The sequence below is a fragment of the Pituophis catenifer genome, unplaced genomic scaffold, assembly GCF_029215685.1.
Source record: "Pituophis catenifer annectens isolate HBS135680 unplaced genomic scaffold, rPitCat1.0.hap2 SCAF_5, whole genome shotgun sequence".
In the NCBI taxonomy this organism is placed as follows: Eukaryota; Metazoa; Chordata; class Lepidosauria; order Squamata; family Colubridae; genus Pituophis; species Pituophis catenifer.
The window spans coordinates 29,097,824-29,352,476 of record NW_027256885.1 but is presented as its reverse complement, the minus strand read 5'-3'; the positions used below and the strand labels follow the sequence as shown (position 1 = coordinate 29,352,476).

General features: G+C 44.7%; 1 protein-coding gene across 4 annotated transcripts; it reads left to right on the top strand.

Annotated features, from left to right (window-relative positions):
- Nucleotides 1-21,037: 21,037 nt before the first annotated feature.
- Nucleotides 21,038-191,845, top strand: CDK12 (cyclin dependent kinase 12). 4 transcript variants are annotated; one of them, XM_070944430.1, is made up of 14 exons: nucleotides 21,038-22,270; nucleotides 35,375-36,250; nucleotides 92,406-92,585; nucleotides 100,088-100,227; nucleotides 122,645-122,815; nucleotides 124,461-124,650; nucleotides 148,120-148,176; nucleotides 149,215-149,316; nucleotides 157,835-157,912; nucleotides 160,339-160,455; nucleotides 164,746-164,877; nucleotides 166,346-166,560; nucleotides 189,217-189,669; nucleotides 191,178-191,845. In XM_070944430.1, the coding sequence occupies exons 1-14, from the start codon at nucleotides 21,210-21,212 to the stop codon at nucleotides 191,843-191,845; spliced, it is 4,440 nt and encodes a 1,479-aa protein (XP_070800531.1). In that variant the 5' UTR covers nucleotides 21,038-21,209. The 4 variants fall into 4 exon arrangements, with proteins under 4 accessions (XP_070800531.1, XP_070800530.1, XP_070800529.1 ...); XM_070944429.1 differs by having other exon boundaries at nucleotides 191,154-191,845; XM_070944428.1 differs by having other exon boundaries at nucleotides 189,214-189,669; nucleotides 191,154-191,845.
- The last annotated feature ends 62,808 nt before the right edge of the window (nucleotides 191,846-254,653 follow it).

The window sequence follows — 254,653 nt, the reverse complement described above, 5'->3', positions numbered from 1 at the left end:
TTATATTGACATTGGAAGTGTTAAACAGAAATATTAGAGAAGAAAAGGAGATAAAAGGTATGAAAATTCGGAAAGAGGAATATAAGTTACAAGCTTTTGCAGACGATTTGGTTTTTATTATGGAAGAACCTTTAACATCAATAAATAAATTGCTAGAAAAAATTGGAGAGTTTGGAGAAGTGGCTGGTCTAAAAATTAATAAAGAAAAGACAAAGATAATGACTAAAATATGCTGAAAAAGCAAAAAGAAGAATTGATGGAGATTTCAAATATACAGGTTACGAATAAGGTAAAATATCTGGGAATACAATTGACAGCAAGGTGTAGCTCTCTCAAAGAAAATAATTATATTAAGGTTAAGCGACAGATAGGACAAGATTTGGAAAAATGGGCAAATCTGCAACTATCTCTAATTGGGAGAATTGCAACCATTAAGATGAATATTTTGCCTAGAATTTTATATTTATTCCAAATGATTCCAATAAAGCTGGACAAGGAATTTTTTATAGATTTGAATAAAATGATACTGAAATACATTTGGCAGGGGAAAAAGGCAAGAATAAAAATGAAGTTGTTACAAGATGCTAAAATGAGGGGTGGTTTTGGCTTACCTAATTTTGAACTTTATTATCAAGCAGCTAGTTTAATGTGGATTAAAGAATGGATATCATTAGGAAATACTAGATTGTTAAATTTGGAGGGACATGATTTGTTGTTGGGATGGCATGCCTTTTTGTGGTATAAACTAAAATACAGGGGTATTTTAAAAGACATAAAATATGTGAAGCCTTATGGCTGAACTGGGAGAAAATAAAAAAAAGGACACTATTTGAAGATACCAGTCTGGGTATCTACAATTGAAGCATTTTCGTATCCAGTGACGTTTAAAGGGAAACAAATTATAAGATATAAGGAATTATTGGACGAAAAGGGTGAACTTAAATTAAAGCAAGATATAGAAGATCAAGGGTATAAGATGGATTGGTTTACATATATGCAAATACTTTCTAGATATCGAGAAGATCTCAAACAAGGTTTTTATAATGTATTGACTAATTTAGATAAGATTTTGACGGGTTCTGATGATCATGTAATTAAAAAGCTATATGGTTATTTGCTAGAGGTTAAATTGGAGGAAGAACAAGTTAAAGAATCAACGATAGCATGGGGGAAGCATTTTGGCTATGGTATTGATTTAGAGAAATGGCAAAAATTGTGGTCGCATAATTATAAAATGACAATGTTTACAGCATATAAAGAGAATTTGTATAAGATGTTTTACAGGTGGCATTTATCCCCATCAAGAATAGCCAGAATGTTCCAGAATAAATCAGAGAAATGTTGGAAATGTCATCAGACCCCAGGATCCTACTACCACATGTGGTGGACATGCACAGAAGCAAGAAGATATTGGACTAAGATACACACGTGGTTGGAAAAAATGATAGAGAGACACATTGATTTTAAACCAGAGATATTTTTATTAGGGATCGTACCAGAGATATACAATAAAGAACTGCAATACTTAATCGTGAATTTCTTGACAGCAGCCAGAATTGTATTTGCTAAAAACTGGAAAGGAGAAAAATTACCTAATGATGAAGAAATTATTAAGAAAATGATGGAATGTGCTGAAATGAGCAAATTGACATTTGAAATAAGAGAACAGGAAGATAGACAATATTATTTGATATGGGATTTATTTTATCAATGGATAGAGAATAAGAATTGGAAATAATTATGATATAATTGGATGTTGAATTTTTTTGAAAATAAGTTAGCATGTTTAGTGATAAATTGAAGAGAGGAGAAGCACAAAAAATGACACCGACTGTTACACTGTCTTTGATTGTATGGAATGATAATGGTTTTTATATTGTGTTTTGCTTTTGTTTTTTGAAAATAAAAAACTTTAAAAAAAAATCTAGCACGGGGATTCATAGAGCCTGCAAAATCCAAAGTGGTGGCCCCTGTGCTGTTTAAAGAGAAGGACGGGGGTATGAGGCTCTGCGTAGATTTTCGTGATATTTACGCTGTGTGCGTGGAGAAGACCTACCCCCTACCCCTCATGAAGGACATGCTCAATCACCTGTCAAAGGACAAAGTGTTTACCAAGCTGGACTTGAGGGAAACCTACTACTGTATACGGATTAGGGAGGGGGATGAATGGAAAACCGCATTCAACTGCCCGCTTGGCAGCTTCCAATTCAAAGTGATGCCGTTTGGACTTCAGGGGGCCCCTGCAGTCTTCATGCAGTTTATTAATGAGATTCTGCATGAGCACCTATATAAGGAGGTTCTGGTCTACTTGGATGATATTCTCATTCAGCAAAACGCTGGAAGAGCACGTAAAACTTGTCCGTCAGGTGCTGAAAAAACTGCTCGCTGCCAAGCTCTACGCAAAGCTGTCAAAGTGCGAGTTTCATAAGACTTCACTAGACTACTTAGGATACCGGATTTCTAGCGACGGGATAGAGATGGACACAAGCAAAGTTAAAGCCGTTTTGGATTGGCAACCCCCAAGCACCCAAAAACAGCTCCAAAGGTTCCTGGGGTTCGCCAACTTCTATAGGCAATTCATTCCGGCTTTTGCGGAGGTGGTGCTGCCCCTAACCGAACTGTTAAAGACGGGGTCCCCACCAACAAAACCGAAGCCATCGCAGCCACTCGCGTGGACAATGGAATGCCAGAAGGCTTTTGAAAAACTGAAAAGACTGTTCGCCCAATAACTGATCCTGCAACATCCAGACCCAGAGCGGTAATTCATTGTCCAAGCTGATGCCAGCGATGTGGCAATGGCTGCAGTGCTACTGCAAAGGGACCTCAAGGGGCAGTTGCTACCATGTGCCTACGTATCCAAGAAACTTAACGATACGGAGAGGCGATGGGCCATTTGGGAGAAAGAGGCTTGTGCCATTCAATGGGCGTTACTCGCTTGGAGACACTTCCTGGAAGGCAGCAAGAAGCCTTTCGGGGTCTGGATGGACCACAAGAACCTAGAGGCCCTAAAGACACCCAGGAAATTGTCCCCCAAGCAAGTCCGCTGGGTTCAATACTTCAAACATTTCAAGTTCGAGCTGAGATACATACCGGCAGGGAAAAACATATTGGCAGATGCACTCTCGAGAAAGCCTCAATTTGACAGCCGCCAAGAGGAAGTGGTCCACGCCCTAATCCCTCCCCATTGACTATTTGTCAAGCACATCTACCGACTGCACGGAACACCACGCCGCATAATCTTGGACAGAGGGGTCCAATTATTCAGAGGAGCCTGGATAACTCTGCAGACTAAGCACTGTAATTTAACACCAGCTGTCTGCAATTAAAGTAAGTTCGAATCTCGCCAGGCTCAAGGTTGACTCAGCCTTCCATCCTTTCTAAGGTAGGTAAATTGAGGACCCAGTTTGTGGGGGCAATAAGCTGACTTTGTATAAAATATACAAAAGTATGAAGGCTATTGCTTAACGCACTGTAAGCCGCCCTGAGTCTCCGGAGAAGGGCGGCATATAAATCAAATTTAAAAAAAAAAATTCACCGCCAAGTTCTGGAGAGAGTTCCTGAGGTCCATCGGGTCCACACGGGCTCAGTTCGGCTTTTCATCTGAGCATGAACGGGGCCACTGAACGTGCGAACACCATGGTGGAACAGTACATCAGGTGCTATGTGGATTACCAGCAAGAAAATTGGGCAGACTTGTTGCCATTCACAGAAGTGACGTACAACAATGCCGTGCATTCTAGCACTGGACTAACTCCTTTCCAAGTTACCAGCGGCATGGGATTTGTCCCCATCCCAGAACTGCCGAGAGAACCCCCCTCAGGGGTGAAATGTAAAATTTGTTACTACCGGTTCTGTGGGCATGGCTTGGGGGGGGGGTATGTGACTGGGTGGGCGTGGCAAACTTTTTTTTTTTTTTAAACTTTTCAAAGCATTTTTTCTAATGCTTTGAAAAGCCTCTGCCGATCAGGCAACTCAGCTGGGATCGTCAGAGAGGCTTTTCAAAGCATTTTTTTTACCACCTCTTCGGCCAAGAGGTTGCAGAAAAAAAATGCTTTGAAAAGCCTCTGACGATCCCAGCTGAGCCGCACGATCATTAGAGGCTTTTTTTTTACTTTTAAAAGCATTTTTTCGTTGGAAGAGGTTGTAGAAAAAATGCTTTTAAAAGAAAAAAAAAGCCTCTGATGATCATGCGGCTCAGCTGGGCATGGGGGTGGGGGGTGCAGGGATTTTTGCTACCGGTTCTCCAAACTACACGCCGCCATCACTACCGGATCAGGCGATCTGGTCCGAACCGAACCGGGAGCATTTCACCCCTGACCCCCCTCCTCCATGTCATTGACAGAATGGATGGATTCATTGAGAAAGGGGTGGGAGAATACAAAAAAGGTGCTCTCCAAAGCAGCGGCTGAATATAAAAAACAAGGAGATAAGCACCGCTCGCTTCAAACCCCCTTTCGGGTGGGGGACAAAGTTTTTTTTTGAGACTACCTAGCAGGAAATTGGGACCAAAGTTCTTAGGCCCTTTTCCTATAGTAAAAATAATTAACCCTGTGACAGTGCAATTAAGCCTCCCTTGCATATTAGGGAAAATACACCCCGTATTTCATTGTAGTTTGCTGAAACGATCCGTTGGATCTAAGACAAGACCCCAGACCCAACTGCCTCCTCTCCCCATTGTGGTGGAAGGAAACCCATTATGAGATAAAGAGGATATTAGACTCCAGAATGTATAGAGGTCAGTTGCAATACCTAATACAATGGAAAGGGTACCCTTTGTCTGACGCCACCTGGGTAAAAAGCTGGAACATCAAAGCAGATAGACTGATTAAACAATTCCATGATAAATACCCGGACAAGCCAAAGGGTGCCCCGGGGGGGTTAAATGTGGATAACTTCCCTGAATGTTATTTTCTTTACAGGACACGTGTCTCTTCTGGGGGGGGGCACCTGTCATGCCTGGAAGCCATATTACCTGTGTGCCTTGAGGATCCAGGCCTGCCACAATCATACAGTGGGAAGTTGGGGGGGATTGCATGAGTGAAGTAGAGATAGCCATAACAAACTTCTCTAAGAGAAGTTCAAGGCCATGGTGTCCGGCAGCTGTGCAAAGAAGAAATTGGAGGATGTCTTCTGTTCAGGAAAGAACTGATTGGAGCTGTGTGGACATGTGGGAGATGTGGGCAAGGTCTTGAACTTTCTTGTGGGTGAGGAAAACCCGGAAGCTTTCATATTTGGGTTTTCCCAGATGTGCCAATATGACATCCCTAATAAAAGTTAGCTTTGAGGAACTTCAAGCCTCGGAGTTTGAATTCGTTGGGGGGGTTACTTGGAACCCTGACACCCTTCCTGTCTTCCTAGGTGCCTGGCTGAAGTTTCACTTGTGCCTCAGCAAGGAGTCCTGATGATGGGATGGGGTCCTTCAGGCACTTAGCTTGGCCAGCCCTTCCCTCCATCTTCCCGGCGCCTCAGCAAAGCTTTGGCTGGGCCGATCTAGCACCCGAGCCACACACGCTTTGAGATTCCTAGCTGCAGTGGGCAGCAACAAAGCTAGATTCTTCTTCCCCCTGCAGCAATCCAGCAAGAGAAACAGGAAAAGGGGTCGGAGAGAAACAAACTGGACTGTCCCTGGGAGTCTAGCATACACTCAGAGCAAGCCACCGCAGTCTGTCCCTTTTAAGGTACTTCGACATGGCGGGGAGGGGGGACCATAAAGGGATAGGCGGCCGCAGGAGCTGCCTTCTGAGCAGCTCTGCTGAGAAAAGTTTGGCTTCTCTCTGCCGCAGGATTTAACCTGGCTGCTTCTCTCCTCCTTCTTGGCCTCATACAAACAGAGCAAACATGAGAAGGAGGAGAGAAGCAGCCAAGTTAAATCCTGTGGCAGAGAGAAGCAGCCAGCAACTGCTAGAAGACTTGGCCGAACATTCCTGCCAGGCAGGAAGAGCACCGAACAGGAGAGCCGGGTCGGACAAACACCGGGAGAGCAACTAACGGGGGGCAAAGAAAGCCGGGGGAATCTGGGAGTTCAAATCTGCAACTGCACTAAAAACTCCACGTTCTTGTAACCTTAACTGGAAGCAGGTTAAAAAAAGGGGGGGAGGGATCTTATCATTGTCCCACCCCCACCCCTCGTAGAGAAGAGTCGATCACCCTTCCCCCAAGTTGCAATTTGGCACCACCACTGCTCCTTGCCTCCCCGAAGTGCTGGCAGTCAAGTGGCGAGTCGGGCGCAGCTTCTCCCCAGCCCGCGGGGCACAAAGTCAGCGAAGGGAATTGCAAGGCGAGAGTGATCCCTGAGGTTTCCCAGAGCCCGGCACTGGACCTGGAGAACAACTTCTCTGCCACCCCCATCCTTGCATGCCCAGCTGGCCGCTTTTTCCAGGGATGCATCATGTGAACCTGCCACTTAGGAGCCCCGCTTCAGCTCCAGCCCTGCCCCAGACCTCCAGCCCGGGGCGATTCTCCCACTCTCTGATCCGTGCCGCACTGTGCCACTCTCCACCCCAGTTGGTTCCCTGTGCAGCTTTCCTCGGCAGGGGCACCCACAGAATCTGGAGCCGGGAGGGAAGAGATGCAAAGCTGCCCGCTTATCCCTCCATCCCCGCAGCCGGGCTGGGACGAAGGCGATCCAGGCACAGGCCGGCTCTGCTGCTTTCTTGCCTGCTGCGCTTCCACCTGGCTTCCTGGAGGGGGGAGGGGAGAGGAGAGCCCAGTCCCACCAACCATTTTAACCAGCTTCCAAAGGTCCACCGAGCAAGGCGGGGGGGGGGGAAATTGGGGCTTTTGCAAGGTATGGGGTTCCCTCTTGAGCGCAACCCAAGCCAAAATGGCCCAGAAAAGCGCTGACGTCACCGTTAACCTGCCTGTCAGCTGAGCAGCTCTGCCTGGTCTTCTCCCGAGGGGATCGAGCCCTTCTTGCGGGTGCTGTGGAAACGCCCCTCCCTCATGGCTTGGTGGGCAGGTCATGTGACTGAGTGGGCGTGGCCAACTCAATGTCACTCACAGCAAGGTGCTGCCCAACCTTGCCATGAGTGACATCGAGCTGGCCATGCTCACTCAGTCACATGACCCCCCCCCACCAAGCCACGCCCACAGAACCAGTAGGGAAAAATTTTGAATTTCACCACTGTAGAAGACCCATTTAGAAGCTGGACCAAAGTTTATGTCAGCCTCCACTTTTTCATTGCTTCCTTGCTCGGCTGCCATGAAACGGGGGGAGGGGGGGAGCTATTCGAATGCCTGGGAGGGGGGAAGTGAGCTGGTGGAGAAGAGAACATTTTCTTCAGCGTTTTCTTTGAAGCTGATAACAACTCAAGGTCGACCGTCGTGGCATAGCAGAAGGATGGCACCATTGGACGCTGCACCCCGCATGACCCCTGGGGGGAATGTGGATTGGATAATTCTGGCTGGATGGTTGGGGGAAGGGTTTTGGGGATGTTTTCTATATGTAATTTTCACACCTTTTGCTTCAGACCTTACTTTTCTTTGGTTGCATTCAGTTCATATGCAGTGAAAGTACCTTTCTCTATGAAAATGGAGTCAGGGTTTTTCTTTCTTGAGTATTGAAAGGAGGCACACCTGACATTAAGCAAGGTCTGAAGCAACAGCCATCCTGGAAAACTACCGTGGGGGCTGAGCAAACAAGCCTGGACCCAAGGTGACCTCTACCGGAGGAAAGAGAGCCGATACAGCACCTGCGAGAGCCCACAGAACCGCCCTAAAAGGAGTGGAAGTCGTTGAGTTCACTCCCCTGGAACAGGGTGAGTTGGGAACTCTGACCACTGCTGATGACAGCGAAACCGAAACCGATTCTGACGAAGACCTCCTGGTAAGTCCGAATGGGGGCCCCATGACCATCCCAGTAGAACTAAAAGTAACATCCACCAGGGCCCACGGGCAGATGCTAGCCCTTCTAGATTCAGGATGCACCAGGTGTGTCATCAGCCCGGACACTGTAGAACAGATGGGTCTAAAACTAAAAACGATGAAAAGGCCCATCGCCTTCTGTCAGCTAGACGGATCAGTGGCTGGGGGGCCCCAGCCCATTTTGTGACCGAACCAATCGAGATGAGGATGGGGGAATCACCTAGAGACTCTGAGTTTTATTGTGGCCCCGGGCATGGAACGGCCCCTCCTACTTGGGTTGCCCTGGCTCCGAAAATGGAACCTGCGCATAAACTGGAAAACGGGCGTGTTGCGCATCCACTCCAAGCAACAGGGGAAGAGAGGGGAGGACCCCCATTGCGTGGGCGAAGTGGCGAGTGAGGGGGCAGCGGCGGCGGCGACAGACCACATTGTGGGAGAAGAAAAGATCCCAAAAGAGTACCGGGACCTACAGGAGGTGTTCAGTGAAAAGGCATCAGACGTGTTGCCCCCCCACCGGCCAACGGACTGTACCATTGAGATCCTCCCTGGGGTAAAACTCCCTAAACCAAAAATCTACCCCATGACCCCCCAGGAGTTGGGGGAACTACAAGACTTTATCAACAAAAACCTAAAACGCGGCTTTATCCAACCGGCTAGGCCACGGGTGGCTGCGCCGGTACTATTCCGGGAGAAGGATGGGTCTTTTCATCTGGTGGTCGATTATAGAAATTTAAATGCAATCTGCGTAGAAAACATCTACCCCCTGCCCCTCATGAAGGACATGTTAGCTCACCTGGGCAAAGGAAAGATTTTTAAAAAGCTGGACTTGCGGGAGGCGTATTATAGAGTTTGGATTAAAGAAGGTGATGAATGGAAAACAGCTTTCAACTGCCCGCTGGGATGTTTCCAGTTTTGGGTGCTCCCTTTCGGACTGCAAGGAGCCCCTGCCGTGTTCATGCAACTGATTAACGAAGTGCTGCATGAACACCTGTACAAGGGGATGTTGGTCTAACTTGATGACATTCTTATTTACACCGAGACCATGGACGACCATGTAAAACTGGTGAGGGCCGTCCTGAAGAAACTTAGAGCTGCTGAACTGTATGCTAATGTTGTGACTCTGACCCCCGAGCCCGTCTTATCGGAGGGAGAAGACTCCAAAACTGAAGGAGAGGAGTTGGCAAGGCCTCCCTCTCCAGGACCCTCCTCTCTGGCAATGCCTCAGGTGTCTCCCGAAGGAGAAGAGATAGGCCAGGAGCCAGGCATCTCCGAGCAGCCGCAGTTAGACAGCGACGGAGATAAGTCTTGGCTGGATCCCTGCCAGCATCGGAAAGACAAGCGCACGCAGCAGAGAAGGAGGCGTGCCAGAGATTAAGCTGAGTCACTGGACCACACCCCACAGGGGATAAAAGGGGGTGTGGTGGCCATTCAGGCTTTGTGACGGACAAAACTGAACAGCTAGCAAGTCATACTGTGTCTCTGGAACTTCGTTATCTGCCTTCCTTGGATTTATTATGGACTGGACTTGACAATTCTTTGGCTTTGTGAATTTATTTTGGTTTATCTGACGGAGGAGGAACACCTCCCTCTGTGAGTAAATTTTTGGCAAGCAGCTACTGGGTTGCTGCCAATTCTGTTATCGAAGGAAATTATTGTCTGCAAGTTTATTTTAACTCCTGGCTGACTGTTTGTGTGCGTGTGAGACGGGGACAGAACAGCTAAACTATCAAAATGTGAATTCCACCAAACTAAAATTGACTATCTGGGGTACCGCATCTCACATGAGGGGATAGAAATGGATCCAGAAAAGGTCCGGGCCGTGTTGGAATGGGGTCCTCCACACACCCGCAAGCAACTGCAAAGCTTCCTGGGTTTTGCTAATTTCTATCGACAGTTCATCCCCTCGTTCGCAAAAATTGCATTACCAATTACTAATCTTCTGAAAACGAAAGGAGAAGAGAGGCCAAAGCCCTCCCAGCTTCTCGAGTGGACTATGGACTGTCAGGCGGCTTTTGAGAAACTGAAACGATTGTTTGCTGCCGAACTGGTCCTTAAACATCCTGACATGGAAGCCCCTTTTGTTGTTCAGGCTGACGCCAGCGACGTGGCCATTGGAGCAGTGTTACTCCAAACAAATGCAGAGGGGAAATTGCAACCCTGTGCCTATACCTCTCAGAAATTATCGGAGACCGAGAGGAGATGGGCCATATGGGAGAAAGAGGCTTTTGCTGTTCGTTGGGCACTGTTAACGTGGAGACATTTCCTTGAAGGGGCAAAGCACCCGTTTGAGGTGTGGACTGACCACAAAAACTTAGAAGCTTTGAAAATGCCACAAAAGCTGTCCCCCAAACAAGTCCGCTGGGCTCAGCACTTTAAACGATTTAATTTTTCCCTGTGCTACCTTCCTGGAGGAAAGAACTTTATGGCAGATGTCCTTTTGAGACTGCCTCAATACAATAGCATTAGAGAGAAAGTGATTTGTCCGATTATCCCCTCAAAACAGCTGGCGGCACCAGTGATTACTAGGCCCCAGGCAAAAGCAGATCCAACTTTGTCTGGCTACTTGAGCAAGCAGCTAAGAGAAGCTCTAAAAACCGACGAGTGGTTTTTGGCCCACTCAAATGAGTGTACGCTTCGAGAGGGGCTCGCCTGGGTGGGAGTTAAGCTGTATGTTCCCGCCAGCCTGAGAGTGACAGTATTACAATCCGCCCATGATGCCAAAGTCGCTGGGCATTTTGGCTTCGTGAAGACATTACACTTAGTTAAATGACAATTCTGGTGGCCAGCACTGAAGGACATAGAAGCATACATGGCGAGTTGTCCCGTATGTGCTTCAGCAAAGAGATCTCCTGGGAAGCCACCCGGACTGCTTCAGAGTGTGGCCAGACCAGGAGCCCCATGGAAGGAAATCTCCATGCATTTTATTGTTGAATTGCCCGAAAGTGGTGGGAATACAGTTATTTGGGTGGTTACTGATTTGTTTTCTAAACAAGTGCATTTTATCCCATGTCCCAAGATCCCTTCTGCTAAAACTCTTGCAAAGTTTTTTGTCCAACATGTGTACAGATTACATGGGGCTCCAGAGTGAATAATTTCGGACAGAGGGGTCCAGTTCACCTCCCACTTTTGGAAAGAGTTCCTAGGGTTGTTAGGCTCCGCCCAGGGGTTAAGCTCCACCCACCACCCTCAGACCAATGTGGCTTGTGAGAGAACTAACTCGGTGTTAGAACAATACCTGAGATGTTACATAAACTATCAACAAGATAACTGGGCAGATTTGCTGCCGTTTGCAGAGTTTGCCTATAATAACTCTATACATAGCAGTACTGGGTTTACTCCCTTTAAAGTAGCTTCCGGCCAAGATTTTGTACCCATTCCGGAGTTGCCTCAGGAAAACCCACAGATACCCTCTTTGGCTGAGTGGATTGAACAGTTACGTGGTACTTGGTCAGTAACACGCAAGGCCCTGGACGGGGCCCACCAAGCTCATAAAGCCCAAGTTGATAAGAAAAGATTTCAGGGTTGGGATTATAAGGTAGGATATAGGGTTTTCCTTTCCACCAAGTACTTGCAAACTACCCAAAAATCGAAAAAACTTGGGCCCAAGTACATGGGTCCTTTTCCTATAGTCCGTATCATTAACCCAGTTACGGTGCAACTTGCAGAGAATTCATCTGGTATTTCATGTCAGTCTGCGGAAACCTGAGCGTTCGTCCCCTTTGCGTCCGGACCAAGAACCTCCTCCTGTCCCCATACTAATTGAAGGGGAACAGCATTTTGAAGTCAAAGAAATATGGGTAAATAAGCAAGATGTTCGGGCTCCAAAACAACTGCAATTGTTTCATTCCAAATATCCTGATAAACCTTAATCTTTTTTTTTTTTTGCTTTAATTTATATGCCGCCCTTCTCCAGAGACTCAGGGCGGCTTACAATGCATTAAGCAATAGCCTTCATACTTTTGTATATTTATACAAAGTCAGCTTATTGCCCCCACAATCTGGGTCCTCATTTTACCTACCTTTGAAAGAATGGAAGGCTGAGTCAACCTTGAGCCTGGTGAGATTTGAACTTGCAGTAATTGCAAGCAGCAGATGTTAATAACAGTGCTTTAGTCCACTGTACTACAGGCTCATCTTGATGTTATTGTCATGGTTCTGGTTCTGTAATTATCTATTTTTTTATTTTGGTTTTCTTGTAGGAATGTCTCTTCTGCAGGAGGGCCGAATGTCAGCCTCCGCTTTTTCATTCCTTGCTTGCTCGGCTGCCATGAAAAGGGGGGAGCTATTGGAATGCCTGGGAGGGGGGAAGTGAGCTGGTGGAGAAGAGAAGGTTTTCTTCAGCGTTTTCTTTGAAGCTGATAACTCAAGGTCGACCGTCGTGGCATAGCAGAAGGATGGCACTATTGGACGTTGCACCCCATATGACCCCTGGGGGGAATGTGGATTGGATAAATGTCGCTGGACGGTTGGGGGAAGGATTTTGGGGATGCTTTCTATATGTAATTTTTGCGCCTTTTGCTTTAGACCTTGCTTTTCTTTGGTTGCATTCAGTTCATACTCAGTAAAAGTACCTTTCTCTATGAAAATGGAGTCGGGGGTTTTCTTTCTTGAGTATTGAAAGGAGGCACACCTGAGAGTTTAATTAGAAAGACAGAAGAATATGGGGAAGTTGCAGGATTGAAAATAAATAAAGAAGAAAGATTTTAGTCAAAAATCTCACAGAAACACAAAAAGAGTGTTGATGGAAAGAATTGATATACAGATAGTTAAAAAAGTGAAGTACCTAGGAATACAATTAACAGAAAAATGTGCAACAATTAAAGAGGACAATTATATGAAACTGATGCAACAAATTAAACTAGATTTGGAGAAATGGAAAGATCGGCAACTGTCATTAACAGGAAGAATAGCTACTACAAAAATGAATATTTTACCAAGACTATTATATTTATTCTAAACAATTCCAATAAAATTGGGGGAAAATATTTTGATGAACTAAATAAAATATTAAGATATATTTGGCTAGGGAAAACAGCAAGAATAGGTTTGAAAATCTTTATCTTTCTTTATCTTTTATTAGATTTATATACCACCCTTCTCCTTTCGGACTCAGGGCGGTGAACAGCCAAAATAAAAACATTTGTACACAAAAGTTAAAATAATTTTAAAAATAATTAAATGAATTTGGCCCATAATTTAAAACATTTCAATTAAAAATCAGTATCAAACTTTAAAACCAACATAGAATCAGGCCAGCCCGGCTAACTGAAAAAAGTAAGTTTTAAGGGCCCGACGAAAAGTCCGGAGGTCTGGGATCACTCGTATCTCTGGGGGTAGATCGTTACAGAGGGTAGGTGCCACCACAGAGAAGGCTCTCCCCCTGGGGGTCGCCAGCCGACATTGTCTGGGTGATGGCACCCTGAGGAGGCCGTCTCTGTGGGAGCGAACCGGCCGGTGGGAGGCAATTGGTGGCAGAAGGCGGTCCCGTAAGTACCCCGGCCCTAAGCCATGGAGCGCTTTAAAGGTGGTCACCAACACCTTGAAGCGCACCCGGAAGTCCACCGGAAGCCAATGCAGCTCGCGCAGGAGAGGTGTCAGGTGGGAGCGCCCCGTCGCTCCCATAATCCCCCGCACGGCTGCATTTTGCACCAGTTGGAGCCTCCGGGTTCACCCCAAGGGGAACCCCATGTAGAGAGCGTTACAATAGTCCATACGAGAAGTGATGAGTGCTTGAGTGACCGTGCGTAAGGAGTCCCGATCTAGAAAGGGGCGCACCAAGTTGCGGGCCCTTTCCGTGGGGGCCAGTGATTCGCCCCCAATAACCAGCGATGGCACCAGCTGGCTATACCGGGACGCCGGCAGCCACAGCCACTCGGTCTTGGAAGGGTTGAGTCGAAGCCTGTTTCTCCCCATCCAGACCCGCATGGCCTCCAGGCACTGGGACATCACTTCCAAGGCATCGTTGGGATGGTCTGGGGTGGAGATGTACAGCTGAGTGTCATCAGCGTACTGATGGAACTCCACCCCAAAACCACGGATGATCTCACCCAGCGGCTTCACATAAATGTTGAACAGGAGGGGCGAGAGGACCGACCCTTGTGGCACCCCACAAACAAGGCGCCTCGGGGTCGACCGCTGCCCCCGTCAACACAGATTGCGACTGGTCGGAGAGATAGGAGAACCACCGCAAAACGGTGCCCCCCACCATTTTGCAAGACTCCAAAAAAAGAGGGGGCTTTGGGCTGCCAGATTGGGAATTGTACTACCAGGCCTTGGTACTTACATGGGTGAAAGAATGGTTCAATTTGAGGCATAAAAGACTATTAACTTTAGAAGGACACGACCTTCAACTAGGTGGGCATGCTTTTTTATGGTATGGGAAGAGTAAGATACACAGTTACTTTCAAAGACATTATGTTAGAAATGAACTGTTATCAGTATGGCTTAAAATTAAAGTACACTACTACTTGAAAATACCAGTCTGGCTATACACAATAGAAGCATTAATGTATCCTAATGTTATTAATATGGAAAAATTTTAAGATATCAAGATATTTTGAATGAAAAAGGGGAATTAAAAACCAAGCAGGAACTTAGTAGTCAAGGGATGGACATCGCATGGTGGCCACAAGTGCAGATACAATCTTGATATGAGAAAGATGCTAAAATGTATGGTTTCAGTAAAGAGTTAACAGAATTGGACCAGATATTAACCGGAACAGATGAAAAACTGATAAAGAAAATATATTGTTACTACTTAGGTATCACACTTGAAAGTGAGCAGGTAAAGGAGACAATGATTGTTTGGGTTAAAAATTTTGGATATGCAGTAGAACTGGACAAATGGCAGAAATTGTGGGATAGAAATGTTAAATTGACTATGTCAACTGCACATAAAGAAAATTTGTATAAAATGTTCTATAGATGGCATTTTGCACCAACAAGACTGGCAAAAATGTATAAGGATAGGTCTGCTAAATATTGGAAATGCAATCAAATACCTGGTTCATATTACCATATGTGGTGGACATGTCCAAAAGCCAAAAAATACTGGATGAAAATACATACTTGGTTGGAAAAAATGATAAAACAGCATATAGACATGAAACCAGAAATATTTTTATTGGGCATTCTGCTGGAAAGATATGACAAAGGGACTATATACTTGATTTTACATGTATTAACTGCAGCTAGAATTGTATATGTTCAACAATGGAAGTGTGATGAGATCCCGACAGATGAGAGTGTAATTAAGAAAATATTAGAATGTGCAGAAATGGATAGACTAATGCTTACTATTAAGGACAAAGAAATTATACCTTGCTGGGTATAATTACAGATTGTACGGTTATAGAGACTAGTATAGAGACTAGTTAGTATATGATTGTTAAATTCTATACCCTGTATTTTGCTCTGGGAAGTCGGGGGGGGAGGGTTGGGGAGGGAGGTGGGAGGTGGGATGGGAAAACATTTGTAAAATTTTTTAAAAACTTTTTAATAAAATAAAAAAAGAAAATATTAGAATGTGCAGAAATGGATAGACTAACGCTTACTATTAAGGACGAAGAAGAAAGTGAATAATTTTTGACATGGGACTTATTTTAGCAAAGGTTAGACAATAAAAACAGAAGTTAGAAATGTAGGGACATAAAAAGGATAAATGTTAAAATGGAAATTTGATAAGTCAAATAATCTACATATATAAAAGTGAAATACCACTAACGCATCATCACAAAACCTCCAGAACCTTAAAGCTTACAAACTTGAAATTTGCTACATATGTTCATCTTGGCTTCTAGGTGCTCACTAAGAAAGGATTTTTCAAAATGACCATCAGAGCATTAGTATTTCCTATATTATTATTAACACGCTCTGATGCTAAGGAGTTCTACTCCCCCTCCCCACCTGAAAAGAAATCTGTTCCAAATGCAAAACACAAGCAGAGGAGTTTCAGTTTTACTTTCACAGCAGCAAGCAGGGGATAGGATAGGGGAGGCTTCTGTGGGGCAAGCCTGAGGGAGAGAAGGGGATAGGAGAGGCCTCTGTGCGGCAAGCCTGAGGGAGAGAAGGGGAGAGGAGAGGCCAATCGTAACTACTCATTAGTTTTCAAGCTGTAAATGTCGATTTATCAAGCCCGATCACATAGTTTTGTAGCGGAGCACAGGTATTCAGCTAGTTATTGTTATTATAGTATCAATGTTATTGTGATGAATGTTATTGTAAACACTTTGATTACAATTGCCTAAAAACAACTGTACCCAGATGTAGGAAGAAATATCCTTCTGGGTTCAACTCCAAGTGGGGAAAAAGACACTGGAAACATGGAGACTGCTTGGAAAGATGGTTTAATGGTGGACAGGATCACATGGTTTGAGTTCCTGAACAGAAAAGGGTCGAGATGCAGTGAGTCCCCAGGTTTTATGCCCTCTCTGGCTTTGAACTTCCTGGGGCCCAGAAAGAGTATCCTGATTGGTTGTCAGACTCCCAGGGGGTGGGGGTCTTAGCTAGCCTTGCTGGCTGATGTAATCTTCCCAGGTGCCATGTGGTGAGTTTCTGTTGCTAGATGGGTCCTATTGTGTTAGTTTCTGTTGCTAGATGGGTCCTATTGTGTTGCAGATGGTCCATTGACAAAGATTGAGTTTCTACCTCTGGCCCATTGACAAAGGGTGGTGGCAGGAAGATGGGAGCTGCTTCGTCTTTAAAACATGCTTCTCCATTTCTCATCCAGGGAAACATAATATTCTGCCTTTTTAATATTTCCCAAAATATTTCATTCCTCTAGGAAAGGGGTGGGTGCGAACTTCTTACACAGACAACACAGTTTGATTGAAATTGAATTTTTATATGTTATTCAAATAAAGTAAATAAAACATAAATTTAATAAATAAACCATCAAATTACAAAGCAAAAAACCCCAAACAAACATATATCGGAAATATACCACAGTAGTAATGGGAGACTTTAACTACCCTGATATCAACTGGGAAACCAACTGCTTCAAGTGGGAGATGGAACAGGTTCCTGACCAACCTAGCTGACAACTTTGTCATCCAAAAGGTACAAGAGGGAACTAGAGGGACTGCTATACTGAACCTAATTCTTACTAACAGAGAAGAAGTGATAAAGGGGGTTGAAGTTGCCAGAACTTTGGGGGACAGTGAGCACCTCATATTGGAATTCAATATAATGCAAAGACAAGCAATAGAACATAATCAAATCAGTGTCTTAGACTTTAAAAGAGCTGATTTTAACAAAGTTAGCACTTGGGAAGAATTCCATGGATGAAAATCTTAAAGGGGAAAACAACTCAAGAAGCTTGGGAAGCTCTGAAAAATATTATAAAAGCCCAGACCAGCTCAATACCACTGAAAAAGAAAAACAAGAAATCCAAGAAGAAACCAGCATGGTTACACAAAAAACTCTCTGAAAAAAATCAAAGAAAAAATTGTGCATAACAAATTCACACAATACTTGGATCAACCAGAAGTAAGATTTATTAAGCTGTTTGCAAAGAGCAGGTGAGACTTCTCTGATAAAGTAGGACGTAAAGTGAAATTTGAATATAAGAGTGAAATAATATGGGGTCAGCCTGAATGAACTCTGAAAGGCCCCTTTGACTTGAGACAGTTACAGAGTTCAAGAAGGCAAACCACAGGCAAAGAGACAGTTGCTGGGTTCAAAAAGTTAAACCACAGTTAGCTAATTTCTCTTGCCATGTCAAAATGCAGAACTAAACCACATAGATCAGCATGAATCAGCTTTCCTGCCTAATCGATAAGGGAAGGGGGTGAGCCTACCATGTAAGAGGTTTATTTCACAAATTTCCTGTTTTGCTATTATTGAAGGATATAAGAATGCATGTCTTGGACAGGGGTCTTGGTTCAGAAGCAACAGATCAATTGATCTGTCTGAACCTATTTTTGGCCAAAAATAAACTTTTTCTTGATTTCAAAGTCCATCGCCTTTATTTTTCTGCTACACTGACACAATAGAAGTCCACATCTAGTTACAGATAGCATATTTTATACATCCCTTTCACCGGTCGCAGGTCCTTCCTAAGCAGGCCGAGTTGATAGGTCTGGTTCAGTCACATGCTTACAGTCCGCCTATAATCTTCTATTCTACCTTTAAAATTAGTTAGGCCTGTGTTGCTAAGCACCCAGCCCCTTCAGTTCTCATCATCTTGGTATTCTCTTATGTTGTTTTTCTGTACAACCCAATACCTGGTATGTATCTCAAGCCAGAAGCTGTGTATGTCATTCTTCAACAGCGGCCACATATTGGGCAAATATGGCTGTGCTCTAGCTACGTAACATTGTGGCTATACTTTAAAATACTAACTCTAGGCAAGTAAACAAAGAATATAATATACAAGCTATGTGCTAGTCTACATTATGGAAAATTACAATTTACTATATTGTATTACTTTATTGGGTCAAACTTAGTTAACTCTTTATACTGCTATTCTGATAACTTGAAACCATCCCCTACAAAATGGAGAAGTACAAAAAAATTGAAAGAGGGACATACAACTAAGGTAAGAGGAGCTTGTTGAGAATGTTTTCACTTCAAAACACGGATTCATTTATAAATATTAACTCTGAAAGCATGATCCCAATTTCCCAAATGCACGATTATCCCGACTATCATTGCTGCATGGGCAATCCCTTACTGAGCAGTTGTTAAAGAGATCTTCCCATCCAATCAGAGGGCCTTCATGACTTCAACATTCCTAAACATTCAGCCATGGTGGAGGCGAGCAAGCGCTTTCCCCCAGCCGGAAGTCCCAACGCCCACACTCGGCGTTGCCCTGAGTTGCCTTCATCCCTCCGAGAACGGTGGGGGGAAAGAGGACAGGCACCGCCCCCACCCCCCGGAGCGGCGTCAGCGAGCCCCCTCTCCCGTGGTGAGAAAGGGGCGGGTTGGCAAAAGCAGCCTCCCTCAGCCCCAGCGGCTACTGCGCAGCAACGGCCAACCCACCTCCCCGCTCCTCCTCTCCAAGTTCGAAACGTAACAAGCGCAAAAAGTTGTGCGAGAATCCCGGGTGACAGCCAATACAATGGCAGGAAGACCAATAGCTCTCGCGAGATTTGAAATCGTCTTTTTTCTTCACCCCCCCCTCTAATTATATAAAGGGACGTCCGCTTTAACCTCCGCAGGAATACAGTAGCTGGCAGGTGTCTGGAATTTCTCTGTTATTCAGATTATATTTGTCCCAAAGGACAAACTTGACCGGCATTCTTTTTTTGAAGAAAAAAGAAGCTTCTTCAGCTCTGAAGGATGGAAGGATTTATAAATCCTTCCATTCCCCACCATCCAGTCAGAGCTGAAGAAGCTTTTTGGATGAGAAGCGAAACGTCTTCAAAGAAAAACCAGAAAGTCCAGTTGCCTCTTCAAAAAGCACCTCTGGGAGTGGCAGGGTTTTTTCCGCTGTTTTCAAGTACAGAATGGTTTCTCATAAAGCCCCAAAGGTGCTTTTTCAGGAGGCAACTGAACTTTCCTGTTTTTTCTTTGAAGACGTTTCCTTTTCATCCAAGAAGCTGCCTCAGCTCTGACTGGATGGTGAGGAATGAAAGTATTTATAAATCCTTCTGTCTGCAAGGAGTATAAATCCTTCCATTCCCCACCATCCAAAGCTTCTTGGATGAGAAGTGAAACGTCTTCAAAGAGAAAACAAGAAAATCCAGCACCTTTGGGACAACCATGACCTGTATGACTGAGAATCTCCATAGACTTTCTCATAAAGCGTTATCCGGAGTGGCACATTTTTCTCACGTCTGATGCTGACAGGATGTCGTTTCCCAAGTTGCTTAATAAGCATGTATTGCGAGAAAAAGGGGAAGGGGAGTGGCCGTTTCTAAATCACTTTGTGATTTTGTAATGAGCCAGAGGCTATTAGGTTTTTGTGGAAAGACCAAAAAACCCCCCATCTGCAGCTGTCTTATGATAAGGTTTAATAACTTTAATACATTTCGTAGAAGGAAATCAGAATGAATTAGGATCGCACAAAAGCGTTATAATGTATCTAAACTATGTTTTTTCTCAGTTGTTAACGATTGAGAGGAAAAGTGACTGCCTGGAACCAAACTCCTTTTTTTCGGTGTTGGTTTTTCAGTAACAAAATTTTTAATCAAGAATAGTGTGTTTTAGTTCTAACTTCTTAGGGCCATCCATGTTTTGAGGAAAAAGAAGCCCAGATCCCGCGAGAACATGGCACCAAACCTCGTGTAAAAAAAGGCTGTGGGGGAGCGCGTGCGCCTATATGAGAGCCGGATGTACGCGCACGCACGTGCATGTTCTCGCGATATTTGGAGAACTAGGACCAGGTAGAGAGGAGTTGGGGGAGAGGAGTCCCCGAGCTGTACTAAACGAGCCACGGTGTTGGCGGCTGGAAGGAGGACAACGACGGCGATTTTTTTTCGTATTCTCGCAAGAATTAGTGGCTAACCTTTCCTTCTCACTTTCCTTCCTCTCCCCTCCCCCTAATCTGGAAACAGCGCCGTTTCGGTCTGGGAAGTAGGTAGAAAAAGATGGGGATCCTGGCTTGGGGAACTTAACTAGGAATTCAGGCTGAAGAAGGGGGTCTTCCCTTAGGAGAGGCTCATTGAACTTGGTGACTGGCCTCCAGGATTTGTCCAATGAGCCTGGGCGGGCTGGAGGGTGTTTATAGTAACTCCTCTCAGGAAGTTAAGGAGATAGCAAATAATTTCAGACCCCGCTATCATTTTGTAAGGACGTGAGCCCTTTAGTTAATGGCAAGGCAGCCTTGACCCAAGGGAGTCCACTTCTTTTAAGTACTTTAGGAGACTACTATTAGGGGACCCCTGTTTCAAAAATCTGCAAGTGAACCAGTCTCTTTCCAAGACTTTTTGTTTTTGAAAAGTTCAGCTCCTTGCCTATTTACAAACACGGGTTTATTTGTATTTTTACCTCTTTAATCAACCCTTTTGGGCAATTTATATCCTAAAACTAGGAGTTAATTGAGACCTGGAATTAAGGAAGAGTAGGTGTTTACTTGGTTAAAAAACCTTATCTTCCCGTCCTACTTGTGTGTGATCAGAGGATATTTTGACAAAAAAGTTATTTTTCTCCAGTTTGAAAGGTGGGCTCAACTCAGTTTTAGCTCTATTTCTGAGACAGCTTTATCTTACTATATTTTTTGCATGTTATTTTAGAATCCAGCATTCATAGAGCAACCCCCATCTATCCTCATGTAAAGAGACAAGTGGGTTGAATGTAGGACGTAGGTAACAAAAGAGAAAATAGCCCTTCCATCGTGGTGTGGGTGTCTTGAAGATTTGGGCTTTTTGGAGAATTCCTCCCTCTTCAAGCACAGTGGAGAAGGAATGCCAAACCCAGAGAGACATGGGGACAAGAAGAATGCGGGAGGAGGGGAGTCTTTGCATCAAGGTGCAGTGTCCAGCAGTGGGAGCTCAAACAGAGAGAGGCACCGGCTTTCTAAGCATAAAAGACACAGATCCAAGCATTCCAAAGATTCACTATTGGGGTCCCAAGAAGGAGGTGCAACACTTGGCAGCATGATCAAGCCATTGGTAGAATATGACGATATCAGCTCTGATTCTGACACCTTCTCAGATGAAGCAGTCCTCAAGTTGGAATGTAGAGAAAATGATGAAAGGAAAGGTACATCGGACAGGAGTGATCGATTACATAGACAGCAGCAGCAGCACCACAAGCATGTCCGTGACTTGATGAAAAGTAAGTTGGGGGACAAGGAGAAGCGACTGGACAGGAATCAAGAGTCCTCAGGCAAGTTGAGTTCTAGTAAAGATAGAATATCTGGGACTTCCAAAAGGCTACATGAGGAGAATGATGACCATTCATCTAAGTCATTCAAGAGTACCAGTAGTAGCAAAGAGTCTCGGTCAGGCAAACTGCATAAAGAGAAGTCTAGGAAAGAGCAGGAGGCGAAATCTGGTTACAAGGATCACAGTAAAAGTCATCAGAAAAGAGATGCCCCCAAAAGCTACAAGTCACTGGACAGTCCAAAGTGGAAATCCAGAAGTCCACACCATAAATGGTCAGATAGTCCCAAACAAGATGACATTCCCTCAGGAGCATCTGATACACAGGACTATGACAACAGCCCTCCACACTCACACACATCCAGTAACTATGATTCCTATAAGAAGAGTCCTAGTGTATCCTCACGACGACCATCAGTCAGTCCTCCATATAAGGGACCTGCTTACCAATCCAATATATGTTCTCCCAGACCTTATGGCAGGAGACAGCGGTCAGTCAGCCCATACAGCAGGAGGCGTTCATCCAGCTTTGAAAGGGGAAGTGGTTCATACAGCAGAAGATGCCCCAGCCCATTCAATCGAAGGAGCTCCAGCAGTCCTTTTGTTTCCAAGCGGTCTCTGAGCCGTAGTCCTGTTTCCAGGTATTTGGTCTTTGTACTTAAATCAGAACTGTTGGGCCTCTTAAATACAAACGTAACTGAAGGGGCTAATGTCCCAGAATCTTTGTTATTGTCCCTCAAAACAGAAAATACTTTATATTTATTATGATTCATTAGGGTAGCCTTTCCCACCATGATTTTTCCCTATGTGTTGTATTATAACACCTGCTATTACAAAGTAGTATCCTCATGCTAGTGAGACTGGAGTTGGAGTCTAACACATGGGGGGGGGGCACAATATTAAAGCAGCCTGATTTAAGGTACAAATTTGTTTGTCTTGCAATATTGTATCCTAGGTAACAATTTCTGTCTTACTGATTTGGAGAATGTGAAGTTGAAAAGAAGCCAGTTCAGCCAATATGACACTGATATGATTGGATATATCATTCTAAAACAGAATTGAATATGAAAAGTTAATTGCAATGAGCATTGAGTCTTGCATGTTAGCTGCCCAGAATTGCTGTATCAATAAGATGGGCGGCATAGAAATTTAATGTTTTTCAACATCTTTATTTTAGTTTGGTTTGTCTACAATTTGTCATATCATTAAAACCTGGCAAACTAGAATCATTGATCAAATCATGATTAGTAAACTGCAGTTCATTAAAGTTGGATGACATACTACATTATAGTTAATGCAGATGGGTAGCTTCTGTGTCAGGTGTATAAACGAACACACAGCTTCTAAGGTTTACTGATAATTGTTTTCATCATTCTAAATTCAGATATAGTGTAAATGTAGAAAGCAATTTTTGAAAACCAGACTAAACTGCATCTTATACTCCTGGGCCATTGTTAAAATTGGAAGAGGTTCCAGAATGGGCTTACTAAATATGTAAAATTCAGTGTTGCAAAGTACTTTCTTTTTTAGCAAAGAAAATGAGGTACATTTAATATACCACTTAAGTATATAGTATTGAAGTTTCAGATTTTATCAGCCTTCATGGTGTTCTATTCTCTCAGCTTTATGCTAGTAACAAAATGGGCAAGTCCCAGTGGTTTTAGTTATAGTTCCATATAGTTTTGCTTTGATAGTTTTATCATAATTGTTTTACTAGACCTTTTTAATGGAGATAGACATACTTTTGATAAACCTTTAGATAAACAACAGTAGTTAGGTGCTCAAAAATAACTTGATTTATGAATACCATAAGGGAAGTCAGTATAGCTAAAATATACTGCTCAAAAAAATAAAGGGAACACAAGCAGAAGACATCCGAGATCTGAATGAATGAAATAGCCTTATTAAATACTTTGTTCTTTACATACAGTAGTTTATACACTGCTCAAACAACTAAAGGGAACACAAAACTGTATGTAATGAACAAAGTATTTAATAAGGCTATTTCATTCATTCAGATCTCGGATGTCTTCTGCTTGTGTTCCCTTTATTTTTTTTGAGCAGTGTATTTTTACATTACTCCTTGTGAACTGTAATTTTAACTACCATGTTTCCCCAAAAATAAGACACACTGTTATATTTTTTTTGAACCCTGAAATAAGCACTTGGCCTTATTGCTATGCGCTCAAAAGCCCGATTGGGTTTATTATCAGGGGATGTCTTATTTTAGGGGAAATGGTAATTACAGTATTGAAACCTAAAAGATGAAAGGAACTTTGAAAATAGAGCTCCTTGTCAATATTTGTCACTGATTCTAAACTTTATACTGTTCACCTTTAAATAAGATTTCATTCTGCTTTGAAGATGTTATTCTCTCTTTATAATGTGAATGAATGAAACTGCTAATACTGGTTATCACTGGACATTAGAGAATTAACATGTCCATGGATATGTTTCTATAATTTCTGTTAACACTTCAATACAGCAGTCCCCAACCTGTGGCGGCTCAGCAGGGTGGGGGAGAGGGAACCATGCTGTGCAAGTGGAGGGCCGGCACACATGCATGCACAGCTCAACTTGCACAACTTGAGCTGTGCACGTGTGTGCACATGCACCGGCCCGCCACTTGCACAACTTGATCTGCGTGCACACATGTGCATGCCTGCCTGCCGTTCACATGGCCCCAGTTGCAAATAAGCCATGTGCCGGTAGTGGGCTACGGTCCAGGAGTTGGGGACCCCTGCTTTAATGTAGAATTTCAGCATTTGAGCTAAGCTCTCTGTTCAGTGAAGCAGTTAACACTCTGGCAGTGCTGAACAACAGTCTTGTCCCATTGTTTTGAATATTTAGAGCAGTTGTCCCCAACCTTTCCAGCTTGGCAGCCTGGTGCGGGGGGGGGGGGGGTTGGGTGTGTGAGTGGTAGGTGCACATGTGTGAAGCTCCGCTCGCACAAGTGTTGCATTCATCCTGGCGGGCTTCTCATGGGAGGTCCAGTTTAGGAAAAACACAGGACAAGTGTTTTCTCGGGATGAGAGAGCCTCGAGCTGACTCCAGACCTCTCTTTTATTAATTATCAAAATACAGCGTCATCAGAAGGCGTTATTATGGCTACACATCTCATATTACATGCATGAAATAGAAAAGCATCCATATATTCTCCATATAAGTTTCATTACAGTAAATCACGTGAATTCTAGGAAAGCGATACTAAAGGTAAAAACAAAACTTAACTCTGGCTGTGTTATCATATTTGCTGCCAGTTGCTGCCAGCCGAGGGGGCCCATCTCCCCGTTTATCAGATTACTTCAACCCTCAGGAATGTTCTACAAGGAGATGTCTCCGCTTATGCAGGCACAGCCTATGTTATTAACAAAGAGAACGAATAGGGCCCTTCAGAGAGTATCCAGCTGAACCCGCATTCCCACACACGAGCAGCACATGCACCCTACACACACAAATTGAGCTTTCCATGTGTGCAGAGGGTGCTTGAGCAGAGGGCGCTTGCGCTTGCACACAAAACTCCACTTGTGTGAGCAGAGAGTGCTCACGCACGAAGCTCCATTCATGTGAATGGAACTTCGAGCGCAAGTGCGCTCCGCTCGTGCAAGTGGAGCGCAGATGTGTGCGCTTGCCCATTTCTCTCGCAGCCTAGTTTCGAACAGGCTGCAGCCTGGTAGTGGGCCGGGGGTAGGGGACCCCTGATTTAGAGGGCTCATATCTTCCTAGTTGTGAATTCTGCATGGTGTTCATGCAGTGTGTCTCTCACAGCTCCATTCTCTCTGCAATGGGATAGTTAATGACCTCAAGAGAAAGTATATAATAGTTAACATACAGCACTTTGTATGGATGCAGTGTTGTGAAACAAGTATTGATTACTAGGCAAACTGCCCACCAAGTGTGATAAGAAAAAAAGTACCATTAGGTAGGTTCTTTGTATTGTATAATTTTCCTTTGGACCATGGAGAGAGAGAGAGAGAGAGAGAGAGAGAGAGAGAGAGAGAGAGAGAGAGAGAGAGAGAGCATGTACACACACACACACACACACACACACACACACACACACTGCACTTGGTGTGTTACATTTTGAATCCAATATTTTTGTTTCCATGGTTTTTTTGTTTTTTTTTATTATTTTTTATTTTTTAGACAAACACACATACAAACATACAATGTATTTTCTTTGAACAGAGCATTTGGCCGGTTCACAAATTTAAACAATGTTTAGTCATTTCAATTGAGTTTCATCTATTTTTTTAAAAGACCATTTCAATTAAGTTTACAGTTTCTATATTACCTTTTTGCCGTATTCATTTCTCATCTATTTTTTAAGAACCAATATTACCCTTCATTCTCACCTCTAATCTTAATCTTAATCAAATTCAATTTTTCCCTTCTATATTTTGTCCCTTCCCATTGTCATCTATTTGTATATCCTCACCTTGATTCATTATGTAATGTTACAGTAGTTTAATTCTTATAATAATAATAAGTCCGCTTATTTTATATCATGAAAATACAAATCCAACATTTTATTATATCACAATTAATCATTTCTACTTTCTTCACATTATCAAATTTCCATGGTTAAGGTGGTTGGTTCTTCCAACTCTGGGCAATTACTTTTAAATAATGTAGGACAAATGGCGCTGCTGTTTCCTGCTCACCACAGACCAAATGTCAGGAAAGCATCTCGATGTCTATTGAGAAAGAATTTGTATGAGTAAACATCTGATCTTAACTATTTTTAGAAAATGTATTTATTAAATTTGTTTGCCACCCATCTCGCCACAAGGCTGATGCAATCTTTATGATGTGCTCAGTAAAGTGGGTTTGAATAGAACAAACAAGAACAAGTATTGTATATTTAAATATGTGAAACTGCAAGGGGGTATCTCATTCCTGTTCATTTTTTATATTCTCTTAAATTTCACTTCATAGTCTTTACAAAGTTCTGTCTGGTGTACTAGCCGCTCACCTGCTACATATGTTGGGTTCTGCAACTCGTTGACCATTTCTAACTTGTATTCTCCACTGGACTCTTGTATAAAAAATGTGCCCTTCCTCTAAACCAGCAGTGTCAAAGTCAAGGCCCATGGGCCAAATCCGGCCCATGAGGTGCTTAAATCTGGCCCGCGGGGTCAGCCTGGAAATATCAAAGGACTGGGCGGTGGTGCCTCTGCCAACCAAAACGGGCTGCGTGGAGCCTCTGTGTGGCCCATTTTCGGCCGGCAGAGTGCTGCAAGAGGCCAGGGAGGGCAAAAATGGGCCTCATGGGGGCCACGCAGGGTCTCCACGTGGCCCGTTTTGGCCAGCAGAGTGCTACAGGAGGACTAGATTGGACTAGATTACAATTGTGTGCCATCAAGTAAGTGCCTGATCTGGATAGAAAACAAGCAACATCCTATGTTAATACTACAGTTTAATGCCAGATTTTACATACTGTAGGTCCATTTAATCTACAATCAACAATCTATAATTGACAGCCATTTGAGGAACAAATGAAGAATATTGTATTCTGTTTATATATTACCTTACCTGGAAGTGTGCCCTGAAGCATACAAAACATTTGACTGTGGTTGGGTTCACATGTCACTTAACCTTGTGGAGGTTTGTTTGGTTATGACTTAGTATGTTGGGTGAATCGAGCTATTGTGGTCTGCACACTGTGGTAAAATTAGGCCACCATAGCTTTTAAAACAAACCACACTGTAGTGTGATGTGTGAGTGCATTCCATGGGAATAACAGTCTTTCAGCCAAAACAAAATAGTTTTTATTAAAGTATTACAACACTTATATTCCTATTGATAATTGGGGATTCCTAGTAATGATACTCATCATTGCAAAGAAAGATCCCAGATCTGGGCCCCAGTTAAGTTACATTCAAGAAAGAATATTCCTCTTTGTTCTTGATAAGAGGTCTGTCCTTATGTTTCCAAAATAACATCAGTAAATATGACTTTGGTATCCCCAAGAATACATGTAGCTTTTTTCATATCGGAAGCCATGAAAACAGTTTAAACTGCCTAAAATAGAAAATAATATGTTTATAGTTACTTGTTGATAGCTTATTCAAAACGTGGAATAAAATTAGAATAATTGGCCTAAGGCTGAGTTCAGCCAGGTTTACTGATTTAATGAGGTTCTTTTTTCAATCACATGTATTTAGTGTCCGCTACTGTCTTTGTGGACTGTTTACTGCTGTTTCTGACATGTTTTGTAGCCTAATTTATCTTTGATCTTAATTTAAGTCAACAGTGCTTGTCATAAACAACTGTATGTACAATTTTGCCTATGTAATGATCCAGGCAACTGGATTTGTGGACACCACTGTCTGAAAGTCTCAGTAGCCATACTGTGTTAATAATGAATGTAGTAAAGGTTTAAAAAAAGCTAAAACATTTAAATATGAACAGTATATAAACAAGGAGCAAACTCCACAGTCCCAAGCACTGATAATGTTACCTAGTTGGGTAATGAAATGTCTGCAAGCAAACAGCCAAGCTCAGAGCACCAAGGACTCCACAGTTTAACCCTAAGCTACATGTTTCTCCCTTGCACTGCTTAGAGAGTCCATTGAATGGGTTATTCCTCATCTGATAGGCCAGAGACTGAGTAAGAATTTGACTAAACACACCTCTTCCGGTTTAGCCCCAGTTCCTTACTCAGTCCGGCCTTTCGAGACTTGTGTTCCTTAGCTCCATTCACTGGACACTCTAATATTGGATAAATTTCCACAACTTCTGTCTTTTTTCGGCTTTTGAAGTGTCCCGTTAGCTGCAAACTATTTAGGAGGCTGTTTGGAGAGTGTTACCGCCGGCGGTTGGAGTTCCTGGTTTTTCGCTCGCTGTCTTCTGACTACATTTGCCTATTGATCTTCTACTCGTAAGTTATCGGAGGAGCGTGTGGGGAACTGTGTTGTCGGTTTTCGCTCCGTGGGGATCGAGGAAACCTCCGTGTTGCCGGAGCTCAGCTCTCTTTCGCTTAGCCCATGCCGCCATTAATCAAGGGGTTGTGTTGTCGGCCCTGACTCCCAGCGGGCTCATTTTAAGCGCGAATAGGGCAGTTTTGTCTGTCCTGCGCTTCTGGCTATCTTGAACCCCTGGCGCTTCAGGAGCTCTGTTGCTGGCTCCACGCCACCCTACAAGGTCTTTTCTAACAATTTGGAGCTGTGTTGCCGGCTCCCAGTCTCTTGGCCGCCATTTTGAAACTTCCAGAGGACCGTGTTGCCGGTCCAGCGCCATTTTGATTCACATCGTGGGAGGCGGCCATAGCGGGGCTCTCTATTTTGGCCTGTTGCCAACATATTACCCCTATTGACCCTGTTACAGAGTGATTCTGCAGAGGCTCCTTTATTTATATTCCTATCTAATTGGCATTACCACTTTCTGACCAAATCAGGAGTTAATTTGATCATTGCCTGCATTCCTGCCCACTATAATATTTTTCTGCCATTTTTCCCTCAAGGATGGCCACTCGCAGTCATTCCACAAGGAGTTCCAGATCACCCTCACAACAAAAGGGCAGATCCAAAAGGAAGCATTCCTCCAGGGCTTCATCATCTCACCCTGCACCCTCTACTACTTCTGCTGCTGCAGAAAAGGATGCTAAGAGGAGACATCTAGTGCTGAACAAACAATTTGATAAGGCAAAGAAGCAGGCGGAGGCCATCATTCACTCTCCACCTTCCACTATGCCAGTTCAAACCTCTCCAACCCCGGAGCAGGACACCTCCATCCAGCCTCACCAGGACACCTCTTCCTGGTCTCCAAATGTCTCTACTGCAGCTCAAGAGGACCAGACCATCGTCAGAGAGGTCTTCGCGCAAGGATCTGATGCCACCCCACCTATAGATAGGCAATCTCATGCCTTCCAACCACCTGCCACCTTCACTCCTACAGCGGCAGGGCTCCACCTAGAAGAGGGCCATACCACTTCCATCCCTCAGGAAATGTGTGATCTCATTGCACAGACTGTGGCTAGAAGCATTGATACGGCTCTTACCCAAAGAGGAATTCTGGCCCCGTCATCTGCTCCTGTTCCAGCGCAGCGGCCATCCAGGGCATCATATCATCTGGACAGCGATGCTTCTTCTGCCACCCGTTCTCCCTCACACTCTCATCGCAGTGACCAATCCGTACTAGATGAAGAGGAGGCCTTTGATTACGACCTTTCAGGCAACGAGGAAGACTCATCTTCAGAGAGACCCCGGTCCACGGGTCTCTTTAGACATGAACTCTTCAAGACCTTATTACATGAGGCCAAAGTCACCACCAATATGGGAGTTTCGTCTGCACGTACGACGGAGACTTCGGATCACTGTGATTCCAACACACTCCTTTTTACAGAAGCAGTGACTGAGCAGGAGGTTGTACCCTCCCCGAAGCTCTTCATGGATACTGTCCAATGCCAATGGGCCCAACCTGGTTCCATTTCCACTCCCAATGGCCTAGACAGGAAACACTACACGGTGGAGCAGGAGCTCGAGGATCTTCTCAAACTCCCCACAATTGATGTTCCCATGGCCAGCCTGATCTCCCCCAGCATACTTTCATCCGATGCAGCCGAGGGCCTCCACACAGAAGATAGACGGGCCGAGATCTCTACCCGTAAAACCCATCAGGCTGCAACATGGGCTATCAAATCAGCCACAGCAGCCTCCTTCTTTGCCAGGACTTCCCTCATTTGGCTCCGGCAGATGCAGGCTACAGCGTCTCCTGAGGATGCTCGTCTCCATCAGGATATCAACAAGTTGATCGCTGCCACGGAGTATACGGCAGATGCAACTCTCAATTCTGCCAAATATGCTTCGCGAGCCCTGGCTTCCAACATTACATCTTGTCGACTGCTCTGGTTATGTCATTGGCAGGCGGACATGAGGACATGAGGACCAAGTGGCATCTCGCGGCGGCCCCTTTTAAAGGGGGAGCCCTTTTTGGAGAAGCTCTGGAACCTGTCCTAGTGGAAGGTAGGGACAAAAGAAAGGTCCTCCCTTTCACATCCAGACGTTCTGCCTTTCCCTATCGCAGACAGTCCTTTCGGTCCGCAGACCCCAGGTTCCAAGCCCCAGCCCCTTCTCGACCATTCAGCCATGCAGCCGACAGGTCCCATGACAGACAGCCATTCAGGGAGCGCACTCGTCAGTCCCAGTCCAGATGGCCCTTTCAAGGCTCAGGCTTTCAACCCTATCGCAGAAAGTAACGAGACCTCCCTTTCGGGACCCATTGGAGGTCGTCTCGCCTATTTTTCCAACAAGTGGCATACCACGACCACCGATGCTTGGGCCATCCAGACGGTCTCCCTAGGAGTCACCTTGGAGTTCATTTCTGATCCCCCACGACGCTTCATCAATTGCTCTGTTTCCACTGATCCTGCCAAGAGAGCTCTAATGGAAGCTGAAATCCAGCACCTATTATCCATTCGGGCCATTGAACCGGTCCCTCCAGAACATCAGGGTGCCGGCTTTTATTCAATTCTTTTCTTGGTACAGAAGAAGTCGGGGGTAGCAGGGCCATTTTGGACTTGAAGCTCCTAAACGTTCATATACGGTACAGGCGTTTCAAGATGAACACCCTGCATTCAATTCTAGGCATTAGACTCGGAGATTACTTGTCATCTATTGATCTCCTTGAGGCCTATCTCCATGTTCCTATCAGACCATCCCATAGGAGATTCCTCAGGTTTTGCTACTGGGGGACTCATTTCCAATACAGAGCCATGCCCTTTGGACTTTCTTCCGCCCCCCGTATTTTCACTAAGCTCCTTGATGTAGTGGCGGCTCATTTACAGGCGTCACTGGTCAGACTACAATGCTACCTGGATGACATTTTAATTCAATCTTCATTCCAACAGGCACAGAAAGATCTCCAGGTGACCATCTCAGCTCTCCAACAACACAGGTTCATCATGAATTGGGAGAAGAGTCAACTGACCCTTTCCACCGAATTGGTGCATCTGGGAGCCCGCATAGATACAGTGGCAGGTCTAGTCTCCCTCTCGCAGGAACGACAACACAACATCCGGGCCACGGTGCACCAGGTCAGGTTGCTCCACAAGGCACCTCTCCTTCTCTCTCAATTGCTGGGTCAAATGATCTCGTGTTTGGCAATTGTCCCCTGGGCGAGACTGCATTCACGACCCCTCCAGTGGCTTTTATTACCAAGCCAAAAGGCGGGCATCAGCAACTCCAATGCCCGGGTCAGGGTCCCCCCGAAGGTACTCCAATCCTTCGACTGGTGGATGTCCACAGCTCTGGAGAGAGGGTCCCTCTTCTTTGAGCCCCAGCGTCTAATACTCACCACGGACGCCAGCCTTTTTGGCTGGGGCACACATCTCAACGACCAGATCACTCAGGGGCGTTGGACGCCCAAGGATCTGCTCAACGATATCAACTGGCTGGAGCTGAGAGCCACCCATCTGGCTCTCCGCCACTTCCAACATCAACTGTCCGGGCATCACGTGCTCCTCAGGACAGACAATGTCACGACAAAGGCCCACGTGAATCGACAGGGTGGGACGCGCTCCAGGATTCTCATGAGCGAGGCCGCTCAACTGGGGATTTGGGCATAGAAGCACCTACTTCCTCTGCAAGCAAAATACAGCAGGTACCGCCAATCTCCAAGCAGACTGGCTGAGCGGGATGGCCATAGATCCAGCAGAATGGCAACTACATCCTGCTTTGGTCAGCCTCTAATAGATTTGTTCGACAGCCCGGCCAATGTTCAGCTACCTTGTTTCCTCTCCAGGTACTGGACTCTGGAGGCCGAGGGGACCAACGCTCTTCGATGCAGGTGGCCTCCGGGTCTACTCTACGCCTTTTCCCCGATACTCCTGATTCTGAGGGTAGTGCGAAAAATATTGGAGGAAAAGGCAGAGGTCATTCTGATCGCCCCATACTGGCCCCGGCGCCATTGGTTTGCGGACCTCAAGGAGCTATCAATCGACTGCCCATGGAGAATCCCGCTGGAGCAGATCTCCCTTCAACAGGGGGCGGTTTACCATCCGGATCCCCAATGGTTCCAGTTAGCCGCCTGGCTCTTGAGCTGGAGATTTTAAAGAAAGACCACTATTCGGCCGAGGTAATTTCCACCCTCGTCGCCTCCCGCAGAAAGTCCACCACTCGCATTTACGATGCGACTTGGTCTTCCTTCCGTCGTTGGTGTGTTTCTTCGGGAATTGACCCCACAGGTGCGTCCATTCCGCAAGTACTGGACTTCCTTCAAGCGGGCCTCAACGCGGGGCTAACAGTCAACACTCTGAAGAGACAGGTCACGGCCCTGGCGACTGTTCTCTCCTGTAAGGATCACGGTTCGCTATCACGACATCCCCGTGTTTGATGTTTTTTACGGGGAGCTTCCAACCTTCGGCCTCCCCCCATCCACAGATACCCTTCCTGGGACCTTCATCTCGTCCTTCAGGTCTTAACGGACTCACCTTTTGAACCAATGTCCTCCGCCAGCCTCAAGTTTCTGACCTTCAAAGTGGCCTTCCTGGTCGCGGTCACCTCAGCTCGCCGGGTGTCCGAACTAGCGGCTCTCTCCATACACAAGGACTTGTGTATTTCATTCGGATCGAGTCATTCTGCGGATGGATCCTACCGTTCTCCCCAAAATCAATACCTTGTTTCACAGGGCACAGGAAGTTGTGTTACCTGACTTCTGTCCCAATCCCGCTCATCCCAGCGAATGACGTTGGCACTACCTGGATGTTCGCCGGGCCCTCAAGTATATTGTTAGGACCGCTTCCTTCTGCAAATCTGAATCTTTGTTTGTGTCCTTTCAACCCATGTCGCTTGGCTCAAGGGTTTCTTCTTCTACCATTGCTCGCTGGTTCAAGGCCTGCATTTCCCTGGCCTACGAACGAAGGAACAAGACCGCCTCCTGCCCGCATCACGGCCCACTCGACGCGTAGCGCTGCTACCACCGAAGCCTGGGCCACACAGGCCCCTCTTATTGAGATCTGCAGGGCGGCCACCTGGACATCACCATCATCCTTCATTCGTCATTATAAGTTGGACAAGTTTGCATTGGCAGAGGCAGCCTTTGGTCGCAGAGTTCTCCAGCAAGTCCTTCCTCTGGAGGGTCTGCCTACCTCCTCTTTTTCTGCCCCCCCTTAGGATATTTAGCTTGGGTATATCCCATTCAATGGACTCTCTAAGCAGCGCAAGGGAGAAGGAACATTGGACTTACCTGAAGGTTCTTTCTCCTTACGCTGCGTGAGAGTCCATACCTTCCCTTGATGGGGGTTCCGGTCTACCATTGCTTTCCTTTCTCGCTCAGGTTTTGTCTCTTCAGATCTGGACTTCGTTTCAGAACTGGGGCTAAACCAGAAGAGGAGGTGTGTTTAGTCAAATTCTTACTCGGTCTCTGGCCTATCAGGCGAGGAATAACCCATTCAATGGACTCTCACGCAACGCAAGGAGAAAGAACCTTCCAATGTTCCTTCTCTTCTATTGGTAACTTTTAAATAACCTGAAAATAAAGAAGCAACAAAGTAATGTACTTCACTAATAAAAAAATACAAATTAAAAAGTAAGGAGGCAGCTAACATATTTCAAACAGCTACTATATCTTCTAAAATTTAGATTAGTAATCTACACTGCAAAGACCTGAGGTGCTCCCATTAGACATTCTCAGCTGCCTGTAGTTAACTGCAGAAATTGTTTTCAAATCTTTGTGTTTTGTAGGTTAACTTGGTTGGAATGTTAGTGTTTGGGATTCGGAATAATTTAGATAAGATTACTGATCTGCTGAGATCTGATTCTTAGAACCTTTTTGTCCAGTAATGTTAGAACTGAGAAGACTTGCTGTCAGGGAAGGACTAGGGAAGACTAACAACAACGTGTGGATTTCTGATGCATGATATTGAGTTTTGATGTTGCCAGTACTTTTAATTTAGTTTCTACTTTTCAGGAGCTGTAGGCAAGGCATATAGTACTCCCCTTATTATTTTTTGTCATAACCCCATGACATAGAATGTAGTAAAAAAAAACAGTGATTGGCCCACAGTCGCATAGCAATTTTCTGTGGCTGAGGATGCACTAGAACCTGGGTTTTTCTAGTCTAGTCTAACACCTTAACTGCTACACTATACTGGAAAGTACATAGCCTATGCTGAACAGCAGAGCTGAAAATGTATTCCCTTTCTGAGCTGGCCAGTGAACTCTGTCTTCTTGGTGCTAAAGACAAAGTAACCTCAAATGAGTTCTTTTTCTGATTACATGGAACCTCTAAGGGCATCTTGGGAAAGTAACAACCATTGTGGGAGAGTGAAACTGGAAAGCAATGCTGACCCAAGCAAAGGCAGCTCAGCTTCCCTCCCTCCCATCTCTCTTTCAGTCAAAACGTGTTAAAGAAAAACTTTGTAGTAAAGATATGCACATAACATGAACCTATAGAAGAAAACGGAAAAGCCTGTAGGAAGTTGGAATGTGCACTTGGAGCTTTAGGGTCATGGTCAGTGTCTGTACATAGAGTGGGTTATGAAGTGGCTAAAACATGACCAATTTTAACCATGGTTTGATGAATAAACCAGCTGGGTTCATGCAGCACTTAACCATGGTTTACAAACTGAAGTGGCTGGATTCATATATCTTGTAACCCCAAACCAAACATATATGGTGTAGTAGAAAAACAGTTGAAGAAATATGCATACTGTACTTCTTCAGAGCTAGAGGTTGATTTTAAACATAAAAGTATGGCAGTTGAGATTTTATGGGATTCTGATTTATCCTATTTTGTTTTCATAGGAAGCCCATGAAATCCCGAAGCAGAAGTCCTGCTTATTCAAGGCATTCAACATCTCATAACAAAAAGCAGAGAACTGGGTCTTGCAGTCGTCATTCCAGTATCTCACCTGTTCAGCTACCACTGACCTCCAGTTTGGGAGCCGAGCTGAGTAGGAAGAAAAAGGAGAGGGCTGAAGCTGCTGCTGCAGCTTCAGCAAAAGTTGATAGAAAGGAGAGCAAGGACTCACCTAGCCTGTCCTCTAGGAAAGAAAATAGCATAACTGAAGTAAAAGAGTCTATAATGGATGTCAGGAAGGCAAAAATTGCTAAGCCTGAAAAATATCCTCCTGATCTGGAGATGGTAAATATTCTACAATACAGTGCAGCGACAAAAACAACTCTTGAGCCTGCCAAAACAAAGACAGAAAATTCTGAGAAGAAATTACCTGCTTCAGTTAGAGACTCAAAAACAGTGGGAACAAAGTATATGAAACTTACTATAGCAAAGGAAGAAATTGTGACTCCAAAAGAAATACAGTCAGCTGAGCAAAAGGTCCCACCTCCTTTGCCTTCTGTAAAGTCACTCCCTCCTTTACCAACATCATCCCCACCTCAGGTTCCTCCTCCATTGCCCCCCTTGCCTCCATTGCCAGTTATTCCCCCTCTGCCACCTGCCCAGTCATCTACCATTCACAGCCCTGCTTTAGTTTCTTTGTGTCTGTCATCTTCTGTCTACTGTAAGACATCCTTAACTTCGCAGGCTAACTCTCAGTTCACCATGCAATCTTCCTCAAAGGGACATGTTTCTGTGACCATTGCTGTCCCCCATCTGAAAACGTCAACATTGCCTCCACTCCCTTTGCCACCAATCTTGCCTGGGGAAGATGAGTTGGAAAGGTAAGGTTTGTAGATGCTACTATTCTACAAAGTCTTGCTAGTGTAATGGCTTGCTCACTTCACTGTTCTGATGTAAACCTTGGTATCTAAAAATAGTTGAACTGGTGTAAATTGTATAGTCAATAGAGGAGGAGGAGTCTGGTTGCTGCCTCTGAAACCTTGAATTACTAGTACAGGTAGTCCTCAACCTATGACCACAATTGAGCCCAAAATTTGTTGCTAAGTGAAACATTTGTTAAGTGAGTGTTGTGGCCCGTCAGCAGCCTGTGCAGCTAGTAGCTGATTCCGACAGCGAGGAGGCTGGTGTACTGCACCAGCAGCCTGTGCAGCTGGCACTCGAGTCAGACAATGAGGAGGCTGGAGAAGATGTGGTGTCAGAGGCGGGGATTCAGCCAGGGCCTTCAGAACCTCCAGAAGCTCCTATAAGTGAAGAGGAAGAAGAGGAGGAGCCTCTTCTCGATGCACGGGCACGCAGAGCTGCCAAAAGGCAGAAGTGGCTCCTCAGGAGGAGGTCTCCTTGAGAGTAAGGCTTGGGGCTAATTGGCCACTCCCTTATCTTATTTAAGGAAGGACAACAACTGAGGCAATTTGCAGGGAACAACTTCGTTTACTCTCCTTCGCGTCTGGATCTTAGTTCTCTTTATCAGTTTCCTGCAAATTGCTTCTGGGCTTTCTGCCAACCATAGTAAGATTACGATTATTTATTCTTTGGATTCTTGTAGGCTGTTAAGAAAGTTAATTAACAGCCTTTCTTTGAAAAAGACTGATTTAATTTAGTAAACTAAGGTTTGTACAGACTTCGTGTGCGCTGCGTTCTTTGGGGTCCGTAGCTGGGGCAGAACAGTGAGTTTTGTCCCACTTTACGACCTTTCTTGCACAGTTGTTAAGTGAATCACCACAGATGTTAAGTTAGTGTCATGGTTGTTAAGCTTTGCCATTAACCTTGTTTGTCAGAAGGTTGCAAAAGCTAATCACATGACCCTGGGACACTGCAACCATCATAAATATGAGTCAGTTGCCAAGCATCTGAATTTTGATCATGTGACCATGGGGATGCTGCAAAGGTGGTGTGAAAAATGGTCATAAGTCAGTTTTATCACTGCTGTTGTGATAACTGTAGTGAATGGTCACTAAACAAACTGTTGTAAATTGAGGACTATCTGTAATGTGGACAGGATTTGGAATTCATTGCAGGATATGAAGGATGTACCTCTTCAATAGAGAAGAATTTGGGTAGCATTGCTGGGAAAGGGCTTCGCCTGAAATTCTTGATAGGTATTGCTAGCCAGGATACTTTGACTTAAATGATGTGGCTGATAATCCTACTGTTGTTTTCAGTGTTTACTCTTGCTTGCAGTGCTCTTTATGAAGATAGCTCTGAAATGTTCATGACTGGAGAATTTTTAAGTACGATAGCACTGTGGTTTTAGATTCAATGTTCGTTCTTGTTTAAGTATATTTTGTTTTATCATAAAAAGTAAAATACAAAACAGAAACAAACAAAAACAAAAACATAGGTCTAACAAAAGAAAATGGTGTACAAAAAAGGAAAAGGTGATCCAAATACCAAATAAATTTAACATTTAACATACAGAATCCACCCTGGCTGGAAACTGACAAAAAGAACAGTAAATTCTCCCCTTCTCCATTGTGGGTGGAGACAGCAGCCAGGATGGGGTGTGGTCATCTGTTAGGCCGATAGACTGAGCCCATCAAATTTGCTAAGTCCCGCCCTTGTTACCGGGCAAACCCGGCTTTTGGCTCAGTCTGTCAGCCTAGACAGGCGTGTGGGACTGATCCTCTTGAACCCTTTCTCCTTTCCTGGCTACTACTTCTCTGCTTTTCACTAATTACTGCTCTGGTTTGACTCGGACTGTTTATTGGACTTCTTTTGGACTTCGATTTCAACTTTCAGTAAGCTTATTCCCCAGTAACTGACTTTACTGGTTACGGGGGGGGGGGAATTCCTCTGCGCCCCTTCCCTTGCGTTGGGGGGAACCCCTGGGAGCATTGTGGAGTGATCGCGCTCCCCTTTTACCATCACAGCTGACCGTTTTGGCTCTTGGGGGCAAGCCTGGTGTCCGTGGAGCTTCGCGCCCCCTTTTCAAACCTCCCGGCAGCCATTTTGAATTTTAAAAAGGCTCCGTTTTTTTCTGCTCGCCGTTTGCTCTATTGACAGCTGCTTCGTGGAGTTTTAACGCTCCCAACGGCGCTGAGGGTAGCCCACGGCCCTTCCCTTTGACCACTGTCGCCCTTAGTGGCCGATCCTGCCTTGCAGTCTTCTCTAACGGCGCAGATCAGCTGGTGGAGCCCATCGGCTTAGGCGCCTCTCCCCGCAGCGCTGCTTGAGCGGCTGGGAAGGTTTTTGGCACGAACGTGTGTTAAGAGCCTGAACGGAGCTGCGCGCCATTCCCTGCTGCCATAGGGATTTTTACTGTTATTTGTTGACTTGCCCGGCCTTAATTTCTTAATCATTGCTGGTGGAGCTTTACGCCCCCCCCTCCCTACCTTTACGTTTGGTTGGTGGACTGTTCGTGCCTGGGCTAAGGAAACATTTTTGAGTGGGGTCTCACGCCCCCCCCCTTCCTTCTTTCAACCTCTGTTTCGCCCAGGTTATTTCCAACCATTACATGAGGAGTGTCTGCGCTCCCTGGTGTGATATTTGGGGCTGAGCCACATTCATTACTGCCCCTTCCTTTGGCCTGTGCCCTCTCGTGCCTAATTTGCAACAACTATCTGACAGTTCGCCTTACTGTCATCATGCCTAAGGCTTCCCATAAATCTAAGCACTGCCACAAGGCCAGGAGTTCTGATACTCACCATCATCAGGGAGTTTCTTCTGCTACTAAAGAGGTCCCCTCTGGATCTTCTTCCAGACTAGACCCTTCTGGCTCCTCTCAGCCGCTCAGCAAGGCACCCTCTCGTGCGGAGGCTCGCAGGGACAGAGTCCTGAAGAAGATTTGCGCCAAGGCCAGCGGCGCTCAGTCAGTAGGCATGGAGACTGCTTCAGTCTCGACCCATCCCCCTACGGGTGCTGATTCTGCATCTCAAGGGGATCGTCTTTCCCTTCAGGACTGTCCGGCGGTCATTGCAACGACTGATCTGTGGGGTTCGTCTGCACCTACGACCTCTGTTCCTCCTCCGGAATCATCCCCAGCTCTACCTGCTGGAGAAGCCATTCCAACCGGGATACAACATCACTCTTTCCCTTCCACGGAACAAATACAGCAGATGATTGCCGCAGCTGTCCAACAGTCGTTGGCCTCGCATTTTCAGTCCACTAGCAGAACGGTTTCGGTGCGTTCAGTGGTTTCCCCTTCTCGAGGGGATGGGACTCTGGATGATGTTTTGTCCATCGATGCTCCTGACTCACCCGTGTCTTCTATGGCCAGCAGATCCCCTTCTCATGCGGCTGATGACCCTCATGACCTGGAACTCTCGGAGGATGATGATCTGCCTCCTGAACAGCCCGCCTTTACGGGTATTTTTCCCCAGGCCTTGTTCAAATCCCTACTACATAAGGCCATTGCTACGGCCCAGCTTAGCTCTTCTTCACCGCTACCGGTTTCTGCTTCTGCATCTAAGGGACCCTTAAGCCCTCTCTTCGCCGAGCCAGCTAGGACTGTAGATACCATTTCTACTTCCCCTTTGTTTCTCGATGTTATCAAGAAACAGTGGTCTTCACCGGGTTCTGCTCCGGCTCCTACGGCAGCGGATCGACGAAATTTCAGTATTGCTCCGGACCTAGATTCTCTCCTCCAGGTCCCGTCTGTGGACGCTCCCGTGGCGGCCCTCTTACCTCACTCAGCGGTTCCCGGTGATCCTGAGGAAGGCCTTTGTCCGGAGGAGCGCCGGGCTGAACACGTGCTCCAACGAGCTCACCAAGGTGCTTCATGGGCCATCCGAGCAGCTTCTACTGCCTCCTTTTTTAATCGAACAACTCTTTTATGGCTTCAACATTTGCAGGAGTCGTTGCCTACGGAGGACGTTCGAGTACGACAGGATTTAAGCAAGATTATTGCTGCCACACAGTTTTCGGCGGACGCTACTCTGAACGCCGCTCGCTTTGCGGCCAAGTCTCTAGCGTCTTCGGTTACTGCGTGTCGATTAGTTTGGTTACGCCACTGGCAGGCCGACGCTAGGCATAAATGGCGCCTGGCGTCTGTTCCTTTCGCGGGCTCCAAACTATTCGGGGACTCTCTGGATCCTTTCCTCTCCGAGACAAAGGATAAGAAGAAATTCCTCCCAGTTGTCTTTCGCAGGGGGGATTCCAGGTTCCGCCCGTACACTCCTCGCCCCCAATCTCGCCCGTATGAAGGATCTTCCTTCTCCCCTTCTCTCCCTAGGTCACAAGGGAATTTCCAATCTAGACAACGGGACGGTCAGGACAGACCTTCCAGAGGTAGGACTTTTGCTCCCAAACGGCCCTTTTGGGGGGGAGGGGGTCGTTTCTCCGGGCGCCGTCGCTAAGTGCATCCCAGACCCTCCCATAGGGGGCAGATTGGCTCTTTTCGCCCCTGTCTGGGAGGGCTCCACTTCGGATAAATGGGTCCTGGCCACCTTAAGATCTGGGTTGGCCATTGAATTTCTTTCCCCTCCTCCGAGGTCCTTTGTGTGCTGTCCGCTTTCTAATGATATCCAGAAACGGTTCCTTATGGATTCGGCGGTTCGGCACCTACTATCAATCATGGCTATTCAACCTGTGCCCTTGCGTGAACGGGGCACGGGATTTTACTCCCGTGTCTTCCTCGTTCCCAAGTCCTCGGGGGGGTGGAGACCCATTCTGGACCTTAAGCGACTCAACCGGTATGTCCTATACCGGAAGTTTAAGATGCACTCACTAAAATCTATCCTGGACGGTGTCAGGAGGGGTGATCTCCTCTCTTCTATAGACCTCACTGAGGCCTATCTCCACATCCCCATCCTCCCCTCCCATAGGAAGTTCCTTAGGTTCTGTTACGGGGGGCGCCATTTTCAGTATCGGGCCATGCCCTTTGGCCTTTCCTCGGCTCCTCGTACCTTCACCAAGGTACTGGCTGCCCTGGCAGCTGCCCTTAGGGCTAAGTCTATTCGTCTACAATGTTATCTGGACGATATCCTGATTTTGTCTTCTACTCCTCAACAAGCTGCCTCCGATCTGCAATCCACTCTCCATGCCCTTGCTACTCACGGGTTCTCAGTTAACTTGGAGAAGAGCCAGTTAGTCCCTTCTACTAATGTGGTTCACTTGGGGGCCCTGATAGATTCCGTTACGGGGAGAGTTTTCCTTTTGAACGAGAGACAGGAGAGTTTGAGATCCCTTGTCTCCAAGGTTGAACGAGCTCCATCTTCCTCTCCCCTGCTATTGTCCCAACTCCTGGGCAAGATGATTTCCGCCATTTCAATAGTCCCTTGGGCCCAGTTACACTCGAGGGAACTTCAGTGGTTCCTGTTGCCTCTACAGAAAGCGGGTAGAGCTACCTCTCCTGTGAAGGTTCCTGTCCCTAGGAAGGTAATTAGGTCCTTAAGGTGGTGGCGGTCTCCAGCACTTTCCCGAGGTTGTTTTTTCTTTGATCCACAGAGAGTGGTGGTGACAACGGACGCCAGCCTCCAGGGCTGGGGTGCTCATTGTCGGGGTCACCTGGCTCAAGGTGTCTGGACCTCCGTCAAATCCTGTCGCTCCATCAACTGGTTGGAACTGCGAGTGATCTACCTGGCACTTCGGACCTTTCACCATCTTGTGTCCAACGCCCACGTTCTGGTCCTCACGGACAATATCACCGCGAAGGCCCATGTCAACCGTCAAGGGGGCACACGGTCTCTCTCTCTAATGTCGGAAGCTTTACAGTTGGGCCTCTGGTCGGAGATCCATCTGGCTTCGTTGCGGGCAGAACACATCTCCGGTGTCACCAATCTGCAAGCCGACTGGCTCAGTCATCAGCGGCTGGACCATGCGGAGTGGTGTCTCAACCCTCGTCTCTTCCACCAGATCACGACGCGTTTCGGGATGCCGGTGATCGATCTTTTTGCCACATCGGACAATGCTCAGCTGCCGCGATTCATCTCACGGTTCCCGTCGGCTCAGGCAGAGGCCGTCGATGCTCTCCGCTGCCCGTGGCCCCCAGGGCTCCTATATGCCTTTCCTCCGGTTTCTCTGCTCCCCCGGGTAGTTCGCAAGTTGCTGATGGAACAGGCGGAGATCATCCTGGTGGCCCCGCATTGGCCACGCAGACCTTGGTTTGCGGACCTCGTATCTTTGTCGATAGACCAACTTTGGCAACTTCCTCAACCGCAGGACGCTTTAATCCAAGGGACATTGACGCATCCAGACTTACAGTGGCTCCGTCTGACCGCTTGGCGATTGAGCGGCATGCACTTCGGGAGGTCAACGTTCCTGCAGACAAGATTTCTATTATTCAGGCGTCGAGAAGGCCGTCTACGGACCGGATTTATTCGGCCACTTGGAAGTTGTTCTGTGCCTGGTGTGATCGAGCGGGGGTTCATCCACTCCAGGCCTCCATCGTTAATGTTCTCGTTTTCTTAAGGGAAGGTCTTCGTAACGGACTGTCCCCCAACACATTGCGGAGACAGGTGGCGGCGATTTCATCGGTCCTTACCGTTGGGTCCTTATCCTCTTTGTCACAACACCCTTTAATCCGCCGATTTCTGCGAGGGGCTACAAACCTTTCCTCTCCTGTGTTACACAGGTATCCAACTTGGGACCTTTCGGTTGTTCTAAATTCCCTTACGTCAGCTCCATACGAGCCTTTGCGCACGACTAGCCTTCGCCTCTTGACGTGCAAAGTCGCCTTTTTGGTTGCAATCACCTCGGCCCGACGCATTTCTGAATTGGCTGCTCTTTCAATCCGGGAGGACCTCTGTGTGTTCCATGCCGACCGTGTGGTTCTCCGCTTGGACCCAACCTTTGTACCTAAAGTTAATACCACTTTCCATCGCATGCAGGAACTTATCCTGCCCAACTTTTGTCCTCATCCGAACCACAGACTTGAACGACGGTGGCACTCTTTAGATGTCCGACGGGCCCTGCGGATCTATATTAAGCGGACGGCGGATTTCCGTAAATCGGAAGCCCTCTTTGTCTCTTTCCTACCGGTATCCTTGGGCTCCAAGGTGTCTTCATCGACTATTGGCCGTTGGATCCGGCAAACGATATCCAAGGCATACGAGTTACGATCTCTCCCGAGACCATCTCGACTGACGGCGCATTCTACCCACAGCGCTGCGACATCGGCAGCCTGGGCTACTCAGGCCTCATTGCTCGAAATATGCAGGGCGGCTACGTGGACATCGCCTTCTCCATTCATTCAACACTATAAACTTGACAAATTTGCTTCAGCAGATGCCGCCTTTGGTCGTAGAGTGTTACAGCGAGTTGTCTCTGAGGGGGGTACTTCGGACCAGACTGGTCCCACCCGACTGTAGGGACGTGGATCTTTGGCATGTCCCATCCTGGCTGCTGTCTCCACCCACAATGGAGAAGGGGCATTGGTCTTACCTGAGACGCACCTTCTCGTTGGGTGGAGACAGCCTCCACCCTCCCTCTCTTTCGCCAGTCTGGCCCCTTTTGGTTTCTTACCTGTCTTTTTTCTTTAACCTGTTCTTGGTGTCCCACACGCCGAGCCTGTCTTCTTGTCCTCGCCAAAAGCTGGGTTTGCCCGGTAACAAGGGCGGGACTTAGCAAATTTGATGGGCTCAGTCTATCGGCCTAACAGATGACCACACCCCATCCTGGCTGCTGTCTCTACCCAACGAGAAGGTGCATCTCAGGTAAGAACAACGCCCCTTTTACACACCCACACACACACACACACACACACACACACACACACACACACACATATGAAAAAGAAGAAAGAGCAGTCAACAGGTTAAGCTAAACATTATACTAATCTTCAAATCCCTCTGTTAACCATCTGTTCTTATTTTTAGTGCGTAGAAAGTCCACAAATGGTTTCAAGTCCTCTCATAAAGCTGTCTAGTCCATTATCTCTAATCAAAGCAGTTAATTTCACCATCTCTGCTAATTCAGTCAATTTCAAAATCTATTCTTCGTCGGCATTCCTTTTTCTTTCCAGTGTTTGGCAAATACAATCCTCACAGCCGTCACCATGTGAAGGAATAGCACCTCAAATTGTTTTTCAATTGGCTTGTCCATCATACCTAAAAGAAAAGCTTCAGGTTTCATTAATATTTGTATTTTAAATATGTTCTGCATTGTCATTGTTATGTTTGTCCAGTATGTTTTCACATATTTGCAAGACCACCACATATGATAAAATGAACCTGGATTTTGACTACATTTCCAGCACTTATTAGAAGTCCCTTTATACATTTTCATTTGTCTATCGGGGGTCAAATACCAACAATACATTTTATTAAAATTTTCAAGCTATAATTTAATGTAAATTTTAATCCATTTAATGTAAATTTTAGCTCTTGGTGGTGGCTGCCATGGCTCCCACAGGTGAAAGTTATCACCATGGATTTTTCGTCCCACTCTTCCTGCTTCCTGACCCTGAGGGACCATCAGGGCCTCGATGGGTCACCGCAGCTTTCCACCTCTCCCAGCCATTCAGAGAGATGTAGCCCTCGGGGGGAGGGGGAGGTGAAGATCAGTGGTGGGTTCCTCCCAGCCAGTAGCGGTGACGATATGATGTCACCGAACCAGTTCTCTTTATTTGGGAGTTGGGCCCTCCTGCCCCCCCCCCCCCGCGTTATTCTTATCTTTTATTTGGCCCCACTCCCAATCTATTGCTGCCTCCTGAGTCCCAGCTGATCGGCTAGAAGGAAAAAAACTGTTTAAACTCTTGCCGCCCTACAGCTGATCAGTGTTTAAAGGCAGTGTGGTGGTAGACCAGTGCCTCCAAAAACAAATGAGTAGACCGGTGCCTGCAAAAATAAATGGGTAGACCAGTGCCTCCAAAAATAAATGAGTAGACCAGTGCCTCCAAAAACAAATGGGTAGACCACTGCCTCCAAAAACAAATGAGTAGACTGGTACAGCTCTGCAAGCAGTTAAAAGCCTGGTAGACCAGTACCTCTGCTAAATCCTGAAGAATTGTCACATGACCATCAAGCTATGCCCACAAAATAAGCCACGCCCACAGAACCGGTAGCAAAAAAAATTAGAACCCACCCCTGGTGAAGTTGCTTCCCCCCCGGCTTTGATCTCCTGATTGCTCCCTTAAACCAACATTGTTTGCATAGTCCCCATGGTAGAGGTAACTTCCTCTCTGGGTTGATCACAATTGCAGTTGTAGCCTAATGTCAGACTTGCCCCAGTCCGATCCCTTAGGAAAGAAAGACCATCAACTCCATTTGGTTGAAGTGATAGGTTCTTTTACTGAAAGATGCTGGCTGCAGTAAGGTCAGGCTAGAACTAAATTTCCTGTGCTAAAAAGATTCAGAAGGTTTCCCCTCATCCCAGCCCTCCCCCCATGACCAGTTTATTTTCAGGCAATGATTTATTTTCAGGCTTAGGTGTTTTGAGAACGCTGAGATGTTTGGGACAATTCACATTCCTTCTCAGGGTGCATAGCCTTGAATGCTCAGAATGAACGTTGGACTTACCTTGAACGTTCTTTCTATGTGCGCTGCAGGAGAGTCCAAGCATGGGTTAATTCAGTCTGATCTGACATCACTGAGTTGGAAATTCTTTGGCCACACCTTCCTCTTCCGGCCGAGCCTCAGTTTTTTCAACGAAACCGGAACCAGAGAAGACGCAGTCCATTCGAAAAACCGACCACTCCTGGACCCCGGACCAGTACAAGCCAGGGTGGGATTGGACTCTCCTGCAGCGCACATAGAAAGAACATTCAAGGTAAGTCCAACGTTCATTCTCCTGTGCGCTGCTTGGAGAGTCCAAGCATGGGATATACCCAAGCTAAATCGTTGTTGGGCGGGAAGCAGATTGGTCCAGGGTCGCCTCGGCCGGCAGGACTCTTTGTAAGACATGCCTCCCAAACGCTGCTTCAGCAGACGCGTACTGATCCAACTTGTAGTTCCTCACGAACGGTGAAGGAGAAGCCCAAGTGGCGGCCCTGCAGATTTCCAAAATCGATGCTTGTGTAGCCCAGGCTGCCGTGGTGGCAGCACTACGAGTTGAGTGTGCCGTGATGCGACGTGGCACGGGATGAGCTTGTTGTTCATAAGCTAAAGCAATACATGCCTTGAGCCAACGTCCAATGGTAGATGGTGACACCTTCTTCCCCATCGAAGTGGGCTGGAATGACACGAATAAGGCCTCCGTCCTCCTAAAGGAGGCTGTACGTTTAACGTATCTTTTCAAAGCTCTGCGTACATCTAAGGTATGCCAGCGCTTTTCCCTTGGATGTCTTGGATTGGGGCAAAAGTCTGGCAAAATAACCTGTGCCCGGTGGAACCAGGAATTTATTTTTGGCACAAAGGTAGGGTCCAATCGAAGAATGACTGTCCGGGTGAAATATGCATAAATCATGGCACATTGAAAGTGCAGCTAGCTCTGATAGCCGGCGTGCAGATGTAATCACAACTAAGAATACAACTTTAAATGTAAACAGTCTAAGTGTGGTAGTCCGCAAGGGCTCGAAAGGAGGTAAAGTGAGTGCTTGTAAAACCAAGGATAGATCCCAGGTTGGGTATCTATGCACTGTTGGCGGTAATAAGTTGGCAGCTCCCTTTAAAAAACTACGGACCTTTGGATGTTGAGATAGCGGAATAGGTCCTTCGCCTGGCAAGATGGTAGCCAATGCTGCAACTTGTCGCCGAAGCTTATTAGTTGACAACTTCTTCTCCAGGCCTCATTGCAAGAAGTCCAGGACTTGCGGAAGAATTTTTAAATTTATTATTTTTGTTTACATGTAATTCAAATTCAAGTCCATATAGTGTCTCTTTCTTCTTTTTTCTTTCCAAATAGTATCCAATTCAAATAGTCTTTGTTCTTTCCACTTCTTTTGAAATCGTGCTGCAGCTGTTTAAACAAACACTCTTCCAAAATCTTCTCATGATGGTCTAAATAAACTTAGTGCGATACTTTCTTTTCACCAGTAGATGGCTCTCTCCAATTCACAAATCCCCCGACAACAAAGTATCAATTGTAAATCCACAAAAATAATTACTTCCTCTTCTCTGAATTAAGTCCTTTTGTTGTTTAAAGAATACTTCTCTGTTTTCTTTTTCTTATCTTATTTTTAATTTCTTCCAAGTCCAATTTTAAATCCAGGTGGAAGGTTCCTTTAGGGCTTTAGTTTTAAAGTTCCTTTTTTTCCCCCCCACTTGAGTTCCCGAGTGCCAATTAGCTGCTAATTACTCGTTAGGACGTCTTTCAAGCTTTACACATTTTTTTTCTTCTTACCTGTGAATTGGCCAATCACTCACCTGGTAACAATACTCTGTTCAATCTCCACTCCTGCACTTCCTCTTCTTGTTTGTGGCCGCTCCGGCTTTTGACAGCTCCATGGCTGCCTTCCTTCGCCGCTGGGTTGGAGACTAATGTCGGCACTTCAGGGAACTTGCTCTTTCCCTATCTGTGCCAGCCTGTGCCTCCTTTCTTCGCTGTCCCTACAGGACAGCTATGATCCCTAGGGATCCCCAAAATCGGCTGGGATATCGGTGTTCTTCCGGAGATCCGGAATCCACACCGTACCGCCCGGTGCTGGCCACGCCCCTCTCCAATTATTTTAATATATTTATTGTTTTATCATAAAAAGTAAAATACAAAACAGAAAAACAAACAAAACAAAAGCATACATTCAACACTAACAACAAAAAAGAAAACAAATAGTGTACAAAAAGAGAAAAAAGTGATCAAACATATTTAACATTTTAAACATGTAGGATCCTTCCATATTTTACCGTGATTATTTTTGTAAAGCTTAGAATTTTCCTCAGTAAGAGTCACCCCCAAATACTGTAACTTTTTCACAACTTTAAAACCAATTTTAAATTCCAATTTCTTCTGATCTTCCACATTTATGTTCTTAGTATTGTGGTCTTTGATTGATTTATTTTTAAATCAGCCCTTTCTCCAAACATTTTGATCTTCCTTATAACATATTCAGTGTTCTCTATCGGGTCTTGCACAATCAATACCAAATCATTGTCAAATGCACGTAATTTGTAATTATGCACTTTAATTTGTAGTCCTTTTGCTCTGTTATCTTGTCTAATATCTCTAACAGTTCCAACACTAGAATAAATAATAAAGAGGATAAAGGACACCCCTTTCTTGTTCCGTCCTTGATTTCACATGGTTTTGTAAAATTCTCATTCACCATGATCCGAGCTTTCTGGAGTATATAGATGGACTTCAGACCCTGTATAAAGCCCAATCCAAAGTCCCATCTTTTCCACTGCTTTAAACATAAAGGCCCAGTTCAAGTTGACAACATCCAATTGAAGTTTCTGAGCAGTTTTTGGAAATTTGTCCAGTAAGAATCATCATTTATTAAACTTGTGTGTCGCCTGATTGTCAATGAACCTGGGCAGCTCACAATAATCAAAGAAATGATAATAAAATCAATAAAAGAGAAAAGATGGCAAGCATGATGAAGCAAGTGGTCTTACTCTCCCTCGCCAAAGGCCTGGGTGAAGAACCAGCAAATCCTTTATTTACCAGACTTCAGTTTAGCAGTCTCTTGATGGAAATCTCTTCACCATTTTACATGTGCATAAAATCCCATTCATATTTATGCATGCATAAACTGTATATAATAAAATATATACATATAATGCATTATGTACTAACTTCAATAAATAGAATGTTGTTTGTCAGACAGGGTTTATTTGTGCCTGTTAAGGAGCTGGATCTCTTCTGTAATACATTTTTATTAGACATTTTAGATAACCCTAACCCAGAATATATTTAATTGATGCTGAATAATGGAATGCATTATACTATCTTAAAAGCTTGAACATCACTTGTAAGCTCTAGTTGTAAGGAGCCACGGTGGCACAGTGGTTAGAATGCAGTACTGCAGGCTACATCTTCTGCCTGTTGGCTGCCTGAAATTTGGCAGTTCAAATCTCACTAGGCTCAAGGTTGATTCAGCCTTCCATCCTTCCGAGGTGGGTAAAATGAGGACCCAAATTGTTGGGAGCAATATGCTGACTCTGTAAACCGCTTAGAGAGGGCTGTAAAGCACTGTAAAGCGGTATATAAGTCTAAGTGCTATTGCTATTGCTAAGCAAAGCATAAATATCAAGAACCATAGTTAATACAGTATCAATCATAAAATGAAATTTGTGAACAACAGTAAACTCAGTCCATACTACTAAAAGTCTATTCTGCTTTAGAAGTGCTATAACGCTGTAATATAGACTTTATGCAGTCCTGCTGGTCATTGATTGTATTTTATTAGTAAAAAATTATGCAGAAAGGAATCCAAATTTTTGTTGTGGTACAAATCCATTTATTGATTTATAATTTAGACTGATCTCTCCAAATTGGTAAATGTTAGTTTTTCTGAACTTAAGTTTTTATGTCTAGAGGATACCAGATTGAGAGACATTTCTATAGATTCACCTCAGAAAGTAGACATACAATCCATCCTGGTATGTCAGGTGAGAAGCTGGACTTACATAGTAGCTCTCCCTCCAGTATTTTGAATGGATATTCTGGTTGACATTTTTGCTGTGCCCCTGTGTATGTACCTGTTCTGACCTAGGCTCCCTTAGAAAGCTTAAATCACACGCTTAAGTCCCAAAAAACCCTCTTTTATTTAAACGGCTGTGAATTATGGTCATTCACATCCTGTAATAATTCACAAACAGTCTGTGAAGAGTCCGACAGATGTCTGCCACAGTCTTTCAAGGTAATGCTGGTAAGCACCCACCTTTATCTCCCTTGAAACGCTGCCTGAGACCTAATTGCCAATTAGTTTTTCAAAACCAAACGGAGCACAGGGTCAAACGGAGCTTCTCAGAGTTTGAACTGACCAGAATGAACAAATTACTTTCTGCAAAGGCTCACGTCTGTTTGCTCCTCTCTCATGTCTTACGGGAGGGGCCAATTATCTCCAAGCCTTACTCCCGAGTTGCCCCTTTTGTCTTAACTGTTCTTGCCTCCTGGCAGCTCTGCGCATGCGCGCATTGTGAACCGGCTCCCCCTGTTCTTCTGCCTCGCTGATGTCAGATTCTGGAGGCAGCACATAACTACCAGATGGCCCTGGCCCCCTCCCTGCCTCCGACTCAGAGCCCTCATCCGAGCCTTCCCCAGACTTCAGGACTGGCCCACGTTCCTCCCCAACCTCCTCACTGTCCAAATCTGCTGCCAGCTCTGCTGACCGCTGGCAGACCACAACAGAACCCTATGTCCTTAGATTGTTAATTCATTTACTGGTTTTATGATGAAGATTCTCAGTCATCCAGGTAGAGTTGTCTGGAAGTTTAGTCATGGCAACTGGTTTTTTTTTGTTTTGTTTGAAACATTTTTTTTGTTTGAAACTCGTTTTTGTTTTTGTTTGAAACTTGTTTTTGTTTTTGTTTGAAACATTTTGCTGCTTAGTAGCTTTGAAAGATAAGCAGCAAAACATTTCAAATCAAAAAAGAACTCCAGTTGCCATGATTCAACTTCCATATTATTGGTCTTACATTGAATAATTGTTAAAATTATTTCTTGAAAGAGAGGAGGAGAGAAATAGTTCTCCTTTCTGGATTTCACATGATTTTGTCAAATCTTCATTCACCATAATCCGAGCTTACTGGAGTGTACATATGGATTTCAGACCCTGTATAAAGCCTGATCCAGAATCCACCTTTTCCACTACTTTAAACATAAAGGCCCAGTTCAAGTTGTCAAATGCTTTTTCCACATCTAGAAAAATTAATGCAACCTGTTTGTCACTATGTTGTTGTAAATACTCAATTATATTCAAAATTACTCTCACATTATCTTTTAGTTGAGTTTTAGGTAAGAAACCACACTGGTCTTCATATATATAATCTTGTAAAACTTTTTAAAGTCTTTCAGCTAAGATAGATGTAAAGAATTTGTAGTCATTAAGGAGAGAAATTGGCCTTTAATTCTTCACAGAAGTTGAATCAATCCATCTTCGGGTATTAAAGAAATGTAGGCATTCTTCTAAGAGTACGGCATAGGGTTCCCCTGTAGGATATAATTCATTAAGCCCTTCATCGGACAAAGTAATTGATTTTCAAAAATGTTGTAAAATCCACTGGTCCTGGAGCTTTGCCTGTTTTAGCTCTCTTAATTGCTTCTATTATTTCAATTACTGTTATTGGACTGTTCAAAATTTGCTCGTAGTTTTCTGATAGTGTAGGAACATTTTTGGTTGATATAATGCATACTGTCCAAAGAGATTTCTTGTTCTTTATATAAATCGTTATAGTAATTTCAAAAAAGTCTCAGAATGTTTTTGTTATCCATGTAAGTCTTGTTCCCCTCTTGAAGCTTAGTTATCATCTTCTTTTCTGTCAGTTTTCTTAGTTTGTATGCCAACCATCTCCCTGATATATTTCCATGTTCACAAAAGTGTTCTTTTGTATATCTAAGTTTCTTTTCAATATCTGAAACGGTCAACATAGAAATTTGTTGTTGCAATAATTTTAGTTGATTAAGTATGTTAGAATCTTCTGGTGAATTCTGGAGTTCTCCTTCAATTTAATTTCTTGTAACACATTTTGAATTTTTTCATCCATCTTCCTCTTGATTACAGTACTGTATTGCATTGGATAAAATGTCCTCATATCACAGCCTTACAGGCATCCCAAACTGTTGTCAAATTGGTTCCTTTACCTAAATTATTATTGAAATAATCTTGGAGTACCTGTTTACATTTAACGATATGTGGCCTCTGCAAAACAGACTCTTTTAATCTCCATTTAAAATACTGAAAACCAAATTTAAGGTGTAAAGACACTGGATTATGGCCAGAAAAAGTTTTTGGAAGAATATTAACTAGTTGTTTTGTGAAGTAAATTTTTTGTAATCCAAATCTTATCAATTCTAGAAAAGGATTTGTGTCTCTGAAAAAAAGGTAAAGTCTTTTGTTAGTCCATTTTTATACCTCGAAACATCAATCAAACCTAAAGTATTAGTCAGTTCGAAAAAAGTTTGGGGCAGCTTCCCTTGTGTTTCTTTAATTCCTTTATCAGATGATCTGTCCATTTGTGGGGCTACTACCCCATTGTAGTCTCAAATTATACACCAATACTGAAAAGAATAGGGAGAGTAAGTGTTCGGACAAATGTCTAAAAAACTTGGCCTTTTCTTGGTGTGGAGTGTATAATCCCATTACAATAGATTCTTCATCTTGGTGGAGACAACAGCCAGGCATGGGTAGTTCTCGTCTGTTCAGATTGGTGGACTGAGTCTGATTGAAGTTGTTAAGTCCCGCCTTCCTTGCTAGGGTCTCCCAGCTTTTGTCTCAGACCTTCAGACTGGACAGACGTGTGTGTTCTGCCCCAGCTACGGACCCCAAAGAACGCAGCACACACAAAAGTCCGTACAAAGCTTAGTTTACTAATTAAGGACTACTAATGAGTTTTCTTAGTAGTTGTTCGAACACAAGTACAGTTTAAATCAGTCTTTTCTGAACAAGGGCTGTTAATTTAACTTCATTAACAGCCGACAAGAATCCAAAGAATAACTCAATTCTGAAGCACAGTATTTCAGATAACCGTAATCTTACTGTGGTTGGCAGAATGCCCAGAAGCAATTTGCAGGAAAACTGACAAAAAAGGAGCAAGAGCCGATCAAGACGCAAAGGAATATGAACGAAATTGTTTCCTGCAAATTTCCTCAGTCATCGTCCTTCTTTAAATAGGCTAGGGGAGTGGCCAATTAGCCCCAAGCCTTACTCTCGAGGAGACCTCCTCCTGAGGAGCCACTCCTGCCTTTTGGCAGCTCTGCGCGCTCATGCATCAAGAAGAGGCTCCTCCTCTTCTTCCTCTTCACTTATGGGACCTTCTGGAGGTTCTTTTTTTTATATATATATATAATTTTTATTAATATATTCTATACACTAATACACAAATAAAATATACAATCCTGCCACCATGGTATAATATGATTACATTGTCCATAAGTATAAAATCATTCCTTTATACATACATATTTGCCACCATATATATATACATCATCATATATCTATTCTATCCCACCTTTTCTGGACCCAATCGTACCATACTTTCCAACTGTTATAAAATTCTGAATCTTTTTTACCATTGATCAATCTAGTTAATCTATCTGATTCCACAAACTCATTAATTTTATATATTATTTTCAAATCTATCGGTAAGTATTGATTTTTCCACTCCTGCGCATACGCTAATCTTGCTGCAGTGATAATGTGAATCAACAAGAACCATATATCTGATTTAACATTCAAAGGTTTTGCCCCCAATAGGAAAATCTCAGGTCTTAATTCCAAATTAATCTGTGTAATTTCCAAAATCCATTGCCGTATTTTTTTCCAATATTTAACCGCCTGCGGGCAGGTCCACCATTGGTGAAAATAGGTTCCATTGCTGTAACCGCACTTCCAACAGCAGGCAGATGTCCCGGGAAACATTTTAGCTAATCTCGCCGGGGGGAGATGCCACCGGTAGACCATTTTATATATGTTTTCTTTATATGAGGAGGCCATGGTTAATTTCATATTTTTCAACCAAATCTGTTCCCATTGCTGGAAGTCAAGGGGATATCCAAAATTTCGCCCCCATGCTATCATACAATCCTTCACTACATCCTGTCCTATCTGCAGAGACAATAAATATGCATAACATTTAGATAATATCCCTTTCCCTCCTTCTAATAAGATCTTATCCAATTCTTGTCTTTTACGGTAGATTCCTTCACTATGTAAATCTTTTTTATACCTGGAGTGCACTTGAGAATAAGACCACCAGTCTATCTTATATCCTTGAAGAGTTAATAATTCTCGTGACTTCGGATTACCCTGAACATCCAAGAAACCTTCATACGTCAAGGTTTTCTCCCCTTTATACAATGTCGGGTAAACCTGAGCTTCCTGCGCCGAAATCCAACATGGAACTTTTGAATATACTTTTCTTCTAACCTTTTCCCAAGTGTACCCAAGTGTCCTACGTAAATAGTGATCATCAAAGTGTCTAGGACGGCCGGATGCTCCCGGCCATAGAAAATAGTGCCAGCCATGTTGAAGACCGGCTCCCTCAAATGTCAAAAGTCGTCTCTTTTGTAGGACCATCCATTCTTTCACCCAAATCAAGTTCGCTGCTTGGTGATAGAGCTCCCAATTTGGGAGTCCAAATCCTCCTCTATTTTTGGGTTCTTGTAACATTTTAAGTCTAATCCGCGGCCTCTTTCCCTGCCAGATAAATTTAGATATACTCCTATCCAAATTTGTAAAAAACTCTTTATTCAACCTTACCGGGGCTGTTTGGAATAGAAATAACCATTTGGGTAACACACACATCTTAATGGTTGCCACCCTTCCCAAAATTGATAGCTGGAGATTTTTCCATCTTTCTAAGTCTCTGAGCATCTGGCTGTAAAGAGGAAGATAGTTATCCTCCTTTATGGAGGAACATCTGGCGGTCAACCATATACCCAGATACTTAATTTTATTTGTTATTCTTAAACCCATTAACTGCTCCAGCTGTTGCCTTTGCATCTGAGTCATATTTTTCACTAGGATTTTAGTTTTTTCTTCATTCATCTTTAACCCCGCTACCTTCCCATACTCTCTAATCAAACATAATAATTTCAGGCCCGAGTCCAGTGGTTGATCCACGATAAATACAAGATCGTCTGCATAAGCCTGAACTTTAACTTCCTCCTGCCTAATCTTCATTCCTCTTACTTCCGTGTTTCCTCTCTGACAAAAAAGGAGCAAGAGCCGATCAAGACGCAAAGGAATATGAACGAAATTGTTTCCTGCAAATTTCCTCAGTCATCGTCCTTCTTTAAATAGGCTAGGGGAGTGGCCAATTAGCCCCAAGCCTTACTCTCGAGGAGACCTCCTCCTGAGGAGCCACTCCTGCCTTTTGGCAGCTCTGCGCGCTCGTGCATCAAGAAGAGGCTCCTCCTCTTCTTCCTCTTCACTTATGGGAGCTTCTGGAGGTTCTGAAGGCCCTGGCTGAATCCCCGCCTCTGGCACCACATCTTCTCCAGCCTCCTCATTGTCTGACTTGAGTGCCAGCTGCACAGGCTGCTGGCACATCACCACACCAGCCTCCTCGCTGTCGGAATCAGCTACTAGCTGCACAGGCTGCTGACGGGCCACAACAGTGTGGGAGTATTTCTCTGCAGAATTTGTATGTTTCCTAGATTTCTTTGTCCTTTCTTTGGATTCGTGAGTGTATATTTGTTTGCCTGCTGGCAAGCAGCTTGTATTTGTATGGCATTTGTTTTTTGTTATTAATTCGTCCCAGCCCCTTTCTTAACATTTTTGAGTTGCATGTTCTGTCGTTGCACATGCTTTGGAATCACGGAAGAAGCTCTTATTTTATTTTGATTTTGGGGGTCTGGGACTGGCGGTTGGGGTGTTATGCCCCGTTTTTGTGTGCTGGATTTCATTCTTAAGCGCTTAAAAGAGCTGCGCTCTGAACGGGGCTGATCGGGCGGCCATTTTGTTTACCTATTGAGCCGCTCGGCATGTTATCTCAGGAGTTTCGCGCTCCACGTGGCCACACTGTGAGGAATTTCACAGCCCAGCGCTTGCCCGAATCTGTGACAGCGATCAGGCTATTTAAAAACGGAAAAAGTTTGGTAAAATGACTCAGGAGTTTTTGCACTCCATTTAACCGCCTATATTATTCAGCTGCAGCAATATCAGGAGCCTAGAGCTCCATGTGGGGTGGTCGCCATTTTGGATACAAAAATAAAAGCCTCTATTTTTTTCTGCCTCGCTTTTAAACCTTTGAGGCATGGTTTTTACTGCTGCCTAGCTGGTTTTTTTATTGTAGTCTTCTCACATTAAATTGGTGATAATTGGAAACTTGGATTAGCAGTTTTATGTGGCCTATCTGTATGTATTGGCAGTGGCATTATTCCAGGAGATTCAAGCTCATTATTATGCATTGATGGCTGAAGTGGACAAAGTCCTCAAGCCTTGTATAGTGCTAATGTCTACCTGTGGCATTTGATAAGACTGATTCAGTTTTCTGTCTATGAATTGTTATAGATTATAATAATGTTATGTATGGTATTCATGAGAATCAGATTAAATTCATACTCCTAACAATAAATTTATATATCTATATTTAATTATATACATGAAATAAATTAATACAAGCACAGGTTCAGGCATTTAAATACATATATTTACGGCTATATGTTTCTATTTACAGTAAAGGGAGTGTGTTTTTGTTCCCTAATATATACTGTTTAATCTCTTATTAGGGATTACGCTGATTGTGAGCAGCATTCTGCCTAAAGCACAGAGTAAGTCAAAATATGGCCGCAAGGCAACGGCAGCAGCAACAGCAGCAGCTAAACAGGCTGGTAAGGGCCCTGTATCCGTTGGGTCAGGTTCCCCTCAAACTTCTGTTCCTCATCATGAGGTCATGACCAGTAAGGGACCTGGCTCCCAGCATAAATCACACAGTCTAAGTGCAGCTTCTAGCCGCAATGAACACAGAAGACACCAGACATTGCAGAAGATCTGCGATAAGGCCAGTAAGACTGTGCCTTCTGGTTTATCTACTAAGGAGACATCTTGCATTCTGGCCAGACCTCCTGCTGAGGAGATGTCTCCTGGTGTGACTCCAGATCAGATTTCATTGCGTGACTGTCCTTTGTCTATTTCCACAGCTGCCCTGTGGGGAACATCTGATTCTCCTTCTATTCAAACTGAACAAGTTGATCCTTCTGCTCAGGTCCAAGGGACAATTCCATCTACTTCTCATCCTCCTGAAGCCACTGGTTCTACTATGGCTCAACAGCAGGAATTTGTGCTGCCTGAGAATATTCAACCGCTTATTTCTGCAGCAGTTCAACAATCATTAGCTGCGGGTTATCAACATTTCTGCAGGGAATCTTCAGTGATGTCCGTAGCCTCGGAGTCAACTGGCCACAATTTCCAGGATGATGTATTGTCTCTTTGAGATCCCGAGTCTCCGACTACTTCACACGGGAGTCGTCCATCTCCTTTGGAAGGGGTTGAATGTCAGGATCCTGATCTTTCAGATGATGAAGGACTTTTGCCAGAACAACCTGCTTTCACTGGTCTTTTTCCACCAGCCCTTTTCAAGTCATTGCTTTTCAAAGCAGTAAATGCGGCTCAGCTGGGTCCTCCTTCGGTGGGGGATACTTCTTCTCGTGAAGGGGATAATCCTCTGTTTTCGGAACCGTCAAGACCGGTGGAGGCTATTCCATATTCACCCCATTAATTTCTGGATGTGCTTCAGCGCCAATGGACTTCTCCAGGTTCAGCCCTGGCTCCGTTGTTGGACAGGCGATTTTTCAATGTAGCTCCAGAGATGGTTTCCTTGCTTCAAGTACCGTCAGTAGATTTGCCATTAGTCGCCTTGTTACCGAACTCAGCTATTCCTGGGAATCCAGAGGAAAGTTTGAGACCAGAAGAACGTCACTCCAATCTTGTCCTTCAACGGGTGCATCAAGGAGCAGCCTGGGCAATAAAGTCAGCTACCGCTGCATCCTTTTTCAACCGGACTACGTTGTTATGGCTTCGCCAACTTCAGGAAAAGCTTTCTCCCGATGATACCAGACTTCAGCAAGATATTAACAAGATTATAGCAGCAGTTCAATTTTCGGCTGACGCCACCTTGCATTCTGTTCGCTTCGCTTCCAAATATCTGGCTTCGGCTGTGGCAGCGCATCGCATGGTCTGGCTTCGTCATTGGCAGGCGGATGCTCATCACAAATGGTGTTTGGCATCAGCTCCTTTTGCGGGAACAGAATTATTTGGCTCTTCCTTGGAGCCCTTGTTAGTGGAAACTAAGGACAAACGGAAGATTTTGCCTTCGTCTCAATGCAAAGTTGACTTCCATTTTTATCCCTTTCCTCGCAGGCCACCCTTTCGGGGATCTGAATGGGGTGCTGGTGCTTCCCGTTCCCAAGGGTCCTTCGGGACTAGGCAGAGGGGGGTACCAGGACAGGTCATCCCGAGGTAGGGCCTTCTCAGGGAAACGGCCCTTTTGAGGGGAAGGAAGTCGTTCCTTCCGCCGCCAACGTTAATATCCAGTCCGATCTTTCCATCGGGGGCAGGTTGGCCTTTTTCGCTGACCGATGGGACTCTATCACATCGGACTCTTGGGTCAGGGATACGGTTAGATCTGGGCTATCCCTTGAAATTGTTTCCACTCCTCTGAGGTTCTTTATTCGGTGCCCTGTATCAAAAGATGTTCACAAGAAGATTCTCATGGATTTGGCAGTGCAACATCTGTTGGATTTTATTTATTTATTTATTTATTTGTTCAACTTGTATGCCGCCTTTCTCCGAAGACTCAAGGCGGCTTACAATGCATTTAAAAACCATATATAAAACATTAAAAGTTAAACCATTAAAAACAATTAAAACCCATTCACACCATTCATGGCCGGATCTCGCCAAATCGCAACAGCGAGATCAATGGCCCCAGGCCTGCCAGAAGAGCCAGGTCGTCACCGCTTTTTGGAAGGCCAATAGGGTGGGGATGGTCCGCACCTCAGGAGGTAACTGGTTCCAGAGAGCTGGGGCAGCCACAGAGAAGGCCCTCCCTTGCGGGCCCGCCAGCCGGCATTGTTTAGCTGACGGGACCCTGAGGAGACAAACTGGGGGATCTTACCGGTCGCTGGGAGCTATGCGGTAGAAGGCGGTCTCGAAGATACCCTGGCCCTGAGCCATGTAGGGCTTTAAAGGTAATAACCAACACCTTGAATTGTGACCGGAGACCAATAGGGAGCCAGTGCAGCTCGCAGAGAATTGGTGTAATGTGGGTGTACCTAGGTGCACTCACGACAGCTCTCGCGGCTGCGTTCTGGACCAACTGTAGTCTCCGAACACTTTTCAAGGGTAGCCCCATGTAGAGCGTGTTGCAATAATCTAACCATGAGGTGACAAGTGCATGAGTGACTGAGGAGAGCCTCCTGATCCAAGTAGGGTCGCAATTGGTGCACCAGGCGAACCTGTGCAAAGGTCCCCCTAGCCACAGCTGTCAGATGTTGCTCTAATCTTAGCTGTGAGTCTAGGAGGAAACCCAAATTGTGAGCCCGTTCTGAGGGGGACAATTTCTTTCCCCCCCCAGAACCAAGGATGGACAATCAGCATGGTCTTTAGGAGGCAATACCCACAGCCACTCGGTCTTGTCTGGGTTAAGTCTGAGCCTCTTGACTCCCATCCAGACCCATATCAGAGCTATCCAGAAAGTACCGGAAGCTCAGACAGGAGCAGGGTTCTATTCCCTGCTATTTCTCGTTCCAAAGTCCTTGGGCGGGTGGAGACCAATTCTGGACCTTAAGAGGTTGAACCGATATGTAGTGTATAAACGGTTCAAAATGCAGTCTTTGCAATCTATTTTGGCTGGCATCAGAAGGGGCGACATCCTCACTTCTATTGATCTTACAGAGGCATATTTGCATTTTCCCATTTTTCTTCCTCATCGTAGATTCCTCAGGTTTTGTTATGGAGGAAATCACTACCAGTACCGGACGTTGCCCTTTGGTCTTTCCTCCGCACCCCGCGCCTTTACTAAGGTGCTAGCCACCTTGGCGGCTCATCTCAGGACTATTCCGGTCTGGGTGCAGTGTTACTTGGATGATATTTTAATCCACTCTTCTTCCAGAATGTTTTCCATCAGGGATCTTCAGGTTACGGTTGATTGTTTTAAGGAGCATGGTTTTTCCATTAATATGGAAAAGAGCCAGTTCACTCCTTCAACCCGTTTGTTCCATCTTGGGGCTGTCATAGATTTGGTAGAGGGTAGAGTTTTTCTGTCTCAGGAGCGTCAGGACAGCCTTCGAGAAGTCGTTAATAAGGTTCTAGCGGCTCGCAAGGTTTCCTTGGCTCTGTTATCTACCCTCCTAGGCAAGATGGTTTCGGCCATTCATGTCACTCCTTGGGCCAGATTGCATGCCAGGGATCTTCAATCGTTTCTTTTGCCCTTTCAGAAGGCGGGCAGGGGCAGTTCCACAGCCAAGGTCCCGTTAACTCCAGGCATGAGAAGATCCCTAGCCTGGTGGAGATCTCCTGTGATTTCCAAAGGGTGACTGTTCATCGAGCCTCACTGTCTAGTGTTGACGCCAGACGCCAGTCTCCTAGGTTGGGCAGCTCATATTCAGTCCCAGATGACTCAAGGCAGATGGTCCGGTCGTGATTGGCGACGGAACATCAATTGGCTGGAGCTGCAGGCAGTCTGTTTGGCTCTTCGGCATTTTTGACAGTTACTGCTGGATAACCATGTGTTGGTTCTCACAGATAATGTGGCCACAAAAGCTCACATCAACTGCCAGGGAGGCACCAGATCGGCAGGTCTGATGTTGAAGGCCAGGAGGCTGGGACTGTGGGCGGAGTGTCACCTGCATTCATTGACAGCGGAGCACATTTCTGGGGCTTCAAATGTACAAGCGGATTGGCTGAGCAGGACGGTTGTCAATCACGCGGAGTGGCGTCTGCTTCCTTCACTCTTCAAGGACCTGGTGGACCGGTTTGGCCTTCTGGAAGTGGATTTGTTTGCAACTTCTCAGAATACTCAGCTTCCTCGGTTTTACACCCGGTTTCCAGACCCTCGAGCGGAGGGGGTGGATGCCCTTCGCAGTCCATGGTCGCCTGGTCTTCTGTATGCCTTTCCTCCTTTTCCTCTCATTTCAAGAGTGGTGCGCAAGCTGCTGGAAGAGAGAGCCGAGGTGGTTCTTCTAGCGCCTCATTGGCCTCATCATGCCTGGTTTGCCGACCTCAAGGCCTTGTCTGTGGCTCCTCTGTGGCAAATTCCCCAGGTCAAAACTTCGCTCAGCCAGGGGGCATTGATACATCCTGATCCCCAGTGGCTCCAATTGACCACCTGACGTTTGAGCGGTGCGCTATGAGGGGTAATTACTTTTCTTCCAGGGTCATAAAGACCATTCAGGCTGCTCGCCGTCCTTCGACAGAACGCATTTATTGGGCCATGTGGGCGGGCCTTTTGTTCTTGGTGTACCCATAAGGGTCTTTTTCCACTCCACGTCACCATAGGTCAGGTGCTGGAGTTCCTTCAGGACGGGCTTGACAAGGGACTCTTGTCCAATACCATTAGGAGGCACGTGGCAGCTCTTTCGATGGTTTTATCATGTGGACACTTTACTTCCTTATCTCAGCATCCTACCTTTAGGAGGTTTTTGAAGGGTGCTTCAAATTTGTGCCCTCCAGTGTTGCACAGGTATCCTACCTGGGATTTGTCCATTGTTCTAAATTCTCTCACGGGAGCCCCGTATGAGCCATTGAAGACCACCAGCCTTCGCCTTTTGACGTGTAACGTCACCTTTCTTGTGGCGATTACCTCGGCCAGGCATATTTCAGAACTTGCTGCCCTTTCCGTGCGGAGTGATCTCTGCGTTTTTCATACTGATTGAGTGGTTCTTAGACTCGATCCCTTGTTCATTCCTAAGGTTAATACCCCGTTTCATTGGATGCAGGAATTGATCCTGCCGGATTTCTGTCCTAATCCTTCCCATTCGTTGGAGTGGCGCTGGCATACCCTGGACGTTCGGAGGGCTCTCCGTATTTACCTTAAGAGGACGGCTGCCGTACGTCGTACGGAGTCCTTGTTCATTTTCTTTCTCCCAGTTTCCTTGGGTTCCCAAGTGACATCTTCTACCATAGGCAGATGGATTCGTCAAATGATTGCTAAAGCTTATGAACTACGCTCCTTGCCTCAACCTTCCAGATTGATGGCACACTCGACTCGCAGTGCGGCCACTTCAGGAGTGTGGGCCACTCAGTCATCCTTGTTTGAAATCTGTAGGGCAGCAACATGGACTTCACCTTCACCGTTTATTAAACACTATAAAATAGACAAGTTTGCCTCAGCTGAGGCGGCCTTTGGCAGGCGGGTGTTGCAAAGAGTTCATGATAGTGGGGAGTCCTCAAGCCAGACTGGGCCCACCCATAGTTAGGGACAATAAGCTTTGGTATGTCCCATGCCTGGCTGCTGTCTCCACCAAGACGGAGAAGGGGCATTGGCTTACCTGAAACGCACCTTCTCGTTCAGTAGAGACAGCAGCCAGCCCCACCCTTAGTCAGTCTGGTTGTATGTTCCTTGTTCAACCTTTGTTTTTTCTCCCATCACGTCGAGTTTGTATCTTCGTCTTCACCAAAAGCTGGAAGCCCCTAGCAAGGAAGGCGGGATTTAACAACTTCAATCAGACTCAGTCCTCCAATCTGAACAGACGAGAACTACCCATGCCTGGCTGCTGTCTCCACTGAACGAGAAGGTGCGTCTCAGGTAAGCCAACACCCCTTTTTTCCTTGTAATTCAATTTGCACAATTACATATCTGCCTTGATCATCAGCAAACAATAAATGTGGATGTAATTGGGGTTTTATATACAAAACTACCCTATTAATTTTTTTCTTAGAATTAGCAGAAATAAATTCCAGACCCAAAGTGTTATTTATTAAGTATTTTTTGTCAGTCTCTTTGATACGAGTTTCTTGCAAACTCATCATGATTCAGTTTTTTCAAATAATGAAATAACTTTTTTCTCTTTTGTGGGGAATTTGCCCCATTGACATTCCATGTCAAAATCTTGCAATCCATCTGTTAATGAAGAGGAAGTTCCAGGGATTCCAGCTGTGGCTCCCATCTCCACAGCCTGTCCTTGATCAGCATCAGACCTCTTTTTATCTTTTTCTTTCAGACCCAATTCTTGTGGTAATTGAGCTTTATCTTTTGAAAAATTGTGTAGTTCCAATCCGTATCTTTCCCAAAAAACCCTTGTGCTTTATGGACTGAATTTAGTCTATACCATTGATTTCAAAAGGTAAAGGTAACCCCTTCCAGTTTATCTCAGCAAAAGGAAATATTTTGTTTCAGGAGATCTGTCAGGAAGAAATATTATTTCCATTTCCTTAATATTGTAATTGGAATTTCTCTGAATATTTGTACCTCTTTTCCAGAAAAGTTAAAACTCTGATGGTAATGTTTCTGAATTACTTGTTCGTTAATAGATTTTCTTATAAATTGAATCATAACATCTCTTGGCAATTTTCTTCTGGCTACATATGCTGAGTTTATTCTGTAAGTTTTGTCTATTTCTTTAGAGAAGTCTACTTTCTCATCATTAAACCATTTGGTCATTTGTTACAATTATATCACTTAAATTATGAATTTGTTCAGAAATTCCTCTAAGTCGCAGAAAAACTTCTTTCTGTTTCAAATCCAATAACAATAAATTTGAGTCAAGATGATCTAAATTTGTGTCTGTCTTATCCAATCTAATCTGTATATTTTTAACATTTCTTTAGTTTGCTTTAACTCTTACTAATAAATTCAAACTTTTTATCAGATTTTTCATTCATCTCTTGTAATGTGTCATGTAACATAGAAAACTTTTTCTTGAATGCTTCCATAAGGAGTTTGGCGCTGGGCTCCTCCAAGTCACATTTTGATTCCTTCAACTCCTTAGGCATTTTTGTAAATATATACAATTTCTCTCTTACAACCAGTTGCTGGCAGCAGAAATGCAGGCAAGAACACACAGTTCCCTTTCAAGGCCAGATAGAGTTCCAAAAGCAAAACTCAGCAGCTAGCAGGGAAAGTATTGTTGATATTTTCCCTCCTCGTGGACTCTAATTGATTTAATATAATAGCACTGGAGGAGTGCGTTGAAATAATTATTCAGTATGGAAGAGGCAAACACCAACACGTTTCCTTAGACTACTGAGAAAATGAGTTACAGATTTAATTATATTGAGCTTTTACCAGAAAGAGTGTACATATTATCAACCTGAAAACATTTTATACCCTTCTTTTATTTCTACTGCACTCTGCATATGGTTTTCAGCTTTCTGTGTTTAAAGCTTAGAAACCTTTTTTTCTGTCTACTCTGCAAGTTTGTATATCAACTCAATGTTCGTTCTAAGTAGTCAATGTGTAGCCATTTGTTTTGTTACCAGTATTTGACTGCTGTATTTGGAGCCAGGCATGATCTTGAATATTGATATTTTTTGGGGGGTGGGGGGTTGGTGGTAAAGTATAATTTGGTCTTTTCATTAAGACACCTTGGTTGCTGTCTTACTTTTAAATTTTTCCTCTCATTGGACATGTTACCCTGTTTACACTTGTCTCCTTTTATACATAAAGAGAATGATAGGAGGACTGTACAAGACCAAGATTTGCTATGGCTGTGACCTGATTTTTTTCAGATAGATTATAGTCTGCACTATTTCCATTTTTAAAATTTTAGTCTGAGTCTTTTTCTAGTCTCAAAATATTCATCATGCTATAGAGAGCTTTTAACTAGTAAAAGTTAGAACCATGCCTCCTCTTCTGAACCAGGCTTTGATGGGGCCATGACAATTTCTAACATTTTTCTTGACTTCAGTGTGCTTGCTGTTGTCAGCTTGAAGGATGCCCAGGTATGTGTAGTGATCATGTTCATCCAGATTCTTGATGTTATTTCCATAGGGCATCTTGATTCCTTCAGTTGTCACTTATTTTCCCCATTTGATAGTAAGCACGGTACATTTGTTCAGTCCACAACTTCATTGCAATGTCTTGGCTGTATATATGAACAGTGTTGACCAGCGATTCTATTTCAGATGGTGTTTTTCCACACAGCTTCAGATCTTCCATATAAAGGAGGTGGAATAGTCTGGCAGATGTTTTTGTTTTTGTTTTTGTTTTAAAATAATTTTTATTCAGCATTTACATCTTTAACATCTTTGTTACATTTTTACAGCTTTCCGATACCGGCGTCTTTGGTAATATCTATTTTGGCTTTTGACCAACTATATACAGTACACATACATTTTATATATTACTTACTAATTCATATATTCACTACAATATATACATATCTATTACATATTAAGTATTTTGTTCCTCTATAATATCTTCTCTTACGTTTATACATTGATTTTAGATTCTTTCTCCAGCCAACTATACCATCTATTCCACATTTCGTAATAAATCGTTTCCTCTTGGTCTTTAAATTCCATTGTTAATTTATCTGCTTCTGCACATTCTAGCATCTTCTTTATAATCATCGTATTTGATGGAGCAAATCGTTGTTTCCAGCTTTGTGCAAATGAAATTCTGGTGGCCATGATTATGTGGAGTATGAGGTAATAAATTTATTTTCTAATCTTTTCTTTTATAATTCCCAACAAAAATAGTTTGGGGTTCATCGCAATTTTTTCCCCTGTCATTTCCTCTAGCCATTTTTTAATTTTTAACCAGTATGCCTTTGCTTTGGGACATGTCCACCACATGTGGAAATATGTCCCGTGTTGATGGTTACATTTCCAACAATGTGGTGAGTTATTTGGGGATATCTTGGCCAATCTCACCGGGGGTAAATGCCACCTATAAAACATTTTATAAATATTTTCTTTGTAGGCGGCTGACAATGTCATCTTATAATTTGTTCCCCATAATTTTTCCCAGTACTCTTAATTCTATATTATACCCAAAATCTTTTGCCCAAATTATCATCGTTTCCTTACCGTTTCTTCCTCCATTTTGAATTGGAGGAGACATATGTTTTGGTGATTATTTTCTCATCAGTCCTGGTTAATGTGTTATCCATTTCTTGTTGGTCATTTTGGAATCCGTATACTTCTAAATCTTTTTTGTATTTTGTTTGAATTTGTAAATAGGGCCACCAATCAATTTTAATTCCTTCTTCCAATAATTTTTGTCTAGATTTCAAATTCCCTAGTCCATCTAACAATTCCTTATATGTTACTATTTTATTAAAGTCAATTAAATTGGGGAAGACCAAGGCTTCCATTGTTGACACCCATCTCGGGATTTTTGAATAAAAGTTCCTTTTAATTTTCATCCAAGTTTCTAGCAGTACTTCCCTCACTTGATGCCTCTGGAAGTACTTATGGGCTTTGTCTTTTCCATCCCAGATGAAGGCGTGCCAACCTTTCTGTAAGTCATGTCCCTCAGTTGTTAAAATTCTTCCATTTTTTAGATTTATCCATTCTCTGAGCCATGACATTACTGCCGCCTGGTGGTAAAGTTCCCAATCTGGAAGGCCAAAGCCACCCTTACTTCTGGCATCTTGTAACATTTTTAGTTTAATTCTGGGCTTTTTCCCTAGCCATATAAATTTACTAATAATTTTATTCAATTTGTCAAAAAAGTTTTTCCCCAATTTTATAGGTACTGTTTGAAATAAATATAAAATTTTGGGTAGGATATTTATCTTTATTGTGGCAATTCTTCCAATCAAAGAAATTTGTAATTTGGCCCATTTTCTAAATCTTTTTGAATTTGTTGCAATAATTTTAAGTAATTATCTTCCTTTATTGAGGATGTTCTTGCCGTTAGCCAAATGCCCAGGTACATTGCCTTTTTGACAATTTGAATTCCTAGTTTCTCCTCTTAATTTCTTATTTTGGCCTTGCGTGAGGTTCTTAGTAATTATCTTTGTTTTGTTTTTATTTATTTTCAGGCCTGCTACTGTTCCAAATTTCTCTATTGTAGAAGCAATTTTCCTGTTTCCAAGAGGTCCTCTATTATAAATGCCATGTCATCCGCAAAAGCCTGTGTTTTGTATTCTTCTCTTTTAATTTTTAACCCTTTTATTTCCCTATTTCCCCTTACCTGCGCCAATAACATTTCTAATGAAAGGATGAATAAAAGGGAGATAATGGACAGCCTTGTCTGACCCCTTTCTTTATGTTGACTTTTTCTGTAAAATCTCCATTGACCATAATTTTTGCTGCCTGATTTGAATAAATTGCCTTAATCATTTCTATAAATTTTTCACCAAATTTCATCCCGATTAATTGAGTAATTAAAAACTGCCAATTCATGTTGTTGAACGCCTTTTGTGCATCTACCATTATTACTGCCAATTGTTTTTCTGGGTGGGCCTCATAGTATTCTAAAATGTCCATTATAATCCTTGTATTGCTTTTAATTTGTTGTTTGGGTAAAAACCCGTTTTGATCCGAATGGATAATTTTGTATAATATCTTTTTTAATCTCTCTGCTATTATTGTTGCCAAGCTTTTTTTTTTTAATTTGATTTTTATTATAACATATAGTGATACATTCAATACATTTTCAATTCATTGGTGCAAATATATACATATATACATCTACATGCATTATTACTTGTCTTTTATTTGATATTGTTTCTTAAAGCTAAATTTAATTTCAAAACACTTAAAGATAATAGTGCCCAAATCTCTAAGACTAAATGTAATACTGTTCATTTCTCCATGGATTTTGTTGATTAATTAATACTTAATCTCTATACTCTATTTCCTTCTTTATTTCTTTTCCCCATCCATTCGTACCACATGTCCCACACGCTATAAAATTCCGAATCTTCTCTGTCATTAATTTCTGAAGTCTGTTCATTTTGGCGCACTCCAGTATTTTCCCAATAACATGTTCTTGAGGTGGTATTTGTTTTTCTTTCCAATACTGGGCAAAGGAAATTCTAGCGGCTGTCAGAATATGTATAATTAAGTACTTTTTCTTTTTTGCATATTCAATTTGTTGCCAAGCTTTTATAGTCTGCATTTAACAGTGAGATTGGCCTGTAATTTTGAATAAATTGATTATCAGTACTTTCCTTTGGGATTAATGTTATATATGCCTCCAGCCACGAATTTGGCATTTTAGCTTTCTCTAATACCTCATTGTATATATCCAACATAATTTCTTCCAAAGATTCCTGAATTTTTTTATATACTTCCGCCGGAATTCCATCTGGCCCTGGTGTTTTGTTATTTTTCTGTTTTTTAGTTGCCTCTCTTAACTCTGTTAAAGTAATTTTACCATTCAACATTTCCCTATCTTCGTCTGTTATACTTGGCAAATTCCTCTCCTGAAGGTAATTTATGGTATTTTCTTCTTTAATATTTTATTGACTGTATAGTATTTGAAAATAATTTTGAACAATGTTTTTTTCCCATCAATTTTATGGTGCAAGTTTCCTTGCAGATGTTTTTGATGTTTGAGTGCCATGGCCTGAGTTATTCAGTATTGTTGACAGAGGAATCAGTGCAATGACAAACAGTTGTGGTGAAAGTGAGTCTCCTTGAAAGATTCCTCTTTTGATATTAACCTCTCTGAGTCTATCACCATTCATCAGTCTCCCATTGTGCCATTGATCTTTGCACAAAGCTTCTGATGTTTCAACAATTCGAAAGTTGTTGGTAAGCAGGTAATTGGTCTATAGTTGTCTGGTGCTGCCCATTTTGCTGGATCTTTCATCAGGTAGGTTTTGCCAGATGATAGCCACTCTTCAGTTTCACCTCCTTGCTGTATGTTGTAAAACTGCTTGGCAACAAGTGGGGTATAGACCAGTTAGATGTTTCAACCAAAATCCATGCAATTCATCTTCACCTGGTGCTGACCAATTCTTGATCTTCCTTGCCCTTTTCTCCACCATTTCTGTAGTTATTACAAGTTCTTTCATTTTATCTTCTTTTTTATTCTTAACCACCTCCTTTAACCAAGCTGCGTTCTTGTTGTATTTCTTTGGGTTATCCCATATCTGCGCCCAGAACTGTACTGTTTCTTCCTTGTCAGGTGTTTACTGGTTCACTGCATTCTCTCCATTGATGGATTGTTAGAAACCAGGGTGGATAAAAATCAATGATTTTTTTTTAAATTTAAAAATAGTTTTTTTTATTTAAATCAGATTTTTTTTATTTTTATCATTTATTTTAATAAAATGCTTTTGGAGTAAAAAATATTTAAAGATAGTTTTCTATTTAAGATACATTAATTTAGTTTATTCAGCATGAAATAGAGCTTAGTTATGTAGCATGAGGCTGTATATTCTGCAATATTTACATTTTTTATAAACATGAATCCAAGCTCTGCAAGCTAAATAGGAAACCTTCATTTTTTTTTGCAAATAATAATATTAAAGATTCTAACTACCAGCAAGAATGAGTCCTTACATTTAAAGAGCACCTGTCATTTCAGATCCATCATGGCAGCACCTTTTAGCAGGCATCCACTCACTTGCTGCCTGCCACGTCCCTCATCTTGTTGTGTCACTGCCGCATTACCAGCTATCCCATTAAAGTGCATGGGACTGTCGGTGAGATAACAGCGGGTCAGAGGAAGAGCTGCTGTGGGACAGAGATGACAGTTGCTCTTCTAAACTTAAATTAAAAATTAATTAAAGTTAAGATTTAAATCGAGTTGATTTAAATCAAGCCTTTCTACTAGTGATTTAAATCTTGATTTAAATCAAATCCACCCTGCTAGAAACGTTTCTGATTTGATTGAAATTGGAGATTCTGCCTATAATTTGCAATTCAAGCTTCGTATATGCTGAACTTGGCTGTAGCTGTTATTTGCTGCTTTATTATTCCCAGTGCTTTCTTGATCTTCCTTGTTTCTAAGTGGGATTTCTTGATTAGGTATTCTTTAGTCTTGTTCTTCAGCTTCTTTTCTTTCATCTGTTCTAGCTTATTTTCATCTGATCTCAGTTTGCTAATCTTATTTTCCAGCCTGATCTTCCCTTTTGGTGGTGCATTGTTTGGTGCACATTGTACACCATGTGCACGATTATTAGGCAAGTGAGTATTTTGACCATATCATATGGTCAAAATAATAATTATTGGAATAATAATGAAGTGAGGCTAATAAATTAAAAAAAATAAAGATGGCCACCGTGACGTGCTAAGCCTCCGCTTAGGGGCTGGCGGCGTTTTGTGAGATAAGGGAATACCCGGGGTCTATTCTATGCTAACCCCGGCGTGGTTTGGAGGGAGATTACCGGTGGTCCAGATGGTCTTTGTGTGCTCTTCATGAGCCCACATGCGGAGCCCAGGTGGGTGGAGAGACTGGTGGCTGCTGTGAAGGAGGCGTTCGGCGTTCGGCTGCGGAGTTGTGAGCTGCGAGCTGTGGGCTGCGGAGCTGCGGCCGGTGTTGCTCGAGCGGAGTGTGAGCTGCGAGTTGCGAGCTGTGAGGAGATCGGAGCGGCGGAGCGGCGGAACAGCGGGCCAAGGAGCCGAGGAGTAGCTGGAGGTGAAGGAACAGCTGGAGCCTGTCCGGTGACATCGGGGACACTGGTCCTCCCCTGGGGCTTGGGAGAGGGCCTCCTGGAGAGCCTGGAGAGCCTGGGGGGCCTTAGACCGGTCGGCATGATGGTCGGAGGGAGAGATGCTGTGCTGAGGAGTAGAGGAGGAGCCGGAGCAGCGAAGCCGGGGAGAAGGAGGGTGGCTGAGGATAACAGACTTGGCTGCCGACCAGTTTGCTCTTCTCCTCCCTGCTGGTGGTTGTTGACTCCCCTGGACCAGCTGTGGTAGACTGGCTGTTTTGCGCCCAATGCCACCAGACGGCACGTGAAGGTCTACCAGGCGTTTAAGACCTGAACTTGCTTCCCTGCCTCCTATGAATGCGGGGGCTCCGACCCCACGTTGAACATCCGGGATCAGCATGTGTGGATTTGAGACAATTTAGGACGACCAAGAGATCATGGTTTTTCCCTCCACCATGGTTTGGCCAAGCTCTGGGACGTGGACTCCCACCACCGTGAGAGGGTGGTGGAAGCAGCCATGCTGGGGTGAGAGCGGCAATTGGCCGAGAATCCCACCCAGGGGATCACCCAACGGATTACGGGACCTTGCCGCGGTGAGAGAGCAGCAATGCTGGTTCATCTGTATCCCCCGGGGTGTCGTGAGAGGGCACCCGGAAGGAGGCTCCCGATGGTTGGGGTAGCTTTGGCCTAGTCCATCTGTTCCCGCCTCACCATTGTTGCGCCGGTACCCATGGCAGATGATGGCTATTCAAGCATACATGAGAGCGGACTTATGCGCTTTGAGGAATGCCCCCAATTCGTGGAAGTGGCCTATCGGCCTAGCTAAAAAGTACCTTAGTGACGGATCCTGGGATCCCGAGAGGTGGCATGAGAGTGTTACTGTTTTTAAAAGCTCTTTGTATTCTTTTTTAATTAGGCTTTTAGGGGGATTGGGGAGGGGGTGGGGTTATGATACCCGATGGGTGGCAGGGGGGGCTTCCACGGGTTGTGGGCAGTCCAAGTCAGGGGAGGGTCATGATGTGGTTGGAGCGAGGGTGGGGCCCCCTGGGACTCCCGGGGGGGAAAGGGCTCTGATTCCCGTTGCGATGGGGAACCACCGCAGGGGGACAAACGGGAGGCGGTGTCGGTGGTCGGGGGCGCCCCCCGCTTTTTGTATGCGGTGGCCCGCTCCGGCCCCCTGGATACTGCCTGTTTCCCTGGGGGTCAGAGAGAGAGGGCCCCTGGGCTTAGGTTGGTTTATTTTAATGCCAGGTCCGTGGTTAACAAAGCTCCCCTCATCAATGAACTGATTGAGGAGGAAGACATGGACCTGGCTTGCATTACGGAAACCTGGCTGGGCTCGGAGGGAGGCGTCCCTCTGAATGAACTATGCCCGCCGGGTTCTCGGGTGCTACACCTGCCGAGGACCAAGGGGAGGGGTGGGGTGGTGGCGGTTGTTATTAGGGAGACCCATGGTCCGTGGGAGGTCACTGCTCCGCAGGTAGACGGATGTGAGTCCTTCCTCATGAGATGGGGACCGCAAGGTCAGTTGGCCCTGTTGATTACGTACCTATCTCCCAGCTGTGTATCAACGGCCCTGCCCGGACTGCTGGACGCCATATCGGGTTTGGTGGTTGAGTTTCCGAGGCTTATTGTGCTCGGGGACTTTAATCTACCTTCCCTGGGTGGGGCGTCGGGAGCAGCCCGGGAGTTCATGGCTTCCATGGCAGCCATGGACTTGACCCAGATAATACAGGTCCCGTTTCATCAGGGGGGACACGCCCGATCTGGTTTTTATCTCGGAGCAGTGGCGTAGTGAGTTCGGTGGGGGCGTGCCAACTACCCAACCCCTGTCATGGACCGATCACTATCTCCTTAGGCTGGGCTTTCATTGTGCCGCCCCCCGCCACTTGGAGGCGGAACCGGCCACATGGTTCTGCCCCAGGTGCCTGATGGACCCCGAGGGGTTCCAGAAGGAGCTTGGGACTATACCTATCTCTCTTTCCCACGCCCCGGTCGAGACTCTGGTGGATGCCTGGGAAAAGGTGGCTGCCAGAGCTCTCGACCTGGTTGTGCCTTTGCGACCTCTGACCCGACGCAGATCCCGGTTGGCTCCTTGGTTTACTGAGGAGCTCCGGGAGATGAAGCGTCGGAGGAGAGGTCTGGAGAGCTGTTGGAGGCTCAGTCGTTCCGAATCTGACTAATCACAGTTGAGATCTTTTACTCGATCTTATCTGGTGGCGATGGAGGCGGCGAAGCGGGCTCACTTCTCCGCCCTCATCGCGTCTGCAGAGAATCGCCCGGCCGCCCTGTTTAGGGTGTCCCGCTCCCTTTTGCATCAGGGAGCGGGGGATGACCATATGCGGGGTCGGGTCGAGGAATTTAGTGAACACCTGCGGGATAAGATCGCTCAGATTCGGGAGGGGCTGGACTCTGGGCAGAGTCGGTGGGGAAGGTGGCGACGGGTCTGGTGATTTGGGATGAGTTTGATCCTGTTACTCCCGAGGAAGTGGACAGGATCATGGGGAAGCTGAGTACCACCACGTGTGTGCTGGACCCGTGTCCCTCCTGGCTCATTTATTCGGCCCGGGAGGTCACACGTGGCTGGATCCAGGCAATAATAACTGCCTCCTTGGGTGAGGGGAATTTCCCGGCTGCCTTGAAGGAGGCGGTGGTCAGACCCCTCCTCAAGAAGCGTAGCCTGGATCCAGCTATTTTGAATAACTTCCGTCCTGTCTCCAACCTTCACTTTATTGTGAAGATTATTGAGAGCGTGGTGGCACGTCAGCTCCCGTTGGCCCCGGATGAAGCAATATATCTGGACCCGTACCAGTCGGGTTTCAGGCCCGGATACAGCACAGAGACGGCATTGGTTGCGCTGGTGGATGATCTCAGGAGGGCTCGGGACAAGGGTTATTCCTCTGTCCTGGTCCTATTAGATCTCTCGGTGGCTTTTGATACCATCGACCATGGTATCCTGCTGCGGTGCCTTGAGGGGTTGGGAGTGGGAGGCACTGTTTTACGGTGGTTCTTCTCCTATGTCTCTGGGCGTTTGCAAGTGGTGTTGGTGGGGGGGACAGAGGTCGGCCCCGAGGCCCCTCACGTGTGGGGTCCCTCAAGGGTCCTCTCTCCCCTTCTGTTCAACATCTATATGAAGCCACTGGGGGAGATCATCCGTGGTTTTGGGGTGGGGTGTCATCAGTATGCTGATGATACCCAACTTTTTATATCCACCCCGGGTCAGCCCAGTGATGCCCTCGACGTGATGTCCCGGTGCATGGAAGCGGTGCGGCTCTGGATGGGGAGGAACAGGCTTCAGCTCAACCCTGCAAAGATGGAGTGGCTGTGGATACCGGCATCGCGTTTCCAGGAGAATATTCCATCGTTGGCTGTAGGGGGTGAGGTGTTGCCCCCTGTAGAAAGGGCGTGCAATCTAGGCATCCTCCTGGACTCACGGTTGGCTCTGGACGATCATGTTGCGACCGTGACCAGGGGGGCATTTGCTCAGATTCGTCTGGTGCGCCAGTTGCGCTCCTACCTGGACCGTGATGACCTGCGCACAGTCACTCGTGCTCGTCACCTCCCGGATCGACTACTGCAATGCTCTCTACATGGGGCTGCCCTTGAAAACGACCCGGAGGCTTCAGCTGGTGCAGAATGCGGCCGCGCGGGTAGTGATGGGAGTGTCCCGACACTCTCATGTTACACCCCTCCTGCGGGACCTGCACTGGCTACTGGTTGCCCTCTGGGTGAGATTCAAGTTGCTGGTACTTACCTATAAAGCCCTACATGGCTTAGGCCCGGGGTACCTGGCGGAACATCTGCGGCCAGCGACAGCTCCCCATCGCCTGGTGCGCTCTCACAGGGAGAGGGCCTCCTTGGGGTCCCGTCGGCCAGACAGTGTCGGCTGGCGACTCCCAGGAAGCGGGCCTTCTCTGTGGGCGCGCCTACTCTGTGGAATCAGCTCCCCCTGGAGCTCCAGATGGCCCCTGACCTTGGCTCTTTCCGCCGTGACCTCAAAACATGGCTATTTGGCCTGGCCGGATTGGACTGAAGGGGTTTTTTAAAGGGGATTTTATTGGTTTTTATATTTGAATACTGAATTTTATGTGTTTTTTATCGTTGTGAGCCGCCCTGAGTCCTTTGGGAGAGAGGGCGGCATACAAGTTTAATAAAATAAATAAATAAATAAATAAATCATCATTTTATGCATATTTTCCACCTGCAAGCTGTATAAACTTGAATGCTTAGTGGATATATGCATATCATATTATGTGTATTTCTGTAATGAGGGAGGGTGTGGCCTAAGGACATCAACACCCTATATCAAGGTGTGTATAATTATTAGGTAGTTTCTTTTCCTCAGGCAAAATGGGCCAAAAAAGAATAATTGACTCTAAAAAGTTAAAAATTGTAAAAAGTCTTTCAGATGGATCACAGAACCATCAAACATTCTCCGTATTGGTGGAGACAGCAGCCAGGAATGGGTTGTGCTCTGTTCAGATGAAGGACTGAGCCTGTGCAAAGTTGTTAAGTCCCGCCCTTGTTGCCGGGGACGCTCAGCTTTCGGCTCAGTCCTCAGACTGGACGGTTGTGTTGGAACTTTCTCCCTATTTCTGGCTGTTGCCTCACCTTTCCTTGTTTGGAGTTTTTTCCCCTTTCTCCTTGCCTTCACTTGTGAGTAGCTTCCTGATTTCCTCCCTTCCTTAGATTCTGGGAGGAGGTTTGCTTTTCAGCGGCGAGGCTTTGCCTCTGCCGTTTCGGGCCGTTTTCTGCAGCCTCAGCCTTTCCATCTCCTCGTGGACTCAGAATTCTTCCGTGCGCCGTGGGGTGCATTTTGGGTCCTGCTTTCTACAGGAGTCTTGCGCGCCCCGTGGCTTATTTGAACGGCTGGGCCCCTCATTTTATACAGGAGCCTCACGTTCCCTGAGGGCTGTTCGGGCGGCGTTTTTATCATCTGAGCCGCCCAATTGGAATATAGGCAGTTTCCTTCTCCTCCCATGTTCATCAACGTAGTTCAGAAGCAGTGGGTGGTTCCAGGATCCGCTCCGCTTCCCTCATCATGTGGCTCTGGAATTGGCATCGATTCTACAGGTTCCTTCAGTAGATCCTCCGGTCGCTGCATTGTTACCTAATTTTGCCATTCCCAGCAAACCGGAAGAGGGATTACGTCCTGAGGAGCGGCGCTCTGATCAATCTTTGCAGTGGGTTCATCAAGGAGCAGCGTGGGCGATTTGATCGGCTTCTACGGCCTCCTTTTTCAACAGGGCATCCTTGGTTTGGCTTCAACAACTTTGCGACAAGTTGCTACCTGACGACATCCGGCTGCAGCAAGATTTGAACAAAATAATAGCAGCAGTCCAATTTTCTGCAGACGCGACATTGAACTTGGCATGCTTCGCCTCCAAATCCATGGTGGCGGCGGTGGCAACGCGTTGGATGCTTTGGCTCCGGAACTGGCCTGCGGATGCATGCCACAAGTGGCGCCTTGCCTCGGCTGCCTTTGTGGGAGGCAACTTATTTGGACCAGCCTTGGAACCATTACTTGTGGAGACTAAGGATAAGAGAAAGATTTTGCCAAGCGCTCAACGCAAGTTGATTCTACTCCCTATCTATTCTATTCTATTCTCCCTACCGCAGGCCGCAGTTTAGGACATCTGACTGGAGCGCAGTCCATTCCCGGGTGATACCCTCCTTTGGAGCTAGACAGCAAGGTCAGCCTGATAGACCGTCCCGAGGTAAACCTTTTTCAGGACGATGGCCTTTTCGAGGAGGAGGAGGTCGTTCGTTCTGGCGCCAGCGTTAATTGCAGATCCGATTTTCCCATCGGGGCAGATTAGCTCTCTTTGCCAACCGATGGGATTGTCTTACTTCCGACACTTGGGTCAGGGATATGGTAAGAACTGGTCTATCCCTAGAATTCGTTTACACACACACACACACACACACACACACACCGGAATTTTTTATCCGCTGTCCTGTTTCGAGGGACAGTAATCGGCGGATACTAATGGACTTGGCAGTCCAACATCTTTTGGACATCAGAGCGGTCCAATCCATTCCTGCGTTTCAAGTAGGACGTGGGTTTTATTCCCTTCTATTTCTCGTGCCAAAGTCCTCGGGCGGGTGGAGACCTATTCTGGACCTGAAAAGACTGAATCAATACATATTGTATCATCGTTTTAAGATGCAGTCCTTACAGTCTATCTTAGCTGGCGTCAGGAAGGACAACTTCCTCACTTCTATTGACCTCACGGAGGCTTATTTACACATTCTTATTTGTTTATCCCATCGTAGATTCCTCAGATTTTGTTATGCCAGTAAGCATTATCAATACTGGGCGTTACCCTTTGGTCTTTCTTCTGCTTCCTGTACCTTTACTAAGATACTAGCTGCATTGGCGGCCCATCTTCGGGCCATCCCTGTCCTTGTTCAATGTTACCTGGATGATATTTTGGTCCAGTCCTCATTGAGGCATCGCTCTATTGAGGATCTCCAGGTAACTATTTCCTGTCTCCAGGAGCATGGTTTTTTGCTAAATTTGGAAAAAAGTCATTTAGACCCCTCTACTCGCATTCACTATCTTGGGGTGATTATCAATACTCTAAGGGGATGGTTTATTTGTCCTTGGAGTGGCAGGCCAGTATTCGAGAGCTAGTCAGCTTAGTGCAGGGCAGTTCCAGGGTCTCTCTGTCACTGCAATCCACCCTCCTAGGCAAAATGGTCTCCACCATTCAGATCACCCCATGGGCACGGCTCTATTTACGGGACCTTCAGTAGTTTGTCTTGCCTTTTCAGAAGGCGGGGAAGGGCTCTTCCCCAACGAAAGTCCAGGTTCCACCCACAGTCAGACGATCCCTCACCTGGTGGCGGTCTCCGGCACTTTCCAAGGGTCGACTGTTTCACGAGCCTCCTCGGTTGGTACTGACTACAGACGCCAGTCTCATTGGTTGGGGGGCGCACCTCCACTCGCAGGTCGCTCAGGGCCGTTGGTCGGGCCGCGAACTACAACACAGCATCAATTGGCTGGAGCTGCAAGCCATTATTCTTGCCCTTCGTCAATTTCGACAGCTGGTCACGCACCACCACATGTTGGTATTTACTGACAATATGACAATGAAGGCGCACATAAATCGCAAAGGGGGCACCAGATTGTCGAGTCTCATGTTGGAGGCCAGGAGACTGTGTCTTTGGGTGGAACACCACCTGAGCTCGCTGAAGGCAGAACACATCTCTGGGGTCTCCAATGTACAGGCGGACTGGCTAAGCTGTCAAGCCATCGACTACACGGAGTGGCGTCTGCATCCATCATTCTTCCAACAGAGGTCGGACCGCTTTGGTCTTCCGGAAGTGGATTTATTTGCTACCCCAGAGAATGCTCAGCTCCCGCGTTTTTATGCCCGCTTTCCAGCTCTGTGTGCGGAGGGCGTGGACGCGCTCCGGAGTCCATGGCCTCGGGGCCTGCTTTATGCATTTCCCCCTCTGCTGCTCATCCCGAACGTACTGCAGAAGATTCTACAGGAGAGAGCGGAGGTCATTCTTGTCGCACCGCATTGGCCCAGATGGGCTTGGTTTGCAGTCCTCAAGGCCCTGTCGATATCACCACCCTGGAAGATTCCTCCAGCTGTCACTCTCCTCAGCCAGGGGTCGTTGGTTCACCTGGATCCTCAGTGGCTCCAACTGACTGCCTGGCGCTTGAGCAGCACGCTCTGAGTGAAGCCCACCTTTCTTCCAGGGTTGTCCGGATTATCCAGGCTTCTTGAAGGCCGTCCATGGACCGTATTTATTCGGCCACTTGGAGGGCCTTTTGTTTGTGGTGTGACCAGGCATCGATTTCTCCTCTATATGCATCAATCGCCCAAATCCTAGACTTCCTTCAGGATGGCCTTGACCGCAGCCTTTCGCCCAACACTATCCGACAGCAGGTGGCGGTGTTATCTTCTGTCCTGACTTGTGGATCGCTTTCCTCATCACAGCATCCCACGATCCGTCTCTCGGCTCGTCACCCAGCCAGCCCGGATTGCAACAAAAGAACCAGACAAAAGAGCGATTTGCAATGCTTTTTACTTTTGGTCGTTTCAGCAACACAGCCAGCAGAAAAGAACAAGCCGGATCATAAGTGTAAAGCCAGCGCTTCATGCAGCCACTGTGTGGCGCTATTTATACATATTTCCCCACTCTAACCACCATCCGGCAGTTAAAGGCAAAACCCCTCCCAACAGCAGTTCGGCAGCAAAAAAGCCGGCGCTTCCCTGATGCCATAGGAGAGCGCCGCGCCCTCGTTCCTCTGTGCTGTGTTGCTACGCTCCGAGACCGTGTGATAAGCCGCCTTTCATGTGGACCTTTCGAACAGCTGGTAACCTCCTCCCCTCCAGTCCCGTGAGTGGCGAGACCCGGCTGGGGCTCGACACCGGCAGTTTCTGAAAGGGGCTACTAACTTATGCCCCCCTGTCATGCACAGGTATCCCACCTGGGATCTCTCTATTGTCCTGAACTCTCTTACAGGAGCGCCATATGAACCTTTACGGACAACCAGTCTCCGTTTGTTGTCCTGAAAGGTCGCCTTCTTGGTGGCAATCACTTCTGCCAGGAGAATTTCAGAGATTGCCGCCCTCTCCGTCCGCAGTGACCTGTGTGTCTTCCACGCTGACCGTGTGGTTCTTCGCCTCGATCCATCTTTCATTCCCAAAATCAATACTCTGTTCCATCGTATGCAGGAACTGATTCTTCCCAATTTTTGCCCTAACCCAGCCCATCCTTTGGAAAGATGCTGGCATTCCCTGGATGTCCGCCGGACACTTCGTATTTACCTGAAGAGAACTAAGGACCTCCGCCGCACTGAATCCTTATTTGTTTCCTTCATACCAGTCTCCTTGGGGTCTCGAGTTACCCCATCCACCATTGGCCGGTGGATTCGTCAGACCATAGCCAAGGCTTACGAACTGCGTTCTCTGCCGCATCCTACTAGTTTAACGGTGCATTCTACCCACAGTGCAGCTACATCAGCAGCATGGGCAACTCAGGGGTCCTTGCTTGAAATATGCAGGGCAGCTACCCTTCACCCTTTATTAAGCACTACAAATTAGATCAGTTCGCATCCACTGAGGCGGCATTTGGACACGGTATTGCAAAGGCTCCATACCGGTGGGGAGTCCCTGGACCAGACTGGGGCCCGCCCATAGTTGGGACTGCAAGCTTTGGTATGTCCCATTCCTGGCTGTTGTCTCCACCAATACGGACAAGGGGCGTTGGTTCTTACCTGACACGCACCTTCTTGTTGAGTGGAGACAGCAGCCAGCCCCTCCCTTGGCTGTCTGGTCTTTCTTTTCTTCTGTTTTTCTACCTGTATTCCAACACATCGAGTCTGTCTTCTTCATCTTTGCCGTAAGCTGGGAGACCCCGGCAACAAGGGCGGGACTTAACAACTTGGTACAGGCTCAGTCCTTCGTCTGAACAGAGCACAACCCATTCCTGGCTGCTGTCTCCACTCAACGAGAAGGTGCGTGTCAGGTAAGAACCAACGCCCCTTTTGTTGCAAATAGTCAACAGGGTCACAAGAAACATGTTGAGAAAAAACAATGCACATTAACTGCCAAAGATTTGAGAAGAATCAAACGTGAAGCTACCAGGAACCCATTATCCTCCAGTGCTGTAATATTCCAGAATTTCAACCTACCTGGAGTGCCCAGAAGTACAAGGTGTTCAGTGCTCAGAGACATGACCTAGATAAGAAAGGCTGAAACCCGACCACCACTGAACAAAACACATAAGTTGAAACTTCAAGACTGGGCCACGAAATACCTGAAGACAGATTTTTCAAAGGTTTTATGGACTGATGAGATGAGAGTGACTCTTGACGGACCAGATGGATGGGCCTGTGGCTGGATCAGTAACGGGCACAAAGCTCCACTTCGACTCAGACGCCAGCAAGGTGGAAGTGGGATACTGGTATGGGCTGGTATTATTGAAGATGACCTAGTTGGACGTTTTCGGGTTGAAGGTGGACTCAAAATCAACTCCCAAACAAACTGCCAGGTTTTAGAAGAACTTTCTTCAAGCAGTGGTACAGGAAAAAGTCTGCATCTTTCAAGAAGACCATGATTTTTATGCAGGACAATACTCCATCACATGCATCTAAGTACTCAACTGTGTGGCTAGCCAGTAAAGGCCTTAAAGATGAACGAATAATGACATGGCCCGCTTCCTCACCTGACCTAAACCCTATTGAGACCTTGTGGGCCCTTCTTAAATGGGAGATTTATGGTGAAGGAAAACAGTACAGCTCTCTGGACAGTGTCTGGGAGACTGTGGTTGCTGTTGCACAAACAGTTGATCGTCAACGGATCAAGAAACTGACAGATTCCATGAATGGAAGGCTTATTTCTGTTATTGAAAAGAAGGGTGGCTATATTGGTCACTGATTTTTTGTTTTGAAATGTCAGAAATGTTTATTTGTACATTTTGAGTTGTATATTTATTCTCACTTTCACAGATGCAAATAAATGAGTGAGATGGGCAAATTTTCATTTTTCATTTAGTTGCATAATTATTGTGCACACTAATAGTTGCCCAATAATTGTGCACACATAGATATTCTCCTAAGAAAGCCAAAACCTCACTTTTACTTTCTTAAATACTCCAGTTTGAGGTTTATTAACAGCTTGGATTGACCAAAAGCACTGTAGTTGTTCAATAATAAAATTAATCCTCCAAAATACACCTTGCCTAATACTTTTGCACACAGTGTAAATCAGCATTGATCTGCTAGCCTCTGTTCTGTTATTTCTGATTCTGGATGATGTTCTTTCCAGAACTGGTGCATTTGTTTCAAATATCCTCCTCTTGTTGGACTTGATTTTGTAATAACAGATAATTATTTCTTTGTTTTCTATCTCTGTATATTTGCAATGATTAAACACCTTTCCTTCCAGTAGTTCCGCAGCTGCTGGTCTGGTTGCTCAGCTAACAGGCCTGAGTCCTGTAGCCCATTTTTCACCCAATCTCCAGGAACTCTCAACACCTAGTGGGGTTCTTGTTGACTTGTGTGACGACTGAGCTGATACGGGTTTCTATAATATATATATTACCATATTTTTTATGGGAGGGACACTCTTTGTCTGACTCCTCTGATGAGACGTATCCAGTATGGTTGAACCTCTGGCATACCTTTCATCTTCCTAACAGCACACAAGCCTCACAGCCATATCAAGGTAATGCCTCACTGGGGTTATTATTATTATTACTCTTGGTTTGTCACAGAGTCAGACAGATGTTCAGACTGGATTTGGCATTTTTGTCTACCTATTGCACCCTTCCCAAGGACCTGGGAAAGGTAGCTGTGGATGTTTGATTGTGTTACAGATATCATCACAGGATGTAAGCTGTTCCGAGTAAAGCCGCCTTTTGCAATTATCATTACTATAGTAGAAATATTGCTTAAAATAGTTTTATTTTTTGCTTCAAAAGTCCTCTGGAAGAAAGACACTTTAGAAAAATAGTTGTATAATAATCTTATCGGGAAAAGGGGGAGGCGAGGCAATAAGTCAATTTTCTAGTATTAAGTATCCCTACTGTTTTTGTAGTTGTGTTGATATTGGACACAGAACCCAGACAATTTACACCTCTGTCTAAAAGAAGGCAACTCCATCTACCAGCCCACAGAACACAATTGTCAGGGTTCCAACTGATACCCTAATTAAATCATGAGCCTCGAGCCAAGCTTCAAAAGAAATCCAGTTATTTATTAGGAGCATCATGTCGGCACGTACCAAGTGAAGCCAACTCTGACCTCACTTAATTCGCACCTTGGCTCTGACCCTGTTTCCCCCTCCCCCAAGGTGTGTCATTAGTCACATTCCCCAGTGAAGCAATTTCGCGGGTTGTAGAAGTCACTCCCTCAGGCCACTGTGGATCTCCATGGAGATGACCTTGACATTGCAGGCTGGAATGTGCTTTGTTTTGACTAAAATGCAAGTTCCTTGATGCAGCTCTGAGGCTCGATTCTCCATCCACCTGCTTATGGCAACTCGAGAGCAGGTCAGGAATGCTTCACGAGTTGACAATATTGAGAATTGTACAGTAGAAGTCTTCAGAGCAAGTAACTTTTTTTCCAATAAACAAGCCAGGTTTAATTCTTCAGGAACCATCAGTTGTTTTTAAGACTTCTACCCAGTTTGATTTCCAGGAAAAGGGATTTTCCTGATTCTAAATCTAGCAAATGTAGCTAATTCTCAAGTGTGTTTGCACCATCCCATGTTTGGCAGGGTCCAGTGAAAGTGTGTAAAGTGGAGTGATGAGAATTCTGTTACATCTTTAATGGTACAGTTGGACATTATCACTTGATCACTGAGGGGTTCTTTATTACATCAGGACTTTCGCCACTGGGAGAAGTACTTTTCAATCTATGACCCTTCGAGGGTCCCGTCGTGAGAGGGCGGACTGGACGCTGTTCCCATTGGCTGAAATTGTCAGAACCCTCCTACTGTCGTGGGAGGACAGTAGAGATACCAATGGTACATCAATGAACAATATGGCCCATGATACATCTTGAGACCCCTGATTAAGTTCCCTTCATCGCTGCACTTGGAGATGTACACGACTGCGGATCTTCTTGCGCTGCGAGATTCCCCCCTCTCGCAGATGTGGCCCTCATCGTTATCGAGGGTCCACCTCAATGACGGGCTTTGGGACCCAGAGAGGTGGCATGTGAAAACTAGGGGGTTGAGGGCTTTTTTATCAAATTTTTTAGTTAAATTTTTAAGGGGTCTCAGTGAGGGGGAGCGTCAAATTAGAACTCAGGTTGTGGGAGGGGTCGGGTCTGGCCGCAAAGCACGGTGGGGGGGTGGGCCCGGGATCGAGGGGGGGGTTAGAGCTCATCCGGATAGTGTTTTGAATATCAATACTGTGGGTGGGAGGGGTAGATATGGCGGGAGCAGGGGGCCATATTGTGTTAGGGGAGTGCGCACTCGCTGTTTACAAACGATGGCATGCTCCGGCCCCCAAAGCACCCGTCTCCCAGGTTGCATAGACCCTCAGGGCCCGGGCCTTCGGCTGATGCTGTGCAATGCCAGGTCCGTAGTAAATAAAGCCCCCCCTCATTTGTGATCTTATTCAGGAGGGGGGTGCGGACCTGGCAGGTGTTACGGAGACCTGGTTGGGCCAGGAGAGGGGGGTTCCCCTCATTGAAATGTGCCCTCCAGGTTTCCTTGCTTTCCATCAGCGGAGGTCACAGGGGAGGGGCGGGGGGGGGTAGCGGTTATCATTAAGGAAGGTCTGAAACCGAGGGAGGCCACTGTCCCTCAGACGACCGGCTGTGAATCCCTCCTTGTGAAATGGGGCCATGAGGTTCAGATGGGTTTGCTGATCACGTACCTGGCTCCCTGCCACGTGGCAGCAGCCCTGCCCGAGCTACTCAACGTCATCGCCGCGGTGGCGGTTGATACCCCCAGGCTTATGGTCATGGGGGATTTCAACCTACCGTCCGTGAGCGAGGCGTCTGAGGTGGCTCGGGAGTTCATGGCTTCCATGACAGCTATGGACCTGACCCAGTTAATTCATGGCCCTACCCACACGGGGGGAAACACGCTGGATCTGGTTTTTGTCTCTGGACAGTGGTTGAGTGATCTCGAGATAGGGGATATAGTCACCGAGCCCTTGTCATGGTCAGATCACTCTCTCCTTCGTCTCGACCTTCAAACCGCTACACCCCGCCGCAGGGAGGCGGAGCCGGTAAGATGGTTCCGCCCCAGGCGCCTGATGGAACCTGACAGGTTCCAGATGGAGCTTGGGCCATTCCCTGAGGCTCTGGCACACGCCTCGACTGGAGACCTAGTGGCCGCCTGGGATAGGGCGGCCGCTGGAGCTCTGGACCGGGTTGTGCCTTTGCGGCCTCTGACCCGGCGCCTATCTCATTTAGCTCCTTGGTTTACTGAGGAGCTGAGGGAGTTGAAGCGCCGGAAAAGACGCCTAGAGAGTAGTTGGAGGGCCAGTCGTTCTGAATCTGACCGGACACTGGTAAGATCTCATATTAGGAATTACCTAGTGGCGATAAAAGCAGCAAAATGTAGCTACTTTGCTCTTATTGCATCATCAGATAATCGCCCAGCCGCCCTGTTTAGGGTGACCCGCTCCCTTCTCCACCAGGAAGCACGGGAGGACCCCTTGGAGGGTAGAGCCGAGGATTTTGTTCAATATCTGACGACACCCAGCTGTACATCTCCACCCCGGATCACCCCAACGATGCCCTTGAAGTGATGTCCCGGTGCCTGGAGGCCGTACGGATCTGGATGGGGAGGAACAGGCTCAGGCTCAACCCATCCAAGACCGAGTGGCTGTGGTTTCCGACGTCCCGATATAGTCAGTTGACGCCATCATTGACTATTGGGGTTGAATCATTGGCCCCCACGGAGAGGGCTCGCAACTTGGGCGTCCTCCTGGATTCACGGCTGTCTTTAGAAGAGCACTTGACGGCCGTGACCGGGAGGATTTTTTATCAGGTTCGCCTGATTCGCCAGTTGTGTCCCTTTCTAGATCGGGACTCGTTATGCACGGTCACTCATGCCCTCGTCACCTCCCGCCTGGACTATTGTAATGCTCTCTACATGGGGCTCCCCTTGAGGAGCACCCGGAGGCTCCAGCTGGTGCAGAGTGCGGCCGCGCGGGTGGTAATGGGAGCGACATGGCGCTCCCATGTGACACCCCTTCTGCGCGAGCTGCACTGGCTCCCGGTGGTCTTCCGGGTGCGCTTCAAGGTTTTGGTGACCACCTTTAAAGCGCTCCATGGCTTAGGACCTGGTTATCTACGGGACTGCCTACTACCACCAATAGCCTCCCACCGGCCAGTACGCTCTCATAGAGAGGGACTCCTCTGGGTGCCGTCAGCCAAACTGTCGGCTGGCGGCCCCTAGGGGGAGACCATTCTCTGTGGGGGCACCTACCATCTGGAATGACCTCCCCCCAGAGATACGGAGGATCCCGGATCTGCGCACCTTCCGCCGTGCTGTGAAGACCTTTTTATTCCATCAAGCAGGCTTGGCCTAATCTCCTCCCTCTTTTAATATGTAAATTTTAATCTGTTTTTAAATTATTGGGGTGTTTTAATCTGTCCAGGCCAAAATGATTTAATTTGATTTTATCTGGTTTTTAAATTTTTTGTATTTATGTATTTTATTGTTTGGCTGTTCACCGCCCTGAGTCCTTCGGGAGTAGGGCGGTATACAAATCAAATAAACTAAACTTGATACTGCATTGCTAACGGTGGGTTGCTACCAGTTCGCCCCGGTTCGGGTGAACCGGTGGCGGCAGGAGGCTCCGCCCATCTGCCCGGACATCATCAAATATGCTCTGTGCATGTGCAGAAGCTTCTGCGCATGTGCAGATGTGGCGCGCGCAAGTGAACCGGTAACAAAGGTAAGTGAAACCCACCCCTGATTGCTAATCTTCCACATGTCAATCAGCCTACAGTCCTATTTCTTTTTCCAGCACGGTGCTCCGAGACTCCAGGCATGGGTATCACTCTTGTCCTATAGCTTTATAGACTGGGTCTAAACTGAAGACACGCCCTCTGCTGATGCTCCCCAGTTTCAACTCAGTCTATAGCTCTGTATAGACGTGGCAGAGTGAGCTCTGCTAAAAACAGCATTTGGTTCAGCACAGTGAATTGGAAGAAGAGTTCAGGGAAGAGAGAAAGAAGATTACAGCGTGAAGAGCCATTGGCTCAAGCCTGCTACCCTGCAATGAGAGAGGATTGGAATTGTGGCGTCGCTGGATGGAAAGGTTGGCTCCGATGCGTTTTGAGCTTCTCGTGGCTGCCAGTGGCATTTGGCATGTTCTGGAGGCTCTGGCGGCGTTTTTTCTTGCTTGGCGCGAAACAGCAAGAGGCCAGGCGCCATTTTGATTGTGGAGTATTGTGGCGGCCGTGATCTAGAACACACTACTCCAAAAGGCCATTAGTGTTACCGGCTGGTAGCACTCAGGAGAGGGCTCTCTCGGCTGCCTGCCCAGTAGGGAGGTAGACTGGGACCTACAGCATTGGCTATACACAGAACTTCTGAAGCTCTTTGGCTGCCTGCCTGATAGGGAAGTAGACTGGGACCTACAGCTGTTGCAATAGAGACAGACCTGAGGCTTTTTGGCTGCCTGCTCAGTTGGGAGGTAGACCAGGACCTCCAAAGTATAGCAGCCTCCTGGGACTTGCTGAGAGTGATGGTGATCTGGAGTGGTGAGATAACTGAGGCCTTTGGAGCCATTTTTCTTTTGGAGCTTTTCCTGGCAGGAAGCCTTTAGGGGGAAAAAAACAGGCTAGTAGACCAGGTATTACATCAGTGTCTGCAGTTTTTCACGTGCACACAGAGAAATGGCTGAAAGAACTCAGGCGAGCAGAGCTACCAGTTGCAGCTCCAAGCATGGAACCTCTAAATCTAAGAGTGGGGCCAGGGGAACAGCAGCCACAACAAGATCCAAGGCTGTTCCCAACAAGAAGCCTTCTAAGGCCCAGGAGAAGACAGAGCAAAGGCTTCAAAGGGCCTTGGAGAAGCAGGTGGAAAAAGGGGCAAAAGCAGCAGAGAAAAGGAAGCACCTAAGCCCCTTTATAGACAAGGATGTTATGGTTGGCCCTGCTTTTAGCCAGTCTGATAATCTCAGCACTGCAGGAGGTTTACGTAATTATACAAGACGAGTCGGGTTCAGTCTCTATACCAGATCCTGGGCCATGAACAGGTGGCATGTGGCCTCCACAGGGCCTCTCACCTTTACTACAGGAGAGGGGGGTGGTGAGTCAGAGAAGGCATCCACCCGACGTTACCTTCACTCCCACGGCAGTGGAGCTCTGCCCGCTGTGGGAGGGCAACTCAGAAATGCCTCCTGTAGTCCAACACTGGATTTCTGAGGCAGTTAAGAGAGATTTTGAAGCTTGCAGACAGCATTTTCACCAAACAGCAGTGGTGGAACCGGAATTGCAGGTGCAGGAGAGATCCCCGCAGCTCCCTAGGGAGTTACCGAGTTATCAGGTTTCCTGTTCTCCAGACTCTTCCTCGAGTAGTGAAGATTCTGTATCTGAGGAAGAGGGCCTGATTGATCAGGAGTTATCAGAAGATGAGGGGATGGCACCTGAACAACCTACCTTCGAAGGTTTGTTCCAGCCTCATTTGTTTAAGGCATTACTTTTTAAGGTTAAGAGTTCAACCCGTCTGGGGATGGACCCGTCAAAGCCTGAGGTGTCTCAGGAGACTTTGGATCCCACTGATCTCCTTTTTTCAGAGCCCATGACTGAAACAGAGGCCATTCCAGCACCAAGATTATTTATGGATGTAATTCAGAGGCAGTGGGTTTCTCCTGGGGTTTATCCCAATCCCACGTCCTTTGACAAAAAATTCTACAATGTCACCCTGGATCTCACTGAGCTACAGATCCTGGAGGTAGATGAGCCGGTGATGGCGTTGGCATCCCCTTCAGCTACTCTCACTGATGCTGAGGACGTTCTTAAGCCAGATGAGAAGAAGGTGGAGTTTATGCTTCGCAAGGCCCACCAAGCAGCTGCCTGGGCGGTCAAGACTGCCACAGCCGCTTCTTTTTTTCACCAGAGTGTCTTTGCTTTGGTTGAAGCAGATGCAGGAAAAAGTACCACCCAGTGATCTGCGGACTCACCAGGATTTCAACAAGGTTGTAGCTGCAGCAGAATTCACAGCGGACGCCACATTGAATTCTGCATAATTCCTAGCTAGGGCCATTGCTTCTTCTGTCACAGCAAGGCATCTCCTGTGACTAAAACACTGGCAGGCAGACACTAAGAGGAGATGGAAGTTGGCTTCAGCGCCCTTTAAAGGAGGCAAGCTATTTGGTGCGTCCCTGGATCCAGTTTTGGTGGAATCTAGGGACAAGAGAGTTTTGCCATCAATCTCCAGGAGGTGTGATCGCCGACCCTCCCCTCCCTTCCACATAAGCCTTATTTTCGCCCGTATGCAGGGTCAGGGTTTCAGCGACGAGAGGGGTTATGCCCCCAGACAGTATAACCAGTCAGGGCAGGGGTTTGTGGATAAGACCAAGACGCAGCCTTGGAACAGGTGACCCTTTCGAGGGGGGGGCAACCACCCTTTTCGTCGCTCTTGATAACTCCAGGGCCATGGCTCCCATTGGTGACCGGCTAGGGCTCTTTGCTCACCAATGGGAAGAAACGATGATGGACACTTGGGTCAGGGAGACCATAAGATCGGGTCTAGCCCTAGAATTTACCTCCACCCCCCCCCCAAGGTTTTTTATCGGTTGTCCTGTCTCCAGAGACATGACCAAGAAAAAGACCATGGAAGCCACCATCCAGCATCTACTGGATATACAGGCAGTGGAAGTGGTCCCAGTAGATCAGGAGGGACAAGGTTGTTATTCCATGCTGTTTGTGATTCAGAAAGCCTGGGGGGGGGGAGTTGAGACCAATTCTCAATCTCAAAGGACTCAACAAATACGGTACCGTAGGTTCAAGATGCATTCTCTACAATCGATTTTGGAGAATGTCAGAGAAGGAGAGTTTTTGACCTCCATTGACCTCACGGAGCTGTATCTTCACGTACCGATTTCACCTCTAGACAGAAAGTACCTGAGGTTCTGTTACAACGGCAGACACCTGCAGTACAGGGCTTTACCGTTTGGACTGGCATCAGCACCCAGAGTATTCACCAAACTCTTGGCAGCGCTAGGAGCCTTTCTCCGGACACTACCAGTCCAGATACAATGTTATCTTGATGACATATTAATACAATCAGTCTCTCACAGACGAGCAGAGGAGGACCTGCAGGTCACGGTTCAGCTCTTACAGAGTTATGGCTTCTCCATAAATGTGGAAAAGAGCCACCTCAGACCGGCTACTTGATTATTACATTTAGGGGCGATAATAGATACGTTAACAGGGCAGGTTTTTCTGTCGCCAGATCGCCTGGAGAGCATCAGGACATTGACAGTGCAGATCAGATTGGAAAAGAGAGCCCCCATTGCCTTACTATCCACGCTACTTGGCAAGATGATATCTTGTATAGGGATAGTTCCTTGGGCTCGGTTCCATGCCAGGCCACTGCAGTGGTTTCTGCTCTCTTTCCAGAGAAAAGGCAGGGGCACATCACCTGTGAAAGTTAGGGTTCCGAGGGGGGTTCTGAGGTCAATGCTCTGGTGGACTTCAGATTGTATGAACAGGGGTTGTGTGTACAGGGACCAGAAGCATCTGACTATCACCAGACGCTAGTCTAGGGGGCTGGGGAGCCCATTTCCAGAATCTGGTGGCCCAAGGAAGGTGGTCACAGAGGGATTTACACCAAAAGATCAATTGGCTAGAGCTGAAGGTAGCTCGCCTGGCCCTGAGAGAATTCAAGGAGCAGATTGCTGGACGGTATCTCCTCACCGACAATGTGGCGGCTTAAGGCGCACATCAACAGGCACGCACTCCAAGGCACTTATGAAGAAGACAGAGCGACTTTGTCGCTGGGCAGAGAAGAATGTGCTTTCCATAAAGGCCGAGCACATCTCGGGCGAAGAATGTGCAGGCAGACTGGCTGAGCAGGGCCACCATCGACTATTCAGAGTGCCGTCTGCACCCGGACTTATTCCGGGAAATATCTAATTGGTTGGGTCCTCCAGTATTAGATCATTTTGCTTACCCGTCAAACAGCCAGCTGCCCCGCTTCTCAAGGTTTCCTGTGCAGGGGGCGGAGGGAATCGATGCCCTTGGTTGTCTGTGGCCTCAAGGGCTTCTTTATGCCTTCCCACCCCGGCCTTGATTCTGCAGGTGCTCAGGAGGATGTTAGCCGAGAGGGCAGAGGTGATACTGATAGCACCACACTGGCCCAGACGTCCGTGGTTCACAGATGTGGTCAGCCTGTCTATTGCCAGTCCGTGGAGGATTCCTCCGGACAGAGTCTTCCTCAGCCAGGGTCCCATATGCCATCCAGACCCACAGTGGCTCCACTTGACCATGTGGCGCTTGAGCGGAGACTTCTGACGGAGCGAAATTTCTCCTCCGGCGTCATCCAGACTGCCAGACGACCATCCACCACTTGGATTTACAACACTACGTGGGGGATTTTTTGTAGGTGGTGTACCAGACGTAACTTGGAGCCCACCACAGTATCAGTTCCTCAATTGCTTGACTTCCTTCAGGAAGGCCTGGATAAGGGGTTAGCTCCGACTACTCTTTGGAGGCAGGTAGCGGCCTTGGCATCGATTTTATCTTGTGGGACTCTTTAAGAGTCCATAACACACCACCCGGAGGTGCGGAGATTCCCCAAGGGAGCCACCAATGTTAGACAACCAGTGGTTCATAGATATCCCACCTGGGATCTCACCAAGGTGCTGCAGGCCCTCATCAGGGCACCCTTTGAACCTCTAAGAACTACCCACCTCCAGTTTCTCACAAGGTGGTATTTTTAGTGGCCATAACATCGGCCAGGAGGATATCGGAGTTGGCTGCTCTTTCCATGAGGGAAGATTTATGCATCTTCCATGCTGATAGGGTAGTAGTGAGGCTGGACCCAGCCTTTATGCCCAAGATCAACTCTCTATTTCATAGAGTACAGGAGTTGATTTTGCCAGATTTCTGTCCCAATCCATCTCACTCCAGAGAAAGGGAGTGGCACACTCGATGTGAGGAGAGCCTTACGTATCTATATAAAATGGACACATTCAGGAAGACTGAGGCGCTTTTTATATCGTTCCATCCGTCTACGATGGAGTGGAAAGTTACAGCATCGACAGTAGGCAGGTGGCTTCGGGTGACCATTGCCAAGGCATATGACTTGCAGGCCCTTCCAAGACCCAGGGCGCTCACAGCACATTCTACCAGGAGTGCTGCCACAACGGTAGCCTGGGTGATTCAGGCTTCGATGGAGGAGACTTGTAGGGTGGCGACCTGGTCTTTGCCATTGCCTTTCATCAGGCACTACCAACTGGATTCTTTTGCCAAGGCCGCCTTTGGCAGGAGAGTTCTTCAGCGAATACTGGGAACAATCGGTCAGCCGGACCAGACAGATACCCTCCCATGAGGACAGCCAACTTTGCTATGTCCCATGCCTGGAGTCTCGGAGCACCGTGCTGGAAAAGGACCCTACCTGATACGCCCATTTTCCTACCTGATACGCCCATTTTCAGCCAGTGCGTAGAGACTCCAGACCCACCCTAAGGAGGGTCTGGTCTGGGTTATCTTTGGGCGCCGTTGCAGGTACTACGTCATGAGACATCGCTGTAACATCGTTGAAACTGGGGAGCGTCAGCAGAGGGCGTGTCTTCAGTTTAGACCCAGTCTATAGAGCTATAGGACAAGAGTGATACCCATGCCTGGAGTCTCTACGCACCAGCTGAAAATGGGCGTATCAGGTAGGACCAACACCCCTTATCTGTTAATTGGGAAGGCAGTAGATTGTAATATCCAGGAATTGTAAAAGAATGGATGGCAAATACTAATCTATGGAAAGAATGTAATTTTTAAAGTGTTTGTTTACAAAGCTGTAGTTAGTATAGTTGTTTACCTGTAGATACGTTTCTAGGTATTGGTAGTAATCTAAGGATGATCTGCCATAGCAAGTCATGGGAATATTTTCAATACTCACTTCAACATTAATAAAGTTAAGTAAATCATATTAGTAATAAGGGACAGACAGCTGGTTTAAGGGGAAAAGGGTAGTCAATCCTGGCGTGGAATTCACAGTCCCTTTCAAGCAATGACTGCACTTGATGTTTGAGTAGTGTGGGTATGGAGGAAGAATGTACTTGTAAACTTGTGGGGCCAAGAGAAAATTAATATGATTTAAGTTAAGTTAGTTCAATTAATGACTGTATTCTTTAAATTTATTTTTTTCCTTCCAACACTTTAAAAGTGATATATTTTCTGAAGCCCAAAATTTTGAGATTACAGCTGTATATTAGATACTGGACTTCATTGTTAACATGGGTACAACCTTTGGTTGGATTGATTTCCAGTAGTAAAATTGTAATTCTGGCAGCTGCTGTATTGCTCCTACAATACTAACAATTATTATCCATGTATGTAAAAACTTGGAGTTGTGGAACTGTGGTCGGCCTCTAAATATCTCATAACACTTTTCTCTGGTGCTTTAGTCCAAAGGAGATTGTTCCTCTGAAGTCTGTAAAGAAACAGAAAGAACAGAAGAGACCACGACACTTGCTTACAGACCTCCCACTTCCCCCAGAGCTTCCTGGTGGAGACCATTCACCGCCAGTGTCTCCAGAACCAAAGGCAGTCATACCGCTTCAGCAGTCATTGAGAAAGAGACCAAAGTAAGAACTAAATATACTTTATTGGATCTGTTTCTGAGTACTTTACTTGAGTGAAATGGGCAGTCTAGAAACATGAAATATAAATAAACAAAAAATAAATTACAATGACGATTGGGTTAGAAGAATATTTATTGTTTATTTATTTATTGGTTCGATTTATATGCCACCCTTCTCCGGAGACTCAGGGCGGCTTACAATGTGTTAAGCAATAGCCTTCATACTTTTGTATATACCTGCTTAGTAGGGCTTTCGCCCCCCCCACCCCAAGCGGTGTTCTTTTTTATACAAAGTCAGTTTATTGCCCCCACAATCCGGGTCCTCATTTTACCTACCTCGGAAGGATGGAAGGCTGAGTCAACCTTGAGCCTGGTGAGATTTGAACTCGCAGTAATTGCAGACAGCTGGCAGCTAAGTGCTACTTAACAGCACTTTAGTCTGCTGCACCACCAAGGCTCTTATAAAAATAAGAGTAAATTGGATGGTCAGCATAGCTAGCCAGATCACCTTTCATTTTATGCAGTGACATCTATTATAATAAGAGTGGCTATTGTATGTTTATTCTCATTACTCTAAATGTGATTAATACTGGTAAATAACACTTGTATTTCCATTTGAAGTACAACCCATTTTGAAATAGAAAGAAATGGAAAATGAGAGAAGCTCACAATGCAGATTTTGTTCCTAGTGCATGGAGGGTAAAATTTGATCCTCAGCTTGGTACCCATGGGTGCCAGTGTGTCCAACATCATCTCCCTTGGAATCTGTTGGACTCCATGCCTATCTAGTTTTAATTTAGTTTATATTCTATAATTTAAAATAAAATAAGAATCAAGCGTGTTGCAAAGAATCACCTTCAAGTACCATCTTTATTTCCATTAATGTGTTCAGACCTCACATCTCAGAAATAATTGAAAATAAAATGGCAGGTGGTTTTAACTATAGAGCTTGGTTTCTAAGTACACCTATCTCCTTAGAGAAAAAATGAAAATAGATAAGCTAAGTGTCCTGTTCGGATGAAAAACTGGCTGATTTTTTAGCATTTTGGAAGCATTTTGAACTTGAAACTCTGTTTTGAGCTCAAAACAGTACTAAAATACCCAGAACATTACTTTTGCTGAGGTAGAATAGAGTTGAGTACTTTGTATTTTAGTGTATTTCAGGAACCCTGTCATTATCATTAAGGAATAATATGGGCTGTATATTTTATGTGAACATTGCAGTTGGATTTTGTTTACCTGAGTTTAACATGAGGGAGGCCACTGTACCTCAGATAGCCGGTTGTGAGTCTCTCCTTGTGAAGTGGGGCCATGGGAGGCAGATGGGCCTGCTGGTTACGTACCTGGCTCCTTGCTGCGTGGCAGCGACCCTGCCCGAGCTCCTCAATGTTATAGCCGGAGTGGTGGTTGATACCCCCAGTCTTTTAGTCATGGGGGATTTCAACCTGCCGTCCATCGGTGAAGCATCTGGGGTGGCTCGGGAGTTCATGGCTTCCATGACGGCCATGGACCTGACCCAGTTAATTCAGGGCCCCACTCACATAGGAGGAAACACGCTGGACTTGGTTTTCGTCTCTGGTCAGTGGTTGAATGGCTTAGATACAGGGGATATAGTTATTGAACCCTTGTCATGGTCAGACCATTCTCTCCTTAGACTTGACTTCCTGACCGCTATGCCCCACCGCAGGGAGGCGGAACCGATCAGGTGGTTCCGCCCCAGGCGCCTGATGGATCCTGATAGGTTCCGAATGGAGCTTGGGCCATTTCCTGAGACTCTGGCGCGCGACTCGACGGAAGACCTGGTGGCCGCCTGGGATAGGGCGGCCGCTGGTGCTTTAGATCGGGTTGTGCCTTTGCGGCCTCTGACCCGGCGCCGAATCTGCCCAGCTCCTTGGTTCTCCGAGGAGCTGAGGGGGATGAAACGCCGGAAAAGACGCCTAGAGAGTAGTTGGAGGGCCAGTCGCTCCGAATCTGATCATACACTAGTGAGGTCTTATATCAAGACCTACTTAGTGGCGATAAAGGCGGCGAAGTGTAATTACTTTTCCGCTCTTATCGCGTCGGCAGAAAATCGCCCAGCTGCCTTGTTTAGGGTGACTCGCTCCCTTCTCCATCTGGGAGCGCGGGAAGACCCCTTGCAAGGTCGTGCTGAGGATTTTGCGCATTATCTGCACGATAAAGTCGCTCAGATTCGGGAAGGCTTGGACTCTGACTGGGTAGGTACAGGCGGGTTGTCCGAGGTCTGTCTTGAGACGGTTATCTGGGATGAGTTTGATCCTGTGACTCCCGAGGACGTGGACAGGATGCTGGGGAGGTTGAACGCAACCACATGTTTATTGGACCCGTGTCCCTCCTGGTTGGTGCTGGCTACCCGGGAGGTTACACGAGGCTGGCTCCAGAGGATTATAAATGCTTCCTTGAGTGAGGGGTTCTTGCCTCCCGCCTTGAAAGAGGCGGTGGTGAGGCCCCTCCTCAAGAAGCCCTCTCTGGACCCAGCTGTTTTAGCAAATTATCGTCCAGTTTCCAACCTTCGCTTCTTGGCGAAGGTTGTTGTGAGTGTGGTTGCGCGACAGCTCCCGCAGTACCTGGATGAAACCGTCTATCTAGATCCGTTCCAGTCCGGCTTCAGGCCCGGGTACAGCACGGAAACGGCATTGGTCGCGTTGGTTGATGATCTCTGGAGGGCTCGGGACAGAGGTTGTTCCTCTGTTCTGGTCCTATTAGACCTCTCAGCGGCTTTTGATACCATCGACCATGGTATCATGCTGCGCCGGTTGGAGGGGTTAGGAGTGGGAGGCACTGTTTTACGGTGGTTCTCCTCCTATCTCTCCGACCGGTCGCAGTCTGTGTTGGCTGGAGGGCAGAGGTCGACCTCAAGGCACTTGGTTTGTGGGGTGCCACAAGGGTCGGTCCTCTCGCCTCTCCTGTTCAACATTTATGTGAAGCCGCTGGGCGAGATCATCCGTGGTTTTGGGGTGCAGTGCCATCTGTACGCTGATGACACCCAGCTGTACATCTCCACCCCAGACCACCCCAACGATGCCCTTGAAGTGATGTCCCGGTGCCTGGAGGCGGTGCGGGTCTGGATGGGGAGGAACAGGCTCCGACTCAATCCCTCCAAGACTGAGTGGCTGTGGCTGCCGGCGTCCCGATATAGTCAGCTGGTGCCATCACTGACTATTGGGGGCGAGACATTGGCCCCCACAGAGAGGGCGCGTAACTTGGGTGTCCTCCTGGACGCACGGCTGTCTTTAGAAGAGCATTTGACAGCCGTGGCCAGGGGGGCTTTCTATCAGGTTCGCCTGATACGCCAGTTGCGCCCCTTTCTGGATCGGGACTCCCTATGCACGGTCACTCATGCCCTCGTTACTTCCCGCCTCGACTACTGTAATGCTCTCTACATGGGGCTCCCCTTGAGGAGCACTCGGAGGCTCCAACTGGTGCAGAATGCGGCCGCGCGGGTACTTATGGGGGCGACATGGCGCTCCCACGTGACACCTCTCCTGCGCGAGCTGCATTGGCTTCCAGTGGTCTTCCGAGTGCGCTTCAAGGTGTTGGTTCTCATCTTCAAAGCGCTCCATGGCTTAGGACCCAGTTATTTACGAGACCACCTTCTGCCTCCGATTACCTCCCACCGGCCAACACGCTCCCACAGAGAGGGTCTCCTCAGGGTGCCGTCTGTCAGGCAATGTCGGCTGGCGACCCCCCGGGGAAGAGCCTTCTCTGTGGGGGCACCCGCCCTCTGGAATGAGCTACCCCCAGGGATACGACTAATCCCGGACCTCCGGACCTTCCGCCGGGCCCTGAAGACTTTTTTATTTCAGCAAGCCGGGCTGGGTTAAAATTTTTAATTGGGTGAATTTTATGGGTAACGGGGTTTTAAATTGGAGAAGCCTAAGATAATTTAATTTTGTTTTAATATATTTTAATATTTGTATTGTGTGTTTTTAATTCTGGCTGTTCACCGCCCCGAGTCCTTCGGGAGAGGGGGCGGTATAAAAATTTAATAAATAAATAAATAAATAAATAAACATTTAGTGTATTGTGAGAATCCAGTCTAGGAAAAAATGCCAACATTCAAGGGAGGGGACCTCCTCTATGCACTGTTAACCACCCTATAGAAACCATTTTGTGATGAGGCATGTCACCCCTTCCCCCTAACTATTTGGTGGTAATGCCCACAAGTCAGATGTGGTCCAGGTGCCCAGAAAAGTAAGTATAAACAAATTTAGTGACTCTTTACCCACTGTAAGGTTACAAATACTTATGTTTTCATCCCATACGCCAGTGATGGCGAACCTTTTAGAGACTGAGTGCCCAAACTGCAACCCAAAACCCACTTATTTATCACAAAGTGCCAACATGGCAATTTAACCTGAATACTGAGGTTTTATTACCTAAAATAATGATAAACAAGGCAGAGTTCAGCTAATTGTTCTAAGAAAAACGTGATAAATGCACTTTTATGCCCCTTTGTTTTTTTTCTGCTTTTGAAATATTACAGTTAGCAACAATAAAAAAGAAAAAACTTTTGTAATATTTTCTTTCTCTTTCTCTCCCTCTCTCTCTTTCTCTTTCTCTCACTTTCTTTCCCTCCCCATCTGTTTCTCTCTCTCTTTCCCTCCCTCTCTTTCTCTCTCTCTTTCCCCCTCTCCTTTCCCTGTCTCTCTCTTTTGCCCCCCCCTCTCTCTCTGCCTCCCTCTGTTTCTCTCTCTCTTTCCCTTTCTCTCTCTCTCTTCCCCCGCCTCTGTTTTTCTCTCTCTCTCCCTCCCCCCTAGGGGGGGGAAAGGAACCCCTGAACTGGTGCTGGGTGGTGGGAATCTGACGTCCGTAGTCTGATGAGCCCAGGAGCAGTGCACCGAAGCTCAGCTGGCCGGCGGGGAGGCAGGGCATCTCAACACAGTGTCAGCCTTGGAAGCCATATTAGGCCGGAAGCTCCAATGCTGCCACCTTCTCGTGTGTGGGAAAGTAGGAGGGGGGATTAAGGAGAGGGGTTGTTAGGGGTTGTTAAGGAGCATGTGACTGACTGGGGGGAAAAGGGGATGGTTTGGGGAGCTTTGACTTACTGAAGGAAAACCCGGGCTTTTCAGATTCGGGTTTTCCTAGATGTGCCAGTTTGCCTATTCTAGTAAAGAGAACTTTGGAAAATGTTTGCTTCCGCGTCTTTACTTGGAGTTGGAGTTTTTCTGGAACGCTGACACACAGCTCTGCAGGAAAAGCAACTGACATCGGGGAGGCCAGAACGAGCCGAGATGACGCAGGGTTGCATTGTGGCTCTATGTGGTAATGGGCTTCAGGAGGAAGCGTGTGAGTGAAAAAGTTCACTCAATCAATTCCAACTTCACAATATCTTTTTCTTTCACAAGAAGTTGGAATTGATTGAGTGAATTTTTGTTTTTAGTCCCACAAACTTTTGTTTCCCTGCAAACAATGGCGAGAAACACGACGGAGAAATGTGATGGAGCTCGGCTGGCGCGCCGGCACACGTGCCCACAGAGAGGACTCTGTATGCCACCTCTGGCACATGTGCCATAGGTTCGTCACCATGGCCATATACCATCTCTTATCTATAAACAAATCCATATAACATCTTTTCAATCCTGGTGACAGCAGAAAGTCCATAAAGGGTTGCCAGAAGTAAGATATCTTGTTTTAACCTTGATCAAATAAACCACCATTATATTCTGTCCTTTTACTTCTAACAGTCTTAATATTTACAGTAGTTCATTAAAATATCATAGGATTTGATTTCATTTCTTTTCCTTTTTTTTTTGTCACATCGCACAGATTTTTTCAAGGCTCTAACAAGCCTGTTTTGTAAATTCAGTAAGGAAAAAATTATCCAGGTCACTCTCTTGGTTTGTCATTTGTATTTCCCTTTTAAACTTTAAAACCTCAGCCAGTTTCTTCGGTAGTTCCAGTGAAACATCTTTTTCTAGGCCATTCCCTTGACCTGTCACTTGTAAATCCACTTTTGATCCCATTTCTATTTTGTCAGATAAAATTTGTTCTACGTCTCTCATTTCTTCAATAACAACTTTTAGAGATAGTCTATCCAGAGAAGCAGACCTCATTACTGACATTGTTGATTGTTGATATTGTGACTACTATTTTCTGATTCCATTCTTCAAAAGTCTCTTCAGTATTTGTATTATTATGATGTTTTGCATCATTTTACAGGATTGTAAATCTTTACCTAAAAACTTTAGTCACCTTTTAAAAGTGTTTCAGTTATTAGAAATCTTCACCTGCTTCAATAAATGGACATTACCATTGCTTATACACCTCATCCAGGCCCAGATAGTCCTCATTATTGTCTGTGATTAGATTCAGAGATGCTAGCTGATGAAATAATGATTGTTATATTTCATTAATAAACATTTTGAAAACCAAAAATGTATCAGTGAAGAAATACATATATTGCAGTAATTAAACTAAACTAAAGAGAAAAAAAAATACAGGGAAAAAAAATAAGATCCATATAGTGATATAAAATTCAATCCATAAATTTATTATATATCTTCTCATTTTTAGAATGTAAGCACATTTCAAAAATTGATAAAGACCACATATTTGAATCTATTCTTCAACATCAAGAATATAAATTTCTATCTAAATCAGGGCTGTCAAACTCCCAGCCCGTGAGCCAGATGCTTCACGTGCTGGCCGCGCCCACACCCGGTTTAGCGAAGGGAGAAAAAAGATCCAATACGTCACGTGACGCTGCCGTGACGACGTGAGTTTGACACCCCTGATCTACATGAAATGTCTTTGTTGAGCCCAGCACTTAATTAAGCCAGAGTTCTTCATAAAGTGTCAAATTCCATACTTCAGGATTACAACTCATCACATTTACATGTTTAACATATATTTTCTTAAGTCTGTGTTACATATAATGTAACCTGAAACCAAAGGGAACCATGACTAGACATGAACAAATATGTGAGTCAAAGAGTCTTCAAATTTCTTACAAAACTAGGATAAGAAAATGAAAATTGGTGACAACTTAGAAATGGCATTCTGATATTATGCTAAACAGTGATGTTGTTTTTCATTTTGGTTTAGCACATGTGGATATAGTCATTTTGTGGTTTGTAAACTATGGTTAATATTTAATACCACAGAGTTACCCTGTGGTAAGATGGGTGGCCAATAAATTTTATATATAAAATAAATAAATCATGTATAAATCTGGCCAATTGTGGTTTATTTCATAAACCTGATAAACAAGCCATGTTTCTAGTCTGAACCTGGAATATACAGTTTCATACCATTTAGTATTGTAATCTGCTACCCTGAAAACTATGTATAAACTTCTTGGAGCTTTTAAGAAAAAGAGTGGAACATAATTATAATAAATATGTCAGGTAACACAGTAATTCTTATATGCAATTTATATACATGCACACATGCAGATCAGACTAGGAAGGTTTATGAAAGAGTTTTTAAGTAAGAATTTTGCATTTTAACAGTTCTTGTGTATTTCTCCCCCCTCATCTCTTCCAGAATCTGTTGCCCTCGTTATGGTGAGAGGAGACAGACAGAAAGTGATTGGGGAAAGCGCTGTGTGGACAAATTTGATATTATTGGTATTATTGGTGAGGGAACATATGGGCAAGTGTACAAAGCCAAGGACAAGGATACAGGTGAGTGCAAAACGTGTACTATTTTTAGCCTTTTCTGGTTTGTGTGTGTGTACGCACACATATATATTAGATGTATATATAAGATTGTTTTAATTACTTTTATTATAAAATAAAAAGTATAAATGATGTCTTCTGTATATAAAGGAAAAAATGACCTGCCTATAATAAGATAAACTGGTTGCCCTCTTGTTTCAGTGATAAGGGATGCAACGTATCTGTTAATGAATCAATTTCAAGTATGGAAATGAAGAATTCTGAAATATGAAAGCTTTTATACTTCTGATATACCCAGTGTTTACCTGATCAAAATTCTTCAATGTATGGGTAGTCCTCAAGTTACAACCACAACTGAGAAATAAGAGAGCCAGTTTGGTCTAGTGGTTAAGGCACCAGGCTAGAAATCAGGAGACCATGAGATCAAGTCCTGCCTTAGCCATGAAAGCCATCTGGATGACTTTGGGCTAGTCACTCTCTCTCAACCCAACACATCCCACAGGATTATTGTTGGGGGGAAAAATAGGAAGAGGAAGGTGTGTTGGATATGTTTGCCGCCTTGAGTTATTTGTAAAAATAATAAAAGTGGGATACAAAATAAATAATAAATTGGGACTGGAATTTTGGTCATAAGTCGTAATCATAAATTGAGGCACCACGTGACCAGACTCAATTTTACAACTTTTACAATGGTGGTAATGCGGGTCATCATGGTTAAGCACATCATGTGGTCATTAAGCAAATCCATTCTTTCAAATGGGCATTTTTTTTGCCAGAAAAACAGTTGTGTGATTGCAGGATGGTGTAACAGATCATAAATATGAGCTGGTTGCCAAGTGCCTGAAATATGATCACATGACCATGAGGTTTGTGTGCAACTTGTAACTTTGGTTGTTAAACAACCAGTCCTAAGTTGAGGACTACCTGTATTGACAGTGTCCCCTCAGGTAATTGACAGAGAGGGACATCCGTAAGAAGACCATATTTTTCATTTCTCCTGTGCGCTGCTTAGAGAGTCCAAGCAATGGGTGTTAACTTCATCTGATTGGCCAGAGTTGAATTTGTTTAAACATACCTCCTCTTCCCCAGTTTATTAACTCAGTCGGCCTACAGAGACTTATCCTCCTTAGCTCCATTGCTTGGACTTTCTAATCACCACAATTTCAGGAGAATTATTCTAAATTGCTGCCCAGGAAGATCTTACTGCGGTGACAGGGGCTTGTTGCTTCATGCAGAGCCAAGCACTGCTCAGTTGATCTGCTCGCGCTGCGGCAGCAAATTTCTCCACCCCAGCTGGCCAGCGCGCCACGTGGATCTGCCGGACTGCCGCGATCGGAGATATCAGCGAACAGTGAGTTGCGGCCAGCAGAGCACAGGAGAAGCCGTGGTGTCGGCTTCGCGCATAGCGGGGATTGAGGACTGATCCGTGGTGTCGGATGTGAGCTCTCCCCTGCCTACACTGCGGTAATTCTGGCGCTTAGAAGCTGTGTTTTTGGCTTCGTGCCATTTTGAATCACCCCCCCCCCCCACAGTTAAATTGCGCTTACAAGCCATGGTGTCAGCTTGGCGCTAGTGAATTTGCTGTTCCACCAATTCTTGGAGGATTCCATCAGAAAACGGCAGTGCAATAGGGAGAAATTTTAGCGCTTAGGCTTTTTATTTAACTACCAGGCCTCCATTTCAAGATGGCGACTCCTAGCCGTTCTCCTTCCCGCGCTTCTGCATCTCCCTCCATTGGACACCAGTCTTCAGTGGCTCTGGCCCCTCAGAGAGGCAGATTAAGGACTAAGGGCCTGTCCACCAGGTCCAAGTCCTCTGCCCCACCTTCCTCTGCAGCGGAAAAGGATGCCATGAGAAGGCAACGTGCCTTGGACAGGCAATTTGACAAGGCAAAGAAAAAAGCTGAGGCCTGCAGGGATCCTGCTCTTTCAGAGGGCAGCGGGGAGTCCAGTACAGCCTTGCAGGCTGCAACTTTCAACCAACCCCATCAGGATCAGTTGGGTTTGTCCCTCAATATTTCCAGTGCCATTATAAAGATTTAAAAAGAAAAAATTAAATTGAAATCATAGCTTTGATTCTTTCAAATAGAGAAGTGATTTTCATATAAGGACTAAATTAAAACTTAACTTGACAAGACTTATAGGGGTGGAAAAGTGAAAGTTATTGACTTAAGAATGACATCTAAGTCAATGAAAACTCTTGTCTCCAAAAATGCAGGGGCCTCTCCAGTACAGCAGTCAATATTACAGGGTATGATGCCACCCCCAGTATTTACTACACAGTTGCAATCACAACCACCACTGACACTAAGGGATTTACAGGAGGCTTTAAAATCTCAAACCAAAGAAATAGAAGTCAAAATGGAAGAAATGAATAGTAAGATGGAGCAAATGAATATTAAAATGGAACTAATAACGAAAGGGATTGAAGGAATGTCAGATGAAGTGGGTGAAATTAGAGAAACTATCAATACTAAGAATAAGGAAATTAGAGAAGATATTGTAATGGCATTTCAGGGGTTGGCTAAGTATATTGTGGAGTTGGACGAAGTGGTGGTAGAAATTAGTCAAAGTAATTTAAAATTGGAAGAGGAAATGTTTGATGCTCAAAATAAGATGGAGATGTTTGAAGAAGAGGCAGTAATGTCTCAATATAGAGATATGAAATTTGCGTTGAGAGTAAGAGGAATGAAAGAGAATCAGCACGAAAATCTGAGAGAGATATTTGCAAAGGCTTTTGCACCTATAATGGGACGGCAACCCGAGGAACTTATAATGGAAATTGATAAAATATTTCATGTTAATTCTGGGATTGCGAGGCAGAGGAAACTTCCAAGAGATATTGTGATTTACTTCACAAAAAGGATTATTTGAAATGAGATTATACAAGTTTTTTATGATAAGAGATTTAAAGTGGAAGACCAAGAGGTTGTAATAATGAAAGAAATCCCCCCAAAAATTATAAGACAAAGGAAGGAGTTTGCCTTTCTGGCAGATGAATTAAAAAAACGACAGCACTGGTTTAGATGGGATATACCAGTTGGAATAGTGGTGGACTATTTAGGAACAAGATATCGACTTAATACAATGTTGAAAGCAAACGATTTTTATAGCAATGTATTGAAAGCTGGACCCCCACCATTTTCGGAAACTAAAAAGACAAATGAAGAAGGGACAAGGCAGAAAAAAACAGAAGGGAAGCAGATACAAGCTGAAGGAATGAACTCGCTGACTGCAGAAGAGATACAGCAATTAGTGGATATTGAACAGCCGTTGGTACCAATAGAAGAAGTAAAGGAACAAAGAGTGACAAGAGCCGCATCTAGACGTAAACAACAAGAACAAAAGGAACAGCAATTTAAAATTAAAGCCCATGAAGTTACTAAGGAAGTAGTGGGAGGAGCAAAACCAAAGAGGCAGGTGTACCTGGATCTGCAGGATGTGCTTCAGAAACTTCAAGTTACAAAAAATGATGACTAAATTTCTAACTTGGAATGTTAATGGTTTAAATTCACCACAAAAGAGGAAGAAAATATTTCATTATTTGAACCAATATAAAAATGATGTTATCTGTTTGCAGGAGACTCATATTAGAACAAAAGATCAGAAATATTTAACAAACTCTAGATTGGGAACGCATTTTATTGCTTCGGCACCAGACAAGAAAAATGGAGTAGTTATATATTTAAAGAAGGATTTAACAGCTAAATTAATTGAAGCTGACACGCAAGGAAGATATATTATAATTGAACTTTTAATAGAAGGGAAGAAAACACTTGTAAGTGGAGTATATGCACCAAATCAACAGCAAGAAAATTTTTACAAACTTTTATATAACAAGATAACCCAATGGGATTATAGATCTTTTATTTTAATGGGAGATTGGAATGGAGTTTTGGATACACAAAAAGATAAAAAAGGACCCTTTTTTTTTTGAACAATTTTTTTTATTGTTTTTAAAATTCAAACAAATCAAACAAATCACTTATCTAATTAAACATTTGTGCAACCCCCCCTTCCCTCCCCCCTCCCCCAACTTCCCAGAAGAAAAACAGGGTATAGGTTTTACCAAACATACGCTAAAATATGCTAAATTAATGCAAGACATTAAAACTCCCTAGACCCCTTAACTCCCCTTCTACAGATTATTCATCAACCTCCCTTTAAACACAAAATAACATATAATCCTTTAGCCCTAAGAAATTTAAAAAAAAAAAAACAATAACAAACACTAGTAGATAATACATACTTAATCATTTGGCTATTCCTCCTGCTTTTGTTCTCAATATTCAAATATTTTTAACAATAACTAAACCTTAATTAATCATTAATTGAACTCTCAATTCATTTAGTTAATCATTATAGTTAATCATTAATACATCAATAATTAGACCAGAAAAAATTAATCTTCCCTTCTTCCTTTCTTTCTGTATTTTTTCCAATCTTTCTTCCTCCCTCCTTTTATTTTGAGGAGGTTTTGAATTTTAACTGGGGGTTGATGTATCTTTAAGACTTGTCCCTTTCTCAAAACCATTTCCTCTGGTTTAGAGCCCCCATATCGACTCTTCTTGCTTGTATAGACAGTCAGTTCATAGAACAAAGAATTAACTCGATCAGTTTGCAAAGAAAAATCCAGTTGCTGCATTTCAATTAATTGTGTGAAAGCCTCTGCCAAATCCTCCAAAACCTCGTAGAGCTGATCAGTTTCTTCTTCTTTCTGCTCCAAATTATATTTTTGAAAAGTTCTGTCAGTTAATTCCAAAAGGGCAGGAAGAAGGTTTGAAGATTCTTGAGGGTCAGCCAGTTCCAGCTTCTCTGTCTTGATCAAAATGTCTCCTGCATTGTCATTATGCTTTCCTTCAAAAACATCCTCAGTTGCTTTTTTATCCTCCACCAGTTCTGTAAATTTTTGTTCCATGATTGCTGTAAAGTTATTAATAATTTCAATTTGGTTATTCATGGCTTCCTTTATAAATTCTGCAAGGTCTCTAAAAAAAGCCTCCTGGCTCTGTGTTTCAGTTCTCTGTGTCATTTCTGACGCCATTAAGGAGCCTCCACTTTCAGAAACTCCTTCCTTGGAAGCCATATTATTTTAAAAGAATTTTTCTTTTCAGAGCCATTAAGTCTCTCAAACAGCTTTCTCAGATTTATTTGTAGTTATTCAAGCAAGATAGTCTTTTCTGGACCCAGCTCTCAAATCCAGCAATTTAAATCCAGTCTCTGAGCACAAGTCTATTAACAAGCACTTTCATTTCCTACTTTAACTTTCACACCCACAACAAAGACGCCATTTCCAGCTCCAGCTCAGCAAAATCAAATAGAAACAATGTATCCCGGGAGTTAAGCATATACTTGCAAAAGCTTGTTCTCCTGCTTCCGTTCTGTCTGCCTTTTGAAATCAGTTGATCTTCTTCTTGGCAGCAGTCGGTCGCCGGCGTCTGGCTCCGTTTAAACGGAGTCGCCACGGATCCGGAGCTTCAGTGGGCTGAACGGGGAGCTCTCACCCTCCAAGCCCCTGGAATTGCTCCAGGGGCTCCCGGGGAGCTCTACCCTCGCCCACCGGCTTTCCTCTCCTTCTTCTCCCGAAGGAGAGGTTTTTAAGCTGTCTGACAGCTGATTAGCGCTGTCAGAACGGCTCGAATGGTATTGCGGGGCTGGCGGTCCAAAAAGACTGTCCGCGACGCCAGGCGGTGCCAACCGGAAGCCAAAAAAGGACACTTTCAAGGTATTCAAAGTTGTGCTAAGCTGCCCAAATCTTTTTTTGAGATGATGGATGATTTGGAGTTGAGAGATATTTGGAGAGAGCGAAATGCTGAAGAGAAAGATTTTACCTTTTTCTCCGACAGACATCAATCCTTTTCTAGGATTGATTTTATACTAATCAGCAATGATTTTTTTTCTAGGCCAAAGAAGATTAAGATATGTCCAAGTATGTTATCAGATCATAGTCCAGTTTGGATGGAATTGGATCAGGGAAAAGGGGATAGAAGATCTTGGAGGTTAAATGAAAATATGTTTAGATATGAGGAAAATGTGAAAGAATGTAAAAAACAAATGAAGGAATTTTTTGTTATGAATATGCATAAGGGCACTCCAATGGAAATGGTTTGGGATGCAAGTAAGGCTTATATGAGAGGAGTTCTAATATATTTGAATAATAAATATAGACGTAGAAAGGAACAAAAGAGGAAAGAGTTAGAAGAGGAGATAAAGAAGAAAGAGAAAGTACTTATTTTGAACCCAACTGATAAGAAAGTGAAAGATACAATAAACCTGTTGAAAGGGCAGTTTAATATGTTGATGGCAGACCAGGTGACAACTAATTTACGATATGCCAAACTTAATATTTTTTATAATGCTAATAAACCAGGTAGATGGTTATCTTATATGTTAAGGAAAAAACAAAAATTATGTACTATAGAGAAAATAGAGTATAAAGGAAAAGAGGTGTATCAGCAAGATATTATTAAAAAGGTATTCGCAGAATTTTATTCAGAGTTATATGTTAGTGATACAATTCAAGGTTTAGATATAGATAGATACTTACAAGAAGCGAATATTCCTATAGTTACACAGGAGCAAAGGGATGGAATGAATTATCCAATAACTTCTGAGGAAATTATCTTAGCAATCAAACAATTAAAAGTGGGTAAAGCACCAGGTACAGATGGTTTGAAAGCTACTTATTATAAGAGCTTACAGGTTGAAATGTTGGAACCTTTAAAGGAGTTATTTTGAATAATTCAGATGGGAGGAGAAGTGCCTCCATCCTGGAGGACAGCTTTTATATCACTGATTCCAAAGGAAGACCTTGGTAGTACAGTGGTCTAAAGCACCCTGTTATTAACACAGCTGCCTGCAATTACTGCAGGTTCGAATCTTACCAGGCTCAAGGTTGACTCAGCCTTCCATCCTTTCTAAGGTAGGTTAAATTAGGACCCAGTTTGTGGGGACAATAAGCTGACTTTGTATAAATATACAAAAGTATGAAGGCTATTGCTTAACGCATTGTAAGCCGCCCTGAGTCTCCGGAGAAGGGCGGCATATAAATCAAATTAAAAAAAAAAAAAAAGACCAAGATCTTAGTCAACCAAAAAATTATCTCTTTTAAATATTGACTATAAGATATTTGCCAAAATATTAGCAAATAGATTAATGCAGGTTATGCAACAAATAATTCATAACGACCAATCAGGATTCATAAGTGGAAGACAAATGAAATATAACGTAAAACAGATTATAAATTTACTGGAGTATTTGGAAAGAAATAACCAAGTTCCTGCAGCGCTGATTTTTTTGGATGCTGAGAAAGCATTTGACCAACTGAATTGGCAATTTTTATTAAAAGTATTAGATAAGATGGAATTCGGGGATTTTTTTTATGATCTATTAGGGCAATATATCAGGAACAAACAGTCCAAGTAATAATTAATGGTAGTTTAACGGAAATTTGTAAAATTGAAAAGGGAACAAGACAGGGTTGTCCCCTGTTGCCATTATTGTTTGTTTTAATATTGGAAATATTACTGATTAAAATACGTGATTCAAGCAAAATTAAGGGGATTAAAATAAGAATGAAGATTATAGATTAAGAGCGTTTGCAGATGACTTGGTTATTACATTGAACCAACCAACTAAACCGGTTATAGAGTTAATGGATATAATAATACAGTACGGGCGAGTGTCTGGATGTAAGATAAATAAGCAAAAAACTAAAATAATAGTAAAAAATATGACTACAAGACAAAAAGAAGTGCTAGAAAGATTAACGGGATTTGAAATAGTTAAAAAGGTTAAATATTTGGGAGTATGTATCACAGCTTCAAATGTGAAATTATATAAAAATAATTATGAATTGTTGTGGCAAAAGGTACAAAAAGAGATTGAAAGATGGAATAAATTACAGTTGTCCCTGTTGGGAAGAATTGCAGCGGTGAAAATGAATATCCTGCTAAAATTTTTATTCTTTTTTTTTTTATTGAAAAAGTTTTACAAATACAGATTTTTCCCCCTTTCCCCCCCCACCTTTCCCTCCCTAACCCTCCCTATCCCTCCCCTACCCCCATGACTTCCCCAGGGTGAAATCCAAATCCAAATCACATTATATAATACTTTACCGCCCATCTACTCTACCCCCTGTGTACTATACATTTCTTCCTAACATACAACCATTCTACCCCATATATACTATACATTTCTACACAACGTTCAGCTAAAAGTTATCTAGTACATCCTGGTTTAATATTTATTCTGCATAATCCATCCATTTCTCCACTCCCGTATATAGATCTCTTGGGTCCGGTCTTTTAAATATGGTGAAATCTTCACCAAAAAACTGGCCACCTTCAGAGTCCATTCTTCGATAGTAAACATAACATCCCTTTCCCAATATTACACCCAGTGAAAAAATCCTTAACTATACCCAATAAAAACAATTGAGAAGAAAATTAAAGTTTTTTCCTCAAGACATTTTACTTAACCCACCAAATTTTTTATCCAAAAAGCTTTCACATTCTTGCAGGTATATATGATAATATGTAACATCCAAACAATCACCTCAGATTAATCCCTTCTTCCAACAGTATATTTAATGTCCTTCATTACCATCTGCCCCCATCATTGAAGAATACTTCTATATATAAACCCCCCCTGAGTGACATTATATTTATATTCCGTATGATATAACCAAAATCCAACCATAACGGTCGTCTTTATTTTTTCTTCTATAATGTCTTACATCTGAATTGTTAATTCCATGAATCGTGTTAGGATAACAACCAGATCGTCTGCAAATGCCCCTGTTCTGTATTCCTCTTGCCTTAAAGCTATTACCTTCAACACACTCATAGTCCATCTTTCTCAAAGTTTATAATAGAAAGTTTCAATTCACTCGAACACAGGCCTTCTCCTCATCCAAAAACACTAGCACTGCAGGGGTCTGTTTATTCCTCTCAAAATAGTCCAATAAATCTGTAATTTGCCTCAGATTATCTTTCATATATCTGCCTTCTATAAGTCCTGCTTAATCATAATGAATCACCTCTTAGATAACTGGCATTAATCTGTTGGCTAATACTTTTACAAAAAATTTATAATCCATATTCAAGAGAGATATTAGTCTAAAATTTTCTAATTTTGTAGAGCCTGCTTCCTCTTAAGGGGGTATTTTACCCCCTTGTTATATTCGACTTGGCTCCTCCCATGGCTTCAAGTTTTTGTGTTTTACCCTTGACTCCCTTCTTGTATGGTGGCTTAGACCTCTGCTGTTGTTGTTTTTCTAGAATTTGTTTGTAGGCTGTGGCTCCGTGTGCTTCCATTACCTCCATCTCCATCTGCTTCCGCTGCATTTCAATCTCTTGTTCAAATTGTTTTTCTTTATCACCCTTCTGTATTCCTAACACTGAAGATGTACGTGGGGATGTTGGGCCAATTTTTAAAACATTGAGGTAAAATTCTTCCGCTTTTTCAAAAGTATTTAGTCGATATCTCTCTCCTTGATACCTCAATATTATTCCAACTGGAGCATCCCATCTAAATGGAATTTGTTGTTTCTTTAATTCAGTCACCAAAAATCCAAAATCCTTTCTATCTCTTAGCATCTTAGGTGGCAACTCTTTGTAGATCCCAATCTCCCTTCCATCCACTTGAATAGTAGAAACAAAAGACTTTTGTAAAATATCATTTCTTATTCTTCTATCTGTAAAGTAAATCACCACATCTCTAGGCAATTGCCTTTGCCTTGCCACCCAAGAATTCACTCTATAGACCTTATCAATTTTGCACAAAATCTCCTCAGGGTCAACCTTTAGCATCACAGCCAGGGCATCAGCACAAACCCTTCTCAAATCCTCTCTGTTATTTTCCTTTATGCCTCTCAATCTTACAGCAAACTCCATAAATCTAAATTGCATTATTGTCACTTCATTTTCAATTATTTGCGTTTTATTGTCCACATTAGAAATTTTATAATCAACTTCCTTCATTTTGGATTCTACTTCTGAGCTAAGTTCTTCCACTTTTTTATCAATCTGGAGAACTACTTCTGAGAAGCCGGTCAAAACTGTCAATATATCTTGCTTCACCTTGTCATACTTTTCTTGAACCACCTCCTTAATTTCCTGTTGAGATTTTTTAAACTTCTGATCCATAATTTCATCTTGTTTCATCAGCACCGCAACAATAAATTCCTTCAAATCTTCAAAACCATTCTCCTTTATTTGGCTCTGTGTCTGCAAGCTGGAAGGCTGCTCTTGTGACTTATGAGTGGGGGAGCCCCCCCCTACAGCTTTAGTGTCTGGCTTTATTTGCTTTGAAGCCATTCTGCCACGTAGTCTAGCTTTTTCTGCAAAAGGAAGTCTTCCCTCCCTTTTCACCACCAGAAAGTCCTCTCAAAAATTTCCACAACTTTAATCAATTAAGGGAGAAGGAATAGATCAAAATCTCTTTAAAAAGGACTTTTCCGTTTTCTTCTAGCCAGCGCTGTTACTTTAGGTACTTTGTAGCGTATTAAAACAATCATGCAAATCCACTTTTGCTTTCAGCTTTTCCTACCGCTGAAGCCGGACGCCATTTTAACAAACTTTCACTCTTTCTCCATTCTTTAGATTCAATCAGAGGGCTAGTACACATACTTGCAGTTTTAAGTTTCAGGTCCAGATTCTACCCTGTTTATTTTGATAATTCTCTTTACTTTCGCTGATAAAGTTGGTCGCGTTGTCTAGCTCTGCTAGGTGCAGAGTTGTCCCTGGGGTCCGGAGCCTCGGCGAGCTGGATAGGGAGCCTCATCCTGCTTCCTCCCCAGAAGCAAAAAAAGCAATCTGGGGACTTCACAGGGGGCTCTACCTAATCTCGCCGGCTCTCCTCACGGTTCCTGTGGAACTCGGAGTTTTTCGAGCCGCCTCTCAGCTGTAGAGGCGGCTCTTTACGGATGGCGGGGCTGGCGGTCTTGAAGAGACCGTCTAGTGATGACGGCGGCGCCAACCGGAAGCCTAAAATTTTTATTCTTGTTTCAAATGATACCAATACTTAAGAAAGATGCGAACTTGAACGAATGGCAGAAAGGTATTAATAAATTTATTTGGGCAGGGAAAAGACCAAGAGTAAAGCTTAAGATAATGCAAGATGTACGTGAAAGAGGAGGTCTTAAAATGCCTAATTTGAGATTATATTATGATGCGGCTGTTTTATCAACAATTAGTGACTGGTTTAATCTAACGGAAGATAGAAAATTGAATATTGAGGGATATGATTTATTATATGGATGGCATGCGTATCTGTTGTATGATAAAAAGGCGGATAATGTTTTTAAGACTCACATATTAAGGAATGCTCTGTTGCGTGTCTGGAGAAAATATCAATATAAATTAAATCATAAGATACCTATATGGGCAGTACCCAGACATGTGATAGAAAATATAAGTGTGGAACAGAAACAAGATAGGACTACATATAAGGAACTTCTGTCATGGTAAATGTCTAACAGTACCACCTCCCTGGCCATCTGGCTCTGCAGGGGTTAACTGACCACATATCCCATAACCCCTATAGCCACTCCTTACCTTCTAGCCCCTCCTCCTGGGTATAATAGCTCCAACCACGAGGTACTCCAGTAGTTCCAGATACATACCTGAAAGAGAGAGGTACAAGGTCAGTGACCTCTGGTACCACTAGGCCTAGGATTCACCTAGGTCTGCAATAAAGGAATTAGATTGAAGCTTGGAATTTGTCTTTGAGTTATTGGGCTAGATCCAGCATTAAACAACTTCTTACAATGGAAGGGAATATATTGCAATTAAAGTCTTTAAATGTATTAAGAGAAGAAAAGATAGCCCAGACTTGGTTTCAGTTCGGACAGTTACATGCGAGATGGAAAGAGGATCAGAAAATTGGTATCATAAAAACTGATGAAAATTTGGTAAAACAAATTAGAGATCAAGGTCAATCACATATAAAAAGGTTATATAATGCATTGATAGAAATAGATTCAGAAACTGAATTAGTTAAAGATTGTATGATTAAATGGGCACAGAATATCCAGGAACCAATAATGATGGAAACTTGGGAAAAAATTTGGGTTAGAAATGTGAAATTTACACAAGCACAAAACTTGAGAGAAAATTTTTATAAAATGCTTTATAGATGGCATCTAGATCCTAAAAAACTAGCATGTATGTATCCGAACCAACAACCTAAGTGTTGGAGATGTGATTGTGATGATGCAACTTATTATCATATATGATGGATGTGTAAAAAAGTTAAAGCTTTCTGGATAAAAATATGGTGGATTATTCAGAAGATTTTTAAGAAAAAGATAAGTTTCACCCCACAGTTATTTTTGCTGGGTATTATCTCAGACTGTACTGTTATTGAAACTAACTTGATGTTAAATTTAATAACGGCAGCAAGACTGTTAGTGGCGCAATATTGGAAGAAAGAAGATTTACCTACTATAGAAGAATGGACATTAAAAGTATCGAACTTAGCAGAAATGGCGAAAATCTCAGCATATTTGAAAGACCAATCACAAGAAAGATATATTGTGGACTGGAGAAGATGGATTGATTATATTCAAAACAAATATGGGACTAAACAGTTTCAAATAGTATATGAATGAATATTTGGATTTAAGAAGATATGTTATTACTTAGCTACGTAAATAGGGAGCTAAAGTGAAAAAGGGATGAAAAGAGTTTATAGATAGCATATGTTAGATTAAGATTGCTAAATGAAATACCCTGTATTTCACTCTGGGAAGTCAGGGGCGGGGGGAAGGGGGAGGGGAGGGAGGTGGGGCTCAAAACTTGGTTAAAATGTTTGTAAAAACTTTTCAATAAATATATATATATATATATATATTTCCAGTGCCAGACAGGACAGCCAGGAGGTGGTCAGCGCTGTATTTTGTGAGGTTCCCAACATATACCCGGGGCCCTCCCATCATGCCCGGCCTTCTCAACCATCGGCCACCTTCACTCCTATCGCGGCGGTGCTCTGCCCGGAGGAAGATAACACCTCTGGCATGTCACAGGAAATATGCAATCTTATTATACAAACCGTTTCTAAGGGCATTGATGCCGCTCTTACTCAACGGGGCATTCTGGCTCCTTTGCCATTGACTGCGCCAGACCAACAGGCTCCCCATCCTGTGAGTCACCTGGACAGTGACTATTTGCTGGAAACTCACTCACCTTCGCCTTCGCACCATAGCGATGCACCGTTTACGGGTGAAGAGGATATGGCAGAATATAACCTTTCTGAGGATGAGGAGGTCACCCCGAACAGACCTGCCACCATGGGGTTATTCTGTCACGATCTCTTTCATACCTTATTGAATAAGGCAAAAAGTACGGCTGTTATGGGGCACTTGGAGGGATCTTCGGACACTCACGATCCCACCGAATTTCACTGAACCTGTCACAGAGCAGGAGGCCATTCCATCACCCAAGCTCTTTATAGATGTCATACAACAACAGTGGCCCCAGCCTGGATCTATTTCCACCCCCAGTGGTTTGGACAGGAAAATGTATACGGTGGAACGAGAGCTCGAAGAACTCCTTAAGGTTCCAACCATTGATGCTCCCGTGGTCAATTTGGCCTCTTCTAACATCCTCCCTTCCGATGTGGCTTAGGGCCTCCAAACTGAGGACAGGAGGGCGGAGCTATCTGCTCGTAAGACCCATCAGGCAGCCACATGGGCCATTAGATCTGTGTTCTGCCCCAGCTATGGATCCCAAAGAATGTAGCACACACAAACTCCAAACAAAACTCAGTTTACTTCAAAACACAGTCTTTTGCAAATGCAGGCTGTTAATGTCTTGTTTTCCCGGACAATTTTTGGACTATCATAATGGGGCCCTTGGCCATGCCTCACTACTACCTCAGGGCTTTTGATGTATTTAAGGTCTCAGCTTCTTGGTCTGCGAGACTCCCCCCTCTCGCAAGCCTGGCCCTCCACGTTATTGAGGGCCTACCTCAATGACAGGCTTTGGAACCCAGAGAGGTGGCATGTGGCGAAGAGGGGGTTGAGGGGTTTTCTATGTAAATTTTTGGATAAATTTTTAAGGGGTCCCGGGGGGGGAGGGTAGGATTCGAACTAGAGTAGTGGGTTTGGGGGATAACCCACTAAGGGGAGGGTCGAGCCTGGCCATGACGTGCGGCAGGGGGGGGTAGGGGATCCGGGGTGATGGGGGGGGTCGAGCTTGTCCAGATTGTGTTTTTACCATCGGTACTGTGAGTGGGGGGGTAGATATGGCGGGAGCAAGGGGCCATATCATGTGGAGGGAGCGCGCGCCCGCTGTCTTTGAGCGGTGGCGCCCTCCGGCCCCCAAGGCTCCACTCGTTCTCCAGGTTGCACAGACTCTCAGGGCCCGGGCCTGCGACTGATGTTGTGCAACGCCAGGTCTGTAGTAAATAAAGCCCCCCTCATTTGTGATCTTATTCAGGAGGGGGGAGCGGACCTGGCGGGTATTACGGAGACCTGGTTGGGCCCGGAGGGAGGGGTCCCTCTGGTAGAAATGTGCCCACCAGGCTTCCACGCATTCCATCAGCCGAGGTCACAGGGGAGGGGTGGGGGAGTAGCGGTTGTTATTAGAGAAGACCTTAGGCCGAGGGAGGCCACTGTCCCTCAGACGGCCGGCTGTGAGTCTCTCCTCGTGAAGTAGGGTCATGGGGTTCAGATGGGTTTGCTGATCACGTACCTGGCTCCCTGCCACGTGGCAGCAGCTCTGCCCGAGCTTCTCAACGTTATCGCCGCGGTGGCGGTTGATACCCCCAGACTTACGGTCATGGGGGATTTCAACCTGCCGTCCGTGGGTGAGGCATCTGAGGCGGCTCAGGAGTTCATGGCTTCCATGATGGCTATGGATCTGACCCAGTTAATTCATGGCCCTACCCACACGGGGGGAAACACGCTGGATCTGGTTTTTGTCTCTGGACAGTGGCTGAGTGATCTCGAGATAGGGGATATAGTCATCGAGCCCTTGTCATGGTCGGATCACTCTCTCCTTCGCCTTGACCTTCGAACCGCTGCACCCTGCCGCAGGGAGGCGGAACCGACAAGATGGTACCGCCCCAGGCGCCTGATGGAACCTGACAGGTTCCAGATGGAGCTTGGGCCAATCCCCGAGGTTCTGGCTCACGCCTCGACTGGAGACCTAGTGGCCGCCTGGGATAGGGCGGCCGCTGGAGCTCTGGATCGAGTCGTGCCTTTGCAGCCTCTGACCCGGTGCCGATCTCACCTGGCTCCTTGGTTCACTGGGGAGCTAAGGGAGATGAAGCGCTGGAAAAGACGCCTAGAGAGTAGTTGGAGGGCCAGTCGTGCTGAATCTGACCGGACACTGGTAAGATCTCATATTAGGAATTACCTAGTGGCGATAAAAGCAAAATGTACTCATTTTGCTGCTCTTATTGCATCATCAGATAATCGCCTGGCCGCCCTGTTTAGGGTGACCCGCTCCCTGCTCCACCTGGAAGCGCGGGAGGACCCCTTGGAGGGAAGAGCCGAGGATTTTGTTCAGTATCTGCATGACAAAATCACTCAGATTCGGGAAGATCTGGACTCCGACTGGGTAGCTCCAGCGGGGACGACGGAGGCAGGTCCTGAGAATGTTATCTGGGATGATTTTCATCCTGTGACCCCTGAGGACGTGGACAGGATTCTGGGTAGACTGAATGCGACCACATGTTTGTTGGACCCGTGTCCCTCCTGGTTAGTGCTCGCTTCCCGGCAGGTGACACGAGGCTGGCTCCAGGGGATTATAAATGCTTCATTGGGCGAGGGTGTCTTTCCCGCCGCCTTGAAAGAGGTGGTGGTGAGACCTCTCCTCAAGAAGCCTTCCCTGGACCCGGCAGTATTGGCTAACTATCGTCCAGTCTCCAACCTTCGCTTTGTGGCGAAGGTTGTTGAGAGTGTGGTTGCACGACAGCTCCCCCAGTACCTGGATGAAACGACATATCTAGATCCGTTCCAGTCGGGCTTCAGGCCTGGGTACAGCACGGAAACGGCATTGGTCGCTTTGGTGGATGATCTCTGGAGGGCTCGTGACAGGGGGTGCTCCTCTGTCCTGGTCCTGTTAGATCTCTCAGCGGCTTTTGATACCATTAACCATGGTATCATGCTGCACCGGTTGGAAGAGTTGGTGGGAGGCACCGTACTACGGTGGTTCTCCTCCTTTCTCTCCGACCGGTCGCAGTCTGTGTTAACGAGGGGGGCAGAGGTCGACCCCGAGGCCCCTTATATGTGGGGTGCCACAGGGATCGGTCCTCTCGCCCCTTTTGTTCAACATTTATGTAAAGCCACTGGGCGAGATCATCCGTGGTTTCGGGGTGGAGTACCATCAGTACGCTGACGACACCCAGCTGTACATCTCCACCCCAGACCACCCCAACGATGCCCTTGAAGTGATGTCCCGGTGCCTGGAGGCCATACGGATCTGGATGGGGAGAAACAGGCTCAGGCTCAACCCATCCAAGACCGAGTGGCTGTGGTTTCCGACGTCCCGATATAGTCAGCTGGTGCCATCGCTGACTATTGGGGGCGAATCATTGGCCCCCACGGAAAGGGCTCGCAACTTGGGTGTCCTCCTGGACTCACGGCTGTCTTTAGAAGAGCACTTGACAGCCGTGACCGGGAGGATTTTTCATCAGGTTCACCTGATTCGCCAGTTGCGTCCCTTTCTAGATCGGGACTCCTTACGCACGGTCACTCATGCCCTCGTCACCTCCCGTCTGGACTATTGTAACGCTCTCTACATGGGGCTCCCCTTGAGGAGCACTCTGAGGCTCCAAGTGGCGCAGAGTGCGGCCGCACGGGTGGTGATGGGAGCGACGTGGCGCTCCCATGTAACACCTCTCCTGCGCGAGCTGCACTGGCTCCTGGTGGTCTTCCGAGTGCGCTTCAAGGTTTTGGTTATCACCTTTAAAGCGCTCCATGGCTTAGGACCTGGTTACTTACGGGACCGCCTGCTACCACCAATAGCCTCCCACCGACCGGTACGCTCCCATAGAGAGGGGCTCCTCCGGGTGCCGTCGGCCAAACAATGTCAACTGGCGGCCCCCAGGGGGAGAGCCTTCTCTGTGGGAGCACCTACTATCTGGAACGAGCTCCCCCCGGAGATACGGAGGATCCCGGATCTGCGTACCTTCCGTCGCGCGCTCAAGACCTTTCTATTTCATCAAGCCGGCCTGACCTAAGTCTTTCTCCTTTTTAAATGGAAATTTTAAATCTGGTTTTAAATTATTGGGGTTTTAAATTTGTTCAGCCAAATTATTTAATTCGTTTTAATCTATTTTAAATTTTGTATTTATATGTTTTATTCCATGGCTGTTCACCACCCTGAGTCCTTCGGGAGTAGGGCGGTATACAAATTCAATAATTAATTAATAAATAAATAAATAAATAAATAAATAAATCCTTCTTAACAACCTACAAGAAATTCCACAGATAAGATAGTCTTACTAGAGTTGGCAGAAAGCCCAGAAACCAGGTTTGCAGTGAAACTTCAAACTCAATGATCAGCGAACAAACGAACACACATCGTTTCCTGCACCTTTTTACAAGCTGTGTGCAAACTTAAATAGGCTAAGGGAGTGGCCAATTAGCCGCAAGCCTTACTCTCGAGGAGACCTCCTCCTGAGTAACCACTCCTGCTTTTTGGCAGCTCTGCGTGCTCGTGCATTGAGAAGAGGCTCCTCCACTTCATCCTCTTCACTTAAAGGAGCCTCTGGAGGTTCTGAAGGCCCTAGCTGAATCCCTGCCTCTGGCACCACATCTTCTTCAGCCTCCTCACTGTCCGACTTGAGCGCCGGCTGCACAGGCTGCTGGCGCGACACCACACCAGGCTCCTCGTCGGGATCAGCAACAATCCGTGCAGGCCGCTGGTGGGCCACAACAATCTGCCACTGTGGCTTCTTTCTTCACCAGAACTTCCTTGATCTGGCTCAGACAAATGCAGGCCCGGGCACCCCAGGGTGACTCTCGATTGCATCAGGACATAAACAAGTTAATTGCTGCAGCCGAATTCTCCGCAGATGCAACACTCAATTAGGCAAAGTTTGCATCACGGGCCTTAGCGTCTAACGTCACCTCCAGGCGACTATTATGGCTGAGTGTTCTGTCCCCGTCGCACGCACACACACAAACAGACAGCCAGGAGTTAATGAATCAAACAGTCAGGAATTCCTTTAAGATAACAGTCTTGGCAGCAAACCATGAACTGCCTGCCAAGAGATTTTACTCACTAAGGGAGGTTTTTTCTCCTCAGTCCAATATACCAAATTAATTCCTCAAAGCAAAGAATTGTCAAAGTCCAGTCTGAAGAAATCCAAAAAGAGATTCTAACAGGGTTCTAGAAACACGATATGACTTCCGAGCTTTTCAATTTGTCCGTCACAAGGCCTGAATAGCCAACACACCCCCTTTTATCCCTTGTGGGGTGTGGTCCAGTGACTCAACTCAATCTCTGGCCCACCCACGCCTCTTTCTCTGCTGCGCGCGCTTATCCTTCCGACGCTGTCTGGGATCCAGCCAAAACTCATCCCCCTCACTCTCTATCTGCGGCTGCTCCGAAGTGCCTTGCTCCTGGCATATCTCTTGGCCTTCGGAGGAAACCTGAGGCATTGCCAGAGAGGAGGCTCTTGGAGAGGGAGGCCTTGCCAAATCCTCTCCTTCACCTTCTGAGTCCTCTCCCTCTGTTAGGACAGGCTCGGGGGTCAGAGTCACAACACTGAGACATTGGCAGGCAAACATGAAGACTAAATGGCGTTTGGCTGCGGCCCCATTTATGGGCGGTTCTCTTTTCGGGGAGGCCTTGGATCCGATTTTAGTAGAAGATAGAGACAAGAGAAAGGTTCTCTCTTACGTCTCCAGGAAATCGGACAGACCGTCTGCCTTTCCTTACCGCAGGCAGCCCTTTTGGTTTCAGAATCCCGGGTTTCAAGCCCCGGTTTACCAGAGATCCTTCCAGCAACCCTCAGACAGGGCACAGGACAGGCAGTCCTTTAGAGATCGAACCAGACAGCCTCAAACTAGACGACTTTTTCAAGGTTCCAGTTTCTGGCCCTATTGCAGGAACAAGTGACTGTTCCGCCTGGGATCCCATAGGAGGCCGCTTGGCCAAGTTTGCCAGCATTTGGCAGAGCACGACCACTGACGTCTGGGCCCTTCAAACTGTCACACTAGGACTCACCCTACAGTTCAGTTCTGAGACCCCAAGGAGGTTCATACAATGTTCAGTTTCCCAGGACCCCTGCAAGAGAGCTCTAATGGAAGCCGAAATTCAGCATCTACTGCCCATCCAGGCCATAGAACCAGTACCACCTCCACATCAGGGTTCCGGCTTCTATTCGATTCTCTTCTTGGTGCAGAAGAAATCGGGGGGCAGCAAAGCCATACTGGATCTAAAGCGACTAAATTTACTCATCAAGTACAGACGCTTCAAGATGCAATCCCTGCATACCGTCCTGGGTTGCATCAGACAAGGAGATCTCTTAATATCCATAGATCTCTGGGAGGCCTACCTCCACGTTCCCATCAGACCATCTCACAGGAGGTTTCTCAGGTTCTGCTACGCGGGGGCCCACTTCCAATACAGGGCCTTGCCCTTTGGACTTTCCTCTGCCCCCCGCACATTCACCAAGCTTCTGGATGTGGTGGCAGCTCACTTGTGGGCGACACCCATCAGAATACAATGTTACCTGGACAATATATTAATTCAGTCTTCTTCCCTTCAACAGGCGAGATGAGACATCCAGGTAACAATACAAACCCTCCAGGATCACGGGTTCTCTGTGAACCTGGAAAAGAGTCACCTTAACGCCATCCACCAATCTTGTCAATCTGGGCGCAAGGATCAACACGCAGACCTGTCAGGTCTTCCTTTCCTGGGATCGACTTTCCAGCATCTGGGCCACGGTGAAACAGGTAAAAGCCCTCAGACAGGTTCCCCTGGTGTTGCTCTCCCAATTATTGGGCAAGATGATTTCCTGCCTGGCTATTGTGCCTTGGGCGAGATTGCACTCACGGCCCCTACAGTGGCTGCTTCTGCCAAGTCAAAGAGCCACCAGCAACACCAATACCCGGATCAAGGTTCTCCCGCGGGTGATCAGATCACTGCAGTGGTGGACATCGCCTGCCCTGGAAAAGGGCTGCTCGTTCCAGGAACCCCATCACCTGGTCCTTACCACGGATGCCAGCCTCTTTGGCTGGGGCACTCATCTGCAAACTCAGGTGACGCAGGGTCGATGGTCGCCAAAGGATTTAATGAACGACGTCAATTGGCTAGAACTGAGAACCACTCACCTGGTGCTCCGACACTTCAAGGACCAACTATCGGGTCACCACGTGTTACTGCTGACGGACAGCATTACAACGAAGGCACATGTGAACCAACAGGGAGGCACTCGATCCAGGACCTTGATGCGCGAAGCTGCGGAGATGGTCCTGTGGGCAGAGAAACATCTGATCTCCCTACAAGCGGAGCACATCTCCGGAGTATCCAACACACAAGCAGACTGGCTGAGCAGGACTACCATCGATCAGTCAGAATGGCAGCTACACCCCGACCTGTTCCTTCAAATAACAACCAAATTTGGTCACCCTCAAGTAGACCTATTTGCCAGCCCAGTAAATGCGCAGCTTCCACGGTTCTACACCACATTCCAGACACCAGGAGCCGAAGGGATCAATGCCCTCTGCTGCCCGTGGCCTTAGGGCCTCATTTATGCCTTCCCTCCGACTCCCTTAATACTGAGGGTCATCCGGAAGGTCTTGGAAGAGATAGCGGAGGTTCTTCTCATTGCTCCTTACTGGCCCCGACAGACCTGGTTCGCGGACCTCGTGAGCCTATCTCTCACTCGTCCCTGGAGAATTCTGCCAGATCAGATCTCCCTACGTCAGGGGGCCATCTTCCATCCGGAACCCCAGTGGTTCCAATTGGCCACCTGGCACTTGAAAGGGAGATCCTGAGGAAGGACCAATTCTCTAGAAAGGTGATCTCTACCATCCTGGCTTCATGACGTCCGTCAACAACCCGCATATACAACACCACATGGTCTTCTTTCTGCCGCTGGTGTGCGCAGAAAGGAATAGTCCCCACTTCAGCATCCGTCCCAAAGATTTTGGACTTCCTCCAGGAGGGTTTGGATGCAGGGCTAGCCACAAATACACTCTGTTGGCAGGTCGCTGCACTAGCAACCATTCTACCTTGTGAGGGAGCCACAACCCTTTTTCAACATCCATGGGTTCGTAGCTTCCTGAAAGGGGCTTCCAACCTGCGCCCCCCTCCAGTCCACAGATATCCATCCTGGGATCTGAGTCTGGTGCTTCAGATGCTCACCTCATCGCCATTCAAACCGTTGGGCTTCACCAGTCTCAAACTCCTAACCTTCAAGGTCACCTTTCTAGTAGCGATAATTTCCGCTCAAAGGATTTCGGAGCTGGTAGTGCTTTCAGTGCGAAAAGACTTACTTATTTTTCATTCTGATCACGTCATTCTTCGTCTCGACCTGACGTTTCTCCCAAAAATCAACACCTGGTTTCACAGAGCCCAGGAGATTATTTTACCTGATTTTTGTCCTAACCCCAGGCATCCTAGAGAATGTCGCTGGCACTCCTTAGATGTCCACAGGGCCCTGCATAAATGCATCGACAGAACGGCTCCGTTTAGGAAGATGGAATCGTTATTTGTTTCTTTTCAGCCTAGATCCCTGGGCGCAAAAGTGATTCCTTCCACCGTCGGTAGATGGTTCAAGGCCTGTATTTCCATGGCCTACAATCAACAGAAACAACAACAACCCGGCCGCATTACCGCCCATTCTACGTGAAGCGCGGCCACCACGGCGGCATGAACCACCCAGGCCTCTATTCTAGAATCTGCAGAGCGGCCACTTGGGCCTCTCCTTCGCCCTTCATCCGGAATTATAAAATGGACAAGTTTGCCTTGGCCAAGGCAGCCTTTGGACGAAGAGTGCTCCAGTAGGTTCTTCCTGTTGAGGGGACACCGGATTCTTCTATTTCCTACCCTAGGGATATTTAGCTTGGGTATATCCCATTGCTTGGACTCTCTAAGCAGCGCACAGGAGAAAGAACGTTGGCTTACCTTGAACGTTCGTTCTATGTGCGCTGCGTGAGAGTCCAACCCCTCCCTATCTTTGGTTGGGTCCAGGAACCTAGCTGACTATGTTTTCCTTCCAGGTTTTGTCTTCTCCAGATCCAGACTCTCATGAATAAACTGGAGCTACATAGGAAGAGGAGGTGTGTTTAAACAAATTCAACTCAGTCTCTAGCCAATCAGATGAAGTTAACACCCATTGCTTGGACTCTCACGCAGCGCACATAGAACGAACGTTCAAGGTAAGCCAACGTTCTTTCTCTTGTTTATTTTGCCCATTATTACTTTCATTATTATATTTCCTGTGATATTTGGCAGGTGAATTGGTGGCTTTGAAAAAAGTAAGGCTGGACAATGAAAAGGAAGGCTTCCCTATTACAGCTATCCGTGAAATCAAGATCCTTCGACAGTTGATTCACCAGAGTGTTGTCAACATGAAGGAAATTGTTACAGACAAACAAGATGCACTGGATTTCAAGAAGGACAAAGGTAGTCATTGTCAAAGAAGATTGTTCAGAAATAAATTATGAGATTATAGCCTGTGCTTCAAATCACCTGGCTTTCTTAGCTGTAATGAACATGCTTTGTACATAAAACATACCCAATGTATTGTGAGGAGGTATATTTTAATTTTGACTAAACTGCCAGAATGTCAAAGGCTTACCTTATAAGAAACATCTGGGTTAGAAGTGTCCTATTCATCTTGAGGATCTTTTGTGAAATTTTGAGAGGAGTTCTATGCTATGTAGGATAATCAGGATAACTTTAATAAAAGTTAAGGGGAGGAAAGTTGCTATTCTTAGGAAGAGAAATTTAGATATACTGGAATATTGCATCCAATTTGTGTCGCCATGATATAAAAAAGATGTAGAATGCAGAGAAGATCAACAAAGATGATTAGGGGACTGGAGGCTAAAACATATGAAGAACGGTTGCAGGAATTGGGTATGTCTAGTCGGCAACCCACAGCTCTGGAGCTGCATGTGGCTCTTTTATCCCTCTGCTGTGGCTCCCTCCTTTCATCCTCTCTTTCATCCTCCCTCCTTTCATCCCTCTGCTGCAGAGAGAAGCGGCCAACGCCGCTGATGTTTCCGCCTCCATGGCCTGCTCGCTGCTCTTGCAGCGCCTTGCGCAGCAGAGTGAAATTTAGCGTGCTTCACAATGAGGGAGACAGGGTCCCCTCCTCCTCCTGGAGCCCATTACGACGCGGAGCAACAATGCGACCCTGCCCCACTTGCCCCTGGCAACAGCAGTGACGTCAGCCGCAGCGTGGGTCAGGCCAGTGTCTCGGGGTGGAGAGCAGGTTGCGCATCTCCCCAAGCAACCGAGGCACATCCAGCACCAACAAAGGCCGGAAGTAGTCACCCTCCATTTCCTGCTGTAGTCGGGCAGCAAGACCCAGCTAGAGATGAGGCTCCAGAGAATCAGAATTGGGGGGGGGGGACACACAAAGACAGAGATACAGAGAGAGAGACAGCGGCACAGAGACAGAGACAGAGAGAGAGATATGAACAAACAGAGAGAAAATGGTGAACAACACACCCGAGGCCGGGTGGGGTGAGGCGGGGCCGAGCGGGGCCAATAATTTAACTGGTTCTCTGCCCTAATGACCAACTGTGTAGGCGTGGCTGGGGAGGTCATGTGGCTTGGTGGGAGTGAGGAGTTGGCCACACCCACCCAGTCACACCGGTTGTTAAATTATTGGCTCCCGGTGGTTTCTTTTCTGTGGGAAACGGGTCCAAATGGCTTTTTGAGTGTTTAAGGTTGCAGACCCCTGGTCTATTCTAACAAAGGGAAGGACTAGGGGTGACATGATAGCAGCATTCCAATATTTTCAATACCACAAAGAAGAGAGGGTTAACCTATTCTCCAAAGCACCTGAAGGCAGGACAAGAAACAATGGATGGAAACTAATCAAGGAGATATTCAGACACAGCTGTCTTGATAATGAATACTAAGGGAGATAGAATCCCGAATCCTCCTTTTTACCCAGAGCAAAATTTATGGCACTTACATTTTCCTACTTATGGCATATTTTGCCTTAGAATATTCATAGGAAATTTGATGTGCTAAATGTTCATACTTTTATTCTTCATAAAAGTGTTGGTGTTTTCTCTCTTTCATTTTCTGTTAGGTGCATTTTATCTTGTATTCGAATATATGGACCATGACCTCATGGGATTGCTAGAATCTGGGCTGGTGCATTTCTCAGAGGACCATATCAAATCATTCATGAAGCAGTTGATGGAGGGACTGGACTATTGTCACGAAAAAAACTTTCTTCATCGCGATATCAAATGTTCCAACATCTTATTAAACAACAGGTAATGATGTGAATTTATTTTGTATTGGATAGTGAAACCACACTTGGAATACTGTGTCCAGTTCTGGTCACCATGAAAGAAAAAAGATGTCGAGACCCTGGAAAGTGTGCAGAGAAAAGCAACAAAGATGATAAAGGGTCTGGAGGCTAAATTGTATGATGAATGGTTGAAGGGTATGGTATGTCTAGCCTAAGAGCTGTGGTGGCGCAGTGGTTAGAATGCAGTACTGCAGGCTACTTCTGCTGATCACCGGCTGCCAACAGTTCAAATCTCACCAGGCTCAAGATTGACTCAGCCTTCCATCCTTCCGAGGTCGGTAAAATGAGGACCCAGATTGTTGGGGGCAATATGCTGACTCTGTAAACCGCTTAGAGAGGGCTGTAGAGCACTGTGAAGCAGTATATAAGTCTAAGTGCTATTGCTATAGAAGAGACAGATTTGGGGGGACAGGATAACTGTCTTCCAGTACTTGAGGGGTTGTCACAGAGAAAAGGGGGTTGACTTATTCTCCAAAGCCCCAAAGGGCAGGACGAGAAGTAATGGGTAGAAGCTTATTAAAGAGATCCAACCTAGAAGTAAGGACAAATTGAAGTTGTGGGTGCTCCATCCCTGGAGGTTTTCAAAAAAAGACTGGACAACCATTTGACTGGGTTGATATATAAGACTCCTGCCTTGAGCAGGGGGTTGGACTAGACGTTTTCCGAGGTCCTTTCCAGCCCTATGATTCTATGTTCTATGGATCAATTAGATGAGTTTGTGTGGGAATTGAAAGATGGATTTTTGTGTTCTGTCCAGTATATTTAGGAAATGTCTTCTTCCCATTCTTCCTATTCTTCCCCTTCCTGAGATCTGAGGAAGATCTTTGCTCTGTATTCTTTTGACAGTTCTAGTAAAAATTTGAAAGGAAAAAGTTATTTATTTTTTTTATTAACATACCAGTATCACGAAACATGTTTCTAATGAAGATCTACTTCATTGGCAGCATTTCAGCAAGCAAAATGTGCTTTATGTAATACCTCTATTCATTTGAGTTACATTTGTCTTTGCTGTATAATAGCATTTGAGTTGCTGGCTGCGATTTCCGTTAAACAATCATGCTACACAGAATCACTTTTGGTGAGATGGGTGGCTATATAAATTAGATTAATAAAACATTAGCTGCTAGTTTTTTATTAGTGTGTTTCAAGCATAAACTTTAATGAAGTGACAATTGTACAAGATCCAATCCAGCTCCATCTATGTGACCTCATATATACAGTTGCACAGCAAAAGGGGATTTGTCATGAATGTTTGTATTATTTAATATATTTTATTATTTATTAAACTTCTATGCCACCTATCTCATCGAGGCGAATCTAGCTGGTTTACAGTCATTCAATAAAAATACCATCTAAAACAATAAAGACCATTTAAAATTCAGTTAAAATTCAATTAACCAAGATGGAGAGGAAGGGAGCAAAGTGTGCATGGGGAGGAGGTGGGGGTCTATCTAATCCACGGGTGTCAAACTCAATCACGTCACGGGCCAGATTGTGATGTATCATGATGTTTTTTGCCTTTGCTGAGCCAGGGTGGGCATGGCCTGCACGTGACGTATCCGGCCCATGGGCCACCAGTTTGACAGGCCTGATCTAATCCATTGGGCTGGGACAGTTCCTCAGATAGCCTGGACCCATACCCTGAAGGGCTTTAAACGTGATAACATCTTGAATTGGACCCTGAAGCAAACTGGTAACCAGTACAGCTTACAGAACAGTGGTGTGACATGGGCCACCCTAGGAGCCCCAAGAACTGCTTGCGTGCCTGTGTTCTGTACCAGCTGAAGCTTCCAGATAATCTTCAAGGGTAGCCCCATGTAGACCATGTTGCAATAGTCCAACTGTGAGATGACCTGGGCTTGAATGACTGAGAGCAAGGACTCCCTGTCCAGTAAAGGGCACAACTAGTACACAAAACGAAGTTGCACAAAGGCTGTCCTAGCCATGACGGCCACCTGCTCAATGAGCAGGAGTTACAAGTCCAGGAGAACCTCCAAGTTGCACGCCATGTCTGTCTGGGGTAGTGCAACCCCATCCAGAACTAAAGAAGTTAAAGTCTCGGAACCTGGAACTCAATGTACCCAAAGCCGCTTGGTCTTACCAGAGTTCAGCCAAAGTCTGTTGTCCCCCATCTAGACCCCCAGAGCCTCCAGGCACTGCAAGAGGGCAGCAACAGTATCACTTGGGTCACCCGGGATGGAAGATGTAAAGTTGAGTATCATCATCATACTGGTGGTACCTCATCGCCTGGTGGCAGATGATCTCACCCAGCAGCTTCATTGTAGATGTTAAAAAGGAGTGAAGAAAGTATCGAGCCCTGTGGCACACCACAATGGACCTCTCAGTCCACAAATTTTAAAATTAAAGTTAAAATAAAAAAGAAGAAAATAACCACCAGACAATAATAATAATAATAATAATAATAATAACAACAACAACAACAACAACAACAACAACAACGGGGGGGCTATCCCGCTATTTAGAAATTCTAAATTTACCGGACTTGAACATTTTGACTCTACAAAAAAACACCTTACTCGGAACAGCTTACATCCTCCGACGATACCTTAACAGTTCCTAGGTCCTTGGTTAGGACTCGAGCTGCTGAGCTATTAACCAGCCTCAAAGGCTGTGAATCTCACCAAAGATTAAATAATAATAATAATAATAATAATAATAATAATAATAATAATAATAATAATAATATTGTCCCAATTGTAATTGGAGCCCTTGGAGCAATACCCAAAGGGCTACCTCGCTATTTAGAAATTCTAAATTTACCGGACTTGAACATTTTGATTCTACGAAAAACCACTTTACTCAGAACAGCTTACATCCTCCGATGATACCTTAACAGTTCCTAGGTCCTTGGTTAGGACTCGAGCTGCTGAGTTATTAACCAGCCTCAAAGGCTGTGAATCTCACTAAAGATTAACTAATAATAATAATAATAATAATAATAATAATAATAATGAGAAAAAAAAGATAAAGAAAAAGGAAAGGATCCTGGAAACTATAGGCCAATCACCTGTTTGCCAACAACATACACGCTTCTTACTGGTATCATTGCAAACCAAATCTATGGATACTTGGAAAGAAATAACTTGCTCCCTGTAGAACAGAAAGGATGCTGCAAAAACTCAAGAGGAACAAAGGATCAATTGCTGATTGACAAGCTAATCCTAAAGAACTCAAAGAAAAGACGAACCAACCTGTTCATGGCTTGGATAGACTATAAGAAAGTGTTTGATTCAGTTCCCTATAGCTGGATCAAGAAATGCCTGGAAATCTTTGGCATCAGCAGCAACATATAAAAATTCATGGAGTCTTCAATGAACCTCTGGAAAACGAAACTTATGGCTAATGAAGAAGAACTGGGTGAAATTGAAATTAAACGAGGCATTTTCCAGGGCGATTCCCTTTCACCCCTACTTTTTATACTCTCCATGCTACCACTGACAATCATTCTGAAGAAGATGAACTGTGGATACGAACTTGCAAAGAAAGGACTGAAAATCTCGCACTTGATGTACATGGATGATTTGAAACTGTTTGGTAAAACAAAAGCTGAACTGAATTTATTAATTGAAAACATAAAAGAATTCAGCCAAGACATTGGTATGCAGTTTGGAATTGACAAATGTGCAACAATAGCAACCAAAGCAGGCAAGATCACAGAAGAGGATGGAATAGAACTAGAGTTGAAGAAATGATAAAGGCAGTAAAATCAGAAGAAGGCTATAAGTACTTGGAGATTTTAGAGGCCTCTGACTTAATGCATAATAAAGTCAAGGAATTAACCTCAGCCAAGTACATTTGGCGAATTCATAAGATATTAATGTCCAAGCTGAGTGGAGGAAACATCATAAAAGCCATAAATACCTGGGCTATACCTGTGATTCGATACTCTGCAGGAATAATTGACTGGACCCAGATGGAGTTAGACAGCTTGGACAGAAAAACAAGGAAGCTTATGACAATGAAGCATGCCTTGCACCCCAAAAGTGATGTTGACCAATTATATTTACCAAGAGCAGAGGGTGGTCGAGGACTCCTACAAGTAAAGCAGACTGTGGAAGAAGAAAAATGCAGCTTGAATGATTACATCCAGAAAAGTGAAGAACCAATGATTAAGGAAGTAAATAAAGGAGGCCTTTTAAAGACAACTAAAACAAAAGCAGAATATAAGAAAGAAGTAATTGAGCAGCGAGCTGAAAATTGGAAAAGCAAAGCTCTGCATGGCCAATACCTGAAAAGTATTGAAGGCAAAGCTGACCAGAAACTAACTTGGAACTGGTTAAGATCAGGAGTACTGAAAAAAGAAACAGAAAGCTTTATTTTGGCAGCTCAAGAACAAGCCCTAGCCACAAACTGCATGAAGGCAAAAATTCAACATGTTACCACCAACAGCAAATGCCGCCTCTGTAATGAGAAAGATGAGACAGTCGACCACCTGAGCAGTGGGTGCAGCAAAATTTCACAAACTGACTACCTACAACGCCATGACCGCGTTGCTAAGATCATTCACTGGAAATTGTGCCAGAAGTTTGAGTATAGCAAAAACCACTGGGAACATCAGGTTGAGAAAGTTTTAGAGAATGAGAAACTCAAGATCTTGTGGGACTTCAGGATTCAGACTGACAGGCACTTGGTCCACAACACACCTGACATAACAATAGTTGAAAAGAAAAAAGTATGGTTCATTGACATTGCAATACCTGGTGATGCACGGATTGAAGATAAGCAGCAAGAAAAAATCACAAAGTACCGGGACTTGCAAATTGAAGTTGAGCGACTGTGGAAAAAGAAATTGTGTGTTGTCCCGATTGTAATTGGAGCCCTTGGGGCAATACCCAAAGGGCTACCCCGCTATTTAGAAATTCTAAATTTACCGGACTTGAACATTTTGACACTACAAAAAACCACCTTCCTAGGTCCTTGGTTAGGACTCGAGCTGCTGAGTTATTAACCAGCCTCAAAGGCTGTGAATCTCACTAAAAATTAAATAATAATAATAATAATAATAATAATAATAATAATAATAATATAAACATGTACAAGAAAAGTAACAAAATGACAAATATATCATTCACACTGATATTGAACATAAATGTTCACCCTGGTTGAATGCTGAAAAATATATTAAAAATAACTGATACATTCTCCCCTTACATAACAGGTCTACAAGTGATTATAAACTTTCCCAACTATATTTAATAAAAAATACTATCTATATATATGAAAACAAAATACCACTCACACATCATCACAAAATCTCCAGAACCATAAAGCCTACAAACTTGAAATTTGCCACGTATGTTCCTCTTGGCTTCTAGGTGCTCACTAAGAAAGGATTTTTCGAAATGACCATCAGAGCATTAGTGTTTCCTATATTATTATTAACATGCTCTGATGCTAAGGAGTTCTACTTCCCCTCCCCACCTGAAAAGAAATCTGTTTCAAATGCAAAACACAAGCAGAGGAGAGGAGTTTCACTTTCAGTTTTATTTTCACAGCAGCAAGCAGCTTTACTACAGAACAGTTGAGCTAAGCCATGGCCAGGCTCCTTCCTGTCTCCTCCTTGCTCACACAGCAAATACTGTTTCACTTTCCAAACAGCCCTCTGATGCTAAGGAGTTCTACTCCCCTTCCCCACCTGAAAAGAAATCTGTTCCAAATGCAAAACACAAGCAGAGGAGAGGAGTTTCAGTTTTACTTTCACAGCAGCAAGCAGGGGATGGGATGGGGAGGCTTCTGTGGGAAAAGGCTGGGGGAGAGAAGGGGATAGGATAGGAGAGGCTTTTGTGGGAAAAGGCTGGGGGAGAGAAGGGGATAGGATAGGAGAGGCTTTTGTGGGGCAAGCCTGAGGGAGAGAAGAGGAGAGGAGAGGCCGATGGTAACTACTCATTAATTTTCAAGCTGTAAGTGTCGAATTATCAAGCCCGATCACATAGTTTTGTAGCGGAGCACGGGTATTCAGCTAGTGTTCCACATCAGGGACATATTGATAAATATATATATAATGCAGTCAGCAGGTAACCCCAAAGGTATTTATTTATTTATTTTATTTATTTATGTAATTTATATGCCGCCCTTCTCCTGAAGGACTCAGGGCGGCTTACAAAGAGACATTCAACAAATTTGAAAATTACATAAAAATTAAAATCCAATTAAAAATTACTTAAAATTATTTCAATGTGAAAATCCCCCAACGGGTCAGCCCATTTGATGAAAGAGCCACATCTTCAGTTCACGGCGGAAGGAGAGGAGGTCAGGGGCTGTCCTAAACCCGGTGGGCAACCCGTTCCAGAGGATCGGCCCTCCCACAGAGAACGCTCTCCCCCTGAGGGCCACCAGCCAACATTGTCTGGCTGACAGCACCCTGAGGAGGCCCGCTCTGTGGGAGCACACAGGACGATGGGAGGATGGCAGGAGATGATCCTGCAAGTACCCCGGGCCTAAGCCATGTAGGGCTTTATAGGTGAGCACCAGCACCTTGAAACAAACCCGAAGGACCACCGGCAGCCAGTGCAACTCGTGCAGGAGAGGTGTCACACGGGAGTAACAAGAGGCCCCCATAACAACCCGCGCGGCCGCATTCTGGACTAGCTGTAGCCTCCAGGTGCATCCCAAGGGCAGCCCCATGTAGAGGGCGTTACAGTAGTCCAACCAAGAAGTAACAAGGGCGTGGGTGACCGTGGCAAGGGCATCCCGGTCTAGGAAATGGCGCAACTGGCTCACCAGGCGTACCTGTGCGAAGGCCCCCCTGGTCATGGCCGTCAGATGATCTTCTAAAGATAGCTGTGAATCCAGGAGGACACCCAGATTGTGAACCCTTTCTGAGGGAGTGAGTACCTCCCCTCCTATCACAAGTGACGGGACCACTAGATCACGGGATGCCGGTATCCATAGCCACTCAGTCTTGGATGGGTTGAGTCTGAGTCTTTCTTCCCATCCAGGCCCACACCACTTCCAGGCAGCGGGACATCACAGAAAGGGCATCCCCAGGGTGGTCCGGGGTGGAGTTATAAAGCTGAGTGTCATCAGCATATTGATGGTAATTCACCCCAAAACCACGAATGATCTCACCCAGCGGCTTCATATAGATGTTAAAGAGCAGGGGGGAGAGAACCGACCCCTGAGGCACCCCACATGTGAGGGGCCTCGGGAGGATCTCTGTTCCCCCGTCCATACAAACTGTGAGCGGCCCGAGAGGTAGGAGGAGAACCACCGTAAAACGGTGCCTCCTACCCTCAACCCCCCGAGTCGCTGCAGTAGGATACCATGGTCGATGGTATCAAAAGCCGCTGAGAGGTCAAGAAGGACCAGGATGGAGGAGCAACCCCCATCCCGGGCCCGCCAGAGATCATTCACTAGGGCGACCAGTGCCGTTTCCGTGCTGTAACCGCGCCTGAAACCTGATTGGTACGGGTCCAGGTAGTCAGTTTCCTCCAGGAACTGAGGGAGCTGCTGTGCCACCACGGACTCAACAACCTTCGCTATAAAGCGAAGGTTGGAGACTGGACAATAGTTGTTAAGGGAGTCTGGATCCAGGGTGGGCTTCTTAAGGAGGGGTCGAACCACCACCTTTTAGGTAAAACTAATCTTCAAAGCCCTCTGATAACCATTGGTTATTGTATTTAACACACAGAAAGTCCACAAACTGTTTCCAGTCTCTTATAAATTTATCCAATCCATTGTCTCTAATCAATGCGGTTAATTTCACCATCTCTGCCAGTTCAGTCAATTTTAAAGTCCGCTATTCAACAGTTGTTTCTGTGTAATGCTTCACATGGTGATAACCATAGTGGCACCTTATCAACCAATCTTCTTTTGTACTTTGACCATACACACCCAATCCATTGCCTAATGATGTGATTCTTGAAACCAGGGTTAACTTTTACCTTCCCATACCACAAATAGGCATGCTGCCCAAATCTCAGATCAGAACCTTCAAGGTTTAACAAAGTTTTCCAAAGTTATCCACTCTTCTAACCAAAAACAGGCATCATATTACAGTCTGGGCAAACCAAGACCACCTCTTTCTTTACCATCATGTAGGAGCTTATATTTAATTCTTGATTTTTTATTTTGCCAAATAAATTTGGATATATCTTTCTGCCACTGTTTAAAAGAAAAATCTTTGATCACTATCAGTATACACTGTGTGCACAATTATTAGGCAAGTTGTATTTTGGAGGATTAATTTTATTATTGAACAACTACAGTGCTCTCGGTCAATCCAAACTGTTAATAAACCTGAAACCTGAAAGTAAAAGAAAGTAAAAGTGAGGTTTTGGCTTTCTTAGGAGAATATCTATGTGTGCACAATTATTGGGCAACTATTAGTATGCAGAATTATTATGCAACTAAATGAAAAACGAAAATTTGCCCATCTCACTCACTCATTTGCATCTGTGAAAGTGAGAATAATAAACAACTCAAAATGTACAAATAAACATTTCTGACATTTCAAAACAAAAAATCAGTGACCAATATAGCCACCCTTCTTTTCAATAACAGTCATAAGCCTTCCATTCATGGAATCTGTCAGTTTCTTATTTATTTATTTATTTATTTTATTTATTTTATTGAATTTGTATACCGCCCTACTCCCGAAGGACTCAGGGCGGTGAACAGCCATAGAATAAAACATATAAATACAAAATTTAAAATAGAATAAAACAAATTAAATAATTTGGCTGAACAAATTTAAAACCCCAATAATTTAAAACCAAATTTAAAATTTCCATTTAAAAAGGGGAAAAAACTTAGGTCAGGCCAGCTTGATGAAATAAGAAAGTCTTGAGCGCGCGACAGAAGGTACGCAGATCCGGGATCCTCCGTATCTCCGGGGGGAGCTCGTTCCAGATAGTAGGTGCCCCCACAGAGAAGGCTCTCACCCTGGGGGCCGCCAGTCAACATTGTTTGGCCGACGGCACCCGGAGGACCCCCTCTCTATGGGAGCGTACTGGTCGGTGGGAGGCTATTGGTGGTAGCAGGCGGTCCCGTAAATAACCAGGTCCTAAGCCATGGAGCGCTCTAAAGGTGATAACCAAAACCTTGAAGCGCACTCGGAAGACCACCGGGAGCCAGTGCAGCTCGCGCAGGAGAGGCGTTACATGGGAGCGCCACGTCGCTCCCGTCACCACCCGTGCGGCCGCACTCTGCGCCAGTTGGAGCCTCCGAGTGCTCCTCAAGGGAGCCCCATGTAGAGAGCGTTACAATAGTCCAGACGGGAGGTGACGAGGGCATGAGTGACCGTGCGTAAGGAGTCCCGATCTAGAAAGGGACGCAACTGGCGGATCAGGCGAACCTGATGAAAAATCCTCCCGGTCACGGCTGTCAAGTGCTCTTCTAAAGACAGCCGTGAGTCCAGGAGGACACCCAAGTTGCGAGCCCTTTCCGTGGGGGCCAATGATTCGCCCCCAATAGTCAGCGATGGCACCATCTGACTATATCGGGACGTCGGAAACCACAGCCACTCAGTCTTGGATGGGTTGAGCCTGAGCCTGTTTCTCCCCATCCAGATCTGTACGGCCTCCAGGCACCGGGACATCACTTCAAGGGCATCGTTGGGGTGGTCTGGGGTGGAGATGTACAGCTGGGTGTCGTCAGCGTACTGGTGGTACTCCACCCCGAAACCACGGATGATCTCGCCCAGCGGCTTGATCTGTTGACGATCAACAGTTTGTGCAGCAGCAACCACAGCCTCCCAGACACTGTTCAGAGAGGTGTACTGTTTTCCTTCACCGTAAATCTCCCATTTAAGAAGGGCCCACAACTTCCGGTGGCACCGCCGACGTTGCTGGACGCCCTCTCTCTCGGAGCGCCAGCCCTGTGATCTTGTAAAGCCACCCTGAAATCGCAAATCAGCTGTCTGGCAGCTGGAAAACCTTTCCCCCGGGAGAAGAGGGAAAGGAGAGCAATCGGATGGGGGTAGAGCTCCCCGAAAGCCCCTGAAATAGTTTTGGGGGCTTGGAGGGTGAGAGCTCCCCAGGAAGTCCGGTGAAACTCCGAGATCCAGGGCGCTTCTGCTTTAAGCAGAAAAAAACGTCGCAACCACTTCTGCAATCTTTACTGAGATCTAAGTTGATCATCTATGCAGACGGAGTGAAGACAGGAGAGCAGACAATCGCAAGTAACAAACTCCTAATTCCACGCTTAAATTGCTACTTTTTGAAGCTGCTTAAAGGAGTGAAGAAAATGGCGCTTGTGCTTATTAGGGTGTGAAAGTGAAAGTTAACTCTCGATAAAGCTGTTAACACCCAGCATTGTTCAAGGTGGATGGACAAAAAAAAAAAAAGGGCTGGCTTTTTTGAAAGTGATGAAGGTTCACTATTACAAACATCAGTAAAAACACAAATAGGGTTTTTCAACAAGGATTTTATTCAAGTTCGAAACAAAGTTACAAGTGAAGATACTATAGCGGTATTTCAGTTGCCAAATAATAGTGAGTTGCTGAATGAAGAGGTGGAAGAAACAATCCAGTTTAATGTGCCTTTGGAAAATGGAATGGATGTTTTTCAAATTAAGAAGGAAAGGCTGAGAGGTTTGAAGGAATGTAACCAGGAAATATTGAGAGAGATTTCTCCAGAGGCTTTGATACAGTCAACTGGAAAATTGTTAGGAGGCGTTGGGATTTCTAATATAAGAAGGTGGATTCGAAGTGGAACTTTACAACTTTTTTACAAAAATGGACTCTCAATCGCAGTTAAAGAGGTGTGTTTACTGAAAGGAATTACTTTGCAAAAAGAACAAGATTGTAAGGTACAGCAACTTCAGTTGAAAATTCAAGAACTTATAAAAATAAAAAGGCGGAGGAATAAGACTGAAGAAGAAGGTTCGCAAAAAAGTTAGGAAAAAATGGAGATGGAAAAATTACAATCTTTTTGTCTGGGGAGGATAGTAGTAGTGAAAATGAATGACTATACCTGTATCTAGGGATATGATTTGTTTTGAAAAGTTATGTTATAGTGAAAATGAATGATTTACTTATATCTAGGGACATGATTTGTCTTGAAAAATTATATTAAGTAATGTTATGTTTGAATTGTTATGGGCTACTGACCAAATTTTCATTTTTGTTTTGAAGTATATTAACACTAAAATGCAGAGAATAAGATGAATAAGTTTATGCAAAGTTATTAAGTAAGGAATGTTTTCAGGAAGAATCAATATAAGTTTATGGGGTAAAAAGTAAAAGTAAGGTTTTTATAATATAATTTATTTGAGATTGGTTAAAATATTTTGTTAATGTGTTAATATATGTAAGGGTTGGAGATGTGATGGTTAATTGTAATTGGGCTCTGATTGTGCAATGCTGGAAGAAAGAAGACTTGCTTATTATTGAAGAACGGACAATAATGAAGTTGGATTGATTATTTTCAAGCAATAATTGGTTTAAATAGTTATATTCAGATATGAACAAGGGGAGTTAAAGTGCAAAAGGGAGATAAACCTATAGATAGTTAGCTTATGTTTTTTTTTTGTTTTTTTTTATATGTTTGTTAAATGCTATATCCTGTATTTGCTCTGGGAAGTCCGGGGGGGGGGGGGGTGGGTGGGTTGGGGCAGGAGTGGGGAGGAAGGAAGGGAAAATATGTGTAAAATTTTAAAAAACTTTTTAATAAAAAAAAAAAAGGGCCCACAAGGTCTCAATAGGGTTTAGGTCAGGTGAGGGAGGGGGCCATGTCTTTATTCTTTTATCTTTAAGGCCTTTACTGGCTAGCCACGCAGTGGAGTACTTCGATGAATGCGATGGAGCATTGTCCTGCATAAAAATCATGGTCTTCTTGAAAGATGCAGACTTTTTCCTGTACCACTGCTTGAAGAAAGTGTCTTCTAAAAACTGGCAGTAGGTTTGGGAGTTGATTTTGAGTCCATCTTCAACTTAAAAACGTCCAACTAGGTCATCTTTAATAATACCAGCACCTACCAGTATCCCACTTCCACCTTGCTGGCATCTGAGTTGAAGTGGAGCTCTGTGCTCATTACTGATCCAAACATAGGCCCATCCATCTGGTCCATCAAGAGTCACTCTCATCAGTCCATAAAGGAGATAGAGGACACCCCTGTCTTGTTCCTTTCTGGATTTCACATGGTTTTGTCAGATCTCCATTCAACATAATCTGAGCTTTCTGGAGTGTTTAGATGAACTTCAATCCCTGTAAGAAACCAAGTCCAAAGTCCATCCTTTTAACAACTTTAAATATAAAGTCCCAGTTCGAATTGTCAAAAGCTTTCTATGCATCTAAGAAAATTAACACAACCTGTTTGTTACCATGTTGTTGTAAATGTTCAGTTATATCCAAAATTACTGTCACATTATCCTTTAATTGTCTTCTGGGTAGAAAACCACATTGATCTTTATGTATGTAATCTTGTAAAACTTTTTAAAGTCTTTCAGCTAAAATGAATGTAAACAATTTATAATCGTTAAGAGAGATTGTTCTGTAGTGCTTCACAGAAGTTAAGTCTTGTCCCTCCTTGGGTATCAAAGAGATATAGGATTCTTTCCATGAATCAGGTTTAGAATTTCCTTGTAAAATAGAATTCATTGAGTCCTTCATTGGAAGAAGTAGTTGATCTTCAGACGTTTTATAAAATTCATTTGATAAGCCCTCAGGTCCTAGCACTTTACCTATCTTAGCTCTTTTAATTGCTTCTGTTAGTTCAAAAGTCGTTATTGGACTGTTCATAATTTTCTTCTGATTTTCCGATAGTTTAGGAAGATTTGGGGTCAATATATAAAAGAGAGTCAAACCAGCACAAAACCATGCCACCCAGCCCCAAATCCTGCAGCCAGCCCAAAAGGATACCCGTGGTTCATGGTATCAAAGGCTGCTGAGAGGTCAAGGAGAGCAAGGACGGATGTACTACCTCTATCCCACTCTCACCAGAGGTCATCATCAAGTGCGACCAATGTTGTTTCTGTCCCATAACCAGGCCTGAAACCTGACTGGAAGGGGTCCAGATAATCTGTTTCATCCAGGACCCTCTGAAGCTGCCAGGCAACCACCTTCTTTACCACCTCCCCTAAAAAGGGAAGGTGGTAGAGAAGGTGGTTGCCTGGCAGCTTCTCACCTAAAAAGGGAAGGTGGGAGACTGGACAGAAATTGTCCAGCCAGGTAGGATCAAGGGATGGGTTTTTGAGGAGGAACAAACCAGGGCTTCCTTGAAAGCTCCTGGAAACATCCACTCTTACAGTGAGGAATTTATCACTGCCTGAACCTACCTGACTGTCACAATTCTGGAGGTTTTCACCAGCTAGGAGGGACAGGAGTCTTAATTGTCAGGTGGTTGCACTGCACCGCATTGAGGACCCTGTCCACTTCATCAGGTCCAACAGGATCGAACTGTTCCCAGATAATCAGGTAAGACCTTTCCCCAGGCACCTCTAATGGACCTGCATCACACAAGGGTTCCAACTGGGAACGAATCTGAGTGACTTTGTCCAACAGGCGTTCAAGTTCCTCTGTGTGGCCCTGAAGATGATCATCCAAGCCCCCCTGTCCTAGGAGGGACCAGGTGATCTTGTACAGGGTTGCTGGGAGACAGTGTACGCACGCAATAAGGGGAGAAAAATAATGGTGTTTCACTACTCTTACCGCCACAAGGTAGGCCTTAATAGGAGCTCTAAGTCATGTCTAGTCAGATTCATCCCTCCAGCAGTGCTCTAGGTGTCTCTCTGCCCTTTTCAGAACCTGCAGCTCCTCCATGAACCACAGGGAGGGTTGGGAGCGATGGGTCAAGAGAGGCCTCACAGGCGCAATCCTGTCCAAAGTCTTGGCTGCCCTTTAGTTCTAGGATATAACCAGAGCTTCAGCAGGACCGTGCAGCAAGACCCCCAGGATATCCCCCAGTTCCCTCTGGAACCCATTTGGGTCCATCAGTTGCTGAGGCAGACCACTCAAATGGGTTCAGCCTCCCTGAGGAGGGGGGTGGGGGTGGCATAAGAGAATCTCAAAAGATTTCAGGGTATACTTTGACCATGACAGTGGGGATAACAACAGATCTCCCACCAGATCATGTTGCCATTGCTCCCACAAGAAAATTACTTTTAGAGAAAAGTAACGTTTTACACTTGGGCAAGAAAAAACAAATGTACAGGTACATATTAGGTGAAACCTGACTCAATAGCAGTAACTGTGAGAGGGATCTTGGAATCCTACTGGACAATCACTTAAATATGAGCTGGCAGTGTTCTGGTCATAGGTCTATACTATAGGCCACCCAACCAAACAGAGGAAGTAGATGACCTTTTTGCTAGTCAGCTAACTAAGGTATGTAGGAAGCACACCACAATAGTAATGGAGGATTTTAACTACCCTGACATCAACTGGGAGACAAACTCTGCACCAAGTGGAAGATCCAACAGGTTCCTAACAAACCTAGCAGACAACTTTGTTTCCCAAAAAGTAGAGAAGGGAACGAGGGGATCAGCCATATTGGACTTAATTCTCACTTACAGAGATGAAATGATAGAAGGTGTTGAAGCTACAGGAACCTTGGGGGCAAGTGATCACGCAATATTGGAATTCAACATTATGCAAACACAAGTAGTAGAAAAAAGTCAAACTAGTCTTGGACTTTAAGAGAGCTAATTTCAATAAACTTAGAGCTTGAGAAGGATTCCATGGATGAGAATCCTCAAGGGGAAAACAACTCAAGAAGCTTGGGAAATTTTGAAAAGTGAGATTATAAAAGTCCAGTCTAGCACAATACCAATGAAGAAGAAAAATAATAGATCTCAAAAGAAACCAGCATGGCTGCATAAAGAACTCTCTAACAAATTGAAAGACAAAAAGGACAAGTATAAAAAGTGGAAAAAGGGGCAAATAACTAAGGCAGAATATCAGCAAATAGCCCGAGCCTGTAAAGATGAAGTGAGGAAAGCTAAGGCTCATAATGAACAAAAGCTTGCGACTAAAGTAAAAAATAACAAAAAAAGCTTCTTCCAACATATTAAAAACAAGAAAAAAGTCAAGGAAACAATTGGCCCATTGCTGGGAGAAAGTGGCAAGAAGGTGACAAGCAACAGGGAGAAAGCAGAACTACTTAACTCGTTTTTTGCATCTGTCTTGAAACAAAAGGAAAAAACAGTCCAACCTATCAAAAACAGCACCACAAAAAACAGATTAGGAACACAAGTTAAAATAGGGAAGAAAATGGTAAGTGAACACCTGTCTACCCTAGACAAGTTCAAATCACCAGGACCAGATGGATTACACCCCAAGATTCTGAAGGAACTGGCAGACAAAATCTCAGAACCACTGAACGATATCTTTCAAAGTTCCTGGAGCACAGGGGAACTGCCAGAGGATTGGAAAAGAGCTGATGTAGTTCCCATCTTCAAAAAAGGAAAAAAAATAGATCCAGGAAACTCAAGACCTAACAGCCTGACCTCAATACCAGGGAAGATTCTGGAAAAGATAAACAACGAATCACCGAACACCTAGAAGCAAACCAAGTAATAACCAAAAGCCAACATGGGTTTGTCAAAAACAGATCATGCCAAACTAATCTTATTGCATTCTTTGACAAAGTGACAAAATTAGTGGACCAGAGGAATGTTGTCAATATACAGGTGAAACTCGAAAAATTAGAATATTGTGCAAAAGTTCATTTATTTCAGTAATGCAACTTAAAAGGTGAAACTAATATATGAGATAGACTCATTACATGCAAAGCAAGATAGTTCAAGCCTTGATTTGTCATACTTTTGATGATTATGGCTTACAGCTCATGAAAACCCCAAATTCACAATCTCAGAAAATTAGAATATTGTGAAAAGGTTCCATATTCTAGGCTCAAAGTGTCCCACTCTAATCAGCTAATTAAGCCATAACACCTGCAAAGGGTTCCTGAGCCTTTAAATGGTCTCTCAGTCTGGTTCAGTAGGAATCACAATCATGGGAAAGACTGCTGACCTGACAGTTGTGCAGAAAACCATCATTGACACCCTCCATAAGGAGGGAAAGCCTCAAATTGCAAAAGAAGTTGGATGTTCCCAAAGTGCTGTATCAAAGCACATTAATAGAAAGTTATGTGGAAGGGAAAAGTGTGGGAGAAAAAGGTGCACAAGCAGCAGGGATGGAGAGGATTGCCAGGAAAAGGCCATTCAAAAGTGTTGGGGACTTTCACAAGGAGTGGACTGAGGCTGGAGTCAGTGCATCAAGAGCCACCACACACAGACAGATCCTGGACATGGGCTTCAAATGTCGTATTCCTCTTGTCAAGCCGCTCCTGAACAACAAACAACGTCAGAAGCGTCTTATCTGGGCTAAAGAAAAAAAGTCATCTTTTCTGATGAGAGCAACTTTTGCATCTCATTTGGAAACCAAGGACCCAGAGTCTGGAGGAAGAATGGAGAGGCACACACTGCAAGATGCTTGAAGTCCAGTGTGAAGTTTCCACAGTCTGTGTTGATTTGGGGAGCCATGTCATCTGCTGGTGTTGGTCCACTGTGCTTCATTAAGTCCAGGGTCAACGCAGCCGTCTACCAGGAGATTTTGGAGCACTTCATGCTTCCTTCCGCAGACGAGCTTTATGGGGATGCTGACTTCATTTTCCAGCAGGACTTGGCACCTGCCCACACTGCCAAAAGTACCAAAACCTGGTTCAATGACCATGGGATTACTGTGCTTGATTGGCCAGCAAACTCGCCTGACCTGAACCCCATAGAGAATCTATGGGCCATTGCCAGGAGAAAGATGAGAGACATGAGACCGAACAATGCAGAAGAGCTGAAGGCCGCTATTGAAGCATCCTGGTCTTCCATAACACCTCAGCAGTGCCACAGGCTGATAGCATCCATGCCACGCCGCATTGAGGCAGTAATTGATGCAAAAGGGGCCCAAACCAAGTACTGAGTACATATGCATGCTTATACTTTTCAGAGGTCCGATATTGTTCTATGTACAATCCTTGTTTTATTGATTTCATGTAATATTCTAATTTTCTGAGATTGTGAATTTGGGGTTTTCATGAGCTGTAAGCCATAATCATCAAAATTATGACAAATCAAGGCTTGAACTATCTCGCTTTGCATGTAATGAGTCTATCTCATATATTAGTTTCACCTTTTAAGCTGCATTACTGAAATAAATAAACTTTTGCACGATATTCTAATTTTTCGAGTTTCACCTGTAATTTACTTGGACTTTAGTAAAGCATTTGATAAAGTAGACCATAACCTACTACTAGATAAAGTAGAAAAATGTGGGTTAGACAGCATCACCACCAGATGGATTCGTAACTGGCTGACCAACCGCACTCAACGTGTAGTCCTCAATGGAACTGCATCTACATGGAGGGAAGTATGCAGTGGAGTACCCCAGGGCTCTGTTTTAGGCCCAGTGCTCTTCAACGTCTTCATCAATGACTTGGACGAGGGGATAGATGGGGAACTCATCAAATTTGCAGATGACGCCAAGCTGGCAAGAATAGCCAACACTCCCGAAGATAGGCTCAAGATACAGAAGGATCTTGACAGACTGGAACATTGGGCGCTATCTAACAAAATGAAATTCAACAGTGAAAAAAGCAAGGTTCTACATTTAGGGAAGAAAAACAAAATGCACAGGTACCATATATGTGGTACCTTGCTCAAAAGTAGTAACTGTGAGAGGGATCTTGGAGTCCTAGTGGACAACCATTTAGATATGAGCCAGCAGTGTGCAGCAGCTGCCAAAAAAGCCAACATAGTTCTGGGCTGCATAAACAGAGGGATAGAATCAACATCACGTGAAGTGTTAAATACCACTTTATAATGCCTTGGTAAGGCCACACTTGGAATATTGCATTCAGTTTTGGTCACCACGATGTAAAAAAGATGTTGAGACTCTAGAAAGAGTGCAGAGAAGAGCAACAAAGATGATTAGGGGACTGGAGGCTAAAACATGAAGAACGGTTGCAGGAACTGGGTATGTCTAGTTTGATGAAGAGAAGGACTAGAGGAGACATGATAGCAGTGTTCCAATAACTCAGGGGCTGCCACAAAGAAGAGGGAGTCAAACTATTCTTCAAAGCACCTGAGGGTAGAACAAGAAGCAATGGGTGGAAACTAATCAAGGAGAGAAGCAATTTAGAACTAAGGAGAAATTTCCTGACAGTTAGAACAATTAATAAGTGGAACAACTTGTCTCCAGAAGTTGTGAATGCCCCAACACTGGAAATTTTTAAGAAGATGTTGGATAACCATTTGTTTGAAGTGGTGTAGTGTCTCCTGCCTGGGCAGGGGGTTGGACTAGAACACCTCCAAGGTCCCTTCCAACTCTGTTATTCTATTCTATTCTATTCTATTCTATTCTATTCTATTCTATTCTATTCTATTCTATTCTATTCTATTCTATTCTATTCTATTCTAGTGTGCAGCAGCAGCCAAAAATCCAATGCAATCCTAGGTTGCATTAACAGGGATAGAATCAAGATCACGTGAAGTATTAATAAGGTTTTATAATGCCTTAGTAAGACCACACTTAGAATACTGCATCCAGTTTTGGTCATCATATTATAAAACAAATGTTGAGACTCTGGAAAGAGTGCAGAGAAGAGCAACAAAGATGATTAGGGGGCTGGAGGCTAAAACACATGAACAGTTGTAGTAATTGGGTTTGTCTAGTCTAGTGAAAAGGACTAGGGATGACATGATAGCAGTGTTCCAATACAGGTAACCCTTGACTTACTACCACAATTGAGCCCAGAATTTACTTTGCTAAGTGAGAAATTTGTTAAGTGAGTTTTGCCCCAGTTTATGACTTTTCTTGCCACATTTGTTAAGTGAATCACTGCAGTTGTTAAATTAGTAACACGGTTATTAAGTGAATCTGGCTTCCCCATTGACTTTGTCAAAAGGTCACAAAAGATGATTGTATGACCTGGGACACTGTAACCATCAGAAATATAAACCAGTTGTCAGGAATCCGAATATAAATCAAGTGACCATGGAGATGTAACAGTCATAAGTGTGAAAAATGGTCATAAGTCACTTTTTTCAGTGCCGTTGTAACTTTGAATGGTCAGTAAATGAACTGTTGTAAGTCAAGGACTACCTGTATTTGAGGGGCTGCCACAAAGAAGGGGGGGTCAATCTATTTTCCAAAGCACCAAAAGGCAAGACAAGAAACAATGGATGGAAACTAATCAAGGAGAGAAGCAACCTAGAACTAAGAAATTTCCTAATGGTGAGAGCAATTAACCAATGGAATAGCTTGCTTTCAGAAGTTGTGGGTGCTCCATCACTGGAGGAGATGGGACAGCCATTTGTCTGGAATGCTATAGGGTCTCCTGCTTGAGCAGGGGGTTGGACTAGAAGACCTCCAAGGTCCCTTCCAACTCTGTTTATTCTGATCATCTCCAGTATGTCACCACTGTCCCGAGTCAGGCCTGAGATGATCTGGGATAGGTCCATGGATGCTATGATGGCCATGAACTCCTGGGCCACTTCTGAGGCCAAAACCAGGGAGGGCAGATCAAAGTCCTTCAGCCTGGGGAGCTTCACTGCAACCCTGAGATGGCCTCCAGCAGCTCAGACAGGGAGGTTGCCACACAGCAGGGAGCTGGTACAGTAGGAACAATCCCAACTGATCCCGCAAGCCCAGCTTCAAAAACAGGGTTTCACAACCAGACACTTGGGGAGCAAGGCCTCTGAAACGCAAAAGAGATTCTCAGATGACCACTGCTACCTCACCTCCCTTGCCTTGAGGTCTTAGCTGATGCCAAACCCTAAATCCGTCTGGGCACATCTCCGAGAGGGGAATTCCCCATTTCCAGAATCAGCCAGGTCTCAGTGATGCATGCTAGGTCAGCTTGCTCCTCATCAATAAGGTCTTAGATAAGGGGAGCCTTATTATTGACTGACCTGGTATTCACCAGCAGCAGCTGAACCCCACAGGGCCTCCAAGGGCATGCTGTCCAGGGGCTGGGAATGAACTCATGGGGCCTGATTTAAAGTTTAGGAAGTTTTAAATTTAGCTGCTTTTATCTAAAAATATAAATAAAATAATAAAATATTTGTGCAGCTTTTTGAGATTTGGTCTGTTTCTGTAGTGTTTCACTCTAACTACACAAACAAAATCTCACAAAGCTGTATGTGGCATTTTGTGTGGAAAAAGTGTGAAAGTTGGTTTTTGAGCTTTTCGTGGCTGTGTGAGGTTCCTGCTTGTTGCAGGAGCCATTTTGGATAAAGTGCAGCTGCTTTTACATTGTGTGTGAGTCAGTTGTGTTGTGTGTGTGTGTGTAAAGTATGAAAGTTGGTTTTTGGTACCTCTTATTATTTTGTGTACTTTATTATTTTTATTATTTATTATTGGCCACACCCACCCGGTCACCTGACCAAGCCATGCCTACCCGGTCACCTGACCACCAAGCCACGCCCACCAATTAAGCCACACCCACAGAACTGGTAGGGAAAATTTTTAGATTTCACCCCTGGTGTCTTCCCCTGTAACGGCCTGCCTTCTGTCTCCTGTAACAACCCATGTCTATCAGCACCTTGATGTGTTTTACCGCCCCAGGTCCCTCAAGGTGATCCTCCCACCCTGATCTCCCTCCTCTAGGAGCAAAGGGCTCTGCCATCTGCTTTCAGCCAGTCTCATTCACTGCATCAGACATTCTGGGGAGATGGTTGAGGAAGGGAGCCCTCATGGCAGTGCCAACTTGGCTCCCACTCCTCCACTCCCCCCCACTACCCAATGTTCTCTCTCCTAAATTGGTTCTTTGCATTGGCCAGCCAGAGGGAGGACAGACTCACCCAACTCATCTACCCAACTCTCACTCTGGGTGGTGGCCTCAAGCATCCCACCCTAACACACTAGCCACTCCTAGGCTCTCACCCTAGGAGTGGACTCAAGCACTTCAGGGCCCTTAGTCCGTCTCCAGCGTAGCCACCACTCTCTTGTCCAATGCACCTGGAGGGGGGGCAGCCAGCTCGCCACCACCAAGTCACCTCTGCCAACTCCCCACTGCCAAGTTGCCGCAACTCAGCACAGGGACAACTCACCACAGGCAGCCAACAAGTGGGTGGGCAGAGTGCAGAGTGGTGCCAGCTGGGGGCTTCCCATTTTCACACCCTCCGCCACTGCACCAAGCTGTGGGCCGAAGAGGCTGGAGACAGCAGTGGCCAGGGGTGTCCCATTTTCACACACCCCACCACCGTTGCCACCACTGCCGTCCTCTTCGGCCCAGAGCTTGACAGGGCGGTGGCGGCAGAGGGTTGTGTGAAAATGGGACACCCCTGGCCACCACTCTGCCCACCTGCTCACTCACCCGCCTTCCTGGCTCTCCCTTTGGCCGCCCACGGCAACTTGTCCCTGCAGCAAGTTGGCTGTGTGGAGTTGTCCTGCAGCAACTTGGCGATGAGCTGGTCTCACCAAGCTGGCCGTGGCAAATTGTTCCATTCTGCTTGGGGGGCCCACACTCCCCTCAAGTTTTTTCCTAGTCTTATGAGCAGTGGTGAAATCCAAATTTTTTTACTACCGGTTCTTTGGGCGTGGCTTGGTGTCCGTGGTGTGGTGTGGTGTGGCTTGGTGGGCATGGCAGGGGAAGGATATTGCAAAATCTCCATTCCCACCCCACTGTGGGGCCAGCCAGAGGTGGTATTTGCCGGTTGTCCGAACTACTCAAAATTTCCGCTACCGGTTCTCCAGAACCTGCTGGATTTCACCCCTGCTTATGAGAGCCCCTGCTTATGAGAGGCCATGGATTCAAGTCACCTGCTCCGCCTTTGGTTTTAGGTCTTCCAAAAATTTTCCTAGGGGCCACCAAGCTCCAGCCATGGTTTTGTAACACCTGCTCTGGGTCCCACTCTTGGACTGCCAGCCCTTGACCACCACCACTGCTTTTGCAGAGGCCCCAGTCACAAGTCACCAGCTCCTAACATTTTCAACTCACTGGCCCCTGTCTTCAGGCCCTGTTGCAGCATTGCTGTCGGCCTCAGTCCTCATAGCACCGCCCAGTCTCCACTGTTAGCCTCTCATCGCCACAACCCTCAGTCTCACCTGTGGGGCTCCTTCCACAACCCAGTATCAAACGCTGCTATCGCCCTCACCAATAGTTGGCCTCGGTCTCAACTGTGGGGCTTCACTCCATGCCTCTGGAGCAAGCCGCCACTCCAGCCTTGGCCAGCTTCAGTACTAGCTTCAGCTCCATCCCCACAGCCTGACACTTGTCACTGCTGCCAATGCCATCACTGTCCTTGGTCCTACCCTTGCGGTCAAGCCACAGCTCTGGTTTAGGCCCCAGCTCTGGTTCCAGGTGCCCTCTGTTATCTGTGCCTTCAGGTTCACAGCACTGTTGCTGCCAAACAGTTGATCACCCATGCTGCTGAACAGCTGAGCCGAACACCATATTTTAATCTGACCTCAGCCAGAGAATTTCTCAGAACATCTATTCCTATTCCCATTCCCATTCCATTCCATTCTATTCTAATGAAATTTATTTGCCACCCATCTCATGTCCAACGACTCTGGGTGGCTTACAATATAAAAACATTAAAATCATGAATTATAACACCATAGATAAAATCTTTAACACAAGATGGCAAAGGAGGGAGCTGGATACATGGGGGAGGGAGGTGGGATTAGATTTTAATTAGTCCACCACCTCCAGCATGAAGCTCCCCCATTGAGTTCCCAAACCATCTGGCAGAGCCAGGTCTTAAGGCTCTTACGAAAAGTCCGAAGGGTGGGAACCAGTCTCACCTTGGGGTAGGATGTTCCAGAGGGCAGGAGCCATGGCAGAGAAGATTCTTTTCCTGGATCCTGCAAGCTGAAATTCCTTGGCTGATGGGATTTTTTTATTTATTTATTTATTTATTTATTTATAATAAATAAATAAATAAATAAATAAATAAATACTATAGGCCGCCTGTCTTACCTAAAGGTAACTGTGGTCGACTTACAGTCATCCACAGTATGCCCCCACTGCTGGCATGGGTGGGGTGGGCCATTCCCATTGGGTGAGATGGTTACATTTTGGATTCCCAACCTCATGTTTACAAAGTAAAATACATTGTAGGAAATACTAAAATAGTAGTTCATATTATGGAAACAGTTCAGAGAGAGGGCAGACCAAGTACAGCTGGCCTCAGCAGAGCTATTGGATCTGGTCCTGATAATTTAAAAGTTCTGAGGCTATTGCTCAATTGCCTTCCTTCACCATTTGTAATTCTGTTCCTGCTGCATATTTTCCCCACTATCACACGGGAAAGAAAAAAGTCAAGGAACTGGTAGATGACTTGACGTAATATTTCCATGCATTCTTCCTTCCCCCAAGTCCTCTGTAAAAGATAGATTTTTAGTTGGAAAATAGAGTTATATCTATAAATTTGTAGAATAATTTTGTGTAGACCACTTCTGTAGGAGATCTCATGTATTGTTGCCCTTTTGTGTAAAACTTTTATTATTAAATGTCCATTATTTTTTTGCAGTGGGCAGATCAAGCTGGCAGACTTTGGTCTTGCCCGACTTTACAATTCAGAAGAAAGGTAAGATGTTTAAGAGGCGTGTAGACATGACTTTAGATATTTTAACCATAATACGCCAGGATGGACTTCTGTACAAACCTTATTGAATTCACTTGTACGGTCTAGGATAATTAACCATGGTTCACATAGCTGTGCCTACTTTGCTGCAGGCCCCCCACTGCAGCCAACCCATTGCGGGCATTTATCGTCAGCCGGCCATTTGCCAACGCTCCTCCAATGTACCCTCCTCCTGGGCAATTTGCCGAAGGATACTTGTCCCCGGCCAATCCACAGTGCAGGACAAGTAACCATGTGTCCCTGCTCTGCTTTCCCATTGGACACAGTCAACGATAAATGCCCCATGATGGGTTGGCTGCTGTGGGGTGTGAAGTGGGCATAGCCATGTGCCTGTGGTTAATTGTCCCATTCCACACTTGCATACAAGCATATAGGAATTCTCTTTTTTGTCTCTCTTTTTGAGTCGGTGGTGTTAATGAGGGAGCTGATTGCACTGTCTTTGCCTGTTTATTGCCTGGTAATCTTGTTTCTGTTTTGAATTTATAACTAAATTTATTGTTTACTTCTAACACACCTCAGTCTTGAACTTGATTGAAGCCATTAGGCAAATTATTCTGAGCCTTAGATCCCTGACCATAAAAGCAATGATTTTCCTAATTTTGTTTAAAACTAAAACCAAAGAGAAAGCATTGACCTATCTTTCTCTGCCAATGAAGGTATCCTCCTTGATCACCTGATATGTGATAGTTTTCTGTAGAGCGAGGAATCTTTGTGTGAGATCAGAGGCAGTTTTATTATTTCTTGTTGTCTCTGAAGTGTGATATATAGATACACAGAAACATTGTGTTCTGTGACTGTATCTTCATCACTTTTCATTCCGAATGCTCTGATAGGGCTTGAGGACAACTTTAGATAAAATTTCTCGTGGCTTAAAAGTGATACTTAAATAATAGTTACTCTGTTGATTGCACCATCTGTTTACTTTGATTCTTACAGAATTGAGCCTAAAGTGTTGTTTTATATAATTGTTTTTTTACTTAGCCGTCCATATACCAATAAAGTCATTACACTATGGTATCGACCACCTGAGTTGCTGCTAGGTGAGGAGCGTTACACACCAGCTATAGATGTCTGGAGCTGTGGGTAAGCCAGTGACACTTTCATGTTTTGATTTTTGATGTTAGCTTGTGGCTACTATCTGCAGTCACTCATACCTCAAACTTTAAGCATAGTGTGGTTGAAATGGCATATATTTTTGATCTACCTTAAGTAAGTATGATAAATATCAATTTCTCCCTTGCGCTGCTTAGAGAGTCCATTGAGTGGGAGGTTCCTCATCCGATTGGCCTCTTACTGAGTAAGAAATTAGACTAAACACACCTCCTCTTCCTGTTTAGCCCAGTTCCTTACTCAGTCCGAGCCTCAATCACTTGTTTTTTCCTGGAGCTCCACTCTTTGGACTCTCTAAGCCTAATATTGGTTTGATTTCTTGGAAATTGTTGTTTTTCTTCGGCGAGGAGCAAGCGAAGGGAGGAATTTTGCAAGCGCTGATCAGCTGTTGAGCGCTAGCTTCGGCGGCAGCTCAAAGTGCTTCTTCTGACCCAGCGTGTGATCATGAGTTACTGGAGGGCGCGTAAGGGGCTGTTTCGTCGGCCTCGCGCCGTTTACGATATCTTTGCTGTGGGTTGGATAGAATCAGAGGCTGGCTGTCCTTTTGTGCCATTTTTTTCTGGAGTTGCAGAGGAAGGAGCGCGCGTGGGAGGCTGTGTTGCTCAGCCTCGCGCTAAGGGAATGGAGAGTAGCCTCATGGTGCCTTGGCTCAGCTCTTCCCTGTATTGCCTCAAGCTAAGCTTAAAGGGGTCATTTGCATTGACATTTGGAGTGCTTCTGGGGCTATTCCGTCGGTCCTGGGGCATTCCTCCCCTTTTTAAATTGTGATAATTGCGCTTGTTTGCTCTGGGTCCTGGGATTACTCTGCAAGGCTTGGCTCCATTTTCAGAGTGGGACTGCCTCGTCAGTCCTTCACCTGGCCGCCATTTTGGTCCCGCCTTTAGCACTGAGTCATTGGGCGCCATTTTGTTTCCAACTGGGCCTTTTTTTGCAGTTTATTTCATATGCCTGTCTGCTTTTACTAACTGCCCTGATATTCCCTGTTTATTTCAGGTCCCTTTGGGGCAAGATACAGTGGCTCTTCTGTTTATACATTCTTGCTGATTTATAATTATGGCAGAACGCACCTGTTCTACTAGAAGTTCCAAAGTCCCATCTCAGCATAAAGGAGGATCCAGATCCAGCTCTCCCTCTCCCTCCTCTGTTTCTCTTTCTGCTACTGCAGAGAAGGATGCCCAGAGAAGGCACATGGCCCTCAACAAGCAATTTGATAAAGCAAAAAAGCAAGCTGAAGCCCTTGTGCATTCCCCTCCCTCTGTCTTGCCTGTTCCTCTTGATCTCATTCCAGAAGAGTCTCCGGAGCTGACTACCATTCACGACTCCTCCTCTTGGTCTCCAAACATCAATTCCTCTGCTCAGGGTGACCAGCCTATGGTGAGAGAGGTTTTTACGCAGGGAACTGAGGTCCACTCACCTGCAGTCACTCAACCCTCTGCCACATTCACTCCTACATCGGCGGGGCTCCGCCCTCCAGAAGGTCAGTCCTTTTCTATTCCACCAGAGATGTGTGACATGATAGCCCAGTCGGTGGCTAGAGGCATTGAATCCGTCTTCTCACAAAGAGGTATTTTGGCTCCTTCTTCTGTGCCAGCTCCGTCCAGGCTTTCCTCAGGATCTCCTCCGCTCTTGACCCAGGAGGCTCCTGCTCCTTCCCGGTCTCCTTCTCATTCGCATCGCACTGACCAGTCCTTTATGGATGATGATGAGAATCTTGACTTCTGTCTTTCTGATGATGAGGAAGATCCCTCTTCCAGCAGTTCTCCTTCCACAGGACTCTTCTGTCAAGAGATGTTCAAGACTCTGCTGCACAAGGCCAAGGTCACAGCAAATATGGGTCTGACTCAGCCTCCATCGATGCCTGCTTCGGAGTCTTCTGATTCCAACGCCTGTCTTTTCACCGAATGTGTCGCCCAACAAGATGCAGTTCCTTCTCCTAAATTTTTTGTTGATACTGTTCAGCGTCAATGGTCACAGCCGGGTTCCATTTCCAACCCCAGTGGTTTGGATAAGAAATTGTACTCTGTGGAGCAAGAATTTGAATAGCTTTTGAAGCTCCCTGTCATTGATCCTCCCATGGCCAGCCTGACTTCCCCCAGCATCCTTCCATCCGATGCTGCTGAAGGTCTCCGCACGGAGGACAAACGGGCCGAAATATCAACACGTAAGACTCATTTGGCCTCTGCATGGGCCATCAAGTCGGCTACGGCGGCCTCCTTTTTCGCCAGGACCTCTCATCTGGCTTAAACAGATGCAAGCCAGAGCTTCCACAGAGGATACCCGTTTACGACAGGATATTAGCAAGATAGTTGCCGCCACTGAATACATGGCGGATGCGACACTCAATTCGACCAAGTTCGCCTCCCGCGCCATGGCTTCCAACATCGCTTCACGTCGCCTCCTTTGGCTCCATCACTGGCAAGCGGACATGAAGACCAAGTGGCGTTTGGCGTCCGCCCCCTTCAAAGGGGGGGCTCTGTTTGGTGAGGCATTAGATCCCGTGTTGGTGGAGGGCAGGGACAAGAAGGTCTTTCCCCTTTCATCCAGGCGATACGACAGAAGGTCTACCTTTCCGTATCGCAGGCAGTCCTTTCGTCCCACTGAACAGGGGTTTCAAGCCCCACAACGTGCGGGTCAATTCGGCCAGTCTTCCAACAGAACCCAAGACCGTTAACCCTACAGGGATTGTGGCCGTCACTTCCAGGGCAAACGCCCCTTCAGAGGATCTGGGTCTCGACACTATCGCAGAAGATAACACCGTATCTCATTCACATCCCATCGGTGGTCGGCTAGTGCACTTCGCTGATGTCTGGTGCTCCACAACCACAGACGCATGGGCCATTCAGACGGTGTCCATTGGGGTCACCTTAGAGTTTGTTTCTTCCCCCCACGCTGATTTATTCAATGTTCTATTCCCGTGGACCCTTCTAAGAGGGCCTCGATGGAAGCTGAGATTCTGCATCTTCTCTCCATTCAGGCCATTGAACCGGTCCCCACAGAACACCAGGGCTCTGGGTTCTATTCCATTCTGTTTCTTGTTCCAAAAAAGTCGGGGGGTTATAGGGCCATTTTGGACTTGAAGCGCCTGAATGTTCATATTCATTATAGGCGCTTTAATATGCATTCACTCCATTCCATACTGAGTGGCATTAGGTTGGGGGACTTCTTATCATCTATTGATCTCCGGGAGGCCTATTTACATGTTCCCGTTAGGCTTTCCCACAGGAGGTTTCTTAGGTTTTGTTACGGGCACGCCCATTATCAATACAGGGCCATGCCCTTTGGCCTTTTCTCAGCCCCCTGTATTTTTACTAAACTTTTAGACGTAGTGGCGGTACATTTGCGTTCCTTCCCTGTCAGACTGCAGTGCTATTTGGACGATATTCTTATTCAATCTCCCTCGTTTCAGCAGGCCCAGGAGGATGTTCGACTCACCATCGAAGCTCTACAACAACACAGTTTCACCATGAACTGGGAGAAGAGCCAACTAAGTCCCTCTACGGACTTAGTTCACCTGGGAGCCCGCATCGATACCTCGTTGGGTCAGGTATTTCTGTCGCAGGAATGGCGTCACAACATCAGGTCCACGATCAGACAGGTCAGGGCACTTCGCAGGGTTCCACTTCTCCGGCTCTCCCAGTTGCTGGGCCAGATGATTTCGTGCCTGTCAATCGTTCCCTGGGCAAGACTGCACTCGAGACCTCTTCAATGGCTTCTTCTGCCGAGCCAGAAGGCAGGCAACAGCAACTCGTCCATTCGGGTCAGGGTCCCTTCCAAGGTGCTCAACTCGTTGCTCTGGTGGATTTCTCCCGCCCTGGAGAAAGGGTCCCCCTTGCTCGAACCTCACCGCCTAGTGGTCACCACGGATGCCAGTCTGGTGGGTTGGGGGGCCCACTTCAACTCCCAGGTCGCTCAGGGACATTGGACGGCCAACGATCTCCGCAACGATATCAATTGGCTGGAGTTGAGGGCTGCCCATCTAGCTCTGTCACTTTCAGAGCCACCTGTCCGGACACCACGTTCTTCTTCGGACGGACAATGTCACGGCAAAAGGCCACGTGAATCGCCAGGGCAGCACCCATTCCAGGCTCCTCATGGACGAGGCCGCCCAGTTGGGTCTTTGGGCAGAGAGACACCTGCTCTCCTTGCAAGCAGAGCACATAGCGGGAATCCACAACACTCGCACGGACTGGCTCAGCCGCACCGACATCGATCCGGCAGAATGGCAGCTGCATCCCTCTCTATTTCTTCAACGCTTCAGCCCGCCAACAGTGGATCTATTCGCCACCCCGGCCAATGCTCAAGTAACCCGATTCATCTCCAGGTACTGGACACCAGGAGCAGAGGGCACCAACGCCCTACGCTGTCGGTGGCCTCCGGGTCGGCTTTACGCCTTTCCTCCCATTCCATTAATTCCGAGGGTCATTCGGAAGATATTGGAGGAGAGAGCGGAAGTCATCCTAATTGCTCCCTTCTGGCCCCGGAGAGCCTGGTTTGCGGACCTCAAGGACCTCTCCATTGCTCCTCCCTGGAGGATTCCACTGGACCAAGTTTCTCTGCGGCAGGAGGCTGTGGCTCATCTAGACCCCCAGTGGCTTCAGCTAGCCATCTGGCTATTGAAAGGGACCTACTAAAGCGAGAGCTTTATTCCGACGAGGTGATAGACATTCTCCTGGCATCTCGCAGAAGTTCCACCACTCGCATCTATGAGGCCACCTGGTCTGCGTTCCGTTGATGGTGTAATTCGGCCCACATCGATCCCACTCGGGCCTCCATCCCGCAGGTCTTGCAATTTCTACAAGTGGGCTTCAAGGCTGGTCTGGCGGTCAATACCCTCAGACGACAGGTGGCAGCCCTGTCAACTGTTCTTTCCTGCAAGGGCCACAAGTCCCTGTCACTTCATCCTCGTGTCAGGTGTTTTCTCCTAGGAGTAACCAACTTACGCCCACCCGTCCACAGATATCCTTCCTGGGACCTTGGCCTGGTCCTGCAAGCCCTTATGGACCCACCTTTCGAGCCTTTATCCACAGTTAGTCTAAAGTTTCTGTCCTTCAAAGTTGCCTTCTTAATTGCTATCACTTCTGCTCTCAGAATTTCCGAACTTGCCGCACTTTTGGTTCACAGGGATCTGTGTTCCTTTCACTCCGATCGAGTCATCCTTCATTTGGACCCCACCTTTCTCCCAAAGATCAATTCCCACTTCCACAGATTGGAGGAAGTTGTTCTTCCAGATTTCTGTCCCCATCCCGTCCACCGTTCTGAACGTTGCTGGCATAAGTTGGATGTTCGTCGAGCACTCCGTACATACATCTCCCGGACAGCTCCCCATCACAAGTCGGAATCCTTATTTGTCTCCTTTCAACCTACCTCACTCAGCTCCAGGGTTTCTTCGTCCACTATCGCCAGGTGGCTCAAGGCATGCATCACACTGGCCTACGAGCATAGACACAGCCAACTTCCTGGTTGTGTTACAGCACACTCAACTCGTAGTGCCGCCACCACTGCGGACTGGGCCACTTAGGCCCCTCTCCTCGAGATATGCCGGGCGGCTACCTGGGTATCTCCAAACTCATTCATCCGCCACTACAAGTTGGACAGATTTGCTTCAGCCTAGGCGGCCTTTGGTCGTAGGGTTCTTCAGCGCGTCCTCCCTGTGGAGGACAATTCCACCTCCTCTGTTTCTTCCCACCCGGGGGATATTTAGCTTGGGTATATCCCACTCAATGGACTCTCTAAGCAGCGCAAGGGAGAATGAACATTGGACTTACCTGAAGGTTCTTTCTCCTTGCGCTGCATGAGAGTCCATACCCGCCCTCTCTGTGTTTCCTGTTTGGGGTGTTTTTCCCTTTTTTTCCCTTATGTTTATGTCTCGCTCAGGATGTCAGTTTCTTCGGATTCGGACTTCATGTGGAACTGGGCTAAACAGGAAGAGGAGGTGTGTTTAGTCTAATTTCTTACTCAGTAAGAGGCCAATCGGATGAGGAACCTCCCACTCAATGGACTCTCACGCAGTGCAAGGAGAAAGAACCTTCAGGTAAGTCCAATGTTCATTTTACTGTTTCTTTGGGATAGTAGCCACAAGCACATGCAAAAGCCCATTTCTTAAAAATGAACCTTTAGGTTTTTATATTTAAGATACTCTACTGTTCTTTTTTATAAATGTGAACTGAAATATTACTACTGTTCATGGCAATAGTTTTCTTCAGAAATGATGAAGACCTAACTATTCCACAAGGCAATGAGAAAATGCTGCTCTGTAAAAGTAGATAAGCTCATTTGCATGCACCTTTCATTGGTAATTTGCTGGTTATCTAATAAGATCCCTAGGCAGCCAAGAGAAGCTTGCCACACACACACCATCCTTCCACCCAGGGGTGAAATGCTCCCGGTTCGGACCGGATCACCTGATCCAGTAGCAATGGCGGTGGGTGGTTCGGAGAACCGGTAGCAAAAATCCCTGGCCACCCCATGCCCAGCTGAGCCGCGTGATGCCCAGCTGAGCTGCGTGATCATCAGAGGTTTTTTTTTTTTACTTTTAAAAACATTTTTTCTTTGGCCGAAAAAATGCTTTTAAAAGTTAAAAAAAGGCCTCTGATGATCGCATGGCTCAGCTGGGATCGTCAGAGCCTTTTAAAAGCATTTTTTCTACAACCTCTTTGGCCGAAGAGGTTGTAGAAAAAATGCTTTTAAAAGTTAAAAAAAAAAAAAAGTTGGCCACGCCCACCCAGACACATTACCCCCCACCACCACCACCAAGCCACGCCCACAGAACCGGTAGTAACAAATTTTACATTTCACCACTGGTCCCCCAGCCCTATCTTCTAGGGGGGAAAGGAGGGGACGGGGGGGGCAGGATGAATAAAAACAGGCAATTCGGACAAAAGGAGAATTTGTAATTCTCGTGGCTGGGATCCCGAGGTAACCTGGTTTTAAACAATTCAGCAACTACTTAAAGCTCAGACCACAAAGGGGAGGGGTGCTGCCATTCTCCACTCTTATTGTTCCTCTGCATTTTATATTGTTGGGGGTGTTTTGGGGGGGAGGAGAAATACTATTATTCTGGTTCTCCTTCTTTAGAGAAACCAGCAATGCTCTTTTTTTAACAGTCTTGTAGTCACAATGACCACATTTTCTTGTGAATTAAATAAAGGACAAACTGAAAAAGGGGGGCAGATTTGACATCAATTTGTAAGGATTAAAAAAAATGAATTACTTTTATTTACGACTTTGTTTCTCAAAGGAAAAATTCAAGCACAAAAAAAAACTGGAGCAAAACTTTATAAAAACGAATAAAGAGTTGTTTTCTGAAATAACGGGCCATCCTTTAGAATGAAGGTCACTGCATCTTTAGCTGATGTTTGCTAAATTGTGGGGGGAAAGGATTTATTAACCTCTGTTCCTACTTATAAACCTCTTTGAAACATGCCATTCCCTGCAAATACAACTTTGCAAAAGTGCAGTGAAATTTTTAGCCTCTTTATCAGAGTTGGGAAGCGATAAAATTCAGCTGATTCAGATCCAGAGCCCTGGTCAAGTCTCAACATCTGTTCAACCTGGACAGCGCAAACAGACAAACACTAACAGCACCTGTGCCACGGTGTTGTTTGTTTTGTGTGCAATCTTTACAGAACCGAGCTGTTGAACCGAGGGCAGTTCACAAAACACACCCAGTATTAAAGCAGTTTTGCTTAGTTTGGGGGATACGTGTCTCATGAACCTAAACAACAGCAGCTGATAGACTAAATCTTAGCTCAACAAACCATAGCTTAGCCCGTGGTGGGAATGTGGTTTTTAAGGTCAGGAGAAAGACCAATCCAGAGATTAGATTTCACCCTTTCTGGGGTTCACAAACTTGCCGTCTCCCTCACCCCTCGAAGGTCAATCATTGTCCTCCCAACCATTTTCAACAAATGATACCAATTAAAAAAATGACATCACGACCCCCTCCCTTCCCCAATACCCATGGTTCACAGTTTCGGGAGGAGGAGCATGGGTTCAATTGCTGCAAGGATGGAGGAAGGGCCAACAGACCAAGTCAAAAAAGTCAAGATGGGGGCTGCTGAAATTCTGAAATTCTGCTGCTTTTTTTAAAAAACAACAACAATCTGCATGACAATAGAGTGACTTCCTAGACGGAAGGCTTTCTCAAACATAATGCAAACAGGGTCCATCTGTTTTATCATGGCCTTTTACGCAGGGGTGAAATCCAGCAGGTTCTGACAGGTTCTGGAGAACCGGTAGCGGAAATTTTGAGTAGTTCAGAGAACCGGCAAATACCACCTCTGGCTGGCCCCAGAGTGGGTAGGGAATGGAGATTTTGCAATAGCCTTCCCCTGCCACGCCCACCAAGCCACACCATGCCCACCAAGCCACGCCCACAGAACCGGTAGTAAAAAAAATTGGATTTCACCACTGCTTCCACCCCACCACCCACCACCCCACAAATCCCCAATTTCTGCTATTGGTGTTTTAGCTTGTTCTGTTTTCTTCCTAGCTGCATCCTTGGGGAACTGTTCACAAAGAAACCTGTTTTTCAAGCTAATCTTGAGTTGTCTCAGCTTGAACTAATCAGGTAAAGCATTCTGTGAGTGGTGGAAAGGAGATTGGGCACTGAAAGTAGTTTGTGTATTTTGCCTTGGCAGTGCCAGCAGTTGTGATAGTTGCTGGAATTGCCAGCAATTATATTAGGTCCAGATCAGATCTATGAACAATATATACCAACTGGTTGCTCATGTTAGAAATGTATATAGATGTTTTCTTATGAGAAAAATGCCTTTCTTGTGTTTGTTGAACGTATATAACTGTTTCTTATCTTCTGAGTCCCTGTCTCCAGCCTGTCAATCCATTGTTCAGCAGACAGGAACCCAGAATTCTATATGTGCAGCTTATTGTTAGCTATAATTTTGAACTGTGGTTCTAATGGTACTGTTAGAGGACTAGAAGCTGGCATTTAGGCTCCTTTTAAATCCCATACAAAGTTGGGGGAAAGGCAGAATCAGAAAAGAATAGCTATGCGGCTTATTTAGCTTGTCACATAACATCTACCTATTCCTCAGAAAATAGTGTTTCCAGTTTCATCAGCTGCAAAATCTTCCCTGGAACATCATTCTCTCCTCAAGTAACTTAATTGTTGTTGGGGATCTTTCTAAAATCTGAAACCCATTGCCTTGACACATTTTTATTATTCATATCCAGTTGTCATCTTTAGCTAATCTTAATCAACTCTGTGCTTGTCAGGACTTTCAGTTTGTACAAGGAAAGTTCTATTCTGTTGTATATGAATGGGGAGACATTTCTGCGTGCTCTGAATACCACAGAAAAATAGGCTGTTCCTTTAAATACTTAAGGTCACAGTACATATCTTCTGCATTTAGAGATCATTAATGGAAATTTCACTCCTGCTGCCCAAATTATATTTCATTTTCTCCCTGATGCCCTTTCTACTTCAATTGTAAAGACCATGCCAATAGCTATTTATAAAACCTTTGTGATATTTAAAATAAAATTGGAGTTTAACTAGACAGAACTGAAAATCATCATTTATGTATACTCTTTGTGTATTTACTCTTTAATATTTAGCAGCTAGATTTTTCTCTTACCTTTAAAGTGAAAAAAATCCTGGTTAAAAGTTAAATCAATCATGATAGTTCTTCAAATAGGAAAGTCCTGAGTGATTGTATATAGTTAATCATGTGCCTAATCTTCATAAAGTTTATGAAAATTGCTTTTTTCTGTTCATGCTTTAGTCTATTATTATCATCATCATCATCATTATGTTATCCTGCCATTTATTTATTTATTTATTGATTGATTGATTGATTGATTGATTGATTGATTTGATTTGATTTGATTTGATTTGATTTGATTTGATTTGATTTGATTTGATTTCTATACCGCCCTACTCCCGAAGGACTCAGGGCGGTGCACAGCCAAACAATAAAAACATACATATAAAATTTAAAAGTAGAATAAAATCAAATTAAATAATTTTGGCCCCGACAAATTTAAAACCCCAATCTATTTAAAACCAATTTTAAAATTGAATATATAAAATACTAAAAAATATTTTAAAATTAAAAATCTTCTATAAAAGAGGGAGAAAATTAGGCCAGGCCCGCCTGGTGAAATAATAAGGTCTTTAAAGCGCGGCGGAAGGTGCGCAGATCCGGGATCCTCCGTATCTCTGGGGGGAGCTCGTTCCAGATAGTAGGTGCCCCCACAGAGAAGGCTCTCTCCCTGGGGGCCACCAGTCGGCATTGTTTGGCCGACGGCACCCGGAGGAGCCCCTCTCTATGGGAGCGTATCGGCCGGTGGGAGGCTATTGGTGGTAGTAGGCGGTCCCGCAAGTACCCAGGTCCTAAGCCATGGAGCGCTTTAAAGGTGGTAACCAAAACCTTGAAGCGCACCCGGAAGACCACCGGGAGCCAGTGCAGCTCGCACAGGAGAGGTGTTACATGGGAGCGCCATGTCGCTCCCATTACCACCCGCATGGCCGCACTCTGCACCAGTTGGAGCCTCCGGGTGCTCCTCAAGGGGAGCCCCATGTAGAGAGTGTTGCAATAGTCCAGGCGGGAGGTCTTTTAAAATATATTTTGGTCTACTCAAGGCAGCGAACATGCCTAACACTCCTGCCTTCTATTTTCCCCACAGTTACAACCTTGTGAGGTGGGTTGGGCTGAGAGAGAGTGACAGGCCCAAAGTCATCCAGCTGGCTTTCATGCCTAAGGGAGGCCTAGGACTTACAGTGTCCTAGTTTCTAGGGCAGCACCTTAATCACTACTCTAAACTTTCTTATAAAGTTATCCATCTTCTCTCCACATTGCAGGTTATCAAGCAGTGGTGGAAAATGATACATGCATATGTTGATATATGTGATTACTGCACTATTTGGTGTTAGAGTTGGGTGAATAATTTGAAAATAACCAAAGAACTGAGTGATTTTAATTCAAGTATTATGTTTATTGAGAGATTCAAAACAGTGCTTACATTTCCTTTCAGCCGTCTTTGTGGGAGCCCCTGTCCAGCTGTATGGCCAGATGTCATCAAACTCCCCTACTTCAACACCATGAAACCAAAGAAGCAATATCGTAGGCGCCTACGGGAGGAGTTTTCCTTGTAAGCTTGTGTAGTGCTCTTTGGGTGAGAGCATAGCATGGTGTGCAGCTTGGGATCCTCTCTTTCAGGAAATAGGTTAAGATAGACTTTTGGGGAACAACCTTTTTTTAATAATATAATGTTAATTTAATTTTTATAAATAACTCAAAGTGGCAAACATATCTAATACTCCTTCCTCACCCTGTTTGCCCCACAACAACTCTGTCAGGTAGGCTGGACTGAGAAAGAATGACAGGCCCAAATCACCCAGCTAGTTTTCATGCCTAAAGTGGGACTAGGACTCACAGTCTCCTGGTTTCTAGCCTGGTGTCTTAACCACTAGACCAACTTTTGAGGATGGGAAAGAGAAGGGTGAAATTGTTGGCAGCTATGTCTTATGTATGTTTATTGCAGTTTTAGATGACTTTATTGGCTCAATGTGTGCTGTTAATTGTACTGGACTATGAACTTCAATACCTGTGAACTTCTAGGGTTCGTAAAACATTAATGGGCATAAAGTCACAGAATTTAAGTGACTTCTACATCTACTGGAAGTGAATGGAGTTATTTGGTTAGTCAGCAAAGGAAGAGCATTAGACCTCTGAACATCATGGTGATCCATGTCCCAAGACAGTAGGCTTTCAGCAGGAAAGAAATGAGCAAATCCATAAATGTGGCTCATTTAGCAGTGATTTAATCCTAAAGTTAAGAGCTGTGGTGGCGCAGTGGTTAGAATGCAGTATTATAGGCTAATTCTGCCAGCTGCCAGCAGTTCGATTCTCACTGGCTCAAGGTTGACTCAGCCTTCCATCCTTCCAAGGTCAGTAAAATGAGGACCCAGATTTTGGGGGGCAATATGCTTTAAACCACTTAGAGAGGGCTGTAAAAGCACTATGAAGCAGTATATAAGTCTAAGTGTTATTGCTATTGTTGCTGATACCAGATTTTGAGATCATCGCATCCTTTCTTCTAGAGCTGGTGCACTTGATTGGTTTTTACATGAATATATGGAAATGACTAATATGAAATCATACTTATCCATATAATCCAGAAATATCTGCTTTGACTAGTAGCAGTTCTTCAGACAAACATTTACCCCAAGGGCCCAGGGGAGGGGTGGGGGAGTGGCGGTGATTATTAGGGAGAGTCTTTGTCCGAGGGAGACCACTGTTCCTCAGATAGCCGGATGTGAGTCCCTCTTTGTGAAGTGGGGCCGTGGGGTGCAGATGGGTTTGCTGACTGCGTACCTGGCTCCCTGCCACATGGCAGCAACCCTACCCGAGCTACTCGACGTCATCGCCGGGGTGGCGGTGGATACCCCCAGACTTATTGTCATGGGGGATTTCAACCTTCCATCCGCGGGTGAGACGTCAGAGGTGGCTCGGGAGTTCATGGCTTCCATGACGGCCATGGACCTGACCCAGTTAGTTCAAGGCCCCACTCACATAGGAGGACACACTCTGGACTTGATTTTTATCTCTGGTCAGTGGCTGAATGATCTTGGTAGAGGGGACTTAGACATTAAACCCTTGTCATGGACAGATCATTCGCTCCTTCACTTGGACTTTCCTACCGCTTGCCCCCGCCGCAGGGAGACGGAACCGACTAAATGGTTCCGTCCCAGGCGCCTGATGGATCCAGAAAGGTTCCTGACGGAGCTTGGGCCATTCCCTGAGACCCTGACACACGACTCGACTGAAGAGCTGGTGGCCGCCTGGGAGAGTGCAGCCGCCGGAGCTTTGGATCGTGTCGTGCCTTTGCGGCCTCTGACCCAATGCCGATCTCAATTGGCTCCTTGGTTCTCTGAGGAGCTGAGAGAGATGAAGCGTCGGAAAAGACGCCTAGAGAGCATTTGGAGGACTAGTCAATCCGATTCCGACCGGACACAGGTGAGGTCTTATATCAAGACCTACCTAGTGGCGATAAAAGCGGCGAAATCTAACCATTTTTCCACTCTTATCGCATCTGCAGAGAACCGCCCAGCCGCCCTGTTTAGGGTGACCCACTCCCTTCTTCGGGGGGGAGTGCGGGAGGATCCCTTGCAGGGTCGAGCTGAGGATTTTGTGCAATTCCTGCACGATAAAGTCGCTCGGATTCGGGAAGGCTTGGACTCCGACTGGGCGAGTCCGGGGGAGGAGACGAGGGTAGGTCTTGAGAATATTATCTGGGAGGAGTTTGATCCTGTGGCTCCCGAGGATGTGGACAGGGTTCTGGGTAGGATTAGTGCCGCCACATGTTTATTGGACCCGTGTCCCTCCTGGTTGGTACTGGCCTCCCGGGAGGTTACACGAGGCTGGCTCCAGGGGATTATAACTGCTTCTCTGAGTGAGGGTGCCTTTCCCGCCGCCTTGAAAGAGGCGGTGGTGAGGCCCCTCCTCAAGAAGCCTTCCCTGGACCCGGCTGAATTAGCCAACTACCGTCCGGTCTCCAACCTTCGTTTTGTGGCGAAGGTTGTTGAGAGTGTGGTGGCACGACAGCTGCCCAGGCACCTGGATGAAGCTATCTATCTAGACCCGTACCAGTCGGGCTTCAGGCAGGGGCACAGCACAGAAACGGCATTGGTCGCGTTGGTGGATGATCTCTGGAGGGCTCGGGACAGGGGTTGCTCCTCTGTCCTAGTCCTATTAGATCTCTCAGCGGCTTTTGATACCATCGACCATGGTATCATGCTGCAGCGGTTGAGAGGGTTAGGAGTAGGGGGCACCGTTTTGCGGTGGTTCTCTTCCTTCCTCTCCGGCCGCTCGCAGTTTGTGTTGGCAGGGGGGCAGAGGTCGACCTCGAGGCATCTCGCATGGGGAGTGCCACAAGGGTCGGTCCTCTCGCCTCTTCTGTTCAACATTTATGTGAAGCCGCTGGGTGAGATCATCCGTGGTTTTGGGGTGAAGTGTCACCTGTACGCTGATGATACTCAGCTGTACATCTCCACCCCAGACCACCCCAACGATGCCCTTGATGTGATGTCTCGCTGCCTGGAGGCCGTACGGGCCTGGATGGGGAGGAACAGGCTCAGACTCAACCCATCCAAGACCGAGTGGCTGTGGTTGCCGGCGTCCCGATATAGTCAGCAGGTGCCATCGCTGACTATTGGGGGTGAATCCCTGCCCCCCACAGAGAGGGCTCGCAATCTGGGTGTCCTCCTGGACGCACGGCTGTCTTTAGAAGAGCATATGACGGCCGTGGCCAGGGGGGCCTTTTATCAGGTTCGCCTGATCCGCCAGTTGCAGCCCTTTCTGGACCGGGATGCCTTGCGCACGGTCACTCATGCCCTTGTCACCTCCCGGCTGGACTATTGTAATGCTCTCTACATGGGGCTCCCCTTGAAGAGCACTCGGAGGCTCCAACTGGTCCAGAATGCGGCCGCGCGGGTGGTTATGGGTGCAACCCGCTGTGCCCGCGTGACACCCCTCCTGCGCGAGCTGCACTGGCTTCCGGTGGTCTTCCGGGTGCGATTCAAGGTGTTGGTTACCACCTTTAAAGCGCTCCATGGCACAGGACCCGGGTACCTTCAAGACCGTCTTCTGCCACCAATAGCCTCCCACCGACCAGTTCGTTCCCACAGAGAGGGTCTCCTCAGGGTGCCATCAGCCAAGTTATGTCGGCTGGCGACACCCAGGGGGAGGGCCTTCTCTGTGGGAGCCCCAGCCCTGTGGAATGAACTGCCCCCGGAAATACGCAAGATCTCTGACCTCCGGGTGTTCCGCTGCGCATTGAAGACCTTGTTGTTCCGCCAGGCAGGGCTGTCAATATAATAATTTTAAATTGGGGTATTTTAAATTTTAGAGTTTTTAAAGCAGCCAAATCTATTTAATTATTTTAATTTTTAATTATTGTTGTGTCTTGTGTTTTAAACTGGCTGTACACCGCCCTGAGTCCTTCGGGAGAAGGGCGGTATAGAAATAAAATTATTATTATTATTATTATTATTATGATTGATAATTATAAACACATGGGTTTGAAGCACAAATTGCCAGATGCTTGCAAGTATCAAATTGCAGTATGAAAGACGGACGTGTATCTATGTTCGGTGAATAGTTTCCATGTCCTTGCATAATGCAAATAAGGACTACATTTGTGTTCCCATGTTCTCTGAAGCACATTTTAGAGACTGATACTGAAGTATTACATGGCCCTATTGTTCATAGTTGGAAAGGGCTACGGAGGCACAAAATATATAGTTGTGTGCTACAAGTTGGCTATGCCTCATAAAAAGTATGCAGTTGCCTTAAATATTTGAAAATTATATTAAATAGCAGTGCTGATTATTGTGGGGACTGTGGGCTCCCCCCGCCCATATTTTTTCTCCTCTTCCAGTATTCCTTCTGCTGCCCTCGACCTGTTAGACAATATGCTAACACTTGACCCCAGCAAACGATGTACAGCAGAGCAAGCATTGCAGAGTGATTTCCTGAAGGATGTTGATATCAGCAAGATGGATCCTCCAGAGTAAGTATCCCACTCTCTAAGAAGGAAACATTGAGGAATGAAATACCTAGTCTTTTAGATGTGCTCTTCATATATCTACAGTACATGTGGTAGATTGGTTGGATTCATAGCAGGGCAGATATGTTAGCTTCACTCATAAAAATATATGCCTTTAGAATCACTGCTTGCACAATTAGGAAGGAGGCATGTTCATAAATATACTAGCATAAATAAATGCAGAAGGTTCAAGGAACTTAGTCAACCTGCATGTCACAGGGAAAAGGAACCCCACCCTTGGTTTACAAAGTACCATATTTTTCGGAGTATAAAACGCACTCCCCCCCCCCCCAGAAGAGGGTGGAAATGTTGGTGCGTCTTATACACCAAATACAGCCATTTTTGGCCTCCCAAAGCCCCACCCCGCTCGTCCCATTTTGGGGAAAAACGGGCCCATTTTTCGCAAAACCGGGGTGCACAGAGGGTTTGGGAGGCCTGCAGAGTGCTCCTGGGGGCTGGGGAGGGCAAAAACGGGCGTTTTTGCCCTCCCCCAGCCCCCAGGAGCACTCTGCAGGCCTCCCAAACCCTCTGTGTGCCCCGTTTTTGCGAAAAACGGCATTTTTGCCCTCCCCCAGTCCCCAGGAGCACTCTGCAGGCCTCCCAAACCCTCTGCGTGCCCCATTTTTTGTCAAAATGGGCTCATTTTTTGCCCGTTTTTCTCAAAAACGGGGGTGCTTTTGCCCTCCCCCAGCCCCCAGGAGCACTCTGCAGGCCTCCCAAACACAGAGGGTTTGGGAGGCCTGCAGAGTGCTCCTGAGGGCCGGGGAGGGCAAAAACCTTTTTTTTCTTACCTCTTCGAAATCTTGGTGCGTCTTATACACCGGTGCATTTTATAGTCTGAAAAATACGGTACTTTAAATTTGGAGGATGTGAGTGGCTTAGAATTATCTTCCTAGTACATGCAAAGATGATGCTGACCATCTCCTCTATTCCTGTAATACATATACACACAACCACCCCCACCCCCTTTTTTTTGGTCAAGGCCATATGGAATGTGTGGAAGCTACAGGTAGATGAGGCAAGGAGAGAATTGTTTGATCAAAGAAAACAATAGGCATGTCCAGATTACAGACCACATTTTCTTGCAATTCTAAATTTTATTTACTGAAATGGCCCAATGATATATATGTCTTAAGCTTCGCAAAAGGCAGTAGTGCAATTCTTGCATCCTCTATATGCCTTTAAACCCTTTTGTGATGTTTAAGACAAACTTTAGTCCTCCTCTGAGTCATTCACTCACCCCAAATGACATCCTTTTTGGACTTATATAAGAGTTGCTAAAACATGGGGAAGAAGAGAAGTTTTGCTTTGAACTATTAGGGTAAACATCATCTGTGGGGAGAGAAATACCAGTAATCTAATATTAGAATTTTACGTTTGATTGTCTACCCTTGTCACTATTGTCTCTAATGTTTGTGTGTTGTCTTTCTAGCCTTCCTCATTGGCAGGATTGTCATGAACTGTGGAGCAAGAAACGTCGGCGGCAACGGCAAAGTGGGATTGTGGTGGAGGAACTCCCCATGGCAAAGGTTTCCCAAAAGGACATAGCCTCTGTAATAAGCACTGATGCCATCCAGAATCATAGCAGCCCAGTACCCCCACAGCCTGCTCAGATCAAAACACAACCTGGTTCTGGACACTCATTTGGTTAGTGCATAGCCTAGGAAAATCCTTCAAGCTTTAATCAAGTAGCAGAACCTCTTGCTTCCCTAAATACTTGGGAAGTTAATTAAATGGAAGTAACTATTTTGAAAGGAGCTATGCACCACAGCAAGGAAAAAAGATAATCCTATTGCAAATGTTAAATTTATATACTTATATCACAGCTTAAATTAATTTGTTCCCAGATGGCTTTCAAGAAAATCAAATCATAAGAAACCCAGCATAAAAACTGGTATAATAATCTTTTATTATTATAACTTTAAGTTAAAACAGGAGGTTACAATTAAAATACTGAATTTGGAGGGGAGGGAATTGGAGTAGGACCTGGCAAATCATTCTGAGAGGGAAGTCTATAAATTGGCCAATCTGCAAACTACCTGACTTCAGATCCTGGGACACTACAACTTCATTTCAGATCTTGGAGGCACTAACTCCTCATTTGAAATTTAGTGGTATTGTCACCTTGTTTTAAATCCAGAGATGAATCTCCACAGATTATTTCAATGCATTCAGGTTAATATGGGAATTGCATTTGTTCAGGTACCTGGGTGCCAAGACATTGTAGGGCTTTTAAGCTACGCACCAACACTTTTAGATATACTTAGAATAGTAACAGGTGTGTTACTATTTTTTATTTTTTTATTATGTTTTCTCAACATGAATAAAATGCAAAACAAAACAGAAAAACATACATACATACAAAACAAAATTGTGTACAAAAAAGAGAAAAAAATGACCCAAACATCAAATAAGTCTAACATCATTAGACTACATCTGTCAGACCTGCCCATACTGACACAGGTTTATTGCCCATTTGTTCACACACACCCATGCCCCTTCCCCCCTAGCCTTTGATGGCAGGATGCCAGAGAAGTGCTAAGCCGAATATGACAGACCTGACATGCTGCCCCCTTTGACAGAGATGTTAGTCCTGCAGAGGAAGCAAAAGGGAGAGACACATAAAATACATAATTAGTTGGATGGTCATCTAGGTTTATCAGGATATTGTTGTGGAATTTTTTAAGCAGTTTGGACACCTTAATGTGTTTGGAGTCAACCCATTCAATTTCTGAAGAAGGGAAGTCCTTCCAAGCCACTAAATACTGGGTTTTTCCTCTGTATTTGCGAGAGTCTAATATCTTCTTAACCTCAAAATGTTGCTCTCCTTTGATCATGATAGGCTGAGGAGGCGGTTGTGGTTTCGGGCATAGGGAGGAAGTGATTTCTGGTTTCAGGAGACTGCAGTGGAAGATTGGATGAATGCGCCTTAAGGGTTTTTGGTAGTTCGAGCTCAACAGTCACTGGATTAATAAGCCTTTTGATAGGGAAAGGACCAACATACTTTGGACCCAGTTTTTTGGAAGGTTGTCTAGACTGCAAAAAGCTGGTAGATAAATAGACCCTGTCTCCAACTTTAAAGTTTTTCAGTTTCACACACTTTTTGTTGGCTTGCTTTTTATATGTCTCCCTCACTTCCTCTAGAGCTTTCCTTACTACTGGCCAGGTATTCTGTAGTTGTGTGATCCACTCCTTCAAGGAGGCGGTTGCTGGGGTGGCCTGGGGTAGTTCGGGGATAGATACAAAGTCCTGCCCCATGGCCACCTTAAAAGTGGTAAACCCAGTGCTGCTGTGTACTGAGTTGTAAGTGACCTCAGTGAATGGAAGGAGGTCCAGTTGTCTTGATAATTAATGTAACATCTGAGGTATTGTTCCAGGACCCTGTTCATACATTCACAGGCTCCATTCATTTCCAGATGGTATGAGGCACTAAGCCCCTGAGTTGTCCCCCAAAATTTTAAAAACTCTTGCCAAAACCACGAAGTGAATTGAACTCTGCAGTCCAAGATTATCCTTTCTATGGCTCCATGCAATCTATAAATATTAACAGTTTGGCCAGGGTGTTTTCAGAGGGGACTTTTTGTAGGGCACAAAGTGCACTTGTTTGGAGAACAAGTCTGTTATAACCCAAATTACGTTGTTCCTGGAACTCTCGGGCAACTCTATAATGAAGTCCATTGAGACATTTTTCCATGGGGCATCGGGCTCCGCTACTGGCTGCAGGAGTCCTGGTGTTTTCCCTTGTTGTCTTTTAGCAGATGCATAGATAGGACAGCTAGCTACATAGCTTTCTATGTCTTTTTTCAATGACTGCCACCAGAATTGTTGTCTAATTTAGGTGCAAGGTTTTTACAAAGCCAAAATGTCCTGCTGCTTTAGAATCATGGCTTTTCTGCAAGACCATCAGTCGTTGACTTTCAGGGACATATAGTTTTGCTCCCACCCAGGCTAAACCGTCCTGTATCGTACACTCACCCTTATGGGCTTGAAACCATTTGTCCTCTAGTGCTGCCTTCAGGGCAGCCCTAACATCCTCAACTACTTGGGATTTTAACATGGCTTGTGCTCTAGTGGTGACTGGAGCCGCTAATTGGTGGGACGGGAGGACTGGTCTGATCACTTCTGGCTTTGAGCTGCTATATTGTGGCATTCTAGCCAAGGCATCTGCTAAGAAATTTTTCCCCCCAGAAGATATTTCAGGGTGAAATTGAATCAGTTAAAATACTGAGCCCAGCGGACCTGTTTGGGTGACAACTTGCAGGGGGTGGGGGGGGTTGAGAGCCTCTATATTTTTATGGTCAGTCCACGCCTCAAAAGGTGTTTTACTCTCTTCTAAGAAATGTCTCCCAATTTAGGAGTGCTCAGTGTACCGCATATGCCTTCTTTTCCCAGACCACCCACCTGTGCTCAGCTTTGGTGAGTTTTTGTAAGTATACACACATGGCTGTAGAGCCCTTGCTCATTCTTTTGTAAGAGTACTGTCCCCACTGCCACATCTGCCTGGATGACAAAGGGGGCATTGGGGTCTGCGTGTTTCAGCACCGGCTCTGCCGTGAACAGGTGCTTAAGTTTTTCTAATGCCGCTTGGCATTCCATTGTCCATTTCAGCAGCTGGCTAGGCTTGGGTTTTCCCTCCCCTTTTCTCTTTAGCAGATTGGTGATAGGGATGTCATCTACATCTATCTATCTATCACTATCATCTATTGATCCATCATCTATCTATCTATCTATCTATCTATCTATCTATCTACCTACCTACCTACCTACCTACCTACCTACCTACCTACCTACCTATCTATCTATCTATCTATCTATCTATCTATCTATCTATCTATCTATCTATCGTCTCTCTACCTGTCATCCATCTATCTATAGCTATGTATCCCTGTTATCTACATCAATCTATCAATCAATCTATCTATCTATCTAGTCAATTTTACTCCGGTGGAATTTGCATTTTGACAGCTTGGCATACAGTTGGGCTGCACAGAGCTTTTTCAGCACAGCCCTGACCAGATTTACATGTTCTGCCATAGTCTCAGTATAGATTAGAATGCCATCCCCAGGTAAACTAGCACTCCCTTGTATAGATGCTCATGCAGCACTTTGTTTATCAGCTGCATGAACACACCAGGGGCCCCTTGTAGTCCGAAAGGGAGGACCCAGAACTGGAAACATCCTAAGTGGCAATTAAAAGCTGTCTTTCACTTGTCGCCCTGTTTGAACCTAACCCAGTAATACTGTATGTTTCTCACAAGTTGTTTGGTAAAGAATTTCCCCATTGCCAAATGGGCTAACATCCTTCATTAGGGGTAGCGGGTAGGCATTTTCAACGCAAAAAGCATTTAACCCGCAATAGTCAATGTATAGATGAAGGGACCCATCCTTCTTTTCCCTGAATAGTACCGGAGCAGCCACCCTCAGTCTGGCAGGCTGGATGAAGTTGCATGTCAGGTTTTAGTATATGAAGGTTCATAATTCCTCTAATTCCCTAGAGCAGTGGTTCTCAACCTTCCTAATGTCGCAACCCTTTAATACAGTTCCTCATGTTGTGGTGACCCCCAACCAGGGGTGGGTTCTAAAATTTTTTACTACCGGTTCTGTGGGCGTGGCTTATTTTGTGGGCGTGGCTTGGAAGTCATGTGACTGGGTGGGTGTGGCTAGCTGGTCATGTGACCGGGTGGCCATGGCTATGTGTATAGGGACTACTCAGAGGGCTGAAAAAAGTCATTTCTGACAGGACCTCGCACTTTTGACTGGTCCTCACACTTATGACCATCCTCACATTTATGCCCATGCAGCATTCTTAACAACCATGTCACTCATTTCACAACTGCTTCTCTTCACCATGGTGACAAGATAGGGCAAAAAACGTAAAATGTGAGGACAGTCGTAAATTCAAGGACTGGTCAAAAGTGCGAGGACCAGTCAAAAATAACTTTTTCAGCCCTCTGAGTAGTCCATGTGCACAAAAGGACTACCCAGAGGGCTGAAAAAAGTGATTTCTGACAGGTCCTCACACTTTTGACCGGTCTTCGCACTTATGACTGGTCATCATTTATGCCCATTGTAGTATTCTTAACAACCGTGTCACTCATTTCACGACTGCTTCTCTTCATCATGGTGACAAGATAGGGCAAAAACGTAAAATGTGAGGACAGTCATAAGTTCGAGGACTGGTCAAAAGTGCGAGGACCAGTCACAAAAAATTTTTTCAGCCCTCCGAGTAGTCCATATGCATAAAAGGATACAGCAATAGAGAGGGATGAAGGAAGGGAAGGGAAATTAGAGTAGGAGTGAGGGTAAGAGAGGGAGGAAGAGAGGAGGAGAAGGAGAAAGGAAGAGGAAGTAGGGAGGAGAAGAAGAGGGGGGGGAAGAGAAAGTAAGAATGAAAGAAAAGAGAGAGGTGGTAGGTTTGAGGAGAAAGATTGCTGTACAATAAAAAAGATGAAAGGGAAGAAAGCCAACCCCAAACAAATATAAAGATATTAAGATAAAGAATGAATTGTTAAACTTTAAAGAATAAAAGAGAACAAATATGAATAAATAGCAATAATTAGAAACACATACAAACATACAATGTATTTTCTTTGAACAGAGTATTTGGCCGGTTCACAAATTTAACCAGTGTTTAGTCATTTCAATTAAATTTACAATTTCTATATTTTCTTTTTGCCATATTTATTCCTCATCTATTTTTTAAAAAAACCAATATTACCCTTCATCCTCATCTCTAATCTTAATCAAATTCAATTTTTCCCTTCTATTCTATATTATACCCCTTCCCATTGTCATCTATTTTTATATCCATCCTCACATTGGTTAATTATGTAATTATGTAATACAGTTGTTTAATACAAATTCAACATTTTAATATAAATCAATTAGTTATATAACTATCTTTTTTGTATATTAATCAATATGAACATGAATATTCCAATTATTTCCATGCAATCCAATTTCTTACAAATCAATTAATTATATTTACCAATAATAATAAACCAAATAATTTCCCCCATATATTCCTCCAAACCACAACTTAACCATTTCTGCTTTCAACACAATATACAGTTAATAGTATCTCAATTATTACAATTCCCTAGTTAAATAGAGCTTTTTTTCTTTTGTGTTTTAAAATCTTGAACCTCCTCTTTTGCCCTAAATTTCCCATTGTTTGCAGTTTTGCACCTACCTTTTTTGGTGAGGAAAAAGAAAAAGAAAAAGAAATATCTCTCTGCCTCATTTTGTCACGTTGCAGCAAAGACCCTGCTTTACTTTCAGTTTCGCTTTTTCATCATAGCTAGGGGAAAAAAATCTGCTCCAGGAATTTACCTCTTTGCAGCTAGCTAGCAACAGAGCCCTCTGCAAAACAGCTGAGAGCAAATCAGCTGAGAGTCGGGACGCTGATCAAATCAATTTATGGTAATTAACCTATGCTTAAGCTGAAAGGGGCTGTTTTTTTCTATTTTTGCAGGCACCGGTCTACTCATTTGTTTTCTTTTAACACTGATCAGCTGTAGGGCGGCCCTTTGAAGCCCCGCGGCAAGAATTTAAACAGTTTTTTTTCCCTCTAGCCATCAGCTGGGACTCAGGAGGCAGCAATAGATTGGGAGTGGGCGGGGTAAGCGACCGGCGACCAGCGATCCAACAGAGGCAGAGGGTGAGGGTGAGTGAAGGCGTGGGGGGGCGCGCGAGAGAGGGCTTTGGCGACCCCTGTGAAATGGCCGTTCGACCCCCAAAGGGGTCGTGACCCCCAGGTTGAGAACCGCTGCCCTAGGGGTCATCAACTACAGTTCAGGCTTGAGCAATTTAGCCCCCAGCAGGATCTCTATGGAGCAGTCGGTTGGCCGTTGGGTAGGAGCGTGTCTGATCCCTTCTCACTGAAAACATCCCATAGGTCCCAATATTCTCTGGGGATCCGATGATCGTCTTGGGGGCGTTCCTTCATTGCCTCTCCTGCTTCCCTTCTTAGCATTGCCTGCAGTAGCTTAGGGCCAGGTTTCTCACAGTTCTCTTCCCGTCCCCCTTTGTGTCCAGCTCACCGGATCTTTAACACCCCACTCCTCCAGTTCACATAGGGGTTCCACTTCAATAGCCAAGCCAGTCCTAGTACAAGGGGTCTCTCCATATCACGGGCCACAATAAAATTCAAAGTCTCTGTGTGTGCCCCCATCATATCTATTGGTTCAGTAACAAACGTCGCTGGGATTCCCCCTGCCACCGAGCTGTCCAGTTGGCAGGAAACCACAGATACTTTAAACTGCTTGAGTTTCATGCCCAGTTTCTCAACCAGGGCAGGGTTGACCAGACATCTGGTGCAACCTGAGTCCAGGAGGGCTACTAGGGTCCACTTGCAACCCGAGAATTGAACCAACAGCTCTATGGGGATGGTCACTGGATTGACCAGGCAACTTACCAAGTGTTCATCATCATAGTGTTGCTCTCCACCGAGCTATCCACAGGGCCGTGCCGGAGTTCTCTTGCCATTTTTGGGGAATGGGGTGAACTCTACGACCTCCATTCCCTTCAGGGCAGTCTTGTGGGTTCTCTGTGGCGGCTTTGGCATTTTTTTGTCAGATCCTGGAGGTGCCTTCTGGGTCAGGCACGTGGCTTGGTAGTCGGCAGCTCAGTGCCCCTCTTTCCTGTACTTGAAGCAGCCGGTGGATCGTTGGCGTGTTCTCTGGTCGTGTGGCAGTGGCTTTGGAACCTCTTTCTTTTCAGGGAGGGATCTTCGCCACCCGCAGCTTGGGCAATATTTGGACCGAGCCAGGTCAATTTCCACTTCTTCCGCCAGAATGTACCAGCCATGAAGTGTGTGTGTGTGGGGTGCCCCTGGAGATGCAGGTGTTGTAGACTTCGTCACTCAGCCCGTACCAGAAACACCCAGTCAGGATGTCCTGCAGCCAGTCGATCAGTCAGCAGGCCAGGTCGTGAAACTCCTGGGTGTATTTGGCCACTCCTCACCGGCCTTGGCTGATGGTTTTTATGCGGTCCCTAGCTTTGCGGTCAGCTAGGGGGGTCTTCAAAACACTTCCAAGGTGCTACCATGAAACGATTGAAGTTTCTTAGCTGTGGGGCATCATCGTTGTGGAGGATGACCATCCACTCTGCCGCGGTACCCTCCAATTCCATAGTCACGTACCGCACCTTGCCCCCTTTGGGGGCTATCTCCAGGCCATACTCTTGCATGTAGGTCCAAATGTGTGCCAGGAAGAATCCCAACTGCTTGGGGTCTCCATTAAATTTCACACCAAGGGCTGATGTCTTGCAACCTCTCCACCTTGCCGGTGCTGCTCCCACGGGCGGTGCAGGTTGGGCTACAGGGCTGGGTGCCAGGCAGCTGCTGCTATGGCTCTCGGCGTCTGCCATGGCTCCCGCAGGTGAAAGTTACCCTCATGGATTTTTCTTCCCCCTCTTCCTGCTTCCCGACCCTGAGGGACCATCAGGTCCTTCATGGGTCACCTCAGCTTTCAGCCATTCAGAGAGATCTAGCCCTCCAGAGGGGAATTGAAGATGCTTCCCTCCCCCCCCCCCAGCTTCGATCTCCTGATCGCTCTCTTGAACCGACTTCGTTTGCATGGTCCCCATGGTAGAGGCAACTTCCTCTCTGGGTTGACCACAATTGCAGTTCTAGTCTAATGTCAGACCTGCCCCAGTCCGATCCCTTAGAGAAGAAAGACCCTCAACTCCATTTGGTTGAAGTGATAGGTTCTTTTACTGAAAGATGCTGGCTGCAGTAAGGTCAGGCTAGAACTAAATTTCCCATGCTAAAAAGATACAGAAGGTTTCCCCTCATCCCAGCCCTCCTCCCATGACCAGTTCATCTTCAGCCAATGAAGATTCGCCTAGGTGTTTTGAGAACGCTGAGATGTTTGGGATAATCCACATTCCTTCTCAGGGTGCATGGCCTTGAATGCTGGAACAAACTGGTTCTGAGTTTCTCCTTCATCAAGCTGTCATTTCCCCCTCCCTATTTCCCATCACATACTGACACAGGTATATTGCCCATTTCTTCATCCCTCCATGCCCCCTCCCCCCTAGCTTTTGATGGCAGGATGCCAACGAGGCACTAAGCCAAAGATGGCAGACTGGACAACATCCAATTATTTTAATATATTATTGTTTTATCATAAAAAGTAAAATACAAAACAGAAAAACAAACAAAACAAAACAAAACAAAAGCATACATTCAACACTAACAACAACAAAAACCAAATAGTGTACAAAAAAAGGTGATCAAATATATTTAACATTTAACATGTAGGATCCACCCTGGCCGGGCGCTGAAAAAAAAGAAAAAGCAGTAAATTCTCCTCCCCTTTTACAAATATATATATATATAAAAGAAGAAAAAACAGTCAACAGGTTAAGCTAAACATTACACTAATCTTCAAATCCCTCTGTTAACCATCTGTTATTATATTTAGTGTGTAGAAAGTCCACAAATGGTTTCCAGTCCTCTCATAAAGCTGTCTAGTCCATTATCTCTAATCAAAGCAGTTAATTTCACCATCTCTGCTAATACAGTCAATTTCAAAATCTATTCTTCAACAGTCGGCATCCCTTTTTCTTTCCAGTGTTTGGCAAATACAATCCTCACAGCCGTCACCATGTGAAGGAATAGCACCTCAAATTGTTTTTCAATTGGCTTGTCCATCATACCTAAAAGAAAAGCTTCAGGTTTCATTAATATTTGTATTTTAAATATGTTCTGCATTGTCATTGTTATGTTTGTCCAGTATGTTTTCACATATTTGCAAGACCACCACATATGATAAAATGAACCTGGATTTTGACTACATTTCCAGCACTTATTAGAAGTCCCTTTATACATTTTCATTTGTCTATCTGGGGTCAAATACCAATAATACATCATTTTATTAAAATTGTCTTTCAAGCTATAGTTTAATGTAAATTTTAGTCCATTCGTCCATACGTTTATCTAGCATTATGCTTTACCCAAATTTTTTTGCCCATTTTTCCATACAATCTTTAACGTATTCATCTTCCAGATTCATCTTGAGTAACATTTTGTATACTTTAGCAACCAAGTGGTCATCTCCAGAACATAAATTAACATCCAGTTCAGATTTAGTTCCTGTGAAAGCAAAACTTTTTTTTCTCAAGTTTAAATCTTTCAAAAATTCTATGATTAAACCAATCACAAGCAAATCCTTCACTTACTAATTGTTGTCTTAAATCTTAAATCCCTCTTTTTCAAATATCAAAGTCTTGATATGTCATCATTTACATACCGATATCATCTCTGTTCTATGTAGTGCTTCATGAGGTGTTAGCCAAAGTGGCACTTTATCAGCGTGCAATCGATTGCCAAATAGCATGAATCTTAAAATCAGGGTTAACTTTTAGTTTGTCATACCACAGCTACGCATGCCACCCAAATCTCAAATCAAAACCTTCGAAGTCTTAACAGCCTTGAATTTTTTAAAGTTATGCAATTTTATAACCACACCAGACAACAAGCATCGTAATATAATCTAAAATCTGGCAAACCCAGACCTCTTCTATCTTTAGAATCTTGTAGCAGCTTATATTTAATTCTTGGTTAATTATTTCTCCAAATAAATTTAGATATATGTTTCTGCCACTGTTTGAAAGTGGACTCTCTATTCAATATTGGTATAGTCTGAAATAGAAATAACATTCTAGGTAGTACATTCATTTTAATTACTGAAATTGTTCCCATTAATGACAAATCTAATTTTTGCCATCTATTTAAATCCATTTTTATCTTCTTCCATATTTTACCGTGATTATTTTTGTAAAGCTTAGAATTTTCCTCAGTAAGAGTCACCCCCAAATACTGTACCTTTTTCACAACTTTAAAACCAGTTTTAAATTCCAATTTCTTCTGATCTTCCACATTTATGTTCTTAGTATTGTGGTCTTTGATTGATTTATTTTTAAATCCGCCCTTTCTCCAAACATTTTTATCTTCCTTATAACATATTCAGTGTTGTCTAGTGGGTCTTGCACAATCAATACCAAATCGTCGTCAAATGCACGTAATTTGTAATTATGCGCTTTAATTTGTAGTCCTTTTGTTCTGTTATTTTTTTTCTTTTTGTTCGTTGTTTTTTTTTCCTTTTTTTTTTTATTGCAAAAGTTTTACAATTACATTTTCACCCCTTTTTCCCCCCCCCACCACCCTCCCCAAACTTCCCAACCTCCCTAACCCTCCCTAACCCTCCCCACCCCCCAGACCTCCCTATATTATACTCATATCTGGTAAAAAAAATAAAAAAAACCCTTAATATAAAACTTGTGTAAAAACTTGAACCCCTCCCTCCCCTTTATAATTTTTCTTTTTACCCTCATTACATTAAAATATTTCTAATACATTATTTTCAAATAAAAGCTATTTGATACTTTCTAGTTTGATATTTGTTCTGAACATATTCTATCCACCTTTTCCATTCCCATTCATAAGTCTCTTGTGAACAATCTTTTAAGTATGCTGAAATCTTCGCCATCTCTGCAAAACTGGCCATCTTCAAAGTCCATTCCTCAATAGTGGGCAAAACTTCATTTTTCCAATATTTACCTATCAACAATCTTGCTGCTGTTATCATATACAATATCAGTTTTGTTTCACCCAATGTAAAACCCTTAACTATGCCCAATAAAAACAATTGTGGAGAGAATTGAATTTTTTTCTTCAAAACATTCTGCATGACCCACCAAATTTTTATCCAAAAAGCCTTAACTTTCCTACAGGTCCACCAAACATGATAATACGTAGCATCCAAACATTCACATCTCCAACATTTTGGCTGAACATTAGGGTACATACATGACAACTTTTTGGGATCTAAATGCCATCTATAAAACATTTTATAAAAATTTTCCCTCAAATTCTGCGACTGTGTAAATTTAACATTCTGAACCCAAATTTTTTCCCATGTTTCCAACATCACTGGTTCTTCAAAATTTTGTGCCCACTTAATCATACAATCTTTAACTAATTCAGTTTCTGAATCCCTTTCTAACAAAACATTATAAAGCCTTTTGATATGCATTGGACCTTTCTCTTTTATATGTCTAACCAATTCTTCCTCGTGCAACATAATACCAGTTTTTTGGTCCTCCTTCCATCTCAATTGTAATTGATTATATTGTAACCAAGTTAAATTAATCCCTTCGTCCAACAGTGTCTGCAATGTCTTCAGCTGCCATCTGCCCGCATCTGTAAAAAGAACCTCTTTATATAAAAACCCCCCGAGTGACATTATATTTGTATTCCACAAAATATGACCAAGATCCAGCCATAGCGGTATTTTATAATCCCATTTGGATCGGTGCTTCTTCCAAACTCTCATCAAAGAGTCTCTAAGTATGTGGCTTTTAAATACTTTATCAACTTTGTCATCATAAAATAAGTAGGCATGCCATCCAAATTCAAGATCAAAACTTTCTGCATTCAATATTCCAGCCTTTTTCCTTCCAAACCAATCACTTGTTAAAGTTAAAGCTGCTGCATCATAATATAACTGTAGGTTTGGAAGTTTAAGACCTCCTCTTTCTGGAACATCTTGCATAATTTTCAATTTCACTCTCGGCTTTTTCTCGTTCCAGACGAACTTATTCACTCCAGTTTGCCAAACTTTCAATTGTTTATCACTTTTAAGCACCGGAATCATTTGAAACAAAAAAAGAAATCTTGGCAAAATGTTCATCTTAACTGCTGCTATTCTTCCAAGTAGAGACAGCTGCAGTTTTTTCCAAGTCTCCATGTCTTTCTGCACCTCTCGCCACAACACCTCATAATTATTTTGAAACAATTTCATGTTTGATTCTGCAACCTGAACTCCTAGATATTTTACCTTTGGTACAATCTCAAAACCTGCCCTCCTTTCAAGCTCATGTTTACGATCTTGTGTCATGTTTTTAGCTATCATTTTAGTCTTTTTTGGATTCAATCTAAAACCTGAAACTTTACCATAGTCCTGTATAATGTCCTTCATCAGGATTATTGATTCCATTGGCTGTGATAGGGTAACAACCAGATCATCTGCAAATGCCTTTATTCTGTAATCCTCTTGCCTAATCATTATACCTTTCAAGATATTAGAGTCCCGTATTGTATTTAGCAAGACTTCTAGTGTTAAGATGAATAGAAGTGGGGACAACGGACATCCCTGTCTCGTTCCTTTTTCAATTTTGAACTCTGTTGTCAAACTTCCATTAATAATGATCTGTGCCTTTTGCTCTTGGTAAATTGCTGAAATCGCCTGTATAAATTGATCCCCAAAGTCCATCTTTTTTAAAGTCTTTAGTAGAAAATTCCAATCCACTTTATCAAAGACCTTCTCTGCATCCAAAAAGACCAGCACTGCAGGAATCTGTTTATTCTTCTCAAGATATTCCAATAAATCTATTACTTGCCTTACATTATCCTTCATGTATCTGCCCTCGATAAATCCCGCTTGATCATCATGAATCACCTTTTGGATTACTGGCATCAACCTGTTGGCTAATACTTTCGCATAAATTTTATAGTCTGTATTCAAAAGAGATATTGGTCTGTAATTCTCTGGTTTTTTAGGACCAACTTGTTCTTTTGGTATCAAAGATATATAAGCTGTTGTCCATGATGGGGGTATTTTACCCCCTTGTTGAATATTGCAAAATAAATCTCTAAGTTGTTCCACCATTTCAGCTTGCAAAGTTTTGTAATACACTGCGGTCAAACCATCCGTGCCAGGAGCTTTGGCTGTTTTTAACTGTTTAATTGCTACTATTATCTCCTCCTCTGTTATAGGATAATTCATTCTTTCCTTTTGTTGATCAGTAATTTTTGTAACTCTTTTATCGTTTAAATATTTTTCTATAAGTCCATTCTGCACCTCCTCTTTGGCGTATAGTTTGGTATAATAGTCCACAAAAGCTTCTTTAATTAATTTTTGTTGAAAAATTTCTTTCCCTCCAATATCAATACTATCAATAGTCCGTATACTCTGTTTTTTCCTCAATGTGTAAGCCAACCATCTGCCCGGTTTATTAGCGTTACAAAATGTATTGTGCTTCGCATATTGTATGTTTGTTGCAACTTGTTCCGCCATAAGCATTTGAAATTGATCTTTCAAAAGTTTTATAGCACCGCATATTCTTTCATCTGTTGGATTTTTAATAAGTAACTGTTCTTTATTCTTTATTTCTATTTCCAATTCAGATCTTTTCTTTTGTCGAATCAGTCTATGTTTAGAGTTCATGTAGATAAGCACCCCTCTCATATAAGCTTTACTTGCATCCCACACAATTTCTATTGGGGTACCTTTATTCAAATTTATTTCAAAAAATTCTTTCAAGTGCTTTTTAAGTTCTGTTGTGTTTTTTTCATATCTGAACAAGTTCTCATTTAATCTCCAAGAACGTCTCTCAATCTTGTCCATCTCAATTTCTATCCATACTGGGCTATGGTCAGTCAAAGTTCTTGGAAAAATCTTTGTTCTTTTTGTCTTGACAAGTAAATCATCTGACAACAAAATGAAATCAATCCTAGAGAAGGATCTATGTCTATCTGAAAAAAAAGTATAGTCCAGTTCTTTTGGGTTATGTATTCTCCAAATATCTTTTAGTTCCAAATCTTCTTTCATATCAAAAAAGGTCTGAGGTAACCTAATCCTAGATTTCGCTGAACTCCTTTTGTCTAATTTAGAGTCTATTACTCCATTCCAGTCTCCCATGATTAAAATAGATCTATAGTCCCATTGTAGTATTTTAGTATGTAACATTTTATAAAAATAATCCTGTTGTTGGTTGGGAGCATAAATTCCTATCAAAAGAATTTGGCCATATGTTGTAAGTAATTCAATTGCTACAAACCTACCATCTTCATCTGTTTCTATAACTTTAGCCGTAAATTTCTTATTTACATAGATAACCACACCATTCTTTTTTTGCAACGTTGAAGATATAAAATGTGTTCCTAGTTTGGAGTTTATCAAGTATTTTTGATCTTGAACTGTAATATGCGTTTCTTGTAAACAAATTATATCATTATTAAATTGTTTCAAATATGTAAATAATTTCTTCCTTTTCTGTGCTGAATTCAACCCATTCACATTCCAAGATAAACACTTAAGCATCATCTTCATCTTTCTGGAGCAAAGAGCAGAATAATCGAATGTCATCCGAAAGCTTCGATCTTGCTCCCCCCATGGCTCCAGTCTCTTGTGCAGTACTCTTAACTGCCTTCTTGTCTTGTCTTTCCTGTTGTTGTTGTTGCTTTTGTTTAAGTAACTTAGATTGAGCTCGAGTTATACGTTGATCCTTAACTTCGATCATCTGAACCGGGTCCAAGATTGGAGAAGATTCCAGCAAAGGCTCATCCAGAAAACCTCCTTCTGCGCCTTGCATTTCCTCTAGTTCCTGCTTAGACTGTTCTTGCAATTCTCGTTGAGGTTGCTTCTCATCACTCTCCTTAATCTCCAAAACTGTAGATGTACGTGGGGATGGTGTTCTTTCCTTAAGAATAGTAGTGTAAAAGTGCTCTGCCTTCTCCACGGTGTTCAAACGATATCTTTCTCCCTTGTATCTGAAAATTATACCAACTGGGGCGTCCCACCGAAATGGTATCTGTAGATTTTGTAATTCTTTAACAAGAAAGCCAAATTCTTTTCTGGTTTTCAGCATTTTAGGAGGTAATTCTTTATAAATTCCAATTCGTGAGCCCCCCACTTGCACAGAGGTGTAAAAGGATTTTTGCAGGATGTCATTTCTTATTTCTCTATCTGTAAAATATATGACCACATCTCTAGGCAATTGTCTTTGTCTGGCCACCCAAGAATTGACTCTGTAAATTTTATCTATTTTGTGAAAAACCACATCAGGATTAACTTGTAGAATCTTGGCCAGGGCCTCAGAGCAAACCTGTCTCAAATCCTGTCTTTCCTCTTCTCGAATCCCTCGAAGCCGTATGGCAAACTCCATTGCCCTGAATTGTACCATCACAATCTCATTTTCAACTCTTTGCATTTTATTGTCAACATCAGCAATTTTATAATCATTGTCTTTCATCTTAACATTAACTTCTGATTTAAATTCTTCAACTTTAGAATCAACTTTCATAATAAATTCTGCCAGGCCAGACGCCACTTCTGATATTTTTTTGGTCACCTTGTTTTGATTCTGTTTCACCATATCTTTAACTTCATTAATTTCCTGCATAAATTCCTGATGTGACTTTTGAAGTTTATCATCTATCTCCTGTTGAGATTTTTGAAATTTATCATCCAAAATTTTAGAAATAAATTCTTTTAAATCTCCCACATCAAAATCTTTTTTCTGAGTCTGTGTCTGTTGTGCAGGGGGAGGCTGTGCTTTATGTGTGGGAGATCCACCTCCTGTTGCCTTCACTTCCTGCTTCTTTGAGGCCATCCTGCCACATAGGCTAGTTTTACTAAAAAAGGAAGTTCTTCTTCCTCTCCCACCTCCACAAAGATTTCTGAAAAAGTCCCCCAGATTTAATCAAATAAGAACTAAAGTAAAGCAAAGTCCAGTATTGAAAAAGGAGAAATTTCTCTCTTATTTCTCTTGTTACAAGCGAAGCAACTTCGTAACAGTTTAGAAACTTTGTGACAAAGCAAGATGAGTTCAGCAATCCACACTCGCCAGCTCGTTAACTCTGAAGCTAAGCGCCATGTTTTTACAGTTCACTTTCACTCATCCGCATTTTTTCACTCAGATTAAAAAGCCAAGAAAACTCTAATACTTGCGATTCCGAGTTTCAGGGTTCAAGTAAAAATATGCTGCTCATCACTTCTTTTAGTGTTTTATATAATTCAGCTGGTAACCCATCCGGTCCTGGTGCTTTTCCATTTTTTTGTCCTTTTATCACTTCTGTTAATTCCATCGTTGTTATTCTTTCTTCTAACATTCCCTTATATTGTTCTGGTATTTTAGGTAAATTTGATTTTTCCAAATATTTTATTATCTCTTCCTCTGAAATCTTTTCTTGGGAATAGAGTTTTTCATAGTATTTTTGAATTACTATCTTCTTTTCTTCATTTCTATAGTGTAATTTCCTCTCTTCATCTTGTAAATATTTTATTATTTTCTTCTCCTTCTGTTTTTTTAATATATATGCTAACCACCTTCCTGGTTTGTTTGCATTTTCAAAAAAAATCTGTTTAGATGCTCTTAATTTATTTGCTAATGATTCCTGTTCATTTAAATTTATTTCATGTTTTTTCAGTTCCATCAGCTTCTTAATTTTTTTATTTTGGATATCTTTTTGGAATTCTTTCTCTAAATTCTTATACTCTTCCAATCTTATCTGCTTTTGCCTTTTCTTTTTATTCTTTTTTCCCAAATATGTTATTGCCAAACCTCTAATATAAGCTTTCATCGTATCCCATACGTTCTGAAGTGATGTATCTTCTTTCTTATTTATTTTAAAGAAAAATTCTAGTTCTTTTTCCATAAACTGCTGAAAGTCCTTTTCATTTAATATTGTTGCATTCAAAGTCCATCTTGTCTTTCTCTTTTGTCCTTTCCATATTATTGTCATTGGATTATGATCCGCCCAAATATTTGAACCAATATTTACTTCTTGTATATTATCTATAAGATCTGTTGACATCCATATCATATCTATCCTTGACCACAATAAATGTCTATTTGAATAGAAGGTATATTGGTTTTCTTTCAAGTGTTTTTGTCTCCAAATAACTTGAATACTCAACTCTTCTATCATTGTAAAAAAAGATTTCGGCAATATTCTTCTGGATTTTTTGTTTGTCTTCATTGTTTTATAGTCCAGATCCACATTTGTTACAGCATTAAAATCACCCATTATACATACATATTCATTGTCCAATTCTAAAAATTTTCTGTGTAATCTCCAATAAAATTCTTCTTGTTTTTCATTTGGTGCATATATTGCTATCAAAGTATTTGTTTAAAGTTCATTTTTATTTCCACCATCAGAATTCTGCCCTCTTCATCCTCAAAAAGTAATTTAGGTTCTAATTTTTCTTTGATATACAACACCACTCCTCTTTTGCTTTGTTGTATCAATGATGTAAATAGAACTCCTAACTCTGGATATTGTAATAATTTTAAATGTTGTTTTCTAATATGTACTTCTTGTAGACATATAATGTCCATCTTCAAGCTGTTTAATTTAGATAAAGTTCTGTTTCTTTTTATCACCGCATTCAGTCCATTTACATTTAAAGTTATTGCTTTAATTTCTTCTTCCATGTTTTACTTGTTACTAGTTTTTGACTTCATCACCCTTGTCTCTCTTTGTTCCATTGGATCTTTAGATCTCGCTCCTTCTCTTAGGACTCTTTCTTCCTTTGCTTTTTCATCTTTGTCTTTCTCTTCATCTTTTTGCTTTGTCTCTCCTATCGCTCCCAAATCATCTTCTAGTGGTCCACAAAATTGTTGATAAAATAGTTTTGCTTTTTCAATGGAGTCAAGTCTATGTCTTTGTTCTTGCCATGTCACCAAAATTCCTTCCGGTATTAACCATCTAAAACTCACTCCTTTGAGTATTAGGAACTTTGTTAGAAACTGATATTCACTCCTCAGTTCTCTAACTCTTCTAGGTATTTGTCTTAATACCACAATTTCTTTATTTTTGTGTTTCAGTGCTGTATTTCTTGCTACTTGTAATATCTCTGTTTTAACTGCCTTCTTCGTAAATCTTACATGTACTTCTCTCGGTAGTTTGTTCCTCATTGCATATCTTGTGTATACTCTGAAGGCTTCATCAATCTCGTTTAAGATTTTTTCCTTGGATTGTTCCAAAATTTCTGATAATATCTCAGCAATCATCTCAGGTAAATTTTCTCCTTTTTCTTCCTCTATATTTTGAAATCTTAAGTATAACTCAGAACGTTCCATCTCCAACAGGATAATTGTCTTTTCTTGCAATTTGTCAGTTGATACCAATTTTTCTTTTAATTCCTCAACTTTCTTTTCTGTCATTTCCGCTTTTTCTTCTACTTTCTGGATTCTCTCTTCATTTTTCCCAATCATGGCTTTCATTTCTTTTATTTCCTGTTTTAGGTCATCATGAAGCGATTGTATAAAATTTCTTAATTCCATCATCTCTGAAGTTTTCTGTGTTTCTGTCGATGAGGGACTTGCTGTTGAGTGTAGATGTGATGTAAATTTCTTCATATTTATAATCCAAGTGCCTAATCCTCAGGATAGGGGAGGCTTCTGTGGGGCAAGCCTGAGGGAGAGAAGGGGATAGGATAGGAGAGGCCTCTGTGCAGCAAGCCTGAGGGAGAGAAGGGGATAGGATAGGGGAGGCTTCTGTGGGTCAAGGCTGAGGGAGAGAAGGGGATAGGATAGGGGAGGCTTCTGTGGGGCAAGGCTGAGGGAGAGAAGGGGATAGGATAGGATAGACTTCTGTGGGGGAAGGGTTTTTTTTTAAAAAAAGTTTTTCAGTTTTATTTCTTATACACATAACATGTAAATTAAAATGCCTTATTTTAATGCTTTCTTTAAGGAAAACATGTATATGTATGATTAATTATGTATAAGAAAGTGTACATTTTATGTGGGGCAAGGTTGAGGGAGAGAAGGGAAGAGGAGAGGCCAATCGTAACTACTCATTAATTTTCCAGCTGTAAGTGTCGATTTATCAAGCCCGATCACATAGTTTTGTAGTGGAGCAGGGGTATTCAGCTAGTAAATAATAAAGAGGATAAAAGACACTCCTGTCTTGTTCCGTCCTTGATTTCACATGGTTTTGTAAAATCCCCATTCACCATGATCCGAGTTTTCTGGAGTATATAGATGGACTTCAGACCGTGTATAAAGCCCAATCCAAAGTCCCATCTTTTCCACTGCTTTAAACATAAAAGGCCCAGTTCAAGTTGACAACATCCAATTGAAGTTTCTGAGCAGTTTTTGGAAATTTGTCCAGTAAGAATCATCATTTATTAAACTTGTGTGTCGCCTGATTGTCAATGAACCTGGGCAGCTCACAATAATCAAAGAAATGATAATAAAATCAATAAAAGAGAAAAGATGGCAAGCATGATGAAGCAAGTGGTCTTACTCTCCCTCGCCAAAGGCCTGGGTGAAGAACCAGCAAATCTTTTATTTACCGGACTTCAGTTTAGCAGTCTCTTGATGGAAATCTCTTTACCATTTTACATGTGCATAAAACCCCATTCATATTTATGCATGCATAAACTGTATATAATAAAAAAATATACATATAATAATAATAATAATAATAATAATAATAATAATAATAATAATAATAATAATAATAATAATTTTATTTCTATACCGCCCTTCTCCCGAAGGACTCAGGGCGGTGTACAGCCAATTTAAAAACACAAGACACAACAATAATTAAAAATTAAAATAATTAAATAGATTTGGCCGATTTAAAACCCCAAAAATTAAAATACCTCAATTTAAGATTATTATATTGACAGCCCTGCCTGGCGGAACAACAGGGTCTTCAGTGCGCAGCGGAACACCCGGAGGTCGGAGATCTTACGTATTTCCGGGGGCAGTTCATTCCACAGGGTTGGGGCTCCCACAGAGAAGGCCCTCCCCCTGGGTGTCGCCAGCCGACATAACTTGGCTGATGGCACCCTGAGGAGACCCTCTCTGTGGGAACGGACTGGTCGGTGGGAGGCTATTGGTGGCAGAAGACGGTCTCGAAGGTACCCGGGTCCTGTGCCATGGAGCGCTTTATATAATGCATTATGTACTAACTTCAATAAATAGAATGTTGTTTGTCAGACAGGGTTTATTTGTGCCTGTTAAGGAGCTGGGTCTCTTCTGTAATATGTTTTTACCAGCTGAATACCCATGCTCCGCTACGAAACTATGTGATCAGGCTTGATAAATCGACACTTACAGCTTGAAAATTAATCAGTAGTTGCGATCGGCCTCTCCTCTCCTTCTCTCCCTCAGCCTTGCCCCACAGAAGCCTCCCCTATCCTATCCCCTTCTCTCTCTCAGCCTTTTCCCACAGAAGCCTCCCCTATCCCATCCCCTGATTGCTGCTGTGAAAATAAAACTGAAAGTGAAACTCCTCTCCTCTGCTTGTGTTTTGCATTTGGAACAGATTTCTTTTCAGGTGGGGAGGGGGAGTAGAACTCCTTAGCATTAGAGGACTGTTTGGAAAGTGAAACAGTATTTGCTGTGTGAGCAAGAAGGAGACAGGAAGGAGCCTGGCCGTGGCTTAGCTCAAGTGTTGTGTATTAAAGCTGCTTGCTGCTGTGAAAGTAAAACTGAAAGTGAAACTCCTCTCCTCTGCTTGTGTTTTGCATTTGGAACAGATTTCTTTTCAGGTGGGGAGGGGGAGTAGAACTCCTTAGCATCAGAGGGTGTTAATCATAATATAGGAAATACTAATGCTCTGATGGTCATTTCGAAAAATCCTTTCTTAGTGAGCACCTAGAATCCAAGAGGAACATACGTGGCAAATTTCAAGTTTGTAGGCTTTATGGTTCTGGAGATTTCGTGATTACGGCGTGAGTGGTTTTCACTTTTATATATATAGATTAGACATTTTAGATAACCGTAACCCATAATATATTTAATCGATGCTGAATAATGGAATACATTATACTATCTTAAAAGCTTGAACATCACTTGTAAGCTCTAGTTGTAAGGAGCCACGGTGGCACAGTGGTTAAAGTGCAGTACTGCAGGCTACATCAGCTGCCTGTCGGCTGCCTGAAATTTGGCAGTTCAAATCTCACAATTCAGCATTCCATCCTTCCGATGTGGGTAAAATGAGGACCCAAATTGTTGGGGGCAATATGCTGACTCTGTAAACCGCTTAGAGAGGGCTGTAAAGCACTGTAAAGCGGTATATAAGTCTAAGTGCTATTGCTAAGCAAAGCATAAATATCAAGAACCATAGTTAATACAGTATAAATCAAAATGAAATTTGTGAACAACAGTAAACTCAGTCCATACTACTAAAAGACTTCTGATTTAGAGGTGCTATAACGTTGTAATATAGACTTTATGCAGTCCTGCTGGTCATTGACTGTATTTTATTATTAAAAAAGGATGCAGAAAGGAATCCAAATTTTGGTTGTACAAATCCATGTATTGATTTATAATTGAAGAATGGGCTCCAGTTTGAACTAAATTCATTGTCAGATTTGATATACACAATTATTTTAGTCATTGAGGGATACACCTACAATTAATTAAACTTTTGACTGTTGAAGCATCTATTCCTAGTGTCTCCTTCTTTTCCTTACTCAGTGTGTCACTGGCTTCAAAGTCTTATTTAGCATATTTGCTCACCTGAGAACCTGGTTACAAATCACACGAAAAACAATCCTGGGTACTTGTAAAAACAGAGTATAGATCCATAAAATGCTGCTTTTCACTGTCAGTTTAGAAGATCTTTGTAGAAGATTAATGCATTAGTAGTTGCTGAAGAGTTCCAGAAAAAATAACAGGGTAATTCTTCTGTCTTTCCTGACATCTCTCATCCACCACACTGAACAGAGCAGAGTATTCTGGAAGCTGAAGACAGATGGGGCAAATGCACCAAGGGAGCTGAGACTGCAATTCCAACAGGCAGTAGTGTGAACTAGCAGGTGTATAAAACCAGAACAAACAGAAGAAATTCCTTAATAGTGCTGTAGTCATACATAGCAAGGCTGAAACTTGTGCCTTCCTGTTTTATAATTTTATAATTTATAATTTTCAATCTCTCCAAATTGGTAAATGTCAGTTTTTCTGAACTTCAGTTCTTATGACTAGAGGATACCAGATTGAGAGACGTTTCTATAGATTCACCTCAGAAAGTAGACATACAATCCATCCTGGTATGTCAGGTGAGAAGCTGGACTTACATAGTAGCTCTCCCTCCAGTATTTTGAGTGGATATTCTGGTTGACATTTTTGCTGTGCCCCTGTGTATGCACCCTATGTCCTTAGACTGTTAATTCGTTTACTGGTCTTACGATGAAGATTCTCAGTCACCCAAGTAGAGTTGTCTGGAAGTTGAGTCATGGCAACTGTTTTTTTGTTTTTGTTTTTTGTTTGAAACATTTTGCTGCTTATCCAAGTAGCTTTGAAAGATAAGCAGTGAAACGTTTCAAATCAAAAAAGAAGTCCAGTTGCCATGACTCAACTTCCAGATTATTGGTTTTATATTGAATATTTTTTAAAATTATTTCTTGAAAGAGAGGAAGAGAGAAATAGTTCTCTAAATGTGTCTGTAAGCAGGGGGTAGAGTTACATGTAGACATTTTCTGTTCTACCTTTTCTAAGGCCATTTTTTCTTGTTTTTCTATTCCCTGGTGCCTTGCCTTATATTTGCAGCAGGTCTTGGTGACATCACACAGCAGTTGAATCAGAGTGAGCTGGCTGTCTTATTGAACTTGTTGCAGAGCCAGACAGACCTAAGTGTTCCACAGATGGCCCAACTACTGAACATCCATTCAAACCTTGAGATGCAGCAACATCTAGAGGCCCTTAACCAGTCAATCAATGCACTTAATGAAGCTACTACCACTCAGCAACTGCTGGATTCTAAGAAAGTGCCTGAAGAGGAAACAGCTGCTGAGGAACCACCCCCACCAGCCGGTCCCTCTGAGGAGCACGCCACTCCAGAAGCGGCAAGCACTCAGGGAGACATGCAAAGCGTCCTGGCAGTTTTGCTGAGTCAGCTAATTAAAACCCAAGAGCCTGCATCAAACACACAGAATAGCAGTGAGAAGAACAGTGATCTATGGGGGCCACAGAAAACCCCCACTTTGCTTCAGGGAGAAACTGCAGGTAAATAATTGTGACACCCCCTTGCTCCCAGGACTTAAGGGGGAAAATTATGTGGGCCTTTCCATGTGGTAAATAAAAAACACTTTGAATATTCTTTATCCATGCCTGGTAGTCATCTCTGAGTGTGTGTGGAATCTGGCGACAGCTTTGGGTTCCTGAAAATACTTGTAAGACCTTGAGCAGGTTGTATACTCTTGTCCCCAGCTCTCCTCATGTGAAAGAATTTTCAGGGTGTAAGTTTGGGAAGTCTTGGCTTGTACCACGTTAACTTGAAAAGTGATTGCTCAGATACTCTTCTCATGTCAATTTTCATGCATGTGGAAGCTAGCGTCGTGCTGAGAAGGCTAGGTCATGGTCCTACTCATTACTGCCCTAGCTTTGTGCTTAGAAACCTTAAGTTTAGTCTTTAGAACATCTATGTTCAGTCATTAGAAGACTATGACTGAAACCTGTAGTTAATGTTATTCAAATTAAATCTTTAAGCCCTTTATGATGGTGAACTTAAAATTGGTGCTGATCTGTGCTGAGGAAAGGATTTCAAAAGAAGCCTTCTCTACTTATGAGAGGACACAGATTCTCCCATTGAGACTGAGACTTGCCCCATCATTTTGCCCTTCTTCTGGACGAAACTACTGTGGTCTAAACTGAAGCAGAAATGCTAGAAGCTTAGTCTGGACTAGGCTACATTTGGTGGAGAGGGTCCATTCTTATTCAGCTATACTGGTTTGGGATATCAGCAGTACTCCAGGTAACTATGGGGACAATCCCTACATTTTACTGGAATGGAAATGAGCAGCATATTACTTGGTCTCTTGTACAGTTGGATCAGTGTACATTTCTTTCTTTGGGGTATTCCATATGGGCTTTGATCATGGGAAGGGCTATTTTATGTTCTACATGGAATTTTCTGTCTATGATATTCTTCATAGTGAAAATATGTTCATTTGTTTAAAGGAGTATATTTAGTCATTTTATTTTCAGAGATAGTATTTGAAAATACTATGGGCAATGACTGCTAACATTTTAGAAGATGGAGGGACTCAGCACCATTTTTTTGGGGTGGAGGGGACACCCTGCCTAGATTTTTGCAACTGATTATGATGATCAGATGTATAATAAACAGTAAAAAAAACAGAGAAATGCTTATCTTGTACATGGGTCCCAGAATTTGGATTACTTTGATGCAGAAATTTGTTTTGCTTTTGTTTACCTCTTTTTAAGCTTTTTTTTAAAAAGCTTTAAAGTATGCACAGCAATGTCATACCTAGTACTGTTACCCTGATTGGCAGTGGCTCTCAAAGATCTCAGAGAATTTTTGAGTCTTGTAATATGAAATCCTTTTTATGTCTGATAATCTGGAAGTTATTCAAAGAATGTGCTCTTCCCTAAGTTTGGCTACTTCCTATATATATGTGTCTGAAATGTTTGATGTTTGTTCACATATACTTATGAGATGGTGTTTAAAAGAAGTAACCATTCCACAGCCTGTCCTCACATTCTCCCACCAGAGAAGAGACCCCCTGAGCCTCCTGGACCACCACTGCTGCCACCACCCAATCTGACTGAAGAAAACAACTCTAGTGCAGCTCAGGAGTTGAACCCGGCTGTGACAGCCGCTCTCCTCCAACTTTTATCCCAGCAAGAGGCAGGGCTGCTGAGCCACCCAAAACAGGAACCCCAAGTTGCAAGGGCCTCCTTGGAATACACCAGATCACAAACTTCATCCAGGACTTTAACCACCGCCAGGCCTGAGAGCTGCAACTTTGATGTTGATGAAGGAAATTTCAACCAGACTGTAACAGAGACATCATCATCACCCATGGGGAAAAGTAGGACCTTCCTGAGTTTCACAAGTCACATCAGAGAGTCAAGCAGTTACCAGAGCGCAGGATCAATTCAGTTCCCTGGTGACCAGGACCTCCGTTTCACCCGAGTCCCCTTAGGGATACATTCTGCTGTTGGGCAGTCCTTCATCAAAATTGAAGGGAGTAATAATACACTGGTACACTCAGAGGCCAAAATTCATAACAAAGAGGCGGGAGTAACAAAGGCTCATTTGAGCAACACAGGTACAAGTCACAGGTGGGGAAACCCAATCCAGTCCACTGCTTATGGGAAAGCTTTTCGTGGGCAGAATAGAGTACCTCCCAGAGGAGGAAGAGGGGTACCTTACTAAAATAACTGAAGAGGTGGCATGGGGAGGGGTTACCATCTTATTCTCTTGACCTTAAGAGCCGTGATGATGAACCTATGGCACGCATGCCCATGTCACCTGGCACGCACGGTGTCGCCCGTTCCTCTTCCAGGTTTCTGACGTGCATGTGCGCGCAACGATCAGCTGGCCTTTTTGCATGCGGCAGTGCCGGAAACTGGAAAAGCTGGTCTTCCATTTTCCTGCATGAGCATGCATGCCTGCCAGCTGATCGTTGCGTGCACATGCACGCCAGAAACCCAGAAAAGTAGCTGGCTGAAACTGGAAGTTCAGTAGCTGAAACTGGAAGTTCATTTTTGGGCGCGCACATGCGCCCTGGGCAGCTCCTCTTCCGGGTTGTGGTCCATACTCGGTGCCGAAAAGGTTCGCCATCACTGCCTTAGAGCAACTAGTTTGATGGGCAGACCATTGACTACTTACCATAGAAATGGTATATTGTTGATAACTTTCCCCCTTTTGCTCACCAGACTGCTGCTGCTTCCTTTCCCCTCAGGGGCTTTAGAGTGAAAATTATTTAGCCTTCTTTTGTGACATCATTCCATTTCCCCAAATCTACTGATTTGGGTTTGATATGGTGAGTTTTGCTACATTGAGATGGGGGAGGAGGAAAAGGAAAGATTCCTTGAAACAAATTGAAAGCATGAATATGCTTGCAAGACTTGAGCCATTACTTCTGACAGCCCACTGAATATCTGGATCAGGTGAATTGGTGTCCGGGTCTATCCATGTTGCAGAATGAGGTCTTAGAATGAGCTGTACTGTTTCAGATAGCTGGTGGAGAAATCCACATGTGGACCAAGAGACAGAAATTTGCCCACCTGCATGTAGAAAATTAATATTGTGGAAAGACATACTAGTCCAGCCCACCCTTGGCTGTATTCATTTTCTTTCTAAAGCCAAGACTGCGCCTTTATGGAAAGAACATTTGAAAAGTGCAGGTCGACACCTTCAGTCACTCAGCCAGCTCATTGTACAGCTCATGTAGATCTAATCTCAGTATTGCAAAGTCCATGCATGTTTTGCTTTTCCCTTGCCCTCTGAATTTCAGGAATTGTGAGATTGTGCCTACATGCCTTTTATACTTAATTAGGAGAACTTTGTTTATGTTAAATAAGTCTTGGGATATTTTCACCATTCTTATTTATAGTTCCTTTACGTGAAAAGGCAGGATGCTACATTCTTCCAAGAGTAAGCTGTTTCCTGGTTTCCTGTGAAAAGCCCTGTGATGTTATGTTCACCTTTCAAACCTTAGCTGAACTAAGGTGCTGTAGTGTCCATGAGTCCACTGACTTATGGATGGAATGAATTTCTTTTTAATTTTCTCTCAACAATGGAAAGTTTCTTTTTGTTAAAGTTCATACAGCCTGAGTGAAGAGCTAAAATAAAATAAAAACCATAAACTTTGTAATTCTTAAATTCTTGGGGTGGAGGGTATTTAATACTAAAGTGAAGGAAACCTGAATAGGTTTATTTTTCTCAATCTTTAAAAAGGTACAGTCATGTGAAAAAATACACCCTTTGAGTTCTGTGGTTTTACATATCAGGACATAGTAAAAATCAACTGGTTCTTAGCAGTTCTTAAAAGTAGGTAAATATAACCTCAGATGAACAACAACACATGACATATTACACCATGTCATCATTTATTTTACGAAAAGAAAGCCAAAATGGAGAAGCCATGTGTGAAAAACTTAAGTACACCTTACGATTCAATAGTTTGTAGAACCACCTTTAGCAGCAATAACTTGAAGTAATTGTTTTCTGTATGACTTCATCAATCTCTCACATCTATGTGAAGGAACTTTGGCCCACTCTTCTTTACAACATTGCTTTAGTTCATTGAGGTTTGTGGGCATTTGTTTATGCACAGTTCTCTTGAGTTTCCGCCACATCATTTCAATCGGGTCGAGGTCTGGACTTTGACTGGGCCATTGCAACACCTTGATTTTGTTTTTCAGCCATTCTGTTGTATATTTGTTGGTGTGCTTAGGATCATTGTCCTGTTGCATGACCCGATGTCAGCCAAGCTTTAGCTGTTGGACAGATGGCCGCACTTTTGACACTAAAATACTTTGGTATACAGAGGTGTTCATGGTTGACTCAATGACTGCAAGGTGCCCAGTTCCTGTGGCTGGCAAAACAAGCCCAAATCATTACCCCTCCACCACCGTGCTTAACGGTTGGTATGAGGTGTTTGTGCTGATATGCTCTGTTTAGTTTTCGCCAAACATGGCACTGTGCATTATGGCCAAACATCTCCACTTTGGTCTCAACTGTCCAAAGGACAGTGTTTCAGAAGTCTTATGATTTGTTCAGATGCAACTTTGCAAACCTAAGTTGTGCTTCCATGTTCTTTTTAGAGAGAAGAGGCTTTCTCCTGGCAACCCTTCCAAACAAACCATACTTGTTCAGTCTTTTTCTAATTGTACTGTCATGAACTTCAACGTGCTGAGGTCTGTAGAGTCCAAGATGTAACTCTTGGATTTTTAGCAATTTCTCTGAGCATTGCAAGGTCTGACCTTGGGGTGAATTTGCTGAGCTGTCCACTCCTGGGAAGATTGGCAACTGTCTTCAATGCTTTCCACTTGTGAATAATCTTCCTCACTGTAGAATCATGGACTTTAAATTGTTTGGAAATGGCCATATAACCCTTCCCAGATTGATGGGCAGCAACAATTGCTCCTTTAAGATCATTGCTGATATCCATACTCTTTGGTATGTGTTACTCTTTGTGTTAACACACACCTCAATGCTGGAGACCAGCAAACTCCTAAAACTTTGGCTTTAATAGAGGTAGTCACACTTGATGATGATCAATTGATCAATGACACTTGATTGGCAGCATCTAGCTGCTACTTAGCCTCTTCATACCTATGGAAGCAGTAAGGGTATAGTTTTCATACATGGCTTCTCCATTTTGGCTTTCTTTGTGTAAAATAAATGATGACATGGTGTAATATGTCATGTGTTGTTGTTCATCTGAGGTTGCATTTACCTACTTTTAGGAACTGCTAAGGACCAGGTGATTTTTATCCTGATACATAAAACCATAGAACTCAGAGGGTGTACTTTCTTTTTCACATGACTGTAAATGCTGCTACCTCTTCTATGATAAAACACTGTTTTCAGTGTTTGAGAAGCCTTCTTGCAGCATTCCTCAATAGTTATTTTTAATTCTTCTGTTTTCATTTTTTGCTTTAGTAGTTTCATACTAATTCATTTTCAATTTCATTTTTTTTGCTGCCTCTCCCATATGTAGATCTTTGTGAAAAGTTTCACTGGAGACTGTATTATGTTCTAAGATTTCATAATTTAGAATTATGGATAATTTCTTAGTAACATATCTCCATCTTGCCCCAATCCCAGTTATTTTAAATTGACAGTTTTCAAAGTGAGAGGCATGCCAGAAATTGAGAGTACAGGGAATTGTGACAGTTGCCATAGATCAGGGGTGTCAAACTCGCAGCGTCACATAATATATCACAACTTTTTTTCCCCTTTGCTAAACCAGGTATGGGCGTGGCCAGCACGTGACACATCCTGCGGCCATGAGTTTGACACCCCTGCTATAGTTTATTCATAAATAAAACTTGGACTTTTAACTGCTTTCATATTATAGAGAAGAAAAGCTGCAATATTTGTGGAAGCACAGTGCTGCTGAATATGCATTAAACTTGATGAGGGAGTGATGTCATAATTGGAAGCTGAAAAGGGGGAATCATTAAGTTTAATACAGGTAGTCCTCAACTTACAACCATTTGTTTAGTGGCCAAAGTTACAACAGCACTTGAAAAAGTGACTTATGATCAGTCCTCACACAACTTGCAGCATCCCCACAGTCATGTGATCAAAATTTGGGTGCTTGGCAAGTGGTATGTAACAGGTGCAGCATTCTAGGGTCATCTGATCACCATTTGTGACCTTGCCAGCTGGCTTCTGACAAGTCAGTGGGGGAAGCCAGATTCACTTAATAACTCCATGATTCGCTTAACTGCAGTGATTCGCTTAACCGTGGCAAAAAGCTTGTAAAATTGGGTGTAACTCACTTAACCACCAGCTTGCTTAGCAACTGAAATTCTAGTCCCAATTGTCATAAGTTGAGGACTACCTATAATATGCCACATTATATTCAAAAACTACTGTTTTTCTCCATTCTGCAAAGTGTAGAAAGTTTGCAAAATTCAAAGTGTAAATTTTGTGTGTACTTTTAAACTGAATCTTCAGTTCATACTTAATGTGCAAAAAAGTATTATATGTGTAGAGTATGGTAAATAAAAGGGAGGGTTTTCTCTCTCTGATGGTCCTTTATTATGCAGTTTTCCAGATTTTCTTTTCATTTTAGTAAGTTCAAGCTGTCCTGGTGTCTCAGCTATGTCTTTTCTGTTCTCCATCCTTCCATATTCTTTCCATCCTTCTTTTTGGCTAAAGACAGAATTATCATTCAGCCATATGGCCATTCATTTTCTCTTGTAGTCACGTGAAGAATTTGACCATCACAGATTCAGCCACCTGCTTTACAAGTCCCCCCCCCATTGGAAGACATGAAAGACCAGGTTAGGGACAGATTGTAATGGAGAAAATCTATGTAGTGGTTAAGAGTTGACACTGACTTGAAGGCAAGTAATCAAACTCTACAAACCAGCATTATGAATCCTAAAGGAAATAGGCGCTTCTGAAAACAACTTTTTTTCCTGAGATCTTGCAGCTGCCCTCTAGAACTACTGTGTGATTCTGGAAAAAATAAATGTTTGATTTAAGGTTTGCTGCCATGTATGCACACTTATGCATTCCGAAGCACTTTTTTGCCTTTGAATCACAAGCATTGCACAACTATAATAGATAACTTCAGATGAAGAGTTTGCTGTTGCAAATTGATTCAGAGGATATATTTTTCTTTTCTAGTAGGGAGTCTCTTCAACTCCCTCTCTTTTTCAAGCTTTGTCATTTGCAGACAAGGATTATAGACTTTACAGAATACCAGTACATAGTTGGGTACATTGAATGAAATAAGGTATTGCTTTGAATTTTAGTACAATTAAGGATACATTGGGAGGGAGTTGAGAAACCTTTCTCTGATCTTAGTCCTGGAATTCTCAACAAGTATCTTACCAGTTTATACATGGTTGCCTTGTTCTTTTTTAAAATCATCATGGGACCATATTACATTTTCTGAATTAGTGCTATTCAATTGAGATATAAATTGAGTTCACCTAGGACCACTACTTTATTCCACACCCCAGTTGCTCCTTTCTATAGGATGGCATCCTGATCTTGATTGCCATGGTTTCTTTTAAGGGTGCTCTTTGTATTCTTAAGGAATCATAATATCCAAGTAACTTGGGTGAATCAGAGGGAACTTCTTTTGAAAAGGCTAAGCCCTTAAGAGTTAGAAGAAAATATAAATATCATTTAGGCCAACCTTTGGAAAAGGAGCAAATATTAAATACTTTGATTAGCATAAATCCCTAATTTGGAACTTAAGATGCCTTATGTCAGTGGTCCCCAACCTTTTTATCGCCGCGGCCCGCTGAGCGCGCGCAGGGGTGGGGGCACGGCCCAGGAGCTTTTGCGCACGGCCCATTGCGCACGGCCCAGGAGCCTGCGCTGCAGCGTTTATGTCCCCCGGCCGCTGCGCGGCCCGGTGCCAGGTACTCCACGGCCCGGCACCGGTCCGCAGACCGGGGGTTGGGGACCACTGCCTTATGTTACTGGCTTGCAAGTAATTACTTGCATATCTGAAAGAGCCATTACACACTAAGTAGCTTAGTTCTTTGGATGTGATACTGTGCAAAATAGTTGGGACGTTGACAATATACATACCTTTTGACAAAATAATATGGCAGAATGCATCTAGTAAAGTAGATTTTGTGTATCAGAGCTGGAGTCTTCTTGTTTGTTACAGCTTCAGAAGTACAGTACTCATGGAACAGAACATTAGCTTTTCTTGTCAAGTACAATAGTTATAGCACCCTTGGGGATCATTGCAAAAGTCTATACTTACAATTTTTTTTACAAAACAAAAATCTAGTTGTTCATGCTAATATTAGTTTGGTATGTTTAAGACCATGTTTATTCTTGGGTAGTGAGAAATTGCATTGAAAATCTTGCAGTTGGTGCCTGCAAAATTCCAGTGTACAAAGATGAGAGAGGACTTCTATCTGTATTCTGGCAAATTCATTGAAGGTTCAGATCAGTGACGGCAGGTGCATCTTCCCTGAAGGACAGTTTGTTCACTGATCTTTCCTATGCAATATATAGATAAAGTATAGGCAAATAATATATTTATTTCTAACTCTCGGTATACATCCACTATATATCCATTTTCTCCCCTTACATCTATATATCTATACAGTACATGTGGTTCCATTATCTTTTGTACATATTAACATACTAATTTATAAACATACATTTTGTGTCATATCTATTTATACAGATTTGTTACTATCTTCTAACTCCTAATTCTTCTTTCTTTGATCTTTTCTTAACTTTTACACCAATCCTCTAGCCATTTATACCATTCATTCCATACCAAATAGTAATCTGTTTCTCCTTTATCTTTTATTTCTTTTGTAAGTCTATCCATCTCAGCGCACTCTAGGACTTTTCTATCACACTTTCCTCTGATGGTATCATTTTATTTTTCCAGTTTTGTGCGTATACTCTTCTGGCTGCAGTTATAATATGTAATATTAAGTATTGTATTTTTTTATCATAATTTCCTGTAAGTATGCCTAATAAAAATAATTCTGGTTTCAAATCAATTTGCTGTTTGATTATCTCCTTGAGCCACTTTCTTATTCTAATCCAATATTTTTTTGCTTTTGCACACGTCCACCATATATGATAGTACATTCCCTGATTTTGTCCGCATTTCTATCAATCTGGTGATGTATTCGGGAACATTTTGGCCAATCTCGCTGGTGGAAGGTGCCATCTGTAAAACATTTTATACAGGTTCTCTTTATAGGCTGCTGACATAGTCAATTTGTAATTTTTTCCCCAAAGTTTCTCCCATTTCTCCAATTCTATATTGTAACCGAAATTTTTGGCCCAGGTTATCAGTTTCTTTGACTACCTCCTCCTCCATTCTATATCGCAGTAAGTAATTGTATATTTTCTTAATCAGCTTTTCTTCTGTGCCTTGTAAAATCTTATCCAATTCTTGTGGTCCTTTGTGAAATCTGTGTAGTTCTGAGTCTTTCTTATATCTATTCTGAATCTACATATATGGCCACCAATCAATGTCTATACCCTGATCTTTTAGTTCTTGTTTTGTTTTAGTTCCCCCTGGTCATTTAACAAGTCTTTAAATCTTATTATTTTGTCTATAATACATTTGGATAAATTAATGGTTCCATCATTGATAACCAATTTGGTATTTTGTTATAGTGATTTTTTAAAATTTTTTGCCATATTTGTAGTAAAGTGTTCCTAGTTAAGTGTCTCTGGAAATAACTGAAATTTATTTTTACCATCCCATATGAATGCATGCCATCCTATCTGTAAGTCATGTCCTTCTAATATCAAGATCCTGTTGTTTTTTAGCTCTATCCAATCTTTAATCCATGTAAGTGCTGTTGCCTGGTAAGACAGCTCCCAATTTGGGAGCCCAAAGCCTCCTTTTTCTCTGCTATCCTGTAATAGTTTTAACTTGATCTGTGGTTTTTCCCCCAGCCAAATGTATTTCGTTGTTAATTTATTCAAGTCCTCAAAAAAGTTTTTCCCTAGATTTATTGGTACTACTTGGAATAGGAACAGTATTCTTGGTAAAATATTCATCTTAATGGAAGCTATCCTTTCGATGAGTGACAGTTATAGTTATACCAGATTTACAAATCCTTTTTTATTTGTTGTATTATTTTGTTGTAATTATCTTCTTTGATTGATGAACATTTGGCTGATAGCCAAATTCCCAGATATTTTACCTTTTTGGTCACTTGCATGCCCATTCTTTCTTCCAATTCTCTCCTGTTTTTAGTGAGATTTTTTGTTATTATCTTTGTTTTACTTTTGTTAATTTTGAGTCCTGCTACTTTACCGAATTCTTCTATCTTTTGAACTAATTTGGGTCCTGTTTCTAAAGGTTCTTCTAGAATAAATACCAGATCGTCCACAAATGCTTGGACTTTGTATTCTTCTTTTTTTATTTTCAAGGCTTTTATTTCTTGTTCTTGTCTAATTTTTAATATCAATGCCTCTAGAGTTAAAATGAATAATAAGGCTGATAACGGGCATCCTTGTCTTACCCCCTTAGCAATATTAAATTTTTCTGTGGTGTCTCCATTTATTATTACTTTTGCTGTTTGAGTTGTGTATATTTTTTCCACCATCTTCACAAACGTCTCCTCGAAGTTCATATTCTTTAGTTGTAAAATAATAAACCTCCAATTCAAATTATCAAAAGCCTTTTGGGTGTCCAAAAAAATCAAAGCAGCTTGTTTTCCGGGGTGGGCTTCGTAGTATTCTCCTAACGGTGGTCACAGCAGTCAGGCATGGGAGTGACACCGTCTGACATCCAATCAGACCGAGTCTGCTGAAACTTTAAGCTCCGCCTCTTCCTGTCCTGCTCCAGTTTTTCGACTCGGTCTGATCCAGGACAGATGTGTCTGTAGTGCCTGTGGCAATTCCATCGTCAGCTGAGTTGGATTGCTGCTTTTGAGCTTCGCTCTGCAGCCTATTGGCATGACAGTGAATTCCGCGCCTAAAAAGATCGCGTTCAAGCCGGATGGCTAGCGATTGTCTGGGACTGGCGGCTGGAGTGTCCTGTGCCTCAGCAGTTGATCGCAAGTGTTTGGGGCCCTAATTACCACTTAGATCTCCACAAGCCGCGGCGGCTTTTATTCCAGCCACGCGGTTAGCTCCCTATTACAAAATGGCGGACGCCAGTAGTTCCAGGCCCTCCCGTGTGGCGTCGACAAGGGGAAAGAGACAACTGGAGGTGGATCCTGGAGAGGGATCATCAGGAGCCCATCACCGCCCTAGTAAATCCAGGCTCATGGAAGCTCCTGCCCAACCTCACTCCAAAGCCTCCAAATCATCTAAAGATGAGGAGCGCCGCCATAAGGCCATGGAACGTGCCTTTCACAAAGCACAACTAGGGGTGGAGAAGGACCTTAGTCCTGCTCCCTTGGCGGTCTTGCCTTCTGTTCCCCCCCCCCGCCCCACGGAGCCAGGCTCCTCTGTTTCTGCTATCCAGGCTCTCCCTACTCCTTCATTGTCTCCAGACAAATCCATCCAAGGAGACCTAACTTACATGGCTGACGCTTCCTCTGTGTTCCCTTCTCTCTCCAATGAGCCTCCTCCTCCTCCTACTTCACATTTGTCATCTCCTGCTCAGGACATCCCAGAAGGGGCATCTTTACCTTCAGTGGTGGGCCCTAGGCAGGGCGACCATGTTATCCCGGAAATTTCACCTGCTCTAGCAGGCCTCATTTCGGAGGCCATCCGACATGGCATTGCCCAGGGCCTCCAGCAACGGACCCCCTCTGTGGTTTCATCGCCTGAGGGCCACCAATACCGGTCTCAGGAGCCAAGGCCGATGGAGGATTCCCAGGCAGAGCGTGACCATGCAGCATCACCTGATTCAGCCAGCCAGGATTCCCTCTCTGAGGGCGAGGCCAATTTAGAGTAGGATCTCTCAGATGACGAAGGCCTAGAACCTGAGCAGCCTTCGTTTGTGGGCCTATTTCGGCCTCACATGTTTCGCTCCTTACTTTTCAAGGTGCAGAATACTACTCGCTTGGGGGGGTGCTCCCTTGAGGTCTGAAGCAGCTACCACGGTAGCAGACCCAACCACGTCCTTGTTCCAAGAACCCACTGTCCCAACAGAGGTTGTCCCAGCTCCCAAGCTATTTGCAGACGTGGTTCAGCGACAGTGGTCCTTTCCTAGCTCTGGTCCTCTGCCTAATAGCCCCTAGACAAACGTTTCTACAACTTGGCTTCTGATTTTACCAATCTGTTGCAGGTCCCTACCGTGGATGCCCCTGTTGTAGCGCTTTCTTCCTCGTCTCCCTTGACAGGTATTTGCGCCCTGAAGACAAGAAAGCCAAGCGAACTCTAATTAAAGGTAATCTGGCATCGGCTTGGTTGGTTCAAGCCTCCTCTGCGGCTGTTCTGTCCCCGTTCCACTCACGCACCCCCACAGACAGCCCGGAGTTAATAAGCCACACGACAAAATTCTTTGAAAATAAAGCTGGCAGCAACCCAGTGGCTAGCTGCCAATTCAGACTTTACTCACTCAAAACAAAGATTAGCCTGCCAGCATTCCGATAAAACAGGCAGAGTCCAGTAACGCAGAAATCATGGATTAGTTCTAGTTTTTGCTCGTCACAAACTGAACCAGCCACCACACCCACATTTATACCCTGTGGGGTGTGGTCCAGTGACTCAGCTAATCTCTGGCACGCCTTCCCCTCTGCTGTGCACGCTTCTCCCTGCGCCTCTGGCGGTCCAGCCAGCACTTTTCTCCTTCGTCACTGTCCACCTGTGGCTGCGGGGACGTGCTTGGCTCTGAGCCTATCTTTTGGCCTTCGGTGTCCTCCGGAGGCATTGCCAGAGGAGGGTCCTGGAGAGGGAGGCCTTGCCAACTCCTCTCCTTCACTCTCGGAGTCCTCTCCTGCCGATGACACAGGCTCAGGCAACGGAGCCACAACAGCGGCTTCCTTTTTTAACAGAGCCTCAATTCTCTGGTTAAAACAATTGCAAGACCGGATTCCTTCCTCTGATGTCAGGTCTCATCAAGACATCAACAAGATTCTGGCAGCGGTAGAGTTTTCGGCGGATGCCATGCTAAACGCGGCCAGATTTTCTGCCAAATCTATCGGCACTTTGGTTACCTCTCGCAGACTCCTATGGCTTCGTAACTGGCAAGCCGATTCCAGGAACAAATGGTGCCTTGCCTCCTCTCCTTATTCAGGGGACAAGTTGTTTGGCTCTCAGCTAGATCCCCTCCTCATCGAAACGAAGGACCATCGTAAAATTCTGCCTTCTCTTTCTAGGTGATCTGACACTCGCCAGCAGACTTATTTTCGTCCCGGCTCCTTTCGTGGATCGGATGGCGGGTATTATCAGCAACTCTCTCAACGTTCCTTCCCTCCAAGAGGAACTCACCAGCATGAAGGCCAGGTCAGACAGGGTTCCAAGTTCGCCCCCAGGAGGCCCTTTCGGGGTGGGAGAGGCCGTCCCTTCAGGAGGTCTCGTTAACCGACCCCCTGAAACCTTGATAGGGGGACGATTGGCGTTTTTCGCTGATCAGTGGGACTCCACTGTTTCTGACGCCTGGGTTAGGAATACCATTCGATTCGGCCTGGCTCTTGAATTTCTCTCCACCCCCCCCCCCCCGGAGTTTTTTCTGTATTGCCCTAGGTCTCATGATAGTTCTAAAAGGGCTCAGGTTGACTTAGCTATTCAACATCTTCTGTCCATTGAGGCTATTCAGCCTGTTCCTCTAGCCCAACGAGGGCAGGGGTTTTATTCTCGGCTATTCCTGGTGCAGAAATCTTCGGGAGGCTGGAGAGCCATTCTTGATCTAAAATCTTTGAACCGGCACATCGTCTATCGCCGGTTCAAAATGCAGTCCCTTCACACGATTTTACTATCCATTAGACAAGGGGATCTCCTGTCATCCACAGATTTAACTGAAGCTTATCTTCACGTCCCCATTCTCCTGGACCATTTCAAATTTCTCCACTTTTGCTGAACAGGAGCTGGTATATGACTCCATCCCACCAGCTGAGAGGACTAGCCAAGAGCCTAACCACCGTGAGAGGGTGGCTTGGGCTCTGGGCCCCACGGGCCGAGCTGGGATGGCATTAGCTATTTTGTACTTTGCACTTTGTACCTGCTGGCAGGGGAATGACCATCGGACAAAGCGCCGTGAGAGGGCGGATTGGGGATTTATATCCTGGGTGCTACACTGTTTCTGTTGTACCATCATTCGGCACCTGCACTTTACACCTTGCTGGCAGAGGGACGGACCATCGAATCCGCTGTGAGAGGGTGGATTTTGGACCTATATTATGGGTGCCGAGTACGCACGTTGGACCATTACTTCCATCTCACCAGTAGAGGGGGCAGACCATCGGGCCAAGCCGCTGTGAGAGGGCGGTAGGACTTATCCCTCCCGCCCCCCCTTGGACTGTGTCAACCTGGAGATGGACTTGGCCTCTGTTGTGAGAGAACAGCGGACTGGGTCTTGAATCCTTTTGTGGCTCCTGTCTTCTTATGTTCTCCCTCGGACTTTTCTGTATGAACCCTTTAGGGGACGGTCACCCCATCCCTGCGGCAAGATGTACGCAGCAGCGGAGCTTCTTGGTCTGCGAGATTCCCCCCTCTCGCAGGCTTGGCCCTCTACGTTATCGAGGGCCTACCTCGATGATGGATTTTGGAATCCTGAGAGGTGGCATGCCGCAAAGAGGGGGCTGAGGGGTTTTTTAAAATTGTCTTTGTGTAAATTTTTAAGGGGTTTGGGGAGGGGGGTGGAGAGGGAGGGTGATAGGTCAGGCTTGGCACAGGGGCACGAACTGGGAGGTGTGGAGCCGGGTGTGGAGGGGCTTAGTGTAAGTATGGAAGAGGGCGATGCCATCAGGACCATGGTTGGGAGGGGCAGATACGGCGGGACCAGGGGACCATATTGTGTTAGGGGGGCACGCACCCGCTGTCTTTAAGCGGTGGCATGCCTTGGCCCCCAAGGCTCCTCTCGTTTCCCGGGTTGTCCAGAGCTTCAGAGCCCAGGCCTTAGGCTGATGCTGTGCAACACCAGGTCCATGGTTAATAAGGCCCCCCTCATCTGCGAGTTAATTCAGGAGGGGGGAGCGGACCTGGCGGGTATTACAGAGACCTGGCTGGGCCAAGAGGGGGGGTCCCCCTCGTAGAAATGTGCCCACCAGGTTTCCGAGCATTTCATCAGCCAAGGGCCCAGGGCAGGGGTGGGGGGGGTGGCGGTTGTCATTAAGGAAAGTCTTGATCCGAGGGAGACCACTGTACCACAGATAGCCGGATATGAGTCTCTCCTGGTGAAGTGGGGCCATGGGATGCAGATGGGCCTGCTGATCAAGTACCTGGCTCCCTGCCATGTGACAGCGGCCCTGCCCGAGCTTCTCAACGTTATTGCCAGAGTGGCGTTTGATACCCCCAGGCTGGTGGTCATGGGGGATTTCAACCTGCCGTCGGCCGGTGAGGCGTCTGAGGTGGCCTGGGAGTTCATGGCTTCCATGACGGCCTTGGACCTGACACAACTAATTCATGGCCCTACTCACACGGGAGGACACACTCTGGACTTCGTTTTTGTCTCTGGTCAGTGGTTGAATGGCCAGGTTATAGGGGATATAGCTATTGAGCCCCTGTCATGGTCTGACCATTCTCTCCTGAGGCTGGACTTTCTGACCGCTGCACCCCACCGCAGGGAGGTGGAACTGATTAGGTGGTTCCGCCCCAGGCGCCTGATGGATCTGGAGAGATTCCAGAGGGAGCTTGGGCCATTTCCTGAGGCTTTGGCTCACAACTCGATTGAAGATCTGGTGGCCACCTGGGATAGGACGGCCGCCGGGGCTTTGGATCGTGTCGTGCCTTTGCGGCCTCTGACCCGGCATCGCACCTGCCCAGCTCCTTGGTTCACCGAGGAGCTGAGGGGGGTGAAACGCCGGAAAAGATGCCTAGAGAGTGGTTGGAGGGCCAATCGCTCCGAATCCGATCAAACACTAATTAGGTCTCATATTAAGACCTATTTAGTGGTGATAAAAGCGGCAAAGTGTGATTACTTTTCCACTCTTATTGCATCGGCAGATAACCACCCAGCCGCCTTGTTTAGAGTGACCCGCTCCCTCCTACATCAGGGAGCGCGGGAGGACCCCTTGCAAGGGTAGGCTGAGGATTTTGCACAGTATCTGCACGATAAAATCACTCAGATTTGGGAAGGCTTGGACTCTGACTGGGTAGATTCCGGCAGGGTGGCTGAGGCGGGTCTTGAGAATGTTATCTGGGACGAGTTCGATCCTGTGACTCCTGAGGACGTGGACAGGATTCTGGGGAGGTTAAACAGAACCACATGTTTATTGGACCCATGTCCCTCCTGGCTGGTACTGGCTACCCGGGAGGTTACGTGAGGCTGGCTCCAGAGGATTATAAATGCTTCTCTGGGGGAGGGTTTCCTGCTGCCTGCTTTGAAACAGGCGGTGGTGAGGCCCCTCCTTAAGAAGCCTTCTCTGGATCTGGCTGTTATGGCTAACTACCGTCCTGTCTCCAACCTTCGCTTTATTGCGAAGGTTGTTGAGAGTGTGGTTGCGCAACAGCTCCCGCAGTACCTGGATGAAACCGTCTATCTGGACCCGTGCCAGTCCGGCTTCAGGCCTGGGTACAGCACGGAAACGGCATTGGTTACGTTGGTTGATGATCTCTGGAGGGCTCGGGACAGGGGTTGCTCCTCTGTTCTGGTCCTATTAGATCTCTCAGCGGCTTTTGATACCATCGACCATGGTATCATGCTGCACCGGCTGGAGGGATTGGGGGTGGGAGGCACCGTGTTGCGGTGGTTCTCCTATCTCTCCGACCGGTCGCAGTCTGTGTTGGCAGGGGGGCAGAGGTCGACCTCGAGGCGCCTTGTTTGTGGGGTGCCACAAGGGTCGGTCCTCTCGCCACTCCTGTTTAACATTTATGTGAAGCCGCTGGGTGAGATCATCCGTGGATTTGGGGTGTGATGCCATCTGTACGCTGATGACACTCAGCTGTACATCTCCACCCCAAACCACCCCAACAATGCCCTTGAAGTGATGTCCCAGTGTCTGGAGGCTGTGCGGGTCTGGATGGGGAGGAACAGGCTTCGACTCAACCCTTCCAAGACCGAGTGGCTGTGGTTTCCGACGTCCCGATATAGCCAGTTGATGCCATCACTGACTATTGGGGGCGAACCATTGACCCCCACAGAGGGGGCTCGCAACTTGGGCGTCCTCCTGGATTCACGGCTGTCTTTAGAAGAGCATATGACAGCTGTGGCCAGGGGAGCTTTTTATCAGGTTCGCCTGATACGCCAGTTGCGCCCCTTTCTGAGTCGGGATTCCTTATGCACAGTCACTCATTTTATTTATTTTATTTTATTTATTTTATTTATTTGATTTGTATACCGCCCTACTCCCGAAGGACTCAGGGCGGTGAACAGCCAACAATAAAATACATAAATACACAAAATTTAAAAACCCGATAAAATCAAATTAAACTTTTTGGCCCAGACAAATTAAAATACCCCAATAATTTAAAAACAGATTAAAATTTACATATTTAAAAAGGGAAGAGATCAGGCCAAGCCTGCTTGATGGAATAAAAAGGTCTTCACAGCACGGCGGAAGGAGCGCAGATCCGGGATCCTCCGTATCTCCGGGGGGAGCTCATTCCAGATGGTAGGTGCCCCCACAGAGAAGGCTCTCCCTCTAGGGGCCGCCAGTCGACACTGTTTGGCTGACGGCACCCGGAGGAGTCCCTCTCTATGAGAGCGTACTGGCCGGTGGGAGGCTATTGGTGGTAGTAGGCGGTCCCGTAAATAACCAGGCCCTAAGCCATGGAGCGCTTTAAAGGTGGTAACCAAAACCTTGAAGCGCACCCGGAAGACCACCGGGAGCCAGTGCAGCTCGCGCAGGAGAGGTGTTACATGGGAGCGCCATGTCGCTCCCATTACCACCCGCGCGGCCGCACTCTGCGCCAGTTGGAGCCTCCGGGTGCTCCTCAAGGGGAGCCCCATGTAGAGAGCATTACAATAGTCCAGGCGGGAGGTGACGAGGGCATGAGTGACCGTGCGTAACGAGTCCCGATCCAGAAAGGGACGCAACTGGCGAATCAGGCGGACCTGATAAAAAATCCTCCCGGTCACGGCCGTCAAGTGCTCTTCTAAAGACAGCCGTGAATCCAGGAGGACGCCCAAGTTGCGAGCCCTCTCCGTGGGGGCCAATGATTCGCCCCCAATAGTCAGTGATGGCATCAACTGGCTATATCGGGACGTCGGAAACCACAGCCACTCGGTCTTGGATGGGCTGAGCCTGAGCCTGTTCCTCCCCATCCAGATCCGTACGGCCTCCAGGCACCGGGACATCACTTCAAGGGCATCGTTGGGGTGATCCGGGGTGGAGATGTACAGCTGGGTGTCATCAGCGTACTGATGGTACTCCACCCCGAAACCACGGATGATCTCGCCCAGCGGCTTCACATAAATGTTGAACAGGAGAGGTGAGAGGACCGACCCTTGCGGCACCCCACATATGAGGGGCCTCGGGGTCGACCTCTGTCCCCCTGTCAACACAGACTGTGACCGGTCAGAGAGAAAGGAGGAGAACCACCGCAACACAGTGCCTCCCACCCCTAACTCTTCCAACCGGTGCAGCATGATACCATGGTCGATGGTATCAAAAGCCGCTGAGAGATCTAACAGGACCAGGACAGAGGAGCACCCCCTGTCCCGAGCCCTCCAGAGATCATCAACCAACGCGACCAATGCCGTTTCCGTGCTGTACCCGGGCCTGAAGCCCGACTGGAACGGATCCAGATACGTCGTTTCATCCAGGTACTGGGGAAGCTGTTGCGCAACCACACTCTCCAACGAAGGTTGGAGACCGGACGATAACTTACCAACATTGCCGGGTCCAGGGAAGGCTTCTTGAGGAGAGGCCTCACCACCGCCTCTTTCAAGGCGGCAGGAAAGACACCCTCACCCAGCGAAGCGTTTATAATCCCCTGGAACCAGCCTCGTGTCACCTCCCGAGAAGCCAGCACTAACCAGGAGGGACACGGGTCCAATAAACAAGTGGTCGCGTTCAGTCTACCCAGAATCCTGTCCACGTCCTCAGGGGTCACAGGATCAAACTCATCCCAGATAACATTCTCAAGACCTGCCCCAGTCCCTCCCTCTGAGACTATCCAGTCGGAGTCCAGATCTTCCCGAATCTGAGCGATTTTGTCATACAGATATTGGACAAAATCCTCGGCTCTACCCTCCAAGGGGTCCTCCCGCGCTTCCTGGTGGAGCAGGGAGCGGGTCACCCTAAAGAGGGCGGCCGGGCGATTATCTGATGACGCAATAAGAGCAGCAAAATAGCTACATTTCGCTGCTTTTATCGCCACTAGGTAATTCCTAATATGAACTCTTACCAGTGTCCGGTCAGATTCAGAAAGACTGGCCCTCCAACTACTCTCTAGGCGTCTTTTCCGGCGCTTCAACTCCCTCAGCTCCTCAGTGAACCAAGGAGCTAAATGAGATCGGCGCCGGGTCAGAGGCCGCAAAGGCACGACCCGATCCAGAGCTCCAGCGGCCGCCCTATCCCAGGCGGCCACTAGGTCTCCAGTCGAGGCGTGTGCCAGAGCCTCAGGGAATGGCCCAAGCTCCATCTGGAACCTATCCGGTTCCATCAGGCGCCTGGGGCGGAACCATCTTACCGGCTCCGCCTCCCTGCGGCGGGGTGTAGCGGTTCGAAGGTCGAGACGAAGGAGAGAGTGATCAGACCATGACAAGGGCTCGGTGACTATATCCCCTATCTCGAGATCACTCAACCACTGTCCAGAGACAAAAACCAGATCCAGCGTGTTTCCCCCCGTGTGGGTAGGGCCATGAATTAACTGGGTCAGGTCCATGGCTGTCATGGAAGCCATGAACTCCCGAGCCACCTCAGATGCCTCACCAACGGACGGCAAGTTGAAATCCCCCATGACCATAAGCCTAAGGGTCTCAACCGCCACCGTGGCGATGACACTGAGTAGCTCGGGCAGGGCTGCTGCCACATGGCAGGGAGCCAGGTATGTGATCAGCAAACCCATCTGAACCCCGTGGCCCCATTTCACAAGGAGGGATTCACAGCCGGCCGTCTGAGGAACAGTGGCCTCCCTCGGTCTCAGACCTTCGTTAATAATAACCGCTACCCCCCCCGCCCCTACCCTGCAACCTCGGCTGATGGAATGCGCGGAAACCTGGTGGGCACATTTCAACAAGAGGGACCCCCCCTCTTGGCCCAACCAGGTTTCCGTAATACCTGCCAGGTCCGCTCCCCCCTCCTGAACAAGATCACAAATGAGGGAGGCTTTATTTACTACAGACCTGGCATTGCATAACATCAGACGGAGGCCAGGGCCCTGAGGATCTGCGCCACCTGGAAAACGAGTGGAGCTTTGGGGGCCGGAGCGCGCCACCGCTCGAAGACAGCGGGCGCGCGCTCCCCTAACACGATATGGCCCCCTGCTCCCGCCATATCTACCCCTCCCACCCACAGTACTGATGGTAAAAACCTTATCTGGATGAACTTTATCCCCCCTCTTGACCCCGGGCCCCCCACCCCCCATGCCGTGCTCCACAGCCTTACCTGGCCCTCCCCTTAGTGGGTTATCCCCCATACCCACGGCCTTACTTCTGATCCAACCCTCCCCCCCCCCGGAACCCCTTAAGACATTTGCTAAAACTTTATCTAAAAAACCCCTCAACCCCCTCTTCGTGACATGCCACCTCTCTGGGTTCCAAAGCCCTTCATCGAGGTAGGCCTTCGATAACATGGAAGGCCAGGCTTGCGAGAGGGGGGAGTCTCGCAAGGCAAAGAGCTCAGCCGGTGAATACATTCCTGCAAGTTCGCTTGGGGAAATAGAGTCAGGCTAAGGATTCAATGATGGTACATTTAAAAGTCCAGGAGAGACAGTTCACCATTTTGGCGCGGATCAGAACCGGGGCTCCACTGTCCTCTCACGGCAGTGGAGAGGAGTCTCAAGCCGATGCCCTGAAAAGCAATGACCAAGCCACCCTCTCACGGCGGCTGGTATCGACAGGTCTAATTCAGTGGCAATAACAGCAAGGTGACTCCCTCGGTGACCACACCCAGGCTTAAGCCTCTCCTCACAGCAAGGCATTGTAAATGTGACTGGGACTGATGATATAGCCGGAAACCGGGGGTCAATTATAGTCAGGTCAGGTCAGGGGTCCAATAAGTCCAATGCAGTCCAGTGCCGGTGCAGATAAGGTCCAGATCAAATGGCCACGGCCCCGCCCACGCCCATAACCAGGCCGCGGCGGGGAGGGGAAAATGGATACAGGCCAGGGGGAGGCAGGCCAGTCGCCCAACTTTGCCAAACCCCCAGTCTCCATAGGGTCTTCTAATCCCCTTTAAGCCCCGGTCTTCAGGGGTCTTCAGAAGTCAGCAACCAGTTAGACTGCATTCTTCCCTTCCTCCCTCCGCAGTAAATAACCGACCCTAGTAAAAAAGTCTAAAGTCGGTCTGAAAACAGCCAGGATAGCGCCGTTCCACCCAGCACCGCCCCAGCGGCCGTCGTTTCATCCCCAGCCGCCGCAGCCGCCACTCCAATCGTCGCGGCCGCTGCTGACAGCTGGGAACCATATCGGGGTGCTTTTCCGGGGGGGGATGCTCCAACGAGCCACTGTCTCCCCACACCCCTCCCCGCTCCGGCCAACACTGGGAGGGCGCCGCTGGGGGGGGCGCCGCTGAGGGGGGACGCCAAGGCAACCCGGCGCCGCCCCGACCTTGCTCCAGCCTCCCGTTCACCGTTCACTCATGCTCTCGTCACTTCTCGCCTGGACTACGCTAATGCTCTCTACATGGGGCTCCCCTTGAGGAGCACCCAGAGGCTCCAACTGGTCCAGAATGCGGCCGTGCGGGTGATCACGGGAGCGACATGGCGCTCCCATATAACACCTCTCCTGCGCGAACTGCACTGGCTCCCGGTGGTCTTCCAGGTGCGCTTCAAGGTGCTGGTTCTCACCTTTAAAGCGCTCCATGGCTTAGGGCCAGGGTATTTACGAGACCGCCTTCTGCTACCGATAACCTCCCACCAGCCAATACGCTCTCACAGAGAGGGCCTCCTCAGGGTGCCGTCGGTCAAGCAATGTCGGCTGGCGGCCCCCAGGGGGAGAGCCTTCTCTCTGGGGGCACCCGCCCTGTGGAACGAGCTACCTCCCAGAATACGGCTGATTCCGGATCTCCGCACTTTCCGTAAGGCCCTGAAGACGTTTTTATTTCAGCAAGCCGGCCTGGCCTGAATAGGTTTTATGGGTTAGTTTTTTAATTGTATTGCTAGGGGTTTTAAATTGGGGTGGCCGTTTAATTTAATTTATTTTTAATTATTTTAACTTTTATATTGTATGTTATTTTAATTCTCTGCTGTTCACCGCCCTGAGTCCCTTCGGGGAGAAGGGCGGGATATAAATTTAATAATAATAATAATAATAATAATAATAATAATAATGGCAAGCACTTTCAATATAAGGCCCTTCCCTTTGGTCTTTCCTCAGCCCCCAGGGTATTTACAAAGGTTATGGCGACCCTCATTGGCCACATTTGTTCCATCCCAGTTAGAACTCTATTTTATCTGGATGATATACTTATCCTGTCCTGATCCGAAGACATGGCTCAGCATGACATCGATATTTCGATCCAAATTTTACAAGAGCACGGCTTATCGATTAAATGGGCCAAGAGTCATTTAGTTCCTTCCTCTCGCCTCCAACACCTTGGAGCAGTAATTGATACCATCAGCTCGGAGGTTTTTCTCTTGCCGGACCGCCAGTCTAGCCTCACAGATCTTGCCTCCTGTTTTAGACAGCAGCACTCAGCATCTCTCCTAGGCCTGTCTCATTTGCTAGGGAAAATGGTATCTGCTTACGGCATCGTACCCTGGTCTCATCTCCACAGCAGGGAGTTACAGTGGCTTCTATTGCCGTTCCAACGGAATCTCACCAGCACTTCATCTTCTCGCATTCCACTCCCTCCGGCTGTGCTCAATTCCCTGCTATGGTGGACATCAGGAGCAGTGTCCAAGGGCTGCAAGTTTCGGGAGCCTCACCAGACGGTCATCACAACGGACGCCAGCCTGTTTGGTTGGGGTGCCCATCTGGGACCTCACATGGCTCAGGACCAATGGTCTCCGCAGGAACAGTCCCTCAATATCAATGTCTTGGAGCTGCGAGCAATTTATCTAGCTCTTCTAAGTTTCCAACATCATGTTCTTGGCTGGGACGTTCTGATTCTCACGGACAATGTCTCGCCCAAGGCTCATGTGAACAGGCTAGGGGGGACCAGGTCTCGGGCCCTCATGCAGGAGACCCTCCGATTGGGGCAGTGGGTGGAAGCTCACTTATCCTCCCTTCGGGCAGAACATATCTCGGGGGCAGCAAATGTTCGGGCCGATTCTCTCAGTCACTCTCCCATCGACCAGGCAGAGTGGAGCCTGCATCCCCTTCTCTTCAAGGCACTAGTCGACCGCTTTGGCAGCCCTTCAGTGGACCTCTTCGCATCCGTGACCAATCACCAGCTGCCCTGCTTCTTCACCCGCTTTCCCTCTCCGGGGGCAGAAGCAGTGGATGCCTTGCGCAGCCCTTGGCCTCCTGGGCTTCTACTTTACGCCTCCCCCCCTTCCGTTGATTCCCTGGGTGATCAGGAAACTCCTGGAGGAGAAGGCGGAGCTGCTCCTTCTGGCCCCTCATTGGCCATGCTGTCTGTGGTTTGCGGACTTGGTGTCTCTTTCAGTGGTACCTCCTTGGAGGATCCCAGACGATCGGATCGTGCTGGTTCAAGGGCCCCTGACTCACCAGGACCCTCAATCCTTCCAACTAGCCGCTTGGAGATTGAGCGGTACCTCATGACGGCGGCCCTCATTCCCCCAGGTGTCATTGCCACCATTCAAGCTTCCCGCCGGGCCTCCACGACCAGAATTTATGATGCAATGTGGAGAACCTTTACCCGGTGGTGCAGGAGACACAAGATTTCGATCACTGCAGTCTCCATTGTTCAAATTCTGGAATTCCTGCATGATGGCTTCACTTCCGGGCTTGCCCCCAATACACTGCGACGACAGGTGGCAGCTCTTTCGTCGATTCTGACATGCGGTTCCTCGGTCTCCATCTCCAAGGACCCTCTTATCCGGAGCTTCCTGAAGGGCGTGACCAATCTACGTCCTCCTGTCATCCATAGATACCCAACGTGGGATCTCAATAAGGTCTTAACGGCTCTCACCAAGCCTCCATTTGAGCCTTTACGAGAGGTTAACCTGAAGTTCCTTTCTTTCAAGGTCTCGTTCCTAGTCGCAATCACCTCTGCTCGGCGGATTTTGGAACTGGCTTCTCTATCGATCCGCAGTGATCTCTGCGTTTTCCACTCGGACAGAGTCGTCCTACAAATGGATCCTACCTTCATACCGAAGGTTAACTCCATCTTTCACAGGTCACAGGAGCTCGTGCTCCCCAATTTTTGTCCTTCTCCTCAACATCACTTAGAGAAGATCTGGCATACCTTAGACATTCGCAGGGCCCTCAAGGTCTATATTGCCCGCACGTCCTCCTTTCAGCAGACCGAAGCTCTTTTCATCTCCTTCCAGCCGGCGTCCATGGGGTCCAAGATCACAGCTACCGCCATTGGGAGGTGGATTAGAGCCACCATTGCAACCGCCTATGAGGCTCATTCTTTACCCGTTCCTCGACGCATCATGGCTCACTCAACCAGGAGTGCGGCCGCTTCCGCAGCCTGGTCCACTCAGGCTCCCTTGGAAGATGTTTGCCGGGCGGCCACCTGGGCTTCTCCCACGCCGTTTATCTGACATTATCGTTTGGATTCCTTTGCATTGGCGGATGCTGCATTCGGCAGGAGAGTCCTCCAAGGTGTCCATTCCGTCACACCTTTGCCGGTCCGGCCTGCTCCCTCCCAGTAGGACATCGAGCTTTGGTATGTTCCATGCCTGACTGCCGTGACCACTGTTAGGAGAATGGGCGTTGGTCTTACCTGATACGCCCTTTCTCTATCAGGCGGGCACGGCAGTCAGCCCCACCCTGGCTTTGGCCGTACCGGGAGGTTTCGGGGTGGGAGGCTTCTTATTTCTTGAATTTTCTTCTATAGACACGTCATTCTGCTGGACATCCTCGCCTCAAAACTGGAGCAGGACAGGAAGAGGCGGAGCTTAAAGTTTCAGCAGACTCGGTCCGATTGGATGTCATATGGTGTCACTCCCATGCCTGACTGCCGTGCCCGCCTGATAGAGAAAGGGCGTATCAGGTAAGACCAACGCCCATTCTAGGGTGTTTATGATGGTTCTCATATTGTTTTTTATTTGCCTTCTTGGTAGGAATCTGTTTTGATCTGGGTGAGTAAACTCATTTAGGACTTTTTAAACTCTTTCCGATACTATGGATGCAAATATTTTATAATCCACATTCAGTAATGAGATGGGTCTGTAATTTTTAATCTGTTGATGGTCTGTGTCTTCTTTTGGGATGAGAGTGATGTATGCTTCTATCCATGAATTGCAAGTGCTTCATTAAATACTTCCAGCATTAACACCTCTAGTGGTTCCTGTACGATCTTGTACAGTTCCACAAGAAGTCCATCTGGGCCCGGTGTTTTGTTATTTTTTTGCTTCTTCCTTTCCTCCACTACTTCCATCATGGTTATTGTTCCATTTAACATCTCTCTTTTTGTCTCTGCGATTTTACTTAGATTCATCGTATCTAAATATTGTTTGATATTGTCTTCTGGAATGTTTTCTTGGCAATATAAATTTTTGAAAAATTCTTGTGTTATGTTCCTTTTTTCTTCCCTCCTGTGATGTATCACTCCCTTCTCGTCTTGCAATTGATGTATTATTCTTTTCTTCTTTTCTTTTTTTAATTTGTACACTAACCATCGCCTTGTCTTGGTTCATTGTCCATCTCCGTTTCTTCTTCTGTTCTCTCCATGTCACTTTTATTGGATTGTGGTCTGCCCAAGCGTTCGTCATTATTTCTATCTCTTCAATCTCTCTTCTTAATCCCGGGGTCATCCATGCCATGTCGCTCCTTGACCATGATTGGTGTGGATTTGAGTAAAATGTGTATTGGTTATTTTTTACATTTATTTCTCCATGCGTCTTGTAGGCTCAGTTCTTGCATCATTTCAAAAAATGAATCTGGTAGTGTTCTTTTCTTTTTCTTCTTTTTCTTATTACTTTTATAATCCTTTTTAATATCTACTATTGCATTGAAGTTTCCCTATCTTTGGGTTTTCTAGCAGTTTACTATATTGTTTCTTGATGTGTACTTCCTGCAAACTACAATGTCTATATCCAGTCTTTGTAATTTTGTAAGTATTTGTGTTCTTTTCACCGGTGAGTTTAATCCGTTTATGTTTATTGAAAGCATCTTAATTTCCTCCTCCGTTTCCTTACTTATATACCGTTCTTAGTTTTCTTGTATTTCTTGTCTCTCTGTATTTTTCCTCTTGTACCTTCTCGTTCTACTCATTCTTTTTCCTGTTTTCTCTTTTCTTCTCGTTCCGCCTCATTATCCTCTGTTTGATATTCCTCTTGACTCCTACTCTCTGCTTCTTCTCTACTCTCTTGCTCTTCCTCAGTTGTGAAATGATGTTTGAAGAACTCTTGTGCTTTATCAAGAGTATCTATTTTAAATTTTTTCTCCTGCCAGGTAATCAGAATGCCTTCCAGCACCAGCCATATGAATATCACATTATATCTGATAAGTTGTGTGGTTAAGAACTGATAATGTCTTCTTTGGTTTCTCTCCTTGGTATTTGTTTCAGGGTTTGTATTTCCTTTCCTTTATATATTATTGGTTCCTCCCTCATTTTTTTTGTATATTTCGTCCCTTATTGCCTTTTTCGTAAAGCTCACATGGACTTCTTTTGGTAATCTGTACAGAGTGCATAGTTTGTGTGCACTCTGTACACTTCATCTATATCTCTCCGTATATCCTGCTTGTCTTTCTGTAATGCATTTGCTAGTATTTCTGCCATGGTCTCACCTAGATCTTCCTCTTTTTCTTCCGCTATATTCTGGAATCTTAAGAAAAAGGATGCTTTTTCCATCTCTAAGAAGACAATCGATTCCTCTAAGTCCCTACTTGTGAGCATACATTTCTGTTCCATTGTTTCCATTTTTTTATCTATTTGTTCCATTTTTGTCTCTACTGTTTTTATTCTCTGTTCGTTCTTGATGATGGTTTGCTGAATGTTTCCTATTTTATCGTCCATTCTTCTGATGTCTCCTTTCATTTTTCCCATCTCGTACTTAATCTCTACATAGATCCTATTTGTCTCTTCCTGATTATTTGCTATTGCTTCCTGTGTTTTTGTCATTGCTTCTTGTATCATTTGTAATGTTGCTTGCATGCTCTGATCCTGTTTAAATAGTCCAGTGGTGGTTGGTAAAGTGCCTATACCAGCGAATGTACAACACAGCAGTTTCAATATTATAAAGTATTTCTGCATCTCATGCACAAGTGCTGTTTGTGTACTGTATATTTATAAAAGTTTCTGCACTGAAGAAGGTAAAAATTTAGATTAGTCTAAATCATACAGTTGAAACTGTTGGCATATTTTATTTTTCATTACTTTCAATTGTTTGTTTTGCTAGTCAGAAGAACAATGAACAGGCCATTAGTTCCCCTTGCTAATTACTGGAAATTTTGTGTAAAAATGTGCCTTTTGAAATGTTGTCAAGCAATGCCCATCTCTCATATATTTAAAGTCATTATTTTATAAATCACCAAAAAGGGAGAAAAGAAAAAGAAAAAAAATGGGGGCAGGTGGAGATTGACATAGAACAGTTCTGTGTGTATTCATTTTTATATATTGCATGTAGAAATGTTGGCTGTTTTTTATTTATTAAGAATTAATGAATTCCACCAGTTTTGACAAATTGTACAGTGCAATCATGTACTGTACATATTTGTGCAGAAACCACATTGAGTTTATTTAATACGATCTCAGCTTTCGATCAAGTTTGTGAATGCTTGCTTACAATTAGCATTTTAGTAGCAGTTAATATACTGTAAACTAAGTCACAATATTCAGTTCAAAATTTTATTATTATTATTTATTATTTTTATTTATTAAATTTTTATACCGCCCCCTCTCCCGAAGGACTCGGGGCGGTGAACAGCCAAGATTAAAAAACATACAATATAAACATTAAAATACATTTAAAACAAAATTAAATCCAAAATGGCTCCCCAATTTAAAACGCCTTACCCATAACCCTATAATTAAAACAAATTTAAAATTTCCACATTAAAAGGGGGAAGATTTAGGCCAGGCCAGCTTGATGAAATAGAAGAGTCTTAAGCGCGCGGCGAAAGGTGCGCAGATCTGGGATCCTCCGTATCTCCAGGGGGAGCTCATTCCAGATCGTAGGTGCCCCCACAGAGAAGGCTCTCCCCCTAGGGGCCGACAGCCGACATTGTTTGGCCGACGGCACCTGGAGGAGCCCCTCTCTATGGGAGCGTAGTGGCCGGTGGGAGGCTATTGGTGGTAGCAGGCGGTACCGTAAATAACCAGGTCCTAAGCCATGGAGCGCTTTAAAGGTGATAACCAGAACCTTGAAGCGCACCCGGAAGACCACCAGGAGCCAGTGCAGCTCGCACAGGAGAGGTGTTACATGGGAACTCCACGTCGCTCCCATAACCACCCGCGCGGGCCGCACTCTGCGCCAGTTGGAGCCTCCGAGTGCACCTCAAGGGGAGCCCCATGTAGAGAGCGTTGCAATAGTCCAGACGAGAGGTAACGAGGGCATGAGTGACTGTGCGTAGGGAGTCCCAATCTAGAAAGGGACGCAACTGGCGGATCAGGCGAACCTGATGAAAAATCCTCAAGGTCACGGCCGTCAAGTGCTCTTCTAAAGACAGCCGTGAATCCAGGAGGACACCCAATTTGCTAGCCCTATCCGTGGGGGCCAATGATTCGCCCCCAATAGTCAGCGATGGCACCAGCTGACTATATCGGGATGTCGGAAACCACAGCCACTCGGTCTTGGATGGGTTGAGTCTGAGCCTGTTCCTCCCCATCCAGATCCGTACGGCCTCCAGGCACCGGGACATCACTTCAAGGGCATCATTGGGGTGGTCCGGGGTGGAGATGTACAGCTGGGTGTCGTCAGCGTACTGATGGTACTTCACCCCGAAACCACGGATGATCTCGCCCAGCGGCTTTACATAAATGTTGAACAAAAGGGGCGAAAGGACCGATCCCTGTGGCACCCCACATATAAGGGGCCTCGGGGTTGACCTCTGCCCCCCTGTCAACACAGACTGCGACCAGTCAGAGAGAAAGGAGGAGAACCACCTTAGTACGGTGCCTCCCACCCCCAACTCTTCCAACCGGTGCAGCATGATACCATGGTCGATGGTATCAAAAGCCGCTGAGAGATCTAACAGGACCAGGACAGAGGAGCAACCCCTGTCCCGAGCCCTCCAGAGATCATCAACCAACATGACCAATGCCGTTTCCATGCTGTACCCAGGCCTGAAACCCGACTGGAACGGATCCAGATACGACGCTTCATCCAGGTACTGGGGAAGCTGTCCCGCAACCACACTCTCAACAACCTTCGCTACAAAACGAAGGTTGGAGACTGGACGATAATTAGCCAATATTGCCAGGTCCAGGGAAGGCTTCTTGAGGAGGGGCCTCACCACCGCCTCCTTAAGGGCGGCAGGGAAGACACCCTCACCCAGTGAAGCATTTATAATCCCCTGGAGCCAGCCTCGCGTCACCTCCCGAGAAGCCAGCACTAACCAGGAGGGACACGGGTCCAACAAACGTGGTCGCGTTCAATCTACCCAGAATCCTGTCCACGTCATCTGGGGTCACAGGAGCAAACTCATCCCAGATAACAGTCTCAAGACCTGCCTCCGTCACCCTCGCTGGATCTACCCAGTCAGAGTCCAGACCTTCCCAAATCTGAGTGATTTTGTCATGCAGATACTGAACAAAATCCTCGGCTCTTCCCTCCAAGGGGTCCTCCCGCGCTTCCTGGTGGAGCAGGGAGCAGGTCACCCTAAACAGGGCGGCCGGGCGATTATCTGATGACGCAATAAGAGCAGCAAAATGAGTACATTTTGCTGCTTTTATCACCACTAGGTAATTCCTAATATGAGATCTTACCAGTGTCCGGTCCGATTCAGAAAGACTAGCCCTCCAACTACTCTCTAGGCGTCTTTTCCGGCGCTTCATCTCCCTCAGCTCCTCGGTGAACCAAGGAGCCAGGCGAGATCGGCGCTGGGTCAGAGGCCGCAAAGGCACAACTCGATCCAGAGCTCCAGCGGCCGCCCTATCCCAAGTGGCCACTAGGTCTCCAGTCGAGACGTGGCCAGAACCTCAGGAATTGGCCCAAGCTCCGTCTGGAACCTGTCAGGTTCCATCAGGCGCCTGGGGCGGTACCATCTTATCAGTTCCGCCTCCCTGCAGCGGGGTGCCGCGGTTCGAAGGTCAAGGCGAAGGAGAGAGTGATCCGACCATGACAAGGGCTCGATGACTATATCCCCTATCTCAAGATCACTCAACCACTGTCCAGAGACAAAAACCAAGTCCAGTGTGTTTCCCCCTGTGTGCGTAGGGTCATGAATTAGCTGGGTCAGGTCCATGGCCGTCATGGAAGCCATGAACTCCCGAGCCACCTCGGACGCCTCACCCACGGATGGCAGGTTGAAATCCCCCATGACCATAAGTCTGGGGGTATTAACCGCCACCGCGGTGATAACGTTGAGTAGCTCGGGCAGGGCTGCTGCCACGTGGCAGGGAGCCAGGTATGTGATCAGCAAGCCCATCTGAACCCCATGGCCCCACTTCACAAAGAGGGACTCACAACTGGCCGTCTGAGGAACCGTGGTCTCCCTCGGCCTAAGGCCTTCTCGAATAATAACTGCTACTCCCCCGCCCCTCCCCTGTGACCTCGGCTGATGGAATGCGTGGAAGCCTGGTGGGCACATTTCTACCAGAGGGACTCCTCCCTGCGGGCCCAACCAGGTCTCCGTAATACCCGCCAGGTCCGCTCCCCCCTCCTGAACAAGATCACAGATGAGGGGGGCTTTATTTACTACAGACCTGGCGTTGCACAACATCAGACGAAGGCCCGGGCCGTGAGGGTCTGTGCAACCTGGAGAACGGGTGGAGCCTTGGGGGCCGGAGCATCCTATCGCTTGGAGACAGCGGGTGCGTGCTCCCTTAACATGATATGGCCCCCTGCTCCCACCATATCTACCCCTCCCACTCACAGTACCGATGGTAAAGACACAGTCTGGACAAGCTCGACCCCCCCCATTGCCCCCGGATCCCCCACCCGCCCCGCCGCGCGTCATGGCTGGGCCCGATCCTCCCCTTGGTGGGTTATCCCCCAAACCCACGACCCTAGTTCCAATCCCACCCCCTCCCCCCTCCCCAAACCCCTTAAAAGATTAGACAAAGACAATTTTAAAAAACCCAGCAACCCCCTCTTTGCGGCATGCAAATGTCTCCATTGAAGTACCAAAACAGAATATTCAAAAGTTTGAGATATAGAAGTTGGTTAATCCAGCTATTTGTATATGTGGTATTTCTTTTTGCAACCACAAGGACTAGGAACATGCTTTTTTAATGAATGAAAAAACAGTTTCAAGAAGCCCAAATCTGCATCATTAATGACTAATTACAGGGAAAGCCCTTCCTGTACTTTTCACATCATGTCACTACTGTACTCACTGGTACAACAGCATTTTGCTATTGCTACTTCAATATTGGATCATTGTGCCAATTAGTATATATTTTATAGGTAAATTTTTAATTCAAATTTCCTGCTATCAAATTTGTGCTTCCTTTTTGTAGGCTTCCTTGATTCAGTGTAAAGAAAGCAATATGTTGTACATTTTGGTATGCTGTACTTTTCTGAATGGTCTTCCTTTAAACAACAGTTTATTGTCACCTTGTAGGAGAGATGGGCGGTGTAAGAATTTAATAAATAAATAAATACATTTTAACCCACAAATTTCCATGAAAACACCACAAGCGTGCGTGCACGCACGCACTCACACACACACTTCTATATATGGATATATCCAGTGGTGGGATTCAAATAATTTAACAACTGGTTCTCTGCCCTAATGATTTCTTTCAACAACCAGTTCACCAAAACTGCTCTGAAAGTTAACAACCCGTTCTCCTGAAGTGGTGCGAACTGGCTGAATCCCACCACTGGATATATCAACATACAAACTTAAATAAACAACAGAATGTCATTTGTCCTTATTTAGAAAAAAAAAATTGGATAGGAAATTGGCAGTATAGGCAGTCATGTATTTCCAATAGAAGAGATTATACAGTCATGTGAAAAAGAAAGTACACCGTCTGTGAGTTCTATGGTTTTACGTATGGGGACATAGTAAACATCATCTGGTTCTTAGCAGTTCTTAAAAGTAGGTAAATACAACCTCAGATGAACAACAACACATGACATATTACACCATGTCATCATTTATTTTACAAAAAGATCAATGAATTATCATTTATAGATTTGAACTGCAAAATTATTATTGCTGTAATGAGAACTGCAGAGCAAATTAAAATGTGTCATTGAATAACAAAAGAACCAGTGTTCTTTTTGAGTACTCATTACAAAATTAACTACACTTAGACTCAGACTTCTTCTCCCATTTGGTTCCACGTTACTGTTTCTTGTCTTTCTTGCATAGGTGCATGTGATTAAAATATGCTTGTTTCTTCTCACAGAACTGGAATAGTCCTCCGTGATATAAACATTGGTGAACGTAGGAGCTATTTGGTGGTAGTGGTGAAGACTGTGGTATAAGTGCTTGTGTGTGTGCTATGAGGCCATTTTTCTTGCACTGTGCTATAGTGACAGAGTATGACAGAGTACACACATACATTTAATTTTCAACCAAATGTCCACTGGAAAAATCCACATTTCCATACAGAACTGGGCCCAATTTTAAAACAACAAGCAGGGTCAGCACCACAGTCTATCATATGAGGATGAAAAAAGCATGTTTATATGTCCTTCACATTTTTATTTGGTCAGTTTCCATCCTGACAGCTTTTTAAATCTCTTAATGCTATCTCTAAAGCAAATTACTCCAAATCTGTTGCACTCCGTATTTTGGGAGTGCAAGTCCAAACCTCTCCAGCTAGAATCAGTCAAGGGGCTTGTTAATTGTTATGAGAGATGTAGTCCAACATATCTGAAGGGCACCAGGCAAGGGAATGCTACCCCAAGTGCAAAGAACAATCCCCCCACATCTCTTAAGCAAACTGGTTCATCTCTAGTAAGTAAAATATAAAAAGCAAATTCCCTCAAAGACACATGAACAAATCAGGCATGATTTGTTCAGCAGAAATTGCTTCTAGGTTTAAAGAGATCTGCAGAGAAGACAAAATATATACAACCTTTAGGAAAGGCTCCTGGATTGGGGCTGAAAGGTGAAAATGGAAGCGGTATGCTCCGTCCCATATTTGGGTAGACTAGGTTGCCCTGATAAAAAACACTTAACCTTTAGGAAAGCAATACAATTTTATAGGTGGACCTAAACCTCATAGGCCCCTTACTGTTCCACTTACTGTTACCATTTTTAAGGCACAATTCTGTTAACAGTCCTAATGGACCTAACCCTACATAAATGTGCTGGCTTTGCCTTCAGAATGAAGGCAACCATTTGTTATATCTGTTTCAGTTACTGGACTAGTTCACACGTGTGTATTGCTTGAGAGTTGTATCCATAGCGCTGCTGGTACATGAGGAACAACTTCATTAACCAATATGAAAGTGTTATTCTGCAGCTTACTTGTGACAACTTATTTGCACATGCAAAAATCAAGCAAGCCTGAGACCTTCCAGTGCAAAGCTTCCTATGTATGATGCAGCCAACCTATGGCACCTTAAGTTTTCTATAGGCATAGAATTTGCAAGGATTTTGTTCAGAATGCTTTGACATTACAAGTCACATACTTGTTGCTGATGTTTGACTGCAAACTCTGATGACCATGTATAAATCTGAATGTTTGCAGTTATAAAACAGTTCTGATTTATGTAGTAGAAAATTGTTTACAGTATTATGGCTCTACAACCCCCTTAATATTTATATTTCTGGGTTTTTTTAATGGTACGAAAGAGTGACATCTTAGTAATAGACTCTGCAGTCATTAAGATATGCCTGTATTGTTCTTGTGCCCACATTTGGCTAACAAATATCTGGCTGACTGGTAGGTGGAGCCTTGGAGCAAGGGATGGAGCATGGTAGCATAGAAAAAAGAACATGACCTGGGTTTTTTTTTGAGCCAAATATAACAATAATAATATGGTCCTTGCTTTTGACCCCTTACTCTGAGATTTCCATTAGAGACCCAGGGAAGGAGGCTCAAATCTTGAAATTTCAGACCAGACCCTGAAGGCTGAAAGAACACAGCTTGTGGAAGGCCTGCAAGTGAGTTTTTGTTGAACTTTGAATTGGAACCAGCTGAGCAGTTATCTGGATGGGTGGGAGGGTGGCTGGCTCCTAGATCATGCTTTTAATCATTATGCTACCTGAGCTCTCTTGATTGCATATATCTGAATTAAGCTGTTTAACAACAACAACAACAACAAAAGCATTATTTTTTTCCCAACTGCAGGTTAAATTCTTGGATATTGGTTAAAAGATGTCTACTTTCAGCCCAGGAAGTATGCTCTTCAGGGAGAGGAGAACCAAACTGTGTAAGTAATTGCATTCTAAAGGCCCAATATGTTATAGTTCAGTATTACCTACAGTGGTTATTGCCTTGGCTCCAAATAAATGAGGTCTTATTTTTCTGCCTTGCCACATTTACTGGGTTATTGATAGCATTCTGCTATGGAAATGTCCCCTAGTTGAGTCAATAATTCCAGGTCAAGCTGTTGAGGAAAGCTATGCAGTATGTAGGGAAGTTATAAGGGATCAAATAACTTCAACTACAGGGACTCCCAGTAGTACAGTATACAACTGCAACATCCGTCTCTGATGCAGATTAAATATCCACAGTAAAAAAAAACCTCAATATTATAAAATATAATTTTGATGGATCATTCTTCTTCTTGTGCCATATCCGTCATCAGACATTGGTGATCATGTTGGCAATCCAACATGATGGATTGTATTGATGGAGTATTGATGGATCATACAATACTGCAAAACAAAAACAAAACCACAATAATATGGGTTCCTTGGTTTTGGCTCTGTGAACTATACCATTGTGGTTTCATAATACATATCCCAGGATCCTGTAGTTTGTTCAGTGATCTAAGTTTAAAACAACCATGGCTTAATATAATTAAGTAATTAATGTAATTAATTATATGAATCCATCAGTGATTTTAGGTAGATATATTAATGGCAAAAAAACAAGTATCTTGAGGAAGGAATAGCAGTAGTACCTCAGCACTGCTCCTATAAATTTGCCCTTCCAGATGGGACAGAAGCACCATGTTCCAATTTCCAACCTAAAGAATATTATTCAAAACTTACTAAAGTCTACTTTTGTTCAAACTGTTGGGCAATTAGCAGAATTGCATTTCCTCCTGACATAGATAATCTATTAGGATTACCAAGATATGAGGGGTCCTTGGTGCTCTCTGAGCTTGGTTGTTTTCTTGCAGATGTTTCATTACTCAATTACTCAGTGCTGATGATGTTACCTAGTTTGAGTAATGAAATGTCTTCAAGAAAACAACCAAGTTCAGAGAGCACCAAGGACCCCTTAATTCAACCATGAGCTAAAAATATTCTCCTTTATTGTTACCAAGATAGTTGCTCTACTGTAACCAAGCCCAGATTGAAACTGAAACAGAGGAACTGGTTTTATCCAAGGAGGCCTAGAGTTGCAAGGCAACCACCTAATCAAATATTTTGCCCAAGAAAAGGAGAACATTTGCAATTACAGTCAGCTGTGTTTAAGCAAGTATTTTGCACAACCATCTTTTTAAAGGCCTCTGAGAACCTTTCTTTTGAGAAGAGATACTTCTAGTTTCCTGGACCTAGCTATTTAATCTCCTACTCATTGTCTGGGATACTATAACAACCCAAATAGGTAAGAGTTGAGCAAATTTGGCCATATCTAAATATCTTGTTCGTGTTCTTAATTCACAATAATCACAACAATAATCACAATCAGATAATTCTTTCCATATATAATTTTGACCATTTGAATCTAAGTAGATATAAACAATTTTATTCTTGAGATGATTAGTAACTTACAAGTTTTCCTGGAAGTTTTAATAAGCTTTTGATTAGAGGAAAACAATGCTGGCAGTGTGCTGTGAATGGAATGGTAGTAAAGATAGTAGGCTGCCATCACCATTGCAATGTAGGGTCGATAATGTGTTTAGACAGATTGACTCAAAGATCTCATGCGCCAGACATTTCTAGAATGCATGAGCCGTGGTGGCGTAGTGGTTAGAATGCAATATTGCAGACTAATTCTGCCAACTGCCAGCAGTTTGATTCTCACCAGCTCAAGGTTCACTCAGCTTTCCATCCTTCCAAGGTTGGTAAAATGAAGACCCAGATTGTTGGGGGCAATATGCTGACTCTGTAAACCGCTTAGAGAGGGCTGTAAAACTCTATGAAGCAGTATAGAAGTCTAAGTGCTATTGATATTGATATTTCTCAGCCTGCTTCAGTGTTTCCATTGGAACTGAATGGGTCTGCCTGATGGAAGAGGGCACTTTGGAGAAATAATGCTTAGTGCTGGAGCCATTTCTGTATCCAACAGAGGAGGAGTAAGTAACCTGATGTCCCCTGGATGTTTTGAACTGCAATCCTCATAAACCCTTACTATGCTGACTGAGGCTGATAGTCCATGTTTGAACAACTCCATGTTGGTAAGTACAGCTAGAGAGATGCAATTAAAGCAGGAATTTAGGGTTTCTGGACTTCATACAGCTGCATGAACTAATTGGTATACAGTTGATTTTTATTTGTTTCTTTCTGTTTTATAAATTATTTATTCGACATTTTAAAGAAAACACCTAAACAAATGCAAAAGAGAACATAAGAATAAAAGAATATAATAAAATAAATAAACCAGGGATTTTAAAATGTCATCAAGGTTATAGCTTTCTACTGTCCCATCGATCAGTTGTAAATAGTTAAATATGTGATATTGGTATATATAATATCCAGGGCAGTGGTGGGTTGCCCCCAGTTCAGACCGGTTCTATAGAACCGGTAGTAAAACCAGCAGGAGGCTCTCCCCACTGACCCTGACGTCATCAGAAGCGATCTGCGCATGTGCAGAAGTAAGGTGCGCGCGTGAGCGAAGCGAGCACACGGTGTGATCCCATTGCAAACCGGTAGTAAAGGTAAGTAGAACCCACCTCTGATCCAGGGGTGAAATCCAGCAGGTTCTGACAGGTTCTGGAGAACCAGTAGCGGAAATTTTGAGTAGTTCAGAGAACCAGCAAAAATGCCACCTCTGGCTGGCCCCAGAGTGGTGTGGGAATGGAGATTTTGCAATATCCTTCCCCCAGGAGTGGGGAGGGAATGGAGATTTTGCAGTATCCTTCCCCTGCCATGCCCACCAAGCCACACCATGCCCACCAAGCCACGCCCACAGAACCGATAGTAAAAAAATTTGAATTTCACCACTGATAATATCTTGTCAAAGATTAACAATCACTATTGCTACAAAAGAACATCAAGAATCATGATCAACACAATATAAGTCATATAATGGAATACTATAATGGAATACGGAGGATCCCGGATCTGCGCTCCTTCCGCCGTGCTGTGAAGACCTTTTTATTCCATCAAGCGGGCTTGGCCTGATCTCTTCCCTTTTTAAATATGTAAATTTTAATCTGTTTTTAAATTATTGGGGTATTTTAATTTGTCTGGGCCAAAAAGTTTAATTTGATTTTATCGGGTTTTTAAATTTTGTGTATTTATGTATTTTATTGTTGGCTGTTCACCGCCCTGAGTCCTTCGGGAGTAGGGCGGTATACAAATCAAATAAACTAAACTAAACTAAACTAAACTATACTGCAGTGAATTCAGTGCAGTGAATTCAGTCCATATTATTAAAATTGTTCTGATTTAGGTATCTCATAAAATTGAAATATAGGTACTATGCACAAGTAAATCCAGTTTTCAATATGGTGCCAATTTATAAATTAAATTAGAATCTAGGAATGGGTTCCAGTTTGAATTGAAATTTGTGTCAATTTTGCTCTTAAGGTATGAATATATTCTACACCAGAGGTCTGCAACCTTAAACACTCAAAGAACCATTTGGACCCATTTCCCACAGAAAAAAAAAACATCGGGAGCCACAAAACCTGGGTGGGCATGGCTAACTCGACGTCACTCACTCCCAGTCACATAAACCCCTAGCCACGCCTACCCAGCCGGTCATTAGGGCAGAGAACCAGGAACCACAAAACCCCTTTCCTTCTCTTTCTCCCCCTCTCTCCCCTCTCCCTCTCTTCCCCCTCTCTCTGTATCTCTCTCCTCCTCTCCCTCTCTGTATCTGTCTCTCTCCCTCCTCTCTGTATCTCTCTGTATCTCCCCCTCCCTCTCTTCCCCCTCTCTCCCTCTCTCTCTGTATTTCTCTGTATCTCTCCCTCTCTTACCCCCTCTCTCCCCCTCTCTGTATCTCTCCCCCTTTCCTTCTCTTCCTCCCCCTCTCCCCCTCTCTCTCCCCCTCTCCCTCTCTTCCCCCTCTCTCTGTATCTATGTCTCTCTCTCCCTGTCTCCTCTCTCTGTATCTCTCTGTCTCTCCCCCTCTCCCCCCTCTGTCTCTCTCCCTCTCTTCCCCCTCTCTCTTTATGTCTCTCTCTCTTCCCCCTCTCCCTTTATCTCTCTCTGTAACTCTCCCCCTCTCCCTATATTCCCCCTCTCCTCCTCTCTCTATATCTCTTTGTCTCTCTCCCCCTCTCTCTCCCCCTCCCTGTATCTCTCTGTATCTCTCTCCCCCTCTCACCCCCTCTGTATCTCTCTCCCCTACTCCCTCTCTTCCCCTCTCTGTCTCTCTTCCCCCTCTCCCTGTCTCTCTGTCTCTCTCTCCCCTCTCACCCCTCTCTGTATCTCTCTCTTCCCCTGTCTCTCTGTCTCTCTCTCCCCCTCTCCCTGTCTCTCTGTCTCTCCCCTCTCCCTATCTTCCCCTCTCTCCCCCCTCTCTCTGTATCTGTCTCTCCCCCTCCCTCTCTTCCCTCTCCCGCTCTCTCCCCCTCTCCCTATCTTCCCCTCTCTCTCCCCCTCTCTCTGTATCTATGTCTCTCTCCCCCTCTCTGTATCTCTCTCTGTATCTCTCTCCCCCCTCTCCCGCGCTCTCCCTCTCTCCCTCTCTCCCCCTCTCTCTGTATCTCTCTGTCTCTCTCCCCCTCTTAACCCCTCTCTCCCCCTCTCTCTGTATCTCCTCCCTTTCCCTCTCTTTCTCCCCCCTTCTCTGTCTCTCTCTCTCCCCCTCTCACTCTCTTCCCCCCTCTCTCCCCCTCTCCCTGTATCTCCCTGTATCTCTTTCTCCCCCACCTTGTCTTCTGATGGTATGCCATTGTTTTTCCAGTTTTGGGCGAAAACTATTCGTGCTGCTGTCAATATGTGAATAATTAAGTATCTTATTTCTTTTTCATATTGCCCGGTAATTATTCCCAGTAAGAAAGTTTTTGGCCTCATTTCTATTTGTTGATTTATAATTTCTTCTATTTGTGTTTTAATTGTTTGCCAAAATTGTTTTGCCTTCTGGCAGGACCACCACACGTGATAATAAGTTCAGATGTTTACATTTCCAACATAGCGGGGACGTATTTGGAAACATCTTTGCCAATCTGGCAGGTGGGAGATGCCACCTATAAAACATTTTATGCATATTTTCTTTATAGGGTACAGACAATGTTAGTTTGTAATTTATATTCCATAATTTCTCCCATTTATCTAATTCAATATTGTATCCAAAAATTTTTGCCCAAATTATCATTTCCTTTAACTACCTCTTCTTCCAATTTGTATCTTAATAAATAATTATAGGGTTTTTTTTATCAATTTATCTTCTGTACCCTGAAGAATTTTATCTAATTCATATGTTCCCTTTTGAAATCCAAATTGTGCCAAATCTGTCCTATATCTAGATTTTATTTGCATATAGGGCCATCAATCAATGTCTGTACACAATTCTTTCAATTCCTGTCTTGTTCTTAATTCTCCTTGATTATTCAGCAGATCTTTGTAAGTTTTCATTTTGGCAATATCTAAAGTGTCAGCCTTGGAAGCCATATTAGGCCGGAAGCTTCAATGCTGCCACCTCCTCATGTGTGGGAAAGTAGGAGGGGGGATTTAGGAGAGGGGAATTAGTAGACATAATAGCATTCTTCCTATCGGTCAAGGTCAGGGGCTGGGTTGAGGTGGAACGGACCTTGATTGGAGCATGTGATCAAAAGTGGAGAAGGGGGATGGTTTTGGGAGCTTTGACTTACTGAAGGAAAGCCCGGGCTTTTCAGATTCGGGATTTCCCAGATGTGCCAGTTTACCTATTCTAGTAAAGAGAACTTTGGTTCCACATCTTTACTGGGAGTTGGGGGTTTTCTGGAACGCTGACATTATCCCAAATCTCCAATTCGAATCGCCAAGGATAGGGGGGATCCCCCTGGCCCCCCTCCTATGGCCAAACAATCCTGGCACCACAGGGGGGACTAATCCAGCAGCCGGCTAGACTGCACCCCCCTCCAGCCCAGCAAACTTTACACCAGCCTGTTGGAATGCAACAGCCTGTTGGAATGCAACAACCAGGAGCAGCCCCGCAGCAAGTTCTACCCCAACCAGCCGCGGCTGCTGCCCCCCCACCTGCGAGGCCAGCACCACCCCACTTCAGAGCAACCTTTGACAGGATGCCAGCCAAGCTGGCTTATTTCCTCAGCAGTGTCTGGGCTCACGTGGATCAATATCGTGAGCAATACGAATCAGAACAAGACTTAGTGTTGGCAATCTCAGATGGAATGAATGAGGGGGAGGCTTCTGAATGGATAGCCCAGCTGCATAACGAGGGCGCTGCTGAACTAAATGATGCCGATGGATTTATCACACTGCTCTGGTCCCGATTTGAGGACCCCGACCGTGTAAATGAAAACGAAGCCACGCTAAAGGTCATGAATCAAGGTAATCGGCCTATAAAAGACTTTGTATGGGACTTTAGACGAGTCGCAGGGAATCTAGGCCATTGGCCTAATCGCATACTCCTGCACTACTTTAAAGAAGCTATTGACCCAGAAGTCAGAAAAGCCTGTGGGATCCGGGGAGTGCCTGAGTGTCTCCACGACTGGTATACCACGTCCATTGCTCTAGACAGAGAAATCCACCCCCCCAGCCAAACCCCAGCACAGCAGCCACCTCGAAACACGTTATCTACAAACCCCACTTCAAAAGCTACAAATCTCACCCCCCCTCAACCGGGGGGGGCGATTAAATGCTATCACTGTGGACAGACAGGAAATCGAGCTTCTGAGTGCCTGGTGCCCTCCCCAGTTCCACAACAACTACCCACCACAGCTGCACGAGGGAGGATGGCTCCAAAGAAAACCCCAAACACCAGCCGATTTGCTAAACAAGCCGTGGAGATTCCCCTCCCCACTGAAGAGAGGGGGGACCCTCCAGCTACAGGAGCACCTCCCGACCAGCCCAGCGGGGATGAAGACCCGATGGTGAGTGCGCCCATCACCCCTTTCTCAATGAAAGTAAAACTAGTCCTGCCAGAAACAGGGAAAGAAACAGAACTCCAAGCAGTAGTAGATACCGGCTGTACCAGATGTCTAATCGGCCTTAAAATTGTAGAACAGTTGGGCATCAAAACAACACCCTTAAAACAACCAATCAAATTTTACCAGGTGGATGGCACGCTAATTGGGGGAGTCCTTTCCATTCATGTTACTGAACTGCTTAAATTAGAAATGGAGAAACATCATGAACTTATACGATTTATAGTAACCCCAAAGATGTCAGAATCTATCATACTAGGCCTGGCTTGGCTAGATAAATGGGGCCCCACCATTACTTGGGAAGATGGATACCGCCTCCAGGCGAACACCAAATTCAGGTATATGCAGACTTAGCCGAAGCTTTCAGTGAGGAGGAATGTAACCTTCTCCCCCCCCTCATCGGCCCACAGACTGCGCCATCGAATTACAACCAGGGGCCAAATTACCAAAACCTACAATGTACTCCATGACACCTGTGGAGATGACTGAATTGAGGAAGTACATTGACACCAACCTAGCCAGAGGATTCATCGAACCTGCGAAATCCAGCATGGCCGCCCCAGTACTGTTTAAAGAAAAAAAGATGGTACTTTAAGATTATGTATTGACTTTCGTTCTATCAACTGCATTTGCATACAAAAGACCTACCCCCTCCCACTGATGAAAGACTTAATAAACCACCTATCGAAAGGAAAAATCTTCACCAAGCTAGATCTAAGAGAAGCCTACTACCGAGTTTGCATAAAGGAGGGAGACGAATGGAAGACCGCTTTTAACTGCCCCTTGGGCAGCTTCCAATTCCGGGTCATGCCTTTTGGACTCCAGGGGGCCCCAGGGGTCTTCATGCAACTGATCAATGAAGTTTTGCATGAGCATTTATATCAGGGGGTTCTTGTTTATCTCGATGACATTCTTATATTCAGCGAAAATATGGAAGACCACGTCAAATTGGTCAGACAAGTGCTGAAAAAACTCCTAGCAGCCAAACTTTATGCAAAATTGTCCAAGTGCGAGTTCCATAAGGAAGCCCTTGACTACTTGGGATACAGGGTGTCAAATAAGGGGCTCGAAATGGACCCAGAAAAGGTGAGGGCAGTACTGGACTGGCAGCCCCCATGCACCCGTAAGCAACTCCAGAGCTTCCTGGGGTTTGCAAACGTTTACAGACAATTCATCCCTTCCTTCGCTGAGGTCGCACTCCCTTTGACAGAACTGCTAAAAACCGGCCCGTCTCCCACCAAGCCAAAACCTAGCCAGCCCTTAGCTTGGACAATGAACTGCCAAAAATCCTTTGAACAGTTAAAACGCCTATTTGCGGTGGAGCCAATCCTATGGCATCCTGACCTGAATAAGCCCTTTGTGGTTCAGGCTGACACAAGTGATGTGGCGGTGGCAGCTGTTCTACTACAAAGGGACCCCCGGAACAATCTAATGCCGTGTGCTTATGTATCAAGGAAGTTAACTGACACTGAGCGCAGATGGGTGGTATGGGAAAAAGAGGCGTTTGCGGTGCGATGGGCTCTCCTGTCCTGGAGACACTTCCTGGAGGGGGTGGAGGAGCCTTTTGAGGTTTGGACTGACCACAAGAATCTCGAGGCACTGAAGACCCCGAGGAAGCTTTCTCCAAAGCAGGTTCGTTGGGCTCAATATTTCAAACGCTTTAACTTTAACCTGAAATATATCCCGGGGGGTAAGAACCTTCTGGCTGACGCTCTCTCCCGCAAACCCCAATTTGACAGCTGACGGGAAGAGATAGTTCACGCCATGATTTCAGATACTCAGCCAGCCGCCCAAGCCCTCACCAGAGCGCAAATGCACCAGGGTTCCAACCTCCCCGAAGACAAGTTGACAGCGGATCTAAAAGCGGTGCTCTCTAATGATTCCTGGTTCAAAGAACACCAGGCAGACCTCACCCTAATGGATGGCTTGGCGTGGAAGGGGAATAAACTTCATGTGCCCCGCAGCCTGCGGCTCCTGGTACTGAAGAGAAGTCATGATTCTCGCCTAGGGGGCCACTTTGGGTTTTTAAAAACCCTCCATTTGACTAGGAGGCAATTCTGTGGCCAAAGATGAAAACTGAAGTGGAAGACTATATGAGGAGCTGTGCCACCTGCGCCACCATGAAATACCGACCAGGGAAGTCCCCTGGCCTTCTCCAGACTGTGTCCGAACCCACCAAGCCCTGGGAGGAGATTGCAATGGACTTCATAGTTGAGCTCCCCGACAGTGGGGGCAACCAAGTCATTTGGACTGTCATTGATTTATTCTCCAAGCAAGCCCACTTCATTGCCTGCAGCGGACTACCCTCGGCTAAAAGACTGGCAAAGCTGTTTGTGAAACACATCTACAGGCTACATGGAGTCCCAAGGAGAATAATATCGGACCGTGGGGTCCAGTTTACCGCTAAATTCTGGAGGGAATGTCTACGATCCATTGGGTCGTCCCAGGGACTTAGCTCGGCTTTTCACCCGTTGACTAACGGATTGGCTGAAAAATTGAACTCAATGGTGGAACAGTACATTAGGTGTTATGTGAATTATCAACAGGAGAACTGGGCAGACTTGCTACCATTCACAGAAGTCGCTTATAATAATGCAGTACACAGCAGTACTGGGTTGACCCCTTTTCAAATAACTACGGGCATGGATTTTGTACCGATGCCCGAGTTGCCTAGAGAGCCGCCCACTTCCATGTCCTTAATGGACTGGATGACCTCATTGAAAAAGGGTTGGGAAAATACTAAAAAAGCTTTAGCAGAGTCAGTGGAAAAATATAAGGCCCAGGCCGACAAACACCGGGGTCTCCAACCACCTTTCCGAATAGGTGATAAGGTGTATTTGTCAAACAAGTACCTAAGATTGAGAGTGCCCAGCAAGAAGTTTGGACCCAAATTCATAGGTCCCTTTCCTATAGTGAAAGTGATTAACCCAGTGACTGTCCAACTTAGGTTCCCTCGCATATTAGGGAAAATACACCCCGTTTTCCAAAGCAGCTTATTGAAACCAGTCAGAGAATCTACCCTCAGACCTTTGCCAGATGCTCCACCCCCTCCTTTAGTAATACAAGGGGAGACTCATTATGAGGTGAAGAAAATCCTGGACTCTAGACTCTACAGGGGTCGATTACAATATTTGGTGCACTGGAAAGGTTACCCTTTGACTGAAGCTACTTGGGTCAAGAGTTGGGATGTGAAGGCTGATGAGCTCGTGAAACAGTTTCATGACAAATTTCCTGACAAACCGAAGGGTCCTCCTGGGGGGGAGGGGGGTTAAAGGGATTGGTGCTAAGCATTAACTCCTTCTTTTGTGTTTTGTCTGTTTTATTTTCAGGATGTGGTTCTTTCTGCAGGGGGGGACGCCTGTCAGCCTTGGAAGCCATATTAGGCCGGAAGCTTCAATGCTGCCACCTCCTCATGTGTGGGAAAGTAGGAGGGGGGATTTAGGAGAGTGGAATTAGTAGACATAATAGCATTCTTCCTATCGGTCAGGGGCTGGGTCGAGGTGGAACGGACGTTGATTGGAGCATGTGATCAAAAGTGGAGAAGGGGGATGGTTTTGGGAGCTTTGACTTACTGAAGGAAAGCCCAGGCTTTTCAGATTCGGGATTTCCCAGATGTGCCAGTTTACTTATTCTAGTAAAGAGAACTTTGGAGAATGCCTGCTTCCACGTCTTTACTGGGAGTTGGGGGTTTTCTGGAACGCTGACATAGAGCATTTGAGTAGATTTGTGCCTCCATAGTGGATAGCCATTCCGGAATTTTGTCATAATGTTTCTTTTTTATCACCTGCCATGTCTGTAGCAATGCTTCCCTGATCAAATGTCTTTGAAAATATCCGTGTTGTCTACTTTTTCCCTCTCACAGGAAAGCATGCCATCCTCTTTGTAGGTCGTACCCCTCTAATGACAGTATTCTTTTGTTTTTTAGTTCCATCCAATCTTTAATCCATATCAGTGAAGTTGCTTTGTAATATGTTTCCCCGTCTGGAAGTGCTAATCCTCCTCTCTCCCTTGTGTCTTGTAAATGTTTTATTTTGATCCTTGCTTTCTTCCCCTGCCAGATGTAGTTCGCTATAAATTTGTTAAAAACTTTTAAAAAATTCTTCCCCAGTTTTATCGGAATCACTTGGAATAAAAATAACATTCTTGGTAGCACATTCATTTTTTTTTTATTGAAAAAGTTTTTCAAATACAAATTTTCCCCCCTTTTTTTCCCCCCTCCTCCCTAACCCCCCCTCTCCCTCCCCTCCCCCTGTGGCTTCTTCAAAATAAAACCCAAATTCATAACAGATTATATAATACTTTACCATCCACTTGCTCCATCCCCCATACGCTGACCCTTTCTTTCAGTAGTACATTCATTTTAATTGAGGCTGTCTTCCCAAAAAATGATAACTGTAGTTTGCTCCAAATTTCTAGATCTTTTTTTTATCTGTCTTGTTAGTTTATTGTAGTTGTCTTCTCTAATCGATGATCCTTTGTTAGCCATATTCCTAAATATTTTACTTTTTTTGTCATTTGTATACCCATTCTGTCTTCTAGTTCTTTCTCTTGTTGTTTTGTAAAATTTTTCGTTAGTGCCTTTGTTTTTTGCCTATTAATTTTGAGTCCTGCTACCTTCCCATATTCTTCTATTCTTGATAACAGTTTGGGTCCTGTTGATATTGGCTGCTCTATGATGAAGACCAAGTCATCGGCAAAGGCTTGAAGTTTATATTCCTCTTTTTTAACTTTCAGTCCTTTTATTTCCTTGTCTCTTCTAATTTCATTTAGCAGTGTCTCTAAAGATAATATGAACAATAAAGGGGATAAAGGGCATCCCTGTCTCACTCCTTTTGATATTATAAATTGTTCTGTCATATCTCCATTTATTGCTATTTTTGCTGTTTGAGATGAGTATATTTTCTTTATCTTTTTTTTTTATTTTTTAAGACAGACAAACATTTAATACATCAATCCTCCCTTCCCTGTGACGCCCCCGTGTTATCTTCTAGGCTTCTTTTCCATCTTCCATGAGTTTCTTCTATCTTCACATTCATCCAAACTATTCTAGCATTTCATTTCTAAATCAATATTATAGTCATCATTTGTACACAATTATAGTATCAATCATTTATCTCTCTTTTCCAACCAACTATAAAAATAATTCCATGTTTTAAAATATTCTGATTCTTCCTTATCTTTAATCATCAAAGTTAATCTATTCATTTCTGCACAGTCTAATTTTTTTTTATTACTTCTTCTTCCAAGGATATTTTCTCTGATTTCCAATTTTGAGCACACACAATTCTTGCAGCTGTTATTACTTGTATAATCAAATATACATTTTCCTTACTAATTTTTTCTGGAAAGATACCCAGTAGGAACAACTCTGGTTTAAATTCAATACGTTGCTGTATCATTTCTTCCAGCCAGATTTTAATCTTGTACCAATAATTTTTTGCTTCAGGACAAGTCCACCACATGGTAATAAGATCCTGGTGTTTGATGACATTTCCAGCATTTAGCTGATTTATCTTTAAACATTTTTGCTAACTTCTCCAGTGGCATATGCCATCTATAAAACATCTTATATTGATTTTCCTTATATGCTGTGGACATTGTTAATTTATAGTTCCTTTCCCATAGTTGTTGCCATTTTTCAAATTCAATTGAATAACCAAAATTTCTACCCCAGGCTATCATCGTTTCTTTTACTTGCTCCTCCTCCAATTCAATATACAACAAAAAATTATAAAAAAATGTTATTAAGTTTTCCTCTGTTCCCATGAGTATCTTATCCAGTTCAGTCTTCTCCATATAAAACCATATAGTTGAGCATCTTTTTCATATCTTGCTCTTATTTGCATGTACATGTACCGATCTATCTCAATTCCCTGTTGTTCCAATTCTCGTTTCTCTTTCAGTTCCCCCTTATCTCTTAATAACTCATTATATCTGACAATATTTCCAGAATTAAAGACATTTGGGTGTATCAAAGCTTCCGTTATTGATAACAATGTTGGTATTTTCACATAAAATTTATCTCTAACCTTCTCCCAGACCAATAACAATGCATTTCTTATATAATGTCTATGAAAGTATGTGTGTATCTTACTTCTACCATACCATAAAAAGGTATGCCATCCCAGTTGTAAATCATGCCCTTCCAGTGTTAACAACCTTGTATTTCTTAATTCAATCCATTCTTTCAACCATGTCAATGTTGCTGCTTGATAATATAATTCCCAATTTGGTAAACCAAATCCCCCTCATAATCTCGTGTCTTGCAACATTCTTAAACTTATTCTTACTTTTTTCCTTTGCCATATAAATTTCCTCATGATTTTATTAAGATATTGAAAGTAAGTCTTTTCAATTTTTATTGGCACAGTTTGAAATAAGAATAGTAGTCTTGGTAGTATATTCATCTTTATCAATGCAATCCGACCCATAAATGATAATTGAAGATTCTTCCATTTTTCCAAGTCTTTTTTCAATTTGTTGCTTTAACTTGTAGTAGTTTTCTTCTTTTATTGTTGCACATTTTGAAGTTAAGTATACTCCCAAGTATTTCACTTTTTTCACCATTTGTATGTCTAGATTTCCTTTTATCTCTCTATTTTGTTTTTCTGTTGTATTCTTCACCAAAATTTGTTTTATCTTTGTTTATTTTCAAACCAGATACTTTTCCATAATCTTTTCCTGTGCGCTGCTCCCACTATCCATGCATGGGTTAATCCTTCAGTGCTTGGCAAACAACTGAGTGAAAACAAAAGGCTTTTGTTCCCCTTTCCGGCTCCCAAGCCACGCCTCTGGTCCCATGATCCCCCAGTCTTCACTCAGTTGCTGGCAAACACTGTAGTGATTTTTTTTTTTTATTGAAAAAGTTTTCAAATACAAATTTTTTCCCCCTTTCCCCCCCCCCCTCTCCCTCCCCCTCCCTAACCCCCCCTCCCCACCCATCCCCCCCTGTGACTTCTTCGTAACAAAAAAACCCCTAATTCATAACAGATTACTTACTCCCTCGTCAAAATACTGACCTTTACTTACTAAAAATATTATAAATATCATAACATCCCCCTTTATCCATACATTTCAGAAAAGAAGAGAACAAAAAAAAAACAAAAAAAAATTATACTATAACTATTATAAAATAACTTCTAATTTAACATAATAGCGTTTTATATCTATATATTATTACAACAATTCAAAACCACCTTCCACTTTAAAACTATACGATAAATCCTACTTTAATATTTAATCTTCTATATATATTACTATAACATTTCAAAGCGACCTCCCCTTAAAATCTAATTTAACATTTATTCCACTCTATCCATTTCCTCCACTCCCCTAAATATATCTCTTAAAAATCCCTTTTCTTAAACTAATCAGTCTGTAGTTAGCTTATTCACCCACTGTCCTACAAATTTACCATACACAACAATTCTTAATATCTTTAATTCACTGCCCACACTACTTAAATATATATATATATATATTCCATTATATCTAAATAAAAAAAAAGAAAAGACAATAACTTTAAATTTATAGTCCATATAATATCTTCTTTGAGGTCTTTCCACTGGATTGTTAAAACCAACATCCATAATAGGGTAACATAGCTTGCTGATGCAACAGTTTATTCAAGATCTTCAATCATATCTGCCCCCATCAGTAGTAAATATCTTCTTATATGTATAAAAGTAAAAACAACCACCCGAGTGACATTATAATTATATTCCATATAATAATAATTATGGGTTTCATCAGGATTATTGATTTCCATCATCGTAGTGGGTAACAACCGGATCTTCTGCATGCCCCAGCATGATTCTCTTGCCTTATGATTCAAGATAATTATAATATGTTTATCAACACAAAAAGAAATATCAAAGTAGATAATTCAAATCCATCAGTTTGAGGCTCTTTCCACGTCCCAAAATTATGGCAATGCAGAGATCTGCCACTATCCTCAGGATGATATAGACCAATATGTCGCCTCCTCTATGTTTTCACATAATCATTCATATTTTAAAGACACTGGCTTCACTGTTGCTTGAGTTAGAAATTTCTATTTTTATACAACCTATTTCTTTTTTTGTTTTCTTTTTGTGGGTTTGACTTCGATCCTGGTTTCTTTTCTACAGATTGTGTGTCAACTGGTCGGTCTTCATTCTGCTTTGTAGATTGGTCGTATTGATTTTGTTTTGATGTCTCATGTTTCTTTTTTATCTCTTGTATATCCCCTAATTGGTTTCCATGCTTGCCTTGATATGTCATCACATTAAAATCAGATGGCACTTCTCTCAAATTTGTAGATAATCCAGCTGGGGTGTCCGGTAAATCCAAAGGCAATTTATCTGGTACATTCTCTGTAATTCGATATTTTCCCTTTATTTCCAGCTCCTTCTGCTTATCCTGTATCATTCCTGAAGAAGTTAAATTCATGTTCAACCTATTTTGATAAAATTCTTCCGCTCTTTCAATAGTATCTAACTGATATCTTTCTCCTTGATGTCTCAGTATAATACCAACTGGGGCATTCCACCTATATGATATATTTCTCTTTTTTAACTCAGACACCAGAAAACCAAATTTCTTCCTTTCTGCTAATATCTTAGGTGGGAGTTCCTTGTAAATCCATATCTTTCGTCCATACAATTGCAAATTAGAATTAAAAGAATTTTGCACAATATTATTCCTAATTTCCTTGTCCGTAAAATAAATCACCACATCTCTAGGCAGTTGCCTTTGCTTAGCAATCCAGGAATTTATTCTGAGAACTCTGTCAATCCTACAAGACACTTCCTCAGGTTGAACCTTTAAAATCCCAGCTAGAATTTCAGAAGATATTTTCCTTAAATCATCTCTATTATTTTCCTGCAAACCTCTCAGTCTTATCGCATATTCTGTAAAATTATATTGGACCATGAGAACCTCTTTTTCAATCCTCTGTTGCAGATTTTCTACATTACCAGACATTTGATCAGCATCCATTTTAGGTTTTTCTTCTGAGCTATTATCCTGAGTGTTTATCAAATCATTTTCAATTTTTTGAATTCTATTGTCCAATTTATCTTGAATTTCATCCATTTTAGACTCTAGTAAATTAGTATTTGTATCCAACTGTATCATAAATTTTGAAAAACCATTAACCACTTTTAAAATTTTTTGCTCCAAAAAATCAAACTTAGATTTTACCAGTTCTTTAATTTCCTGCTTAAATTCTTCAAGATGCTGATTCACAATCTCATCCCTTCTTTCAATCTCCTCTAAGAGAAATTCTATTATATCAAAATCAGGTTTCTGAGACTGAAGAGTTAAAACTTGTTCCTTTAAATTGTGGGTGAGGGAACACTGTAGTGATTTTTGGAGCTCCACAGATTCTAAGGTATTGTGTGTCTGTGGGGGTTTTTCTTCTCCCTTTTTCCTTTAAAATTTCTCTAGTTCTTGGCTTTCTCCTTTCCTTTAAGCGTCTAGGATTTTGTGTTATTTTTGAGTAGCTCCCCTTCGCGATTTCTACTTGTTTCGCTTTCGTGCAGAGCGAATTTGAGCGGAGGAGGGGGAGTGGAGCAGAGCGCTCACACGCTCGCTCGCTAGCCCCTCAGCTTCATACCGGCCAGCTCTTTGCAACCGCGGCGTTACCGGCACGATCTGCGCCCTTCTCAGCTGGCAAGGGGCTCAAAGCATCGCCCCCACGCCGGAGCCTCCAAATAGCGGCGGTGCGCTCATCAGCTGGCCGGCGGAGCCGGAAGCGCCGGCCGCCCACGCGGCGAGGATCCCAAGCCTGATCCAAGGCTGAGCCTCGCAGAACTGCAGCGGAACGAGGGCGCGAGGCAGGACAAGCGCCGAAGAAGGAGACAGCCCTACCTGCACTACAGAATAACCCCTCGTTAGGGGATTGCACGGCGTCTGGTCGGACCCTCGGGCCGCCATTGTAAGCCCGCTGCCAAGTCTGCCCCACGTGGAGGAGCACACCACGTGGCAGCGCCATATTGGCGGACCTTTGGGCCGCCATTTTGGGCAAGATTGTCAGCTTGTGCCTCCCCCCCCAGCAGGGAGCCAGCTGCAAACCGGCACCACCTCCCCCCCCCCCCACTGCCGGAAGGGGCATCAAACCTCCTCCACCACCAACGTCTAAAGAGGTTTGGGGGGCCCCCTGGGCGCTCAGGCATCGAGCACCCGCAAGCTTCAGGGCAAGGCTCCACTTCAAATTTCAAGCCGCCTCAGCCATGTCTTGCTCCCCCCCATCGTCAGACATGGAACTGGAACTAAGCCCCCCACGTATTAGTGAAAAAAGGGGAAAAAAGAAGTCAAAAAAGAGGCACGTGAGCTCGGCCAGCAGGGCTGCCTCTGAAGGTTCCCTACCCTTCCAGGATAGGGATGCCCTAAGGAGACACAATGCCCTGGAGCGACTGTGGGAGAGGGCGCACAAGGCGGCTCCAGGAGACCCGTCCAGGGATCCTGCACCTGGGGTGCCTACACCCATCTCCCCAAGAGAGGAGGAACGGGGGCTTATGTCGGTGGGCGACATCACAGTCACTCCCAGAACCCCTGAGGGGGCTGGGCCGACTCGCACAACACCCCGCATCGAAACAGAGTCAAGGCCCGGGCTGGAGGCCTCAAATTCTCCCACACCAAACCAGCATCGCCGGGCTAGGGAGGCAAGTGCCACACCGTCAAGGGCAGACCCACAGGGTCAAGGCGGACTGGGGTTGGCACCCCCAGTGGACTTCCAGGCCATGTTTTCAGCGGCCCTGTCATCTTTCTTCACGGCAACGATGCAGCAGGCGTCCCAGGTTCCCGTACAAACCGCACCGGGCCAGGCACGACCATTTCAACCCCAGACCCGTCCCCTCCCAGAACATGGTCGAGACTCTTCATCAGACGAATCAGACCAAGCGGAGGAGGGCCCAGAGGAGATGGAGCTATCGGAGGATGAGGGTCTAGCACTGGACACCCCGGCCTTTACAGGCCTCTTCCGCCCGGCTCTATTCAAGTCGCTCCTCCACAAGGCATGACTCACAACCAACCTTGGAGTGCCAGGAGACGTCGCAACACCCTCCACGTCAACGGCGGGTCCTCACGACGCCCTTTTCAAGTCGTCAAAGCCGCAGAAGGACTACATCCCTTGCCCGCAGCTCTTCACAGACGTGATTCAGAACCCCTAGGTGCAGCCGGCCTCCCTGGCGACACCCAGCAACCTCGATAAGAAGCTCTACTGTTCAGCCCCAGAGTTAGAGGACCTCCTGGTGCTCCCCTCAGTAGACCAGCCGGTGGCAGCCTTATCTTCCAGCTCCCTGATCTCTACCGACCCTCTAGACATGCTCAAGGCGGAGGAGAAGAGGATGGAATGGGCCTTCCGCAAAGCGCACCAGGCCGTTGGCTGGGCAATCAGATCCGCAACAGCTTCGTCCTTCTTCAACAGAGCCTCGCTCATTTGGCTTCGTCACCTGCAGGACAGACTCCCGCCTGAGGACACTAGACTGCATCAAGATCTAAATAAGATAATAGCTGCCACCGAATACACTGCCGACAGCTCCCTGAACTCAGCCAAGTTCGCCTCAAGGGCGCTGGCCTCTACTCTTACGGCTAGGAGGCTATTCTGGCTTCGGCCATGGAAAGCCGACTTCAAGGCCAAGTGGAAGTTGGCGGCTTCCCCATATAAAGCACCAGAGCTGTTTGGTGCCTCGCTGGAACCCCTACTGATTGAAGGGAAGGACAAGAGGAAGATCCTCCCATCAACCTACAGGCGCCAGGAACACAGGTACACGCCTTACCCGCTCCAACAGCCCTTTCGTGCAGGCGCCGGACCCAGGGGGTCCTCCTCACAGCGCTCCCATTACCAGGGAGGAGACAGATTTAACGACAGACAACAGTTCCGAGACCGAGGAAGACACCAGCAGCCTAAACGCAACTTCCGTGGAGCCGGCCCTAAGCCCGCCAGAAGGGGGAAATGACTCCAGGCCCACGGGGCCCATAGGGGGACGGCTCATCCTCTTCCATCAACAATGGGCCAGATCGACTTCGGACTCCTGGGTAAGGCGTACGACCTCTTCCGGACTGTCCATCGAATTCTCCGGCCAGCCGCCCCACCGGTTTGTCCATTGTCCAACCCCTCGATCCTCGGAACTTCAGAAGCTGATGTCGCAGGAGATTGCCCACCTCCTGGAGGTCAAGGCCATAGAGCCGGTCCCGCACAGCCAGCGGGGCTCAGGATTCTACTCGACCCTCTTCTTGGTTCCCAAGAATTCCGGGGGCTGGAGGGGCATACTGAATCTAAAGCGCCTGAACCTGTCGGTACAATACCGCAGGTTCAAGATGCACTCCCTCAAGTCCATCTTAGCGGGAGTGAGACAGGGCGACTTCCTTCAATCAGTCGACCTCCGGGAGGCTTATCTGCACGTGCCGATTCACCCGCATCACCGTCAGTACCTGAGGTTCGAATACTCGGGCCGTCACTACCAATATCGCGTGATGCCATTCGGACTTTCCTCGGCCCCCCGCACCTTTACCAAGCTGGTAGCGGTGGTGGCGGCCAAGCTCCGAGCAGTCCCGATCCGGGTGCTCTGTTATCTGGACGACATTCTGGTCCTGTCATCCACGCCCGGCCAAGCTTACAGAGACATGAAGATGGTGATCAAGGTCTTCCAGGATCACGGCTTCACCATAAACTTCGCAAAGAGTCAGCTCCTGCCCACCACCAGGCTTCTTCACCTGGGGGCACTGATAGATTCGGCCAGCGGCCAGGTATTCTTATCACCGGACAGAGTCCAAAGCATCCGAACTTTAACTCTGCAGACCCTGACGAGGAGGAGAGTTGCCCTGATCCACCTCTCAACCCTCCTCGGGAAGATGGTATCCTGCTTCGGCATCGTACCGTGGGCACGCAGACATTCGAGACCCCTGCAGTGGTTCCTCCTTCCATTCCAGCGAACGGGAAGGGCCAACTCCAAGAAGGAAGTACGCCTCACCCTGCAGGCCCGCAGGTCCCTCAGGTGGTGGACATCGCAGTCGCTCCTAAAGGGCTCCAGCTTTCTAGAGCCAGATCGTCTGATACTCACCACCGACGCCAGCCTTCGGGGGTGGGGAGCCCATCTCCACAACCTAGTCACACAAGGACAGTGGTCACGGGAAGAACAGCAATGCAGCATCAATCTCCTAGAGCTTCGGGCGATCAGACTGGCACTGCGCAACTTCCAGCCGACGGTGCAGGGGCATCACATCTTAATCCTGACCGACAACATCTCGGCCAAGGCGCACGTCAACAGGGAGGGGGGCACGAGGTCCCGTACACTGATGAAGGAGGCCGCGGAGCTGTTCAGCTGGGCAGAGAGACACCTGCTCTCGATCAGAGCAGATCACATTTCCGGAGCAACCAATGTGAGGGCGGACTGGCTCAGCCGCGAAACAATAGATCAAGCAGAATGGCAGCTCCACCCTCAGTTGTTCCAAGAACTCGCTTCTTGCTTCGGAAACCTGGTTGTAGATCTCTTCGCAACCCCGACCAATGCTCAGCTCCCCCGCTTCATATCACGCTACCCGACACCACAAGCGGAGGACCACGATGCGCTGCGTTGCAGATGGCCCGAGGGTCTCCTGTACGCATTCCCACCGGTCCCGCTGCTCCCGCGACTCATCCGGAAGCTACTGGCAGAAAAAGCCGACCTACTCCTGGTAGCCCCGAACTGGCCCCGGAGACCATGGTTCGCCGACCTAGTAGCACTGTCCGTAGAACAGCCATGGGTGATCCCACCGCAGCAGCTCGTCCTGTGCCAAGGAGCAGTCACGCACCCAGAGCCCCAGTGGCTGCAATTAGCCGTCTGGCATTTGAACGGGTCATCCTGAAGAAGGACAGCCTACCAGACGAGGTGGTTGCCACTATCCAGGCGGCCAGACGTCCGGCTACGACCCGCATCTACGAGTCATCATGGCAGGCGTTCTGTCGCTGGAGCGCCCACCAGCACATCGACCCCACGTCAGCCGCTATTCGGGACATCCTGCGGTTCCTACAAGCTGGCCTAGACAAGGGCCTGGCCCCCGCAACCCTATGGAGACAGACGGCAGCGTTGTCAACAGTCATTACGTGCCCTCCGTACCAATCTCTCGCGCACCACCCGCGCATCAAGGGGTTTCTTCATGGGGCCACCAACCTGCGGCCCCCCACAGTTCACCGTTATCCCTCATGGGATTTACCTCTTGTGTTGCAGGCATTGACCGGGCCCCCTTTTGAGCCCCTAGACTCAACATCACTTAAGTACCTATCGTTTAAGGTGACCTTCCTGCTGGCGATCACCTCAGCGAGGAGGGTCTCAGAGCTAGCAGCTCTGTCAGTCCGCAAAGACTTGTGTATTTTCCACGACTCCACGGTGACCCTACGCCTGGATCCTGCCTTTATCCCGAAGGTCAACTCGTGGTTCCACCGAGCCCAGGAGCTCATCCTGCCGGATTTCTGCCCCTCACCTCGTGATCCCAGAGAAAAGAGGTGGCACACCCTAGACGTGCGACGCGCCATCCGCACTTACATCCGACGGACTGCTCCTTTCCGCCGTACAGAGGGACTCCTGGTCTCCTTCAACCCGAAGTCCATGGGTCAGAAAATATCAGCAGCCACAGTCAGCAGATGGATCAAGGCCTGCATCGCCCTGGCATATGACCTGAGCGCCAAATCGGCCCCCAGCAAGATCCTACCGCACTCGACTTGCAGCGCGGCCACCACGGCGGCCTGGGCCACCCAAGCCTCGGTCGTGGACATCTGCAGAGCTGCGACGTGGTCATCCCTCACACCGTTCATCCGCCACTACAAGATCGATGCATACAACTCGGCCGAGGCATCCTTTGGCCGCAGAATTCTGCAGAAAGTACTGACAGAGGAGGACTCTGGAGGCAGTCAGCTCCCCACCCAGGGAGTTTAAGCTTGGGTATATCCCATGCATGGATAGTGGGAGCAGCGCACAGGAAAATGGACGTTGTCTTACCTGAATGTCCCTTTTCTGGGCGCTGCATACACTATCCATATCCCGCCCGTTAGGGCTGCCTGCCACTGTTTATGGCTGAGACTAGTTTATTCTCCTTACGTTAATTTGAGTTAATAAAGTTGAGTTTTATAAGTTACTCTTGGTGTGGTTTCTTGTCTGCTGCGCCTTCGTTCAGACTGGGGGATCATGGGACCAGAGGCGTGGCTTGGGAGCCGGAAAGGGGAACAAAAGCCTTTTGTTTTCACTCAGTTGTTTGCCAAGCACTGAAGGATTAACCCATGCATGGATAGTGTACGCAGCGCCCAGAAAAGGGACGTTCAGGTAAGACAACGTCCATTCTATCTGTTCTAGTAATTTAGGACCTGTTATTTGCGGTTCCTCTCTAATAAAAACTAAGTCATTGGCGAACGCTTGTAATTTATATTCCTCTTTTTTGACTTTCATTCCTTTTATCTCATCACTCCATCTAATGTTTCTGTTTAAAACTTCTAGAGTCAAAATAAACAATAATGGTGATAAAGGGCATCCTTGCCTGGTGCCCTTCATTATATTAATCTTTCCTGTCATTTCTCCGTTCATCATTATCTTGGCAAATTGTCTGTCGTATATTGTTTTTATAGTATTTATAAATCTCTCCCCAAAATCCATTCTCTGTAATTGCTTTATCATAAACTGCCTGTTCACATTGTCAAAAGCTTTTTGTGCACCTAGAAACATCAACGCCATTTCTTTTTCTAGGTGAGTCTCATAATATTCCAAGGTATTCAAAATCATCCTCATGTTATCTCTAATTTGCCTTTTTGGTAAGAACCCATTTTGATCACTATGAATATATTCATTTAGCAGTTTTTTCAACCTATTTGCCATTATTGAAGCAAAAATCTTGTAATCCACATTTAGTGAAATCGGTCTATAATTTTTAATCAATTGCAAATCTGTATCTTCTTTAGGTATGAGTGTCACGTATGCCTCTTTCCATGAATCTGGCATTTTAGCTTCTAATAACAGTTCATTAAATAAGTCCAACATTATATTACTAATCACTTCTTCCAATGTTTTATACAACTCGGCTGGTAAACCATCTGGTCCAGGCGCTTTTCCATTCTTTTGTCTTTTTAATGCTTCTGTTAATTCCATCATTGTTATTCTTTCATCTAGCATTCCTTTAAATTGTTCTGATATTTTAATTAAATCTGATTTTTCCAGATAGTTTTGTATCTCCTCCTCAGGGATCTTTTCTTGTGAATAAAGTTTTTCATAATATTCTTGGATTACTTTCTTTTTTTCTTCGGTTCTATATTGTAATTTCCCTTCTTCATCTTGTAGATATTTTATAACTTTTCTTTCTCTTTTCTTAGTTTATACGCTAGCCATCTTCCTGGTTTGTTTGCGTTTTCAAAAAAATTCTGTTTCGACGCTCTCAATTGATTTGCTAATAATTCTTGTTCATTTAAGATTATTTCATGCTTCTTCAGTTCCATCAATTTCTTAATTTTTTTTTTATTTTGAACATCTTTCTGAAACTTTTTTTCCAGGCTTTTATATTCTTCTTCCAATCTTACTTGTTTCTGCCATTTCTTTTTGTTTTTTCCCCCCAGATATGTTATTGCCAGACCTCTAATATATGCTTTCATTATGTCCCATACATTTTGGAGTGATGTATCTTCCCTTTTATTTAATTTTTTAAAAATGTCCAGTTCCTTTCCCACAAATTCCTGGAATCCTTTTTCATTTAGTATTGTTGTATTCAAAGTCCATCTTATCTTTTTCTTTTTTCCTTTCTATACTATTGTCATCAGACTATGGTCAGCCCAAATATTTGAACCAATATTCACTTCTTGCACCTCTTCTATAAGTCCAGTTGACATCCATACCATATCTATCCCTGACCATGATAAATGTCTATTTGAATAAAAAATATATTGACTCTCCTTCAAATGTTTTTGTCTCCAGATATCTTGGATACTTAATTTTTCTGCCATTGTAAAAAAGGATTTTGGTACTGTTCTTCTAGTTTTTTTATTTGTCTTCAAAGTTTTATAATCCAAGTCTGGGTCTATAACTGCATTAAAATCACCCATTATACATACATTTTCATAGTTCAATGCTATAATTTTTCTGTGCAATCGACGATAAAATTCTTCCTGTTTTTCATTTGGTGTATACAATGCTATCAAAAGTATTTGTTTAAAGTTCATTTTTATTTCCACCATCAAAGTCCTACCTCCCTCATCTTCAAAAATTAATTTAGGTTCTAATTTTTCTTTTATGTATAATGCCACACCCCTTTTACTTTGTTGTATCACTGCTGTAAATAAGATTCCTAATTTGGGATAATGTAATTTTAAGTGTTGTTTTCTAATATGAACTTGTAAACATATAATATCCATCTTCAAAGTATTTAATTTAGTCAATAGTCTGTTTCTTTTTATCGCTGCATTTAGTCCATTTACATTTAAGGATATTGTTTTTATTTCTTCTTCCATGTTTACTTGTTACTAGGTTTTAATTTCATTGCCCTCGTCTCTCTTTGTTCGACTGGGTCTTTGGCTCTTGCCCCCTCTCTCCGGGCCCTCTCTTCCTTCGCTCTCTCCTCCTTATCCTTTTCTTCAACTTTCTCTTTTGCAACGCCGACAGCTCCCAAGTCTTCTTCCATTGCTCCACAAAGTTGTTGATAAAATACCTTTGCTTTCTCAATTGAATCAAGTCTGTATCTTTGTTCTCTCCATGTCACCATAATCCCTTCAGGTATTAACCATCTAAAACTCACTCCTTTGGATATTAAAAATCTTGTTAAGAATTGGTATTCTCTCCTCAAATCTCTAAATCTTTAAGGTATTTGTCGTAGAACCACAAGTTCTTTATCCTTGTATTTCAATGCCATGGTCCTTACTGCTTGAAGTATTTCTGATTTCATCGCTCTCTTTGTAAATCTTACATGTACTTCCCTTGGTAGTTTATTCCTTACTGCATATCTAGTGTCTATTCTAAAGGCTTCATCAATCTCATTCAAAATATTTTCTTTGGGTTGTTCCAAGACTTCAACCAAAATCTCTGCAATTATTTCTGGTAGATTTTCTCCTTTTTCTTCTTCTATATTCTGGAATCTTAAGTAGAATTCAGAACGTTCGAACTTTAACAAAATAATTGTCCTTTCATGGATTTTTTCTATGGAAACCAGATTTTCAACTTTTTTCTCTGTTATTTCCACTTTTTCTTCTACTTTCTTAATTCTCTCCTCGTTCTTCCCCATTATTTCTTTCATTTCTTGCAGTTCTTGTTTAATATCATCATGGAGTGAGTGCACAAATTTGCGCAGCTCCATCATCTCAGAAGTTTTCTGCATTTCTGTCGCTGAGGGACTTGGTGCTGGTTGTGTATATTTCTTCATTTCTTCATTTCCACTTCTCCAAAGGCTTAATGTAAATAATTGATAATCCACATATGATTTAATTATAATCTAAATGTCTAATTCAATATTTGAATTAGTAGGAAATTTTTTTTTTAAAAGGTGAAATAGAAAATAGAAAAATCCAACTGTTTTAAAAGGAAAAGAAATACAAAAAAATAAAATTTTAAAATTTTAAAATCAAAGTCAAAAACAAGTGTCCATACAGAAGAAAAAGGAAAAAGAAAAGTGAAAATTAAAAAAGGCAAAAGTTTCTTCTGACTCTTCAATTCTCAATCCACAAAAAGGTAATATTTAAAAAGAGGAAACCAATTATATTAAATTCCATAAAGAAAATCTCCATCCAAAAAAGAGACAAAAGTAAAAGGTAAAAAAACAAACTTAAAGAGTTTTTTTTTGTTCTCAAAGCAGAACTAAATAGCGCCCCCCCAAAAAAGGTGAAATAAAATAAAATAAAGAGTTACAATCCACAAAGCCAATGTAAAAAAAAGAAGTTCCAAAACACGTTTAAAGTCTAATCCCTCAGCTTTCCACAGCTGTTCTATTATCTTCTTAGTTAAAATGTCAAGGTCAGGTTAAACTTACTTTAAAATATATGTGTTAATGTCCAATTTAAATTGTTGAAGGCCTTTTGTGCATCCAAGAATATTAGTGCCATTTGTTTATCTGAATTTGCTTCGTAGTATTCCAATACATCAATTATTATTCTCATATTATCTTTTATTTGTCTTTTTGGCAGAAAGTCGTTCTGATCAGAATGAATATATTCGTTTATTATTATGTATTCTTGCTTCTCATTTATATTTTCTTTTTCCTTTTTTGTGTATTCTAGCCAGGCTTCTGCTTCTTTATTACCCTTGAATGCTTCACACACATTTTTAAGCATCTCCATTAATTCCTCATACTCCCCATGCTCCATATTGTCAATTGAATTTTTTTTATATATTTTAATGTATGTTTAATTAAGGTTCAAGTCCATGTAGTCTCTTTTTTTTAATTTCCAAATAATATCCAGTTCAAATATTTATCTAGTCCACTCCAATTTGAAGCTTTGTTATTTTTCACCTCCTTTCAAAGTCAAGACCCAGCTGTTTAAAAAGAAACAAATACTCCTTAAAGTCTCACGGTAGTCAAGGTCATTGCTGTTCCTTCAATTTTCAAAGCAATCATTGTAGTGCTTCTTTCCACCAGCAGGTGTCTCTCTCCAATCCACAAATCCCAAGACTACAAAGTAACACATTTCCAAAAATGTTTTAAATCCACATAAAAAATACTTTGTCTTTAATGCCTTTTCCTTTTATTGTTTTTAATTTCTCCAAATTCCATTTTAAATCCAATTGTAAAATTTCCTTTCTTGTGCTTTGATATTTTAGCTTCCTCTTTGTTCTTCCTTCCAGTATCAAAACTATCACAAATAATTCAAATCTTCATTAAAGAGTGCTTTCCCTCGGTTTTCTTTTTCCTGTATTATTTTTAATTTCTCCAAGTCCAATTTTAAGTCCAGGTAGAAAGTTTTCTTTTTTGGGCTTTAGTCCTTTAACTTCCTCTTTGTTCTTCTCCCTCCAATTAAAATTCCCAAGTGCCAATTAGCCACTTATTTTCGCGCCAGGACCACTTTTAAGATTAAAAAAAAAATCCTTTTACACCTGTGAGTTGGCCAATCACTCACCCGGTACCAATACTCCATTGAAACATTGCTCCTGCACAAAATCTTAGTCCGGTTGCCCCAGCTTCAGAGCGGTCGTTTTAATGGCTGCCACCCCCACTGCCGGTTCAGAGATTTGCCTCCGACCCTTCAAGGAACTTGTCTGTTCCTCTTGGTCGTCCGAGGCACCTCTCCTTCTTCACCGTCCCTACAAGACAGTTCCGGTCCGAAGACTTCCTGACAGCGGTTTGTCTGGCTGGATTTTCATGAGGTTCGTTGGAGCCCGCTATTTTCCAGCCAGTCTCACCCGCGACTCTTCCGGTTCCTTAACTTTTATTTCTAGTCTGTCTTTTACAGTTATGTTTTTGGTAGGTTGGGCTATAGTTTCTTTTTGCGTGAAGACCGATGCAAAGAATGAGTTAAGCAGTTCTGCTTTCTCTTCTGCCTGTTACTTCTTTGCCATCTTCTTTCTTTAGTGGACCGACTGTTTCCTTGATTTTTTTCTTGTTATTTATATGTTGGAAGAAACTTTTTTTATTATCTTTGACTTTTGTTGCAAGTCTTTGTTCATTCTGAGCCTTTGCTTTCCTGACTTTGTCTTTGCAGATTCTGGCTATCTGCTGATATTCTGCCTTAGTTGTGTGTCCTTCTTTCCATTTTTTGTACTTGTCCTTTTTGTCTTTCAATTTGTCAGAAATCTTTGTGCAGCCATGCTGGTTTCTTCTTGGATTTCTTATTTTTCTTTTTCATTGGTATTGTGGTGGATTGGGCTTTTATGATCATATTTTTCAGAGTTTCCCAAGCTTCTTGAGTTGTTTTCCCCTTAAGGATTTTCATCCTTGTTCAGGTCCTGAATCATACTGCAATAGCACTCTACAAGTATGACCCAATAAATGTTCTGAGTTATGTATTACAGGTTTTTCAAATTCAGTAAACTTTTTTAGTTGTCCCCCTTGTTTCTACAATTCTTTTAATATTATGATACCTATTTGAAAGTACTAACATGAATCAGGTAAACTAGGCCATTGTGAACTAAGAGTTTCAGATTATTTTAATAATGAAATCTTGCAATGTGAACAAATTATTAGGTCTCTGCTGGACAAATTTCTTGGGACCTGTTCTGTTCCCCAGGCATCTGGCTCCACTGGGAACAGGCAGATAAACTCTAGCAAATGGGTTTTCATGCAGATTATATTTATTTGGGAATCCTTGAACACATAGATTTACAATTATCTTTTACCTGCCCTCTGGAACGAGCTCCCCCCGGAGATACAGACGATTCCGGACTTAGGTACTTTCCATCGGGTCCTCAAAACCTTTTTATTTCATCAAGTCGGGCTGGCCTAATCTCTCCAATTGTGTATTTTAATTTGGATTTTTAATGGGGGATTTTAACTGTTGGGCCAAAATGTTTAATTTATTTTTAAATTGTTTTTAAATTTTGTATTTGATGTTTTTTACTTTTGGCTGTTCACCGCCCTGAGTCCTTCGGGAGAAGGGCGGTATATAAATTTAAATATTAAATTAAATTAAATTAAATTATGGTGAGTCACAGTGAGGTTCATCCATATTTCATAATCTATCCCATTTCCTAGTGTAAAAGGATGGTAGTTCTGACCCCCTGTTCAGAAAGCATGTTTCTCTCTTCTGAGGTAATTCAACAATGGCCAGGTCTTTGTTCTAAAACCCAGGCAGAAAGCCTCAGTGGCCAATCAGACACACGGATATGGTCACATGTCATGGATTACATTTCCCATAATGCAATCTCTCTCTACATCTCCCACAATGCAATCTCTTAAGGAGACAGCTCTTAATCCTTAAGATAACTAACTCACCACAACTCACTATCTGTAACAGCACAGGACCTTTGTCTTCATAAAATAAACATGTAATAATGATAGGAGTGGGGAGAGATCTGGACTGATCCTATTCCTGCTTTTATCCCAATACTTCACTTACTATTGCGTGATCTTCACTTGCATGATCTATTGCATGATCTTCAATACTTCACTTACTATTGCAAGGAATGGAGCCCCTTCTGCTGAGTGTGCAAACAGAAGCAGATGGGGGCTCAGATATGACCCCGGCTCGGTATGAGTGGGGTGCCTTGCCTGCCGGGGAGGAGGGGGGCCGTTGAGGTGGGGGAGGGTATCTCTGGGGTGTTGGAGAGCTGGAGTATTGCGGTTATGACCGGGAGAGGTAAATATGGCGGGAGCCGAGGGGTAGGCCGCTCTCGGGGAACTAGGACTCGCTGTCTCAAAGTGATTACTTGTTCTGGTCCCTCTGGTTCTGGTTCACCGGGCTCACTTCGTATACCTGGTGACTTGGGATGTCAGGGCCCTGGCCTCAGGCTGCTGCTGTTTAATGCCAGGTCTGTTGTTAACAAGGCCCCCCTCGTTCGGGACTTAATCCTGGAGGAGGGGGCTGACCTGGCATGCATAACTGAGACCTGGCTGGGCCAGGAGGGGGGTGTTCCCCTCTCAGAGATGTGCCCAGACGGGTTTCAGGTATTGTATCAGCCGCGACTCCAGGGAAGGGGTGGAGGAGTGGCAGCTATTGTCCGTAAGAGTCTTTGTCCTCGCAGGATCCCTGCCCCGGAGATTGTTGGGTGTGAGTTTCTCCTCTTGAGGTTGGACTCAGGGGTTCAGTTGGGCTTGTTGTTGACGTACCTGCCTCCCAGCTGCGTTACGACAGCCCTGCCTGTGCTGCTAGAGGCAGTAGCCGGGTTGGCGGTGGAGTTCCCCAGGCTTATGGTACTGGGGGACTTCAACTTGCCATCACTTGGCGAATCCTCAGATGCGGCTCAGGAGTTCATGGCTTCTATGACAACCATGGACCTGACCCAAGTAGTTCAGGGTCCGACTCATGGGGGGGGACACACACTTGACCTGGTGTTCCTCTCGGGGCAGTGGAGATATGATCTGGAATTAAGGGGTATAGATGCTTCTCCCTTGTCGTGGTCAGATCATTTCCTGCTGAGGTTAGACTTCAGGGCGCTACTCCCCCATTGCAGGGAGGCGGAGCCGATTAAGTGGTTCCACCCCAGACGCCTAATGGACCCTGAAGGGTTCCAGAAGGAGCTTGGGGAGATACCTGACTCCCTTGTCCACAGTCCGGCTGAGTCCCTGGTGGCTGCCTGGAATAGGGCGGCATCTGGGGCACTGGACCAGATTGCGCCTTTGCGACCTCTCCATGGTGGTGGATCCAGGAAAGCTCCCTGGTTTACTGAGGAGCTCCGGGGGATGAAGCACCAGAAGAGACGTCTAGAGTGACGCTGGAGGACCAGTAAC

Bases quoted from the DNA above. Each gene is read 5' to 3' on its own strand.
- CDK12 (XM_070944428.1), top strand. From the start codon at position 21,210: ATGCCAAACCCAGAGAGACATGGGGACAAGAAGAATGCGGGAGGAGGG. The intron at 122,816-124,460 runs GTAGTCATTGTC...ATTTTCTGTTAG, and splicing joins GGATTTCAAGAAGGACAAAG to GTGCATTTTATCTTGTATTC. The intron at 157,913-160,338 runs GTAAAGCATTCT...ATTTCCTTTCAG, and splicing joins TCTCAGCTTGAACTAATCAG to CCGTCTTTGTGGGAGCCCCT.